Here is a 278,315-nt window from a genome sequence, read left to right on the forward strand (position 1 = left end):
CCTACTATATAAATCAAATGTTGTTATAATAATACTAAAAATTGAACCAATTAATGATAATACACGTACTACATAATAATAATAATGAAAAATGATAGTAATGTTGACTATAACAATAACAAAATTGATAACACAAAGATATAAAAAATATCGCGTATCACAGGTGATAACGCGTTACCGTGACCGTGTCGCCAACCGCACCATAGCCTCAAAATTGGATGGAATGTTGTTAACTGCCAGGACCCGCAAACCACGTGTGGAACGTCCAACACACTTCGCACCCGCGCGCGATTTATGATCACGAAGATGATATTAAAATTAAACAAAGTACCACTGACGATGGTGCCCGGTGCACCATAAAAAAGCACACTATAATATATTACTATCACCGCCCGCGCTGGTGTAGAATAAATATATATATATATATGTGTGCGTCCGTGTGCACAAAAAAATGGTCTCAATTCCGCTACGTCGGAATTAACCGAATACCGTTTCTACGGAATTGAGAACCAAATCGCCCGCGTCACAAAATACGCATCGCCTCGAGTGGCCGCGCACCAAAAAACACTATGCCACCGATGGCAAAAATATATATAACAAAGGCGACGACCGATGTCGGAATCGTAACGACACTTTTGACAGACTGGCCCAAGAGAGACGGCGCAACGGGGCACCGAGACAAACAGCGCAGGCGCACCAGCAACCGGATCAAATTTAATTAATTACCAATTAGCTGGCGCGCTCTGGCGATATCTAGTACGAACAACAAGCCACAAGGTAAACTTTAAATTAAATTGTAATTTCAACATCGACTTAAACTTCAAGTTCAACATAAATTTCAGTTTCAATTTCGAATTCAACTTGAAACTTCAACTTCAAAATCAATTTATCATGATAACTAACAATTATCAGATTATCTTAGTACGTAATAATTCAATAAAATTTAGTACTTACTACTTAATAAAATACGTATAAATTGTACAATTATGTGTATGTATGAGTTCTGTGATATTTCTCATGCATGAATAAATTTAACATTATACCAAGTTTTTCCCGATTTTTGTTTAATTTTCAATTTATTAATCAATCTCAATAAATAATCGAATATATTTCTGATTATTTTTGATTTTGTTCTCTTCGTAAACTGTTATATATAATCCAAAAAAATACGAAACTATAGCTTTGTTTTAATGTTTCTGAGGATGAAAAAAACATAAATTTGATGTATGAGGTTCAATATGGAAATTTTTTATGAAGTACAAAATATTAAATTTTTAAAAAAAATTAAAAATGTTCAACATAAATTTACAAGTAGTCTCCTAATTGTCACAAGTGAGCAGTCATTACTCAGCAGGGTACAATATAAAGCGCTGTTGAGCATTGTTTGCGACATTGAGAAAATTTTTTAACTGTTATAAATACATTTATATATTGTTAATAATGTTATAATGATATTACGGATGAGGAGATAGGTAAAATGGTTCGAAAATTATATTTTTCAAAAACCACCTATACCTTAATTGTGTGGGAGTTACGCGTATGTTAGTGGAGTGATTTTCAAATTTTAAATATTACATATTAATTTATTATTATACCAGTTATATGTATTATTTTGAAGATTATTTTTCAAGAGTAGATTACCCCTGCTTACATCGAACATAGACATAGTTCCCATATACCTGTGCGATTCAGTATTATGTGCAGCATAGTATAATACACTATTTATATTATGCATTATAACTTACTTATAAATATAATATTATAAGTACCTATTTTATTTTTGGTCAAAATATACTCATTTTTGCAACGTTTATTATTTATAATATTGTTATAGTAATATATTTTTATAAAGAATAATATTTTTACATTTAAAGTTGTTATAATTGTGAGTAATGTGACTTGTGATAGAGAGGTAGAGAGAATTGAATGCGTTGTTGACAAAAATCCTTAGAATAGACCCTGCTACTCAGTACTGTGTAATCGTGATGTTTAATTTTAAGAACAATGTGTTTTATCTTTTTTTTATTTACCTGAAAATCTTAGGGAGTGACGAAACAAAAAAAAATGTTATAATAGATAAAATTATGTAGTGTCCAGATACAAACACATCATAGGTTTTTATATCTGCATTTAATACGTTTTGTATGTATAACGTGTATAAGTACAATTAAAATGTTAAGTTTTTAGTTTTAAATTCTGATTGAAGCATTATACCTACACGTGTATTAGTTTTTTACAATATTTTTTTAAACATAAATTTATTTGTGTGTTAAATGACCAAAAGACCAAAAAGAACATTAAAAATATTTTTATCTTTAATTTAGAGGATGATAGTAGAAAATTAGATCGAGTAAAAGGTTTTAAAAGTAATTTCCTCGTACTTTTCTTGATAAACAAAAAAAATAAATGATGAAAAACAAGTTTAGTTTTGTTCTAGAGATTGGTGGAAGAACTCAAAAAATTGTATTTGACTAAAGCAGCAATTGACGAGAAGGTCGGTTTACCTGTTGATTGTTAGTTAGACTCTACATGTTGAGCATTTGGTTAAAACTTTTTTATACACGTCATAACCATGTGTGTATCTGATATGCTCTATATTAAACATGTTAATATTACTTCTTATTCTCTGTTCATTCATTTTCAACGTTCGGCTGTTCGCTTTATTTTTTTATTTCTGCCCCATTTTTTTTTTTAATTGTATAATTAATAACCCTTAAAAAATTTTCATAAATGCGGTGTTTTAGGGTGTTTCTATATTTATTCATTATTTTCTGTTTCTTTTACCAGTTTCTCGTTCTCTTAAATATCACTTTGCTCCCTGGTATCTAGACAATAGTGATATACTTTTCATAGTTATTGAATGCTGTTATTGTTTTTGATTTTAAACTGATTTTGTTTTCATGATTTATTTTAAATTTTTACGGAGCTTAAAGAGTGTATAAATGGCATACTTAATTATTTATATATCTATTATTGGTTATTACTGAATATATTGCTAAAATTTTTGACGGTGTAGAATACTGTAGATATATTGCTGCAGTTATCACTCACTGTTTGTGTTAATTGAAAATTAGGCATGATAATAGCAATTCCTTTTCTTTGTGTATACTATATATGATAATTATTAAGGAGTTCTTCGATTGTTTCATAAAATATCAGTTTACACGTTTTTGTATCGTTTTTGTTTAGCTGTATCTTTCTTGTTTTAAACAGCTAGGGATATTCTTTAAAATATTTTTCGATTTTTTTAGTGATAGGTTTGCTGCCATTTCACAAAATATTATAGTATGTTTAAAATTAATTCGCTATTTATTTGAGCTTATTAATTCTCCTGTGTGTTGGTTAGTAATTAATTGTTTTAAAACAAAATTTATAAATAGGTACATGTAAACTTTTTAATATATATAATATAAAGAGCTATTTGAATATTTTTGAATACATTGGTTCGTATTTATAATAGCTAATAGAGTGGCTGAATTTAATATAGATTTTTTTTATTAGCTTGGCAAATAATAATATGTACTTTTATTTTATTGTAATATAAAACCATTTTTTTTTTTTTGACAATATTATTACATTGTTTGATTTCATGAAAAAGCGTTAACGGCGTTAATTATTTATGATTGTGACTTGTATTACATAATTAAATTTAAATTTAAATATAATATGTCGAGTCATGTTATATACTTATATCAGTAAATAAACTAAGCTACTTCGTTTTATTTTATACTTACTTTATACTCGTACTTGAACTATTGATGATTATAAATATTGAGGGTTTGGGTAGTATAAAACCATTGATTGTTAAAAATATCTAGTACCTATTTAAATTATTATATTGAAAACTAATAATATTGTGAATGAAAATTTGCATAAAGGAATCAAAAGAACACTTGATTATGTATCAAAATATTTGCATAAAGTATTTGTGGAAGGGATTTTTAAATTTGTATTAAATTCAGTGTAGTAATTCATATTATTGTATACATTATGTTATTTTTTCAGTTCTACAGACTACAATAATAAAATAATAAGCCATACATTAATAACCTTATTCAAACGCCTTTACAGCTTACAACTGTCGGTATATATTTGTCATAGTTACAGATGTTTAACATGGTTACATGGACTTTGTCAATAGATACTTACATTGATAAAGGCTGGATTTACAGGTAAATATACCTACTGATACGTCTGACTACTTGTTGGTAAGGCTTATTACTTCAATACGTATCATGAGTTTCATATGACTAAATAAAATATTTGATCAATAATAAAGGTAAGCACTAAAAAATCCACGATTTAAATTATGCTCAACTTTAATTTTTATTTCCAATATTAAAATCCACAATTTTAATTTTTAATAACTACTCGTACTTTATTATTAGACAAAATCAAAATATCACAACCACAAAAAAATGTTCAAAATAACTAGTGATAAAGTCAATAATTAAGTATAATATGATATGGACTCATATAGTATTAATCTGGACCACGATTAAGGCAAATCGATCATTCACTAAAAAATAAATTTGAATATTTAAAATAAAAACACTGTCAGGATCAAATCTTTCATTGATAATTACAAGCTTAATAGGATATGCTACAAGCTCTAAACATTTAAACCTGTAGGGTTTGATTAAAGCTGTGCTACATTGAAGCAGATGGTGTTCGAAACATTTAGTATTGTACCAGTATTATGAGATTAAAGCAAACGTCAACGATTGTCATGTTCTAATATTTATGATTGGGTTTTAATCCAATTAACCAGTTTATGGTTGATGATGTTTTTAAATACACCACTATAACTAAATAACCTATAATACGTATTTATGTTTTAAATAATAATAATATAAGTTTAAATAATTCCAATAATAATTAAAGCTATTAAAATAAAACCAATAGTATAGTTTATTTATTCATTATATTATTTAAGAAGATATTTAGATATTAAATATTTCACTATTGAAATATAAGATATTAAATTTACTAAGCATTTAAAAAGACACGCATCTAAAGAAATTGTCTGTTACGTCTATAAAAAAGGCATTTAAAAATAAATATCAAGAAATTAAATGAGTCTTAAACGTTTTATAAGTTTGCATTTAATATAATTTTGAAATGTAAACCTCTTAGAATCTTGAATTTTAAATATTAATAAGAAACATGAAATCGATAACATACTACCTATTTTGAGTTAGAATATTTGAAAAAAAAATACTCGACAAATAGAGGTTTTTAAATATCTTTTAAACTTCATCAAAACTCTAAATTCATTGTGTCTATAAATTATAAATGGACGAAAGTTCATATCGCATATAATGGAGATTTTCACAAGTATAAAAAAATAAACACGTCGAATACAACAGTATTATAACGATATATGAAAAAGTTTGATCGAGTGTATGCTTATAAGCTGTCATATATTATGTTTAAGGTAAATAAATTATTTCTAAGTACCATATAGTAATTAATAAATATAAATTTCAATGAAGTTTTATTGAACGAATTTCAATCTCATAACTGTTTTTATATTTTCTTTTTAATATAATTTATTGTCTATAAAATTTTTCATTTTTTAATCTCTTTAAAACTATGTACCTACATAAAAATTATATTATTGTTAAGTTATTTATCAGGGTATCACTGAATGGGTTTGTTATTAATAAAAACATAATATAAATTGTATTCCAAATTTAAAAGTTCTAATTAAAGTACTTTTAATAAAAATAAATACGTAATCATAATAAAAAGGTTTTTTTTTGGACTAAAAGCTTAACATATTTATTTTAGATTATTATTATGCATACATTCAGTTTTACATAGATTAAAGCTGTATTGGTATTATAATATTATACCCCAAAATAAACTTTTTTTTTAATTTTGAGGTTTAACAACAATGGTTATAACTAATAAGACGTGATTTGTAAAAAAAAGTTAAAAAAAACTTCTCAATAATTGAAATTATTACATTAGAAATTTTTTGATATATCAAAATCAAAATCAATATTTGATCATTTGACGTAATTTATTAATAATAAAAATAACAATAATATAATACAATACAAAATATTTGATAATATAACATGTGCTATAATTATACTAAAAAGAAGAACTTATTCAATATTTTAAAACTTACTCTAATTTGAATTATTTTAAGTACTTAAATAATAATAATATTGTCACAAATGTTTATTGTTATTTTTTAATACCATAATGTATACCATGCTCTTATAGGAAATGTAATACAGTAATTTTATTTAAAACTTTTTAAGTTAATTTAATAAATTATTATATAATAATGTAATATTTATTATCTACCTATTCAATTTTAATACGTTAAAACATAATATGTAGTTTATTTTATATTATACAGGAATAATAATTGATAATATTTTTATATCAATGGTACCTATTAGAGACGTTATTTTAATTATTTTGATATGTTGATATGTTGTTACTTTTTATTATTTTATAAATAATTATATATCTATTGAGAATCTTGTAATACAAGTTTGAAAGTTTAATTCAAATGTATTAATTTTTGAAAAAACTTATTAGGTCATAATAATTACAATAAAACAAATTTTCCTAGCACAATACTTTCCCTTTTAGTTCGAAATTATTAATATAATATTATATTCCTATTATATCTTCAAAAGAAACCATTTACAATGTAAAAGCTTATTAAAAAAAAAATATTAGTCAATTAATTGGAAATAATATAAATATAATATGAATTACTTGAGGAAAAAAATATATTATGTACCTACCTATGTATTTTTTTAACAATTATTTTTTATTAAAAGAACAAAGACGAGGGTTTAAAATTGAAATGTGAAACTTAATATGAAAACCATGGTCAATAAAAATAAATACGCAATAGTAAGTACTTACTGCATAATTTAATAAAATATTTCATTTTGTTAACAATATATTTTTAAGAGGACGCCATAATATGTTGTCTTTGTTTTACTAACGTACATCATAACAAATTTGCGTTTAACAAAACACATTTTGTGATGTTAGCTTTAATATTAGTGTAAATTTACTTATTATCAAATTTGAAGGTAAGAATATTATTTAGACATAATAATATGCTTTTATTGATATTATCATTTTAAAGTGAGTTATAAAATTTTAAAGTTGTAATATTTTACATAGGCATGACTCACTTTAAAATAATGATAATATCAATAAAAGCATATGTCACTTTCTAGTTAATATTTTTACCTTTAAATTGGATAATAGGTAAATTTACTCTAATATTAAAGCTTACTTCCCAAAATGTGTTCTGCTAAACTAAAATTACAATACGTGTACGATAGTAAAACAGAGACAACACATACGGGTGTATGGCGTTCGCTTGAAATCTATGTTTTAACAAATAGAGAGAACTATTAGAAAAAAATGTATAAACTTGTTTTTAATTGTTCTCAAATAGCAATTACTACACTGTCTTATAGTTAGATTTTGGTTTATCGTTTCTGAAAGTCTACTACGATTTCTATTACGATTGAAATTTTTTCAAAACCAGACACTTGCATACACTATATTACAAGTACCTATATATTTATAGTGTACATTTTTTTCGATGGATTTCCGTCTATTTTTACCAAATGAGTTAAGCATTAAACGAACGATACTTAAACAGTATTGTTATATTGTTTAGATGTTATCTGCGTGTACATTTCTATTCGACAAAATGTTTAACTTATTTTGCTACTAAATTCAGTACACAACACAAGATTGAAGATCAAAGATTCTAAAATAAAATTTTTCTTACTAAATCGTGAATGTCACGCTCATCGTTTAAATATTTAATATATTAAAACAGTTAATAAATAAATAATAATAATAAAAAAAAATTCTACTTAAATGTATTTACATTGAAGAATTTCCATTAATCAACGAAACTATCACATTGCAGTAGTTACATTATTTATATTACAGCCAGATGAAGTTAAGTTGTTTAAAAAATGTAATTTTAAAAAGACAATTTGATCGAGGCTCAACGGTTTAAACTTTTGATTATTGCCAATTCGTGTTGAAAAATAAATATTGGTATGAAATGAATAGAATTTTAAACGAATTATTTCATTTTATTTTCATGTTAGCTTATAATGAAAAAAAATATACGGTGATCACGTGCAAGTTTTTTCAATGCCTTTCGCATAACTAAATATATTTATTTTATATAAACAAATGAACTGATGAAATATGCATGACACAATAAAAAGATTATGATATAATATTATATGTAAATATTTTGAACATTCTCAATCCAGAGTTAGATTTGCTGAGATTGTTTTATTTTGAATTATATTTTAACGACTCATACGGCATAGGTACACGGCAGAATATTCGAGGACATTATACAATATATATATATATATATATACGTATTTCATATATATATATACGTACGTTACCTGCGATGTATACGTGGCGCTCCGGCTTTTAATTGTAAATGGCAAAATTGCAAGAACATAATATATTATACATAGTTAAAGCGCCTCCGCTGTTTCGTTTTTTCACATCGTAACAAATGAATGACCAATAACATTATTACTCATCTGCCCGTATATAGCTTCTGATAATTAAAACCCAATACTACACCGCAATAATGGCCGTCGGTTTGTCTACCACTACCACCGTCAGTAGCTTTAGCTACGGTATGTCTTATTGTCATGTGATATGCATTTCCTGTCTTTGTGTCACTAAAATTATGTACTTTTAATCTTTAAATTTTAACATCGAAATTTTATTTCATTTTAATAATGACATAAATTTAAATTTTAATAATATAATCATAAACAATAGAAATACGATTATTATACTGACCCAGTATACATATATATGTAACTATTTAACTTTAGGTTATTACCTACGCACATTATGTATACATATCATCACACGAAATATACTATTGTTTAATATATGTATTGCGTGTGGTATAGGCACATAATTTTAGATTCTGAGCGGAACGAAGAATGTATTTTTAAATGATTTTTTTATAATGAATGTTGGGTGTTTATTTTAATGAGACAAATTATTCAGTAATAAATTATGAACCACTACAGTGTACCTATATTGGTTATAGGTACTTTAAAGTTCAAATAACGATCATTAAAATACTAATATTGAGTAATATATACTTATCCTTATTTCAAGCGTATAGTCATAAAAAAAAGCTAGGTAACCTATCCTAACGTCAATATAATTGATATATAATTTAAAATTAATCTGAAAGTATTATTTAGAGACCTGTTAAGTATTTTAACACAAAATTGAATTATATAACATAAATTCTTCTTGTTAAAATATCATGAAAAAGTAATATATAAATATGTACCTACACTATGTAGTAATAATAATAATTAATAAATAATAAATTATATTAATTATAATAAATTATATATGATAAATTATTATGGGTAATATAAATAACTATATATTATTATTATCAATAACGTTAAATACATGAATTAAATATATGTATTTTATTAGAATATATTTAAATATCATATTTATTTGCATAAATAAAGATTACACAAAAATGAATGATCAGTTAATAAATACAACAGAATAAAAATGGTTTAGAGAATGTTATACATTACATTTTGAAAATAATTATGCTCTTATGAATTATAAATTATAATTTTAAATAGATTGGCGTCAACGATGAATTTGATGGTGTCGGAGATAGAGACAGGGGTTCTATTTGAGCAATTCGGCCAGTGATCCCGGAAGTCTTTCTCTTTTCTATGTTGAATATTCTGCGTTGTGCAGAATTTTTCGAAAATAATACGTTTAATGTTGATATGAACCCCACACGAAGTATATTATATTGGGGCGTCATTGTATGCGATTTTACATAAACAATAGTTATGAAAACATTGTTATTATAAACGTATTGTTTGATGAAACTAGTGAGTAAAAAATGTAAAAAAAAAGTTCAAAAGTAACGAAATATAAAAAATACTGTTTTTATTATTATATACTTACAGTTTGTAGCCTACACGAACACACCATTTGTCATTGTATATACTATCTATACATCTATACCCAGTTGTAGCTTTGTTCCTGTTGTTCTTATTCTTCACCCTATATATTATTATAGCGCTGACCTAGGAAGTTATTAAAACGTCAAAGATGACTGAACTAACCACTTGCCTTTTCAAAAAAAAAAAATAAATAAACTACAAAATTCATTTTTGTTTGTATTTAATTTTTTTACGGAATAACATAATGATAAAAATAAAAAAGTGGTCAAGTAGGTAACCATTCTGTTATACAGTAGTGATTAGATAACGAGTGTACCTGAATAAATCACAGTCATGAATTTGTTAAATTAAATTTGAATTCAAAATAATTTATATTTTAGTCATAAGTCAACTTAAATTATTAAGTATGGTTTACTCTTACTGCGTATTTATATTGCAACTGTGGTAGTTTACTACTAGTGATACCGCGTAGGGTTGAAAACAACATGATGTTATATGATTACACTGACAGTTATTATATTATAATTTAGTATATTATTTATATCATGTATTATTGTTATTAATTTTAAGACAATAAATACTCGTTGTAGAATGATTTGAACAGGTTCGAGATGTAAATAGACAATACCTATCTTAAAATGAATCTGATAATAACTTAAAAATATCATTGTATATAATAAAATAAAACAATTTCAAGTACCCACAAATAATATCATTACATGTTGATTATCCTCAAAACAATAAAATATGCTGCTGAAGATTCACCTCCCTACAGAGGATGGCTATATTTAGTTGAAAATATAAAAAAAATCTGAATACAAATCATCGCCGTGTTATCCACAAGATACCTCGAAACACATCAATATATCACCAATATTCAAAAAAGGGTCATACATGTCACTTAAAATATTCTAATTTTTTTGTTAATTTTTGGGTGATGATAAATTACAATTTTCCTAATGATTGAAAAACATTTTTGAATAATATAGTAGAAAAATATTTCAATTTCTGTATCGCATTGGTTAAAGAAAATAAAATAGCTAGGTAATCGGATAAAATTTTAGATTTGTGTCTAAAATTTGGTCAAAAGCACTCAAATGTTAAAAATATGTGTAGTTTATATTTAATAGTTTAAATAAGGGGTAAATCCACGATAATTTATTTTGTCACAGACAACATCTATAGTTTATTATTAAATTACTCATTAGATATAGTCATAACTTTTTTTGTTAAATTATTTCACACTATAATATATCGTTGTATAATAAATAATTATTAATTCCTCAACATTCAATCATCCACATACTCACCAAATTGTACGTGTTGCTGAATCAATATATGAGCGATATATTCCTATATATAAGCATGGGTTGAACTATCTATAAAATGTATACATTTATTTTAATATGTATCTGCTTAAATATTTTAAAAGTTTCGTAATGGGATACAATTTATAAGCACGAATGATCAGTTCAACGTTACAGTTCAAAGGATTATGTAATATTCAAGTACTATTTTAATTATTTTTTTATATTTTGTTTACCCGAGCTATAATTGCGATAAAATCGAGGTAAAATATTGTTTTATAATTTATTTATAAATTTAATTATTATTATTTTTTAGCTATATTATTCTGTTATATTTTTGTTTATAAATATAAGAGCTCGATTTTTATTAAAATTGCTTTGAGTACTTAGCCATGGGCTATTTAAACATGAATTTTAGCATATTTATTGTTTACTTTTTTTTATTAGATATGAATTATTAATACTACCTGTTAAGTTAAAAATATGCATTTTTTTTAATACTTACTTTACGTTTACTTATGGAATAAAATTAGTGTGCATCCACTTAACTTAATACACATTATATCAACTTTATAATTTAAAAACAGGACCATAGGTTATGTAGATATATTAAAAATGTTTATTGTGCATGATATTTTTATATTACGTACGTAAATATACAGCATACGTATTACGTACTATAAAGATTAAGTACTTAAATTTATATACTTAGAAAAATCCGTAGTTATTATCGATTTACGTAGTGCCTATACCGTAGAACGATACATTTTGTCAATCTAGTTATGTTTCGTACTTTTTGTTTTGAATCCTGTTTTTATGTAATGCATTTACGCATCATGAAAACGCGTACCCCCCCAAAAAAACTCGATTAAGAAAGGTGTTTGTACTCTATATACGCATTGTCGTGTAGTTCTCAATATAGAAATCTAAACGTTTATGCTGACCAAGTATATTATGTAATATGTATATGAAGGTAATTTATATTACCTACTACTTACTACCTACTATTCTATAACAAAACACGACCTTTGAACTGAAAGCAAAAAAAAATATATATTTATATACATATCGCATGCGGACTTACTGACCTTAATTAATGATACAATTTTACAGTGTCATTCTATAGCTTATTGTTATCGACTAACTATGTATAACATTTGATTAAGAGCACGAGAAGAAGAACAATATTACCAGAGATTCAATAATTATTGTTCAATTATTGTTGTTCACGTTTTTGTTTATCAGTCGTTGTGTTCTGCTAGTGATTCAAAATATTATTTTTATAGAAATAAGTAAGTAACTAGAACAATTTAATATATTATACATAGTTTTTAAATTTAACGTAATAAATATGTATGTACTTCTTATCTTTACACCATTTATATGCGTTTTTTACTAATTTATAAAAAAAAGTAACAACATATTATTATTACAATTGGTGGTGAATTATGTTACAACGCCTTAATTTATTAATTTGAAAAATAATATTTTGTACTTTTAAAATATCATCTATTTGATAGTAAAGAGTCTAGAATAAAATTATTTCATTATTTTCAACTATTCATGAAAAATATTGTCGTAAACTATATTATAATATTATAATAACTATAAATTAATAACATATTAAATAATCAAAATAATTTGTAAAAGTAATATTATAATAGAGTAATAGACTAAAATAGACTAAATTTATAACTTGCCAAAATTAAAAAAATAATTATTCTAAACTTATAAAGACCATAAGTTGTCAATGAATCAGTCTTAACATAGTAATTTTTAGTTTAATTAATTAGTTTTGATAAACTTCACTCCATCATAAATTTCAAAAATTGTTATATTTAACATTTTATTTTCGATTACTTTTATTTCTAACAAGTATATTATAATAATATACTATTTCAAATTAATTTCATAATTAAGCGTGAACAATTTTCTGAATTAATACTATATTATTAATAAATTGATTAAACATCTGAATTATTGTTAAATGTATATTTTCCTAATCTATGTACTACATTTTTCTAAAATAATTTTAAAATATATTATTTTAGTTTATACTTAATTAATTTTTAAATTTAAATTAGTACGACAAATAGATAGATATTCTAAAAATAATCCTTAAAAACGTAATTGAGTTATCCTTGTTTTGTTATGATAGATATTCAATAGATATACTGTCTAATCAAATTTCCATTAAAAAATTATAATTAGTAGGTATTTTAAATTTTTATTACTACTTGGAAATTAAATTAACTAATGTAATATTTAAAATTTTATAAACTGAAATATAGGTGCTCAGGTCTAAGATAATAATATATTTAAGTATTTGTGTTTTATTATTTGGACATATTAAATTACTTTTTTTTTATACAGTTTATGACTTTGTTTCAGGAAAAGCCAGATTTTTTTATTCATATTTAAATTAAAAAATACATTTATTTTCACGTGAAAGTTAATTAATAATAATTAATACCATTACTATGGTCGTTTAGAGATAATTTTATGGCTATGTATAAAAAAAAAACTTATAAGTACAACGTAAATGTTATTACTCTATTAAAATCGACTTAACAATTCGATTAATTACGTAGATATATTTTTTTACATATATTTTTAAATTAAAAGTTTTTATAATTATTATCGTTAAACGTCAGACATTTTATCAATAGCACACACTATATAAATACACTATATTGTATAAATATATTGTAAGATTGAAGCGTGGTCAGTTATAAACAGATTATATTGATATTGAAAAAAAAAATGATCAGCAAATTGCAAAGCATTTATATACTTTATATTAATAATGACGTTTATTCAAGCAATGAATTGGTTAGTCTCGCTGACCATTGTCTGCTTGGCAGTGCAGTGCGGCACTGTTGTGCAGTATCCGGAAGATGTGTACAGCAGTTTGGCTTTCGTTTTCGACACGACGGGCTCCATGGAGAATGACTACTTACAGTTGAAATCACACGCGGAGAGCATTATGAATTACGTGCTGGCAAGGAATAACACTGAAATCAAGCATTTCGTTTTTGTACCATTTAACGACCCAGGTATAGTCGAATACGTACTGTATCATTATCTAAATGTAATGTACATTTAAAATGTCCCGACGTCCGTAATTATAGATGAAGGGATGTTTGCACATTAAAAAATTCCTATATATAACATTGTGTATATACTGGTATACGTATATATATATATATATTTATAGGTATTACACGATGATTGTTTTATCGTGAACCTCGGAATATCATAAAAAAAATACAATTTTTTTTTTTATTTTACAAACGAATACGGTATAAACATTTTTTTTTTTAAATACTGACTATTTCTCAGAATTGATATAACTCTACAATTTGTCATTTCAGTAATAATTTTTCGACAAGAAATGTAATTCACAAAATTATTTGTTGTTTACTAAATTAAAAATGTTATTACACCTCCGATGAATTTACACCACTAATATTGCTTCCGCGTGTAAAGTAAACATCATAAAGTTTCTTTTCTTTTATGCGCATTAAAAGTAATGATACCGGAATATAGTAGTATAATGGAATCCCAAATAAATATTTTTTTTCAGATGTTCTATATTACAGCTACATGAACATTATAATATATTTATATTTTCCGTAAAACTAAAATGTGATTTTTTTTTACTAATTCCCGAATAGTTTACAATAATTTTATGTCTTAGATGATATTGTTATGGTTTTGTTTGAACAGATGTGGGACCTGTGACTGAAACATTTGACCCAAAGGTAGTAATGTACAAACTTAATCAAGTACTGATAGGTGGAGGTAATGATTGTCCGGAAATGGGAATAACGGCAGTGATAGAAGCGTTAAAAGTTGTGAAGCCCAACTCGTATATATACGTGTTTACTGATGCACCGCCTAAAGATTCACATTTAGTTTATGACGCCCTCGAGTTAATCCAAAGAAAACAATCTCAAGTAATTAATTTAAAATTAATATTGTTAAAAATCTTCAGACTATGATGTTATAAAAGTAAAAATGATTTAATGTCTTACAACGGCACTGTTTTTTAAAAAAAAAAATATTTATTAGCCGTAAAATAATGTTTGGATATATTTAGCACGTGCTAGTTTTGTATTTTAATATTACAAGTATTTATTTATTTATGTATTTTATTCGAATAGCTTCTTTACATCATAATTCAAGAATAACTTACATTTCTCTACCGAGCTGTACCGTTTTAATCTTTTCAAAAGTTGGTTTATTGTATGTAATATTACTTATTGACTACATTCCAACAATATTTGCCAAATCATGATAAACAATAATACATTATCTTGATTATATCACGTAATCACTTATTCGTGTTTTTTACCATAACTTTATAAAACTACTTATAAAATTGTCATACTTTATTAGTAAGTACTTAATTTACTTTTAAACAGTAAAACGATTTATCTATAGTAGGTAGTGCAGTGAAAAAAATAACTATACACTTAAAATTGTTTATATATATATGCATACCTATATTTTTGGTGAACAATTTCTATTTTGACCTTTTCATTAATATCTGCATTTTTAGATTCCAAGTGGACCAATGAAATAAGGTATGACAATGATTATTGAATTATTTTTTTGTATCAGCAGATACTTTTTAAATCAGTAATATATTTCAATCTTCAGCATTAAGGATTATTTTGGTGCCAAATTAGCATTATAGTTTCTATTCTTGTTTGGTTAGTTAAAAAAGCGTAACGTTCAGATTTCAACTGATAATTTCTACGGTTGAAAATTATTATTTATCTTAACATTTTTTAAATATAGTGTTATTAAAAGCTATTATTTCATATTTTTCAATTTGATTAACATGCTTTATTCATTATTTATGTAATTATTCGTCTAATTAGTATGAAATTATGAAATCAATTAATTATTATGGTAAAACTATTCATTTATTATTATTTTTTGATATTACGTTTCTTTGTATAATAATGTAAGTACTTCAAATTTCAATTAATATCTGACTTAGACAATGACAATGGAGGTTAATTGTTTTGTCGTAACGTTGTGCATGTCAATATATATTAATATTGTGTATAGTTAATGTACCACTTGTTAATATGAGAACTTACATTCTAGCAGTGTTCGCACTTTACAAATGTTTATCTATAAATTATTTCTATATTGCAGTTATTCTTTATGTAATATTAAACCCTTTCGGATTTTATAAACGTGTACAATGTGTACATGTTTTAATTACTCTAGTTATTATATGAACTAAGTTAGAACTTTAATAATTATATATATATATATATATTAGGAAATATCATACAAAACTTAATATTTAAAAATAAATATATTCGTGATTTCTAAAATCGGTTTTTTTTATCTAGAAAATAAGATTTAGTTGGTAATAGAAAATTACCATACATTTATAAACAATCGGGAAAAATTAAAGAAAATTGGAGTATCTGGAAAACAATAGTTATCGAAAAAATCGATACCTAATATTTTCTTGTTGTAATTTTAAAACGAAACATTGATGAGACTGTACATAATTTAAATTTTCAAAAAAAAAAAAATTTAATATCATTATATTTAACAACTGACAAGATGCAATTTTTATAATATTTTTTTCTAGAAATTATATTCATAGATATTTGAAATACCTATTTAATTGTTTTCGTTTTATTTTAATAAAATTTAAAAAGCTTAATAATTTAACACGAAATTCGACTTAAAGTGACATTTTAACCGATAGAAAATATCAAAACTAAATTGTATTATGTGATGATGTGAATTATATTCACAATTATTTATATCATTTTTATTCGTGTTAAAATGCTGACGATATAGTTTAAAAGTATAAAGTTTGCTATTATTCCCTTTTTCTCAAAAGTACTACACATTTTAAACCTTATTTTTTTTTTTGCTTTTCAAAAAATGTATACAACAGTTTTTTATATATATATAAATGAGCTTTCCACGTACCACTAATAGAGAAATACTGACCTAGAAGAATTATTTAGAGGTATAATTTCGTGTTCATAAACATTTTCTCAATCCTATATCCTAACATTGTATCTATTAACGTAATCATTTAAGTGAAAATGGGATTTTTCTGGAAACTATAAATTTATGAAGATTTTAAAATTCCAAAATTCTTGAAAAAAATTCAATATATTCTCGTCCTAGTGGCATTATACTTATAGTTTATAATATTATATAAAGTTTTTTTTTCTGATGATTTTAATTGCACAAATTATAAAATATTAAAAATATATTTCAGGCCTATATTAAATCCAATATGCTAATAGTTTATGATATGCAACTTAAGAGATTTTTGAGATTTTTAATTAAATAATATTTGTATTTCTTATTTTAATATAAATCGAAATTGTTATTACAGATAATTAATTACATTTTATAGAGTTTTTTATTACAAAATAATGATATGTGTTTTTGTAAGTCTATGTTCTAATGAATGATTTAAAAAAAAAATTAAAGAAATTACAGTACACAAATTATTTTGAAGGTACCTATTGTAAAAAAATGTGCGCAGGTTGTTGTTTTAAGAACAGAACACGGATGCGTATCATCAGATACTAGCTACGAAAATATAGCATCATTGGGGTCAGGTAATGTATTCGACGTGAACAAGGGAGATATATCAAAAGTACTGGAGTTTGTCAAAACATCTATGGACACAAATAGAGTAAATTTGATGTCTGTAAATATTCCACAAAAACAATTGATACCGTTTCCGAAAAAGCTAAGTATTGACGAAAGTATAAGAAGTCTCCAGGTATCCGTCTCTGGACTGAATTCAAATATTGACGTGGTGAATCCCATAGGTAGAAAAATGGATGAATCAAATGGGTTGATTACTGATTTGAACTTGAAAAATGTTAAAATCATCAATATTCTGGTAATTTTTTCAAAGATAATTATTTTGTTAGACATATTTATTTATATTTTAATGAACATTATATATGAGGGATATATTATTCTATCATTTATGTTGATTTTATGATTTTTAAATAGTTTATGACTATCTTATGTAATATATAAATATTAGATATTAAGTAACAGTAATATGTATTTTGTATTTCTAAGGAACCCATGCCCGGTGAATGGACTTTGTATATAACTAGTGAATCTTCACATGAAATTCGTGCTTGCGGAATCAGCACAAAAAATTTTGACTTCGGATTTGCTATTGCAAAACCAAAAAATTTGTCGCAAACTAGCCACAGGCCACTTAAAGGTATTTTGTTTATTCAAACATACTGCATCATCAATTGAATGCAAATAATAGTTATGTCCAAAAAATACAGTTAAATTCATGTTAATTTCACTGTTCTTAAGTTATAACATATAATACGGAATTTATTCGTTTAAATATAATTGTTGTTGGTAAGTATTAATTTCAGTGCGATGTTTAGAAATGACGTACAAACTAACGAGTTTGTAGGTTCGTTTTTAAAATAATCGATAAACTTACTTGTACCTACCTGCAGACTGCAGTGTGGGTATATACACAAACTATTCAATGCAAATCCACCTTTTTATTTTACGCTATGTCCATTGCATCGTTTATTAGAAACATCTGTATTCAAACCATAATTGATGGATTTATTAGAAAATTATAAATTTTGAGTGCACATTTATTAAAAATAATCGTCGAATATATTGATCAATATTATATCATTATTCATTGCGTTCGATTATAACATTTTGAAATACACTATTACTTATCTATATATTTATACGTTTAATGTTATGTTAACATTAACAACAATACTTTTAATAATTCAGTTATTTTGCATTAAAAATAACAGTAAAATTAATGTTTTATAATAGGTGCTAAAAACTATATATTAGTAGATTGCCCAGATGTTAAGAAATTTGTATCTTGTAAGATTCAAGATTTAAGCAGTGATGGTAGAACAGAGGCTCTGCCAATATTAGTTTTTGGAAAAAATATGTTGTTATGTGGTCCATTCATACCCAATGATAATCCTTTTTATGTTCAGGTAAATATACATGTGTCATTACTATGTTAAATATTAGTAAGGTGATAAAATAATAATTAGAATTAGAATTCAAAATAAAATGTAGGTTTATTTCTAGGTAATATTGATTATAAGCGTACACGTACGACGCGACCTGTATAATATACAACGCTAAATAAAATTATATGTTTAATAGGTAAATTATGATATTATACAGTACAAATTTGTTAAAATAACTAGTAACAATTTATTTAACGTAATATAATTATTTGAACAGACGATTTCTATAGAATATACTTAATACGTGGAATTTTAAATAAACATTTTTGATTGTTATTAATATCTGTATTAAAATTTAAATAGATAGAATGGCATTTTACTAATGAATAAATATCAAATTTATTATAAATGTACAGGTTGTCTCTCTGTGTTTTTCATCAAAAATAATATTTTTTTTTTTTTTTTGATTCACATATTTAAAATCTATCGACTTCAAATTTAATAATTCTCCACATTGGATATTCAATAAAAATTAATTGTATTTGTATACCTACACTAAAAAATTGAATAATCGATTCAATTCATTGCATCATTTTTTTATAACAACATTAATACAAAGTATTGTTATTTATTATTAATAAATAAAAGCTTAGATTAACTGGAATATTGTTTTACTTAGTCAATATATATATATATTTAGAAACTTAAAATAATTTAAACACATCATTTTATGGTAATTACTAAAATAATTTTAATTTTTAAATTCAATATATTATATTATTTATTAACCTTTAATTATTATTATTATTATTATTATTAGTTGGTTTTATAAGTATGAATAATGATCTTATATATTATTTAAAATCACTAATTACTATATTTATTATTAAACCAAGCTCGTTTTGAGCGAGAAACATATAATTAAAAATATTTTAAACATAATAAATAAAATTATTCAGATTATTTTTAGAAACAAATTATCATAATAATATATGCAATATGAATATATGCATAAAAATTGAACTAGAAAATAATAATTATTTATCACATATTTTTTTTTGATAATTTTTATTGGTGATAAAAGACATTTAAAATATATGAACCCATATTAAGTTTAGTCATTATTACATTTTAACACACGCTTATTGTTTATAGCAATGCATGACTGAGTATAATATTGCAGGTAACATATATGTATGAGTCAAATTGTTGAATATATTTTTAACAACTTGAAAGATATTATTTTTAGATTCTGAGTGAAGCAATGAATGTATTGATTTTTAATGATATGTGTCTGTATGTGTATTGTGTGTGTGTGTGTGTGTCTTCACCATTTAGAACTGTAAAAATGCTTTGATTTTCAAGTTCAGAGGTGGTTTCTGATTACGATTTGAATGTAGTAGGTAGGTACTTTGGAGGGTTCAAAAACAAAATATTCTCAGTATTTTTTTAATAATCGAAAAAAATAAAAACGAAAAGAGAATTTTTACGCTAAACCAATTTTCGATAAAATTGAAATCTTTATTTTCTTATAATCTAAAAACAAATAACTCCAGAAACATGATATTTTCAGCAAGTACCTATCCACTTTATAATTTCCTATACCTAGTATAATTTCAAAAGGTTTTAGTTGTTTTATTTTAATATTCAATAAAAAATTATTCACTTGATCTAAAAATCTTGAAAATTTAATACAGGGTTCTTCATAAATTACGATTAATAGAAATTTTTAAAAAATTAGCGTTAATCCAAAAAGAAAATTTTACAATCTTTTGAAGTTCAAATTTTAACGGATTTTGTCAAAACCACGAAAATTAATAAATTATTTTGTAGTTGAAAATTATATTTATTAATATTTTTCTTATGTAATAGATATAAAGTTCTTTATACGCTTTGCAACCTTAAAAAAAAAATTGTATTTGTAAGAATAATTAATTTCATTTGAGCGTTTGAAGTTCAAATATTTATAACATCATCTTCACCAGTAAAATAAATATTTTTCTGAAACAATTTTTATTATTATGTTGTTATTCAAAAACGAATAACCATATAGATACTTGAAATTTTCAATAAATGTTTGTATTATCATTTTCAAGTTATTTATAGTCATGATAAATTGTTGATTTTTTTAGTTTCTTTTTTTAGCTGTTGATAACAATATTAATCACTGAGTTGAAATTTTCAAACATTTAATACAAGATCTGCCATATTATGTTTTTCTTATATTTATATAAAAATATTAAAAATATATAGTCATAATTTTTTATACATGCGTTAAAATTAAAATTGATGTCATTATTATAAAAATTCACAAGTTACAAATATTTTGTATTAAAAATTTTATAAATTTTTATGAGTAAGGTTTAAAAATTTAATTCAATACTTCTCATAAATAGTTCATACAGAAACTAAAAAAATCTAAAAACTCTATAAACATAATTATTTTTCTCAGATATTTAAAATATAAATTTGGACGAAATTATATATTTGAACAATAAATGACGATGTTCATTGTTTTATTATAATTTAGATATATTTGTGGGAACTTTTAATTGAGTATATTATTATACATTTTAGTATATGCTATGTAATTTTCAAAATATTAAATAGACTCACTTTAATATATTATGAACTTATTCACAATATTTTACGGTAAGGTTGTAGGTTGTTAATAGCTTATAACAATAATATAATAAATAAATAAATATATAAACATATGTAGGGTTTTTATCATTAAATCAACCTACTGTAATACTAATATATTATAATAAATTACCGTAATTGTAATAGCAATACAGATAAACATATTATCATAAAATATACTTACAGTGATGTAGGCTGACTATAACTGTCATAATCGTTTTTCGTATACAACTATCAATGATATATTATCGAATTCAAATTTCTTACATAAATTAAAGTGACCTCTACTGAACACCTAATCCATAGCATAGGGGTACTCATGTATCCATCTTTTTTTATAATATAACTTTAAAATATTCTATAATCTATAAAAACTTAATATGATTAAAATGTATATTGAATGTTTCAATTTGTTTTTATATATTCGAATATTAGAAATTGATTAAATATTTCATATTAAGTAAGAATATTTAACTTCTTTCTAGTGTACTACAATGACTCAGACAGTTTTATCAGAAAATATAGTATTTTAATATAGTTTAATTAAATTATGACCTAAATATATTTATTTTATTGTTTTAATTTATAAAAGTTGTATTCAAATAAATGGTTAGTACCTAACTAAAGTGATTTATATCTTAAAGAGATACTTAATTTATGTTTATTTATTTTTTTGAAAACATTTTATGACAGTCAAAAATCTTCAAAAGAATTAATAGGTACATAATTTATCCATAAATTAAAATTTTCAAATATATTACAAATTAATACACAGTTTTATAGTACATTTTATAGTGTTTTTTAATAATTAAAAACATATTGTGTACAAATTTAGACATATCAGTAAACACCAATTTTTGACTAATTTTCGTCATTTTTGAGTGAATTAATGCTTTGTTCAAAATCGGTTTTTTCCAATTAAATAAATTTATTTGTTTTCAAACTCCCCAGTAGCTTTGTTAACTATTTTATCCTTTTCAGTTTTAATTTACATACATCAAACACAATTATATCGTAAATTAAAAGCGTTAACTTTAAAATTTTTTAATATGCACTAAACTGACTAAACTATATTAATATAGTTTTAAAACGTTGTTTTTTCGAACTAAATATATTTTTTTTTATTCCGATATAATGATACGTTTCAACCATTTAGATTCAGTAATACAGATTAAGATTCTTATCACTTTATTTTGTTGAGAAACACAACTTTTATACAATTTAAAAATTTGGAGTTAATGACCTTAATGTTTGTCATGTATAGGTTGAAAAACTTGTATTAAATTTTCAAATCTTGTGTATAAAAAAAAATTGTCCATAAGTTTTTTACTACAAATAATAATTTGAGAATTATTGAGATTTTTACAAATTTTGTCGCAAATATAAATTTAAACTTTTATACAAAAATATATTTTCTATACATTTTTGATGTTTTTAATTTTTAAATGAAAAATCTTGTATTAAATTTTCAAGAATATATTTACTTAGTGAAGTAAGAAAACTAGAAATGAAAAATTTTAAATATAAAAGAAGTCAAAATCTTTTGAAAATAATATTATATTGTATAATGATCAATGATCATATGATAAAAATTTCAAGTAACAACGGTTATCCGTTTTCAAGTTACACCAAAAAAACATAATCGATTTGATCAAAAACTGGATTTGCGTAAAAGTTCCCATTTTTCCTAACTTTGTTTTTGTTTTGCTTGGTTATTTTGAAAAATACTCGCAATTTTGTATTTTAATTTCTTTAAAGTACAAACACTACAAACTAAATTCAATAGAAGTATTATTTCGACTCAATATTATGTATACACAGATACACACATAAAAAACCATATATCATTGTAAAATCAATAAATTTTTCATTCATTCACTTCGTTTAGAATCTAAAACAATAGTGAATATTATTTTTTAATTTACTAGAACAAAGAACATAATATTATTTTTTTTAATTTTTTTTATATTTAAAATACATAAATAATTTAATATCATTTAGTATTAAATTATTTTAATGATGTTGTGTATATGAAAATGCCTATTATAGTATCATGCCATTTACATAACGAAAATATTAAAAATACTTCTAATTAAAATGATTTGCTCGTTAGAGTACTAAATAATATAATCATTAATAAGACCTATTTAAATTAAATTTGATTTTACAAAAAAATATTATTTGTAGGTACTTAATATTTAATGTTTAAATACACTAAACTTATTGTTCTGTTGTTTAATTTAGGTAATTGGTATGAACAGTTTTAATAATTACTTCAAGCGCATTACTAAAACTAGCATTATTCCCAATGAACCTGGTAAATTATAGTTATATTATAAACATTATGCATTTATTATTTTAATATACTTACTATAAATTAAAACCGTACGTATAAAGCATATGCAATTTATATTTATATATATATATATATATACATATTATAAATAGATGTACCATACATAACTACCACAAAAAAGGCGATCGGAGTAGTTGGCGGTGAATTGCGTATCAATTGTCATGTCGAGTCATTAGTCCCAGTCACAGTTACCTGGGAGTCACTAAATTACCCTCGACAAGCTTGGAACTTTAGGTATTGGATATAACTAATGTAGTTTTGATGGTGTGAATCACTAAAAACTTTTATTTGTAAAAAAAAAAAAAATTATAAATTAATTTCAGCCAGAGTTCAGAAATTGAATTAGTCATACGCAACATAACATTCCAACATGGTGGCATTTTCACGTGTGGGGCACAAAATATTGCTGGCTATTCCAAATCAACAACTAACGTCACCATAATATGTAAAAAAAATCATAGTTATTAATCTATCTAGGTATAATATATGAAATTATATACATATGTGATACAATAATGCAAACACAATGTAGGTAATATATTATATTGAACTTATTATACTTAAAAAAAAATGATGATCGTTAAATTACGCTTTATGGATAGTAAAATAATGAGGGTGACTTTACATTAATATATTATGATAATAATAATAATTTAGGTAGCTAATCAAAGTATAGTTTGTAAACAATTAGTTTATAAACAATGATACATTTTTGTTTCGTAAAAAATAAGATGTTGTACTATAAAATTGAATATATAATTTAGTTTAGTTCAATTTTATAAAAGTCTAAAAATATTAGATATTTATTACTTGAATTATATTATATTATGTTATATCGTATATTAATTTTGTATATTACTTATTGTGATAATTTTTTTCTATAGTTTTTAAATTCAGTAATAATAATGATCTAATACAGTACTGAATTTAAACTAAAAAAGAAAAGAACCTGAAAATTATTATTATTATTATTTATGTAAAATATGATATAATAATACATTAGGCTTCATACTAATCATACTTCTTAGGCGTGTTTACAGTGCGGTCACTCTGGCAATGACCTTTGAATTCAAATTAAATCAAAACTAATTTTAGAATTGTTTTAGTTTTTTTTTACGTTGGGTGGACTGTACTTTGCCAAAAATTACTCTATGATCTGTACTACAATTTTGTGAAATTTTACTACACATGCCTCCTAATAGTTCTATATTATAGTTAACATTTATAAATATTTGTTTATTTTTTTTCAATACTTGGTAACAACGATTTTTACCATTTAAAATAACATCCTAATCTCAAATTATGTAGGTAGAAAGCATATTTTATACAACCAACGATAACTCTTCTCGGAACATTAATTGATACCTACCTAATCATAATTTAAAATTTACAACCTAAATATTGCCAAACTATTATCACACGATCGTCGCCTATTGATTTTATTATACAAATACAGTAGTACAGTCGTAATATAAAGTTACAATATGTATCAATTAGAAATGAATAAATAATTTAAAGTATCGACCGGCCATAACTTAAATGCATAATACATTTTTCATGATAAATTATCCATAAAGTGTATTGTTGTTTAGAGTACACATGATTTTTAAATTTCGTATCACGTATGTTTACTTATATATAACAATATAATTTAATAACCTAGTTCATATATTATTGTTATGTAAATGATGAATAATAATTATTCTTCGAATCTATAGGCTTATATTTTAATTAGGTACTAGGTTTTGACAAATAACAGTGGTGGAGTAATAATTTGAAATCAATCATGTAAACATTATGATAAAAATTGTTTGTGCTCCATTAGTTATTAAGTGAGTTTTTTAATAATAAACTAGTTTATAGAGTCCCTCGATATATTTATTATGATCAAATGTAAATGTTCTCATATAATTCTATAGATCGAACAACATTAATATCTAAAAGAGTGTTAACAATCTGAACACAATGACGAATATTACTGTAAAAATTTGAACACTATATTAAAATTATTTTAAACGTTGACGGTCAAATGTCTGGCATTTTAATAAAAATTACCATATAATCACTAATGAGATCACAAATATTTTAATAAATAATAACTATTTTTATTTTAAGTGTACAATCATAAAATATACATTTATACGTTCGTGTTATTTAAATATAACAATTTATCAATGATAACCAAAATCATATATTTTGTTTGAACAATTTTTATAATAAATTTTCCTAATTGTTAATTATTCTGCTTCACCTTTGTATTTTTAATTTTATAAAATTAACAGATTTATTTACTGTCGGTCATATAAAATGAACTTATAAATAAACCCACTTACTTGAATAAGCTATACTTTTTGATTAATTTAATTATTCTCTAATCATCATATCACGGCGGGTTCGCTTGGTTTTATTTAGGTAGCGTAAATACGCAAACAAATACGATTAATTTCGTATCGATTAGCACCTAATTAAATTACTTACCTATTAATCAAATATTTATGTATATAAACGTGTACCTTGTCAATATGTCTTATTTTTTCTTACTCTTAGCCAAGCCAACGATTGCCGAGGGAAACGATAATGTAACTGTGGTATTACCCGAAGGTGGAGATTATTCGATGACGTGCACAGGTCACGGAGTACCTGCCCCCAAAATGATCTGGTTCATGAATGGTTCTCCTATTTCTCATTACAACGGCAAGTACATAGTAGTACAATACCGTATAATAAAATTATTATATATTAATGTATTATGATGGAACTTTCTGAAATCAAACAAAAACTGTTTCTGATGACAAATTATCCTGTCTTAGACCACATTTTAGTCATAAACGACATCCTGAGGCTGATTATTTACGACGCTTCGTTAAGCGATTCAAACGTGTACACTTGTCGAGCTTCAAACGAAGCCGGGGCAATTGAGAAAAGTTATAATATTGTTGTTAAAGGTGATATTATTTTTACTAAGTTTTCATATAATATTTTGCTCGTGGAAAATTATACGTACTTACTGATATTTTATGTATTTGAATTTAATTGTAGTTGAAACGGGTATTTCGATAGCAAACGAATCATTGGTCATAGACGAACAAGATGACGTTCTTATGAATTGCCCATTAACAAACATGAACAATAAATGGTATAAGGTGAGATAGATTTATATAAGAAAAAATATAAAATTAGAGGAGATTATATTTTTTACTCATAGTAAAATGTATACATTATAAATAGGTATTGAATTCTATGTGTAACTATAAGATGATGCGTCTTACAAGTTACGATAAAACAATTTACTTAGTACTTAATTAAAAAAATCAAATAATAGTTTTAAAAAGCTATAGCTTAAAAATATAATCTGTTTAATATATACAAAATGTAGGCATTGTTAATCTCATCAAAATTCAGTAATAGGTAGGTACCTAATCTTACCTTTTATTGAATGGTTATAACTTTTCTAGAGGAAAACATAAATTTGAATACAAGAATTTGTATTGTTTCCAATTATTATAGGATAATATCTATGCCCTTATAGCTTATGTACCTATATAAAATACTCGATTACCTCTTTTAGAGGTATAATACTTCATAAATCATATTTACTTCTTAGTCTTTACAGTATTTACAGTCTATATAGGTATACATATTAAAAACTATAAGTACGTCATACGAAACTCGATTAAAAGGTAAATACATTATGAACATTTTAAGTCATTAAAGTGGAGAAAACCACATAATGACAATAAAACGTAAAATCATTGTATTAGTAATTACCATTTATATCACTAATTATCGCTTGACTATTAAAGTTTTATATAGGTATATATACATAAAAAAAAATAGGTCATATCGTCAGTTACTATTTGTTACTATCTGTATGATTGTGTGTATAATTGTAGGACGGTGTTAACATCAATGATTTAGTTTACAAAAGAGCAGATGAACAACATTTCAGACAAAAAAATCGTACATTAAAAATCTATGAACTGGACGAATTAGATGGTGGTGTATACACGTGTATGAGCTCCGATGCAACGTATTCATTTCACTTACAAGTTGCGTTCGCTCCTTATTTCATAAAATACCAGCCTGAGACAATGATGATCGGTAGAAACGAAACAGTTGTGTTTGACTGCAAGGCAAAAGGATTTCCAAAACCAAAAGTAAGCATCACTGTACTATGCGTACCATTATCAGAGATAAAAATAACTTACTATTAATACTAATTAGAGACATACTTTTGTATAGTAGTATAATATATTAATATTGAGTATAATGTAAACGTATAATTATAGGTATTAATATTATACTATTATACGGGTAATGCTATAAGTTATTATAGATTTTATTATTATTATAAATATTTACAATCAATACAAACAGTGTATATTAAATACGTTTTAGAATAAAAGAAAGAATATAAATGTATAATTATTTAAATATTGAACACTTAAGTGTGGAAACCGTTCACTAACATTAAGTTATTTAATTATAGTTAAGGTTATATAGTGTTTAAAAGGATAAGTAGTATTAAGTGTTGTTATTTAAAATACATTTTGTTTGTGTTTTCAGGTGTTATGGAGAAAACTTGAATCGTCATTGCCAATAACTCAGTGGACTTTAAAAGATACAGAGTACTTAGAAAATAAACAGATACTTAAAATTCATTCTGTCGACTGGATACATAATGGAACTTACACTTGCATTGTTAAAAATAAATTAGGGATCGAAAAACGTCGTTTTGAGTTATATGTATTCTAATACAATTTACTGTACTATAAACGTATTTTATTATATTGTCGTACTACATATATACTTAAGCACATTACATCTTTTTAATAAATCTTATTATATTCAATAGTGAACATTGGAAAATATTTGATAAGTGTTCATACCGAAGTGTTCTAACTTATAAATGTTTAAAACTAAACATGTCAAAATACTTTTATCTATATGACTATAAGCACCATACAATTTATATAGTATACCTACACATACAATTACGTTAAATTGGAAATGTTTTGTTGGGAAATAAATGATTTAACTTAACCTGTGTGACAATTTTATCAAGAAGTAATCTAATTTTACTTGTATACCTTTACAATTTTAAAGTTGGTTCTAAAATAAAATACAAGTTGTAATAGCTTTTAGATGATAATATGTCTCACATAGTCACATGTATACCTGTAGAATTTGAGCTTTAATCATATCAAGGATAATTGGTATTATTAGATATTTTTAAATAACTGTATAATTTCACTTCAATAAACACAGAGTTGTTATGATTGATGAAAAAAATATAATCATAGATACATCTCTTAAATTTAAATTTTAAATTTTAAAAATCTAATGCAATTTAACATTATAATTGTATAGTGTAATAAATAATAAATAAAAATAATATATTGTATATTATTTTAATTAAAATGTATAATTATTTTTATTCTATAATATAGGTATCATTTCGATTATTTATATTAAAATTGGGCGCATTCTAATTTTCTCTAAATGTAATAAGTATTATTAAAATTAAAAAAAAATCACGCTTAAAATAATATAATATATTATACGCATAGCTACCCAACGTGTAGAAAATTAATCAATGCATTTAAAAAGTTTGATCGCAAGTTAAGTGCCCCTACCTACTCTATACCTATTAGCCACATACTCATTGAATTACTTTTTTTTTTTATAATTATCGTATTTAACTAATCGATCCCCGTGAACTTCCGTTATTGTTTGTTTATCTGCAGGAAACTACTAATGGTAGCTATGTGTGATTTGACGGCCAAAACGTTTCGAAAAATCAACATACCCGGATCCGTTTTCATAGATTACAAAAGTTTCTATTTGAAATAGGTTGGGCGTAATGAATATGAATTTCATGTGTTTATTTTTCACCTAAAGTCGAGACGTATATAATACATTTTTCGTCCGGTGGCAGTTACCTATGAGAAAAAAAAACATAACGTAAAACTATACACACCTTTTACAAACATAGACGCGTATATTATATTATTTTTGTGTACCGTGTCAAGTATAGTGTATACCAATACGATAAAAGCTACCGTTCATGCGCAAAATAATAATGACAATAAAAAAACACCGCACGTACGACATCGCATTATATTTACCATATGCACCTACACCCCATTAGCACCACTTGACGGGGACTTTAGAGGGGTTGGCGCTGAATAAATGTTTTGAAAAAAAATATTTAATTTATAATAAGAAAAGTAAATTGATGAGTTAGTAAAAGTCACAAGTGGTTTAAAATTAATAGAAAATGAAAATATTTCTTATCTGGTAACAAGTCACAACAATATTATGAGTTACAGTTACGTATAATATACAGTAAATCCTCGCCAATCCGACAACCTCAGTAATCCGACACTTTCTTTGACCTTCTTATTTCTCATATAATATACGAACCATTTATGTATTTGATTAACAACATACTAGGTTTATGGTTTGAACACAAAAGTGACAGAAAAGTTACAAACTAAATAATCTGACAAACCCTGATTCTATATAAGTTTGACAAGCTAGGTCTTACTGTATTAAAATGTTTAACAATTGTTAATCGTACATTTAGTTTTATATTTAATAATAACTGACCACTAACTTTAAGACTACAGCCAATCTAATGTAACACCTAATTGGATGCACACCTAACCTAACCTACCGACAGGACGCCGTTATTATTCAAGGATTGAACGATTCATTAATGAAATCATCATTGAAGCGTGAATATGTTTAAAATTTGAATTTATATTTATTATTAGTTATCCAATATTGAAAATGTTTGATAATAAAATATTTAGTGTTGACATTTAACAAAATGATTAGGTATATCTGAAACCAGTGTAAGTAGCTTATTATTGAATATTAATATTAAAATATTCAAACTAAATCGAATTTCGTTCCAGAAATCGTTCCTTTCACAATTTAAGGTTGAAGCACTTTTACTGTTCCGAAAGGCGATGAAATGCATAAAAAAAAACCATTGTAAAACCAATACATTAAACGTTCCGTTCAGAAACTAAAATGTAATCAAAAAATCTAAAGAGATATGCTATTTTTAGATATTTTTTTAATAACATGTGAAAATTCCAAGAAACGATTCCGTCTCTTCCGAAAATAAATATCAAGATACGCAGTAGTCAATGAGTCGAGTAACAAACAACTGGCTATTTGATAAAGTCATGGTATATATGTAGGTATTAAACATTAAGCATTTAATGTGCGGTGAGTAACATCGAATCTATAGTGACATTTAGGACATTTGAAAATTAATTTAGAAGGATTTCCAAATGTACTTATTTGATAATGATATTGTCAATTATGTTCAATCAATATGACTTTATTGCTTTAACCGTCTACTGACTAGGTACATACCTACCGACAAGTTAATACCTATCCTATTTCAAATAAACGAATCAATTTAAATTTTAAACGGAGACGTTTAAAACAACCTATATCAACACATGACAATAAAACGATTGAAACGATTACATAAATGATGTAATAGCAATTATCATTGTTCATTACCTACTTTGAAATTCTTAGCCGCAATAATAATATGGTCTGTAATACTTAAAGCAGCTATAAATTATTGTTGTGACATCAAATTACCTATATAGTTTGTTTTATTATATTACATAATATCTTGATTAATTTTTATGAAAAAAAATATATAAAAATAATCAAGTATAAGTAAATAATATTATTAGATCGCATTTATGTATACACGAATGCTTTATTATTGTAGAAAATTACCTATTTTATTAGCATTATATAATATTGTACATTTTTACCTACAACCTGCACGTCTCAAATGAAATATATACATAATATTATATGAAATATTTTCCATTACAAAAATAGGAATTTTTTAATAATATTATAATTTAGATGTTTCCAAGTGGTTGTTATTTCATCATATATGCAAGCAAATTATTATAATTATAATCAGAATAATGTCAGCAGGCGAGTTATTGGTTATAAGTTATAATTTTGTAAGTAATACAAGTGTTTGTTTTTAGATAATAGGACCATCATAATACCAAATTAATTTATTTTTATTTGGACAGATCTATGATAAAAATTAATTTAAATAAAGAAAGAATTAAGTAGCTCCTCTGCGGTAGGTTGAATTAATTTTTGTTGAAAAAATTGTTATTGGAAATACCATATATATATAAATTTATAAAATACTATAATTTACGTTAAAAGTTTAAAGAACTTATGAATAATAATTTTAAATAGCAACAAAATAACTAATATGGTTATTCTTTGTGTAAAAATCTAATTTCGTCCAAATTTGATCTTAACATTTCTATAAAAAAAATAGTATTTATATAATATGTTTTAGATTTTTATTTTTAATATTAAATACTAATGAGTATTATTAGTAAGAACATTTTAATGTTTTTTCAACTATAAAAATTAAACATTTCATACATTTGAAATTAAAATGCAGTAATCGACGAAATTCCGCAGCTCAAAAGGCATATATATGCGTGTTCGTATGTTTCACGACAAACGCGTTGCATTTAGAGCTGGTGTGTGATTTAAGCACGGATGCATTTATCGCAGCTCTAAAAAGATTCATATCCCGCCGAGGTCTATGTAAAAATATATATTCGGATAACGCCACTTGTTTCGTAGGCGCGAACAACAAATTGAACGAATTAAAACAATTAATGTCGGTGGATGATCACAAAAATCGTATTAATCAATTTATGACCAGTAACGAAATGACATGGCACTTCATCCCTCCACGAGCACCACATTTCGGCGGACTGTGGGAGGCGGCGGTTCACAGCATTAAAAAACATTTAAATCGCAGAATAGGATCCGTAAAAATGACCTACGATGAGTTTTATACGCTATTAGTTCAAATTGAAGCATGTCTAAACTCACGACCACTTACCCCGCTATCTACTGATCCTTTCGATTTATCTGTCCTTACTCCTGGCCATTTTTTAATAGGAGACTCATTATCAGCGTTGCCGGAGCCAGAAATAAACAACTTAACCAACAATTTATTGTCACGGTGGCAAAAAGTACAACACATTACCCATCAAATTTGGAGACATTGGAGCACGGAGTATTTAAGTCAACTCCAGGAACGTTCCAAATGGAATAAGTCTGATAGTTCCGTTTTAAAAATTGGGTCCATGGTTTTAATAAAAGATCAAAATTTGCCTCCGTTACAATGGCACCTGGGCCGCGTGAGCGAAATATTTCCGGGTAATGACGGCGTGGTACGAGTCGCAACAGTCAATACACGGAGTGGACCGAGGAAGAGAGCGGTGAGGTTATTATGTCTATTACCAATACAAGATAATGATGAATCAAACCCCCCCCCCCAAAAAAAAAAAAATTGTATATTATTTTCAGTGTATTATTAAACCAATTATTGTAATTTTTGTATTTATGTTATGTTGAGTTAACGAAATTATTTATTATGTATTATTATTTATATTATTTCAATAACCCTTTTGATTGTGGGCTAAATTTACCATTTATTAATTTCATATGTTTTATTTAATTTATTTTGTTCTATTTGATGACTGTGACCTTAATTATTTTATTATATTATGTTTATTAAGACTATGCTTCAAGGTGGCCCCTATGTTCAATGTACAATAATATCTAATGTGCATCAATATTATCATTTATCTATATCGCCTTGGGTCGGGTATAAAGCAGGCACGGGTCGTCAGTACTTATCTAACGTTGCGTCGGTGACAATACCGTCAAATCGCGACAGTCACCTCATTAATGAAAAGTGCTCTTGTGTCAATTTATTATAATTATTCAATTATTATATGAAATTATTATTATCCAATATAACATTTTTATACAGTCCACTGGGTCTTTTTTTTTGTATTCAATTACATCCTAAGTCCAAACACCTATATTTGACATTTTTACTTAATCAAATTCCGTCCACAAACAATTGAGTATTTAAATTATTTTATTTTATAAATATTAAGTCTTAATATTGTACACACATTTACCGTTTACCGTAACTTATTTTTATCTTTTCAATCGACAATATTATTGCGCATTATTAATTTAATTGAAATTTTTAATTGTATTGTACATTATTAACATTATAAATCAATATGCCTAGTCAACAATTTAGATATTAGGTATCTACTTATTATAATTGTATGCTTATTGTCCATAAGTCACAATTATTTTAATATCGATGGACATCGCTGATGTGATTTTCCACAACCGCGCACATTGGTAAACAACTGCGTTTATGTAACCGATCCTACTCGTAATTGACTTTTTTGTTATTCATTGATAATAATATTATATATATTACGTTTTATCTTTTTGGGTCATTAACTCGTAACAGTTTATCATGTTTCTATGAAATGTTCCAATCGTTTACGTACCTAGTCACCTATATATTATATTAGGTACGTTCAAGCATCAAACACGCTAGCAGCAGACAGTGTATTTTGTTGTACTGTGAACCAGTATGTAAGTTCTTTAAATTATTTAACTCAACTATTTTATACGATTTAATGTTTATAACTTCCAATATTTATTTAGAATAAATAATATTATATATTTATTATTTATACATTATACCAAGAAACAAATGTAAATATAATATGGGTATTATTCGATATAATATTTCCAAGTATTACATGCATAAGAACTTGCCCTAAATATTTCTTAAAGTATTAAGGATTTTCGAAATTTTTGGTTATCTATATTATATTTTATAGAATATTATTTTGGTTTGTGAAAATATTACAAACATTTGGTTTTCAAATTATCACTCCAATTTGTATTTGATAATTGAAATCAAAGTCTACGTTTGAAATAATGACGATGTCGTATAATTTAATAAAAATTATTATTCGATAATATTATACAACAACATTTCTAGGAAAGTATTCTGTCGAAGATGACAAAAATAATAATTAGAATTTCATTTATAAAAATAATTAAATAATACAAGAGCTCTTCGATATTAAAAATAATAGTTCTGTAAATTTAAATAGAATTTATTGATTGATAAATGTTTTATTTTCTATTGTTTTATTACAAAAATTATTAGTATATAAATACAATTAATTAATTAATACAAATTAATACAATAATTAATTATAAGTTGATATTTGTTTAAAGGGTAATTTTATTTGCAAGAGCTAATGTTTTCCCAACCATTACTAATTGTTTATTAAAGAAAAAATTATCGACATCAGTTAACATGACCTCAAAAATAATTGACAAATTTAAGTTACCATCTCGCCATGAACCAGGTGTATACAATGTATGGTAAGTATTTGTTGCTAATTTACGATAAGAAGCATATTGAAGCCTATATCTGCTTTTTACTTATCCGATTTAAAAATTCTACAGCTATAGTCTACATTTATATACAATTAGAAATAATTAATAAATAATATATGAAATAAACAAAATGGGCATTAACCAGTTACAAAGTAAAAAATATATTAAATTATTTTCTAGTTTACCTACCAAATAAATTAACTAGATAAATAAAAAATCCATTTTCTCAGTTAATTTGAAAAATAATTAAAGTTAAAGTTAAAGTAATGTTTATACATATATGTGATTACAATAGCTAAAACTAATTATTTAGTTATCATTTTCTAACAATTCCAACGGCAAACGAAGTTGAATATCTTGGTCTAATTCTAGATAAACGCCTAACCTGGAGCCCACACATACAAATTAAACGTAAAACTGTTAGCTCTAGACTTCATATCCTTAGACTACTCTTAAAATCCAAGCTTTCCCTATCCAATAAACTTATCATATATAAGTCAATAATTCGACCAGTTTAGACATACGGTATTCTGGTATTCAATTATGGGGCACTGCAAAGCCATCCAATACCAAAACGTTTTATGCGTTTCAATCCATCTGCCTACGAGTAATAACATCCTCCCCTTGGTACTTCACAAACAATAATCTTCACAAAGACCTAAAAATTCCTACGCTCAATCAATTAGCAAAATTATATTACTTTAAATTTCACACCAACTTAAACTCTCACAGTAACCTATTAATAAAACAACTATCTTCCAACTCACTTTCTGGTAATGTACGTAGAAAACACAAAAGACAGTGGCCTAGAGACCTACTAAAGTAAAAATTATAATAATACTTAAAATGTACCCGGCCGAGTGGTACTGCTGAGTGCCTGCCCATAAATGTTAATTTCCTGTCACTAATCATTATTAGCTATCAAATCAAGTTATTATTTCGTTTAAATATTGTAAAATTAATGTAATTACAGATTTAGCCTAAACTAAACTTGGTTTAATTATTTAGTTATTACAAACGTATTATTTTCTAAACCACTATAAAGCTAATAAGCAATAACAATAAATGGCGTAGGATGCAATCTTAAAAGAAAATTTAGTTAAAAAAATGAAAGTTACACAGTCAAAAAAATGTATGACCTAAATGCTAATAAAAAAAATGTATTCATATCTTTTTAAATTAGTTTAGTTATTATTTTTCTTGGTAAGTATTACTTTACATTTTTCAGTTAAATATATTTTGCCTACCTTTAAGGAATTACACACACTTTTTAAATGTCAATAAGACTTCTAATGAATCTAAAAGACAAACAGTTAAACAGTTAATTTTTACAGGATTGAATTTAGTCAATTAGCTGTAACTACAAAATGTTTGAATTTGGGACAAGGATTTCCGGATTATGACCCACCATCAACTTTTTCAAATTTCTTATCTGAAGTAGCTACAGAAAAGAATTCATATTTCAATCAATACACACGTGGATTTGTAAATTATAATATTTAAAAATAAAATAACATAACATATGTATTATACATAAAAAATTCTTTTTTAAATTCCAGGGACATTTACGTTTAGTGAGAGCTTTATCTAACTTATATTCACAATTAATTAATCGAAAAATTGACCCCGTAAACGAAATATTGGTGACCGTTGGAGCGTATGAAGCGCTTTATTGTGCCATACAGAGTAATATAGAGGAAGGCGATGAAGCAATTATCATTGAACCATTTTATGACTGTTATGAACCCATAATACGTACTGCTGGAGGCACTCCTAGATTTATACCATTGAGAAACGTGAGTAAATTATAATAAACATAACAATATTGATAATAGATTATTCACAATAATTAATTTGTATATATTATGTTGTTTGTATAAAGACCAGGCCGAATGCATCATTGCCAAAAGCAAACGATTGGAAGCTTGACCCCAAAGAACTGGAATCATTATTCAACTCCAAAACCAAACTCATCATCATTAATACACCACATAATCCACTGGGAAAAGTATTTGATTATGATGAATTAACAATGATTGCAAATTTGGCCAAAAAACATAATGTACTAGTTATTTCTGACGAGGTATATGAGTGGTTGGTGTACGAACCAGCTAAGCACATAAGAATGGGTAATTTAATTTTGTATAGTGTTATTTTTTTATGGCTTTATGCAATTATAATATAAGTTATAAGTAATAACCAAAGCTACCACAAAGAAGAGGCGATTGGAACTGAAGTACATGGAGTTCATTGAAATTATAATTTTTAACTTTTGAAATTTTGATATACTAATTTTATACTAAATAAAATTGTATGATAGGTACATATTACATATTACATATATTCATATATTTTATATATATAAATATAAAACATTTTATTTCTGACGAGGTACCTACAGAGCCGTGCCGTGTGGGGGGCTAGGGGCATGCACCCTGGGCGTATAGTTTAAAGGGGCGTCAAAAAAATTGAAATGCATAATGATAAATAAAATAGGGGGCAAATTTTTTTAATATATTTAATATTTTAATTAGGTACCGTACATATATGGCTATAAGAGTAGTGGTTGGTGTACAAACCAAATAATCATGTAAGAACGAGTAATTGAAAGTATTATTCTTTATTAAATCATAAAAGTCTTAAAAAAAAATAGGATGGTTTTTGGTAGAATTTATTATTGGGGAGATATCTATTTGAGTGGAGTACAAGTATAAAATATCTAACACTCAATTAAATGAATATTATTTGATAATAGTACTTTAACTGAGTTTTTTATGATATATAACTATATTTATTTATTTAATTTAAAAAGCTCACAGAAACTTGAATATTCCACTAATAGGTCTTATATTACCATTTTCTGTAAACAAATATAATAGTGTACTAATTTTAAGATATTTGTAGACATTTTTTATTGTATTTAGTTTTATTTAGATAGGTACATATTATGTTGATAAAATTATTATTTATGTATTATTTCTCAGTCAAAAAGGTGTGAAATGGAATGCAAAATTCCTTGTAAGTTGTTATTATAACAATTAAAAAACGTTAAAACAGCATTTTTAGGTGAAAAAATACTTAGCTTACAAGTTAAGTTGTAACTCATAACGTTTAGATATTTTTCTTAGATATTAATTCTACTGTTTTAGATTTTTTTAAATAAATATTGAATATTTTTTCATGATTTAGGTACTAAAACTAAACAATAATGAAGTCTTGATGGGCATTTCAACAATTAGATCGTATAAATTTAAATCTTCCATTAAATTTGTACTTATTATATTAATATAGCGTAATTCTTGATTACAGCTTTGATCTATATTTTCTATTAATTTAACAAAATAAATAATTTATCATTGCCTTAAAATTACATATATTTTCTTTAAATTTAAAATCTATTGAAGTTTAACATAAACTGTATTTGCTAACATAATTTTTTTAGTGAGATCGAGAACAATGTAATTAATAATTACTAATTATAGGTATCTAAATATTAAAAATAGACTTTTAAAAAGTAAAAAATACAATAATCAAAGTAACCAACCTAGCTAAGTAAGAACCATTGCCATTTGTTATTTGTAGTGCATATAAGGCGAAGAACATGATGTAAAATATTTAATTTTTAAATTTTTTATATAATAATGTAAAATATGAATTTAAAAAGTTATAGCGGGCACTGTATAAAAATTATTAGTAGGTAAATTAATAGATAGTATTAAATAAGTTATTTTAAATCTTTAACTTAATCTTAAATAATTAAGTAGGTATTAACATTTCACATACATACTTATTATAAAATATAATATATATATTGATTTTAAAGTAAAAACAATGTAATTTTTAAACTAAAATGTTTACATTTTTAGTATAAATAATTCTTCGCGAAAATAATTTGGGTACAATTTTTAACATAAATTTAAATTCCAAAAATACATATTTGTATTATTACTAGTATAGCTACATAAAAATTAAAACTAACTGTAATAAATTCATTCTTATTGATTGGATTGTTATCATTTTTACATTTGAAAAAAATCTTTTTATAATATTTTGATAGAATGTCCGTTTAGTTGATTAATATATAATACGAGAAATTTGGTAAAATATCATTTTTAATTTAAAAAAAAACCAAATTTGTTTGTTTTTAGCCACACTCCCTGGCATGTGGGAAAGAACAATTACAATTGGATCTGCTGGCAAAACATTTAGTATGACTGGTTGGAAACTTGGATGGGCATATGGTCCGGCTAATTTTATAAAAAATATGTGTGTTGTTCACCAGACTGCAATTTATACATGTGCAACAACAGTCCAGGAAGCTACTGCAAGAGGATTTGAATACGAGATCAATGCCCTTAATACGCCACAGAGTTATTTTCAAAACTTGTCAAAAGAGTTGAAACCAAAAATGGAATATCTATTTAAAATATTACAAGACAATGGCCTAAAACCAATTATGCCTGATGGAGGGTATTTTATGATTTCAAACTGGACGAACTTTGGTTGGTATATGAATAATCATAGTGTTGACCATTGTATTTAAGATATTAATTGTTGTAATTATTTTTTTTCTAATTTGCTGTGTTTTTGTTTTTTTTTTTTTATATTTTATTATTTAGAAAACAAATTAGATTTAACTTCAGAAACTGATAAATACAAGGACTTCAGGTTTGTAAAGTGGCTATCTAAAAATGTTAAACTTCAAGGAATACCGTTCTCAGCATTTTACTCGGAACCACACAAAAATATGGCTGAAGATTATTTGCGATTTTGTTTTTTTAAGGTAATTTTTAATTGGGTTTTATTCTTTTTTATTTGGAAATTTTAAATAAAAATCTATTTTATTTAACAGAAAGATGAAACTTTGAAGAAAGCAGAAGAGATTTTAACAACATGGACGCACAATTTATCAAAACAAAAATCTAAACTTTAAAATACTTTGTAAAAATTATAATAAAAAAAAGATTAATCATAAATATTATTCATGAGAAAAATTCCTAATATCTTACGATGGTAAATTTATCCAATTCCATTTATATCACTTATAACGTTGACTATTTATAGAGCTCATCTTTTAAGTTTTAACTGAAGAATACAATTAATAAATATGTAGGTATTTATTTTTATTAGTTTGATGCAAGGGTACCTATCATTTCAGTTTTTTTATTATTGGTGCTTACATTTTTGTAGGCCATTTACAACCATTACCAGGCTATAATCATGGTCACTTTTTCTTTGTGTGTGTGTGTGTGTGTGTGTGTGTGTGTGTGTAAGGGGTTTCAAAAGGTATATTTCTTTATTTTTCCACCTGTTATCTTAATTTAACAACTTAAATTTAATTTAATAATAACCCATTGAGTTTATAAAAATAAAAACATTTATTACCATAAAACAATATTTTTGGTGGGTTAATGAAGGTAGTTTAAAAAAAGTTGTTGATGTAAATTCACATCTCACACTCCCCCTTCAGTTTAAATGACGCCCTTAGTTTGATACCATCGACATATTTATCACTTAAAATTTTGCTTAGTAAAAAATGCTTATTAGTTTTAATGCGGTTTATACTAAATGTAATACATATAAATTTATATAAAATATATAAATTCTAATATGAATAGTAATAATACTTATCTAAACATCAATATATAATATAATATATGAACCAGATATTTACAAATTTGTGGAATTCCCCCCCCCCTCCGGGACGAATTTATATAAAAGTTACGCTGTGCTTAAGGCTTAAGTAATAAGTAATAACTTATTACGATATAATATACTATAGTTATTATGATAACTTATTAAAAAAAGTTCTACTGATGAGAATAAACTCCAACAAAATTGGTGAGTGTTCCAATAATATTCATGAAAACAAAACCAAAATTTGTATACGAGAAAAAATTCACAACTAAAAAGTTACGATATTGGGGACTGTAGTATAGTTAACAGTACGCATTAAATTAAAAGTGCAAAATGCTAAAAGACAAACAGTATCTAATTATTATCAACATTTCCTATTTTATACAGTTATTATTTTGTAATTCACTAAAACATTATGATTAATTTCAAAAATTCAATACCGCAAATTATGTTGTAGCCAAAAATCCAAAATAAAATTTACTTAGAGACTTAACATTTTTACTAAGTATTCATGTAAGTATTTACTTAAAATTATATAGGTATTTTTCAATATATTTTGGGTTTTTTCTGTTTTAAACGTTTACAATTTTTTTTCGATTGATGTAAGATTAAATTATTTTTAGTGAGTAATAATCTTTGGAATTTTTTATTTATTGTTACTAGTATTTTTTTTCAAAAATTAACAGTTATTGTAATTGTTATCTTTGATTTAAGCATTTAATGTTAAAATTTTAACAAAAATGTACAAAATCGATTTGTAATTTATTTATTTTAAATTCTTATATTAATTGCTAAGCCTTGAATATTTAATGTAGGGTTTTCACAATATTTCTTACAAAAATTGAAAAATTAAGTTAAATGCAACTTTTTATGAGCATTTGAAGTTGGTTAATATTTTTATGACCTACACATGGAAAAAATAAATAACCATTAAACGATTTTAGTTTTTTGTTGTACTTATCTTCGAAAGTATTAACCTTAAAAACTTGATATATTCTACTTTTTTCTATTTGGCAGTTAAAATATGAAATATAATTTTCTATACTTGATGACATTTTGTAAATATTTAGACTAAATTAATGTAATTTATATAAGAAATTTTAAGTTTTGAATATTGAAAAAAAAATTATGCTTGACCAGTTGGCCAAAATGCTTAAAAAATTAATACAAAATAATTGATAATTTGTCCTAATAAAATATTAAAAATACGAAGGAGCAATTTTAAATATTTAAAGTTTTAACGTCGAATAAACTTGTTATAATTACCAACATTTTATTATTGATTTTTATTTTAGTTGAAAATGTATCAAATGTTTATATTAATAGCTAATAGTCTTGAAAAGGTTCACATAATGTTTATTTTTTGGTAGAAAACTATAAGTCTAAGAAATACAAATGCACAATATTTTTATAGACACTTGAAGTTTAACTTCAACAAAATTGGATATTTAAATAAAACATTTTAATTTAGTTAAGTTATAAAAAAAATATTAGGAATAAGGATTTGATTTGAAACAGTTGAAAATTTTCATTTATTTCTATATTAATACAATTACATTTTCCAAAATATTTAAATTCTCTAATTATTGCCTTTTTATACTAAGAATAAATTCACATAATTCAACCTTAAGTCGGTACTACTCTCAAAAACGTCCTATTAACCATGATTGTTTAGGTATATTAGATATTAGGTTTATAGGTATCGTATATTATAATTTTTAAAAATAAATTTTTTTATAGTGATAAATAGTTATATTATAATTATTTTATACCTATATATAAATTATATAATGATAAATTAAAGTTTAAAAATATTATATTTCTTACGATATCAATATTCCAATATTCAAAACTATTATATTAATTTCAGCATCAATCTGACTATCAATATGAATCGGTTTAGAACTAAATTTATTTTCTATTATTTCAATTCGAAACTTTAAATCATCAATTTATTCTAAGCTACAATACAATATTTTTTAATTTAAACATTTACCTCAATATTTTATTTTATTTTTTTTAATTAATAAAAAATTCCTATTTATAAACAATAATAATATATTGCTAATTCATGTTCGTGTTTGTAGTATTTTTTTAAATTAATATGAAATATATTTTTTTTATAACACTTTTTTTTAATTTGGTTTATTTTACTTTAATGGTTTTTTAAATTTAGAATTGAATAGTTTTATTATAAATTTACTTTTTTTAATATGTATAAGAGCTGAGAGCAACCAATTAAAAGCAATTTTTAATATTATATTCTATCATTTTGATTGCATATTTATCCAAGTTTATAAATAAATACCTACTTTAAAAGCTCTAGCTCATTTCTGTTTATGACTAATGACTAATGTCTAATGTCTATATTCATTTAGAGTACCTGCTGTCAATATTATTTATATAATAATAGATGTACATAAAATATAAATATTTTTAATTAATTTCTATTCAGACTAAACAACAAAATAGTGGTATTTAAAGTTATATTTATCTATAGTACCTACTTCAATATCTTTGCTACTGGCATGTAGTATTTAGTTAAATAATTATCATAAAGTTATTTACATCATACACTTATTCACATAGATATCATTTTACTATTATTAATTAGCTGTGATGTCGCCCAACCCACCATAATTGAAATATATTCCAATCCTATGTTTGCACACTAATTGTTGTATTCAATTAAATAATTAATTAAACTTATGTAAAACTCACGCGTGTGGCTCGTGACATTATTATTGTAATATTTTATTGACACTCCGCATTGCCACTAACAGTATAAAACTAACATTAAAATAAAAAAAAACACTCGGTTGATGATGGATTTATATTAAAGTAGTGTAGGTATTTAGGTACACTATACAAATATTTGAGAGTTCTGAAAATAAACTCTTTGTTCGTTGCTGTAAACCATGTTTAATAATTACACTAATTGCAGTGTTAGATGTCACGACGACTATAACAACTATAAATTTAACCAAAAGCCCTTTTTATACCACTCTGACGCCTCAAGCTTACAGAAGAAAACAGTCAGCTGACTGCTCTTAACTTGATAGGATTATGTGCAACAGCGCAACACATTTTAAGGAAAAAATAAAGACAGAAAAGACGAGGAAACAGCGTTAAAAATGTATTGCATTATAAATAATTATTTTTAATTATTTAATATTCGTATTTCGTATATATTGGTTAAATAAATTAAATCTATGCTTTAATAAATATGTTTTAATTGAAATTTTGTTTTTAAACTAAAATCTATGTAATGTGTGATTTTAATTTTATGAAGTAAATATATTTATATTACAAATATATCTATTAAAATAAAAGTACTTAAAAAAAGATAACTTAAATTTCGGGAAAGAACAAATAATTGCATAAGATATCATTATAATATAAGATAGGTATAAGATATAGGTACTATAACTATTATAATAATTTTTAAAGTTTTAAGACAATACCTACTAGATGTATCAATAATAAGGGTGCGAATAGCTTTAAGTCAATTTTAATATATATTTTAATAACTAAAATCGTTATTTTTCATTTAAATATTCAATTTTGTAAACATATACCTACTTATACAAATGTACATAAGTTATTTATACAATTTAACACGAATAATTACCATTATTCTATTGACAGATGATTGACCGAAAACTTGTAGGTAGGTATATGGGCATATGGCAAAGGTGGCCAACCAGTCGATCGCGAGATGAATTTGAGTCGATCGCAACACCCTTTCGCATTTTCTTGTATTTTTGTATTCCACGAATATAAAAATTATATTTAGAAAAAAGCAATAAATAACTATGAAAAACGAGATTATACACAGATATCGAATAAAAGAAGTGTAACATGCATGTACATATATAATATTGTATATCTAATAAGTATCAAGTACCTACCCTAGGTAGGTAAAACTGAGTTGATATTTGATATTAAAATTATTTTTATTATTTTTTCACTATACTTTTATACCTATGTATATTGTATAAATATATTATTAAATATATATATATATATATACCTACTATATTAAAAACAAACTTTACCGTATACGAGCCTAATGATGAACTAAAATTGCAAGCTGCTTGGAATAAAGTAATAATATATACTTATAGTAGCTACTATAGCTATAGTGTTGCATTGTACCTAATATATAATATTATACATCCACGTCAATTTTTGTTAAATATATTCCCTTTACGACAAAAGCATACGAATATAATATGATTATTTTTTACTTGGTCACGAAAATAACAAGACATCAACCCAGTGGCGCAACTTAATAATAATAATAAGGGACTCATGTGAACATTTTCGGACCGCGGCCCTTACCTAATAATAAAAATTAAAAACAGTTACCTATACCTTATTATAACTTTAAAAAATATTGTTTTTCCACATGTCATAATTAATATAATTATTAGTTAAATTTATTTTTTTCATAAAATTTAACTCTTTTTGTTTTTACGGCAGCAAAGTCATTAATGATTTTGTTTGTATCCAATTCATAAAGTTATCAGATAGTAATACAAAAATTCTATAGATAGATAGTTTTTTATGTCTTTTTATCGTCAGACGCATAATATTGTTACGAGTCAATATAGTCATGACTTACACACTACACAGTACACATACCAACATAATTATACATAAATATTAAATACATAATAATAAAAAAAGTTTCAAATTTTCAATTATAGTCTACTCTATACTCGCATTCCGGTACCTCAGGTACCTGTACTACTGTATTAGTGTACCTATAGTCTGTACCTATTACGATACACTTAACTGATTTCTCACATGGGTACTCGTAATTTGAATTATTCTCTAAAAGAGTAAAGACATAATTATTTATTATATTAAAACAAATAATATAATATATGTATATTATAGATTATAGTAGGAATATCGTACATGCAATTTATAATCTAGGGGCACCTCAAAACCGGGGGCCCCTGTTAATTGCACACCCTGCAACACTGCTGATAATTGCGACACTGCGATCAACCGACTCATCAAATTCCTACCTATATCCGTGTACATTGTAATTTGTAGCTGTACTTTTAAAAATATCCAAATATTTTTGTTCCTCGGAAATATATTTATGTAATAAAATGGTATAGTCAACGCTATCTACAAATCTATCACGGCAAAAATCTCAAATAATAAATAAGTAAAATAACGTGACAAATTCGTGCGTATGGCCGCAAATAATGTATATTTTACTCACTGGAAGACGAAAAAAGTATGTATTGAGTACTGAAAAGTTCCATTATTTGGTAAAGGGTTAAGATTTAGGACTGTTAAGAGGATTTCAGCGTAAATGTTTGTTTTTTTTACTCTGACCTACTCGCAATATAGCGAAATTGTGTTCAGCAAAACTAGACCGTAATTATCTATTGCGTGTCGCTGTTAGCTTTGGTAAGTATAAAATAATATTATAAAAGTGAATTGACCTATTATTTGTTAAGTCAAGAAGTTCAGAATATTATCCGTGTTCATACGTTTGGTTTTTTACGATACTTCAATTTTTACGCGATTATGTAAATTATGTCACAATTTAAAAGTTATCATAACGCGACGATTGAAATAGATATTGTAAAAAATCAAACGTTTGAACACAAATAAAATTCTTGACTTTGAGTTCGATAATAGATCAATTCACTTTAGGTACCTATGGCAGTAGCTGTATTCTTCGCTCAATACTAAAGCCATAACGCAACACAAAGTTGGTTCTGCTTAACGTGACTTTACCATGTCGCGCGTTGGTCAGAGACAAAACGAACGGTGTGCTGACGCCCAACATCATCTAAAAGTAATTTTATTTATTAGTGACAATTACAAAGAATAAAGTGCTAGGTAATTAAATAGGTAATATTTATGTCTAAAGATTTAATAACGTCTTTCATAATAGTTAGGTATGTATACGAAAAATAAAACGCTACGTCACAGATAAAATTTCCTTTTATAATTCAATATTTCTTAAACGTTTTGAAAACTAAACTGATCTAAACTGATTATGTATAATTTTATGGATGTTAAAACGTGTTTGGGCGAATCTCGTTTTTGGTTTCAATATTTGCGTGTGCCCTGTAAAGCGTTCGCTGGCAAGTTTTTTCCTTAAAATGCTCATTTCTGCTGAATTAACTTCAATGAATATTCCTAAACAATAAATTCAATTGCATTGGACCATAATATTATGTGGAAGTAAAAAAATAATAAATAAATAATATTCCTTTACTTAAATTTTAAGTTATACAATTTTACGAATCTTACGATTTCTCCGATTACTGATTATAGGTACCAATTTCTACGCGTAAAGGGTAACCATCAAAACACAACGATCAGTTACAGCATCGCGTACGCGAACTATAGTGTATACGTCATGTATTATGTATAATTATAATATGTTAGAAGTAGCTTTGGTAGGTACCTACTTTGGTTAGTCATCATTAGAAATAATAATAATTTTAAATGTTTATCATTCCGCATTCGTACACCTACCTATAAACATAGCAACTTTTTTTTTTTTTACAATTAAATTTCTTACTGAATTTTTTTCAGTGCGATCATCAAGCTGTTGATAACCCACAGGTTACGACCCACATAATTTTTTTTTATGGTCAACGAAACGGAATAGTATACGTCCGTATAGCTGCGATTGAAAGGATTAACAACAGTCAACGATATCACAGAGTTTTTATATCGTGATAAATAATTGATAACTCACTGATAACCCAAAGTAGGTAAACTGTTATCTGACAAATACTGTTTTATTATTATTTTTTATAATATCCAATAGGTATGTATTCGTTTTCATTTTAAATTCGTAATATTAACCGAACAGTGAGTGGTTATAGAGTTGTTAATCATGATCTAAGCTACCAACGGACCCGTTACGAGCTTAGTCCGTGACCCTCAGGCGTCATATGATAATTATTATAAAATGTAAGTCTGTGGTGTAAACTAGTTAAACAATTCTTTTGAACGATATTCGAACGTAATAGTGTTCGATTTAATTGTACGCCGTACGAAATTTATAATGACCAGTAGATAATAATGTGTTCGTTGGAATCATCAGATCGCATTTGTTGCATCAACTATGAACTAACACTGCTAATAAATTACAACAAGGAACAAATGAAGTGTCAACAAACCGTCGAGTGTCAACATACAGTGTTGCGAGTGCGATATCGCCACTAAATGATAACGTTATTGTTATAACTTATAAGCTAAAATTGCCGGTAATAAATAATAATTATTCTTGATTATCGCGCCGTCGCCCTTTTAATAAATCGTAATTTATTTTATCTGAAACAAAACATTTGTCGTTATAATATATTTTTCCTCGTGAAATTATAGCGTTTGGATAATGATCCACAGTTAAGTTCGCGGTACTTCGGCGCATTATCGTTTTGTGACATTTAAAACTATAATTATTATTAAATTAATTTGTACATTATCTATTCCAACAATAATTCCAATAATTACAAGCCACTCGAGTTAAAAGAAAAAAAAAAAAAAATAATAATAATAATATTTCAGTATCTAGTGTTAATATGTAAGTTTAAATAGTTGTCTTAATAAATTGGTATTTGAATCACATTAGAAAGAAAAATAGGTCGCGTATATTAAATTTGACATTTATGGCCATTTTTATATTATCAGTTACAATTACTGTTGTGAATTTAATTCACTACAGACAATTTCAGTCTTATGCACGGATAACGGTCGATCAGTCACACTTAACAGTCACATTTAACTAGTGGTTAATACTATGCATCACTAATTTATTAAAGTTGCATAGTTCTTAGCTGTTGCTTTGAGTAGGTAACACTTATCTACTGTATATAGTTAAAATAATAAAAATACTCATTTTTTGTTGTTAACATAAAGTACTGCCAAAAATATTTTTATTCCTATAACTATTTACATTAAATATTATATACTTTAATATTTAGTTTTAGTTTGTAATGTTTATTGTTGATTTTTGTTTAGGGTAATATTGTGCAATAGTATTAGAAGAGTTCAGTCTGTGCGAATAAATTCAAATTTTTTCCTAAAACGAAATTTATACCAATCAATTTATAATAATCAAAAGAAAATGGAAAAGTTTAAGTTAGCATCAAGATACGAATCTGGCAAATTCAACGTTTGGTAAGTATTTTATTATATTATCCATTAGATATTAAAATATTATGAGTTGAAATAGTATTACATTTTTTAAATTTATTTTCAATGATTCCAATAATTATATCACAATATAATTATTTACTACCCGATTCCCAAGTATTTTCCCAAAACACAAAATTATATCAAATTGGTTGTGTCGATGGTATTGTACTTCATAGAATTAGATAAAAATGTGATATATATTATATTAATTACTTAAGAATCTATGTTGAAGTGAATACAATTTAGATTTTCATAATTTTGTTTATTTAATGTCATTGAATTTTTATTTCTTAAACATTTAAATATTTAAAATAAATTTCATTGTTCCACTTTAAGTGATTATTTATTTAGTTATAATTTAGGAAGTTTATCAATTAAAAGAGATTTTTTTTATAAAATTTTTCTAAATAATAATATTTTAATTATTTTTTTTTATTGTTATTATTTTTTTAAAACTTATTACTTTTATTATTAATAACATGAATTTTTAGTTTCTTATTCCAAAGCCGAATAGTTTTTGGGAGTACTTCGATGTATAAAAATTGAAATTTTAGTACACAGGGGTATCTCCTAATATAAATAGTAATGTTACATTATATTGATTATTAAATATAAGTTAAATTTAATCTATTTTTGTTATATAGGATTGAATATAACAATTTGGCTATGATTACTAAGCCTTTGAATTTAGGCCAAGGATTTCCAGATTATGAACCGCCATCACGTTTTTCTAATTTCTTAGCTGAAGTGGCCTTGGAAAAGAATGTATCTTTTCATCAATATACACGTGGATTGGTAATACTAAAATTAAAAAATATATGTTTACTTTTAAAAATATTAATATATATACATTTTTTTAATTAATAGGGTCATGTACGCTTGGTGAATGCATTGTCCAAACTATATTCAAACTTAATTAACCGAGAAATTGATCCACTGAATGAAATATTGATTACAGTTGGAGCATATGAAGCACTTTTTTGTACTATACAGAGTAATATAGAGGATGGAGATGAAGCAATTATTATTGAACCATTTTTTGATTGCTATGAACCATTAATACGCATAGCTGGAGGAACTCCCAGATTCATTGCTTTAAAGAATGTAAAAATATTTTAAAAATAATTTGATATCACAAAAAGTTACAAAATTGATAATAATACTTTGTTATTTTTGAAGACCAAGCCTAACAGTTCAGTATCACGTTCGAGCGATTGGAAACTCGACCCTGAAGAACTAGCATCATTATTCAATTCTAAAACTAAGCTTATCATTGTTAACACACCACATAATCCATTGGGAAAAGTATTTGATTATGATGAGTTAACAATGATTGCAGATTTGGCCAAAAAACATAATGTACTAGTTATTTCTGACGAGGTATATGAGTGGTTGGTGTACGAACCAGCTAAGCACATAAGAATGGGTAATTTAATTTTGTATAGTATTATTATTTATGTAATTATAATATAAGTAATTACCAGGGCTTCCACAAAGGAGTGGCAGTTGAAACTAAAGTACAGGGGCCCATTGAAATTAATTTGTAATTTTTGAAATTTTGGTATACTAATTTTATATTTAGATTAGAGTGATAAGGTTTATATAATATCTAACCTCTAAGCTATATTTGTTCAATATTGTGCTATATAAATATACATTGTTAGAATCATTTAAATAATAATATTGTCACAAAAATAACATTATTATTCTTATCTTCTAATAATTTATGAAAATTATTTTAGATAGGTCCTGCAAAAATGTTTAATACTAGAGCCCATAATTTGTTGTTGTGTGTGTGTGTTTGTGGGGGGGGGGGGGGCTAGTAATAAGTTATTATTAATAACATATAATAACACTTAAGTATTATTAAAAAAAAAATTTGTCATCAGCTTCACTTCCTGATATGTGGGAAAGAACAATTACAATTGGATCTGCTGGAAAAACATTTAGTATGACTGGTTGGAAACTTGGATGGGCATATGGTCCGGCTAACCTTATAAAGAATCTAGTTGTTGTTCATCAGACTGCAATTTATACGTGTGCAACACCAGTTCAGGAAGCTATTGCAAGAGGATTTGAACATGAAATCAGTGTCCTTGATACACCAGAAAGTTATTTTCAAAATTTATGCAAAGAGTTAAAACCAAAAATGAATTTTCTCTCTAATGTGTTAAAAGAAACTGGATTCAAACCTATTATACCCGATGGTGGATACTTTTTAATTTCCAATTGGACATCACTTGGTTTGTTAATACACGTTTTTAATAATAATATCTTAAAATAAATTATGGTTATTATTTGTTTATTTAGAAAATAAAATAGATTTAAGCCAGGAAATGGATAAGTACAAGGACTTGCAGTTTACAAAATGGCTTTCCAAAAATGTCAAACTTCAAAGTATACCATTTTCAATCTTTTATTCCGAAAAAAGTAAACCATTGGCTGTAGATTATATGCGTCTTTGTTTTTTTAAAGTAATATTTTTAATTAGTTCTATCATTTAATGATAACATTAAACTAAAATTTTTTTTTTTTGTTTATAGAAAGATGAAACTTTAAAGGAAGCTGAAAAAATTTTAACTGCATGGACAAGCAAATTATCCTAAAACCCTGATAGCTTACTAAGCTTTAAAATTATTTGTGGCAATGATTAATCATTTTTTATACAATGATTATTCTCGCATAAATAATATTTTATACGTTAACGTTTTATAAAATGAATTATACCTTATAAATGAAAATGTATTATTATAAATTAATTGAAATTATTCTATACATATATTTTAAAGTTTGTATTAAAAAATAGAAGTAATTAAACTTAATGTTTACGTCTCTGATATTCAAAAACTCTTGTCAAATACAAATGTATTTTGACATTTTAAATAAAAATTTTGTTAATCTTATATAATTATTTAATAAGTTATTTGAATGTTAAACTTCACTGTATCTAAAATTAACATTATCATTTTAATTTATATAAAATAAAATTCCAATGAAGTATAAATTTTGAATTATCCATTTAATCAATAAAATCAACTAAAAAAAAGGACTCTTCATCAAATGATTCACCATATAGTTTTTTCTATTTATGTTTTAAGTTTCATAAATAATGGCATGAGCTATTTTTTTTTTAATCCTGAGCAAAGCGATACATATGATGTTGATTTAATAATAGTATGTTGTATTTATGTGTGTGGGCAATGACGGCTATCCTATAGTAGAGGTGTAGCGCTGCTAAACCTTTAATTAGAGGTGGATGGGGTGGGTTGTCAATGTAATTTTTTGTAAGCGAATAATACAATAATACTTTGGGATATTTTAATAGTATAATAGTAAATATTTTTTTTTCAACATGTTGAATAAACTATTCAGTAAATGGGATGTTAAATGGATGAATATTATTGAGGGTGGGTGGTTACTTCTTATGTTTCGCTACATCTATATTTTTAAGGATAGCCACCACCATGTGTGGGTTTGTATACTGTATACATGATATTAATATAGTTGAACAATTTTTCAATCTTCAGCTTTGAAGATGGATTTTGATAGCAATTTAGGTATTATTGAAAGGTCAATTACTCAAAGCTAAAAATGTCCAGTAATTTTCAAAATAATTGGATAAATAAATAAAATATTAATGGAAAATAGGAATTTTTATACAAAACCGTTTTTTTCTTTTGTTGTAATTCAAAAATGAATATCTGTAAATACTTGACAGTTGACATTTTCATCATATAATTATATTGGCATTTTAAGTAACATTTTTAAAATATTTTCCATTCATAAATTCTGGACATGTTTGTAAAAAAATAAAAATTATTTGTATAGTATTATTATTATTATATTATTATTATATTTATATATTATATTATTTCCATATATGTGTTGTATTATATGTATTATACTAGTATAATACTTGTATTATCGTATTGGTACTATAATATTTAGAAGTTTAACCTAATATACCTATTATTTTTGAAATATTTTTTTCAATGATAGTAGTGCACACTGCACAGGTGTATAATAAAAGTATATATTTGTATTTTAATTTAAAATTGTAGACACCTATAATGCACTTTTTTTCGCAATTTTTTTACCTAAATATCTCAAAAAGTAATTTTCCAAAACAATAGTTTCTAAACTGTTATGAGTTTATAACGGTATAACTTATAATCAGTAAGATTAATTATTATTATAGGTAGATAGTTTCCTATATTAAAATAATAAAGTTTATAAGACTAAACTAGGTATGTACATACGAGTACATCTAATATTTATTTATTAAAATTCCTAATTTCAACTATATTACAGGACTACTCAATGGGTTTGTGGGGATGTTTTAAATCTGTGGTATAAAAATTATGCTAGTGATTCACATGATTAATTTATATATCCTAGTAACATTCGATACCAACCGTTTTTAAGGGGTACAATATAGGCAATTTTCTAAGTGGTTGCGTGCGGGTCGTATAAATGCGTGCGTAGTAAGTGAGTATTTCTGTGAGTGTAACTATGTCTAGATATGACAGGTAGGTATATATCATATACTATGTGAAAATATATAATTGCATTCTACGGACGTGCACGCTCGTATGTCATTAACAAGCTACACGAATATTAATTATTTTTTTTTGTTTTTGTAAAACTTATCATTCTATTGCCAATTGTTGTAATTGTATTGTTAGTTATCCGAAAACATTTTGAATTTGTCATGAATTTTTAGTATTAAAAATTTTAAAAATGTGATTTTGAAGTGTGTAAGAGTTCAATTTCAAAAAAGTGCTGAAAATAAATTAGGTACTTTAATAGCAATATCAAAAACCATATCAAGACATGTACATAATATAGTGATGATATAGGCTGATAGACTGTCTTACTCTTTCCTCATATTCATTTTTCGTATTCAATGATATATCATTGAATCAAAATTTAACCCATCACAACGACCCAATTGACACTTATAACTACTGTACTTACAGCAAGTCGGTACCCACTTGCCCATTACCTTATTTTTTATTATTAAAAAAAATATATAAGGTATCTATTACTCACTAGTTTTGGCCATTTAAAATATTTATACAACGATTAATTTAGTTATAGATATTATAGACAGTTAATAGACTTGCAGTTCATATTTGCTCAATTCAAATGTTAGTGTGGGTTTAAAAGAAAAATTAGTTTATTATTTTTCAAATTAAAAGTGCTTTAATATAAGTAGCTAATAAGCAAACAACAAATAGAATCCGTACAATATGATAAACGGAAATTACCTACTTTCAAAAATAGCACTCAACATACAAGAGTTATTGATAATATACAAATAATAATTTTAATAGGCATTAATGTTAACTCTTAATAAAACATTTTTGTTTTATTTCTTATACATATATGAATGGACCCAGGAGGACCCTATGAAAAGACTCGTGTATAGCCGTATCTCGCGTTGTTTTATGTAGGATTATCAATAAGCCTTGTACAATATAAACTTATTAATGTAAATCATAATTCATAAGTAGGATTGTAGGAAAGACAAGTAAACATCATTATTCGTTCTCAGCAATAAGTTAAATCAGTTATTTCTCGTATATTGGATATTTCAAAAATATTGGATACTTACCTACACATTTTTCATACTATAAACCACAAATAAAATGTATTAAACCTGAAATTTAACCTTTGGCTATGGCCAATAATCAAGACGGAACTCTAATAAACGCTATTGAATGTACCTATGATTTTGATGGCAAAACATATTTCTGAAGTTAAGTGTTAAAACTTAAAATCAAACTATTATTTGTAATTTATTTATTTTATGTTGAATAATCATTTAGTTTTTAAAATTGCTTTTTGATTCTGCTTACATGACTTATCATGATACAGCACACAGACAATCAAATTAAAATCTGTTGTATTTTGTATTTTCGTGTCCTGTATATTATTATATCGAAAAACTGTGCAGTCAATAATGGTTGTAGGGGGTAAAGCCTCAAGCTATTAATGAAATTATTTATATAAATACAAATTTTGGTTGGGGTGGTATAGACTGCCCCGAATTAAGATCCCCGTTTCGTCTATGCACAAAGACGGCAAGACTTATATAGACTATAGTTTATGTTTTGGGAATTGGGACAAAGATAAGTGACGAAATAAAGTCGAATACACATTCATCAAACTATCAATATTTATTTTATTGAGATAAAAAAAAGTAAGTGTACAATGTACATATTGTACATATTATATAGAACCTATATAGATTTTGTACACCGAGAATCTCAATCATTGTCTAAAATGCATTATCTTATCATAAATAAGGATACACTAATAAGTAATAATAATAATAATAATAATAATAATAATAATAATAATAATATTTATAAGGTAACGTTAAAACCATCTTAATAACCATATAAAATTTGATTTGGTTTTCTTATAAATTATGTTTAGGTATTATATTATAGCTATAATGATGTATTATACACGACTATTAAAAACAAAAAAACAAAAAAACAAAAACAAAATATGTATTAAAAATTAATATAATAATATATGCTTCTTAAGAATCATTAAAATTTTAAAAGCAACATTCTTACGATTAATAAATTGTCTAAACATTCAATTAAAATTACATTATACCGATAATAGGTAATTTGTGAACAAATGCAACTATTAAACACGATTACAAAAAAAAAAAAAACCATGAAAGTTTTAAATGAGTGCAACAGTAATTTTATTTTAATTATTTATTATTGTATAGACTTTAGTAGTTCTGTAGTTTTAATCGTTGATTGAAAAGTAAAATTTAAAATAAAATATTAACCTCATCTATATTGGTTTCAGAAAATTCAAAAACCAACGGTAGATAGTTTGGTTTATTCAGTATAATTGGCCATATTAACCATTAAGCAGAGTTGTACACTATTAAGTGTTCAAAAAGTTGAATAGAATAATTTTAAATGAAGTCGTCTATTGTATTTAAATGTTAATAACACGAATGCATAAAAAACTATTCATAAAAAGTACCTATTTATGAATGATAGATCATTCAGGTCAGATGTAGATAGGTACTAATTAGGTAGGTACCAACTATTGTGCCTATACACTAGTGAACATTATACAAAACATAAACAAAATGAATTACTAAAATATAATAACGATATTATGATGAACGATCATTCTTACGGCGCAAAAATGCATAATATTATGTAGGTACTCAATAACTATAGATTTGTGTATTTATTACTTATTACTTTATTAGGTATTGGACTATTTTGGGATAAAACGAAATTGTTTAACTTCATTGTTTAACGTGTTATTTAGTTGAACTGACAACAAATTACAAAATTTAAGAGTGGTTTTTACTTTTTTTTACGATAAGCAGTTCAATTCTCATTGTCTGTTATAAAATAATAGTAAACACATCTACCGGCAAAAAAAATGTATAACAACTCTATATTATTATGATCATAAATTAGCAATAATTTTATACTAATCTATATATTATGTCTAGTGTAAATTATGCATGTGAATCGCACTCATTCTATTAGTTGCGGTAACAATAACTTCAATATATTGGTAGTAAATACAGTAGATAATAATAATAATTATTATTAAATAAAAAAAATTCAACTCAAAATAATTCTAAATACAATGATGGTGATAATGACGAATGACGATGATAATAATAGAAATTAAAATAATAAAATTATAATAATAGTAATAGTAATAATACACGCATTACTTATATATTAATAAACAAAAACAAAAAAAAACAAAGTTTGAACAAAATCACAACATTACTGTTGTGTTTATAATATATTAATCATTTGTTTTCGTGTTCAATATGAACAAATAAAATCAAGTCAGAGGGTTTTATTAAACGACCGCCTTGGTGTGATTAACATTAACGGTGGTATTATCGATACAAAAGAACAAAAAAATAGAAAGAAAACGTAAGTAAACAGAAACAGAATATCTAAGAAATAATAAAAATTATAAAAAAAAAGCTTGTTTAGCGAATAGATCAGTATTATAAGTGCACGACCGTAAGCGGCGTAAACACATATATGACAAACATAACAATAAATTACACTTATATCGTAGTTATAGGTTATCGCAGGTAATAATAATATGACTTAATATTGTACAGGTATTTTATTGTAGTAAGTTATTGTTTTTCGGCACATGGCGTGTAGATGAAATGGCCGGCGTTGTCACGTGACGTCTCCTCGTATGGCCTTTGCGACGGAAATGGGTAATTTAAATAATAATATTATTTATAATAATATATGTATTGTTGTACATTGATCGATGTCATGTTGACCTCGTCATCGTTATAATATAATAATAAATATAAAATAATAATTAAACTCGTTGTCGTTATTCATCAACCGGAAGCGGTTGCCGATCCGTTGTGATCGGTCCGGGGCAACAGCGCCTGCCGGACCACCATGCACTCGTCGGTGTCTTCTTCCTCCATTTCCGGCAGCGTCTCCATGATCGGCGGCGGTGCCTGGCTGGGTTGGAGCCCTTTGCCCACCAAATAATAGGTCATCAGCTGCCCCTTTCCCTTGACGGCCACTAGACCACGCTGTTCGAACTTGAACCCGAAATGTTGCAGGATATTACACGTTTCTTCCGTTACCTATTACAATAACGTTTAGTATACAATTATTATTATTATTATTATTATTATTATTGTTAGTGTTGTGCTATAACATAATATATAGCAGTGGTTTTCAACCTTTTTGGACTCGCGACCCACGTAAGCTTTGTAAAAAAGCTAAAATTGCTTAAAATGCTTTGCAGTAGTACCGTTAAAACATTTAAAACTGAATAAATAAAAATTACATTTTAGTAGGTATTTTCATTTATTAATTTTCTAAGTTTAATAATTAAAAAATTATTTTTTTACCTTATATAATTTTATTAATTTTATTTTTATTTTAAAAAGAAGACTTATCGCGACCCAATTTTAAAGCTTACGCGACCCGAAAATGGATCGCGACCTACCGGTTGAAGACCACTGATATATAGTATAATAAAATGAAAATCGACAACATCTTTCGACTAAAGTAATAGCGTTACGTTTTGTTTTTTAATTGATATAATATACGTACACGTAGGGGCAGAATATACGCATTATTATAATAATGAACTTAAATAGGAAAACACGGGAAAAGTGAGTAACCGTATGTCTGCAGTATAGTATAGAAACCGACGAGTATATAGTACGTCATTGAGATGTAATGGATGTATTAAATTTGAATTCAATGGTAAATCATTGCATAGGAAAAATGATTCTGAGCTGAAATTTTCTGTAGGTAAGTCTATTTTATCATATAAATATAAAACTATTTAATATTATTACAGTGTAACTTATTCCATTGTTTATAGTATAAAAGTATATAAACTATGAACAGGCAATAGCAATATAGCATAATATCAATATAAATGTTTTAAAAATGTCATTGTGTACCTAAACAATAAAGTACCTATACGTAAGAATTTTTAAATTCCCACGAACAATGGTTTTGAAATACAACAAAATAACAAAATAACTATAAGATCGTTATTTATTGTTTAAATATAGAATTTCGTCTAAATTTGAATTAAAAATGTCCATTAAAAAAATACATTTAATACATTTTTTAGATTTTTATGGATCCAGTATAAGCTTATCACGAGGAACCTTCAATAAATTGTTAACTACGAAATAATTTGTAAATGTTTGTGATTTTGAATTTTTCAATATTAGAACTTCAAAAACGTATAAAAAAGTAGTATCTATCTTTAATATTTTTAAATTTCTGAACTAAAAGCTCATAAGGAATTAATATTTAATTTTGAATTGTTTTGAGTGAGCAAAATATTGTTTTCGAAAATTTCTCATGTCTATAGAAGTATAGATGCTCAGAATCTAAATAAAAACACATTATACCAACTTAGAAACATAAACCACATAAACTTGTAGAATATGCAATTTGATATCATATTATATCGTTATTATTGTAAAAGATTAAAAATTTTAATTAAAAATTAATTTTGAAAAAAATTGGCCATACTTGTATACACCCAGCCTTTCCAGTACTCTCCATCCTCGACGCCACGTTCACAGAATTTCCCCAAATATCGTAATGAGGTTTTCTCGCTCCAATAACACCTGCGGTTATTGGACCATGATTGATTCCTAAAAAAATACAAATTTTTATTTTCGTTTTCGCATACACAAAAAATAAAAATTTATTTTTGATAAAGGATACAAATTGTTAAATTAGGTTTAACTATAATTTCGTGTTAAGTTGGTATCACTATTAAAGTACTAACATAGTAATATACAGTAAAAATTTAGATTAAACATATTATTACATAGATTGAAGTTAATTAGAGTAGGTATCTACTTATTTGTTAGTTAACACTTAACAGTAACAGGTAATATAGTTATACTTTAAAATAGAAAAATATTGATCCCTATTAAAATATTTAAAGAAATTTAGCATAGGTATTCAGATAGTCTATTTTGATAAATAGCCAAGAAGAATGAAAATTTAAATACAGTATTGTGTGCCTAGGTGTTTAATTCAAAATATATTTTTTAAGTAAAATATATGATTAGCAAGTATTAATTTTGTGTATATATAAGACGTTTTTTTCTCCAAAACATTTTTTTTTTGCATTTTATTAGTACAGATGATATTTTATGATTGATCTAACATTTTACATTCTTATTATTGTTGTTAAATAAAATCATTTTTTTTTCTAATAACATACAAATAAAATAAAACTGTTAACGAATACAAATAGTTCTTTAATCGCTTTACGAGTCTACAATAAAATATATAATACATATTTTAATAACTTAATTCAAATACTATTGTGATTTAACAGAGGCCTTTAAAACGATATGACAATTGGTATAAGTTTTTAGTTACAAAACTGTTTGCCAATTTATACCAAGGCTTAACTTATTTTAAGTTTTAACATCATGTTGTTTTTAACCATCAAAGTGTCCACGAATAAAAATAATACCCATTTATGCGCGTATATGTAAAATATAGGTCGGTAAGACTGGAAACATTTTCTCTAATCTGACATAATATAATACATTTAAGACTACTCTTGTTCTATCACACGGTGCTGTAGAGTTCCTATTACCTGTAAGCTGTAAGTTGAATTTGTTTTATTTTATTTTTTTTTTGTTATTAACAAACATGTTTGGTTACATTGGCCATTGGAGTAATATTATTCAACAAATTATAAGCTTAAATTAAATATGTACGATAGATAAACAGTACAGACAATAGTTGTTAAATTGTACGTCTTGTATTTAAAGGTACCTATTTTAAAAACACGATTGTAGAAATGGGTTTGGAATAATGTATAATATATTTTTTATTTGTATTGTTGTTAAAAAATATATTTGGATTTCATAAGATGAGTTATGAAAAGGACCAAATCATATTCAAAATATGTGCCAAATAAAATAATCTTTACATACCCATTTTCAACACAAAGTGGTTAAAGCTTTGTTCATTTATTCCCTGGAGTGCTTTTTTGAGATCAAAAGCAAAGTCCACCAGCAACGCGAGGTGTGCCCATCTAACTTCAATGGGATCTTCGGGCTAAAATATCAGATTTATAAACCGACAAAATATTAAATAAAACGAGTCGAATAAAATATTATACGAATAATATTTTCAAATATAAATCGATATTACCTTTACGACACGCGAAGGGTTTAGTCCACTAGCAGCCATATAAGTTGAACCGATTGTTTTAATCTTAATAATATCCTGGTAGCGCGGTTGTTCCAGAAGCTGTAAATAAAATATATTATGCAATTTACGAAATTAGTTTATATTGTTTAATATTTGTGTGTATGGTTATAACAGTAATATTATGTAATTATGATATGTTTGGCGTTTATATACCGCATCAAAATCAGATATAACTTCGTTGAGAAATCTTAAGCACTCCAGGCCTTGGTTGTTAACCGTCTCCTCCGAATAGAAATCTAAAACAATTAATTTTGTTTACGAACACATGATCATAATATAGTTGTTTAATAGTTAATATATGTTAATTATAATACATAGCAAACATTTAACTAACCTGAAAAGTTTGGCATTGATGCAAACAAAACTCCAACTTCGGCATAACTCTGACTGTATAGTTCTTCGTGCTGACGTTTATAACTTCCTAAGAAATGTTTGGCTACGTGCGGAGGTAAAATATTGTATACTAATGCTTCATTTCTTCTCCGTATGTCTGAAGCCCTTTCCCTCTGTTCTTCGACTTCCGTCCGCCATAGATAAAGAACTCTTGATGATTTGTCCATCTGAATAAACCGCAAATATTTCGTACAGTAAACAGGTATTGTGCTATTTTTATTTTTAAAAAGTAAAAGCTTACATTTCTAGCCAAAAACACCAGTGCCATTGTAACGGCTATGAGTAGAAACGACAATGCGTACTTCGATGGCAAAACTCTGAAACGATTATAATTTCTCATGTTTATAATTTATATCTATATTTTAATTGTATATGCGTTTTATATGGCGTCCTGAGGTTAGGTTAGGTCTGAGCCAGAAATTTGACTTTTTATGGTGAATAATAATAAATTAAGCAGTAAACAGTTTTTATTAGAAAAATAATAGGTGAACACCAACAGAAAAATTTATTTTTATTATTGAATCGGAATATAAAGTCCAATTTTATTTATTCTATAAATTTCATGGAAAAATACTTTAAAAAGTTTTAAGTTTCCCGTTTTTTATTTGCAATTTTTAAAATTAATTTTTTTATTGTTCACTTTTATTGTATGCAAATCTTCTAAGTATCTGTATAATGTATACTATCTTTTGTATTTTATATTCAGAGCGGAGCGATGAATATATTGATTTTACAATGCTGTGTGTGTTTTTTCTGTTTGTCATTACTTTTGATACGAAAAATATCCATTATCATTTGTTTGTATCATATTAACTTATTAGAATACTAATATTACTATGTTCAATAATAATGATCAATTTTTTTAGTTTTAGACCAAAACATTGGATGTTTAATGAAAAACTATAAAAATAGTGATTCTGAATAGACAGAACACGCTGTAATAACAATGATTATAATTTATTTTCAGTTAAGATTACAGATGTGTTGTTTGTTTATCAATTAAGGACAAATGCTTCAAAATGCGATTTTTCCGATCAAAATTTCGAAAAATGCAATCGGATCATGCCCATGGGATAGTGTTGATTATTGGACTCAAGAAAACGATTATTTAAAATAAGTAAGTTGAATTTAACTAATATTTGTGAAATCGGTAACTGTAGCTGTTACGTTATAGGTAATCAAATTAATTTTCATAAAATACTTATCAAAAAGAAAAATCAGAAGATAACGTTTACAAGGTAATAAGTGTAAATAAAGAAAAGGTTAAAAATAAATTTATTTAGAACAGGTAATACAAATATAAAAATGCTTGTTTTCGATTTAGAACGTGAAAGGTTATAACCTTCGTGTAAGACGAAGTGAGTCAGACGAATTTTATTTCATGTATCAAATAGAAAAGAAGAAACAGCCAGTTTTCTAAGCTTACTGACATATGTGATTAGGTTTATTTTTTATTTAACAAACGAAGTAAAGGCTTTACGGAAATCAACTTGAAAGTTTAAAAAGTTTACCTAGGAAATGAGCATTTAAGCAAGTAATGCGTTCAAAGTTATAAATATTATGTATGTAAATAATATGTATATTATATTATAAATTATAATATATATTATTTTTATTAAGTATGTATCTTTATGGCCCCAAGTAATTAATGTTAAAAATTTTAAATAGAATGCTAAGTATAATATGACCACATTGAATGTCAAAAACCTTTAGAAAAACGGACTAATAAATGGCATGCACAGAGATTATTATTAAAACTATTTTAGTATATTAAAAAACGTTATTATATATTATTAATATATATATACTTGAACGGTTTGTAAATTATTGCATCTTCGCAGTCAATAGCTGAGCCCACTGTAACTATATTGACAACGCAATGCATCAGAGTAATGACGAACAGTATAGTTGCTTTGGTGAAATGAGATAATTGAGTCAGCATGGACGTAGCTATCAACGCTAACACCATGAAGTAAGTGAAATATGATGGATACATACAGTAAGTCGATGGATCGCTCTGGCCATGCGTGCAGTTGGTTAGTATTTGTTTGTCAGACCAACACGATACCTTTAAAAAGAATTAAAAAAATCATAACATTCGATCAAACTAGTACGATCGTTTAACTTACTAGTCCCACAAGATTGGTAGATGCTAGCAATGACGCGGCAGTGATTCCAAGTATACGTCGAATCCATAAAGAGTCATTTATGGTCTCACTGAACCATACAATTTTTGATGGCAGAATCTAATAATAATAACATTTTAAGTGTGAAATTTGATTTTAATGATTTTTGAAATTGTTCAATGCACTACGCAGATCTTTCAAAATATGAAAAGTTTATTCATTTAGTTTGGACATTGAAATACTTTTGGATAAATTTATTTTTAATTACAAATATAACTATATTTAAATGTTATTATACGTGGTGATTGGCCAGACATGGTTATATCCATTATAATTTTAATAATGAATATAATCAAATTTTGTTTTTTAAATGTACGAAGTATACTTAGAGAACCATATTTATAATATGTAAGTTTGTAGTGTTTGTACACTATTTAAGAAGTGTTCATTATTATATTAGCGACACAAATATATTTTTTATTTTTTTTTTATGTAAGACTCAACTTTTTTATTGTAAAATATAAATTATTTAGCAGTGAATGTTTTTAAAACGTTTAAAAATTAATGCAGCAGTAGGTGAGTTATAAGAATTCTGGGATATGTAAAAGACAGACATTGGTAGGATTTGAAAAAGTTTAACGTGATTTTTAAAAGTAGTTCACTGCTCGAGAAATGTACTTATCTCTAATTATATTCTACAAGCAGATATTACTGAATTGAAAAAAAATTCTTTATCAGTAATTTAAAGACATCAAAATGATTGGTTTGATTGGTTCAATATTGTCTACAAACAAATCAATTTAATGTATTTTCATTATAGCATTTTTTTATTAACAATTAATAAGGGAAAAGGTGATCCTTGGTAATCTTACAGGAAAACCTAATTATCACTATTTTAATGATGCAAAAACATTTGAGCATTTTAAAATATGATTTTTAAGTTTAGTTAAAAATTCCAAGATCTAACTATAGGAATGAGTATGTTTGTTGAATCACACATAAGTGATATATATGTCAAATACAAATAATTATTACTTCATCGCATTAGATAGATTTTAATATTTAATTATATGGATAATTTAAAACTCTATTTCAAGTAATTAATATTAATGACTGTACTGGCTATATTACGATTGGATATATATTTTTATTATATAATTATCGATTATTTGAAATTATAATGTTTAAAAATTACAATGTTTAGTTTACTTACTCTTGGAAAAATGTCAGCGACTGATACTACTACAATAATCAATAGTAATACTAATGCAAGACAACTGGACATGTAGCTTAAAATATCTCTACAAAATATAATATAAAGTCGTATTAGATTTTTATAATTTTAACATATTGATTTTGTTAATTACAAACCTGGGTAACATAATAATTTGTGCGGAAGACGTCAAGAAGAGTACTAACGGACAACCTATAAGAGACACACCAGATGCAGCTTCTTTGTGGTATTTGTATTCACGTTCTTTTGCTTCGTCGTTAAATGCCAAGGTGAAAAATTTTGTGTGTTTGTTTAAATCCCTTCAAACACATCATACAAATTATTATTAGTATTGAATATTGATTATATTTTCATATTTAAGTTTTTAAGCTTTAATTAATATTTATTAACTTTAGTATAAACATAATATGTAATTGATTAAACATATACATGAAAATACAAGATCGTTTATTTGAAAAGGATGCTTCCAATACGGCTGTTACATTAACGAAAGTAATGGAACTTTCATTATAGAAGTAAGGATTAACAAAAAATCGACGATGAAAGGCAGTAAGCAATAATTAAAGAACTTTTAGAAATATTCTATGCTGCATAACCGCATAATAGGAATTGAAAATGTATGTTATTATTAAAAAAGTAAAATAATTTAATAAAATGTTATTAATTATGATTTAAAATTACGTAATAAAAAAAAAATATATAAAAACATTAGTAGCATTTGAAATAATGAATATTCATTATTTTTTAATACAATAATCATCAAGTTAGAAGTGATGATAGCAGTGGCGGCGCTAGGCGTGGGCGGTGTGGGCCATTGCCCACGGCCTCGCACCTCAAAAGGCCTCGTGTTCTAAAGGGCTTTATAATTAACCATAGAGAAATATGGGAGAAGTACCTATTAAGATATTATCACCTATTATCTATACAAAAATTATTGTATCTATGAAATTATTTTATTGTAAAAAAAAAAATCATAAGCATATATTAATACGAGGTACTCGTCAATAATTCATCATATTAGAATACATTTTTGTACCAATGTAGTTCTTTTTTGTTACTATTGTGTATTGAAAATACACTATATATGAGTGTCAGTTAAAATTGGAAACATGATTTATTATTTCTAAAAATAATAAGACAATTTGACAGAAACAGTAATGTCAGTATTAATTATTAATGTCCAATAATGGTCGTTTCTTGGAATTCCTCTATATATAGTCAACACGTGTATTGTGTATACTTTTGTTGCCGAATGTTATCTAAGCATTAAAAGTTTTGTCCATTGAAACGAAAATTGCGAATAATTTAAATTACGAAGATATACTTAAAACATTTAGTGAAGCAAAAAGCCGAAAAGTCCATTTCTTGTATATAAAAAAAAAATTGAAACTTCTTATAGTATTATTAATTTAAAAAAATATGTATTTAATTTTATAATTATGTGTAAATAAAATTATATTAAAACTATATTTGCAAATAAAAGGTTAATAATTAGAGTTTATTGTTTAAAAAAATTCTAAATCTTAATATTTATTAAATAACTATTGTTACTTAAATAATGTTTAGTAAAAAAATTGAAAAAAGGGCCTTTCTAAGTCTATTTTGCCCACATATAAATTTTACCTCGCCCTGCCACTGAGTGATAGTCATATAAATTATACTTCAAATATCACTATATAACAACCACAACACCGCCGCAATTATTGAATTGAACTACGTTTAAATCTTTTAGATATTCAACATTGAAGAGTATTTTCGCAGTAAATTAATTATAGTAGGTATCTCCAAAATACATTTTAATTTATCTATATTTATTTTCAATAATTTATTGTAATACTTTGTTCATGGAAATAATATATTAACATACAGATATAAATAGAAAACATATTATACCTATATACCTTAACGAAAATGAAATCAATTATGGTATTTGCGGAATCTTCAACACGAAAACATCGTGGCTCGTCAATTTAGGACGATATTGAAATAACGAACGGAATTTAATTAGTCGATAAATTTGAATATTCGAAGACAGGGCTCATATTGTTTTGATTATATGAGACATCAACTGTACAATCAATTTGCGCCGGTATCTATTATATTACAATCATATGATTTAACGGAAGAATGGCTTCATGTGCCTGACATTAAGGTAAGACGTGTTTGCGAAAACACTAAAAAAAAACTATTCGTGTGAATAATGATATTTATATTATATCGAGTAAAATTTATAATAACTGAACTGTATATCGCACGACGTGGTTTTGTATGTAAGGGAGAGGGGCAAAACGAAAATGTTAATGTATCTAAGTCAGTGTTTCCTAAACTGTGGTCAGCGGACCCCTAGGGGTCCGCACGTATATCAGAGGGGCTACGCGAACGTAAATTAAGTTTAGTTCAGAAAATAAAGCAATCAATTTAGTATTATTATTTATTATTGTTTTTAATTTTTATTTTTATTACGGGATCCGCCATCATTTGTATTATCTCTTAAGGCAGAAAAAAAGTTGGGGAAACGCTGATTTAAGTAATTGGGTAAAATCATAACTATATTTATTGAATTTCAAATTGTATTTTGTGTATAGCTAATAAAATATTATTATTTCCAAGGTGGGGGTGGGGAAATTCGTTGTTTTGCCCACTCACTCCTCAATGGATTGATGCCCATGCCCGGGCCACACTGCAATTTCAATATTAAAAATGTTCAACATGTCATAGTTGTAGTCTCTAGCCCCTCGAAAAATGTAATTGGACAAAGTAAAAATAAATCTTACACACGTGATTGGAGTACTACAGTGCACTTATATAGTCAATTACCTGTGACCATCTCTGTTCATCAAGTCCTTTCTCAATCGCTTCTTAAAGTTATCGGAGTCTTCTTTGGCCTGAGCTATTAAATCGGCGTCATCAATCGGTGTCGCACACTGTGTACACACACACACATACACACACATATATATATTCACGGTAAATATAACATATCAATTAAGTAAGCGTGAAAACATTCCACAAAAATAACATATAGATACTAACCACAGATTCTTTACTAGCACTGTTCTGATCAGTCAGTGATCCGTTTTGCACATCCATTTTGAACTGTCACGAGAAAAGCAAAAAGTAATTAAAAAAAAAAATCATTTGCAACGTGAAAAATTCGTGTAAACGACAATTATTACCGGTTTGATCGTTTTTATAATGAAGAAAGTTTTTATGCTGGCCATCTTAAGCGCTTCTTCGCGGCGTTCGCCGTAACCGGGCTCGACTTCGAACTCTCCATTTAAGAAACTCAGAGTTTTCTCGGATATATGCACTCGTCTGAATACGCAACAATTAATTAGGTTTTGCCAAAAAAAAAAAAATAAATAAAAATGACTATTATATATTTTTCTTCTTTCCCGCGGGGATACGTACCCAGGCATTCCACTGCTTTCCATTTTGTTCGCCAATTCAACATCCTTGGAGTAAACGTCAAACTGCCACTGCCTCTGGCCCAGAACACCGGCCAAAACGGCTCCCGTGTGTATGCCCACTCGCATGTCTACCGGAGAATTTGTCGTCTGTTGTACGTATCTAATATGGCGAAGAAATTAAAAAATTTAAAAACATATCAATGTGGGCATACTGACTACGCCGTCGGAATTCATGCTGAAATCGTAGTACTTACTTGATAGCTTTGACCATGGAGAGTCCCATGTGCACGCTGAGCACGGCGTGATCGGGTCGTTCCTTGGGAGCGCCGCTAATACAATAGTAACAATCGCCCAAAATCTTGATCCTGAGTTGTTGGTATTTCTGAAAATGGTAAAAAGATCGTAAAATAATATATTATAGGTAACATTATGTATTCACAGGTACAGAATATTATCGCAACTATCGCGGAATAAAAATAATTCACCTCGGACAGTCGATCGAATCTGGCGAACAGCTCGTTGAGAATTTTTACCAGGTCCGAAGCCGAGTATGTAGACGATATTGCCGTGAATCCAACGATGTCAGCATACAATATACTATAATAAATATAAACGATGACGTATAAATCAGAGTTATTAAAGAAAAAAAAAATGGCATCAAAATTGACGAAATTGATAGGTACGAAAAAAAAAAATTTAAATACTTTTTACAACAAAGGAAAAACAACTAAAACACAATGTAACGAAAGAAAACTCAATATGAACGTTTGTTCACGAATATGAGTTTTTTTTTACTTTGCGAAAGAATATGAAAAATGAATATATTAAAACTATATATTTATTATATTATGTTGTATCGTGCGCGCATGTGGATAATTTAGGACAAGATACAATAATACCTATACACGAATAGCTACATATTTCCAAGTTATTATTTATTTGAAATGGATACTTAGTTTTTTGAATAACTTTAGACGAAGGTTATACTAATATACTATATTGAGTTTCTATAAAAAACAAAAAAAACAAAAGCAAAGGTGAAAACAGAAACAATTCCCTCTGCCTTGCTCTCTTTAAAAGTTGGGTTTACGTATTATAACACTCAACAGAACACAAAAAGTAACAAAGAAATTAACCAGCGTACCGTTTAATTAATTTGTTTGTTATATTTTTTGTTGTATTATTAAAATACAAAGTAATACTTAAATTAAAAATCCATTGTTTTCATTTGATTAGCACTATAACCTGAGGTAAGAAAATATTTGCAGTGCTAATTAATAAAATCACTTCATTAATAACGATCACGGGGAACGGCAAACATAGTGCTTAAATCGAAACATTAATGTTGTATAGGATCAAACAATATGCCTATTACAAATTTACAAAATACATATACATGTGCCACGTATCATATTATATAAGTAATATTCGTGTATTTTAATTAATTTAATCATCGTTACTGCAGTGAAAGTTTAATGTTTTAGTGTTTAAGTTAAATTTTATCAAAATCAAAATCCAATACAATAGAAGATAATGCCATAAGTCATATCATAAGTACGATTTGGGATTTTGAGAGACTGTGGATAGAGAGAGCTTAGTCCTCTCAACTACGGTACGATAATCGTGACAAATAAAATCATTTTTTATTGCCTAATGATCATTAACTATTTAAAATATAATGTATGCAATTATTTAAAATAGATAAGCATTTTTTTTCTTATTTATAATTAAAACCTAATAGTTGCTTCTGAAAGTTTATACTATCATCCAATACTTATAAGCTGCTAACGATTTATATTGATTGTGATATGGCTTAAAATATTGCAACGCATAAAAACATATTTTAAATATTTCTCTAAATATATAGATAATAAAAGGGGATATTTCCAATAATATTTTTTCAGATGTATTTTAAACGAATTTTTAAAAAAATATTGTAGGTTCTTTTTTATAAATAAAAAAATAAATATTAATTTTGTTATTTTAATTGTTTAAACAGATTAATAATGTATTTTTTTTATTGTGGATGTGTGTGTAGAGTAACAACCCTTATATTTTTTATTTGGAAAAGCTAAAGGATTGTATAATAGTCATAATGGTTTAATAAAATATCTATATGATACAAAATTTAGCTAGATTTCAAAAGGTATATGCAGGAGGAAAGGGGTTTGAGACAAATATCGCCGCTAGTTTCTCTGACATATACATTTGTCCAGCTTCTTCGAGTTAAGGGTTGAAATTGTGTCAATCCCACTTCAATAGTTTAAATTATCCCCAGAATCCATATCAGATTAACTACAATATTATAATATTGCAATTGGTACTTAGATACAGAACTTTATTTTCTAATAAAATAAAGACATGTAGCAATTCAATTGATTTTCGAAATAAGTAATAATATAATATTATAATAAGTAGTTAGTTATAATAGTATTGAATTGTGTAGCGTTTTCTCATTCCGGTATTCTAAATCGCAAATATTAATGGATAATATTGCTATCGTATGTATGTCGGAATATATTGAACAAAATGTTACGTCCGAATATAACAAAACGTGAAAAATATCAAAGAAAATATATTGCCTTCGTATGGAGAACATTGCAAATATGAAATTCCATTTGAATGAAACTCATTTAGTATAAAACGTTTGTGTGTTTGATATATGTATGATTGAGTTGGGCTCAAATTGTAATTTGTAAGCCTCGTATATTGTTTTCCTAATTCCGGAACTGGCGGGATATGTTATTTTTATTTCGTCGATGATAAACAATAAATGTTATTGATGGTATGCAATCTGTGTACATATTTCACTGTTATAAATATACAAAATTATAAATGTTCGCGCCACAACGGCGTGTAAATGTGTTGATATAAAACTATACCTATAACATTTATTAAATTATGTTTTGTAAACCGATCGAATTAAAAATATATTATCAATTTATCATCGCTCATTACACCTAGTGCGATGTATTATAAAAAATGCTCTAGCAGAGCTATACCGTTGATAAACGTAAATAATTGTGTAATATTAAAAATAATAATAATCCAACAATCTACGCGTAGGTTAGGACTTTGGGCCGATCCGAGAGTGGTTCAGCAATACGCACGCGTATTCGTATTCAATTTGCCGCGCCGTATCGTATATATATATTACAATATTTTATCATCCAATTAAAATACAACCACGACAATTAAAAGTATTATTACGAATACAAGGCGCGCGTTTGTGTTTTCGTCATTTTAATTTTTCGTATATTAAATATATACGATATATATATATAGGAGACGGTGGCGTACATTTTAGTAATTGAACTTTCCGACAAAAGTCATAAGGTCATCAGTTCTCTTGATAGTGATTTTCTTTTAACGAAATTCGACTTTCGTTAGGTATTTCATTATTAATATAACCAATAAACAAATATTATACGTATATATAATGTATATACGCGTATAAAAACGTAGGCAAGACGGTATATAGTCGCCGCAGCGGTGCACTGTACATAGATATATATATATAAATAAAACATGTATAGGTATACGCACCTAACGTTTTCGTGCCTGCTCATGTATATCTTTTTGAATTGACTGTCCAACGCCTCACCCAAATCCTGGCGCATTTTGACGGCTACGTGTTCCGGTAACACGGACAACAACAGCCGTTCCTGATAAAAAATAAATAAAAATAAAACATCAATTATTAAACACATTATTATTATACCTATTATTATGAGCGAACCCACGCACGCGCATGAGACGGCAATTAATAGTGTTTTGTTGTTGTTGTATAATATCTTATGTGTGCCTACTCAGTGCGCGTGCCTGCTATTAATTTTGCGCGCCGCCAGGTCAAACAATGCGGCCCGCGATGACCGTCTCTATTCAATTTATTCACTTTGTGTATAACATCGTCGTCGTCTCGTCATTATGCCGATCATCGAAACACGAATAGTCACGAGTAAGTCGTAATGAAAACCGTCTGCGGAGGAATTGGAATACAAAGGCCAAAGGGTGCGAGGTGCTATTATATTATGACAAAGTATCGTATTGTTTTCTCCATATTTTTTTGGCATTGCAACGACTTCCCGAGAAATTCCCGTGATTGATTATCATTGAATCAGACGTGCGGAATACTGCTATACCGAGCGGAAAAGCTGGACAACTTAACGATTTCCTTTAACTCGGTTAAATTAAAAAGGGAAAATTTTAAGTTAAAGTTGATTTAATTTTTTTAACTTTTCATTACGTCGAAAAGAGTTTTATTTTTTGTTTTTAACACTAGACCACTTTATTTTTACTAACTCAAAACTGTGTGTGATTAATTGAAGTAGTTTTTCGTCATTAAACCAATTCACACCAATCAAAATCCATTTATTTTTAACATGGAAACCAAATCAATTGAAATTTAATAAAATAAAATTGAAAAAAAAAAGTCAAAAGAAAATTACTTTATTTCGTGTTATTTCAAAAAATAATTAAGTCAAGTTAGTAATTAAGTTATCAGAAACCTAAAAGTAACTATAGTTAAAATAAAATCATTTTTTTAACATAGTCTTAACACTCTTAAAATTTCAATTCATTAATTCTCAGCTTTGCCATGTATGGTACATTACCATAAACTAAATTTAAATTTTATTGGTAAGCATGGTTTTTCAATGAAATTCTAAACTAGAAAAATTGTAATTGACTCGGTGCTCAGCGAATTCACAATTTTGCTGCGTTATAAACGAATGTTTTACTGGTGGATTTGAGGGGGGGTGACGTGGTGATTACCCCCCCCCTCCCCCTTAGGCTTTTTTTTACTTGAATTATATATTATATTGATTATTCATAGAATATGTAATTCATAAGTCATAAACTCATAACTATAACTTCAAGCTTAATAAATGATATTTAATATCTTATCAATTATTATTATTTGATTATCAATACAAGGGTCGTGGCGTGCTCCCTCGCTGAACAGAGTGTAGTATCTATCAATCTATGATAAAAATTCGCCCCCTCCTTAAATGAGCTTCAGATCCACTACTGGAGTCTTAAGTTCCTATACCTAATATAAATATCTAATTAAATTGTATTATAGAATCATAGGAATATAGGATGTATATCATTCTAAGACTTTAATATAGAATTTTTAGATTTTTAAGTAATTTACATCTTTTCTAAAGTACTTCTATATTTTTTTTTAAGAAAAATTGTTAATTTTTAAAGTTTTAAAATACTGTGTCCACTGTTCATACTGTATTAATGTATGTATTATACTGAACTAACTTGTATTAACTTTAATATTAAAATTTATTTGAATATTTTGTGTGCATATTATAGTAGTGTACAATTATAATTTGTATATTAATTCACTGTAAAATATGTATAATAAATACATTTATTGATATTTAATAATGTTTAACCTGTTTTTAATTTATTTTCGATATATTTTATGCGAAACAGTTGTATAAAAGTGAAATATTAAATTCATTAGATAGTAATTTATTTTATTCGCAACTCAAAGTAAATTGTGTATGAAAATTAATTATCTTTACATGGCTATATATCATATAGAATTTAATAAAATTGAATATTAGCCCACGGATATGACGTAATGGGCGCAGTATAGGTATAAGTTAATAATAATTTATTATAATAATTAATAGTTAAATTTCGAAAGTCAAACTGACAACATTTTTCTAGTACCGTCTATCACACAGGTGCGTGTCTAATATTGTCTTAATGTTTTTATTTACACAACTCAAAAGAAAAATGTAACCAGGTATAACAACTAAAATGTTTTTATGTCTCTTTGAGTGTGATAATAAAAAATAATAACTTATGTTATAGTTCACGGTTAACCAACAGTTATGATTTTAGAGAACACAATAGGTATAGGTATTTTTTTTTTTTATGCTTTAGTACTTTACGCGCGTTTTATAGTAATAAAAAATCTCTAAAACCAAAACGGACGACTTTACGACGATGGGATATTATATATATTGTGCTGCATCGTCGTCTTTGACAAACATTCGCGTCAGGAATTAAACAGGCGAGTTTTGTATTTGGAACACGAGTTTTCGAGATTTTTTCGACGATGTTGTATAAATATAAATATTCGGTCGGCCGAGACGTAAATCCAAAAATTGTGCGGATTACGCGTTACGTATATAACTATATACATTAAACTAGATTACAGGGTTTGGCGGTCGGTGATTCTCCGCTACCTCAATCCGCGGTATCCGTTTGAGCTTTCGGTTTACGAGCTCGGCTCTGCGACCATCCTCGCGAAACACACGCACACACGTATATATTAAACTATGTGGCGGAGGAATTCGAAGCGCAATTATTTAGCATTACGCCCGAGCCCGGCACGACAAGTATTATTATTACTACGTGATCGAATGGGCCGCAGACGCCGTCGATTTGATATCACACGCGGTCGGGGTCGTCCGGGAAGGGTCTCGTCGGGGCGGCCGACAGTAAAAAGTCGATGATTCCACTCGCAATGACCCGTCGTAATGGCGACGCGACAAATGACCGACGTTTAAATCCCAACGCAACTTTATGCTTGACAAGTGTGTAAGGCGCGCTTGATGTGCTATTTTATACACCGTACAGCGCAGTGTAATATGTTATTGTACTCGACTGTTCGCGAAACAATAAAATAGGACGACCGACGGATCGAGAGGAACAATATGTATATAATGTTATTGTGAGCTGATATATTTGCACCCGAAAACGACTAAAAACATAAGCGGCAGCGGCGCGTGGCGTATAGTTTGCATCAAAATATTTAAAATACGTCCGAAATTCGCGCACGAATAAAGAGATATAGGTATGCAATTTGCACCGTCTCAGGTAGGAATAAAATATGAATTGCAGTTTGAAATTCGCACCAAAATTCGAATCGATTATTTTTGTTCTATAGTACGCACATATTTCGATACAGTAGAGCAAAATAGAAGCTAATAACACAGAATTTTCCATTTTAGATTTCGTGTGGTTATTTCACTACAACCTATTCACACGCCGTTCTTTACAATACGTTAGTATTGACTATATTGACTTTAAAGTTACCTGATAAAAATAATATAATATGAAAAACGTGTATGACATTATAAATGCATTACTATATTGCCAAAAGTGTATTATTAATAATAATAGAACGCTGTGTAATAACGCGTTTAAGACCGATTTTGATGCCGAACTTTGTAACGGTTGTCAAATAAAGTGGCGATGAATATAGTAAGAAATTCCGTAAAATGAATATTATTGTCGTTCGAATTCATCACGTATTGACGTCGACGAGGGTAACGACGAAATAATTCAGTACATAGATATTCGTTTTTGTGCTGCAAATCATATTTCTTTATTTTGGTGAAAATTACAAAGTCCCTTATTATTATGTATAAAATAAATAAATAAATAAATAGACAATTATCGAAACAAAATAATTTATTGTAATTAATCCTCTGACGTCTCTCCATCCCCAATAGCTTAAACGAGCACTAAAAATACCGACTGTCAATATAAAATTTATAAATATTATCGCTATAGATTCTTAGCGGGCGCTTATAGGTTTTTGTGTGGCTTTTTATTTGTCGAGTAACACGCCTTTCTATTATATATATAAATATAGTTTATATATATATATATATATTGTTAATTGAACGTGGACGTAGTTTTTAGAGGTCAATTATCGAATTTTTCTGAAATAAATAATAAACTAGTAGGTATTGCTCCATTATAAGGTCGGTTCAAAAAAATAAAAAAAATAAAGTAATCACAAAAGTGTTCAACCTATAATACGCGTGGTTGAAATATAATGTGAATCGGATGACAACCTTTGTGAATTTGATACCATTTTATATAGTATAAAAACGACCATAATAAAGTCCATGTATATATGTTACGTATTCGACTACTTCATTATTGACTAAACGAGCGTGGTTTTGGAAAAAAATACATTATATATACTACTCAAGAAAACTTTAATTTGTTTTGGGAGGTTTTTAATCTTTTTATAAGGATATAAACTATTTATGTTTGGTTTTTGGTTTCTATATGATGTTATTCAAATAACGAAATTAATGAGTTTTGAATAAATAAAGTTTTGGCCAGAGACGTGGTGGAGCTTTGTCCGAATACTTAATGCTACTCAAGAAAACCTTAATTAGTTTTTGGAGGCTTATAATCTTTATAAAAGGATATAAACTATTAAAATTTGGTCTTTGATTTCTACATTACGTTATTATTACGAAATGGAAAGGTTTCGAATAAATAATAGGTCTTAGAAAGAGACGATATAAACTATTTATGTATGGTTTTTGGTTTCTATATGATGTTATTCAAATAATGAAATTAATGAGTTTTGAATAAATAAAGTTTAGGCCAGAGACGTGATGGAGCTTTGTCCAAATACTTCTCTTATTATTAATTCCATTTCACGATAATTAGAAAAAATTACCTAATATTTTTAATGAATTATAAATTATTTTCAGTGTTGTACGGTGGTCATTTTATTTTTATTTTAAAAGCTTGGAAAATGTACTTATGTGCTAGAAATACAAAACACTAACAGTTCAGTCATCGTAGGAAATATGATTTAAAAACTAATTTACCAAAGACTTTATTTCTTATTATTCTACTTTCTCTGACTTGTTTTCAGAAAAGCAACTTCATATCATTATAGTAATCAGATGAGTTATATTATAACTAATTTTCTAGTACATACTTTTCAAATTAGTACTCACTAAAATTTCATATTAAATTATGTTGTCAGAGACTCGAGGTTCAATAACAAATAGGTCATTTGCTCGTATGAGCTATTTGTTATTTTATTAAAAGTTTTTTTTTGAAACAATTTTGACTTTGACCTTGAAAATTGTACAAAACTCACTATACTTCCTTATATAAATTGGAAATTTATTTCTAACTGTCATAATATTAAAGGTTTGTATTTTAGTACTTGACTTAAGTTCTTCTAATGAAAAATATAAATTACTGACTATCATATATATTTATATTTATAGGTACCTACCTTTTATTAAAATAAATAAATAAATAATAATCCAACTAAAGTTCATGAATTCTTTTCATAATTAGTTATTTATTTTATAATAACTATCTAATATATTATTTATATTTCATATTAATTGGGTAATGTCAATAAATTCATTTCGAACTAAATACAGGTATCAATTTTATTGTTTTAAGAATTTATTATTTTCTATTAAATCTATAATGTGTTGCACGTGTTTGTTAGTTACTCGTTTATATCTATACCTATTCAACAAAATATAATTAAAATTAATTAAAATGTTTTTTATTATTAGTAGTATTCTTATTAGATTTTCTATTTAAAGTTTAATCTATATTGTAAAATAGTATCATCCTTTAAATCATTTAATTACACTGAAACAATTATTAATAACATAGACTTAGCTAAGATTTGCATTAAAAAATAATTGCCCAACACACAGTCACTGCGTAGTGATAATCCATTTTTTTGCGCTTAAGAACTTGTAGATTTTTTCGAATTTTTCATTAACACTTCGAAACTTGAATAATATTAACTTTGTTAATAAAGAAACGCAAGTTAATAGAAATTGTTGTTAAAACTCTTGTTTTAAACACACTACTAATTTTAATAAGTTATTAGGTTTACATTTATAAGTACATAAAACACAAACTTTTTTTTTAGTTATTGTTTCAAATATTGTTAATCAGGATATTTTTATTGCATTTTAATTTTGTAAGAATACGTAAAATTAAAAATTTACTAAAAAAACTTTTTCTTACCTCTAGGTTATTGTCGTATTAATTTTTGATCAATTCGCGTTAATTCATATTAAAAAGTTAAGTCATAATTTAATCTGTAAACATTTGAGAAAAATATTTGTGTTCCATAGAAAAATAATTTTTTTTTTAATGTATGAAAACCCACTACGGTTAAAATTAAGTTTATATTCACAGTTTATCTTTTAAGTCGATACATTTTATAACTCATAAACCGTAATATATAGTTTTTATTTTGCATTTTTTGGTATTCTTATACCTTCGAATTCATATTTTTTGCGTGAGCCATATTTTAATATTTAAAAAAAACTGTTTTTTAATGTTTATAAAACATTTTTGTATTATCATAGGTACTTGGTTTGTTTGGGTATTATTGTTTATACATAATGAATATTCGTTTTATGGTCATAATATACACGCATGACGTATCTAATACGCATCAAATACTCTATTACTATTTTTAATACTGTCTACACCGCGTATTTATACTCAATAGTATAATATATTGTATAAATCTATTATAATAAAACGATCAAATCGACGAATTTGTTGATAATAAAACTATTATTATATTATATTGATTAATAAATATTATGACATTCCTAGTGAACGTGTAGGGTAATATAAAAATGTTTTTAAATTAAATTTCTTTTTTTTATTTAAACAATATTTAATTTTATCTTATATTAAAAACGTATCCATATAATTATATTGTCATTCACTTTCAATTACATTATGAATGTTCTAATTGCAAAATCAGTAAAGAAAAAAAAATGTTTCATTATGAAAAAAAAAATATTTTATTATATTATTTTATTTATTTTTCAAACGAGGTAGGTACCTAATCATGCAAAAAAGAGATTTATTCTGCAGACTATCGATTATCATTTTATTTAATTCAATTTTATTTGTGTTAAATTATTATTTATTTATTATATTGAACATTAATATTTTTATATCTAATATATTCAAAATCCCTTTAAAAGTATAAATAATACATTTTTATTTATTGAAAATAATGTAAACATTTAATTTAATGTTTTAGTAGTTTTTTGCAGGTCTCTAATAAAGTGATAAAATGTGTAAAATAAATATATACTTAAAAAAAAAAAAACAGAAACTATTCTAATAATATCAATGAATTTAAAAAATAAAAATGAAAAGTAAACCCCTAAAATATTATAGAACATGTACCTATTATCATTGTTACTTATTAGTTATTACTGATCATTTATTATTGAATATTATTTAAAGGTATATGCAATAATACTACAATAGCTTTTCTGACTGAAGTACTTGCCTATACTTTCATAAATATATAAACTTGTATTGTTGCTCGCAAAAATGTGTCTATTTTAATTTTTTTTCTTTTATCTTGATGTTGGATTATTAGAATAAACAAAAACATATTAACAAGTTTCGAAATGCTTTTTGAATTTAAGAGCTTTTCCATTTATTTTATATGTATAGAACTTTAATGAATTCATAATAATGTATAAGAAATATTATTTTAACATAACATGATATGCAAATAAGAAATTTATTATACGAAATTTAAAATGCTGTAAGGAAATATATGTTAATATATTTTGTTCCACATTACGAGCACATATTTACCTACTATTATTTGCGTGAAAAAAAAGACGACCTTTAAAAACCATATTATTAATTACAAATATGTTAAAAAAAAAAAATTGAATTAAGACTTATTGTTTTTAATTTAAAACCATCTCATATTATATTTAATAGATATAAGTTGTGTACAATTAAAATTTACTCCATATGAATCATGAGTTATTGGAAATTCTATAAACTGCTTATGAGAATTAATTATTATATTATTAAAAGGGCGAAAATATAATTTTAATTTTTATGTTCAATGATTTCACTTATAGATTAATCATTAAAATGTAATAAGTGGTATTGATTTTTCAATTTAAAAACTTAATTCTTAACAAAAACGATTTAACTTCATAAAATGTATAATGTATTGTATTTAATATAATGTAAATCCCTATATCATATTTATGTAAATTAATACAGCAATAAATTAGTGTTTTTTTTTTTTTTTAATGAGGTATAGTGATATCAATAAAATGCTAAATTATATTTAATAAATAATAAAGTCCACCACTGAGTTACCGAACTCATTTTATTTATTGTTGTATACGTATAATTAAACTAACAGCCGAGCACGTCGTTAAATTTTTTCAGGAATAATTTCTACATTATGTCTGTTAAAAATTAAAATTATCTATAGCTGTGTAATTTATAAAATCTAATGAATTTATTTTTCAGTAGAATAATATGTACATCAGCATCCTTCTACATTGATTTTCACTTTACGTTTACTACGGTTACTCTTATTGCTTCATTTTACCTTTTTATTATTACTAAAATAAAATTGTAGAGTGGCTGCTGCAGAGTGAAAAATAAAAACCTATTCCTTAATATACTTTAAGAAATAAATTATTATTACTTATGGAAATTTGATTATATTAGTTTTATAAAAAGACTACACAGAACCGATGTATATTTTGATATAAATTGTACTTATTTTATTATATTAGTTTAATGTATCAATCATAATAATCAATTTTAAATATTTAAACTTTTTTTATATAACATATTTTTTTTATGTATCATCCTATTCTAAATTATCTTTTTCATAAACTATGGTGCCTGAGAATAATGGATGTTTAATTATAATTATTCTCAAAAAATGCAATGATATAATTATATTAAAATATTTACACTTTTGGATTGGTATATTGTTAAGAATAATTAAGAACGATAAAACCATAGACTAACGTTAACACTTTATAAGCCATAGCAAAAAAAATTATCAACATATCAAAACACTAAAATTAAAGTTGTGTAAGATAAAATATAGAGTAACAAAATTAATCACAATTATCTTAACAGTTAACATTATTTTTAGTTAATTGTTTGAACAAGAAATTATTAGTTAACTGTATAGTCATTAAAAATAATTAGGTATTAAATTAGACGTGACGATGTATCATCATTATTATAAAACTTAAAAAAAACCACTTTTCGTCTACTTTTAGTTGGTGAAATACATTTTAACGATGCGATTTTGTAGAATTAAAAATATCTATTTCTTAGAATGGGACTAAATATGGGAAAAACAAAATAAAAAAAAGAACAATAGACAAGTGGCTCCAAATAACAAAAATAGAAAAGTCGAGACAGTTTTAAATAGATTAAGAATTGTCCAAGTAACGTTAACTCACGGTTTCTTATTGGCTTTAAAGAAGATCCTCCAAAATGCATCACCTGCAGAACTAATCTCACTACATAAACATATTTTAACAAAATGTCGCTCACACAACAGCGAAAGGGAAGACAACAATTTACCTTTACCAGACTATGTTTACGGAATTTTTGAACTTCAAACTGTAGCAACAAACAACATTTTTAATTTTTAAAATGAGTAGATTTATACAAACGTACATAGTAATTTATTATAAAATTACTGATTGAAAATAACACAAATTAATAAAAAGAAAAGAAGAAAAATGTAAACTTGACAAATTATAATGCAACGCTAATAATCTTTAATGTTGAAGCGAAATAATCAATAAGAGAAAGAAAAAGAAAAAGAAAACACTTTATAGGTGCGATTTTCATATTTTAGTAACAACAATAAATTTAAATTTTATTTGCGTAAAATCAATTAGCATTCTACATGCACAAAATTGAAAAAACGAAAGTCGTCTGCAGTAATATTATGCCTGTAACAAACGGATGAGAATATTTTTTTTCTTTAAACTAAATAATATTCTTCTAATCCTTGTAAATTAAAAATGTATTTTCAACGTAGTCTACTTAATACCCATTTTGCCATCCATTAATCCGAGATTTGTGCTACAGCAGTAAGATGTCATTTAGAGAAAGCTATAAGGAAATAATGTTAATACAATTATGTTCTACGCAATCGGTATGAAAATAGCTGCGATGTGAACTTTAGTGTAAAGATGAAACTTTCGGCTGAATGTTACTATGCAGCTAAATCGAGCACATTAAATATTAATAGTATGAATAAATCTCCGTTTCATGTCTACTCATTAATTTTAAATTTTTCAAATTTCAATAAAAAATCATCTGCAAAATGCTGTGACGATATTATCTTTAAAATGTCACCGTGACGAAAACAAACTAAAATGCGAAATAAAACAGCGTCTTTTTTTACGGGCTGACGCGAAAACATAATGGCCAGAGGAGGGATCGGCCATCAAACTATACTCAGACAATATTATTTTTTTTCTTGTATGCACAAACGTAACGAACGCGCATTTTTTTTTGTCCTGATCTTCTCAATTTCAATTGTTGTACAATATTTGTTGTATGCCATTATTGTATACACAATTGTGTAGGTACGCACAAGTCGGGTGGATCATCTCGGCAGATTGCCTCTTCCCGTGCTTCTTCAACGCGCTACACGAATAACGGAAAATCCAATGGAAATTGATTTATAGTCTCGTATAAGCTTACCTTAAATTAAATTTATTTTTCGTATAGGTACAACGCAAATAATAAGATCAGAAACTTAGCTCCAAACCAGGTATCTTGAACAGCCGAAAGAAAATATAAACACGTGAAATACATTTGAAAATCGTTGTCAATGTATAAACTAGTTAAGAAATTAAAATATGTATAAATATTTATATTATTTAGATACTCCTGCGTCCTGCCGTATTATATAATAATTATTACACTAAAATAAATTGTGAATTTATATTGATAATTTTTTCTATATTTTATATTATTTACATGTAAAAAACACCGAACAGGGTATTTATTGTCATTAAACCAATAGTTTAATTTTGCTTATCCTGTAGAGAATGACGCGTAAATTCAATGTACATAGAATACTCCTATTAATTTTATATAGTAACTATAAAATATTCAATGTCAATGATAAACCATCGTATTGGAAGAACGTTTCTAAGCGCAACTCGGTTTTTACTTTATTATAGTGTTTATGTGGTTTTTCAAATATTTTTAAGTACTCATAAAAATAAGTTACTGCGGTGAATAACAAATTCAGATATCTATAGAGTGTACACAAATACAATATAATATAGTAACATTTATATGGTTTGAGTTACGTTTGTATTAAAATGTTATGATTCACTAAAATTATGAATAACTACGTTTTTAAAATAAATATTTGTATTTAAATTTAAATTTAATAAAACTAAGTTATTAGGTACATATCCCAATAATTTAAATTCAAATTAAAATAAAAAATAAAGTATTCGACCGCAGGTATACTGTATAGTTACATTGATCAGTAATAATAATGTGTTGAAGATTTCCTTCTTAAGTAAATTGTGAAATTCAATTCGACATCCCTATATTTTAATCAATTTATTTATTGTTAAATTAATTACTGATAGTATATTTTCAAATAAACTTATATTCAAATTAAAAAAAAAAAATCCTACTTATGGAATTATAAATAAATAAATGTTAATGTAACATTTTATGAAGCACTTGGAAATCCCTTTATAAGATATTTTAATTTAAACAATAAATTCTAGTCCAATAACTTTTCGAAAATATTAAATTATTGTTCCTATGAGATTCCGAACTACGATTAAATATTTTCTTGAATTAATTTTATCATTACTGCAGACAACTTATTAAAGTTTTAACATTTAACTACAAACTTTGAACTTGCCTTATATTTTTCTCTGTAAAATGAAATATTTTTATAATAATTTCAAACATTCAATATTAAAAAAAAAATTAAATCTTTAGTTTTATTTTTATAAATTAGATTATTTTATTTTTGTTTTATAAATAATTATACAAAATGTATCAGTACATATCCCAATATACTATTATTATATTTTATTTTATTTTTATAAATTTAATATTATAACCATGTATTTTGAAAGTTAAAGGATTTATATATATATATATATATATATATATTTAATAGCATTATTTATATATTATCAGAATAATTTCTTTTGAAGAATATTTGTCTTTAAATTAGATACTTAATCTTTTAAAATTAACATTAAAATATGTACTATAGCAAAAGTTGTGTCCAGTTTAATAGTGACCTATTTTATAATCGAGGTGAATTCGGGGTTTTAAAAATTAAATTTAGAGACATTCTAAATAATCTAAATATAAACCAGAGCTAGACAGATGATTTTCTTGGAGTATATTCCCAGAAAAAAATATGTTATGTTTTCTTGTATTCTAGAGTCCAAGCAAAGCGAGTGATTTATAATTTTTTTTTTTTTTTAATTATGCTCAGAAATATGTATCATTTATTAATGTCTATGAATTTGATATTGTACTTATGACAGTATTTATATATAAAAATATTAGTTATTTTTTTGATAACATAATATTTATATAATATGTAGTAGGTAAACTGAATTTTACTTGAATTTCACGGATTGTTTGTAAAATATAAAATTGTATTGTCCTACCTATTGATTTTAACCATAGAAAAATAATATATTTCATCGATGGGAAAAGTATGAATAAAGCTCAATACTCAATCATAGAATCTGGAACATTTAATTTCGGACTATGTCAAATTAGTATACTCTTTTAACTTTTTATAAAATTTAAACATGTCTATTTGATTTTATAACAATTTAATAATTATGACGAAAGCCATATTATTCATCCAAACATTTCTTAATTTTTTGAGATAATCTAAGATCGTTTACTAAAGTAAAAATAAAAAGTCTTTATATTTTTATATCAATCAAATAGTGTATATTCGTACACATACATAAAAAAGTGACGATCCAATTTAATATTTGATTGAACACCATAAAAATAAATAATTATGGACGACGAGAAAGAAAAATAATAAATCACTTTTTAAAACGACCTTCGTGTAATCGTGTGTAATATTTTCCGCGTCATATTCGACTAATAAGTGTCATAAAGTGAATCGAGATCGTAGATTTAAGTGTATATAATTGCATCGACCGAATTATTGATAGTTATATGTAATTACTTTCCAGTAATAATAATTAGATCAAACATAAACTGTATGTGGTATAGATAGAAATAATAATTGATATACATCATAATATATAGGTTATTTTTATAACTATTTAATCGAACAAATAATATTTTACAAACAATAATTATTATGTCTGAAAAATCATGAACTATAAAGTCATTCGTTATAGTGTGTCATCAAAATGTTTTTATCTCGCGTATTATTCAATATTATTATATTATAATATACCTAAAAAGATTTATAATATATAATTACGTGTGCATAATAATAATAATAATATAATATTTTCTACCAGTAACAATTTAATTGAGACGATATTATATCGTGTGTAGTATGCAGAGTTTATGACGTTTGCGTTGTAAAAAATATGTAATAGGTACCGTTCAATTATTAATATTATATTATTATATTATATTACTATATCGTTTCGCCGAGAATAACATAATAATTACTTCTATAGGTTGGTACTTATATATAATATACATATATATATATATAAATATTAAATGTAATATTTAACCTAACCTTATACCAACGTTATAGGTCGTTCCGTCATGAAAATGTCTCGTCGGCCTTTATATTATGTAACGCATTTATGATTATTATTATTATTATTTACCTGCTCGGTCGATTGTTCTTCTATGACCATTTTCATCTCGAGGCATTGCCGGGTTTCCAGAAAGGCGGTCCGCTGCTGCTTGTCGGCCAGGAAATAGGACAAAAGTCCCAAACAATTGGACGCCAAGAGGAGAACGCTGTTCGTGGCCAACTGTAAAATATAAATAAAAAAACCATTCACATGTAATACGTACACAAACGCACAATAATATGACAAAAATCGTGAAAAATAAAAAAATGATATTATATATTTTATATACGAAATGAAATCATTGTTATTATCACTAGTTTATATTGCATTGTATCGTATTATGTTTGTGTGTGTGCTTAATACCCGCACACGGTTTATTGGTCTATTGTGATATGTATAGACGTATAATACGAGACCGTATATGTATTTATACACGTAGTACGACACCACCCTAGCCGCGCGCATAATATCATAACGCCGTGCAGGCCCCGCAGCTTCCACCGGTTACCGCGGTTACCGGGGGTCGGTCGGTCGGTCGTCAAAATATAATAATAATAATACTACTGTCTACTAATAATGATGACCCGCTAATATATAATAACGGATTACGTTAGATGGGTACCTATAATAATACCTATAAAACACGCGACGTATCGCATAAACAAACGGATATAGGTATATTCTCTGTACACGCGAGAAGGTACGTGTGCGCGCGGATGTGCGTATTAGGTCGACGACAATCGTCATTTCACGGCAGATTATTAAACCAACGACGACGACGACGACGACGACGACGAAATCGACGACAACGACGACGACTACAAAACAAAACGCGTATCTGTTATACACATTACACACACACACACACACACACACGCCACGACGAGACAATGGGATGTATTGAATTACTTATATACACACACACACACACACACCACTCTGATGGGGATTTATGACCGTGTCAAGAGCGCTTTCATTTTATTCCGCAAAAGCCATAAAAACCGTAAATCGATCAATGTCAATCGGCGGAACGACGTCGTCGTGTATATACGAAACAATAATATAATATAGTGTATTGTCGCGAAAACGGTCTACATAAATATATTTCACAGATGGTTATTACCGCCTGTACACACATACATAACATGTATATATATATAGGTAGGTGGGTACATTCGGTTATTAGATTAATATTTTATTGCCCGCCGAGCCGAGCGCCGACGCCGCTGTGGGCCTTTTATTTTGTTATCAACCTCTCTCTCTCTTCCGATATACGCTTTCGATACAGAGACTTGCGCCCGACTGGCTGTGTACGCAAGCTCGACTGAGCTGCATATTATTATTATTATTATTATATGTTGGCGTTCTGTGTTTCGTGTCATGTATATATCTATATATACGTACACTGTAGCTATATACTTACGTGTACATATCATAATAACGTCGCCGCATAACAACATCCGATCCGATTTTTGTGAAACGCGAACAAATCGCACCAATTCTTCCGGCTCTCGAGTATTATATGTTGAATTAATCATGTTCGAACGTGTAGTATGGCGGGCGCCCATACATAATATATAATAGGCTGCGAATCGTGAAATGCATTTTCTGATCTGTGCACCTGCGCAGGTAACGTACGAGCATTGTTTTAACCATATATAATGCGTAGGTTGTGTATGATGTATATGTATTATATACATGTATATAGGCAGGGTAAATGATACCATTAAGGCATTAAACCGCACGGGTGAATATAAAGTTTTGAATTATCCAAAAATCGGTTTGAATAATTTAACGTGGGTATTGTATACGTGTATACTACAGCTTACTTACGATTTACGAGCATTATTTATGGACAAGGGACGTGGTAATAGCTGCAAGAAAGATAAAAAGAACCGAGTGCGTCGTGTACAACTAATTATAAATCATAATTGTGATATATGTCTGTTTAAGACGTATTACGCGTATTTCGCTTTTAAAAAACACGAAAATAAATTATTCACATTTTAAATTTTGAAAGAAAAACACTGGCGGTGAGAGGGAGTGGGAGAATAAATGTTTTTATGTTTTTTGTACACACGATATAGAAAGTACCCGATTATAATTATTATGGTTACACGTTAGATTTGTTTTGATAATGTCTACAAATTATTTTTAAACTTACCTCGTTGTAAAATTTAAATATATAATGACCAAAAGTCAATCTGAATAGAGGATAATATGAATAAATATAACTTGGTATTTAAACACGACCAAACGAATATTTCGAAAATAAATGGTTATTGTGGTCCCGAAACGACGGCGACAAAGTATAACAATAAGCACATAATCACTGAGCGTTGGTATTCGACAATATTACTCGCAAGGAATGAACTAGACGATAATAAACCAAGCGAATTCGTGAAATCTCTTAAAGACCCTACGTAATATAAATTTTCGAAATCCACTGATTGTATCATACAAAATAAATATGGCCGCTCCCGCCACTATATAGTGAGACGAAAATTTGCAATTTACTTTATGACACGATATCTGAACATAAAATTATAGATAATTTATAATAAGTGTTAAAATAAAAGATCATATAGAAGGTACTATTTAGTTTAAAACGATATAAATAACTACCGTTCTGGATTCATTTATATATTTTTTCATATATAATTAAAATAATAACATGTTCTGTCAAACTGGGATGGATAAAAATTGTACTAAAAGATTAACGCATTACGCTTTTCTAACTAAACACTAATGATGTGTGCGGAAGAAATATATAATTTTCTTGAAGGGCGAAAGAGCAAACTAATGGATTCCGTTTTGTAAATGTAACACAAAGATAAAAAGAAAATACTTGTTACTCATCGCTTTTCAGTGAAAACAATTACGGGATGTCTTCGTGATAGACTGCGATGTACAAGAGTATAGGTACATCGCACATTTTCCTTCTTTAAATAACATTATTTCTTTATTCATCAATTCACGGCGTTTAAAAACCGTTGATTGGCTTCCGTGTTTAAAGTAAATTGCATATTATAAAATTATAAACGTGATTACCTATTGCGACTGTACACGAACATTTGCATGTTATTTACATAACAAATTTATTTGAAAAACCGAGGATTTGAATATGATTATTTTTTTCCAAAAACGTATGTCACATTAAATAGTATGTGACTCGTTGCAGTTAACAATCTTTATCAGTGAGTTACACATATTTAGTTATGGTTTAAGTATCTATATTAAACGAGCTTGACGTGTTCGTGTTATATTACGCTTTTTATTTCAAGCTTTTTTTTTATATACTTACTGTTTTACTCTTACGCATTTGTTACATAAATTAGTTACGCTTTTATAAAAGTATTTCTTTTTTATAATGACAGTTTTTGTAAGTGCACAAGGTGGATAGCACAACGCGTAATTTCGTGACAGATTGCAAAAAATAGACACATAAACTGAATGATGGTATTATAACAAGTCTAGAAAACCAAAGCCATTCGCCCGATCGTCCATTCGGGTTACAAAGTATTTAAATAAAGAATAAATATCAATGAATACGTACTATTTTTAATTCTACGGCTAAAATAATACGTCAATAATATTGACAATATTATTATAAATATTTTGATTTTTCCTAAATATTAATTATTATTTGTTATGTTGTTCTGTACAACATTGGCTGGAATCAGTTAATACAAATATTAGGTTAAGGACGTATTAGGTATACTTGAAACCGAAAGATATTATTATTATATATAATTTAGTTATAATTGTAAAATGCCATTATATTTCCACGTCGATCGACGGACAGACACAGATTATTAGATGTCTATATATTGTATACAATGCGTGCGGGTGTTTATAGATAATAATAATGATGCATTTATTTATTTATCAAGAAACTTGGTAATAATAATTATAAAATAGAATTAAAACGTTATATTATACGTATTGTAATGTTGACTTTAATTTCAAAATACATTTTATAGTATATACCATCACACCTTTGATTTTCAGACAATATTGTACCACTTCGTGCCTGCTTAATTTTACTAATATAAAGTTACTAATGTGCATTCGATATATTTTATAAATCAATAACCGATTTTAGATTTTTGTCGAATTCTCAAAAATTATTATTAATAATAATAATAATAATAAAAACCCTTCGTAATAAATACAAAATAATACAATACGAGACGATTGCTAATTCCTATACCGTCGAGTCCCAGACGGGGTTTGGGTGGATTAAATACCAATGACGTATATTAGCGACCGTTTCAAATTGCTGAATATTGTCAGTTTATTGTCTAATAAAATATAAAAGACGGAGCTTTGAAAAGAACAAGCCGACACGAGATGTATATTCTACGGCAGCTTAATCTTAGACAATAAATCAAAAAGTGTCGTGAAACTGTACGTCTATACGAGATACTGCAGCGTGTATATATTGTATATAGATTATAGGAGAACGAATTTACAAGATTGTCTCTGAACATAATGAATTTCCAATTAGAAATAATTATATGAATCAAATAATATGTTACGGTCGTTGATCATAAACGGGTTCGGAGCTTTATACGCTAAAAAAATAATGAAATACGTACGTATCTATACGCCATATGCACTTAACAATTTTTAAGTATGCGATATACAATGTCATTTTTTCTTTTATAAAATATTAATTTATTTGGTAATTAACAGCAAAAATGCATAGTAGTTATTCATACATTTTAATAATAATAACTTTGGTTTAAACAAAAATTACATTTTTTAATTAAACTTTAAGTATAACTATAAAATATACAAGTTAATATACATTTTATACATAAAAATTATACAGAAAATAAAACTAAATATTGAATTTATACTATGTTTTAAAATACAGATGACCAGGGGGACACAAGAGGAGTCTTTATTTTTTGATACATTTTTTTTTTTAAAATGATACGTTTTAATATATTATATGATGTAAAAATGTTTAAACCGATTAAATGTAAACTATAATTAATTACTATGATACACAATTAGTATTAACTAAATTTAAATGAACATCATACTGCATTGAGCATAATACTTATGATTGGTAGTATTCAACTTTATTTTAAGTTAATAAAATTGTTGTTTTATTAAAAATAGGTAGTTTTAAAAAACAATAGGTAATAATAACGCATAAAAAAATAAAGCACATGTTTTAATAAAAACTCGAGAAGTCGAGACTATAATTTTGAATAAAAAAAACCTCATTAAGTCTAAATAATATTTTATTTAGCACCCTTATTATGTTATTTATTTTATGGTATTATTAAAATTGTCTTCCTATCCAATCTCGACCTTCATTATTAACTTTAATACTACTGGTTTCTAGTTTCATGAAATAATAACTAGATAATATTTAATTGGTAACTAAAAAACTGTTTAAAGTTAAAAAAAAATAATAATTTACGTATAATTATAACCAAAATAATTTGCACTATTGCATGAAATGTAAATAAATTATATATCATTGAATTTAAATTTAACACATCCATTATAGTGACCCACTAGAAATATAATGTACACGAGAGCATGCCACTTACCTACTTTTTTTGTTATTACAGTAAAACTTCCATACAACAAACTTCTATTTAACAAAATTTGCTGTTTAATGAATTATTTTTGAGAACCACGACCTTCATTGATAACTATGCGTAAATGTATCTCTGAATAAAAAATCTGATGTTTCTATATAACCAATAAACTATTTGATAACAAACCCGTTTTTGTAAACAAAATCAAAGAATTTTACAAACATAGTACAATTTATAAAAATAATAAACAAACGAAACTCATTAATTATTTCTCAATAATAAATTAAATAAATAAATATATAATAAGATAATAAGATTTATAACATGATATATACCTATTTATTTTGATGTTTATTTTTTAATAGTTTTTAATTTATTTTTTTTTACTAAAATACAGAATATAAAATACCTATGCAATTCTATTTAAAGAATCCCTCTATATTACGAATTATTTTTGTTCCCCGCCCGATTTCGTTGTATAGAAGTTTCACTGTATTATTTGTAAATATTTTATGTTTTGCACTTATTACATTTTCGGTTTTCCTATGCTGTTTAAAAATCTACCGTAATATTTTAAATCTAAGTGAAATTACTAAATAAGAACGATAAAAATTATAATATCTAAATTAATATAATGAGAAACTGTTATATATATATATATATATATATATATTATAATTAAAATCATAAAAGATTATGTTCTGTTTTTTTTCCTTTTTTTTATCCTTTTTTTTTCATTAATTATTTGTAATTTTATTGTTGTATATATTATAAATAATTTTTGAATGCACATAACAATATAATTAATATGTAAAATACCTATCTACAAATTTGATTTACTTTGTTTGTTTTTAAATATTTACATCAAGTAATTCGGCTTGAAAACTGTCCATTTACATATTAATACATTAAAATGGTGTTTATTCAGCTATTATTATAATTTAATATTGTAGATAACCGTGAAGTGAATACAAATTATTTTATTTAACTTTTGCTTGCTGAATTATGTAATATTTTTTTTTTTTAACTGAGTGGAATAAAATAAAACAACTAAGTACCTACTAATTAGTCCATTTCAAAAGTAAAATTTGGATTTTTCAACATAATATTAAAATTTTAGAAAATTTAAAGTTGTATTTTATTTCTTATTAGTTATTACCTATCTTTTCAGATCTTATTATTTTTTTAGATAATGTTATACATTATTTTTCATTTATTACAGAATTTATATTTCCCACAGAAATATGACATTTTTGTTCGAAGCTTCGAACTAGTAGTCAGATAGCATAATTTAAGCATATATACCTAACAGTAATTGATCAAGAAATTGGGAGTCAGTAAAAATTTGACCGACCATTTAAGAATTTTAGATGATAACAAATAAAAATTTAAAAAAATTATTTATTACAAAAACAAAAGTTTAATTCATTTCCATCTTTTTTGACAATATGTTATATTTTACATTTCCGTTTATTATAATATAGTATTTAGTTATTTGATTTTAATTAAAACATTCGACTATAATGTATTATTTTAGATATAGTTTTTATAAATAAATATAAAATATCAAGTTCCAACTCCCAAAAGTAATTTATCATTTAAACCCTCCTATAAAATATGTCACTACTACTAAAAAATGTAAAGGATTTTTATTATTAATTATTATTCCGTCATTTATACTATTCTCCAATTATTGCGAATAAACCAGCAATATGATATCTCTTATTTTCATGTAGGTATTAATTAATTAATTAATATACTACAATTATTTGCTTACTAAACCGATAATATCATGTTCTATTTATCATATATATACACACACATTTCCTGTGGTACTTATTATGACTTAGATGAGAACCACGATAGTATTATTTTCTTCCTCAGTTGTATTGTTTATTGTCAAATATCAACAATAACAACAACAGAAAAACTATACAAAATCATCTTCATAACAATACATGGTAAGTCTCTTGGAAAACATAAGGAAAAATGGATCTGCTGTGATCTTTATCCACCCGGTGGTGTCATGGGATGAATAGGAGGAGGAAAGATACTTGGTATTGATGCTACCACTACAAAAGCATCATGATAATGGTAGTGCCCAGCTTCATCTAAGGCCTAAGCCATCTTTCCATCACGTTTTATCAAATACGCTCTTTATCCTCCTTCACGGATAAAATGTCCTCTACCAACTTATAGAATACTCTGTAGATTCTTCAACCTCATTCTAAGTTGTAGCCCTCTCTGTTATGTAGCTGTGAATGTTTAAAAACGAGTCCACATAGCAAATCTTACATATCTACCACGGTCAGAGTGCACTCAAAACGATTGTGTAGCTATTATTGTGTCCCATCTTTTGCCAAAAAGATCCAGTTCTCGAGATGAGAATAAATGTCGATGATTTATTTAACTGATAATGTTGTATAAGAAAAAGTTGTATAATGTATATTATAAAAATGCACATATTTTAGAGATAACGACATCATATTTGAAGAGTTTTACATATTTAAGTAAATCTTATAGAAAAGTAAGTTTTTGTTCTACAACTATTTTTTTTTTTGTTAATGTAATAAAAATAAAACATTATTTAAAACAAACAATAACAACTATTTGTATACAAATTTATATTGTAGGAGATTTTTTTAGTAAGATGTTTATTTGAAACACAAAAGCAGCTTATTTAAACAATAATAAATGTATTATTAATACATTTAACATTAATGTACAATATGTACATTAATGCAAATTGTTTTTTAATGTCATATTGAAATTTCAGACATCATATCAATAAACAAAAATTTAATTTATCTCATCAGAAACTAACATTCAGTTTTTAATATTTATCAAAAAAACAGTATACAATATTTTGGATATGAGCAAATTTTTTTTAAACAGCATATTTTTATTATTTTTCTAAAAAAATAACACATAATTAGACGAATATTTCTAAGATTTTTTATGCGTATTATTTTAAGCTTTTTAACATTCAAACATTTAAAATATATTATAACATAATAAATCTAGTAATATTCAGGTTATTCTAACGTGTTTAAGTAAAAAAAAAAAACAACAAACCAAATAATTTATTTATTTATTAGTTAAGTATTATTAATCATGTATTACATTTTAGATTTATATTGTCAAAAAAAAATCTTGTATTGAATTAATTTTCAAATGTTCAAAGTAATAATGTTTAAAGCTATTAGAACAAAAAATACAGGTAAATTTATAATAAGTTCTCCATTTCCGTAACTTATTTTATTAAACTATAATATTATCGTCTATCAATTTATGAGGAAAATAAAACAAATTTGATTTTAAGCCAAATTAAAAAAAAATTAAAAATTCTTAAATCTCAAACGATTAAAATATGAAAAGGAACATTTTGTATATTTAAAATCTTTGTTGGATAAAAAATAAAAAGCTTGATATTAATTTTACCTATTTATATTTGTATTGTGCAATAATTAACAAATAATATATAATTTAAGTTCTACGATTAAGATATGAGATTAATTTAGGAATTGTTAATTTTTAATTATATAAATAAATCAAAGTTTTTATTTACTATTTTTTTTTTTAGATTGTATAAAATTATACGTTCAAGCGGGTAATAAATTGTGTTTAGGGTTTGGGGTTTGCGTAAATTGGTTTTTTATAAGTAATTGCCTAGATATGAAATATATATTTGAGTATATTTATTTATTAAATAGAAAATTATAGTTGTATTATATTTTTTATCATCGAAATTCCATTTTAATTAACATATTATTCTATGATTTAAGTCGGAAAAGCTACAGATATAGGTATTTACTAGGATTGAATTGGAGGAAATTTTACCTTTATGGCTATTGGCTATATCATTATTATGTGTGTTTTAATAAATTTCAATAACCCAAAACAAGGGAAAAATAATAATTAATCTGTACATTATCGATTTATAAAAATAATGTTTTGTTTATATAGTTACATTTAATGGAAAATGTATTATAATATTCATATTGTAGATTATAAAATATAAATGTATATAATTATGTGTATTGTGTATATTATGTTATATATTTATATTTATTCTATAGATTGACAATAATATAATATTAAATCAAAATAAATAAGAGGAGAGTAATATTGAGTTATGTACCTACTTATATAATATATGTAATAATTAATTACAGACCCAAAGTCTATACCCTATATCTAGTAAATATTTTATTGACTTATTGTGTTTATTTGATTTTGAGAGGATAGTAAATATTTAAGTTTTTGAAGTTGAATAACTTAAATATTACTAATTTCAGGCAAGTACCTATTACAAGATGTACCTAATGAACCACATAGGTCATATATTAGTAATGGAATCAAGACTTAAAATATTAAAAAGCGTAAATATTTTTTTTTACAAATTTTTATGACAAAATTCAGAAATATAAAATAAATGTAGATCTTTTACAATAAATTATAATTATTACCCTATTACACACTGATTAATAGTAAAAAAATTAGCATTTAAATTTATTCAATAATAAATAAGTTTGATATTTTTGGAAAACCTCATCATACGGCTGGTTGGGGCCAGTTCTTTAATTGTAGGAGTGGGATGCGCATGTCTCTCACCCGAGTGATCATTACACTTCTTATCTTCTTAAATATAAATAACATTGCATTTTTTAAGATTACGTCATGGAAACAGCAAAGTTAGAGTATTTATACTAAAATTAATTATATGCAAATTAATTTACTCATTTTTAATGCGATTAAACAGTTTAGATTTTTCGTGAACAACTTTAACGATTATGGTAAATGGACTGTTGACGTCATACTTATTTTTAAATACATAACAGTTAAAAACACTTTTAATCAATTAATTGTATATTGCGTTCAATACACCTACACGAACATACTGTTAGTCAACGAAATATTATTATTTAAGTTGAAGAACTTAATCGGATAATCTACTCCATAATTTACAAAATTTAGTTGATGCGCAAGAGACAATAAATACAAATATTTATTGTTAGGCGATAAAGTTAAAAATTTTAATGACATTTATAATTAATATTCTTAATAATATATATATGTATATTTCATTAAAAAATATGAAAAAAATAAGCTTTAACTTTTAAATATTAAACGTGTGTGGTTTTAATAACTTTCAGATGAGAAACAAAATAACATAATCAATTGCATTCGATGGTTTCGTTAATTTCATATTTTTATATTGGTATTATCCATTTTTCCCATTTAGTTTAAATCCTAAACGTTGAGTTACAAATTAAACGTAGTTACATACTTAATAAAACCATTATTAAATCAAAAAACTTTTTTAAACATATTAAATTACTCTTGATAGTTTTGATATTATAAAATAGTTTTTTTTTTTTTTTAATTTATTCTATAACATTATGATTTATACAATATACACACAAGATGGACAACAAATACTAAAATATTTATCTAGTGGTTTATTTTATAATCGTGTATTATAATATATCAAAGAAAACACTGTTAAAAATGCAATTATTGTAAAACGTATTGTTTATATATTTAATACACGGTATGATAATCAAAAGATTTAACTGTAAAAAAATGTATTTAAATTCATCCTGTTTACTGTTTTTGTAATGGAAGAGAGAAATCGGTCTTGACACGAATACTAAATGTTTGTTGATTGTTTATTTTGATTTTCTTTTAATTCAAATAAACGCAAGTAGTATTTAAAATCTCTCGGTTATTTTTATTCATTGAACTTATATAGCTGTCAATACTGAAAAGTGTTTACCGCTTGAAGCAATTTTAGAACATTGTTTGCAAACGATGACGCCAACTGTAGAGGGCATTCGTTTACATTTGAAAGGGTTTTTGATTCGAAAAATAATGGGTGTATCGGTTGAGAATACGAGCTCGACGGGTCAATATTTGTAATAAATAATGATTTCATTTTTATTGCTTCACTAGTTCAGTGTCCTGCAGTGGGTAGTTTAATATAATGAACTTTCAGCAAGTCACAGTAAGTTCCAAATTACACTACAAAGTAGTTTGTCAACTTAAATTACTATATTGATGCATTTCTATAGTGTTCCGCATTGGTTTTCATTGTACACAATGCAATATCATTTACTCCGAGACTGGTTATTTGTTTAGTAATTAAGTCGAGAACAAACAAATTTACACAACACATTTTTTTCTCCCGTTATAATAATGAAATATATTCATTCCAATCAGACGCATTATTATATAGAGTTAAGTTTTGTCAAACGAAATGCTTTATTTTTGTCACGGGAATATAAGAAGACAAAATATATTATTTACATATTATGTTTTCCTCCATTATTTTCAATTTAGTATCTTCAGTGAATTTAGAAACACATTATTGTGAGTTATTGAATACATTTGACGAACTGCGTCAAAGAATATCAGTGGCTTCTATTTTTGTCGTTCTACTTTTGTTTAGTTAATTAACTAGAAAATTCGTACGAAGTGACATTATGTCAATATTAATAGTTACGACAATATTAAGATTCGTCACTCACTCTGTTTTATCTAATTGTACCATTCATAACGTTATAAAGACTATCCAAGATAGGGTCGGTTCAATTAAATTTCTTGACAATCGGAAGGGTAAAATCGGTGGTGGATTTAAGGGAGTGGAAGTGAGAAAGACGGATGTCAAGAAAACTTAGCTGAAACATTTTATAATTACAAACAAATGTCATCAGGAATTCCCTCAGAGGACGTCTGGTGTCAAAGCTTTTGTGATAAATGTGATAATCTCCCCGTGTGTCCTGGTCGTTTAAGCATTTGATTCGTCATAGAATTCGGACCCTTCTAAACGATAGTTTATACTATAGTCAACTGATAAAGTGACATTTTGCCACATTATGTATGTTTGGTATATGTTTTTTTCACACAAATTTCAAGTTAACACAATTAGCACTAAACTCGCATTTTCCTCACGATTTTTCTTAGAAATAATTAATGACCTCTTTTTTTTGCGAATCGAAAAATAAGGAATAGCTTAACACCTCCTTCTTAACAGAGACTCATCGAATACTGACTGTTGATATATTGACAAATTATTTAAACAATATTATACAACTTATGATTATGATATTAATAATATTATTAATGAAGATTCGGATGGATAATGAAGATATTTAAATCATTTTATACTCTGATAGGTGACATATGCTTAGATTCATAATACATTTTCACTCGCATCGGTGATGAGCTATAATACTAAATAAAATCCTATAATTTTTATATATACATTATACTTGTATTGATTACAATTATAAAAATTAAAATAAATAAATAGGCCAATTTTAAAAATATTTTAATATTAAAAATGTAAATAAATATATTATATATATATATATATATATATATATAAATCGCACACAGATAAAATTATTGGTTTTATATACAGATGTTTTATCTACGGTAAATCAATTTTAAAAATATAAGCGCGCCGCTCCAAAAGTTTAATTTAGTAAAGTTTATATGCAAGTAACATACCGCATTAGATCAAGAGGTTTGTTTATAGGTTTTAGGTACTTTTGAGAGGTTAAAATAGCAAAAAATGAATAAGATTCACAACTTATTTAACCTCATACTTAAATGTTTATCTAATACAATTATTATTTTATGATAGTTTCACTTCTAACAAACACAAACGATCTTGTAACATTCCCTAGCTAATGCCTTTATATTATATGATGTAATTAAAATTAAATTGTCAAAACACTAGGTCTTTGGAAGCGATAAAGTTGAATATATATTACCGTGAAGTTAAAAATTGGAAATATGTATTTCATTATTTGATATTAACCTTACTATAAAAAGTTTCAAAACGTCAATATTACAATCTTTCTTTTTAAAATGTAACTTTACCTTTTTATGCTAATATATCATTATTCAAACACGGAGTAGGTAAATTATGTATTTTAAAAGTTAAATTTTTTTTTATCCTTTTTGAGACTCTGTGATGCAATTAGTCTCGACACTTAGTAGATAGAAATGAATATTTTAAAAGTTAAAATACTAAAAAGTCCAATGTTCAAATAAGTACCTATCATAATAAAAACCTTTTTCGGCTATTCTAAAATAAATTAGTGGGTGCATTTGAAGATTTACTAATACATTATAATGTTAAAATGAAATAGATTTGATTCCCTCACTATTTTAAATGAGTAAATCTTTATAGTATACTCTGAATTTAAATCTAAGTCCTTTTGTACTTGAATTTTAAATGACGATCATACATGTACCAACCTAATACTTATATTGAGTCAGCTTCCAATTATATCCGTACGTGCATGTACAAAATCCTATACAAACTATCCTAAAGGCCAAAATGTTTTTTTTTTTAGTTAAGGATGAAAAAAATACACGTCCTTGTTAAATCAATAGTTTCTGTTGGCAGAAATTTAAATATATATACTTTAGTCGATTGTATATATTTGTGAATATTATATTAACGCATTTTTTATACCTACCCGAATGTTTATCATTATTATTAGTGAATAATGAAAGTATAGTATTATTAAAAACAATAGTAGAAGTTTATGAATTATGATTGATTCAAAACCAATTTCAAAGATAGTAACAAAGCATTCATATTTAAATTATTTTCTGGTCATAGATATTATAAAATAATATTATGTACAATAACATTAACTTAATAATATATAAGTCATTTTTCTTGAAAATTGGTAAAATGACAAGACGTATAATGGTTAAATAATGCCAGTTATTTCTTGACGTTATTATACAATAAAGAAATAAATTGTCGACTGTCAATAGTTAGTGATTTTTTAGTGTGAGCACGTTAAGCTATGAAAAGGTCACTGAAGAATACGTAATATGTTTCTGTAAATATGTTATATACACCTTAAAAAGTTAGATAAGCTAGGATGACAAAACCTACAATATATAACTATATTTGCAACAATAAAGGTCATAGTAATGCATTCAACTGAGGTGCTGCGTACAAAATGATAAAACGGTAAAAATGTAATGTAAAATGAATAAAATATGACAAAATTGATAAAGATTCCAAAAGGAATTTATGGTGGAAATATGAGTAAAAAGTAAATTGATTCCAGGCGTTAACCTTTAAAAAAAATACGTTTTTAGATTATCCAGGTTCATATTATTATTTAGGTATTATCAGATCCAATTTGATTAATCTGAATAAATATAAGATAAAAGTAATATGACATTATATTTCTTTAACACGAATGTTGAAAAAAAAATGCAAAGATGAAAAAGTTAATAAAATTACATATTAATCGGGTTTAAAAAATAAATTCAAATTGTCTTAAATAATCATTAATTTTTCTACTTTTTGTTTTTTATCTTACAATGAGAAAAATAAAAATTAAAAAAACTAGTAAAAATAAAATATTATAGCCAACATAAATGTATACTTAACCGAATTTATTTCAGACTTTTATTACAGGTTAAGTAAAATCGATATAAACAAAGAATAAAAACCGATTTCACATCAATAATAATATTGGCAACTAATTATTAATTGTCTTATCTTATAAATTATTGCAGTATAGTAATAACATTTAATGTCTAAACATATGTTGAAATAATCAAAGACACATAGTTTTTCTAATTTGTTTTAGTTTTGGATTAAATATTTAAATACATTATTATTGTTGTTGGTATAAAATTAATTAGCTTATGCAAAAACTGGTCGCTACAAGTAATTTTATTAAATTACAATAATTGTAATTAATTGTATTTTCTAGATAGAGTACTAATGCATATAATTAAAATATTTTATAATGAGTGAACATCAATCCATTAAAACTTATAATAAAATAGATAATCGAGAAAAAATTTGTTTGTAAAAAAACATAAGATATTATTCGTATGCTGAATTAGTTTCATTGGTGTAGGTACACAAACACATTTACGAATTTATTATGATGGTGACATAAATTAAATTATTTGCATATTGTAAGTATCTATTCTTAAGAAATTAAATATGTTATCATGTATGCGTTGTTAATTTGTGTATAGTGAAGTATAATTTTAATATAATATAATACAAAACAGATTTTTGTTTTCACAGATACTGAACACATAATATTATATATTATACATATAAAGGTACGTATTTCAGATACTTTACTTCTTAGATTAAAATTTATTCTAAAAGTTTTGGTTTAATTTCCTTTTTGTTTGAAACTAAAAATGATGTGTTAATATTTACAGAAATTTTATATTGAAAACCTAGTAATAAACTTATAAACCACGTTTTAATTATAATATTTATCTAATGATATGCACAGAAATACAGAATATTGTTTTTATTCAGCGACAAATAGATACCTTTCATGGCACAAAACGTAATTAAAATCGACGTGACTCATAAACATTAAATAGAGAATAACTTGCTTACAATCTTTAGTATTTACATATTCAATTTTAAATAAATGAGCTTATATGAGATGAATAAATTGATGTGGTGGTAGGCTAATATGATTTATGATAGGCATTATTATTGTGAAGTTTAATTTCATTTTAAACCAAAAGATTTTAGGAATTTACTGGAATGTTCTTATATTGACTACATTACCTATCATTTATCATGATACCATTATTGACATTATTGAATTTTGTTATTAAAGTACAATTTATCAGAAATCAAGTATTACATTAGTATTAAAATATTACGTTAGTATGTCTATACAATTTTTATAATATTTTGTCATCTCAATCAATAAAATATTTTAATTCCAATTTATTTTTGGAAGTACGCGTTATACATTTTAATTCTCAAAATTGTAATTCCCAATTTATTTCTAACAATGATATTATGATACTTTCGCTAAAATTCTATTCAATTTAGGTTGTAATGACTAATCATATAGTAATTACTATAATACTTCTGATAATAAATATGCCATAATTTTTAGATTCCACTGTTGATCCTGCATTGAAATAACTTTGTTAATTAAATAATTAGGTAAATAATTATATTAAATTTGATGAATTAACCAAAAACATGTTTATTTTTTTTAAGTTCTAAACATAGTGTGTCAGTTTAAAAATATATAACTTATTGTTTAACCTAATAAATATCTAATTTTCGATTTTAAAATTTAAAAACAAAAAATATGATAACATTTATTCAGAACATTTTTAGATTCTGAGCGGTGCAATTATGAATGTATAGGTATTAGGTAGCGAGATCAATAAGATTGAACTGGTTGAGAAGTATGGTAATTTTTTCCGTAAGGCTTAGAGTATTATGTAATTAAAGTATTGTTTAATACGTAATCTTTGTAAATCCGTTTTTTTTATTCTGTAACAATATATCCTAATTGTCATTCAAACTACTATAAAGACTATTATTATAATAACATAGAAGATCTTTCTAATAGAGATGGATCAAAGACCAATTATTAGCAATCAATCTTTTGTAAATAAATAATAATTGTATAATATATATTTTTTAAATATTCAATTTTTTTATGCTGTAATACAATACTCAATTTAATGAGGTTAGTTTTTCAAATAATATAGCATTTAATTTATCAATATTAATTATATAAGTCTTAATTTTGTATTTGTGATATCAAACGATTCAAGTTAGACGTGCGTTGCTAATTATAGTGGTTAGATGTAATTAAACTCTACAATTCATCACTTATACAACGCTTTCTGTTTCAAACTCTCAAGATGTTGTTTATCGAATTGTCAATCGTTCTGAAATTGTCACCGTCTCCGAAAATCCAATCGAATTGGTTTCAGAGCTTCAGGCATATTCTGTTACTCGTAATCCTATTCCTCAAAGAATATCGTTAGTTGCCACCTATCATTCATCGCCTCATCGGTTACTTAAATAATTTATGCATCTACTTTGCGTATTACCATTGTTCAAATATCTTTTTTTCAATAAATTAAATATGATGGGTACATAAAATAATTAATTGTTATGAAATATAAATATCTACATACATGATAAATATTATACTAAATTATTGTTGACAGTTCTCGAAAATATTTTTATATTATCATTAAATTTAAAAGTTAGGAAATAATAAAAAATAATGCTTTATAGAAATACAAATTTTAGATAAGTTAAAAAATGTATAGCAAAATACTCCTATATATTTTTATCTGGGTTATTTTTTTTTTGCTACTTTTTTTACCAAGTTTGAATTATTAAAAAAAAAATGTCGACGTTTTTATGAAATTTAATGTATAGGTTATTATATGTATATTATTTATAAATATAAATTAAATGAGCATTAAGTATTTTCCTAAGAACTTTATGAGCTTAGTATAACAGTTAAGGTAAATAAATACATATTGAATTTGAAAGTTAATATTTTATATACATTATATTTTCTTTGTGAAAGATAATATTGCTCTTTATTTTGGATCTTTTAAAAAATATACATATTATTCAGTAATAACTGTTCTGTTTAACAAACAAAACTCTCACCTGGCTCCGTGATATAAACTATAAAGAATAAACCCATAATAAAGGAAGCCATTACAATAAGCAAACCATGTTTTATCTTATTATTTTTATTTTATGAATATTTTTAAGCTTTTCTTCTATATAAATAATTGCGTGGCTATAAATTGGACGGAATACTCATATTGTAAATAATATAATTACCGAATGATAAAAAAAGGTTTAATAGTGTTTATACAATATGTAAAAAATAAATGTTATATAGGTACCTATGTAATATTATATAGTTTACTTCTGGTTCAAAACTAGGCTGCAGTTTGCTTTATTATAAGTATACAGATATAATATTTTTTCATAACTTACTACTTATATAATATAATGAACTCATTATTTTAAGTGTACATAGAACACAGTTAAATGCACTAATTATATAATATATTTATTACACAATTATATTTACGTATTGATATTATCTATTAATTAATAATTGTGTAGTTACAATATTTTTGTTATCACACACAAACTATATTTCATGTTTTTAATTATCTGATTAATGCCAATAAACTATAGAACTCTTTAGTACATGGGATAATTGAAAATTCGAGTTCATTTTTTAATATTAGGTAGGTATCATAATATCATATAATACTATAATACTATGAATAAATGTATCCTATTACGAAAGTAAATATAAATGATAACTATTGACTCAGTTTTATTTATTCTTAGAACGCCGAGTTATGGCAGTTTAATCATCATCCAAAACTGTAATTAAAAAATGAGTTGCTCAACATCATTGCAGGTATTAAGTATTAAATCATTTTTTTTTCTAAAGAATTATCACATTATAATAGAAAGGTAAATATGAAAAAATATGATTTATACAATTTTAATTTTAATATATTATGTAGGTACAATATGAATAAAAAGATATATATTATGTAATTTAAAATTTGCATTATCTGTATATATTTCATAAAAAAAACTCATTCTACTGTGTAGAATTACCTGTGTAAGGTACTAAAGTGTCGAAGTGTACATTGTATACATCATTATTGAGTAGGTAACTGTAGTATAAAATAATAATAGAAAATATAGCTTAAAACTTATTTAAATATTTTAAATAAAATATAATAATACACATGTAAGTTTTAAATAAATATAAATATAATATTATTATTCTTATTATTATTATTATTATTATATAAATATTTAATTATCAAATTACGTCGAAATATAAATTTTTATTGTTAATATAAATTGTATAATACAAGAATTATTGTGTAATATGTATTTTCTATATTTCAGGTGTCTATAAGAGTTACTTATGAGGAATCTTGTATTAAATTTTCGAACTTTGACTTTTGAAATTGAAAATTTTATACATTTTTTTCGAAAGACATTTTGAAAATGATTAAAATATAAATGTGAATATTTGATTAACATTTCACATACCTAAAATTATCAATTTTTTGTTAAAAAAAAAAAAACTAAATAGATTTTGTTCGAACTGGTTTTGCTTAAAAATAATCATTTTTTCGTGATTTTTGTTTTTTCCCGATGTTGTTTTAAAAAGTATTGCGATTTTTACTTAAAACTTACCCTTCACTACCAAATTGTCAACTAAATTCGACTCTATACCAAAAACCACTCTAAAAGTTTAAAATCGAAGGGTTTTTATTACTTTTAAAGATGAAGTTTGATACAAAAAAAAACTAGCATTATAAAACCAATACATACAAGTATTGCGATGTCTACGCTTAGAATCTAAAAGTTACAATTTTTCTTCACTTAAATCAAATTATCAAAGTCAACATTTCGATTGAAAATAAATAAAATTATTTAATAAAAACTGTACTAAAAATAATATGTAATACAGTTTTTGGTCAATTTGGTATTCAGAATAAAGTGTCAGTACGTTTATTAATCAATAGTAAAAAACCAAATGTACTAGTTATGCGTTATTCTGAAATAGTTGTGATAATTATAATTTATAACTACGTATATTTCAGAGAATTAGTTGGTAACATACAATTCAAATACAGTTTTGATATCAATATTTGCTCTAAAAAAATACGATGGCATTTGACATTTATTAAAATATATTGACGTTTTTGGTCTTAATACCTATTGGTTATTGATAAAAGAATATAAAATAACAAGAGTTCATATTATAACAATATGACGTATATTCCCCTTAATTGCTCAAAGTTTACATTTAGTGTTTGTATGCAACTCGATCCATAAATAAATATATTTTCAATACTCAAAGCATGTGTGAAGTAAATAAACAAAATACGAAGGGAAATGGCTGTGACAGAGAATAAAATCCTGTCAACAATACCACGGGGTTGTTTGAAAAGAGGGATCGTATTTTATAAAGATAGAAAATTCATTTTTCTGCTTGAAAGATTTGTCTGTGTATATCAATCAATCGTTTTGTAATATTTTTTTTCATGTGATTTTTCGTTTCTCATGTAAATTGTTCAAATAACTCCATGCACGTGCATTGTAAATATTATATATATAGATAAATTTTTTGTCACATTCATTTTCGTTTTAGATTTGAATATTATAATATTATTTGATATTTACTCTACAGAATGTCAAAAACTACAATACGATTGGTTTAGAAAATGTAAATTTGAAACACTATCAAGTTACAAAATATTATATTTTTGAAAATATACTGTAGTGAAAATAATTAATTTGTTTTATTATCACACAATCCAAAATATTTTACATATTTCAAAACTTTCATTTCGAATTAATTTACATTATTAATATGTGGTAAATAGAAGTAATAATGCAAACAATAATTCAAGTAAGAAATTGCGATATCAATTTAAATAACTTATTAAACAATTTACATAATACTTATTTTCAATGATAACTTTTATTTGGTAAATTAAAAAAATAACTAAAATAAAAATTAATAAACATTTCTTGTATTTTTTAAATATAGAATTTGTATTATTACATTACTGCATAAAAGGTTTTGAAAAATAAATGAAAATTCTTTACAAGTCAGTTTATACACAATTTATTCATTAAAAGCGAAAAAACTGAATAAGTACCTATATACCATTAATAATTTATCAATACAACGAATTATTACAGAATATTTTTGAATTTGTAGCAATTGGATTTTATATAAGAACTTACTACAAAATTTCAAAAAGCTTAAAAATAGTTATTTTCACTAGAGTATCGCGTAAGTTCCAGGCCACTGTTATCAAAAAAAAAAAAAAAATGTTGATGAGTAAAATAATAAGTAAAGTTATCAAAATAAAGTTATTAAAGTATGGCTATAGCGTAGAGAAAAAAATGTTCAATAATACTATGATATTACAAAAGTTAACAAAGCATTTTAAATTTAAATTATAAATATAAAATTTAAATTATAATATTACGTGTAGAATTATTATGTTATTAATCGGTAATCCGTAGTAGTAAAAAATTTTCTCAGCAGTGACAAGAAATTAAATTGTTTAAGGTCTATCGTTTTTATAATTTTTTTAGTTCTTAAAAAATAAGGCTTCATATCTAACTTGAGAAAAATTATTTAAATTACTAATAAGCAACACCATCAAATTAAACTCTTCCTAATATATAATATTAAATTTTAATGTCAATAAAAAATACATCTATAAGCATTCTCATCAAACTCTAATATATAGTTAATTACTGGGTTTTTCTACATAATTAACTTATGAAAACAAAAATATAATATTTCAGTTATTAGTTATCGGAACATAATATATGTATTATTTTAGTTTTCCCGATGTTTCCTTTCGTTTTAAGCCAATCAAAATAACATTAATAATTAATTTTCTTGTATATATTTAGTATGCTCACTGTTGATGCATGCCTCAGGAATTTTAAGTGAACAAAAATCTGAACAATTTACGAGGCACGGTAATAGTGCTTCGGTACTTAAACGTGAATAATTACGAACACGGTTCCATAGAAACCTCACGTTTTTAAATATCAATGCAACCTGCAGCAAGAATATTAACATTATTCCTGGGTATTATTGTCCCATTTCAAACACTAATAACAACCAATATTAACACGACACAAAGATAAATAATAGACGAGGTCTACGCGGTGGAATACATAATAATCTGCGTTATAATATATATATAGGCATATTATATATACCTACCGTTTGTTTGAATACACCTCTCTACGTCTTATGGTTTAATTAAATTTGCCCTAAACGTGGTATGGTTTTTAGCATATCCCCCGGTTATAATTTCAATAATCAAGTTAAAAACTTTGGCTTGTATGCAAGGGACATTTCGATTTGATAAAGGGAAAAGTTACTTTTTATGTTGAAATTAGTTTATGGTACACTGAATACCCAAATTAAAATAAAAAAACATCATGTACTCGTATTATTATTTTTTTATTAATAAAAAAAAAATGTACATTAATATACAATATATTATTTTTACGGTAGGTATAGGCACAGCTATGTACACAAGTACAGTTCAGAAATACATTTGTGAATAATTGAAGTGGATGGTATTTAGAAACTATACGAGTTTGATTTAATTTTATTTCACGAGTATATATCGTATTATAACGTTTAAGTCTGGACTGGCTATAAATTATACTGCGAACTCGAGATAAAAGAAAAAATAAATTATTAAAGAATTCACTGAGCAAAAATATAATATATACACAAGCGCATTTTATAATAGCATTTAATTTCAGGAAAAAATAACTTTGTTTTTGTTTAAACATCTAAACATACGTTTTGTGAAAAGCGTAACATTTTTTTTTTCATTTTCAAGTGAGTAAAATTGTGTGCACAGTATGAACAAATAAATTATGTTATAGCGATACCTACGTATAGGTATATATATATGATTTATTATATTCATCCGGTTGAATTGTTTTTAAGTAATCGGGAATTGCCGTTTTTTTTTATACATATATATTATATAATATACCTAAATATAAATCGTTCAAAGAAACCATTAAAAATCTTATTATCCCATATATTATAATCAATGCGTTTTATCGCACGCTGAATCCTTAAAAGTTTTTTTCCCCGATAAAAAGGCATGTCTCCTGTAATTCCGAAAAGCAGATTTATCGTTGTGTTCCGCTGCGTCGTTATATTGCGTGTACACTGTACATGTATACCTAGGTAGGTCCCCGTCTTTCGGATAGTAAAATACTGCTGAGCGTATTTTTTGTCACGAAATAAAATATGTCTCACGCGTGCGCATTGATCCGTGTTCGAAACTTGCGGTCGTTTTAGCCATCACAGCAGCACAACGATGATTGCCCCAAAAACGTGTAGATTATAATAATGTAGACAATACAGTTTTTGCATTTTTTGCATTTTTTAGAATACTGAAATATAACTGAAGTTAAGCAGAGTCAAGAGAAGTAAATATAATGTCGAATACAGAGTAATGGTGGTGGGGGGAAGGGAGGTGTCAGATTCTCTGACCGTCTTTTTTAAGTGTATAATATTTAACGAGAAATGTTGTACCTACTATCTGTATAGTATACATAAATTAATAAAACGATATTGTAAAAAATACAGAATTTAACAAAGTTTAATTATGGCCTCACTGTAATTTTAACTCATTTAAAATTAAAACTATAATAAACATCAAAGGAGTATTAAATTACGTACGTATTAATAATTTATTCTACGCTAATGTTTTGCTTATACCAGTTAAACCAACTCAACAGCAGTCATATTTTATTATTTTAAATAGGCCGTGTTCTATTAACATTTTGAATTTCATAGATGTAATAATATTGTTGGGCATTTTTAATAAGCTATACTCGTATAATATATGGGTTTATCTATTTTGATAACAGCCTTGTAAGTTATTATTATTGAATATTAAATCTACCTATACGGCTATATCGATATTATTATTATTTTTGTTATACCTATGATTATTCCTCAATCAATAACCTTAAGTATACCATTTGGGTTTAATATTTTTTTTTATTAGAAAGTATTTTGGTATTTTAAAGTTGGAAGTTATTTAAATTTGAATTTTAAAATGTGTATTTTCTAGTCTATAAAATAACTAATAAACATACGTAAACTGCATCCAAAACGACATACAATATATTATTAATAATCATAGTATGCTACAGTATACTTTATTTTATTAATTTTTATTATTTTCATATAACAAATGTATATTATTATTTATTTGTACAAGTTATTCATATCGTTTATTTATTTATTTTTAAGAAATATCTATAAAAAAAAACGGTCAGACAGTATGAGTAAGTTTATACAATATTTTATTATACTAGCAGGGAGCTATCGAATATACTAGAAAAATATATTAATATAAAACAAAGTGAGAGTTGAATGAGTTTGGACAGACAATTTAACAAACGGGGCGTAGTTCGCTTTATACATTTTTAACAGAGATAAAAATTTGGGCACAAAATACAATATATACCTTATTACCCAAATCAAACAAAAATGTTCAATTACTTGGCATGTTCAGAAATCAAAGACCCCTCCGGTCGTTAAATTTGTGTTATTTTTTTTTTTTTTAAGTGACATATGTAGTTGCCAGAAACTTTTATTGAAACCAATATAGTATGTATGGCTTTAAAAATACGAACTTTAGAAGTATACATATGTTTATACCTACTGTACCCATACATTTTGAATAATATGGTATTTTTTGAAATCGTCTATAATCGATTTTATATTTAAATCATCACATATCAGATTTTTAAAACTGTCAAATGCCGAGGAAAAATCATATTTCGGAACTCGACATTTTTATTACATATTTTATAGTTACGTACGCGGTACGCGCATGTATCATTATTACGGCACACGTTTTTTTATAACTTTCGTTATATTTATTGTCAATATTATGATAATGATATCATACGAAAATCGGTAATTTTTTATTATTATTCAACGTACACGCAGTATTACAATATAATAATATTGTTTATTTGGTTTTTTTTTTTCATCAATGCTGCTCACCCCTGCCGGCCCCGTCCACCCACCGCAAGACGATTAAAAATAATGTCTACGCCACCGACACTCACACGACGCGCACATGTCGTCCGTGTGTACACATTACAATAATATTATAATTTACACACATTCGCGCGTTATGGCGATGACGATGATAATAAGTAGTAATAATATACATAATAATAATAATAATAATACATATTTTATAGAGCCAACAGCAGCAGCAGCGGCGGCGGCGGCGTATATTATAATATATTATTATATTCTCTACGGCGCAGACGTTAATTTGTCCGGTAATCGTTCGTGTGTTTCGTACGCGCCGTTTCTATTTTCGCCCGAGTCGACGGGCTGGCTGAACGCGCGCGCGCGCTCGCGCGAACACACAAACAAATTAAATTCGTACGATACAAATAATAATATTACACATTTGTTGTACTACGCTATTATGTGCGCCATATTATATTATTAATTATGTTATTATACACGCCGTATATACATGTATATAATATTATGTACGTATTATATTATTTTATACACACTTACTATACATATACGCGACACGATATAATGTAACGCATTGTAAACTGTACATCATAATATTATACACGACAATAATAATACAACAGTGCGAGTATATTATCATCATATTATTATATTATAATATTGTATAATATTAAATCGTTATGATATTATAATATACTGAGGCGTACAGCATATACACCGTGTGCACTGCGATGCAGCTCCTCCGCGTGTCGCGTGTCCAAATATTATGTGCATTGCAAACGAATTCGGAATTATACGCGTACGAATACGTATTATTATGTATATATGCGCATAATAATATTATATATACACGTCCGTCGGAATTCCACGAGAGATTCGCTCGGCACTTTATTGCGAAACGACGATCGTTATTATATTATTGGTATTAGGTACGTTTTTTATTTATTTATTTATTTTTTTTAGTTTTTTTACGTACATTTTTGTTTTTGGAATTTCGACTCCGAGTATCCGATTTTCCTGGACAGTCGTCAGGTATTTTATGAGCCGAAACGCCGAATAATTATCACGAATCCCGGCACTCTGGCACTCTGCTCGTATAATATTATTGTTGTTATTATTATTATTATTATTGTAATTATAATCTATACCGGACTCAATGTCATCGCCGTTATTATATTATTATTATTATAAAATAATATATGTAGACGGGCGATGGATCGTCCCAAAGCCGCACGCGACTGCGGATAAAGCCAGTGGCGTTTTTAAAGCGTAGTGATGTACTGATGACGGGGCGGGGGGGGGTGAGGATTGTCGTCCTCGTATCCACGCTGGGAATTAAGCCTTGATTTTTCCATATAGATTTATAATTAAAATTGTCATTTTTGTTTATAAATTAAATAAAAATGAATACTATTTCGAATAAAAAAAATATCATAAAATGTATTAATGTGGCAAGTGAATGGGATTTCTGTGATGACAATTTTATTCACGTCCCCACCACCGCTCACCCCAATGGTTGAGCTTCGGATACGCCACTGACAAAACCCAATGAAAAATCACGTAGTCCGACATGGGTTAAGTATGATTTGGACTTGTGGTATTCTGGTATATTCCTGCAGGCGTATACAATTATGTGGCACTGCAGCAGACTTAATGAGTTTATGACGGTAAGTCCGACGTGGAAGAGATACAACGATGGCCGGCACGTCGCCTTTAGGTTCGTCGCCGTTGCATTTCGGTTTGAAGAGAACGACAATATACCTATATACCTATAGCTAGTATTATTATTTACATCACGATATGCTGCTGACTGAGTTTATCCGTAAATACGAGATAATAATACTGCGACGACATATCAATTCAGCAGCCATTCAGTACGACTTGCAGTATCAGATTAAGGATGAGTTATTTCAATGCAAATATGACTTCACACATGTATGAATGCGTGCACTTGTAGACGGTTTGATATGAATTTATACTACAACTGTGAATATAGTTTTGTTGTTGGTAGTTCCAATGTAAATATTATATAGTCATAAAAATTGTTTTTTTTCAGCGAAGGGAGAGATTCGCACGCTTTTATTTTACCCGGAAAAGGCGATAGGAAAAAATCCACGCATAAAACTCATACATATTTTGTAAAGTTTATAATTGCTTAAACTTATAATTGAATAATATATCGTTGCGATATCATCGTGTATAATATATCGGCCTACGGATCGCGGTTATTTATTTATTTCATTTCCCACGCCGGAACACGGTTTTTTTGGCGATCTCATCCGCTGGTGTCCGATCATATTATTACCGTAATCCAAACGGTTTATTTTTAATTTCACGACACGCATTAACTGCTGCACAGGCGGTGACCATCGCAAACGATAGATCTTACGTGCAGATGCGTGCGGTAATAGTTATTGCGGAGTATAGCCCACGGGTGACGCGCGTACCTATATTTATATAAATATATGTATTATGCATTTCGCGAATAGTATTATGAGGTTAGGCGCACACTCAAAAATGCACTTCGTTCCGTTTCGGGCGGTCGAGATACTACGGACATACGCATAAATATTTATATTTTAAATATACATTTTCATCATACGCGAAGTGCCGCGTGTGTATATTTAACTGTTTTATTCTTTTTATTTTTTTCTAAATGCATTGAAAACCTTGTATACCTGCCTGGGTTAGAGCTAATATTATATTCCATATGATTTTAGTTATTTTTTCATAGACTAGGCGCTACATAAATAACTGTGTTTGTTTACAAGTAAAAATTTTTAATAAGACCTTTTTAAATCTAATTTTATTTTGTATGTTATGCGGGTTATTATCGTGTTAATATTTAATACCTATGATATTGTTCTGTTTTTTATGTAAAAAGATTGCAATATTTATATCGGAGCGAAAATATGATCGTTTTCTCTTTCGATGACCAAAGTTTAAGTTACCCGCCTGTATTGAATTCTGAAATGGTAATACCTATACATCAATATGACGGGTAAATTGTCCGAATGTCACAAACTATACGTTGCTTAGAATGCTCAGATAATAAAATATGGTGTAAAATCGTTACGGCATTCATACGAGTAGATAATATATACGTATTATACCTACATTTCACAGATACGGTTAGGTGTACATGTACTATGTAATACGTTCATCGGATGAGCGAAATTAATCGTTGGCAATGCAAAACCGATGCATAATGTTTGTATCTGACGACGACGTACATCAATACAGTGAAAATTCCCCTTACGGACACCTCTAAATATATTGGATATCGAATACCGGAAAAAATTTCATCAACCGTGAGTGTGCAGTATATTTTTTTTAGAGTTTTCACTTTATCGTGATATATTATAGTATAGGCCCTTACAAACATCAAAGTTGACACGTACACGGCAAACAACGAGATTATTAGTCCGTCGCCCGGCTATTGGACGATTTTTAATATAGGTAATATGTAATAACTTTATGAGATAATCGCTATTGCAATCAAACGAACCGTCAAAAACGCCAATTATAAAACAATATATCAATATCGAGTGACTAATCATTAATATTCGGAAGACGCTCGGACGTGGATGCCACGACACGGTAGAACAACAAAATAATATATAGTAATACCTAAAATGTATGGTGTAATCGATAACGTCAACACACTACATTGTATAGAAATATAGAATATTATGTTGATTTAATTGTTTCCGAAACTATTGCATTTATTATATTATTAGTATTTAATTATAATAATAATATGTATTTACACCATAATATTATATATTATTGTTATTAACTTTTGAATAAATAGCACCTTTACCGTAAAACAGTATATACTGGTACAAAAAACGAAAAATGAAAAATGTATTATGTAAATTTGTAAGTCACCGCGAATATTGTTTTTTATTTATAGAAGAATAATTAACATCGTTATTCAGCATTAAATACTATTTTATTATATCTAATTTCGTATAAATTTTAACTAAAAATAACTATATAAAAATTGTGTTTCTATATATTTTAATTCCAATGTGAAATATTTATGAGGAACATTGTGTTCAATTGTCAAACTTATAAGTTATACAAATTGAAGATTTTATAACTTTTTTATTACAAAACATTTGTAGTTTGTACATTTTTGTGATTTTAAAGAATTTTGTAAACAATATATTTTAATTTATTCAGTTATTCTAACAGCACCATTTTTTATTTTGACACACTTTCCCCCCGAATATACCAACTAGATCCCATTTTTTTTTATTTAAAACTACCCAAAAGTTGAAAAAGCATTTAATTGTCCTGTACAAGGTGATGAAAAAAAACATCATATGGAATCGATCATTCATCGCTTCTTTCAGATTCTAAGAAAAAAAAATTAATTTGCAATATTATAAAAGTATAATATAGTTATACAGATTATATAATAAAGTAAAAAATTTTATACATCTACTTTTATACATTTTTGAAAACAAATAACAGTTTACGACGACTGAAAGTTGTTTTATAGTGATCAATTTTCTAAGATTTTTATTTTTATTATTTTTAATTATCACGATGTTGTTTATCACCCTCATTAATACGTGGTTTAATCGATTACGCTAAAATATTATTGCAACGTATTTATATATAATATTGTCACTGTCGAAATTCTGAAAAATGTGAAAAACGTTGTATCAAAAGTATTTTAGTCTCATAAAACAGAACTTATTACATCAATTTGTTTGCTTAATACTGAGTTGATAATACTTCAAAGTTACAGATCAAAGTATAGTGATTCATATGAAACAGCAATAGAAATCATAAAAAACAAGGCGGTGAACAATTCTGAGAAAAGGAATTCAAAAATTAAAACGGTTTTTTGACAAAATTCTCAAAGACTTTTGGTTTATTTGACTGGAAAGAAATTTTAAAATCAGTGTATTTTATCTAACTGAGAATGCAAGAATTTTACAAGAAATGCCATGTTTAAAACATTTTCAGTTATTCAACCGTACCTACTCATTGATGCATTTGATTGAAAAATAAATTTATGACTCCGCCAATAAATTATTAGAATATTATGATCCTAATGTATCTATTGCTTTCGCTGGTTAACTTTTAGAATTGAGGTATTGCTTTAATGAAAAAAATACAAAACGAACCTCGGTAAAAGTAATTACTAAATTACTGGTTATAGAAAACGCTATAGGTACATTAACAATTACGTTTCCTGAAATATGTATGCGTGTGTGCTATTTTTGACATTCATAAATGTAAATTTTGTAAAACAATAGAACTTTATTTTCGAAATTGAAGTTGATTAAAAATGTAATAATTGTTTACGAATTACAATGTGTGAAAATAGATGAAGCAGATTTGGAATTTTATCATTATCGGTAAAATTTATTGAGAAAGTCAATTGAATTCATTAAAACTAATAATTTTTTATAAAAGGGTACGCGAACTAAATTTTAATTAAATGGTATATTATTTATAATTTGTATTTAATTCAATTTTATTTTGAACGTTTTTCGTTTTTATTTTATGAGTAATTAAATTATTTGAAAAAAATGAATGACTGATTTTTATAAAATTCAATTATTTTGATTTTCAGAATTCGTACCTACTTATTTAGTAGCGTTGAATATAAATAATAAGTATTTATTACTTAAAATTAAAACGTAATAAAGGGGCAATTTGTTTGGTGCACACATGCTCATGTATGTATGAAATAAACCACTAGTTTGTGTAGTGCACTGGACATGCCCCCGCATGTATTAAGGCTATTATACTATAATATATTATCGTGTTGTGAATGCATTAGTTCGGACATTAAACATTTTGTATATAACATGTAATATCTAATAATATATTAATATGTAATAGAATATAGAAACAAATCAAATTAATTACCCGTTGTTTTTTATTTTATCAAGTAAAAAATAATAAAACACTTGTATTTCAAAATTACTATCGCGCGTCTCATATCAGTGATATGTATACATAAATGGGATTATTTTTTTCAACCACACAAATCTTAACACCGAGATATTTTCTTACATAATATAATACGTATAGAGGCACTTGTCTGCCGAGCTTGCATCGTGTCTATACGTATTTACAATATTTTATATACATGACGATGAACTCTTTCAATACAATCGGTTTTACTTAATAAATTATATTAGTCATTTTAAATCTACCATAGTCCATAACATAATACGTCTGTATGTTTTAATCCTGTGATACTATACATATCTAAATATATAATAAAACTATATATTGTTATATAACGTGCTCGTGCAAATCACACTTTTCAATATATTTTCGTGATAATATTTTAAAGTAGGTAATCTATATTCGTGACAGGTGTCACACGACGGTCCAGACCTATAACATGGAAATATTTATAACTGGATGAGTATATAAATATAAAAAAATTATATAAATATATAAATCACTCATTGGCAATCGTCGGTACTCGGTATTCAAAAATATAAAATATAAATAGATATAGGTACTTGGTTTTGAACACTTTATTATAATAGTTTGTTATATACGTGCCTAACAGAAATATTTTCTTAATTCTTATACAATCAATAATTATTGAATCGAAACCAATAATTGGCATCATTGTTGCAGACGTATATTATATGTATCATGTACAAAATGCATAGGTAGTGTAGTATTCTTGTTTATATACGTCATGGAACAGTCGTTTTTAGCCTGGTAAAGGGGTTTTTCTCCAAGTACGAATTTAAGTATTGTAAATATATAATGATAAAGAATTTATTTCACGCGTAGGCCTATCTATCAAATAGGTTGAATCTAAATTCTTTGCACTATATAAACACTGCGGTATCATTATTCGATTATCATCGTTTATTATAGCGACGGTCGTTAAACCGTAGTAGCATATAATCGCGGACCTGACCTGTAGTAACATAATGTAAAAAGTAATATATGTATTATGTATATATATATATTGTTTTAACAGTTAATAAATAAACAACGTTGGACTACATAGACGTTCAAATCAATACCAAAATATAAAAAAAAAAATCGTATTTTTTCCGGATGGAAGGGGCAGCACCGGTATGATTTCAGTGCTATTTCCGGCCAAAGAAAATGTAAGCAAGCCTTCGCTATATATACATATATATTATGATATAATATCATATCCATGCTATTATAATAGGAACAATGAGGTGTCACGTCACCCTGCGGAAATGCAACGTTTGCACAACGTGTTCGAGGACGCGATCATATCGGCGGGGAGGTTGACGAATAAATGATGTCCATCGCGAGCACTCTCGCCTGCAGACCGAGATCGATACTATAATAATAACATACCTATAGCTGTACACAAAATGTATAATATAAATTGAATTTAGATGGGGTACGGCCACTCATCGGATTATCGTATTCTGACTTTAGAAGTTTGGGACCATTGTAATTAAAACCGAATAATAATTGCTCGATAGACCCGGGCCGAGAACTGCGAACATTTGAATATACGCAAGAAAAAAAATCAATAATTGACACGCAACGGTGTTTCCTTTGAAATATAGACGGTTTGGTGTATTTAATATACCTACGTATGCGAGTTTTCAGTGGTGGTAAATACAATCGATTAGGAGGTATACAAACATAATATTTTATATAATTTGTTTTGTTTTTTTTGTAGACCAAAATAAAAATATACACTTAACCGATATAGTATTACGTGCGTGTGTATGTGTAATATGTATTAAAAAAACCTCTAAAGGTTAGGTATTGTATGGGTAAAAGCACTTAGATGGGATTTAAAACAAAAGAAAAACAAACTAAAAGTATACCTATCATGAAATTAAAAATGTTTATCGCCAACAGCCGAGTTTTTTACCCCAAACTTATTGACGCTTCAATACAACACAAATGGAATATGTTTATTATTTGGTTGATATTAAAAATGAATAATATAACAATTCTTATTGTATATTTATGCAGTGCATAAATAATAAATACTATGCGTTTTACACGACGTCACACCTGAATTGTTTATTACATATTGTATATATATATGTATATATTATATTGAAGTGATTTAGTAATGTAAATAATATTTAATATATTTTTTGTAGGTAATGACAAATAATCATAAAAAAAAGTAAACCAAAAAAATGTAAATACAAAATCTTTTAAATTATTTTAAATCGTAGGTATCAAATAAACGGGTGAATTGCCCAATAATGTCAAAGTATTAAAAATATAAAATTAAACAAGCGGAATCAAGCGTGGACAATTTATTCCAATTTGTAATATAAATCATGTATTCATGTATACTCCAATTTTAAAGCTGTTCTATATCATGATTTATTTATACACCCAGACTGATATTTATTTTTATGTTATACGTCACGATGTCTTTGAACATCTTTTTTAATATTCAATACATATTCTATGTGATTTATTATCATCTATAAACATTGGTTATTAAAAATTCCTATAAGAATTTTATCAAATGTACACATAATATCGATGTATGTTGTATATATCACCTAACCTACATCACACATAAATACATTCACACTCATACATACGAGTATTCAATAATAATATAAAATTTATAAATTCTTTGATCTCCAGTTGCTTATTGATCACGTCTTAGGTTAGACCAAATACATAGTTAAAACCTCTGTCAAATACATATTTTTTTTTTTTATAGATAAGACGTAATCCTAAGCTTCAGTACTAACAAATAAAAAAAAAGCACATTCTACCTTCCGTATTATATTATATTATTCTTTTTTTTTTTTACTATGGCAAAGTTTCAAAGGTTAAAGGGTTTTTTAAAGATAAAAAATGTATAGACAATAAAAATACAGTTAATAAAAACCAAAATTTTATTTCGAATCATTTTTTTTTTTTTTTTATGTAAGAGTTATATTATAGTTATGATAAATATTTTGAACTATTATAGACGTATTTGGTCGATACTACGTGGATGATATATTAATTGTACTCATTTAAAATGCATGGCAATAATTATTATTTATAAACGATTTAACGTATGTCCACTAACCAAATACCATTTTAATTAGTTTCTGTGACATTCTAATAGGTAGTTAAATGTAAATTTCATGCCCCATCTGTTAATGCTAATTAATGTTTTATTATTAAGTTTAAAATATTTCCGACTTAAAACGTCGTTTTATACATCTTTTAAAAAGACACGCGTATTATTGAACGTGTTTAAATCTTTCATGTTTGTAATTGATTATTGTTTTAATAACAACTATTCAAAAATTATTTATATAGTATAATACCGCTTTCGGTGTTTTATAAGACTATTATTAAATCATTAGACATCCAATATTTTATAAGATTATTAGTCTTTAACCTATTTAGTATTTTACAAATAGGAATTCAGTGAACAATTCTATTACTAATTAGAAACTATAATATGTCGTCCAAATACTCAAAATACATAGTATAATATAACGATAATTAATAAAATGTATTCATTGTGTTACTAATTATTCATTGTTTGAATAAAATAATGAATTATAGAATTTATATTATGAAATTATTCTTATTAACTATAATAATTTAAATATGTTAATCTAAAGTATACGAAATAATCTGCATTTGATATACTATACGATATTTATGTAAAAGCTTTTAGTATAGGAGCTTTTAAACTTAATTTAAATTCAATTTAGCTTTTAGTTAGGTAGGTATAAGTACTTATACCATTGTAACTACATGAATACGAGCATTTACAAACTATAAAATATAATATGTATGAACACGTAAATAATGATAATGTATAGATTGAAAAAATAAAAAAATAAAACAAGAAAAGATTTCAAAAATAAAAATAATATTTCCAGGGGTATGACATAAAGGTCATCATGGGGGATAGGTGAATAATGTATTGAACCATATCAAATGGCTCGGATAAATAGAGTTGGTACTCAATAGGTTCGTTAATAAATATCTCATATACGAAATGGATTCACAAAATAAGTGTAATTCTAAAAAATGTATTATTTTTTTTTGCACATTTCCACTTATCTTATTTATACATGAGAAACATTTTTAATATTTATCATATTAATATCTATATCGCATCGTGGTATAATATAATAGCTCATACTATATAGGTCATAGGCGTGTATACAGAGATGTGCTAAGGATTATGATGCCTCGTAGAACAAAAGCCATCTAACGTTTTCATCGCGATCGTTACGTAGTTCTGTTTAATATTTAATATTCATTATTTCAATAAAAATAGTTATTCTGATTTAATTATTAAAATATACATATTTTGTTATGAGTTATTACTTTTTATTTTTTTTTTTTTTACCGTGGAGTGGTTTTAAGTCAATAAATAAATACAACCGTAAGAATTTACATCGGGCCAATAATATACATTCAATATAACCTGACTTAATTTATGAGTATTAAATTAGCTTAGGAACTTGGAAAAAAGTATAAAAACAACAATATTTTAATAGCCATTAAAACAACAAAAAAAAAAATTAAAATATTTGTTATTATCAACCTGCTGCATCTCATGCCAGCTCTTTATATTTTGCTGTAACAGTTGTTTAACAAAAAAATTTACGTTTGTTAATGAAATAAAACAATTTTAAAAACACACGTTTGTAAGAAAATCTTATGATTCAACATTAATAACGCGACAATGGCAATGGTGAACATTTTTTAATTTTGCACACCAACGTATACTTTTATATACTGCATAATACACCTAAATTAACGATAACGTTATTGCTATATAATTTTATAAAAATTTGAATTCAGATGAAGTTAAAGCTGAAGATAGGAAAATATTAAGTGCAGTTGTTATAAACGTGTGTGATTTAACTTTTTTATCGACACTGAAATGTTTTTGTATCAACGATTTCGGTACATTTTCAAGTGATAGCTATACGACGTGCAAGCCGATGATTATCGATAATGCCTTTAAGGCCAAGGGCTTAAGCTCCAATTACTTCGGATTCAATCGACGAGACGCAAGAGAATAAGAATATTAGTAACCCAGGTGTTCCTATCTATGTCTATATTTATTGTAAGAACAAAATTCGAATGGAAATTATTAATGAGGAAATTATTAAACCTTGTAACGAGGCAATATACAAACCAACTATATCTCTGGCCGTCTGTTAATTTGAAACTACCCCTCCATTAATCCCTAATCCATACCCTATCTCCGACTACTACTCGTATGAAAAATACTCCGCTGAACCACGTGTATAATAAATAAACGAGAGATGTTAAATATGCTGAATATAATATTTGAATCCTATATAATCTATGCGATGCGTTTATTATCCGAAAATATTATTGAATCGTTTAACCTAATTTTACTCGTTGTTATTCCAATTCTGAATATTTTATGTGTTCCTTAGTTTATGGAATTGAAAAAGAATTTCAACGTTAATGTCTTATTAACAGCAATAATATTATCGATTTGCAAACATTTAAATGTTATCACGAATTATTAGTGTTTAATTAATTTATACAAATAATATATCTGTTATGTGGAATTTGAATTACATTGGACCTAGTTCTATAGTTGATGAATATGAACTATGTAGCCTGCAGTGTTCTTTAATACATTGTGCCAATTCAAAGCCTAATAGAAGTATAGTTTAAAGTGGAATTAAAAAAATACATAAGCGTAGGTAATTTTATCTTAGTGAATTGTAATTAAACACGATGAATAATTGTGTTTTAGTTATGTTAGTTTTGTACAAAATTTGTTTAATTTTAGGCACTGTTCCAATTTTAAATTAAACACACAATACTGGTCTATTAAATTAGATTATTCATTTTGAATTATGGCCTGTTAATAATTTTACCCATTTTGATGAATCGATATAATTAATAATTTAGGTATTAGACTTAGAGGAAGTTAAATGGCATACAGCCAGCTATTTGGCATATTAAAATTAATAGAAAAAAGTAGTTGCCTATTAAGTGAAGTTAATACACAGAGCAGATCTGCCGATAAATTAGATATTCAGACATTTCATTATAACTTTTAGTAACTTTTGCAAATAATTATATTATTACTATAGGTATAGCATTATTAAGGTTTGACAGACTACAAAGGCATTTTTAAAAGTATTTTCAGCGTTATTACATCAATTTATAAATACTATCAGACAGTTATTTATGTATTAATGAAAATAGTTTTAAACAAAAACCAATTAGTATTTTACATGTCAAAGTGTCAAATCATTAATTAAATCCCCGTAGCATTATATTATATAGAATAAAAATAAGACTATAAAGTTTAAATCGCCGTGTTTACGTTAAACAAATTTATAATTTTTTAATTTATAAATTATAATTATGATGGGGTTTTATTTTGTTTGATATACTAAAAAATATTTTGATTATGCATAATTACTATGTTTAACATAAAAATAATAATGTTTATTTTTATAGTATATTATGAAACTAATGGATTTTTTTTTTGCAAAGTATTTCAAATTTTAATCAATATACATAATTGTTATTGTATAAAAATAAATAATTTTATGCAAATATCAGAGTATCCCTTATAAATTAGTGAGTAACTAATAGACAAATCTAATTTACGCTAATTACCACTATGATTTGATATTTATTATTAATTATTCGTCAAATTCGTGTTCTCTAATATTGTACATATATACCTAATGATATGTATAATAATGTAAACATTTCCTTTTTGTGAATTCACAAGAAAGTGAAAATATTTTCTTTAATTTAAAAAAAGAAAATGTTGATTTCAGAAGATAAAAGGATCATTAATTTGTATTAAAGATGAAAGTAAAATAAAATAAGCGAATTAATTAACACGGAATAAATTAGGTGATCACAATTAAATTGTTTTTTTTTTTTGTAATTAATCATTTGTTTAAATAATTATAAAACGAACAAAATGTTTAAAACTATTCTAGTTGTTGATCAATTATGTGATATCAAAAAAAAATTAAGCTTGCTGTATTTATAGATTTAAATAAAGATTTAATACATTTAAGATAAAATAAAGTCACTTTTATATGCATTATAATTAGAGTTTGAGCATAAAAAATAATGATATTTTTCATGACAAACCTTGCAGAATGTGTATTATCCAATTTCCTACGTATTTAAATAATCGTTGAAGCCAATAATTTGTATTCTGGAATTGATGAGTTGATTCTGTGGCAATAGCGTAACTAAAATTATACTTATAATAATAATAATTAAAAAAAAACTAATAATAGGTAAATTTATCGTTGTGTATATACAAATACACCTAAATATAGCAAATGCATCTGTATAGGTAGTCATTTGTTACACGATGAGCACACATAGCTAGTCATGTACGAAAATTACGCTCAGTGGCGCACATTATAGTACCAACATACCGTAGGTATATATAATAGTAAATTCGCGTATTTTACGAAATGTACATTTGCTTGCTATTATTTATTATATAATTATAATATTGAGCTTTTATAGTATCGACAAATTATAGAAATCCGTACTCATCACGAGCTACCGTCTCGCAGGTCAATAACGATTGACGAACGACATAATACAATAATAATATGAACACGACCGCGATCAGATTAGCTATTATATAGTATCTGTGTTGAAGAGAAAATCTGGGAAACTGTTTTTGAAGCATTTTTTTTTTATTATTATTGGTGTTATTTTTTATTTCATTCGCTTCGCTTTAATAACGCGCGATCCACACTCGTGTTGTGCAAATGACGTGTAATGACGACGTTTGGGAAAGCGATGGCCAATTATCAATGAAGTGGTTCGTTAACGTCCATAGCCATAATACGCCTCGCGTATTCCCCGCACTTTTCAGCCGTAGGTCTCACTACCGGCATAATGTTATTCAAAACCGACGAAATTTACACCATTTTTATTATGTTATATTATTATTATACGTATACTCGTATAATGGGTAGCGGGTACCTCCTATAGGTAATACTTATAATATATTGAATATAAAACGTGTTTTTTTTTTCTATACATTTTTTCGTCAGAACATGAAACATGACCTATTGATTTCCGCTCCGTAAAAGAATATTATAGAATAGTGGAGATTCTGCTGTTGATGGTGAGTGGATGAAAGAAGAAGTGCAAGTATAACTTTCGTGTTCACGAGGGAAAGTAATTAGGGCCGAATAATGATGAAAAGAAAATAATAACGTTTTCGATTAATCAAATTTGCAAAATTAGTAAGAAGAAAATACAAATGCACGGAAGTTCGCATTGCATTCAGAGTAACTTAATAAACGATCGAATATTATTTTTCTGTCATTCTTATAGTATTATATACTATAATTTCTATAGTCATGCTATACCGACTTATGCCTCCCGAGATAACGAAATATTAATTATTTATAATTATAATTAGTCATAGTTATAGCTAATAGTATATATATAAAACGATACAACTTTTACGAGTATGTATTTCTATAATATCGCGCGTTCAATGTTGTTTATGAAAACACTTTAATGTTTTTTTATACATAATGCATATATATACTAATTGGTTTCAATGTTTTTGATCAAGAATCACTTTTAGGCACTTAAAGATAAATACAATGAAATCCGGTTAAAATGTATGTACAATACAATATACTATTATAAATATACACTTCTTTAAAGCTAAACAAATAGATTACACTTCTTGTTTTATTATAATATTATTTTGGTATGATTTTATTTTGGCTTTGAAAGTATTGATTACAAAAATATATAAAAGACATCACTGAAATTCATATTTATTTTTATATTTATAAAGCCATTAAATTATCAAAATAAATACTGAATTATTTGAAAATTATCTTGACATATTTGAGGTTTATATTTTATTGTTATTTATTGGTGAATGGTAAACAGGATACTTCCAATTTATAAATCATTAAGTTATAAGAAAAGTTTTTTCATCACAATTTATTTTCATTTAATTTAATTATTATTTAGTTAAATGCTAATAGTACTAGGTACCACTACCTAATTATCGTTTTTTATTTTAAATATTTAATATTTATTAAAATGTGTTAGTTTATACATAATATAGCTCTGTCATTAAAGCGACTATTGTTGTTGTTTTTTTGTTTTCCAATAATTTCTAATTTATCGACCATCTCTTTGAAATTTTACTAAATATTTGTATTTCAACCATGAATTATTCACTATCTACTTATTATTATAATAAACCTGCTTATAATTTTCAATTTTTTTTTTAATATTAGGTATATTAATACCACTACGGTTATGCTAATACGTTTTTATATTTTATTTTTTATAGTCTTCTCGTAAATGATTAAATGTTAATATTAAGAGAGTATATATTTGTTTTTATTCAGAATACTTTTTTTTAAATCCATTATAAGTAAACGTAAGGATTAAATAAACTTAAATAGGTTAGGTTAGGTTAAACTATATCATATTATAATATAATATTGATTTTTAGATAAGAGTTTTTAATGTTATGAAATTTAATTCATAATAATATAGCCAATATAGGGCACTGCAATATTATATATAAACAATATACCGACTACCGAGTACCGGCTATATTTATATATAATAATATAATATGTGCACTAGGTAAACTTAATAATCATAAATTAAGCTGTTGGCATTATTATCTTGTCAATTCAATTGATCTAAAAAGAAACTTCCAACCAATTTCAATGATAAAAATAATACGCATATAACTTGAATAATATGCGACCACACTTAAGTTACATAACCATGGGTTAAATTGCATAATGAAAGCTCGTTGATGTTTCGCGTTTAAATAATGGCACTATACAAAAGGGTCAGTAGCAATGTACGGTTTAATGACAAAAAAAAAATCTACCCTTATTAGTAATGATATCCCAAGGGGATAAGCAAAAACAACATAATCGCTAAGAAAAGTGACCTCTCGTTTATAAAACCCATGTTTGTTTAAATCGAATATTAATTGAACAAAACAAACATGACGTATAATAATTAACGCTAGGCCAATCACTATTTTATTTAGTTTTTCAATGGAGTTCATACATTATTTATAATGATATGTATGTATATCCTTAAAATTTGTATTTTTCAAGTTTTATTTGTCACTATAATAAGTGTGATGCGAAAAGAAAAACATAAAAACACAAAGTAAGATATTCGGGTTTTATATTACTGTTGGTATTCAAATGGTTAAAGTTTAAATTAAAAGTACATAACAAATAATTTTAATGAATTTTATAAGTGTATTTTTATTAGTAACGTTACCTATGTCATCCTATACCGAAATATATACTTGATCCTCATTCTTCAAAAACTACGTTTACAAGAATTTTCACCATTTTCGACATAATAGTGTCATAGACTCGCAGTGCTAATATATCGATTCTTTAATACTTTGATTTTCAACCAGCTCGTTTTTGAAACTTTAATAAGGTAACAAAACAATTGGATAAGTTGAAATTCCCTATTAACAAGACAAACTTGAATTTTTTTTTAGTCCGCGTTTCACAAATACTATTAAGATTAAATGATAAGCTCTTTTATACATTTTTAATTAAACTTTGACCGTTTTTTTACCGTTTTACTACATAAATATTCATAGAATACCCATAATTGTATAGTTAATAAGCATATTATACATGTGTTAATAAACGTGTGAATTAAAACGTGAAGCTGACAGCTTATTCAGCATACCACCATGTATGAGTAGTTTAAAGTAAAATTAAGCTTATTTCGCAGACTTTGAAAATATTACAGAACAGTTGCCATGTTATATGTATTAGGGTATATTTCATTATATATTTAATTTAAGTTTATAGGTTTATGATATGAAATTCTAACGAAAAGTTATTGTTTAATGTATTATAATCCCTTATAATTTCAGTTTAACTACCAAAATATTGAACTGGTATTTTAAACATATGACATATTATTACATTACCAACAAGAATATGCTCATGATATATACTATAGTTTATATTTAATAAATTGTGTAAAACGATTACCTATCAGTATAGTTCATAATTAAAAATAAAATATTATATCAAACAACACCGTTAAAGATATAATTTTTACTAGAGAATACCTATAATATATTATTATAATATGCATATTATGGGATTAATATTTAACTACATATTTCAGATAATATGTGAAGTCACACAGATTTTACTACACGTCATGTCATGTTTATCTACAGTATACCAAACGAAATTCTATAAATACGGTTCAGAAATTGCATGGATTAGATTGTCTGTAATAAACGTCCACTATAGCTGAATTCGTGTTATTTTTCATCAGGTGGTTAGTGTTTACCTAAATAAAATAAACGGATATAAAACTGTTTATGTCTACAATAGGGATACCCTTTGACAATAATGGTATTGATCATTCATAAATAATATTTTATAGCAGGTATTTTTATTCACAATGAATTAGTATTTTTAAATATTTTAAACGTTTATACAGCATAAATAATAAAACGGTGAATATTTTATAAATTGTTTATTTATATGTATATTTTACATTCTGAGCGAAGAGATGGACATATTGATTTTACAATGATGTGTTATTTTATTAAATTTAAAGGATTTAATTTTTGCATTTGCATTAATTTTTATGGTAATAAAAATGCTTCAATTTCCACATCGAAAGTAGGTTCTTATTGCAAATATGATCTAGTTGATACTTTTTTCGAGGGGGAAAAATCAAAAGTAAAAATATTCAGGAAAAATCCTGACTATAGGTTTTATATAAGAATACGTATAGGTTTTCTTAAAACCAAAATTCAATAAAATCGATTTTGTTTTTTTTCTAGTTACGTACTCAAAACCGAGTATGTAGAATTTACTTGTAAAATAAAATAAATTCATTATCTAATTTAATTAAAAGTAACTTTTAAAGTCCGCAATAGCTATGTAAAATATTACAACTTTAAAATGTCCATAACTCACTTTGAAATGATGATATAAAATAACTAAAACCAGATGATATTTTTTAGATAATATTCTTAGCTTTAAATTTGATATTAGATAAATTTACTGTAATATTAAAGCTAACATTATACGAAATGTAGTATTCTGCTGAACGTAAATTTGCTATGATGTGCGTTAGTAAGACAGAAACAAAACATGTGGGTATAACGTCCTCTTAATGAACAGTTTTAATAAAATTATTATAATAAATTGTATTTTTTCAAAAATCCGTTGTTGTAGTTGAAGTTTATTTATCATAAATTTTCAAAGCAAATTACAGTGAAATCTCCATTAATGGATACATTCTAATAGCAATCCCTTTATTACTGGATTAGTTTTAATTCCTCGGCAAAAATATACGTAATGTAGTTAATACACGCATAGGGTAGCTAACCTATATAGAACGTTCCCACTTTCGACAACAGACTATATACCATTAGTTGCGAACACGATTAGTAGTTTTTAACCTTGCCACTGCAGTTTGCATTAATGTTTGCCTCAACAATATGGGATAATATTTAAAAACAAATCATTTTTTTTTCATGTGTATAAATCATATTTTTTTAGTTCGTGGTTTTATTAGCTTAAATATTAATACAAATAAATAAAGTAAATACATCAAATATGCATTTGATTAAATGTAAAATAAATAGTGTAGGTTTACTGTGGCCAATAGTAGACTAGCACTACACGTGGCATCTATCTCGGTATTTATATTGTATAAATAATTTAAACTTAGTCTGAATAATATATCACTATCAAAATAGTGTTGAGGGGTTTGACATTCGTGAGTTTAATATTCCCATTCAACTCAATTTACTTATTTTATTTCCGTTATATATATACTTACATAATATTACATTATGATTTATGTGGATCGGTAAGTATAATATGTTACTATGTTAGTGATTCAAAATCTATGACGGCCGTTAGCGGCGTTAGGTAATAAATAAAAAAATATCTATCTCCGGCACGAAAATTCTATTGCATAATTTATGTATATAATCAAACATAATGAATAACGGATGACAACAATCGATTGAATGTGACAAATTAATAATGATTTGAACATGACCACTGAACGACTCATTGCGTATAATATGAAAAGAGACCAACCACGTCTGATTATCGATTAGGCACAAGCACAATATAATGTATTGTAAGGGTACACGTAGAATTTAAATGACAGTGTACTGTACATAACATATTATATATATATATATATATGCGATAGTATAATATAATCTAAATAACGAACAGAAAAGAGGTGTGTTGAAAACTAAATACTGTTTGATCGGTAACGATGAATAATGTAAACCATTAAAGGTAATTTGAATAAGAACAAAAAAAAAAACAAAAAACGAAACGAAAGAGAATATGGTTTGCCGCATTAATTGTAATCTGCGAGACGCATTCTGTAGAAGATGAAAACGAACAAAATAAATAGAGGCATTGAACCGAATGGTTAAACTCTCTATAACTCACTGTATTAAATATATACACAGTAGGTCATTATCAGGGCAGCAAGATCGTATTAAAATACTATAAATAACGAAAATATAAATTATTTACTACACTGTACATAAATATTTTTGTTTACATTCTGTTCATTAACAGGAAACAAAATTCACAATTTAAAACTATCCGAATTTCACGGTTATCATATTCAGTTATTGTTGATCGTTACCGTCGGCATGTTAAGAAAGGTCGATAGCCTGTGAGTCTGTGACTAGCAGTCACAGCAGATTTATTATTACCATACACCTCATAGGTACCTATAGTAAATGGTTATATTGATTGATTTAAGGTAATCCTTCTTTACCTATAAATTTTTTTTTACGCGTTATCGCCAAGAGCCGTAAATACCTGTAAGGTAATTCACCGGCTTCTCAGCGTTGTTTATTTTGTTAAAATCAAAAGTACACAACAATGCTTATAATGCTAACCACTTGTGTGGTTTACAGATGAACAGATAGCCTTACGCCATCTAAAATTGGCGTTTGGCCCGTATTTTACGATAACTTAACTGACAGTTTTTATTCTGCTGCACGTCCACCTCGTATAATCCGCTCTATCTGTGCTTTGGCTTTCATTACGACGTAGTTAAAGCTTTCCAGTACTGAGTAGCTGGCACGGTCTTGAGTTGTACTTTTAGAGTCCGAATGCAGACCGGTTTTTGACACATTGCGCCAATTTTTTTATTATTTAAAATTTCACCTACTTGTATAATACATAGCACAAAAATATATTCAACTAAAATTGGATCGTAAGGACATGCCGAGATAAAAGATAACATATAAAAATAATATACAGGTTTATATATGTATATAGTATATATAGTATATACTTATTCAAAATATACTATTATTTATCATGTTGTATATAATAATACTGGTTAATGGTTATTATGAAATTAAAATCGAACTTATAGGACGTTATATCAAAATTATCTTATGGTTTATTAAATAAAAATAATAATATTATAAGAATTCCATATTTCCATCGCATATTGTACGAGTATGTGTGAAAAATATACAATGCTCCTCGTACTCAGTGCACAATATCTGTTAGTGTAATAATATTTATTGACGCGAGTCTCGAAAATTTAATATCTATTAATACAAGTAAAGTGTTTTTATATTTTTGTAATACTATAGAGTATAGAATATTGAGAGGAACTAAAAGCTTCAGGTTGATTACTTTCATTAAAACAGAAATATCATTAAATGTATCAGGTATATTTCTGTTCGTCATCTTTTGATATCTTTTTAATCATCAGAAAATTCATTTTTCGATCTTCATTTTTTTTATTTGTCTCTTTAGTAGCATTATTTAGTAGTATTCTTGACCCCCGCAAATCCGGCGAATCCGGGTACCACCATAGTCGGCAGTGAAGAAGGGGGGCGCTCACTCACCTCAGTGATAGGACTGGCGGGGTACCCGGATTCGCCGGATTGGCGGGGGTTGAGAATACTACTAAATAATACTATACTCTCGTTTATTGGTCTAAAAATACACACTAACTATAAAATATATGCAGATCATCATTCATTTAAGTATAGGTGTTTGGAATTGGTGGTCTTGGCTTTTCCACTGACATATTGATATAATGCGCTATTTACAATTGTGACGATCACACTTGTTATACTTTCCGTCGGTTACTCACATGTCGTTCCGATGGCACATCGATACTATGTTTCCTTCGGTCTATTTTATTTATTTTCGAATGTTTAGTCTGTAGGGATGCGTGTGTAGTTATATCATTTGCATAACTTGAAAGTTTGTAATTGTATATACATCACGTAAAAATTACCTGTTGTGCGTAAACTACAAAGATAAATAAATCAATATAATTATATGTCTTAGATCAGTGGTTCTTAACCTTTTTTTGTTTAGCGCCCCTTTATCGTAATATCTAACTGCTAACGCCCCCCTCGTGCAAAATCAAATTCTCTTCCTATAAATATATACATATATTTATTTATTTATTCATCAGTATACTAAATTAAAGTAAAACTCTTATTTTAAGAAGATAGTAATGGTTATATTTTACTCCGCTAAACAAAACAATTTTACTTTACTATGTACAAAAATAGTATTGTTAAGTATTATTTTTAATCTTCGACTTTGAAAAAGCTCACAGCACCCTCAACGCCCGCTTCAAAATTATCGCTCACAGGAGAGAACGAAATGCCCACAAGGGGCGATACCACCCCCATTAAGTACCACTGTCTTAGATCATCAGTTGATTTTTTTTCCTGTCTTTTAGTTCAACTTAATTTTTATATTTTCACTTTCCGAAAACGAACTCCTTCCAAAACATCACTTTTTAGTTGTCATATTTGTCGAGATTGATTAATAGCGACCATACAATTTATTAGATATTACATATCTATTGTGGACAGTATTATCATATCAATCGTTTGACGGATAATAATTACTCTACTGTTATTACTTTTAAGAAGTTTCTCGTTTACCTTTGATCGTTTTAAAAAATGTGCTGGTTAACATATACATTGCGGATACAACGCGATTTGTTATAGTTTTGTATCACAATATTATATTTTATTGATATGCACGTACAATATTAAATAATAATAGACAATAGTACCTATATAATATTATATACACGCATCGATGGCAGTGCGCATATTCTATTGTCATCGTGATTAATAACCCCAAATCATCACATCAACTATATCGGAACAACTATACGTAGTTCAACTACGCGCGCGTACTGTCATTATTCATTACCCACATTATAGTCGTTGGAACCGACGTTTTTGCGATTTTTCACCGCGGTCCATATGACAAGCTACAAAGATTTACGGCAAAACTGCAAAATCTGCATATTATTTTTACATATTATATTATATTATAATAAAATGTGATGTATACAGTTGGCAACGGCACGCGAGGCCACCACGACTTTGACACGTTTTAATTGGCCGTCTTGAAAAACAAATGCATGCGGCAGTATATATTATATTGTATGTCGCTGTTATTACCATGTTTTATATGACATTATGTTGCCAGTGATCGCACGAGTAATTACGGACGACAACGGAAAACATAAAAAATAAATAAAGACTAAGCTTCGGGTGAATAATAATTGTAGTCGAAATGATTTGTAAACACCGACCGAGTACTTCGAATACGCGTATAAGCCGAACAGCGAATACACGAGCTCAAGTTTCCTCTTGATTTAGTGTCACTGTGTGTTTACAACAAACTCAAAACCGTTTAGCGCACACATTTGCACATTCTATATCTACATAGCTCATACACTGTTACCAATTTTTATCACCCTTCACGTTGTCCATTACATAATAGTATTGCTCTCTTTACGGGAATCTTAATTATTAGCCTTTTTTTTTTTTTTTACCTGACGCCTTACTGTAATTTATTGCGTAATTAGATACCTTTGTATAATTCGCCGTCTGCACACTGGCCTTGCCACGCCATGCTAATATATTATTATAATACGTACAAAATAACTAAAAATAAACGCCATTTGTTATATTATTTTAACGTATATATATCATATTTATATAGTTAGCGGTGCAACCAGGGTTCCTCGGCTCCAACACACCTCCACCAACTACCCATTAACCATGTTACAAAATTATTCATTTAATCTAGAAAAAAATCATAACGTGGATATACCCACATTATCATTCATCAACTAATTACAGTTGTATGGCAGTTTTACATTAGGATAACAAAAATTATTACACAACCACGAAGAACGTTCTGAATGTTTCTTGTTAAACCGGAAAAATTCTGGTTACGACACTGCCTGTGGTTGATTTCAATTTATCTATGATATATATTTTCGTCCTTTCAAAGTTATTTCTAACGAAAAGTGACGTTTTATATATTATATATGGTCTAAAAAAAAAAAGGTAATCATGTAGTGAAAAAAAAAACGTATCCGACAAACTTACAGGCAGCGCAAAAAGAGTCAACGAAAAAAAAAATCACTTTATAGACGAAAATTTCACTTAGTCCCTTCTTGTCGCCATCACACCGCCGCCGTAGTTACAATAATATATGTAAGGTAGAAAATATATATAGTATATTATATATATATAACACATCTCGATAGACGCGTGATGTTATACCGCAAAAGTAACCCCAACACGCATCGTAACAATACGATTTATTATATATATATAAACTTATACATGTAATGTGTACATGTGTGTGTGCGTGTGTGTATTTCGAGAACGTAAAAACGTTAACGCGTGAAGCCTCGTCGACACTACATACACTTTACCGCCACTCTGCAGTATACATATAGGTACCTATATACCACAACCAGCTATAATACATATATAATATTATATTGTATACGCGCAGCTGTGCCGGTCGCATTAGAATAGTTGCTCTCGGGAGATGACCGTAAAGTGCATATAATATGAGCGCAGTACCTCTGTATACACGCGCATATACACCATATCCTATACATGTATAAATATTCGAAATGTCTTAACACTCGCCGAATACGTTGTTATACCGACTCGTGATTGTTGTTTTTGTTAAATTCATAATATTATCGTGTACTATACCTTCAGTCGTCGTGTCTCTAGAAGATAATAATACAAATATATGTATTATGCGCGGGATCGAGTGTGTGTGTGTGCTTTGCTCACAGTCGAATGTGTCGCGTGAATAATCGTACGCGCCGCGTGAACGTACATACAATACGTGATGATAATATACATGCAAGGAAATGGCTAAATAAGGAGCAACGAGATCATTGAGAGGAAGAAATACAAAAATAACGAGTGGGATGAACGTGCCGCGTGTGGTCGGACATCGTTATGGCTCTGATTGGACGAAAATCTCGAGAGACGTTGTGATAATAATTGTATACGATTAAAAACGGTAAAAATGGTTATTGAATCCTGTAAACGTATTAAAAATGAATATAGCACGATATATAATAATATGTAGTAAATCGTGGTCGATTCACACGTAATATTAATAACTGAAATAGGTATGTAGGTAATTCATTATTATTATATAAGTTATAAACTTATAAGCATAACATATACCTACTTACTACTATATAAGTAATATGTAATAAATTATTGGTCAACCAACTCGACGTTGTTATAGATATATATATTAGCGTGTATTACTATCCCGATATTATGTAAGACATGAGCAACCATTATTTTAGAAGGAAAAATTTAATTTAATTATCTAGGTAATATGAATACGATTTGGCGTGATAAAGACGTGTACCTAAATATTCATATATACGTATTATATATGTATATATATTATGTATTCATATAATAAGGATTTTATGAACTATACTCAAGTACTTTACAATATTTCAAAATGAACATGCTATTTTGTATTATAACGTGTATATATAATATATTGAGTTATAACGTGATAAATCATAAATGTGCAATCTGGCGCTTAACTAACTCCTTCCTCAAAGTTATCCATCGATTCGCGTCTGCGAATATTTTCCACTGGTATTATAAGAACTTAATATCTAATTTAAAATAATAATATATATATATATATATACGTTTTAAAAATATATAATGCATTATAATTTGTTATTATTATATACTGACTTGTTGCTTTTAAATGATTGACATCACAAAATAAAAAGTTTAAGTTCACGTAACATGTGTTTTTTCAATATTTTTAATGCGTGAATTATTATTATTATTATTATTTTTATAATTTTTTTTTGTTTTTCAATATAGTGGTCGGAAAAATAAACAAAATTGAAAACAACATTAAACTAACGGGTAGCAAAAAATTACACGTCATATTGTTGTGCACCGTCTATCGCTGTCTACGTATAAAATATACGCGTGTTACGTGTATAATACTACGCTTGCCGATTAAATGTATTAAAGGGTTGTATTATAATAATATGTACGCTGTACATAGTGATGTAATACATTTGAATCGCAACTGCCTACTATACCTACGATAAAGGTACGTGTGCGTTACTTGATACACAATTTTCTTTTCTGATTTAAGAAGAAAAAAAGAACTTACGGTATTTGACGAAATAAATGATGGATAGTGTTTACTAACACAATAACTTTTCTAACGATAGGTACGCGATAAAACCATACAAAAATAAGATAACGTTGAATGATCTTTTACGCACACCGCAAGCTTTTATATTATACAAAGATCAACTTAAAATAGGTTTAATAAGACTTTATAAATGTATTATGATAAGTTGTATAGTCGTTTGGAACAGGTAAATCAAAATTTAATATTCATAATACTAATGGTTTTTTAATGTGAAAAATATATAATTTGATTTATAGGTGAGCATATTATGATAATATCTTATATTATTATTAAACGGAGTAACTGAAATGAACAGCTACCTAAAATCAACGGTTTTTTTTCTATTTATTTTGTTTCACAGCCATACTAGTTCATATTTATAATTATTAAAACAATATTCGCGGTTGAGGAGATGGGAATACAATAGAACTTCCTTGAATTGTTTTTATTGTCCTTTGATATAATATTTATTTGAGCTCACCAGGGTAAACATTTATACTGCCTGCATCACGTATAATTAATATACGACAGTTAAAATAATAGCAGCATGACCGCAACACGCAGATCAACGAATATTATTATACAATTCGAGCAAATAATAAAACGAATAAAATCGACAAAAAATGCTAAAAATAATACGAATTTCCAAATGTTCAAGGAAAACAAAACGCAGATGTGGTGACATAAGACAAGTGGAAAATAATTTTTAATTTTAAACAATTATTAATTAAATAAATAAAAAAACAAAACTACAAACATATTGCATGCGTCATATTTTAAAAATAATTTATACTATCCGTGCGAAAATCATAATACGGATTATAATAATTTTCAATAAACTCAATTAACGGACCAAATGTTCGGTCATAATATAGAAAGCGTCAATAATAATGGTTAGAATATATATTATTTTTCGAAACAAATGACTGAGAAATAAAACACTTATGTGATTATTAATTATATAATCAGTGTTGAAAATGGAGGATGCTAAACCAACAATAAGCCACTTATTCCTCTACGGCCTATCTATAGCTTACCTATCCTTCTGTTTCCGATAGAACTTTTAACTACTTCTCTAGACTCGCTTTTCAGAAGTTTTTTATAAACCCAAGATATTTTAAGTGATATTAGCTCTTAGACCAACACAACAGTCGGCAATTGGATATATGTATTAGATTCTGTACAAAATAAATTAAATTTTTTTAATATATATTAACAGAAAAAAAGCCAAATCTCCTGTTAACTAATAATTTTTGAAGAGCGAAACAACAACATTATCAAACAAAAAGATTAATTATAACAGAGAAAGAAAGTCAACTGAGGGTCTAAGGTGTAATGTCATTACAATCTGCGCTGCTCGGTGCTCACAATGTGTAGTAACAAATCGTATTTTTTGTGTAGTTTTATTTTTATTTTTTGAACTCAATCGAGTCAGATAAATTGGACGATCACAGACAATTTTGTCTTAGCGGGATGTCCATTCCACGTGTAACATCTTACACACATTCTGAAATCTGAATTATTTCCTATACCTTATAAAGTATAGGAATATAACTTTAATAACTATCGACTTACTACACATTATTATATTTCGTACGTGTGCTGAACTATATTTTGTCTAGTCTTGTTTTATCGCGCACTCTGTGTATTAATATCATTTTACCAATCGTCATCGGTAAAGTAAAATATATATTCATTTTATTTCAATATGACGTATACAATTAATACATTTTTGTTTATTATTTGTACGAATAAAAATGTTTTGTACAATTTTGAAACAAAATAAAGGTTAACAAATTCAGAGCTACACCGAGTTTTGAATTCATTACTACACATAAATAGCATTATAATTATTATAAATTATTGACGTTATGTATGTATGTATGTATGAGCGTATATAGTTTATTGTTATAAGTTATAACTTACAGCGATTGAATTGCCAGTACATACATTTTCACTTTATCCTTGATGTGTTTGATTTCAATAAAGATAAATGTGAGTATTCAAGTATTGATCCACATGTCAATAGAAACAACATGATTACATAGAATATAATAGATGGTAATGTTTTAAAATTACGTCAATACCGTTGTAGAACCAAACAACTTGGGTACATTATTCGCAAAACAACGGAAATATTTTGTACTATTTTACGGACAATTACAATAAATCCATTGAACCATAAAATTAAGTACAATGTTCCATTGTGCGTATAACATGAAAAAATAAAGATACATATTTTTCACCTAGCTATGCACGATAATTAACATACAATATTAACAAAAAATACAACAATTTAAATAGAATAAAATAAGTATTATATTATATTAATACTATAGCTATAGTATAGATATATTATGCAAAGCGATGTACATTATAATTACTCCTTCTTCGGTTAGGTTATGTATAATTTATAGTATAATATATTTATAATAAACCAAATATTAAAAAAAAAAATTAATTCAAAGATTTCATGATTCAATTTAAGAACTTTTAATATAGATAAAGAGGTTTATTAAGTCAGGATTATTTATTTAAGGGTATTAATTAATAATCGAATTAAATAATCAAAACAAATTCAAGAATTTTAATATAAAAATAATAATAAATAGTTAAAATAGAAAACTAGGTTTGTATGAAGATATTAGATGAATAACTCAAATGTGAAAATGGTCATATTAAAAGTATGTAATTTTGACTCATATAGTTATAACTGTATACAAAGAATTTGAAATTCAGTTTCACCATAAAACTTAATAATTATTAATATTATCCCATACAAAAATTTCTTCTCGCGGTTTTTCATCTCCTTAACACCTATTAAGAATTTACATAAAGCTTCCCTGTTAAGAACCATCTGTGAGGAATTTTAAATCAATACCAAGGATAGAGTTTTTGCATCCCATAGTGCTATTTTCTGCAAAAATAACACTTTTATTAAACATTTAAGAGTAGCCGATTTTTGAATAATTTACTTTAAAATACAATTCTTTGTATATTAATGATTCCGGATTCGTTAATATTTGATTCGAAATTGATTTTAATTTGTTGATTTGTGATTTTAATAATATTTAATATAATATTTGAGATTGTATACTGAGTGAATCTATTTTTCACATATTTTCTTCTGAAAATACTGCATTATAAATATTTTCAAATAAAATATGAATTATTTATCACATCTAAATGATATCACTTGTTTTCATCATCATAAATATTAAACCATTTCGCATGCTGCAATATATAGTCATCTATAACCGGCAACTTATGCGGAGACACAAACGGTCGTCGTATATAGGTACATCATAAAATGTTACGGCGATGGTGTAAAATCATGCGCTTTGGTCCGTAAATCAAAATTATATAAATCGAATTAAATCGTTAAATCGATAAGCTGATGAAAGTTGTACAGAGTTACAGCTAAATGTTATCGTGCGGTTTTAACGTCAAGTGTTTTTTCGGTTTCGGCAGATATTTCAACGGGTTTTCGTGAAACGATATACCTCTATGAACGCGTTTAACGTCGCGTACAGTACATAGATATAATAGTAACAGATCACTATCCGACAACTAACACTCGTCGACGACAATACGCCGTTATCTCATTCGGTTTGCAGCATCGGTCTTGCAATTACAGACACGAGATTTTCGGTAGGCACCAAATATAATACTGTGCGCGCGGGGCCTCTGCCGTGTACACGAAAAAGCGGTGCGCGCACAGCTCGGAAGATGTAATCGCGTCCGAAAAAAAAAACCGTACGCCGCAGACGGTGTCACTTAATCTTATCCTTAAATCGAACTGTCGGGTATAGCGAAGGGGAAAAAAAAGTCCGTGTCTTTGGACGCGGTGCGTAAGGTTAACTCTGTGTAGGGTTAGTTTTTCAGAATGACCCCGAGATAAGTATATATAAGGAACGTCTTATGATGTGTATATATAGGGTCTTTATGTGACTCTCATCGTCGTCATATATATATATATATATTGTTCAGCTGAATGAATGGCGGAAACATAATTTAAATTTTTTCCATCCCATTGAAACGCGATGACCCGTGACCTAGAAAACAGAATAAAATTCGGTTTGCGTAGCTCGCCTGCAGTAAATTACCTGGTACACTACATCATATCATTATTATTATTATTATTATTATTATACAGTACAGTTTTGTGTAATACAGTTGGTCGGTATAATACGCGAGCAGCGTTTACCTAATAATATGTCACATTGAGCGCCTTATTTAATTAGGCGGGTGATGCTTATATTATCTCTCGCCGTTTCGGGATCGCGAATACGCGCGTCACGCAGTGGAAGTCTCAGAATTTCGTGACTTTCGCCGTTTTCGAAAAGAAAAAAATACGACAGATGGTTTTCATTTAATGACGTTAAATGTAGGTGGGTATCGGTATGTGTATATGTATTATGTATGTATTATATACCGTATACGCAATCTACGCAGTGACGTTATTATTTTTCCACCCGTATCCGAAGCTTTGTGGATTTACTGTAGGTATACAAAAACGTTTGTTTATTTAAACGAAATAGCTGCGCACCTTAATTATTATAGTATCCGTTTTACTCGCGCGTATAAAATAGTTTTTTTTTTTTTGTTTCTCGTTTTTGTTGCTGAAGCAGGTATACACATAAAGTGTTTGACACGAAGAGATTTACGAGATATGCGCCAAAGCGCTTTGGCGATTTTCAATTATATAGAGAGCGCATTTCGTGCAAAGGATCCCTTTTGCTTTCAAACGAAAAATACGAGTGTTTATAGGTTAACGAAATCAAACATAATTACACTGATCGTATTAAACTTTCATTTACTCACTACGTATATGTAAACGTTGATATTTTCCATTGCTTTAATGTGACGACTGCCCTAAAATGTCATAAATGTTGATTGAGCTGACCATCATTTTACTTTGTACATATTGTAATCGTTCAATAAAATAATAATATAATATTATGTTCTATCCGGACGATGTAATTATTATGCGACTCGTGAGAATAAACCCGTATTTGTTGAACCACCAATCATATAAAATTCTACTTTCAGAGAAAATTTAATAATTCTAAATATGATTGATGTTGTAAATAAACCATCTATCAACATTAATCTGGCACTACTGCAAAGTACTACTAAATGTAATAATTTTAGTACTCTACTCATCGGTGTTATAGTGTGTTACCATGTCAGATGGCTGTCTAAATTTCAGTTTTACTATCTTTTAAATTCCAAATAATTGATGTATCCCCATACTTAACTATATTAAGTGCTTATTATACGATTATTTCATGAAGTTTTTAATATTATTTAATTATAGACTAATATAACGTTTATTGTTTTTCATCTAGTCAAATTATAATTAAGAAGAAACTGTTTGTAGTGGTTTAGTTAGAGTTACTCATAAGCCAAAAATCATATAAATCCCGTTCGAAATTAAACTTTTAGCTGTATACTTGTAATATCTACTTTACCAGGAATACTCTGACGGAAGTAAATTCCATGAAAGTATTTCCTGGCGTAAAAGGAAATAGTTAATTACTGGATAGAATTACTATATCGTCTTAATAATAAACTAATTTTAATGTTTTCTATATTTTAAGATTATATGAATAATATTTACTTTTAGATTTTGAGCAGAATAATGAACATGTTGGTTTTATAATGATGTGTTTTTATGTTGTGTTACTGCAGATACTTTTTATAGTAAAAAAAAAATACTCAGATCTTCAATTTCGAGGGTAGTTTCTTGTGACAAATTGGATCTAGTTGGTACTTTAGTAGGTCAAAACTCAAAAGTAAAAAATTCCCTGTACATTTTTTAACCGCAAGCAAAACGAAAATATTTATTTAACACCTATTTTTGACGAAATCGATTTTATTATTTTAACGTAATTAAAAGAAAAAACATTTTTGAACTGGGAAAGAAAAAAATTACAAATTATTTTTAGTTTATATTTAATCATCAGGTACTGTCATGGTTATTTTATATTTTATTTGCAAGATATTAGTGTTATTTCTTTAAAAATAATTATTAATTTGATTCAAATTAACAAGAGAAATACAAATATTGGTCTCTTAAGTGAATCAATTTATTTATAATATATTATTCAGTTAAGTATTATGCGTAAAATTGGTTTTTCAACTAAAACAAAAATAACATTAGATATTGACTTAAATAAAAATTGATAATAGTATAAACGATTTTTTTATAGTGACCGGAAAATTAGTGTCTTGGAGAGAGAAATAATTGGCCAAGAACCATAAAAAAAAATGTCAGCAGGCATCACAACCTGTTAGTAACTAATCATTAGTTCATTACATATTGAATCCCAATTCACCAAAAAATATACAGGTTTCAATAGATTTTAAAAACGTTTCTATAGTTTATAGATATCTTATTTAGCAGAAAAAAGTATCAACAATAATTAATATAAACTTTTTCAAAATTGTATTTGTGACAGTAAGTAATAATTAATATTTTGTACACTAGAAAAAGTTAAATTTCATTTTTCTTCAGGATTCAATTTTTTTATAAGCAATTTCATTTAATTCTGTGTACAGTATATTAGGAGGTACCTATCTAATTGAAATTTGTATAGGTAATAGATTTCTCTAGTAGTCTAGTCTTTAAAGTAACCTGATAGGATGCTCTGTTCAAAGGTAATTCAGAGGAAGAAGGAGAGACGAGCTTAGGTCATACAAAATAATACTAATGTATAGTCGTATAGAGTATTGCAAAGAGCTATTTTAAAAAATAACTCAGATGTAGGATAATTCATAATTCTGAGCACATCAAGCAGAACTTAATAGCCGTGGCTTTTGAAATAAAATCTATCATTTTTCAGTATCATATCAATTTGATTTTTAATTACAGCTAATTAGTTTAATTTTCGTTAGATAAAATTTGTCATTATGTTTTTATAGATCAATAGTCAGTGTTAAAATAAGTAATAACATAATATAATACTGCTGTGTATAGTTAACTACGATGACGTAAATAATTATTAAAAATTAAACTAAACAATTAAGTTATTGCATTATTATTTATTGTAGACTATCGGAATATTATAGGAGTTTGCATTGTGATCACGAGCCCACGAATACATTTGCAAGTAGACTCACTTTGATAATTGTCATAGGTTATAAAAATTTATGTTTCAGTTATTTATGTAAAGTTAGTATAAATTATACACATATAACGATTATAATTAATAAATATATTTAGTAAAAATGTAAAAACCTGTAGATTTGTTTGTTTCCAATATGTGTTACAGTCATAGAGATCAAATACGATGTAATGTATAAATTATTATATTTTATACGTATTAGTTATATTTTTGGGCTTGTAAATAAATATTAAATTATCTCTTGAAACAATAAATTTACTGTGACGAATAATAAGTCATGGCGTTACCACTGTGAACAATTTATTGTACATAATATAAATGGCACACACCAGGGGTGTCGACTGATACCCCTCATAAAATTGATGGGTGGGTGAGTGCCCGGGTGGCCTTGGATGCTATATATATGTTTAGTTTTAATTAAATATGGGTTGGATAATTTAATGATATTGTCTTGTAAAACTGACATTCCCATTGACAAAAATAATGTCATCGATCAATTTGCCAAGTAAAGTAGACATTATATAGTTAAGAAACCATTGCTCTACTAAATAAAAAATATATTACGCTGCGTGATGCATTTATTAATTATTCAAGTGTATAATAATATCTTTTTCAACTTTCATTTTGTTCAAAATAGAAATATCCTGAAAATTGAAAAACATTTATTATCTAAAACGACATTTTTAGTATAGTTATTTGTATGTAAAAAAAAAAAAAAAAATACAACAAAAACACCTAAAGCAAAGAGTTTTTCTATGCCTATAGAGATTAATATTTTTGACACCCTTGTGAAAATGTACCGTGTGCCGCTGCATAATATCCTGATCCGGAATACGTTCAATCAAACTGTCTTTTCTAACCGATATAAACTACTGGTGTATATTTTACTATAAGCAGGTAACATATACACTGTAATAAATACATAATGTAATATTGTGTACGCGAAAAATAATAATGTTTAAGAAGAAAATTCACCCTCGAGGCTTATTGAAATCGAGTGTATATTTAAACGAAAATACAGTCTTTGAAGTAAGAAAAACTATAGTATCTACAGGTATACACACACACACACACATGAGAAAACTTGTGCCTTTCAACACATCTACGAAACACTTATTAAATATTTTCAAATAGAGTAGTTAGTAAGTATATTATATATAAATATATATATGTCACTGAGTACCTACAATACGTTTTTGTTAAACTTGATTATTTTAATAAAGAAAAAGTAAAAGTCATCGTTTTTTTTTCTATGTTGAGATCAAAAATTGAAAAGTCCATTGAACATGAATAACATATTCAACTACGAAAAACAAACCAGCATAAATACAATTATCACGAGTTTATAGACAACAACAATGTCTTCAATTTTATTGCTTGTGGGCATACAAAAGTTAGTTTTTTGTTTTTCATTTCTATGCTTTAAATAAGTGTAAAATAAAATATTTTATAAATGATAAACGTTAGTAAAATTATGATATTATTATCTATTTTATTATTCAGTGCTATAATATAGGTATCGTAACTGTGAATTATGCATAAATTGCACAAACGCAGGTATAAATGATTTAAAATTGTATATAGTTAAAAAGAATAATGTTCTATTTAAAAATATTGTTTATTATTATTACTGAATAAAATATATTGGTTCGGTGGTAAAAAATATACTAGTTGTTTATAATTGCCACTTTTACTATCGTATATCCCTTAAAGTTCAAATATTTTTACAGTTAAGCATATATCAATAACTGTGTAGTGTGTAGAATGTAAATATATCCCAAACCGAGGTGAGTGACAAAAAAAAAATAATAATAATAATAATAATTTCGGTCCCAATTTAACTCATTTATATAATTTTTTTGTAATTTATAGACACCGCTACAGTAGCCCACACAATTTTTGAATTTCATAGAATCATTTGACTGTTTTTTTTTTTTTTATATTTGAACTTCTTTTAACCGATAAAAATAATTATTACCCATCTCATCAAACACACCAAGAAACACTCAAATAATTAAATATATAAGATTTTTTTATTCTTTAGTATTATACATGTAATAAAAATATAGAACCAATAATTAACTATTATAGTGTGTAAGTACGGAATATTATTAACACATTTATTTTACTTCAGTGATTTAATTTGATGTAAGTGTTCTATTAAAAAGACTTATTATATCCTGTTAAAATATGTAAGTACCTACCTACGTTGAATTTTCCCTGAAAGTATATGAAATATTGCAGTTAACATTTGTATATTAAATGAATATCACACCATAAATATATGGGATCAACACTTACAGCTTAAACTTTTACACATTTGGTATTTAACTATTTTAACGTTATATAAATTACATTTAATTACCACTTTTGTATGTACATCTATCAGCCAGCTGCTAAAAACGGTGCAATTATGCAATAACTATAACGCAAGAACTTTAGATCATTACCTACCAACATTATAAATTTAATTTGGCTTGAAATCCTTTAATACTATTTAACATAAATTGTTGACCTCATAATTTAAAGTCTTTTATTAGACAAAGTTTTATAATGTATATATTGTTGTATAGAAATAATTATTCAGGTGAAAAATGTCAAACTCGATTATTATGCATGAAATTGTAATATGATTGAGAGCAATTTTGAATAATGGGCCGCCCTATACAAAGGTACCTATATATCTATATATACCATTTTTATTATGAAAATTGTAATTATAAATAATCAAAAGTGATTTTAGTACAATATTTTAATATTCAACGAATCCAATATAATTAAGTATTTATGATTTCAGTCATAATTTTAAAACGTTATGTTAATTTAACTAATTTATATGTATATATCTACCTACCCCCATTAGGCCATTAATAATAATAATAATAATATTGTATATATTAAAAATTATTTTTAAAACTTAGAAATTTTAAAAATACCACTTGGAAATCAATGAATAATTTAATAAGATGTGTAAATGTCTGTCTCTAACTTTTAAACTTGAAACTAAATGTATATTTAATAATAGTATTAAAAATAAATCAAACTTGAATACATAATTGTTTATTATACTATATTATATAATAATAATATTATTATTATAATATAGCTGTTATTACACTCGTCGGTTTTACAATCAAACACTAAACACATAAAATATTGTTTGATATTTTATTATTAATAATTTTATTTGAATTTATTTTCAATGGATTTAACAAAACAAGTATTTTAATATAATTAATTATGAATAGGTAACAATCAATATTTATTGATTTTAAATCGCTAAAAAAATACATCTTGTATCTTCAAGTTATAACCTATATTTATTATAATGGTTATTTAAGGTTATTTAAATAAATAAATTAAATGAACGCGTAAAATATATTTTGTAGATGGAATTTTTAATATAAAATCATCTATTATTATATAGAAACTTTTAGTAAAATTACATTTTAGCTACCTAGTTATTCAATTATGCCCCTGCTGAATTCTATAATAGTCTGTTAATGAATCGACCATGGAATTCAATGCCACACGAATGTTACTGGGAAAAGTTTTGCGTCTATCAGGACAAAATAAATTATTTGACTTTTGCCAAAATACGAAACGATTTATAAACTTATAAATTAAGTTGGGGTTTTTTTAACTTTAATTATGTATGTCGCGTATTAAATAATACCAGAATGATAGTTTTTATTAGAACCAAATGACATTACAAAATAAAAAAATAGTAAAAAGTCGGTTAAGTCCTTCTGTTTTATCTACACTATAGTTGTTGAGCTTACTTCATGATATTGAGGTCATTGCAATAGACATTATAAATTTTAATTCAATTATATGTTAACACATTACATACGGAAAACGATTCTGAGCAGATACAGATCGAAAATGTTAATTATCATAATATTATTTCATATAATATTACTAGGTGTTAGAAGTGTAAGTCAACAGCAATAACGTAGTAGTGTTAAATGATTGATTCGTAAATTATAAATAGATTATAAAATTAATCTAAATATTTTGAAAATAATTGAAAACTACAATATTTACAGTAAATAGTAATTTGTGTGGTGGTAAAAAGTTTCAAATGTCACAAATAATATTTTTTGAATCACAACAAAATAACTAAACTAGTTATTTTTCGTTTAAAAATCCAATTTAGTCGGATTTTTAACTTCATATTTTAAAATTTTGAATTATTATTTTAATGTTTATTTACATGTTATAATGTCATAGTATATGAAATATCATCTATTTTGTAATGTACCTACCTATTTACATTTTGAACACAAAATATAACATTATTGTTACACAAATAACTATATTACCCAGAATATTACCTTTATAGTGCATATATATTATTTTTTGGTATATTTATTTGAATTCATTATTGTTGTGTGCATTTTTTTTTTTTTATAAACGAATTATGCCCTTTATCTAACAGTGTTAGCTTTAACAAAAAAAAATGTTATTTTTTTATATACACATCGAATGATCAAATATTATATAGCCTAACATGATTATTATCGTTTTGTTGAAGAATTTTTTTTGAATTCGATAAAATAACATTTATTGAAGCACTGTTATTAATATTTTAACACCTGGGATGACTATAAAATGTACGTGACGATACGATTCGGCGATAGAAAACATTTATTTTAACCTGAAAAATAATGGAAAGCGATAATAAAGTTTTGTTTTTTTTACACAGACATTTTTTTTTAAAAACTTTTTAATACCATATGCCTAGGAATTCTTTCGCCATACGCGAAGGTACAGTAAATATAGTAATGACATTGGAACTGTTCATTAGAAGTATTTAATAATAGCGTATTGTTTGCCTTCTACAGAGGACATAACGTGTGAAAACTTTGTCAATTCGAAAATTGTTTTATTTGGCTTTAAAACTATTTGCACATTTTTAGTTTAGTCTATAGGAATCTATACTTTTGAAGTAATTCCTAGTCGACGTCTAAGAAAAAGTGTTAAAGTATTTTCACACTCAGTAATGCCGTTCACGTATAGTATACGAGTCACGAGATTAACAATTAATGTTAATAGAAACATTTATATTCATATTGTTTTAATTTTAATAACGTGCAGGTTTCCAATATTGTTCACTAAAACTTTTCGACTATTCTTAGTACGAAGCATTAAATATAATGTATGCATGTAGCTCGTGAAGGTAAGTTTTAGGATGTTTTTCAATTTTTCTGTAAATATAATTATACCTACGTCTTTTGAAATAATAACATTCTAATACATTTTTAATATAATACCTTAGAAAAAGAGTTATTTGTTCAATCAAAAAAAAAAAGAATTACCTACTCAAAAAACAGACCTAAGTTATGAAGAACATTCTGACAGAACCAGTCAACTACTTTTAATCATAAATGTATTCCAAGTATTCTCAAAGCTCTAGTCAGTCGTAAAAAGGTAAAGCATCTCAACAAATCAAGAAAATAATATTTCCAAAGGTGATTTTTTAGTTGCTGATTTTGTTGTAAAATATATTATATATGAATACTTCAAAGGACATGAAGACATTTAATGTTCAGGTTTTGGATAAACATGAATTTTCCGATTTTATTAAGTTAAAACTAAAATATATCTAACGATAGGTTAGATTGAAAGATGTTTAGGTGAATTACTTTTTACTAAATTACATAAAGGATTGCTTTTATTTAAATAAAGAACAATTTCTACCATAACGAATTAATTTTTTTTTTATAATGTTTTCCACTACTAATCAGTAAGGAAAATAATTATATAAAGTCATAATAATTTATTATTATAAATCTCATTGATTTAAATATAATGTGTTTTATACAATTTATAGTTTTATAGAAAAAATAAATAAATGAAAAAATGCATTATTTATTATGTTTTAAACTAAATATTAAATATTGTAGGCTGTCAAAGTAACATATGTAAATACATAATAAATACAACTATCTACTATTTATATAAATATTAATCTACAAATAAGTTAACTTGTCCAGTCTTTCCTCTTATAGTAATTATGTAAAAATAAAGATGGTTATAATTATTCATTGTAATCGAAAAGATGTAATTTTTTTGTTTTGCTACATAAGTAAAATATTATTATGTTCACTGAAACAATATAACAAATTTGTTGATGTCCAAGTTGATGCATATAAACAACAATATTGATTATCTCAATGTTTAAGATGATTGACAGTTTATACATTTCTACGAATAATTTCAACATAAACTATTTGGTAGATATTATTAGTTTAACTGAGTCAACTAAAGTGTAATCATCAAAATGATCAAAACATAATCAAAACTCACTGGCATTCGCGAGCTTTACATTTCTCAAATATTCTTTGTGCGAAGTTTAACAATTAAATTTTGGTACTTATAGTGCGTAAAGGAAGGTTTAGAATACTTTTCATTTTTCCTATAATTATCGTAATAAACCTACGTATATTACGATAATAACATCCTTAGATCTTTTTCACATAATTTAATTCAATTAAAATGGTATATTTTTTACATTAAACTAGTAAATCTGTCATTGTTATATTTTTTATCGGTTACATAGTATCATTATACTTTGATTCCCATATTAAAATAGTTGACTCGCAAACTTTTTAGTAATCAGTATACACCAGCATGTTTTAGCAAAATTTAAAAACTATTAAAAAGCTACACACAAAGGTCTGATTTCCAAAAAAAAAACTTGCAAATCTCTATGAACAAAGATTAATTGAATAGGGTTAAAATCCATATAAAAAAAACTTCAACTTTTGACCACATTCAAAAGGGTAGGTACCTATATAATATTTAATTCTGTAATATTATACGCTGATATTGCAAGAAATTTGGTTTGAACAGGTATCTGGTATGTATATATATATTATATTACTATAAATAATATATTACAGAAAAGATATAAATATATAATAACTTGAAACGGGAAACTTTATGTGTGCAATTTAATGTACATACAATACTTGCACGTTAATAATTAAAGATATACTTGAACTTGATGTATAGCTATAAAAGTTCTTAATTATATGCATGTCATGCATGTCATGCACAATTTTGGAGTATAATATGAGCACGCGCGCACTTACATGTGTGCGATGCTGCGGTGTTACTGACTAGCGATGAGACGGGCTTCAATGGGTTTTAAAGTTAAAGTTAAGTTGAATAACTGCCAACTAATGGCACGTAGTCGAAGACGTGTATTCGAAAGCGGAAACAGAAAGCTAGAACAAAAGAAGAAACTTCTAATGATGGTTCAGTTCCATCACCAGAATCTTTCTTTTGGAACAACGCACGTTGAATATTGCGTTAATGAATACAATGTTTAGACGGAAACCTTTTGGATAGTTTTCACAAATTATAATCGTGTCCATGACATTTTTTGACGTTTGGTAAATATTCATGAGCAGTGGCGAAGCATCGTAGGAGACAAAGAGACAGCGTCTACTCACTTAGAACCGGGACAAATAATGTATTCTATTTAGATAAAATATTTTTTTAGAAATTTCTATGTAATTAGGGGTACTTATTAATTGTTATTATTTGAACTTTGAATTATTTGATATTATAAGTTTAACTATCTATGTATATAGTCAAGTGCAATTATCTACAAAATTATGAAAAAAAATTATTAATAAAGTGTACCGACATTCGCAAGGTTCACACACACTTGAAATATACAGTATTTTTATTTATTTATTTTTTTTTTTTTTGGCATGGTTGTGTAAAAATGCATATAGATGTTAATTTTTTTTGACACCGTTCAAACATTTCAATATATATGTATATTATTCAACTATATCGGTGAATAATAGAAAAAAATGATATTTTATGTTTTTTACTTGTTATTATTTTTAGACAGAACTACGTCTTTAATATAAAATTGTATATCAATAAAATGCAATAATATAAAACACCATACAACTATTATAATGCTTCGATACTACGCTCTATACGTATAGGTATATATTGTATCACGTCGAAAATATATATTAATAATAGTTATACAATTTGGGGCAATTTACTTTCATTCAAACACAAAATCGCTCGTGTATAGTCGTATACGCGCATACACATTATATACATATATATATGTATATATTATGCTCAAATTATGGAATTCAATTTTCGTGGTTCCTTTGAGCTCGGGCTGTACTGCAGTATTTTGGTGTCTATACAGGTAATACACGTATATTATTATTATTATTGTCATTTTTTTTTTCGTGCACATGTATAAACAAGTAGGTAGCAAATAGATTCCAATTCATTACCATCTATTGTTTGAATTTTGTAAAATATATAGTGAACCGAAACTCAATAAAAAAAAAAAACTACTCGTCGTTTTCATTTCGTCGGAATAATAATATAATAATATCCACGTTCGTCCGGAAATCGTTAGATGTATAGGTTTACGATATCATATTGTATTCTACTTTATGTGTACGATATATAATATATTAATATAATATAATAATTTCCGTTAAGGATTCGAATTCGAACGCGTAAAGCCGTTCGTAATACGCGGTCGTCAGATCTCGTCTCAGAAGTTCTTTCGCGCGCGTTCTTTACGATAATAACAATTATTATTATTATTATTATAATATGTCTTGACAATGTAAAATTATATATATGTATATATGTACTAGTATTATATATAAAGTGAATATTATATACGTGAGTGAGTTTACGCGACGTGATATACGCTATATTTCCGTGGAATTTCATCAGGCACATGCACAAATCCAAAAATATAGATACGTGCTCGAGAAATTCTGAGACTGGTCCGATGTAGGAATCATCGCGGCGGACGCCTGATAATGACGTATAGGTGTATACGCGATGTTTCGTCGAATATCGCGAACGCGTTTCCGCGGTGCGCGACGCTCCGTTGCGCGTAACGTCCGTCGAATTTTCATTAAAATTATACTAGAAAATATTAATCTATACATCGTTAGCCGTACACGACCATAATATTATGATATACGAGTAACGCACCCGATACGATTCAACCGTATACTATAAATATATGACATTATTATTGTACTTCTTGTGCGGGCGCACTTGCGATTTTTTTTTTTCGCCAGAAAATAAATCGTTCGAATATTGGTCGTTTGACCGCCGCCGTCAACCGTTTACGTTAATATATAATCGCGCGCGATTAATGACATAGTAATAATATTATTATTTACCTGTCGGGCGAGGTACGCGTGTTGACGGCCCAGCACGGCCATGGTGAGCACGTAGGTGACGCACGTGGTGGCGCTGAGGGCTATGCACAGGGCCAGCGTGAGCGGCAGTGACACGTAGGCCAGGTAATCGTAGAGCAGGATCCATCCGAGCAGGTCGGCGCCCTCGGCCGCGTTTGCCACCATGTGGAACACCACTTGGACGTCGGCTGTGAGCCAGGCCAGGTGGGCCACGGCCGTCCAGTACTGGCGCCGGCCGCCGGCCAGCCGGCACCACAGCAGCGTGACCACGTTGGTGGCCAGCAGGCACCACGTCCACGGCGACCGGGCGTCGTACACGGACAGGCAGTACACGTCGAACAGCACGGACGCGGACACGTAGCACGCGAAAGCCGCGCGCTTCTGCTTCGCGTTGTAGCTCTGGTAAAGGCTCTCGGTGGCCTTGTCGGCGAACCGTCCGGCGTTCGGCGACGAGGACGAGCCGCCGGCTGATGCCGAAGTCGGCTTCGGCGTGGATTCCATCGGTCCTCCGTCCGTTTGGTCTTCCGCGTTCAGCGTCGACGTCTTCGCGGTTCTTGTCCGTGCGTCTTGCGCCGGCGATAGTGTTATATTATACAATATATTATTTATTGTTTTATACTACAATAACGATATAATATTATGGCAATCGAAACGACTCGTACCGTATAGACGTGTGCGACGGATTGGTTGACGTCGCGCCGGCTCTTGGTCGACAGGCGATGTAGTACGACAACAGTTGTAGTAGTTGTAATATTATGATATTGTATCGTGATAAGCGGTCCGCCGACACGTCGTCGTGTGTATACGACTACGACGATAATAATAATAATAACATACAGATTGTCACCACAATAATAACGATATGATCATTATTGTCATTATCGCCTGGCTGATTTAATATTAATTACAACAAATAATTATTATAAACATGTTATTTTCATTGCGATAAAAAACGTATGAGAGATGTAATACGACAAATAGCATTCATTGTACCTTACAGCATATAACACGGACGCGGTACCGGCGCGTGTTGGGCCCCTTCCCCCCGGACGGTGCGCGAACGCGTGCGTTGGACCTGTGCTTGGGACCCGACCGATACACGACCGACACACTCGTCGCGCCCGGTGCCACTGACGCTACCGTCGCGATCGCCGTCGTGTGCTCGCCGCCGCCGCCGCTACCGCCGTCGTCGTCGTCGTCGTCGTCGTCGTCGTTGCCGTCGCCGTCGGCCGCGGTGATCGTCGTGGTCGCGGTCGCCGCCGTCGACGTCGTCCGCGTAGAATCGCGCGGCGGTAGTCACGGTCCGAGTCCGCGCGCTGGTGCCGGCCGCCGCCGCCGTGAGCGTTGGCCGTCGTCGCGGTGGTGCGAGCGGTGTGGGCACCGGCCGGCAGTGGCGGTGGTGCTGCCGCTCGCTGCTCCCGCGCCGCCTGCCACCGCCGCCGCCGCCGGCTGCTGCTATTAACGAGCGTACCCCGCCCCACCCCGTCGCCGCGACAGCCGTAGACCACAATCGATATCAAGCGTGCGCGCCAAATAACGTACGCCGCTCACACACACACACACACGAGCGCGCGCGCGCGGTGCCCACTTATACCGTGGTATAATAGGTGTGCGAACGGCGGCGGCGGCGGTATAGTAATACGCGCGCGAAATTCCCTCGCACCCCCTCTCGCCTATACGCGGGGCCGCACTCATCCGGTCGGCAGTGCGTGCGATTCGTTTTTTTTTTTTTGTTGTCATTATTGTTATTTGTTTTTCTTTTCCGGTTGCTCGAGCGGCGTACCGCAACGTATAGGTGCACGCGCGGTCCTCGACGACGCACTCGTCCTCTCGCGCGGCTCATCGCATCTCCCCGACCTCGCGCGAACACGATTATTGTCATTCTTGTCATTTTAGAGGATAAACTTGGCGTTGGGTGTACGGTTTTTTCCGTCTATGTCCGCAAAATTATTAAAATCAAACTCTGTTCTCCACGTCCCGGGTGGGTGATTGCTGGTCCGGCGTACACGATCGGACGCTGGGACACTGTGTTTGTGTCTTAGCCACCGATAATCTACACGTTGTTATGAATATGTTCAGACGAGACACGCGAGTCCGTCAATTCATACCGATTTAAAAAAAATAATTTATTAAGGCAGTAATTATTTTATTATATATTTTGAAATTGATCAATAATATTATGATACTTGATACGGACAAATTCATAATTGAGATTGAAAAACGGAAAGAGTTGTGGGATATTTCGAGCACTAATTATTATGCTAACAAGATCATAAAACAAAACTCATGGATAGACGAGTGCCGAATATTTTGCGAAAAATATGATGAAATGCGAACGGTACAACTATATGGTCTATATAATATAACAAGCTCTTGCAATGCAGAAACGCTGCAGTGGCCCGATATAGCCATACTACGGGGGTACTAGTCGTTAGGAAGCTTTTTGCTTTCTTCGTCCGATGAGCGCAAATCGTATAACACTATCAATAACACGGTCCGGCAACTATACCGACTATTTAATATAATATTATATAGATATAGGTAACCCTATCAAAAATACGCGAATGGGCGATAAAAGTTCAACAGTTATCCGGTATATAAACAATAAAATATCCTTTTGTTGTATACACATGTAATAACGTAAAAACAGAAATAAAAGAAATATAAAATTAATAAAATGACTAATAGTAAAGTTGTAAAAGTCACTAGCCTTTGATAATAGAGAATAACCAGATATAATGAAAGATTTATATTGCGCGACAACTCGACGATTATATGTAGGTATTTATTATATTTTAACTGCTATACAATTATAATATGTCAGCATATCATTACATCCACTCAACGCGAATCGTATTGCGACCTCATAACATCACTCACAGGTCCATAGGTGAGTGTGAGTGATACATATATATTTAAATTGATAAGAAAAAGTTCATAGGTAGTTGAAAGTTGTAAGTTTGATTATCATTTTATTGGGTCATATTTTTATTATACAATATCATTAAGAGTTGATGATAATATTGTGATTGAAGTTTACATATTGTATAGGAATAATTTATTGAAGTGTAGAGCTGAAGTTGAAAGTCTCTTCAACTCCCATTCCATTGATGCATTATTTCATATTACTATTAATATCTTTGTATTAATATATTTTCTAACCGGTGGATTGTGATGGTCGGTCTACAATTTAATAGTGATTTTTTAATTTAGCTTAGTTTCTAGTTTTATATATACTATTGATTTATTCACTAAATCTTCTTATACTTAGCTAGGGTAAAAATGTTTTTATATATACCATGCAGTGTTCCCGGTAAGGCGGTCACAGGATAAATTTTATCTCTCATTACCCTGTAAATATTTTACAGTTCTGTTTACGGTACGTTAAATTAGACTAATGGAACATAAATTCCTATGACTTACTATATGTAAGTACATTTTAACTCATGTAATTTGTTCATGCACAACAATCTTTATTTTTATTTTTCAATTACAACCCCTATTTTGAATACCATTTTTAAATTCATCAATTTTGATTTATCAACATGTATTCTAAACCCAAAATTAACAAAATAAGAGCAGGTATAACATTAAAAAACATGTATTAAATTAAACTTTTTTTTAGTTAACCTACTTTTTTGTTCTAAACATCATAATAATATGATATAAACATTATGAAATTACTGAAATTAGATAATTAATTTTAAAAAACATGTATTTTCAGAAAATGCAATTCTAAATGTCTGTTTATTTTTATCAATATCATATTATTAACCAGGGCTTGTATTTTGTAAACGTTATATTTGACAAAAAACGATTACAATTTTTAAACGTAATTATAACGGAAAAAGATAAACATAAATAATTTAAATACACAAAACATAACAACTAACAAAATATATGATATATATATTATTAAACAAAACATAACGCAAAACGTTATATAATAATATAGTATATCATTAAACAAAATAAATTCTAATTATTAAATAGTTTAAAATAAAAATACTGGTTTCATGGAAATATTTATTCTACTCGATATATTTTTACTCAATCAAAGAATTAATTTTATTCCGTATCCGCGCGCGGGCCATCCCAACATCATTAGATATTATTTAAAATTTAATAGATAGGTACAGTAGCGTAGCTAGGATTTCTAAAAGGGGGGCCACAAAAAAGTATTATATAAAATTCACTGCTGATTGCCTAGACAAAACAACTGGTAACGTTTGTAATCGAACTAGGTACCACAGGTCCACAGCTATAGATAATAAATAACATTTTTACTTTTTTTATACTCTGTGGACGTACTGATAAAAAAAAAACAATAATAAAAACACGGCTGATGGGGGAGGGGCCATGGCCCTTCGACACTGGATAGGTATTAATAGGATAATTTTATTACCAATAGATAATAGTAAGAATTCAATTGTTATGTTAAGTTTGCTCAGAATATTGTTCAGATGTACCCTACATTTTATTGTTTGTCAAATTGCTTTCTGTGTAGGTAATTTTGAAACAGGTACCTACATAAAAGCGTTTTAAATTTTAATTCTAAATGAAGATAAACGAAAAAGTAAAATAACGTTTAAATTCTGAATAACTATAAACTAAAAATTTGTATAACGTTTTAATGTCAACATATAACAAAATATTTATTCCAAATGCAAGCCTGCTATTAACAATAATAATGATCAACAAACGCCAAACTACTAAGATCGCAATGACACATGTCTTTGATAGTGAGGCTCAATAAGTCATAATATATTAATATTATATAAAAAAAAAGGTAATCACATTTTAACACATTTTTTTTTGTAGAAATAAAAAAAGCCCATATTTATTTTGTTTGAATTACAAAGGGTTCGTAAAAAAGTATAACAACCGACGCTGGGTGGTGCGATCACTGCCAACTAGCTAAACTTAAATTCTGAAACGTTTCCATATCAAGACTTTCAAGCCAATTTTAGAAATAATACCACCAGTTTGATAATACTGAAATAACATCTATTTCCACTAGTGATCTATTCGTTTATTTCTATATGCATATCATTTTTGTTGTTGATGTTCACGCCCAAGTACTTAAAATGATTAACTTTTTCAAATTTATAATTATTAACTTCTATGGAATCTAAAATTTGGCGGTTTTCTCAATACGACCATATACTTAGTTTTCCCTTCGTTTATATGTGATCCCATTCCTATACTTGCATTTATCAGCTTAGATGTTATGTTGATGACTCCCTCTTTGGTTTTGCCCATTACCACAATGTCATCTGCATAAGCTAACATAGCTTGTTCATTGCTTATTTTCATTCTTCTGTCGTCGCTTGTGTCTCATATTTTTTCAAGGGCTAAGTTGAATAATGCAAGCGACAGCGCGTCTCCTTGTTTTAGACCCAATTTAATTTCAAAAGGATCTGAGAAGCCTTGCAAATAACGTACTCTGCATATAGTTTTCGTAGCATGCTTTTATTAGGTTCACATACTTTTTGGGTATTCCTAGGAATACCAGTGCTTTCCAAAGCTCTTCTCTGTCTACACTATCATACGCCTACTTCTAATCCACAAAGACTAGACGCAAGTCCTTTCCAAATTCGAAGTATTTTGACATTATCTGTCAGCTGTCTTAGTGCGAAGATATGGTCTGTTGTGGATTTTCCTCTCCTAAATCCGCGTTGGCAATTCCCAACTATTTTTTCGAAATGCGGGTTTATTCTTTCTAATAATATCAGTGTCAGAATTTTATAACATGTGACCAGTAATGAGATTTCTCTATAGTTCTCAGTCTTAGTGGGATTTTCCTTTTTAAGTATCGGGCATACAATTGCGGTTTTCCATTCTTCTGGGATAGTCTCTGTTTTCCATATTGTCTTAATAACTTCTGTAATCTTTCTTACCAATATTATACCACCATTTTAAGTAATTCCGCTACTATGCTGTTCTCTCCTGGGGCTTTGTTGTCTTTAAGCCTATTAATTATAATCTTGATTTCTTCATATTTGGGTGTGTCTATATCTATTTCTGCTGTTTGATAGTCATCCTTTGGATTTAAAACATGTCCTATTGTGAGTCGATGTAGAAGGTCTTCGAAATGCTCCTTGAAATAGTTTATGACTTGTTTTTCAACTGTTATCGTAGTTCCCGTATCTTCCACTAAGATCCTTATTTGTGGCTTAAAACAAACTTTAACTTCCCCGGTCATTTTGAAAAACTTTTTTGCGTTGTATCTATTAGTTACTATCTCTTCTATTTTCTTCTTTTCGTGTAGACGGTTTTCTCTCCTTAATAATTTATTTGTCAATTTTCTTTGTTCTTCATATTTTCTTATGCATTCGTCTAATTTATTTTGTAGTGCTTTTTTTCTCAATTCGTTTCTTCTGATTATTGCATTCTCACATATATCGCTAAACAAGACTTTATTACTCTCTTTGGGTTTCATCCCCAAAATTTCTGTTGCACTATTAACTACTGCTTCCTTTGTTCTGTTGACCTACGAATAGAATTTTTAACGGATACAGTTACCCTGGTAAGACTGCAAATTATTGTTTAATTCTACGAGATCAAAATATAACTTTATACCTTGTTTAGAGGAGATGTTAGAACATTAAATAATATTTTTTACGTTGTAAATATTTATTGTAAACATTAATATTAAAAAGGATAAAACTGTATTGAGTCGAATGGAACGCATTATGCTATATAGTACCTCTACTCCACACATCCAACTGAGTTTTGAAACATACTCGGAGCTAGTGAAAGGAAAAACTATAGTCAACAATAAGGTAATAGAAGAATCGGCAGATCTATTTGAAGCACCGTCGGACCACAGTTTAGCACATTGTATATCACAGGACCTAAAATGAATCAGGGAACAGCGCTCCTGTTTTTCGGCAACATAACTATGCTGATCCACGAATCCACGGTTATATATATTCTCCAAGAGCAATGGTACATCATGTACACGATCACAAGAACTAAATATTGTCAAAAATCATCATTGGAGGACATCTTCCTGATAATACATAACCTGAGAGCCATCTGCATCGAACTCAATATTAAGAAGCTATCGATTTCCCAGATCGGTAGTGAAAGTGACCAACTGGACTGGTCTACGGTTAGAACCATGTTCCGGTTTGTGTTCAAAGAAACGATCATAGAAATTCATGTATATCTACAAACGGAGTTAAAGGATTCAGCAAAGCAGCAAGTCCTGGCAGAGTATCATTCCAGCCCACTAGGAGGTCATCGCGAAGTCAACCAAACTCTGAAGCGTATCCAAACGCAGTTCAATTTGGGAAGGATTAGCGGATGACGTGAAAAATTACGTTTCTTAATGTCCGTCATGCCAAATACACCAAACAGGCAACAGTAATGTTAAGCAGTCCATGATTATAAGTACCACAGAAATGAAACCTTTTGAAATAGTTTTTATCAAACATAATATACATCCTGACGATGCAGGATAACCTAACGAAATTTTTAATGGTGGTTCCTATGGTCAACCATGAGGCAAATGCGGTGCTTATCACTTCGTAACTTCGTGTGTGTGTCTCTATGAGATCCCGAGCGTGTTAGTCAGTAATCAGGGAACAGAGTTCTTAAGCCAAGTATTAACTGAAGTATGCAAGTTTGTGAAAATAAAAAAATGTAACACCTCGTCCAACATCCCCAATATAATGGAGCCTTGGAAAGGAGCCATCGGATGCTAGAGAAATACTTACGGCATTTCGTAGACAAGGATCAGATGAACTATACATTCATACCATATGCTATGTTCGTTTTTAACTCATCAGAACATCGTTCTACAGGGATGCAACCGTACGATCTAATGTATAGGCGCATAATAAATATGCCAAATTCTATAACAAAATCTCCAGAGTCTCATTACAATTATGAGGACTACCACGTAGAACTAAATTTCACAAATTATTAATTTTAACTAAGATTTATTATGGCCAAAATGAGTACTAAAAAACTCTACACAAACAGTTTCGTCTTCTGTTACTACTATCTGAGTATTAAAACAGAATATTAAGTAAAAAAGAACGAAACGTCAAGATTAAGAAATTTTAAATTCATACCATTGACGATGGACATGTAGATCCAATTTTGTTTGTGCCCTGACCTTTAATTTTACGGACACCTGTAGATCTACTATGGAAATTAGCGGTTCGATGACAATCCAGGTACGTTATGGTTTTATTCTGTCCTACAATCTGCACGCTATTAATATTTTTAGACTCTTCCATGTTACTGGTTGCAATTCCGAACTCTTCCATATTATTATGTATAAATATTATAATTTATAATTAAAATAATAATATATTAAATTATTAAGTATAATACCTGTAATCTATATGATTGAAGAGTATATCACAGAATAAAATAATATCACCACAGCATATAACAATATCACGTTATAATTTCAAATTTGTATAAATGATGATAAGAAATGAGATTTTTACAAATATTGATAAGAAATGTGAACGCTTCTGATTGGTTGCGTAATTTTGCTCCCGAGACGCTCGTCATAGCCCTAATTCCTCCTGATGTCGACTACTTTAGCTCCAAGTAACGATAACGAAAATTTTATCTCATTAAGGGTGAGCCAATGGGAATCATGTACCAAGTTAGGTTCTTATACTCTCTGTAAGGGTGATCAATTGATCCATTACCAAGCAGGCTCCAACTTTTGTGAATTGATGCATTTAACTAACTTTCAGAGCCCTTTGAAAGACTGTGGAATCAAACTCGTGACATTGGATACACCTGTTTCGGCTATCAAAAGCTAACTTCTGGTTGTACTACGCTAAATCAGATTTATGTACGATTACGTGGACAGATCCTCCGCAAACCTCTAGAGTTCTAGAGTTGAGATTCCGGATGTGGGTAGGTGGACCACCTTGCCATCTTGCGAAATTCATACGAAAATCTCTATTCTTGTTCCATCCATTAAAACCAATAGGGATATAAAACTAAATGTCATACCAGAAAATCGAAAATTTTATATAAAACCAATGATAGCGGAAACTCTTTGCTCAGTATTACCACAGAACCCAGAATGTAAAATGATTAAAAGATTTAAATTCTTTAGCCCATAGAGCAATCGAGTCAAGTTAACTTGAGCCTAAAACCTCCCATTATTTATATTTAAAGTAGAATTCCACATTACCATTCTTTACCTAACGTTAACCGTTTCTATTTTTTTGATAAGCGCAATAGCTATAAGATTTTGGAGTAAAGTTGTAAAATTGTGGTTCGGAAAAAACGGACAATCTTTCAAATAATGATTAAAATAAGTAATAACCCTTAAGCTCATATATAAAAAAATATATTGTATCGCATTTAAGTTAAAAGTAGAAATTAAGTTAGTTTAAACTTTGCAGTCACCATGTGACGGTATTGTAACTATGTTTCCCCGTAGTTTAAGGAACTTGTAACTTAGGTCACAGGGACTGCTCCCGTTTAACGCCGGGGATATGTAGTTGTATAGGCATACGTTATATATATATGTATGTATGTATGTATGCGTGTGTTTGTTTGTGTATATAAGTAAGTATGAAAGGCTTGCGTATATTATAAGTTATAATTTATAACGCTGGAATGTGTTGATTTAGGGAAAATGAGTGTGTGAACGTTTACGAGTAGAATTTGAAACAGATACAGTTATCCTAGCAAGACTGCAGCGTATTGTTTAAAACTACAAGTTCAGAATATAACTTATAACCCATTTAGAAGACGTAAGAGATGTTAGAAAATTGTTAACTATTTTAAACATTGTAAATATTTATTGTAAATAAATTACCTATACGTAAAGTAGACGGTACTTAGGCACGCAGTTTTTTATTTTACTTGTACTAACTTAGCTTTATATATTTTATAGTTTTATTATTATATTGTTCTGATTATTAGTAAATTTATGTATTATTATTAAACATTGATTTTTGACTTGTTTTAGGTAACTTATTTTTTTTTTTTTTAATGCAACACTGCATAAACAATATTATGATTTAACTTAATACTAATTTTAAAATAGATTATTTTATTTTATTTATTGGATAAACATTTAGTACTTAACTTATGAGTATATTAACTTAAATCAGGTTATTTTTTTAAAATATATTTCTTACATCGTATGTATGTGTTATGTGCTGAAACGATTTATCTGATTACTTTAACATGAGTCTTAAATTGTGATAGATATTTTTTTATAAAATTCCTTCATAGTTTTGTATTAAGACTATTTTTATTTATGCTTTAGTAACACAAAATGCGATTCATTAATTGCATTAATAAAAAATGCACAAAGAAGCATTTCCTTTACCTTATTAGTATACATATTATGCGTTGGATGTCTGTTATCAATATATTTTTTTATTTGTTGTACATAAATTGGCAAAATCAATTATCTATCAATTTATCGATTGCAAAATTTTCGAAGACTGAACAGTAGAGTCTAATTAATTAATTAATTTAAAACAATATTTAATTAATATCCGTTTTTATATATACCTATTATTAATATGCTTGCTGAATTGACCGCACTATTTTACAAAAATGTATATGAATTGACCTGTCTTATGTATTTTGTCTAAAATTTTTATATATAATATGTGTATACTTGATAAATTTTTTTTTTAAATTTGAGTTTCAATAATTATAATTTGGATTATTTATATTTTACCTTATTTCTTTTTGGTTGATTTCGGATTTCGGATTTTTGTCTTTTATTTATATATATTTTTGTGTTTTTGTTATCAATTTGTTTCTTTAAGTTTTATATTGTGTGTCGATAAAGTAAGTATCAGCACTTTTTTATTTTAACTGTAGTTTTGGGAATCGTATGAAATGTATTAGTTGTTTAAGTACTTGGAAACTAGTGAGTATTTTTGTTAACGTTATATAGTATTATATAGGCGATCTATTGCCGTTCCCATGTGTTATACCAGTATTATTGTTTTCATATATATATAAATGTATAAATAATAAATGTTATGGTTGTAATAATGTAATAATGTGTGATTGTGGCCAATTTTTCATCAGACCACCAATAATTTGGTAATTTTTTAATCCTAATAATTCTAAAATTGAAGTTACTTTTTCTTTTATGGTCGTTGAGACTGATTAGACTGTTTAGAGCATTAAAAACGGCATGTAATCCACTATTTCTATCACTGTATATGTTTTCTTCTACTTTATACTTAGAAAATATACCATTAACTTTTTGTTTTTATACTGTGCATCGTTTATTTTTATTTCATTTTTATTATTACAAATACTATTTTCAAAAAATTGTATAAATGTTATTAATTATTTCAATGCGTTCTTTTGATTCCCAATTTTGTGTTGTTTTCTTCATCTTTATGGTATATTATATGTATTTTAATATTAATATTTTTTAAATTCCTTGTATAATAATTGTTTTATTATAGAGCAATTAAATTTGTGTGGCCCTAGAGCAAGAGAGGACATTGCAATTTTTAATATGTTTAGTTTTATAGCTTCAAGCTTTAGGTTATAAATTGAAGCTTTTAGATCCTCATATTTTAGTTTATGGTAGTGTAATTCTTTTTTTATTAAGTGAAATCTAGATTTATAATTATTGTTTATGGTAGTGCCGTATCCAGGGGGGAGGGCTTTTGGGCTTAACTCCACCCCAAAATCATTTATTTTAAATAGTATGTTTATATATATGTTTTTAAATTATTTCCTATTTTCCTATAGAGTTAAGTATGAACGTTTAAGCCCCCCCCCCACCCCGAAAACAAATTCTGGGTACGGCACTGGTTTATGGATATAGTGTCTCTCACATTTATTTCTTCTAATGCAATTTTTAGTCTAGTGTCACTGTATACTTTGCATATTATACGAGTATAATTTGTGATCCGCTTATTCATTTTGAGATCGGCAGATATACATATTATATAGATCTGCAAGCTATGGCAGTTATCTGGACAATTGAATATGCTACCTTTTAATTGCATAATACTATTAGTATTATTTTTACAATTCAATGCATTTGTGTTATTAATTTTAATTTGAATATTTATATTATTATTATTATTATTATTATATTATAATTATGCTATTTAAAATAATGTTCTTGTTTTTAAAATCAATAAATTATTATTCATTTCCAAGTATAATTAGGTATTACGTTGGATATTTTTTTTACTATGTGGATGTCTATATTGAAGTTCGATATTCAGAATTTTTATTCTAGTTAAATCTATAGGGCATATCAGTTTATTATCAGGTCCTATAGTTTTATTGTACTTGGCATTATTGAATATTCGTTGGGTAGTAGATCTTGTCTAATACAGCATATTATGTTTGTTTCTGTGTCAATAGTTATTGTTGTTTTTTATTATTAAACATGGCATTTATATGCAATGCTTTTGATGTGCATATGTGTTTGATTTGGTTTTTTTTAATTGAGTCTGCTGTAGTAAATGTTGGAATATTAACTGAATGTAATGTATTTTTTACTTATTTTATTTCATTTTTTTAAAATAAAAATTACAATTTATTAACCGAATGTCCAGATTTGTTACAAATTTGACATACCAAGCATGGATTATCTTTGAAAAAACATTTATAATTAATTTGCTTTCTTCGGGTTATAGAGTAACTGCAGTTAGCTATAAGGTTGATAATCGAATTGGGTTTTAATGTTAAAAGCATCGGGTGTACAATTTATTTTATTTATTATTTGGAGACGCTGTAAATAAAGGTGAATATACCTAATCATCATTTTACATTTAGTTTTTTTAAACTTATTATTAGTTGGACGACAATTTATCGTGGAATGACCAAATGTATTATATAAATGATATATTATGTAAGGTTTGTTTTAAAAGTAATATGAATGTACATCATATGGTTATTCTTTGAGTATATTGATCTTTGTATTATGTGAGATAGATTATAATCTTTATTGTTAATATTATAATTATTGTTATTTGTTAGTATTATCATTATTATATCTAACTTATAAATTATAACGTGCTTGATTGTATGGACATAGGTTATAGTTCCAAATAAAGGTAAAGTAAAGATAATTTCTTGTGAATTCATGTATATTATTAAACATTTTTTTAATGTTGGTTGTCATTGTTTCTCTGATATATATCTATTATAATAAATTGTAGACATTTAATTATATGGACAGAGAACTGAACGTAAATTGAGTAATTTGGGGACAATACTGTTAGAAAAAGGTAACAATAAACATGATACACTATTCGCTATGCCTTATATCTTTCTTACAATGTCACCATTGTTACCATTATGCAACTCTTTGCAGTGATATTAGCCGGCGGCCTGTGGCAGTCCATGTATTAGTAGGTTTAAGACAGTAGTAGGTTTTTGATCTCTAATAACTTAAATATTTATACGCGTTGGTATTACTAATTTATTTGTACACTGCACAATATATACAATAGTCTTCAAATAGTTATTACTCAATTTTTAGTCTTTTTATGTATTCTATTTTAATTGTTGTTGTTCTTATTATTCGTGTTTATATTTTTCTATTCACATAAAAAAAAAAACAAAGACATTAAAGTTTAACTAAAACAATATACTTGTAATTAGTACCTGTACAAAATATGATTAAACTAGCTTGTTTAATTTTGTGAAATTTAGTAAAAAGAAAAACTTCAACAAAACCATTTTCCAAAGTAGGTACTTATTACGTATATGATCGCCAATGATCACTGTAAATTATTGTACCAATTTCAACTTTATACTAATATTAATATATCATTTCAAACATTTTTAAAGTTGTTCACTTTATAATTTATTTATTTTTTTGTTAATCGTTTAAAATATTACCTCATTAATACGAGTTCACTATAAATAATATGGTACACAATGTATACAATATGTATTGATTGAACAACATTAGTAAATTAGTTTAATTAGTTTTAAAATGTTTCGAATTTTACATAATAAATGGTTTAAAAGTATAATAAAATAGATTATAATTCAAATAATCTAAAAATCACCGAGTACGTTATCTTATACTTTCACAGGTATTATTATTATTATTAGTGCTATACAAAACTTTTTTTAAGCTTATTTCACTCAACAAAACATTTATTGAAAATATAAAAATCTATATTGTTCTTCTATATACTTCTGTATATAAAATAGTTAATAAAAATGAAATTAAAACAATCTGAAAAATGGATTTTTTTTTTTAAAACATTATATTTTAATACGTCATATTGTATTCGTTTTGAAATATAATACACATTAAATTATTAGAACATTCATTTATTTAGTTTATGACAATTTATTCAATTTATTTGACGTTAATATTTGTTTTTTATTAATTTTTATTTCATCAATTTGTTTTGTTAGGTATATATATTTAGTAAAATTAAATTGATGCATAATATTTTTCAAAAAAACAATGTTTAAAAGAATTTAAATGTATATTAATTTTTCATAATTATTTTTTTTTAATTCTTACCAGAAAATAATATAAACTTCAAAATTGAACTTCGAAACAAAATCAAACGAATTTATTAAATTATCACCATGATAAAATATAGTTGAAAAATGTTTGCCCCCAACATAATTTATTAAAATGGGTATAATAAAATAGTATAATAATAATAATAATGAATAATGAACCCTTTTTACTAACACACGATGTTTTCAACCCCTATTGAATGCAATAATATGGTCTGTTATTTTACATATTTTATGAACAACTTTTGCATTTTGTAACAAATAAGTCATGAAAATGTAGTCAATGTTTTTGTACACACAGTATAATAATTACTATAAATTATATATTAAATGTTTATACTTAATGAATATTGATATACTTCCCGCACCAATTGCATTTATTTTTTTTAACACTTATCAAAAATACTCATATTTTATACCCTGATGCAATGTCCAATAAACACGTCATGTTAAATAATTGAAAATGGTTTTACATTTTTATCTTACAAAAAATATCTCACACTCATGTGGGTATTATGACAATCTACACAATACGAAAATTAAGTTATGCATATGTAAATAAATTATAGAATAATTTATGCAGAGTTTAAGAACAAAACAGCATAATATTATTCTTTAAATATTACACTTGACGTTTTTATTTTTTTATAACTTTTGAAAAAGAAATTAAGTTTTAGAAGTTAATCATACAAGATCCAGGACTACATATTACCTACTTTAATATTATTATAAATTTCATTAAGTCCAATGTTACAATATATTATGTTGACATATTTGTGTATTTTATAATATTTTATAGGTAAAAACTAAATTATACTGTATATGTCTTATAACATTTGACATAATATCGCAGTTATGTAAGCACTGTACGAAGTGAGTTATCTTGCAGGTAGTTTATTATATGGAATTTTCTGCATTCTATGGTTAAATTACATATTTTATCAATAGTATCAAAAGGTCTTGTGCAGTGTATAGTTTATATTGAGGTGGGAAATGTCTTTTGTAAGGTCTCCGAGGTTTTTGATTGAATTATTTGTACTCAGTCTATTTTTGTTTTATATGAAGTTTTATATAATAACATTAGTATCATATAATCGATTATATGTATAGGTATTATATTAGTATTGATAGTTTTATTAATAAGGTATACTTAGTTAATATCCTAAAATTTAAGTAATAACTAGTAAATTCTTAATTATTTTATTATTAGTAGTGTAATGATATATACAATATATGTTAAAAGTAATATAGGAAATTGTAGTATTCAGAATAAACATAAATACAAATATTTTAATACAATTATAGTTTATTTTATTCATCATTTTATTTTATTATAAGTATTGATTTTACTGAAAATTAACTTTAACAAATAACATAGGTAGCTCAGAACTTAAAATTCTTAGTATAACATGTTTCTTATTTTACTCGTGTGTTACGATTAGGTAATTTAAATTTAATGTATCATATATTATTGATTAACAAATTCTACAAAGTATACTTTTACAAAGGTAACATGAGACTCGCATTACTTATAATAATTATGGATGAGAAGTTTTAGAAATTCCATATATTTTCCGAGTCTTCAATTTAGCTAGGTCACCTAAAACTGTGTTCTATCTTCTATAACCTATGAGTATTGAGTTCATATTTATAGTTTTTTTTTTTTGTTTTGCTTATTTTGGTATTTTTCTTCAAAAATATCATTTTTGGTAATGATTTTTCGTACATATATATTCATTTTTAGTAAGTAGTATTAAATAGCCGATTCAGAAACCGCAACCCGCCGCAACCGCAACCCGCCGCCGACGCCCGATCGCGTACGTGTGCGACTTGTATTATTGTTATCATATACGTATGCATACAACCAGTTATCATTTGTTATCAGTTATCACATGTTATCAGTTATAATTTGTTATCACATGGTATAATATACGTGCATGATATTTTGTTTAATTACTTACAAGTATCTCTTCTTTTATTCTATTATTTTCTTTAATCTTCCTGCTATAAAAATAAAAATGTATTAGTATATTTATAAATAAATAGAAAGAAACTTTTAATAGTTTCTATAATTTTATACTTACTGTTGATACGCATTGTATCTCTGGGCATATATTTTGTTTGCTTTCGATTCAAATCTTATCAGAGTATTTTTATTCATCGGCATGTCCCATCTAAAACATATTGATCAATAAAGTATTGATAAATTTAATTTATTTTAAATTTAAAAATATAGATAGACTAACGATTTGGCAAACTTCCAGAAATGAACTGAAAGGTATTCAGATTCTGGAATTATTTTCTGTATTTCTGCACGATAATATGTATTCTTCCAATTACAAAAGACTAATTCGCCTAGAAAACAGATAAAAAATAATATTTAACAGTTTATTAATGTATTTGCTAACCATTATACAAAACAATTCAACATAAAATTAGCAAGTATAAATTTTGATCTTATCTATCAAAAAAATATTTTTTTGAACTATAGATAATAAATGTTTAACTGTAAATACTTAGTATTTATATTAGTAATCAGTACCTACGTATTATAATATTATTATGTAGTAGCTTGTTACCTACAAATAAAAATTGTAGTTGAAAAACTATTTCTACTTCCATGGCATAGTAAAAAATGTACAGTATTAAAACTAAAAACAGATTCAAATATGATTTAAACCTAATTAATTGTAAAATTGTATGTAATAAACTATACACGATTTTGTGATTAATGATTAGGGATAAATATACCTAAAAGTCAATTATATTACATGTTAGTATGATTACATAAATAATGATATAATAAAATAATATAATAATATTAATCAATTGAAATTGTATTTACTCCAGAATCATTTCATAGTTTGAGCAGTAGAAACATTTCTGTTAATCATCTCCAAGATAGTACACCAATAAAATAATTTTAATATATTATTTTACATTTTCAACAGTCATAATGCTCACCATTACTATTACCCAACATCATTATTGATAATCATATTATTCATATATATAAATAAAGGTAAGTACAACAAAGATTTTTGATTTTTTTTCACTTATTTTAAATACCAAATAGTTGAAATTTTTTTCAGTAACAAAAAAAAAATATTCTATTATCGTAGAAATATGCTAAAAAGTAAATACCAACAAATTTAATTTTAAAACAAAAGTATACTAAACATATATAATATTATAAATATTATTATAAATGTATTTAGGAAAACAACTTAACTTAAAAGTATTGCAGACAGATAAGAAGCATAGGCAGTACACATTCAGTACCGAAACAATAATTGTTTGAATATACAACTTAAATATTAATTACTAAAAATGTTAACTCTCAAATAACCTATTGCAAATTTTTTATAGCAAATAATGATACCAAATTTAAAAACATATATAATAAAATAGGTAACAACAGAAATAAGCATTTTTTTTTCTTTTCGACAAGTGAATAATACTGTAATCTTTAAGTTTTTAAAAAATCACAATCAATGCAAAAGTTATCCAACCAATTCAATCCTAGCATACTTTCACGTGCAACTTTTGACATTTTTAATAGAATAGAAACAGTATACATCTGTCAATGTATCACAATTAGTTGAATAACTATGCAATGCAATTATTAAATTAAAACAAAAAAAATCAACAGTTAACTTTTGTAAGAAAAAAAAACCAAAACAAAAAACATTTCCTACTGACATACCTAGTCATAAAATAAACATAAGTACTTCCTAAGGTTTCATCGATTGCTACAACCGAAGGCATCGAACCGCTGCGCCTGAACTGCGTCTTAATATACGAAAGGAGTCAGTCGGCACATGACGCCGAACATAGACGATAATGTCACGGAGTGCGTGTGCATAAAGTACGCTCGACTGAAAGAACCTTTGAAGAAGTATTGAACAAACGCTTCGGGCGAACGTTCGACTCGTCCGTGTACACTACCCGCCGGTCGTCAACGCATAACTGAAAATCGCGCCAATGGTGTTGCGCGCGTTTGTATTTCTAGCAGTTAGTTACCTTTTCGAAGTGGAGTCGTATTTTGAGGCGGCGTTTTAGGGAGCTCCATAGGCTTTGGGGTCGTCTTGGTGGTCTGAGCCGTCTTGGCTGTCCGGCCCGTTTTAGTCGTCTCGGCCGTCTTGGTCGGCTTGGCCGTCTAGGTCGTCTTGGCCGTCTTGGCTGTACGAGCTGTCTTGACTGTCCGAGTCGTCTTGGCTGTCCGAGCCGTCTTGGCTGTTCGGCCCGTCTTGGTCGTCTTGGCCGTCTTGGTCGTCTTGGCCGTCATGGCTGTCCGAGCCGTCTTGGCTGTCCGAGCCGTCTTGGCTGTCCGGCCCGTTTTGGTCGTCTTGGCTGTCTTGGCTGTCGGAGCCGTCTTGGCCGTCCAGGCCCGAACGTTCGACTCGTCCGAGTACACTACCCGCCGGTCGTCAACGCATAACTGAGAATCGCACGAACGTTCCGGACCGGACGGCCAAGACGGCCTAGACGACCAAGACGGCCAAGACGACCAAGACGGCCAAGACAACCAAGACGGCCAAGACGACTAAGACGGGCCGGACAGCCAAGACGGCTCAGACCGCCAAGACAGCTCGGACCGCTAAGACTGCTCGGACCACCAAGACGACCCCAAAGCCTCTGGAGCTCCCTAAAATGCCACCTCAAAATCCAACTCCACTTCGAAAAGGTAAGCAACTGCTAGAAATACAAACGCGCGCAACAGAAATTGGCACGATTTTCAGTTATGCGTTGACGACCAGCAGGTAGTGTACTCGGACGAGTCGAACGTTCCGACCCGGATGACCAAGACGGCCAAGACGACCATGACGGCCAAGACGACCAAGACGGCCAAGACGGCCAAGACGACTAAGACGGGCCGGACAGCCAAGACGGCTCAGACCGCCAAGACAGCTCGGACCGCCAAGACTGCTCGGACCACCAAGACGACCCCAAAGCCTCTGGAGCTCCCTAAAATGCCACCTAAAAATCCAACTCCACTTCGAAAAGGTAAGCAACTGCTAGAAATACAAACGCGCGCAACAGAAATTGGCGCGATTTTCAGTTATGCGTTGACGACCGGCGGGTAGTGTACTCGGACGAGTCGAACGTTCCGGCCCGGATGGCCAAGACGGCCAAGACGACCATGACGGACCGGAAAGCCAAGACGTCTCGGACAGCCAAGACGGCCAAGACGACCAAGACGGCCAAGACAACTAAGACGGGCCGGACAGCCAAGACGGCTCAGACCGCCAAGACAGCTCGGACCGCCAAGACTGCTCGGACCACCAAGACGACCCCAAAGCCTCTGGAGCTCCCTAAAATGCCACCTCAAAATCCAACTCCACTTCGAAAAGGTAAGCAACTGCTAGAAATACAAACGCGCGCAACAGAAATTGGCGCGATTTTCAGTTATGCGTTGACGACCAGCGGGTAGTGTACTCGGACGAGTCGAACGTTCCGGCCCGGATGGCCAAGACGGCCAAGACGACCAAGACAGGCCGAACAGCCAAGTCGGCTCGGACAGCCAAGACGGCTCGAACAGCCAAGACGTCCAAGACGACCAAGACGGCCAAGACGACTAAGACGGGCCGGACAGCCAAGACGGCTCAGACCGCCAAGACAGCTCGGACCGCCAAGACTGCTCGGACCACCAAGACGACCCCAAAGCCTCTGGAGCTCCCTAAAATGCCACCTCAAAATCCAACTCCACTTCCAAAAGGTATGCAACTGCTAGAAATACAAACGCGTGCAACAGAAATTGGCGCGATTTTCAGTTATGCGTTGACGACCGGCGGGTAGTGTACTCGGATGAGTCGAACGTTCCGGCCCGGACGGCCAAGACAGCCAAGACGACCAAGACAGCCATGACGACCAAGACGACCAAGACGACCAAGACAGCCAAGACGACTAAGATGGGCCGGACAGCCAAGACGGCTCCGACCGCCAAGACGGCTCAGACCGCCAAGACAGCTCGGACCGCCAAGACTGCTCGGACCACCAAGACGACCCCAAAGCCTCTGGAGCTCCCTAAAATGCCACCTCAAAATCCAACTTCACTTCGAAAAGATAACCAACTGCTGGAAACACAAACGCGCGCAACAGCATTGGCGCGATTTTCAGTTATGCGTTAATGACCGGCGGGTAGTGTACTCGGACGAGTCGAACGTTCCGGCCCGGATGGCCAAGACGGCCAAGACGACCATGACGGACCGGAAAGCCAAGACGTCTCGGACAGCCAAGACGGCCAAGACGACCAAGACGGCCAAGACAACTAAGACGGGCCGGACAGCCAAGACGGCTCAGACCGCAAAGACAGCTCGGACCGCCAAGACTATTTCTAGTATTTCTAGTAGTTGATTACCTTTTCGAAGTGGAGTCGGATTTTGAGGCGGCGTTTTAGGGAGCTCCATAGGATTTGGGGTCGTCTTGGTGGCACGAGCAGTCTTGGCGGTCCGCGCTGTCTTGGCGGTCTGAGCCGTCTTGGCTGTCCGGCCCGTCTTAGTCGTCTTGGCCGTCTTGATCGGCTTGGCCGTCTAGGTCGTTTTGGCCGTCTTGGCTGTTCGGCCCGTCTTGGTCGTCTTGGCTGTCTTGGCCGTCCGTGCCGGAACGTTCGACTCATCCGAGTACACTACCGCCGGTCGTCAACGCATAACTGAAAATCGCGCCAATGCTGTAGCGCGAGTTTGTATTTCTAGCAGTTGATTACCTTTGCGAAGCGGAGTCGGATTTTGAGGTGGCATTTTAGGGAGCTCCAGAACCTTTGGGGTCGTCTTGATGGTCCGAGCAGTCTTGGCGGTCCGAGCTGTCTTGGCGGTCTGAGCCGTCTTGACTGTCCGGACCGTCTTAGTCGTCTTGGCCGTCTTGGTCGTCTTGGCCGTCTTGGCTGTCCGAGCCGTCTTGGCTGTCCGGCCCGTTTTGGTCGTCTTGGCTGTCTTGGCTGTCGGAGCCGTCTTGGTCGTCCAGGCCCGAACGTTCGACTCGTCCGAGTACACTACCCGCCGGGCGTCGACGCATAACTGAGAATCGCACGAACGTTCCGGACCGGACGGCCAAGATGGCCTAGACGACCAAGACGGCCAAGACGACCAAGACGGCCAAGACGACTAAGACGGGCCGGACAGCCAAGACGGCTCAGACCGCCAAGACAGCTCGGACCGCCAAGACTGCTCGGACCACCAAGACGACCCCAAAGCCTCTGGAGCTCCCTAAAATGCCACCTCAAAATCCAACTCCACTTCGAAAAGGTAACCAACTGCTGGAAACACAAACGCGCGCAACAGCATTGGCGCGATTTTCAGTTATGCGTTAATGACCGGCGGGTAGTGTACTCGGACGAGTCGAACGTTCCGGCCCGGATGGCCAAGACGGCCAAGACGACCATGACGGACGGGAAAGCCAAGACGACCAAGACGGCCAAGACAACTAAGACGGGCCGGACAGCCAAGACGGCTCAGACCGCAAAGACAGCTCGGACCGCCAAGACTATTTCTAGTATTTCTAGTAGTTGATTACCTTTTCGAAGTGGAGTCGGATTTTGAGGCGGCGTTTTAGGGAGCTCCATAGGATTTGGGGTCGTCTTGGTGTCACGAGCAGTCTTGGCGGTCCACGCTGTCTTGGCGGTCTGAGCCGTCTTGGCTGTCCGGCCCGTGTTAGTCGTCTTGGCCGTCTTGATCGGCTTGGCCGTCTAGGTCGTTTTGGCCGTCTGGGCTGTTCGGCCCGTCTTGGTCGTCTTGGCTGTCTTGGCCGTCCGGGCCGGAACGTTCGACTCAACCGAGTACACTACCGCCGGTCGTCAACGCATAACTGAAAATCGCGCCAATGCTGTAGCGCGAGTTTGTATTTCTAGCAGTTGGTTACCTTTGCGAAGCGGAGTCAGATTTTGAGGTGGCATTTTAGGGAGCTCCAGAACCTTTGGGGTCGTCTTGATGGTCCGAGCAGTCTTGGCGGTCCGAGCTGTCTTGGCGGTCTGAGCCGTCTTGACTGTCCGGCCCGTCTTAGTCGTCTTGGCCGTCTTGGTCGTCTTGGCCGTCTTGGCTGTCCGAGCCGTCTTGGCTGTCCGAGCCGTCTTGGCTGTCCGGCCCGTTTTGGTCGTCTTGGCTGTCTTGGCTGTCGGAGCCGTCTTGGTCGTCCAGGCCCGAACGTTCGACTCGTCCGAGTACACTACCCGCCGGTCGTCGACGCATAACTGAGAATCGCACGAACGTTCCGGACCGGACGGCCAAGATGGCCTAGATGACCAAGACGGCCAAGACGACCAAGACGGCCAAGACGACCAAGACGGCCAAGACGACTAAGACGGGCCGGACAGCCAAGACGGCTCAGACCGCCAAGACAGCTCGGACCGCCAAGACTGCTCGGACCACCAAGACGACCCCAAAGCCTCTGGAGCTCCCTAAAATGCCACCTCAAAATCCAACTCCACTTCGAAAAGGTAACCAACTGCTGGAAACACAAACGCGCGCAACAGCATTGGCGCGATTTTCAGTTATGCGTTAATGACCGGCGGGTAGTGTATTCGGACGAGTCGAACGTTCCGGCCCGGATGGCCAAGACGGCCAAGACGACCATGACGGACCGGAAAGCCAAGACGTCTCGGACAGCCAAGACGGCCAAGACGACCAAGACGGCCAAGACAACTAAGACGGGCCGGACAGCCAAGACGGCTCAGACCGCAAAGACAGCTCGGACCGCCAAGACTATTTCTAGTATTTCTAGTAGTTGATTACCTTTTCGAAGTGGAGTCGGATTTTGAGGCGGCGTTTTAGGGAGCTCCATAGGATTTGGGGTCGTCTTGGTGGCACAAGCAGTCTTTGCGGTCCACGCTGTCTTGGCGGTCTGAGCCGTCTTGGCTGTCCGGCCCGTCTTAGTCGTCTTGGCCGTCTTGATCGGCTTGGCCGTCTAGGTCGTTTTGGCCGTCTTGGCTGTTCGGCCCGTCTTGGTCGTCTTGGCTGTCTTGGCCGTCCGGGCCGGAACGTTCGACTCATCCGAGTACACTACCGCCGGTCGTCAACGAATAACTGAAAATCGCGCCAATGCTGTAGCACGAGTTTGTATTTCTAGCAGTTGGTTACCTTTGCGAAGCGGAGTCGGATTTTGAGGTGGCATTTTAGGGAGCTCCAGAACCTTTGGGGTCGTCTTGATGGTCCGAGCAGTCTTGGCGGTCCGAGCTGTCTTGGCGGTCTGAGCCGTCTTGACTGTCCGGCCCGTCTTAGTCGTCTTGGCCGTCTTGGTCGTCTTGGCCGTCTTGGCTGTCCGAGCCGTCTTGGCTGTCCGAGCCGTCTTAGCTGTCCGGCCCGTTTTGGTCGTCTTGGCTGTCTTGGCCGTCGGAGCCGTCTTGGTCGTCCAGGTCCGAACGTTCGACTCGTCCGAGTACACTACCCGCCGGTCGTCGACGCATAACTGAGAATCGCACGAACGTTCCGGACCGGACGGCCAAGATGGCCTAGACGACCAAGACAGCCAAGACGACCAAGACGGCCAAGACGACCAAGACGGCCAAGACGACTAAGACGGGCCGGACAGCCAAGACGGCTCAGACCGCCAAGACAGCTCGGACCGCCAAGACTGCTCGGACCACCAAGACGACCCCAAAGCCTCTGGAGCTCCCTAAAATGCCACCTCAAAATCCAACTCCACTTCGAAAAGGTAAGCAACTGCTAGAAATACAAACGCGCGCAACAGAAATTGGCGCGATTTTCAGTTATGCGTTGACGACCAGCGGGTAGTGTACTCGGACGAGTCGAACGTTCCGGCCCGGATGGCCAAGACGGCCAAGACGACCAAGACAGGCTGGACAGCCAAGTCGGCTCGGACAGCCAAGTCGGCTCGAACAGCCAAGACGTCCAAGACGACCAAGACGGCCAAGACGACTAAGACGGGCCGGACAGCCAAGACGGCTCAGACCGCCAAGACAGCTCGGACCGCCAAGACTGCTCGGACCACCAAGACGACCCCAAAGCCTCTGGAGCTCCCTAAAATGCCACCTCAAAATCCAACTCCACTTCGAAAAGGTAACCAACTGCTGGAAACACAAACGCGCGCAACAGCATTGGCGCGATTTTCAGTTATGCGTTAATGACCGGCGGGTAGTGTACTCGGACGAGTCGAACGTTCCGGCCCGGATGGCCAAGACGGCCAAGACGACCATGACGGACCGGAATGCCAAGACGTCTCGGACAGCCAAGACGGCCAAGACGACCAAGACGGCCAAGACAACTAAGACGGGCCGGACAGCCAAGACGGCTCAGACCGCAAAGACAGCTCGGACCGCCAAGACTATTTCTAGTATTTCTAGTAGTTGATTACCTTTTCGAAGTGGAGTCGGATTTTGAGGCGGCGTTTTAGGGAGCTCCATAGGATTTGGGGTCGTCTTGGTGGCACAAGCAGTCTTGGCGGTCCACGCTGTCTTGGCGGTCTGAGCCGTCTTGGCTGTCCGGCCCGTCTTAGTCGTCTTGGCCGTCTTGATCGGCTTGGCCGTCTAGGTCGTTTTGGCCGTCTTGGCTGTTCGGCCCGTCTTGGTCGTCTTGGCTGTCTTGGCCGTCTGGGCCGGAACGTTCGACTCATCCGAGTACACTACCGCCGGTCGTCAACGCATAACTGAAAATCGCGCCAATGCTGTAGCGCGAGTTTGTATTTCTAGCAGTTGGTTACCTTTGCGAAGCGGAGTCGGATTTTGAGGTGGCATTTTAGGGAGCTCCAGAACCTTTGGGGTCGTCTTGATGGTCCGAGCAGTGTTGGCGGTCTGAGCCGTCTTGACTGTCCGGCCCGTCTTAGTCGTCTTGGCCGTCTTGGTCGTCTTGGCCGTCTTGGTCGTCTTGGCCGTCTTGGCTGTCCGAGCCGTCTTGGCTGTCCGAGCCGTCTTGGCTGTCCGGCCCGTTTTGGTCGACTTATCTGTCTTGGCTGTCGGAGCCGTCTTGGTCGTCCAGGCCCGAACGTTCGACTCGTCCGAGTACACTACCCGCCGGTCGTCGACGCATAACTGAGAATCGCACGAACTTTCCGGACCGGACGGCCAAGACGGCCAAGACGACTAAGACGGGCCGGACAGCCAAGACGGCTCAGACCGCCAAGACAGCTCGGACCGCCAAGACTGCTCGGACCACCAAGACGACCCCAAAGCCTCTGGAGCTCCCTAAAATGCCACCTCAAAATCCAACTCCACTTCGAAAAGGTAAGCAACTGCTAGAAATACAAACGCGCGCAACAGAAATTGGCGCGATTTTCAGTTATACGTTGACGACCAGCGGGTAGTGTACTCGGACGAGTCGAACGTTCCGGCCCGGATGGCCAAGACGGCCAAGACGACCAATACAGGCTGGACAGCCAAGTCGGCTCGGACAGCCAAGTCGGCTCGAACAGCCAAGACGTCCAAGACGACCAAGACGGCCAAGACGACTAAGACGGGCCGGACAGCCAAGACGGCTCAGACCGCCAAGACAGCTCGGACCGCCAAGACTGCTCGGACTACCAAGACGACCCCAAAGCCTCTGGAGCTCCCTAAAATGCCACCTCAAAATCCAACTCCACTTCCAAAAGGAAAGCAACTGCTAGAAATACAAACGCGCGCAACAGAAATTGGCGCGATTATCAGTTATGCGTTGACGACCGGCGGGTAGTGTACTCGGATGAGTCGAACGTTCCGGCCCGGACGGCCAAGACAGCCAAGACGACCAAGACAGCCATGACGACCAAGACGGCCAAGACGACCAAGACGGCCAAGACGACCAAGACGGCCAAGACGACTAAGATGGGCCGGACAGCCAAGACGGCTCCGACCGCCAAGACGGGCCGGACAGCCAAGACAGCTCGGACCGCCAAGACTGCTCGGACCACCAAGACTATTTCTAGTATTTCTAGTAGTTGATTACCTTTTCGAAGTTGAGTCGGATTTTGAGGCGGCGTTTTAGGGAGCTCCATAGGATTTGGGGTCGTCTTGGTGGCACGAGCAGTCTTGGCGGTCCGCGCTGTCTTGGCGGTCTGAGCCGTCTTGGCTGTCCGGCCCGTCTTAGTCGTCTTGGCCGTCTTGATCGGCTTGGCCGTCTAGGTCGTTTTGGCCGTCTTGGCTGTTCGGCCCGTCTTGGTCGTCTTGGCCGTCTTAGCTGTCCGGGCCGGAACGTTCGACTCGTCCGAGTACACTAACCGCCGGTCGTCAACGCATTACTGAAAATCGCGCCAAAGCTGTTGCGCGAGTTTGTATTTCTAGCAGTTGGTTACCTTTGCGAAGCGGAGTCGGATTTTGAGGTGGCATTTTAGGTAGCTCCAGAACCTTTGGGGTCGTCTTGATGGTCCGAGCAGTCTTGGCGGTCCGAGCTGTCTTGGCGGTCTGAGCCGTCTTGGCTGTCCGGCCCGTCTTAGTCGTCTTGGCCGTCTTGGTCGTCTTGGCCGTCTTGGCTGTCCGAGCCGTCTTGGCTGTCCGAGCCGTCTTGGCTGTCCGGCCCGTCTTGGTCGTCTTGGCTGAAAAGGCTGTCCAGGCCCGAACGTTCGACTCGTCCGAGTACACTACCCGCCGGTCGTCGACGCATAACTGAAAATCGCGCCAATGCTGTAGCGCGAGTTTGTATTTCTAGCAGTTGGTTACCTTTGCGAAGCGGAGTCGGATTTTGAGGTGGCATTTTAGGGAGCTCCAGAACCTTTGGGGTCGTCTTGATGGTCCGAGCAGTCTTGGCGGTCCGAGCTGTCTTGGCGGTCTGAGCCGTCTTGACTGTCCGGCCCGTCTTAGTCGTCTTGGCCGTCTTGGTCGTCTTGGCCGTCTTGGTCGTCCAGGCCCGAACGTTCGACTCGTCCGAGTACACTACCCGCCGGTCGTCGACGCATAACTGAGAATCGCACGAACGTTCCGGACCGGACGGCCAAGATGGCCTAGACGACCAAGACGGCCAAGACGACCAAGACGGCCAAGACGACCAAGACGGCCAAGACGACTAAGATGGGCCGGACAGCCAAGACGGCTCCGACCGCCAAGACGGGCCGGACAGCCAAGACAGCTCGGACCGCCAAGGCTGCTCGGACCACCAAGACTATTTCTAGTATTTCTAGTAGTTGATTACCTTTTCGAAGTTGAGTCGGATTTTGAGGCGGCGTTTTAGGGAGCTCCATAGGATTTGGGGTCGTCTTGGTGGCACGAGCAGTCTTGGCTGTCCGCGCTGTCTTGGCGGTCTGAGCCGTCTTGGCTGTCCGGCCCGTCTTAGTCGTCTTGGCCTTCTTGATCGGCTTGGCCGTCTAGGTCGTTTTGGCCGTCTTGGCTGTTCGGCCCGTCTTGGTCGTCTTCGCCGTCTTAGCTGTCCGGGTTGGAACGTTCGACTCGTCCGAGTACACTAACCGCCGGTCGTCAACGCATTACTGAAAATCGCGCCAATGCTGTTGCGCGAGTTTGTATTTCTAGCAGTTGGTTACCTTTGCGAAGCGGAGTCGGATTTTGAGGTGGCATTTTAGGTAGCTCCAGAACCTTTGGGGTCGTCTTGATGGTCCGAGCAGTCATGGCGGTCCGAGCTGTCTTGGCGGTCTGAGCCGTCTTGGCTGTCCGGCCCGTCTTAGTCGTCTTGGCCGTCTTGGTCGTCTTGGCTGTCTTGGCTGTCCGAGCCGTCTTGGCTGTCCGAGCCGTCTTGGCTGTCCGGCCCGTCTTGGTCGTCTTGGCTGAAAAGGCTGTCCAGGCCCGAACGTTCGACTCGTCCGAGTACACTACCCGCCGGTCGTCGACGCATAACTGAAAATCGCGCCAATGCTGTAGCGCGAGTTTGTATTTTTAGCAGTTGGTTACCTTTGCGAAGCGGAGTCGGATTTTGAGGTGGCATTTTAGGGAGCTCCAGAACCTTTGGGGTCGTCTTGATGGTCCGAGCAGTCTTGGCGGTCCGAGCTGTCTTGGCGGTCTGAGCCGTCTTGACTGTCCGGCCCGTCTTAGTCGTCTTGGCCGTCTTGGTCGTCTTGGCCGTCTTAGCTGTCCGAGCCGTCTTGGCTGTCCGAGCCGTCTTGGCTGTCCGGCCCATTTTGGTCGACTTGGCTGTCTTGGCTGTCGGAGCCGTCTTGGTCGTCCAGGCCCGAACGTTCGACTCGTCCGAGTACACTACCCGCCGGTCGTCGACGCATAACTGAGAATCGCACGAACGTTCCGGACCGGACGGCCAAGATGGCCTAGACGACCAAGACGGCCAAGACGACCAAGACGGCCAAGACGACCAAGACGGCCAAGACGACTAAGATGGGCCGGACAGCCAAGACGGCTCCGACCGCCAAGACGGGCCGGACAGCCAAGACAGCTCGGACCGCCAAGACTGCTCGGACCACCAAGACTATTTCTAGTATTTCTAGTAGTTGATTACCTTTTCGAAGTTGAGTCGGATTTTGAGGCGGCGTTTTAGGGAGCTCCATAGGATTTGGGGTCGTCTTGGTGGCACGAGCAGTCTTGGCGGTCCGCGCTGTCTTGGCGGTCTGAGCCGTCTTGGCTGTCCGGCCCGTCTTAGTCGTCTTGGCCTTTTTGATCGGCTTGGCCGTCTAGGTCGTTTTGGCCGTCTTGGCTGTTCGGCCCGTCTTGGTCGTCTTCGCCGTCTTAGCTGTCCGGGCCGGAACGTTCGACTCGTCCGAGTACACTAACCGCCGGTCGTCAACGCATTACTGAAAATCGCGCCAATGCTGTTGCGCGAGTTTGTATTTCTAGCAGTTGGTTACCTTTGCGAAGCAGAGTCGGATTTTGAGGTGGCATTTTAGGTAGCTCCAGAACCTTTGGGGTCGTCTTGATGGTCCGAGCAGTCTTGGCGGTCCGAGCTGTCTTGGCGGTCTGAGCCGTCTTGGCTGTCCGGCCCGTCTTAGTCGTCTTGGCCGTCTTGGTCGTCTTGGCCGTCTTGGCTGTCCGAGCCGTCTTGGCTGTCCGAGCCGTCTTGGCTGTCCGGCCCGTCTTGGTCGTCTTGGCTGAAAAGGCTGTCCAGGCCCCAACGTTCGACTCGTCCGAGTACACTACCCGCCGGTCGTCGACGCATAACTGAATATCGCGCCAATGCTGTAGCGCGAGTTTTTATTTCTAGCAGTTGGTTACCTTTGCGAAGCGGAGTCGGATTTTGAGGTGGCATTTTAGGGAGCTCCAGAACCTTTGGGGTCGTCTTGATGGTCCGAGCAGTCTTGGCGGTCCGAGCTGTCTTGGCGGTCTGAGCCGTCTTGACTGTCCGGCCCGTCTTAGTCGTCTTGGCCGTCTTGGTCGTCTTGGCCGTCTTGGTCGTCTTGGCCGTCTTAGCTGTCCGAGCCGTCTTGGCTGTCCGAGCCGTCTTGGCTGTCCGGCCCGTTTTGGTCGACTTGGCTGTCTTGGCTGTCGGAGCCGTCTTGGTCGTCCAGGCCCGAACGTTCGACTCGTCCGAGTACACTACCCGCCGGTCGTCGACGCATAACTGAGAATCGCACGAACGTTCCGGCCTGGACGGCCAAGACAGCCAAGACGACCAAGACAGCCATGACGACCAAGACGGCCAAGACGACCAAGACGGCCAAGACGACTAAGATGGGCCGGACAGCCAAGACGGCTCCGACCGCCAAGACGGGCCGGACAGCCAAGACAGCTCGGACCGCCAAGACTGCTCGGACCACCAAGACTATTTCTAGTATTTCTAGTAGTTGATTACCTTTTCGAAGTTGAGTCGGATTTTGAGGCGGCGTTTTAGGGAGCTCCATAGGATTTGGGGTCGTCTTGGTGGCACGAGCAGTCTTGGCGGTCCGCGCTGTCTTGGCGGTCTGAGCCGTCTTGGCTGTCCGGCCCGTCTTAGTCGTCTTGGCCTTCTTGATCGGCTTGGCCGTCTAGGTCGTTTTGGCCGTCTTGGCTGTTCGGCCCGTCTTGGTCGTCTTCGCCGTCTTAGCTGTCCGGGCCGGAACGTTCGACTCGTCCGAGTACACTAACCGCCGGTCGTCAACGCATTACTGAAAATCGCGCCAATGCTGTTGCGCGAGTTTGTATTTCTAGCAGTTGGTTACCTTTGCGAAGCGGAGTCGGATTTTGAGGTGGCATTTTAGGTAGCTCCAGAACCTTTGGGGTCGTCTTGATGGTCCGAGCAGTCTTGGCGGTCCGAGCTGTCTTGGCGGTCTGAGCCGTCTTGGCTGTCCGGCCCGTCTTAGTCGTCTTGGCCGTCTTGGTCGTCTTGGCCGTCTTGGCTGTCCGAGCCGTCTTGGCTGTCCGAGCCGTCTTGGCTGTCCGGCCCGTCTTGGTCGTCTTGGCTGAAAAGGCTGTCCAGGCCCGAACGTTCGACTCGTCCGAGTACACTACCCGCCGGTCGTCGACGCATAACTGAAAATCGCGCCATTGCTGTAGCGCGAGTTTGTATTTCTAGCAGTTGGTTACCTTTGCGAAGCGGAGTCGGATTTTGAGGTGGCATTTTAGGGAGCTCCAGAACCTTTGGGGTCGTCTTGATGGTCCGAGCAGTCTTGGCGGTCCGAGCTGTCTTGGCGGTCTGAGCCGTCTTGACTGTCCGGCCCGTCTTAGTCGTCTTGGCCGTCTTGGTCGTCTTGGCCGTCTTAGCTGTCCGAGCCGTCTTGGCTGTCCGAGCCGTCTTGGCTGTCCGGCCCATTTTGGTCGACTTGGCTGTCTTGGCTGTCGGAGCCGTCTTGGTCGTCCAGGCCCGAACGTTCGACTCGTCCGAGTACACTACCCGCCGGTCGTCGACGCATAACTGAGAATCGCACGAACGTTCCGCACCGGACGGCCAAGATGGCCTAGACGACCAAGACGGCCAAGACGACCAAGACGGCCAAGACGACCAAGACGGCCAAGACGACTAAGATGGGCCGGACAGCCAAGACGGCTCCGACCGCCAAGACGGGCCGGACAGCCAAGACAGCTCGGACCGCCAAGACTGCTCGGACCACCAAGACTATTTCTAGTATTTCTAGTAGTTGATTACCTTTTCGAAGTTGAGTCGGATTTTGAGGCGGCGTTTTAGGGAGCTCCATAGGATTTGGGGTCGTCTTGGTGGCACGAGCAGTCTTGGCGGTCCGCGCTGTCTTGGCGGTCTGAGCCGTCTTGGCTGTCCGGCCCGTCTTAGTCGTCTTGGCCTTCTTGATCGGCTTGGCCGTCTAGGTCGTTTTGGCCGTCTTGGCTGTTCGGCCCGTCTTGGTCGTCTTCGCCGTCTTAGCTGTCCGGGTTGGAACGTTCGACTCGTCCGAGTACACTAACCGCCGGTCGTCAACGCATTACTGAAAATCGCGCCAATGCTGTTGCGCGAGTTTGTATTTCTAGCAGTTGGTTACCTTTGCGAAGCGGAGTCGGATTTTGAGGTGGCATTTTAGGTAGCTCCAGAACCTTTGGGGTCGTCTTGATGGTCCGAGCAGTCTTGGCGGTCCGAGCTGTCTTGGCGGTCTGAGCCGTCTTGGCTGTCCGGCCCGTCTTAGTCGTCTTGGCCGTCTTGGTCGTCTTGGCCGTCTTGGCTGTCCGAGCCGTCTTGGCTGTCCGAGCCGTCTTGGCTGTCCGGCCTGTCTTGGTCGTCTTGGCTGAAAAGGCTGTCCAGGCCCGAACGTTCGACTCGTCCGAGTACACTACCCGCCGGTCGTCGACGCATAACTGAAAATCGCGCCAATGCTGTAGCGCGAGTTTGTATTTCTAGCAGTTGGTTACCTTTGCGAAGCGGAGTCGGATTTTGAGGTGGCATTTTAGGGAGCTCCAGAACCTTTGGGGTCGTCTTGATGGTCCGAGCAGTCTTGGCGGTCCGAGCTGTCTTGGCGGTCTGAGCCGTCTTGACTGTCCGGCCCGTCTTAGTCGTCTTGGCCGTCTTGGTCGTCTTGGCCGTCTTAGCTGTCCGAGCCGTCTTGGCTGTCCGAGCCGTCTTGGCTGTCCGGCCCATTTTGGTCGACTTGGCTGTCTTGGCTGTCGGAGCCGTCTTGGTCGTCCAGGCCCGAACGTTCGACTCGTCCGAGTACACTACCCGCCGGTCGTCGACGCATAACTGAGAATCGCACGAACGTTCCGGCCCGGATGGCCAAGACGGCCAAGACGACCATGACGGCCAAGACGACCAAGACGGCCAAGACGACCAAGACGGCCAAGACGACTAAGACGGGCCGGACAGCCAAGACGGCTCAGACCACCAAGACAGCTCGGACCGCCAAGACTGCTCGGACCACCAAGACGACCCCAAAGCCTCTGGAGCTCCCTAAAATGCCACCTCAAAATCCAACTCCACTTCCAAAAGGAAAGCAACTGCTAGAAATACAAACGCGCGCAACAGAAATTGGCGCGATTTTCAGTTATGCGTTGACGACCGGCGGGTAGTGTACTCGGATGAGTCGAACGTTCCGGCCCGGACGGCCAAGACAGCCAAGACGACCAAGACAGCCATGACGACCAAGACGGCCAAGACGACCAAGACGGCCAAGACGACTAAGATGGGCCGGACAGCCAAGACGGCTCCGACCGCCAAGACGGGCCGGACAGCCAAGACAGCTCGGACCGCCAAGACTGCTCGGACCACCAAGACTATTTCTAGTATTTCTAGTAGTTGATTACCTTTTCGAAGTTGAGTCGGATTTTGAGGCGGCGTTTTAGGGAGCTCCATAGGATTTGGGGTCGTCTTGGTGGCACGAGCAGTCTTGGCGGTCCGCGCTGTCTTGGCGGTCTGAGCCGTCTTGGCTGTCCGGCCCGTCTTAGTCGTCTTGGCCGTCTTGGTCGTCTTGGCCGTCTTGGCTGTCCGAGCCGTCTTGGCTGTCCGGCCCGTCTTGGTCGTCTTGGCTGAAAAGGCCGTCCAGGCCCGAACGTTCGACTCGTCCGAGTACACTACCCGCCGGTCGTCGACGCATAACTGAAAATCGCGCCAATGCTGTAGCGCGAGTTTGTATTTCTAGCAGTTGGTTACCTTTGCGAAGCGGAGTCGGATTTTGAGGTGGCATTTTAGGGAGCTCCAGAACCTTTGGGGTCGTCTTGATGGTCCGAGCAGTCTTGGCGGTCCGAGCTGTCTTGGCGGTCTGAGCCGTCTTGACTGTCCGGCCCGTCTTAGTCGTCTTGGCCGTCTTGGTCGTCTTGGCCGTCTTGGTCGTCTTGGCCGTCTTGGCTGTTCGGCCTGTCTTGGTCGTCTTGGCTGTCTTGGCCGTCCGGGCCGGAACGTTCGACTCATCCGAGTACACTACCGCCGGTCGTCAACGCATAACTGAAAATCGCGCCAATGCTGTAGCGCGAGTTTGTATTTCTAGCAGTTGGTTACCTTTGCGAAGCGGAGTCGGATTTTGAGGTGGCATTTTAGGGAGCTCCAGAACCTTTGGGGTCGTCTTGATGGTCCGAGCAGTCTTGGCGGTCCGAGCTGTCTTGGCGGTCTGAGCCGTCTTGACTGTCCGGCCCGTCTTAGTCGTCTTGGCCGTCTTGGTCGTCTTGGCCGTCTTGGTCGTCTTGGCCGTCTTGGCTGTCCGAGCCGTCTTGGCTGTCCGAGCCGTCTTGGCTGTCCGGCCCGTTTTGGTCGACTTGGCTGTCTTGGCTGTCGGAGCCGTCTTGGTCGTCCAGGCCCGAACGTTCGACTCGTCCGAGTACACTACCCGCCGGTCGTCGACGCATAACTGAGAATCGCACGAACGTTCCGGACCGGACGGCCAAGACGGCCAAGACGACTAAGACCGCCAAGACAGCTCGGACCGCCAAGACTGCTCGGACCACCAAGACGACCCGAAAGCCTCTGGAGCTCCCTAAAATGCCACCTCAAAATCCCACTCCACTTCGAAAAGGTAACCAACTGCTGGAAACACAAACGCGCGCAACAGCATTGGCGCGATTTTCAGTTATGCGTTAACGACCGGCGGGTAGTGTAATCGGACGAGTCGAACGTTCCGGCCCGGATGGCCAAGACGGCCAAGACGACCAAGACAGGCTGGACAGCCAAGTCGGCTCGGACAGCCAAGTCGGCTCGAACAGCCAAGACGTCCAAGACGACCAAGACGGCCAAGACGACTAAGACGGGCCGGACAGCCAAGACGGCTCAGACCGCCAAGACAGCTCGGACCGCCAAGACTGCTCGGACCACCAAGACGACGGTCAAAGCCTCTGGAGCTCCCTAAAATGCCACCTCAAAATCCAACTCCACTTCGAAAAGGTAACCAACTGCTGGAAACACAAACGCGCGCAACAGCATTGGCGCGATTTTCAGTTATGCGTTAATGACCGGCGGGTTGTGTACTCGGACGAGTCGAACATTCCGGCCCGGATGGCCAAGACGGCCAAGACGACCATGACGGACCGGAAAGCCAAGACGTCTTGGACAGCCAAGACGGCCAAGACGACCAAGACGGCCAAGACAACTAAGACGGGCCGGACAGCCAAGACGGCTCAGACCGCCAAGACAGCTCAGACCGCCAAGACTGCTCGGACCACCAAGACGACCCCAAAGCCTCTGGAGCTCCCTAAAATGCCACCTCAAAATCCAACTCCACTTCGAAAAGGTAAGCAACTGCTAGAAATACAAACGCGCGCAACAGAAATTGGCGCGATTTTCAGTTATGCGTTAACGACCAGCGGGTAGTGTACTCGGACGAGTCGAACGTTCCGGCCCGGATGGCCAAGACGGCCAAGACGACCAATACAGGCTGGACAGCCAAGTCGGCTCGGACAGCCAAGTCGGCTCGAACAGCCAAGACGTCCAAGACGACCAAGACGGCCAAGACGACTAAGACGGGCCGGACAGCCAAGACGGCTCAGACCGCCAAGACAGCTCGGACCGCCAAGACTGCTCGGACCACCAAGACGACCCCAAAGCCTCTGGAGCTCTCTAAAATGCCACCTCAAAATCCAACTCCACTTCCAAAAGGAAAGCAACTGCTAGAAATACAAACGCGCGCAACAGAAATTGGCGCGATTTTCAGTTATGCGTTGACGACCGGCGGGTAGTGTACTCGGATGAGTCGAACGTTCCGGCCCGGACGGCCAAGACAGCCAAGACGACCAAGACAGCCATGACGACCAAGACGGCCAAGACGACCATGACGGCCAAGACGACCAAGACGGCCAAGACGACCAAGACGGCCAAGACGACTAAGACGACCAAGACAACTAAGACGGGCCGGACAGCCAAGACGGCTCAGACCGCAAAGACAGCTCGGACCGCCAAGACTATTTCTAGTATTTCTAGTAGTTGATTACCTTTTCAAAGTGGAGTCGGATTTTGAGGCGGCGTTTTAGGGAGCTCCATAGGATTTGGGGTCGTCTTGGTGGCACGAGCAGTCTTGGCGGTCCGCGCTGTCTTGGCGGTCTGAGCCGTCTTGGCTGTCCGGCCCGTCTTAGTCGTCTTGGCCGTCTTGATCGGCTTGGCCGTCTAGGTCGTTTTGGCCGTCTTGGCTGTTCGGCCCGACTTGGTCGTCTTGGCTGTCTTGGCCGTCCGGGCCGGAACGTTCGACTCATCCGAGTACACTACCCGCCGGTCATCAACGCATAACTGAAAATCGCGCGAATGCTGTAGCGCGAGTTTGTATTTCTAGCAGTTGGTTACCTTTGCGAAGCGGAATCGGATTTTGAGGTGGCATTTTAGGGAGCTCCAGAACCTTTGGGGTCGTCTTGATGGTCCGAGCAGTCTTGGCGGTCCGAGCTGTCTTGGCGGTCTGAGCCGTCTTGGCTGTCCGGCCCGTCTTAGTCGTCTTGGCCGTCTTGGTCGTCTTGGCCGTCTTGGCTGTCCGAGCCGTCTTGGCTGTCCGAGCCGTCTTGGCTGTCCGGCCCGTCTTGGTCGTCTTGGCTGAAAAGGCTGTCCAGGCCCGAACGTTCGACTCGTCCGAGTACACTACCCGCCGGTCGTCGACGCATAACTGAAAATCGCGCCATTGCTGTAGCGCGAGTTTGTATTTCTAGCAGTTGGTTACCTTTGCGAAGCGGAGTCGGATTTTGAGGTGGCATTTTAGGGAGCTCCAGAACCTTTGGGGTCGTCTTGATGGTCCGAGCAGTCTTGGCGGTCCGAGCTGTCTTGGCGGTCTGAGCCGTCTTGACTGTCCGGCCCGTCTTAGTCGTCTTGGCCGTCTTGGTCGTCTTGGCCGTCTTGGTCGTCTTGGCCGTCTTGGCTGTCCGAGCCGTCTTGGCTGTCCGAGCCGTCTTGGCTGTCCGGCCCGTTTTGGTCGACTTGGCTGTCTTGGCTGTCGGAGCCGTCTTGGTCGTCCAGGCCCGAACGTTCGACTCGTCCGAGTACACTACCCGCCGGTCGTCGACGCATAACTGAGAATCGCACGAACGTTCCGGACCGGACGGCCAAGACGGCCAAGACGACTAAGACCGCCAAGACAGCTCGGACCGCCAAGACTGCTCGGACCACCAAGACGACCCGAAAGCCTCTGGAGCTCCCTAAAATGCCACCTCAAAATCCCACTCCACTTCGAAAAGGTAACCAACTGCTGGAAACACAAACGCGCGCAACAGCATTGGCGCGATTTTCAGTTATGCGTTAACGACCGGCGGGTAGTGTAATCGGACGAGTCGAACGTTCCGGCCCGGATGGCCAAGACGGCCAAGACGACCAAGACAGGCTGGACAGCCAAGTCGGCTCGGACAGCCAAGTCGGCTCGAACAGCCAAGACGTCCAAGACGACCAAGACGGCCAAGACGACTAAGACGGGCCGGACAGCCAAGACGGCTCAGACCGCCAAGACAGCTCGGACCGCCAAGACTGCTCGGACCACCAAGACGACGGTCAAAGCCTCTGGAGCTCCCTAAAATGCCACCTCAAAATCCAACTCCACTTCGAAAAGGTAACCAACTGCTGGAAACACAAACGCGCGCAACAGCATTGGCGCGATTTTCAGTTATGCGTTAATGACCGGCGGGTTGTGTACTCGGACGAGTCGAACATTCCGGCCCGGATGGCCAAGACGGCCAAGACGACCATGACGGACCGGAAAGCCAAGACGTCTTGGACAGCCAAGACGGCCAAGACGACCAAGACGGCCAAGACAACTAAGACGGGCCGGACAGCCAAGACGGCTCAGACCGCCAAGACAGCTCAGACCGCCAAGACTGCTCGGACCACCAAGACGACCCCAAAGCCTCTGGAGCTCCCTAAAATGCCACCTCAAAATCCAACTCCACTTCGAAAAGGTAAGCAACTGCTAGAAATACAAACGCGCGCAACAGAAATTGGCGCGATTTTCAGTTATGCGTTAACGACCAGCGGGTAGTGTACTCGGACGAGTCGAACGTTCCGGCCGGGATGGCCAAGACGGCCAAGACGACCAATACAGGCTGGACAGCCAAGTCGGCTCGGACAGCCAAGTCGGCTCGAACAGCCAAGACGTCCAAGACGACCAAGACGGCCAAGACGACTAAGACGGGCCGGACAGCCAAGACGGCTCAGACCGCCAAGACAGCTCGGACCGCCAAGACTGCTCGGACCACCAAGACGACCCCAAAGCCTCTGGAGCTCTCTAAAATGCCACCTCAAAATCCAACTCCACTTCCAAAAGGAAAGCAACTGCTAGAAATACAAACGCGCGCAACAGAAATTGGCGCGATTTTCAGTTATGCGTTGACGACCGGCGGGTAGTGTACTCGGATGAGTCGAACGTTCCGGCCCGGACGGCCAAGACAGCCAAGACGACCAAGACAGCCATGACGACCAAGACGGCCAAGACGACCATGACGGCCAAGACGACCAAGACGGCCAAGACGACCAAGACGGCCAAGACGACTAAGACGACCAAGACAACTAAGACGGGCCGGACAGCCAAGACGGCTCAGACCGCAAAGACAGCTCGGACCGCCAAGACTATTTCTAGTATTTCTAGTAGTTGATTACCTTTTCAAAGTGGAGTCGGATTTTGAGGCGGCGTTTTAGGGAGCTCCATAGGATTTGGGGTCGTCTTGGTGGCACGAGCAGTCTTGGCGGTCCGCGCTGTCTTGGCGGTCTGAGCCGTCTTGGCTGTCCGGCCCGTCTTAGTCGTCTTGGCCGTCTTGATCGGCTTGGCCGTCTAGGTCGTTTTGGCCGTCTTGGCTGTTCGGCCCGACTTGGTCGTCTTGGCTGTCTTGGCCGTCCGGGCCGGAACGTTCGACTCATCCGAGTACACTACCCGCCGGTCATCAACGCATAACTGAAAATCGCGCGAATGCTGTAGCGCGAGTTTGTATTTCTAGCAGTTGGTTACCTTTGCGAAGCGGAATCGGATTTTGAGGTGGCATTTTAGGGAGCTCCAGAACCTTTGGGGTCGTCTTGATGGTCCGAGCAGTCTTGGCGGTCCGAGCTGTCTTGGCGGTCTGAGCCGTCTTGGCTGTCCGGCCCGTCTTAGTCGTCTTGGCCGTCTTGGTCGTCTTGGCCGTCTTGGCTGTCCGAGCCGTCTTGGCTGTCCGAGCCGTCTTGGCTGTCCGAGCCGTCTTGGCTGTCCGGCCCGTTTTGGTCGTTTTGGCTGTCTTGGCTGTCGGAGCCGTCTTGGCCGACCAGGCCCGAACGTTCGACTCGTCCGAGTACACTACCCGCCGGTCGTCAACGCATAACTGAGAATCGCACGAACGTTCCGGACCGGACGGCCAAGACGGCCAAGACGGCCAAGACGACCAAGACGGCCAAGACGACCAAGACGGCCAAGACGACTAAGACGGGCCGGACAGCCAAGACGGCTCAGACCGCCAAGACAGCTCGGACCGCCAAGACTGCTCGGACCACCAAGACGACCCCAAAGCCTCTGGAGCTCCCTAAAATGCCACCTCAAAATCCAACTCCACTTCGAAAAGGTAACCAACTGCTGGAAACACAAACGCGCGCAACAGCATTGGCGCGATTTTCAGTTATGCGTTAATGACCGGCGGGTTGTGTACTCGGACGAGTCGAACATTCCGGCCCGGATGGCCAAGACGGCCAAGACGACCATGACGGACCGGAAAGCCAAGACGGCCAAGACGACCAAGACGGCCAAGACAACTAAGACGGGCCGGACAGCCAAGACGGCTCAGACCGCCAAGACAGCTCGGACCGCCAAGACTGCTCGGACCACCAAGACGACCCCAAAGCCTCTGGAGCTTCCTAAAATGCCACCTCAAAATCCAACTCCACTTCGAAAAGGTAAGCAACTGCTAGAAATACAAACGCGCGCAACAGAAATTGGCGCGATTTTCAGTTATGCGTTGACGACCAGCGGGTAGTGTACTCGGACGAGTCGAACGTTCCGGCCCGGATGGCCAAGACGGCCAAGACGACCAATACAGGCTGGACAGCCAAGTCGGCTCGGACAGCCAAGTCGGCTCGAACAGCCAAGACGTCCAAGACGACCAAGACGGCCAAGACGACTAAGACGGGCCGGACAGCCAAGACGGCTCAGACCGCCAAGACAGCTCGGACCGCCAAGACTGCTCGGACCACCAAGACGACCCCAAAGCCTCTGGAGCTCCCTAAAATGCCACCTCAAAATCCAACTCCACTTCGAAAAGGTAACCAACTGCTGGAAACACAAACGCGCGCAACAGCATTGGCGCGATTTTCAGTTATGCGTTAATGACCGGCGGGTTGTGTACTCGGACGAGTCGAACATTCCGGCCCGGATGGCCAAGACGGCCAAGACGACCATGACGGACCGGAAAGCCAAGACGTCTTGGACAGCCAAGACGGCCAAGACGACCAAGACGGCCAAGACAACTAAGACGGGCCGGACAGCCAAGACGGCTCAGACCGCCAAGACAGCTCAGACCGCCAAGACTGCTCGGACCACCAAGACGACCCCAAAGCCTCTGGAGCTCCCTAAAATGCCACCTCAAAATCCAACTCCACTTCGAAAAGGTAAGCAACTGCTAGAAATACAAACGCGCGCAACAGAAATTGGCGCGATTTTCAGTTATGCGTTAACGACCAGCGGGTAGTGTACTCGGACGAGTCGAACGTTCCGGCCCGGATGGCCAAGACGGCCAAGACGACCAATACAGGCTGGACAGCCAAGTCGGCTCGGACAGCCAAGTCGGCTCGAACAGCCAAGACGTCCAAGACGACCAAGACGGCCAAGACGACTAAGACGGGCCGGACAGCCAAGACGGCTCAGACCGCCAAGACAGCTCGGACCGCCAAGACTGCTCGGACCACCAAGACGACCCCAAAGCCTCTGGAGCTCCCTAAAATGCCACCTCAAAATCCAACTCCACTTCGAAAAGGTAACCAACTGCTGGAAACACAAACGCGCGCAACAGCATTGGCGCGATTTTCAGTTATGCGTTAATGACCGGCGGGTTGTGTACTCGGACGAGTCGAACATTCCGGCCCGGATGGCCAAGACGGCCAAGACGACCATGACGGACCGGAAAGCCAAGACGTCTTGGACAGCCAAGACGGCCAAGACGACCAAGACGGCCAAGACAACTAAGACGGGCCGGACAGCCAAGACGGCTCAGACCGCCAAGACAGCTCAGACCGCCAAGACTGCTCGGACCACCAAGACGACCCCAAAGCCTCTGGAGCTCCCTAAAATGCCACCTCAAAATCCAACTCCACTTCGAAAAGGTAAGCAACTGCTAGAAATACAAACGCGCGCAACAGAAATTGGCGCGATTTTCAGTTATGCGTTAACGACCAGCGGGTAGTGTACTCGGACGAGTCGAACGTTCCGGCCCGGATGGCCAAGACGGCCAAGACGACCAATACAGGCTGGACAGCCAAGTCGGCTCGGACAGCCAAGTCGGCTCGAACAGCCAAGACGTCCAAGACGACCAAGACGGCCAAGACGACTAAGACGGGCCGGACAGCCAAGACGGCTCAGACCGCCAAGACAGCTCGGACCGCCAAGACTGCTCGGACCACCAAGACGACCCCAAAGCCTCTGGAGCTCTCTAAAATGCCACCTCAAAATCCAACTCCACTTCCAAAAGGAAAGCAACTGCTAGAAATACAAACGCGCGCAACAGAAATTGGCGCGATTTTCAGTTATGCGTTGACGACCGGCGGGTAGTGTACTCGGATGAGTCGAACGTTCCGGCCCGGACGGCCAAGACAGCCAAGACGACCAAGACAGCCATGACGACCAAGACGGCCAAGACGACCATGACGGCCAAGACGACCAAGACGGCCAAGACGACCAAGACGGCCAAGACGACTAAGACGACCAAGACAACTAAGACGGGCCGGACAGCCAAGACGGCTCAAACCGCAAAGACAGCTCGGACCGCCAAGACTATTTCTAGTATTTCTAGTAGTTGATTACCTTTTCAAAGTGGAGTCGGATTTTGAGGCGGCGTTTTAGGGAGCTCCATAGGATTTGGGGTCGTCTTGGTGGCACGAGCAGTCTTGGCGGTCCGCGCTGTCTTGGCGGTCTGAGCCGTCTTGGCTGTCCGGCCCGTCTTAGTCGTCTTGGCCGTCTTGATCGGCTTGGCCGTCTAGGTCGTTTTGGCCGTCTTGGCTGTTCGGCCCGACTTGGTCGTCTTGGCTGTCTTGGCCGTCCGGGCCGGAACGTTCGACTCATCCGAGTACACTACCCGCCGGTCGTCAACGCATAACTGAAAATCGCGCGAATGCTGTAGCGCGAGTTTGTATTTCTAGCAGTTGGTTACCTTTGCGAAGCGGAATCGGATTTTGAGGTGGCATTTTAGGGAGCTCCAGAACCTTTGGGGTCGTCTTGATGGTCCGAGCAGTCTTTGCGGTCCGAGCTGTCTTGGCGGTCTGAGCCGTCTTGGCTGTCCGGCCCGTCTTAGTCGTCTTGGCCGTCTTGGTCGTCTTGGCCGTCTTGGCTGTCCGAGCCGTCTTGGCTGTCCGAGCCGTCTTGGCTGTCCGAGCCGTCTTGGCTGTCCGGCCCGTTTTGGTCGTTTTGGCTGTCTTGGCTGTCGGAGCCGTCTTGGCCGACCAGGCCCGAACGTTCGACTCGTCCGAGTACACTACCCGCCGGTCGTCAACGCATAACTGAGAATCGCACGAACGTTCCGGACCGGACGGCCAAGACGGCCAAGACGGCCAAGACGACCAAGACGGCCAAGACGACCAAGACGGCCAAGACGACTAAGACGGGCCGGACAGCCAAGACGGCTCAGACCGCCAAGACAGCTCGGACCGCCAAGACTGCTCGGACCACCAAGACGACCCCAAAGCCTCTGGAGCTCCCTAAAATGCCACCTCAAAATCCAACTCCACTTCGAAAAGGTAACCAACTGCTGGAAACACAAACGCGCGCAACAGCATTGGCGCGATTTTCAGTTATGCGTTAATGACCGGCGGGTTGTGTACTCGGACGAGTCGAACATTCCGGCCCGGATGGCCAAGACGGCCAAGACGACCATGACGGACCGGAAAGCCAAGACGTCTTGGACAGCCAAGACGGCCAAGACGACCAAGACGGCCAAGACAACTAAGACGGGCCGGACAGCCAAGACGGCTCAGACCGCCAAGACAGCTCGGACCGCCAAGACTGCTCGGACCACCAAGACGACCCCAAAGCCTCTGGAGCTTCCTAAAATGCCACCTCAAAATCCAACTCCACTTCGAAAAGGTAAGCAACTGCTAGAAATACAAACGCGCGCAACAGAAATTGGCGCGATTTTCAGTTATGCGTTGACGACCAGCGGGTAGTGTACTCGGACGAGTCGAACGTTCCGGCCCGGATGGCCAAGACGGCCAAGACGACCAATACAGGCTGGACAGCCAAGTCGGCTCGGACAGCCAAGTCGGCTCGAACAGCCAAGACGTCCAAGACGACCAAGACGGCCAAGACGACTAAGACGGGCCGGACAGCCAAGACGGCTCAGACCGCCAAGACAGCTCGGACCGCCAAGACTGCTCGGACCACCAAGACGACCCCAAAGCCTCTGGAGCTCCCTAAAATGCCACCTCAAAATCCAACTCCACTTCGAAAAGGTAACCAACTGCTGGAAACACAAACGCGCGCAACAGCATTGGCGCGATTTTCAGTTATGCGTTAATGACCGGCGGGTTGTGTACTCGGACGAGTCGAACATTCCGGCCCGGATGGCCAAGACGGCCAAGACGACCATGACGGCCAAGACGACCAAGACGGCCAAGACGACCAAGACGGCCAAGACGACTAAGACGACCAAGACAACTAAGACGGGCCGGACAGCCAAGACGGCTCAGACCGCAAAGACAGCTCGGACCGCCAAGACTATTTCTAGTATTTCTAGTAGTTGATTACCTTTTCAAAGTGGAGTCGGATTTTGAGGCGGCGTTTTAGGGAGCTCCATAGGATTTGGGGTCGTCTTGGTGGCACGAGCAGTCTTGGCGGTCCGCGCTGTCTTGGCGGTCTGAGCCGTCTTGGCTGTCCGGCCCGTCTTAGTCGTCTTGGCCGTCTTGATCGGCTTGGCCGTCTAGGTCGTTTTGGCCGTCTTGGCTGTTCGGCCCGTCTTGGTCGTCTTGGCCGTCTTAGCTGTCCGGGCCGGAACGTTCGACTCGTCCGAGTACACTAACCGCCGGTCGTCAACGCATTACTGAAAATCGCGCCAATGCTGTTGCGCGAGTTTGTATTTCTAGCAGTTGGTTACCTTTGCGAAGCGGAGTCGGATTTTGAGGTGGCATTTTAGGGAGCTCCAGAACCTTTGGGGTCGTCTTGATGGTCCGAGCAGTCTTGGCGGTCCGAGCTGTCTTGGCGGTCTGAGCCGTCTTGGCTGTCCGGCCCGTCTTAGTTGTCTTGGCCGTCTTGGTCGTCTTGGCCGTCTTGGCTGTCCGAGCCGTCTTGGCTGTCCGAGCCGTCTTGGCTGTCCGGCCCGTTTTGGTCGTCTTGGCTGTCTTGGCTGTCGGAGCCGTCTTGGCCGTCTAGGCCCGAACGTTCGACTCGTCCGAGGACACTACCCGCCGATCGTCAACGCTATAAGCTATAATATATATAGACACAATATAATAATTACTATAAATTATATATTAAATGTTTATACTTAATGAATATTGATATACTTCCCGCACCAATTGCATTTATTAATTTTTTTTTAACACTTATCAAAAATACTCATATTTTATACCCTGATGCAATGTCCAATAAACACGTCATGTTAAATAATTGAAAATGGTTTTACAGTTTTATCTTACAAAAAATATCTCACACTCATGTGGGTATTATGACAATCTACACAATACGAAAATTATGTTATGGATATGTAAATAAATTATAGAATAATTTATTCAGAGTTTAAGAACAAAACAGCATAATATTATTCTTTAAATATTACACTTGACGTTTTTATTTTTTTTTAACTTTTGAAAAAGAAATTAAGTTTTAGAAGTTAATCATACAAGATATTTATATGTATTCAATTAAAGAAAATACCCTACCATTAGGATTATTCGATATACTAATAGCTTCCATCTTAATCAATGAACTAAATAACACTATCGTTACCTTTATATTTTTCGCTGATAGATCATTTAAACATTAAGAGACAATGATATGTATTCAATTAAATATTCACACACCACCTGGACATTAGTTATTCGCTATAATAATCTATTACTTAATTATATTTTAATATACACTAATAATACAAGTATCTACCACAAGAAGCATTAGTTCTTCATAGCGTATATTTACATTAGTATCCCTGATTCAAACACAATAGCGTTTTGTCCAATATCGATATGCCCAAACACAACCAGTTAGGTTAATGTGTTGAAATTTAAAGAATGTATTGATACTTAAAAGCATAGACACATATCATGTCATTAGCAAACGACACACATCCGCCAACACGGCCGGGCGTATAAATGTATTCATACTTCTTAATTTGTTTGTAATATCCCGGATGGTTATTGAGATATACATTATGGAATGTACACATTAATGCTAAAGTCTAGCATTTATACCACCGAAAATGTAAAGAATGTATTATATTTAATGTATTGATACTTAATAGCATGAATATTATATATAATGCACCAATTTAAGAGTCTGACCGAAAGAGCCGACAGCTCTTCAGTGTTTCTCCAGCCTTATAGCTCTTCGAACCACAACCGTTCTTGCGCTCCGTGTTTAAAACGTTTTTATTCAGTGTTCTTCATTTCTCGTATACTTTTAATCATGGCCGGTTCAATCGCTAACATGAAAAAACACTACAATCAGAAAAGTTTTACATATGTTCCACCAACACCGCCTGCAGAGCTCATCGACTGTAGCAATTTCATTCTCAACTTCACCGAGCGTAAATTTTTGAATGTAGGACTTGATCCTGCAGATAAATTTAACACCATAGTACAAGTCATCACTCCTTCGAGATATGTAAATATATCATCTGATTTTCTAAGACGTATATACTCACTTATGGGGAACATTCTATCTTTTATACTCGACCTACCTCAAAAATACAAGCGACATTTATTTCTGGAAACAGAAATTATTTCACTATCTAGTATGGTGTATAAAGGGGAAAATATGCTTGTCATCGAATCAAAAACACAAGCTGGATGTCGAGTATTGCTAAATCGTGCTGATTTAATGAAATAACAATATATGGAGGAGAGTATTTTCGAAACGTTCGCACGAAAGTCAGCCATCATACGTCCAGTTGTATTAAGGCAATTTGAAATTATTGCTCATACCAAATGCATGCACTTATACCAGGGTTTGACATGTGGGCGATTCAGACTGATTCCATCAAAATTTAATTTTGCATATAATGGCATATTTGGATGGTTAGAGAATATTTTTTCATAAGTGCATATAATGTATATATTTTTCTTAGCAATGGCACTTACCGTACCGCGTAAATCTTTCAACTTAAAACAAAAGGTGAACATTATTCATTGTAAAGAGTCTAACGATTTGTCTATTCGTAAACATGTTAATAAATATTAAAATTAAAGTTATAATTTAAAGTATACGTAAAATATACGTAATAAATTTTCATTTTCCCTTTAACAGATATGTTACTAATTTTAGTTATAAAACACTGAAACCTATAACGGACACCATTTATAAGGAACATTTATTTTGGTCCAGTGACTGTCCGTTATATACAGATTTCACTATATTACATTAATAAAGAAATATAAATTTTAATGAGAAAAAAATTAAATAACCATACACTTCACATTGAATTTAAACTAAAAATTAATTTGTTTACTAAAATAATCTTATTTCACATTTGATTTTCTACTATTTCTACCAATTCTATTTTGTTTAATTACTTACAAGTATCTCTTCTTTTATTCTATTATTTTCTTTAATCTTCCTGCTATAAAAATAAAAATGTATTAGTATATTTATAAATAAATAGAAAGAAACTTTTAATAGTTTCTATAATTTTATACTTACTGTTGATACGCATTGTATCTCTGGGCATATATTTTGTTTGCTTTCGATTCAAATCTTATCAGAGTATTTTTATTCATCGGCATGTCCCATCTAAAACATATTGATAAATTTAATTTATTTTAAATTTAAAAATATAGATGGACTAACGATTTGGCAAACTTCCAGAAATGAACTGAAAGGTATTCAGATTCTGGAATTATTTTCTGTATTTCTGCACGATAATATGTATTCTTCCAATTACAAAAGACTAATTCGCCTAGAAAACAGATAAAAATAATATTTAACAGTTTATTAATGTATTTGCTAACCATTATTTGTAATGTAATTCCATTGTATTGGAAGAATACATATTATCGTGCAGAAATACAGAAAATAATTCCAGAATCTGAATACCTTTCAGTTCATTTCTGGAAGTTTGCCAAATCGTTAGTCCATCTATATTTTTAAATTTAAAATAAATTAAATTTATCAATATGTTTTAGATGGGACATGCCGATGAATAAAAATACTCTGATAAGATTTGAATCGAAAGCAAACAAAATATATGCCCAGAGATACAATGCGTATCAACAGTAAGTATAAAATTATAGAAACTATTAAAAGTTTCTTTCTATTTATTTATAAATATACTAATACATTTTTATTTTTATAGCAGGAAGATTAAAGAAAATAATAGAATAAAAGAAGAGATACTTGTAAGTAATTAAACAAAATAGAATTGGTAGAAATAGTAGAAAATCAAATGTGAAATAAGATTATTTTAGTAAACAAATTAATTTTTAGTTTAAATTCAATGTGAAGTGTATGGTTATTTAATTTTTTTCTCATTAAAATTTATATTTCTTTATTAATGTAATATAGTGAAATCTGTATATAACGGACAGTCACTGGACCAAAATAAATGTTCCTTATAAATGGTGTCCGTTATAGGTTTCAGTGTTTTATAACTAAAATTAGTAACATATCTGTTAAAGGGAAAATGAAAATTTATTACGTATATTTTACGTATACTTTAAATTATAACTTTAATTTTAATATTTATTAACATGTTTACGAATAGACAAATCGTTAGACTCTTTACAATGAATAATGTTCACCTTTTGTTTTAAGTTGAAAGATTTACGCGGTACGGTAAGTGCCATTGCTAAGAAAAATATATACATTATATGCACTTATGAAAAAATATTCTCTAACCATCCAAATATGCCATTATATGCAAAATTAAATTTTGATGGAATCAGTCTGAATCGCCCACATGTCAAACCCTGGTATAAGTGCATGCATTTGGTATGAGCAATAATTTCAAATTGCCTTAATACAACTGGACGTATGATGGCTGACTTTCGTGCGAACGTTTCGAAAATACTCTCCTCCATATATTGTTATTTCATTAAATCAGCACGATTTAGCAATACTCGACATCCAGCTTGTGTTTTTGATTCGATGACAAGCATATTTTCCCCTTTATACACCATACTAGATAGTGAAATAATTTCTGTTTCCAGAAATAAATGTCGCTTGTATTTTTGAGGTAGGTCGAGTATAAAAGATAGAATGTTCCCCATAAGTGAGTATATACGTCTTAGAAAATCAGATGATATATTTACATATCTCGAAGGAGTGATGACTTGTACTATGGTGTTAAATTTATCTGCAGGATCAAGTCCTACATTCAAAAATTTACGCTCGGTGAAGTTGAGAATGAAATTGCTACAGTCGATGAGCTCTGCAGGCGGTGTTGGTGGAACATATGTAAAACTTTTCTGATTGTAGTGTTTTTTCATGTTAGCGATTGAACCGGCCATGATTAAAAGTATACGAGAAATGAAGAACACTGAATAAAAACGTTTTAAACACGGAGCGCAAGAACGGTTGTGGTTCGAAGAGCTATAAGGCTGGAGAAACACTGAAGAGCTGTCGGCTCTTTCGGTCAGACTCTTAAATTGGTGCATTATATATAATATTCATGCTATTAAGTATCAATACATTAAATATAATACATTCTTTACATTTTCGGTGGTATAAATGCTAGACTTTAGCATTAATGTGTACATTCCATAATGTATATCTCAATAACCATCCGGGATATTACAAACAAATTAAGAAGTATGAATACATTTATACGCCCGGCCGTGTTGGCGGATGTGTGTCGTTTGCTAATGACATGATATGTGTCTATGCTTTTAAGTATCAATACATTCTTTAAATTTCAACACATTAACCTAACTGGTTGTGTTTGGGCATATCGATATTGGACAAAACGCTATTGTGTTTGAATCAGGGATACTAATGTAAATATACGCTATGAAGAACTAATGCTTCTTGTGGTAGATACTTGTATTATTAGTGTATATTAAAATATAATTAAGTAATAGATTATTATAGCGAATAACTAATGTCCAGGTGGTGTGTGAATATTTAATTGAATACATATCATTGTCTCTTAATGTTTAAATGATCTATCAGCGAAAAATATAAAGGTAACGATAGTGTTATTTAGTTCATTGATTAAGATGGAAGCTATTAGTATATCGAATAATCCTAATGGTAGGGTATTTTCTTTAATTGAATACATATAAATATCTTGTATGATTAACTTCTAAAACTTAATTTCTTTTTCAAAAGTTAAAAAAAAATAAAAACGTCAAGTGTAATATTTAAAGAATAATATTATGCTGTTTTGTTCTTAAACTCTGAATAAATTATTCTATAATTTATTTACATATCCATAACATAATTTTCGTATTGTGTAGATTGTCATAATACCCACATGAGTGTGAGATATTTTTTGTAAGATAAAACTGTAAAACCATTTTCAATTATTTAACATGACGTGTTTATTGGACATTGCATCAGGGTATAAAATATGAGTATTTTTGATAAGTGTTAAAAAAAAAATAATAAATGCAATTGGTGCGGGAAGTATATCAATATTCATTAAGTATAAACATTTAATATATAATTTATAGTAATTATTATATTGTGTGTGTACAAAAACATTGACTACATTTTCATGACTTATTTGTTGCGGTTGCGTTTGCGGTGGCGGCGGGTTGCGGTTTCTGAATCGGCTATTTAATACTACTTTAGTAAATTTGTGTTTATTTTTAATTTATCTCATAAAACAATAATTGAATACAAAAACTTGTAGGTTTATGTGTGGTCAATTGTTACAATGAAACAAAAAGCTGCGTGTAATTTGGAGTTATGAAAAAAAATAATAATTAAATGTGAGTATCACGATATTTGCAAAAATAAATATATTTTTTAGATTTATACAAGTTTTCAACGTTGTAAAAATATTTATTCGGACAATCGTCGTAATTTAGGCAATTAAAATGTTCAAATGTTCAATGCAACAAATTTAATTTATTTAACTACATATATGTATTTATTTTTTTGGTTGTAAGATAATTTAATAAATTATAATCATTGTAATTAAATAAAAATAATAAATATTTTATATTATAATAATATAAAACAAATTTTCACCTATGCATATTTTTGTTTTTTTTTTTTGTGAATATTTTGCCAATTTTATCTCCTATAACTTCTCATCCATAATAATAATATTTAAATATAATAATAGTAGGTAGGCTACTACAATATAATTTTTGAGCATAATTGCATTGATCATCTGTTGTATCCATATTGCGCTAGATCTAAAATAAAAATAAAATGTTCCATTATTGTTATATAATTCTAATTACAATAGTTTATTATAAATTTATAAATAAAAAAAATAAAATTACAAATAAATATAAATATTATTACTTTTATACTAAATTAAAAGCCATTCTCTTTTTATAACTTATATAAAACTTTAGAACAAACAACAATGTATGGTATTTTTTAACAATTTTGATGTTCTATAAATTATATTATATATTAGCTATATTTTACCTTTAAGATACTGTTCTTTCCTCAAGAGTTGTTGTACCCAAGTTATCGGATCAAATTCTAAATTGCCACCATAATATGTTGGCAAAATATTTGGTGCTATATATTTATGTAAGGAATTGAAATTATTTCCGTGAAAATGAACCTTTAAAAAAACTTTCAATATTATAAAGAATAAAAATACGAGGGAAAAAAACTAACCCGACAGCGTAATTTTTCTTTCAAAAATGGTTTAATGATTGAATATACAGTGTATAAGTATAATGGTTCATTGATAAAATGAAATCCTTGAAACCTTAATGGGAAGCTATCCTTAAAAAATGAATCAATCTTAATATTAATAAATATTATATGACAGACAAAAAAATGTTTTTGAGGTGACTTGCAACAACTTAGTAAATAGGACATTGGTAGGAAAAATTAGGGCTATAATAGCTTTATTATTTTGAGTGAATTACACAGTGTCTTTATAATATTAAGAGAGTAGTTATTAAATACTTAATAATTGCTTTATTTCTAAGTATTCATTTTCGATATTCATCCACCAACCAAAAATATATTAAAAATATTTAATAAATTGTATTTTCCAAATAAAACTAATTGTATATGGGATTTTAGAGCGCTCTACCGTTCCAATTAGTTGTCTCTTAAGACAAGTTTAGAGTATTCCAAGTCTATAATTATTCCATTACCGTATCAAGAAAAGGATTCTACATTGTTAACAGCAAAATCTGGTTTTAAGCTACCATCACCGTCAAAAATAATTAATTAGACATATTTTTCTCCTATAGATTATTATACTTACTTCATCATGACTATATATAAATAAATAATTCAAAATAGATTTCAAAATTTAATAAAGTACAAGTTAGTCGGTGGTTTGGACTAAATACTCTAAAAGCTAAAGTACAATATCACTAAAGAAAGTAATATAAAAAATAATAATAGTAATATAATATGAACTGTTTCTTACTTGCACAACTTCAGCAGACTTTTTAGCATAATAAGGTGATAAATATTGATAATGTTTCAGCCACTTAAATCCTGTAAAATCAGCAATTGCAACCATACCAGCAAGTTGAGTTTTTGGATGTTCAGATATGACTTCCAAAATCATCAAGTTTATCTTAAAAACATCTTCTATGCTCATTCCAGACAAAACCTTTTCTAAATAATAATACTATGATATTATAATCATTGTACTATATTATTATATTTATAATATGCGTTACATATACGTTACATATGCACATTAGTATACAATTATTAATTGGTTCCAGAATTATATACATTAAATATGTAATAAATATGCATACATTATGCACTTATTATTATTAAAATTTACAAAATATGCAAAAAAAAGTGTTAATGTTTATTAAATAAAAACAATAAATTCTAAAAATATATCAAACAAATGAACTGTACATTAAACTTGTATAACCAACCCATTGGTTCATTATAATTTATAATATTTCAAGTATTCATCGTTATCAAAAACACATTTTTAAATAATAAGTACATTTTTATAGTATTTGTTATGTATCACATAAAAAGTTACAGTTAACTACTAAAGATATTATGTATATACAGATTCGAATAAAAACTCATGCCGGTTTTCGGAAAATATGTTCTTGAATCAAGAAAAACTTATAATTCTAGATTATCCATCGAAAAGTTGAAGCTATCAAATCAGACTTAAAGTATACTAAGCCACTACATAGATTTCTAGGTAGTTTTTCGTTATTGAAATTACATTCAACGTAATAATTGTGTTATCTAGAGCTAAATATATTTTGGTTAAGCTAGGTCTATCAATAAGAAAGTATTGATCGACTATTAAATAGATATCGAACTATTGACAATAATAAGCCAAAAGGTAAACGAGTCGATATACGAGAATAAATAAATTTAAAAATATTTTAAATGTGTAAATAATATTATGCCAAGTTAGTTAAAAGACAATATTATAAGACTTTATTTTTAAACTAATATGGCTAATATAATGTCTTACTTAAAATACATTAACATTTAACAATATATATAAATATTTAATTTACTATAATAATGCAGTTTATTTTAAAAATTAACTTCACTAATATTATAAATATAACCTACCCATTCTAAAAACATATATTTCTCGTCCGTGCTGATCCCTGTGAGGTAACATAAAAACTGTCCCGCTTTCCAAAAAAAGAATATAATTGGATGGAACAGTTAAATTGAATAATTTCGGATTCTTTTCTTTTGCTTCAAAATAATTTTGAACCTATTGTTTTTCATAAAAAATATAGCAATTTATTTACATTTTAATATTTCCGCAAACAAAACATTTAAAATATTTTCATTTTATAATTGATAATTTAGTTAAAAATCAGAATTGTTGTCATACGATAACTATTAATAAAGAAATATTAGAAAGTATCTTAAATAAAATTTCATAAAATCTCATATTATATAGACATACAGTCAATATGTACAATGTACATATATTTAAATGATAAGTAAATATTATAGAACCAATATCATGTACTGGTATGTCACTAAAATACAACTTTAATATTATAAATAAGATAAAATATAAATATTTTCATCAAAGATCAAAGAATCATGTTTAACTGTAAATAATCGTGTTTTTCGCATGGATACCTAGGTATATAACCAATGAATTTTAATAAAATGTATTTAAAAAAATATGTATTATATTATATGTACTATAATTTTTAGAATATTATGAATCATAATATAATTTATGATTAATATAATAACTTACCAATTTAAATGCTTTGTTTACTTGAAATTTTCTAGCTCTTAAAAATTTAAGCATAAATGCATCATCCATTCTTGATTTCAATAAAATATCACCTTTCAAAATTAAACAGGCTATATTAACAATCATATAATAATGCTATGTAATGTATACCTACATGTACTTATATTGCATACATTCAACTATTTGTATAAGTAATAAATACTATCTAATACTTAAATTTCAATAAAGTATAATATCTATTATTATATTTTATTGAAAGCAATGTAAACATTGTGGTACATATTATATTGTGTTTCATACCAAACAATACATAAACATAAATACCGAAGTAGGTACTTTAACTATATAAGTTAGTATCTGCGACTAATTTCGGTTTCATGTTTAAATTTCATATGTACCGTTTATATTTTCTATTAAAAGACTAATATTTTAACTTTAACACAACCTCAGTATAGATATCAATCTGTCAATCATAATAGCATTTGAGCACTATGGAAAATCAAGCCAATAAAATAATGATTGCAGTAAAGTAGATTTAATACTTAATACCTTATTTGACATTATAAAATGTTTTTAATTATTAAAAGTTACCTTGTTTTGACTGACTAAATCATTTCAATCAAGTAAGTTATAAATTTATTTTCAAAAAACTGCCTATTTAAAATCGCAATAATAAGACCATGTCACATTTGATTATTCAATATTAAAATAAACTCTTGACGACTCTGTTACTTTTAGAATACTCAAAAATATCAAATTATTAGTATTAAAATATGATTAATATTTAATAATTACTTTTTGTTTTTATTTTATACCTATAACAACAGGATATTTATGATATAGATGTTATTAATATCATTTTTCCTTATATTCAACTTATTGTTATAAATAAACAATTTTGCAAAACACCTTATTACATACCTATCTACTTATATAATAAATATCTAATTTATTTATTTTTAAATTTATTTTATATAAAAGGCGAAATAACAAAATTATTATTGTTATTTCAATAACCACAATAAAATTATAATTTACCACTTTTTTGAATTATTAGGTAATGCAACCAATAAAAATGTAATATATATTTATTAACATCTTTAATTATTATATAGGTTTTGCATACCTTTAATTAATGTACGTAATTCATCAATGGCTAAATTTGGATCTGACGGCTCATTAAGTTCTTTTAGTAATTTAAATTTAATTTCGGATGAATTAATTTGGTTTTCTGACATTTTGTAGGTATTTAATAAAAGTAAATAAGTTTCACAATTGTATGAATTTTCAAAAACTCACTAAATACAGCGCAAAATGAATGAAAAAATATGTAAAAGAAAATATATTCAATAATATTATAAACTGATCTTCAATCAAACATTTTTGCAAAAATATAACACCGGAAATTGATATGTATCTGTACGTCCCGTAGGTACCAATTAAAATAAATACACGAGTATTATGTTTTTTTTTCTAAAGCTATTTTTTGATGCATGAAGATTAAAAAATAGTCCATAATTAGTCCATAACAATTATTATTGTAAATTTATTGAAACACACTACAATGCAATGTATATTATTATAAATGCACATTGAAAATATTAATATAACAGTAATAATAAGCAATAAAATATTTTATAGAATTTTCGTATTTTTTGTAATTATTCTTTTTATTAAAAATAAATAGAAATAATTTTCGTATTTGTGACCCATGTTATTGTATTATACTATTATACAACATATTTTTTGATGAAATTATTATTAAAATAAAGAATAAAACATTATAAATATCATGATTGGTGTATTTAGGATTGAACAGTTAGGGCCCCCTCTTAAAAATAAAACATACTCTAAAAAAAACGTGTTAATAAATATTTGTAACGATTAAAAACATAAATTCTAAAATGTTATGTTGGTGGGTTACGTGAAAAATGGTCCTGTATCGAACGGATACACTGTAATATAATAAAATAATATAACGTTGTATCACGCATAACCCTCATCCTTAATTTGTATGTGTAGCGCTCTATTTTCACCACAGCTGGTATAGAGTCTGAAACATAATTGATTATAAATACAGGAGAGTTAACATTGTGTCGAATAAATATATTCTTGATTTTTTTTTCGGAAAAAAAACGAAAAGAGTAAAAAAAAAGTTTTTAAATTAGGTACAATGATTTATTATTTCTTTTAAATTTAAAAACAGCCTTCTTTGCGACCCATCTGTCTACCAAAGTATCCGCAATGTTAGATTTTATAGAATATTTTATTGGTTTATTTTTTATATTCAACTAATGTCCATGCATGATATAAAATACATAAACAGTTTCTTGTTCAGTAAATTGACTATTGATGAAATACAAAAACATCTTTGACAATTTTTAAATAAAAACTGGTCAAAAGAGGAAGATGTAGGGATTGATTTGAATAGTACTGAAAAAATCGAATGGCTTCATAATTTTATTAATAATATTTTATTACTCTTAAAATTATTTTCAAATAGTTATTCATTAGTGGTAAGTACATAGATACGTATTACTTGAACGCAATACATGTGACATACGTGTATTATAATTAACCAAGTTGATGTCTATAGGCTGTTACAATCACGAAGTTAAATTTTGTAATATTGTTTTTTCCTCGAAAATACATAGAAAATATAATTGGATTTTTTAAAATCTTTACAAATATTTTGAATTATTTTGTATGTACTCATAAATAATCTTGTATTCTTGTCTTTATGCTGGGATTGGACTAGCTGTATAAAACACCATTGAAAATATTTATTTTAGCAACCTAAATGAATATATTATAAGCTAAATTATATTTTACCAAACATTTGTTTTCATCCGTACCTACTTCCAAAAAGTGATAAAAGGTATATTTGAATAGATTCTTTAAGTAATTTATAGCTATACCTTATAACAATATGTAAATATTTGTCCAAGTCCTATATACGTAAATATAACTATTAAAATCTAGATTTAATATAAGTATTAGGTATATAAGTACTAGGTACACTATACTATTATATTCATTCGTACTGCAGTGAATACAATTTGTTGTGTAAAAGACGATTTCAATTTAGGAGTTCACTTGTGTCATATGACGTTCTAACTCGTATAGATTAAATACACCGTTTAACGCCCTCCCTCCTCCTTATTTGGACGAGACCACTTAATTGACCCTTTCAGAGCAAACCGATTCCGCTCTACTACCAACAACCATCGTGTACATCGTTAGTCGTCGTCGTGCTCGTTCTATTAATGTAATATTAGCGACTACCGGTAGGTAGGTATATTCTCCCGGCGCTCGATCGATTTATACAAACGTGTACGTAATTCTATAATATACATGGCCCTTATTTTTGTCGTCTAATCGTCTATTCACGTCTGGACACCGTGCGAACGCTGACCGCGGTCTTTTGCGAGGATATATTTATACATATTTAATATATATATATGACACGCTTGAGTTTAAGTATATCAGATACCCGGTGGCCGGTGGAGTGTTGTATCTAGACATTTATTGTAATAATGTGCCAAACGACGTCGTGTTTGAACGCCGCTGTTCTGCTTGCGTTCCTGTGGGTAACGATCCCGTCGAAACCGTGTCTATGCTACAACACTGATTGCGATTTTACCGAGAGGTAGGTACATTTTTAAAAAACGGTGGCGCATTTTAAGCGTTACAAGGGTGTCAGCTATAAAAGGAGCTTTGTTTTATGGCGAAATATGCCTTATTTTATTCGTTATAGTAAAGTGAGGACATATTTTGGGCATATCGAAAGAATAAGCACTGGGTGGTGGGTATGATGTGCTTCCAACAAATGGGCTTTACACTCCCGAAGCCTAGAAAAAAACAAAGTTGCGCTACTCCACATAAATAATATACGATATTAACGAAGCAAAATCCAGTTATGACAGTTATGTATATTATGTGTTTAAAGTTACGATGAGGTCATCACAGTCAGCATCAATGAACCTGTGCAAGTTACTAAGTATAAATGGTGCTTGGACATACCACCCAGATGTCCAGACAATAAGCGAGAGTTTAGGACCGTACTCAGAAATATTGTTAGTAACCGGTAAACGGCGTTTTTGCATTTTAATTCCGTATTAAATTTCGTATTTATTTTTTTAGACAGTGCCTAAAATGCGTAAAGTGAAGAGATGTTGCAAGGATCAAATTCAGTTATACGACAGTTGTGTTTCGAAATGTGCTGAATACCAGTGTCCGAATATTCAATGTACACCAGGCACTGACAGATGTAAATGCAAATCAGGATACACGGGTCATTTATGCAAACAAAGTTAGTATATTTAATATTAGTAACAATTTCCAGTGGTCTTAATTTACTGTTACGAGTCCATGGCTATGCAGTATAGAAACTCTTATGTAAATATTATATTATTTGGAGACACATATTCCGTTTTATAAAATTAATAACACAAGCGTGTGAAGATCAGGACGAATAGAAAACGGTATATACCTACTGTTTAATTCGAACATTTGGAGATGTTCACACGTCGCTCATTTCTTAGAAAAGTCGAAACTCGTGAAGACAAATATCGATACGAACGACGAGGAAGTTAATACTGATACGATAGGCACCTTGTGTCAACGGAGTCACCATCACCATAACCATCACTATATTGCAAGTCGACTGTATATAAGGGTGATCAGCGCTCTCCAACACCTTATTTTTACATATATTTGTATTTTTGTATCAAGTTAAACGTATTATAAAGATTTTACTAACACTTATACATCAAGTTTTCATTCCTACGTTGATGTGTGAATTGACCTAAGTCGGGAAGTAACAATACTAAAAAAACAATAATGCATGCCGGTATTTTTTGAAATGTAAGAATGTACTTGATTATTTTGTAAGAACATTTCTAAAAATTTCCACACACAAATAATAATTTAAAATATTCATCATAACAATATAAAATACCTTTATATAATTATTTTTTTGTTTAGTTATAAACTATAATTTTAATTTATACTATTCAAATATTTTTTTTAATATAGGTAGGTATAATTAATATTGCATAAGGATATGATATATAGGTAGCACTATTAATATAATACTGCTATAATTAATATTATATTTGTTATTATTTTTTAACTTACTGTGCAACGTACTTTGCACTTTGTACAATTTAATTAGAATTTGGAACAATAATTTATTACAGCCTGTGGTTAGGCATTAATTACACTCTTAAAATCAATATATTAATCAAGACATTTATGAACAAAGTACATATTATGTATATTATTTAAGTATAAAAACAAAATAATTTTAATTAATATAATGTCTTATTAACATGCCTATTACAGCTCAGAAACGCTCAGCTTTATTTAAACAATATTAAAATGATTGTCTTAACATGTTAAAGTACAATTTAAAGTGATCCTTTAGATTTAGACATTATCTCATATCTGTGTTATAACATTAATTTTTAAAACATATTATGTATAATGTATATACATATATTATAATAGTATTCTTTTATGATATTTTGATTCAATCTCACACAAAATATACAATAAATATTTGACTAAAAAAAATATATTTATACAATAGTCATAAGACTAAAATGTATTATTAACAATTCTGGTGTTTTTTTAAAATTTAAAAACATAAAATAAATAAAAACAATTGTATTTTATACAAAAATTATCAAGATAGGTGAAAAAAAAACAACTTTCAATCTTTAAGTTCAAATATTAATAAAATATTATATATTAGAGATATCATAAAGTACACTGTTATAATATATGTTTAATAAAAAACTTCTTTTTTGGGAAATGTGTGCATTTTAATGCCTAAGTTATAGCTAAGTCTACTAAACGCCGTATTTATTGGCTTTAAAACTTTTGGTACTATTGTCTATCGTAATTTAATATAGTACATTCATATTTATATGAATATTTGTATGGTACTGCTTAAAAATAAATCGAAAGATAAAATATAATAGATATGGAAAAACTAAATATCAGCAATGAAATAATAATATGTTATCACAGAGCAAAACCGTCGAAACCGTTTGGTCAAAATTGAACCATATTTTTAACGAACTCGGTGAAATTGTCTAGGGATGCAGTTAAAAATATTATTTTAAAAATGAATATCAACATAAATATATTATACATTTATAAAAATGTTCACAGTTACTTTATATATAGTAAGCTGCAATTTTATAGTTGTAAGTATAATAAAATTATAAAATTAATAAAATTTATTTTTAGGATTTTAATTTTTCTAGCTAAGTGCCGCAGTTAACTTAAAAAAAAAATTGATGAACATCTAATATGCATTATATATAAATAATTATCATAAATCATTTAAATTGTAATCAACTGTACGTGTACACTTTAAAATACATGAAATGATTAAAACCCACGGAATCTGCCAATTCGCGTGTTTCAGTGTGCGACGTCGGACGCTGGGGCCTGGGCTGTGCGAACTATTGTGACAAGACCTGTCCGGATTGCGACCACCGCACCGGATGCTGCAAGACTGCCGCCACTGGGTCAATTTTCTGCGGCGGCGGCAGTGGCACCGGTCGGTTGCCCGTCCGGCAAACGGCTGCTGTCGGCGGCCGCAACGGAACCGTACGCAAAACCGACGAGCCGACGCCGGCGGTGGACCGTTCCGCGCGATTCCGGATGCTGAGCACTACCATACGACTCCAGACGGCCACGTGGGAACCCGCGGCCGTGGACGAGGCCAACGGGACGATGATCGAAAGCGGCACCGTGGACGCGGGGACGCGGAAACCGGCGGCGGTGACGTCGGCGGCCCAAAACCGATCGGCGGCGGCGGCGGCTGAGACGGCGTGGACCCCTCTGGAGGCGACGGCGCTCAAGTACGACGAGCTGGTGACGAGGCTCATATGGATATTCGCCATGACGTTGGTGGCCATCGCCATGGTGTTCGTCATCATGTTCGTCGTGTTCTTCAACTGCTACGGGACGACGTCCAAACCGCGAGACGCTGACTCCGGGGCCGCCCGAAACCCGTGGCCGCAGCAGAGCACCGGCAAAGTTCACGGTATGCGCAATAGCCACACAGCCACAGCAGTGATAAGCGCGGCGGCAAAGATAATATTGTGTGCATAGAGGCGTTGATGATTTTTTTTTTCATATATTGTTTTTAGCGTGCGGATTGGTCAAAGCTTTAACAGTCTGCATTGTTTGCAATACCGTTTATTATATTATATATGATATTTTACACGGTGTTACCATTTACCACATAACACGAATGAAAATCCTATTCAATATTATATATTATAGTGATGAGCAACGGCAAATTATAAATTTATAAAAAAAACACCACGATACGTGTAGCCTCTACTATAGGTACCCATCTCCTTATTTACCAATTCATAGGTCAAGTAAAATTTACATTTTTGAGCCCCAAATTATCCATTTCTATTTTCTTCAATACCAAAATAAAATTTAAGCATAATATATTATTTTTAGATTAATTTTAAATGTTATTAGTTACTTATAAATGTATTAATATAAAATATTTGTAATAAATAAATATTACTAACATAATAAATACAATGTTTTCCACTAAAATTAAAATCAATCTACTGTAATACCTACTAATAATACAATTAATTACTTTAATAACAATATCAAAAAACATAATTTCGTGAAATATATTTATAATTAAATAAGCTACCTCTTACTTACCTTTTTTTTAACTTGCTTATCTATGTACGAGTAGAGTGACTGTATAAACGGCAACACCATCAATGGCGTTTCGCTCTCACTTACAATAGGTACTATCAGTCATATATTTTTTGTCTTTAAATAGAATGCTATTCAAATATCAATGAAACATTCTCGAGTATAAATGCAAAAATATCTGAAAACATTTTACTCATTGAAAACATGCTGCAGCCCTCCCTCTATGACTGCTGTAAGTTTTTCGTTTTACATTCTAAGTCAAGTTTTAAATTATTATTCGTTTTCATTAATCATTCCTGTTTAAATAGCGCTCGCTGTTACAGCATCGTTTTGCGTTTTCTCGGGATTCTTTTTCTGTTATCTCTGTTGTGCACCACCGTGTACATTATTACTTAATATTATTTAATTAATTTATTATTACCCTGTCTGGTTTTTCTTTTAAGCGTGTCAACTTTAGTCTTCTGCTCCAATATCGTTGATTATACTTTAAAAGTTGAAACACATTAATTTTCTTCTATACTATCTTTCTCCTTTATCGTTACCTCATTAAACAATCTCTATGTCTTCGATAACTATACCTATATACGCCCTTTGTTCGATTTTCCTCTTCGCTGCACAACGTTCGTAAAATATTATTATGTTCATTATTTTGTATTATCCTTAAAGATACCGGTTATCATAACATTTTAATTTATATATTTTACAGAGACATGTATCACAACACAAAACCTATGTCATGTGCCACCAGTTAGATATACAAAAACTCCTACACTATATACATGTAAGTAATAATTATTTAATATAATAAATATATCTTAAACCTAATACATGCAAGGGCGGAGTGACCCATCTGGAAATCTGGAATTTTCCAGATGGGCCGGTACTGACGAATATTATATGGGCCGGGCCCACGACATTAAAAAAAATCTATTTATATCATTAAATAGGTAACAAAATTAGTATATATTTTAATGAGCTTTATTACAAATAAATATTAGTCTTAAAATGAAGTGTACGTGATATTATCGTATCAATTTAAAATTATGAATTATGATTTATGAAATATCGAATGTCGATAATTATTGTCATCTATATGGTACCTATTTCCACTTCTTCATAAATACGATTATAGAATTATTATTATTATTTTATTTATTTACTAAATATTATTTTTTGATTCATTTTAGCTACCAATGTTGATTTACCAACTCATCCAGAAATATTTTGTCCAGTTTTTTCAGCTCCTCATTACACAGGTAATAATATTTAACTTTTAATTTAATAAATGGTACCGACCCACCATATTTGATGTTATAAGTGGTATTATACAAAAATGTCCGAGGAAAAAATGTCCGAAACCAATAATGTCCTTGGTAAAAATGTCCGAAACCAAGAATGTCCATGGTAAAATTTAGTTAAAATTGGGCAAAGAGATATAGGACAACCTCCGGCAAAAAAAATGTATATTAATATGCAAGAAAAATTTAAAAAAAATTGCGAAGAGTATAATAATAAAGAAAGAAGTATAGAAAACTTTTTAAAATGTATATCGTTGACATTAATAAATTTTAATTAGGCAATAATTATCTGGGTTTTTTTTTTGGACATTTTTATAATCAATTTTTTTATTTATTTTTATATTCAATAACGAAAGAATTATTAATTATTTTTTTAAATATTATAATCAATGTTGTATAAATACACTTTTCATATCTGACTACCGCAATAATGAAATAATCGTTTATTTTTTTTTTTTTAATATTATTATAATTAATGTTGTAAATATTTTTAACGAGGTCTTTTACTTAGTTTATTTTGGACAATTTTACCGTGGAAATTTTTTCTTCGGATATTTTTACCTAGATTCGTTATAAGTATAAAAAAAATAATGTTTTAAAGAATCGAAACGGAACTAACTTTTTTTCAAGAATTTGTCTTTAAGTCCTAAACATTTTTAAAATAAGATATAAGTTAGACAATTTAAACAAAATACGTATCTGTAACCGTTGATAGTTTATAATTCATAACAAAAAATTATATAGGTTTATTTTAATAAAAAAATATTTATTTTAAATAATTTTAATCTCGGACTTTTTTTTACCGTTTACCATAATCTATTGGTACTTAAAATTCATAATAATTTAATTAAATCTTTGTTTAATGTTTTTAGGTGGATCGTCACTATATGATTCTCCACAACCATTGTACGAAATTTTATACTGATCAATAACTAAAAAAATAGATACCTATGATTTATAATTAATTTCTAAGAATTATGTATAAGTAAGTAAGTAGTTTTCTATAATAGTGCAATAAAAAATCAAAATATTACATTAAAGATTTGTTGATATATATAAATTCAAATTTTAAAATTATTACCTTCCTAAATACCTAATACAATAGGAAAAATGTAATACTGTTTAAAAAAAAGTATGCTGCAACTTATAATGTATTGTTACTATATGACATACATATGACCTAATTATTTTTTTTAAAACATTATAATATAATGGTAAAAATGTGTTTAATATATATTAAATGGAAAGAATTGAAATTATTTTCATTTTCAAACCTACACTATAGGGTACCTATTTACAAGATTAAAGTTATCAATATAATATAATGTATAAGTATGAGTATAAAACTAACAGTTTTGTTCAAAAAATTATTACTTTTTAAATGTATGATGTAATATAAAGTTAATCAATATAACTTTTTATATAAATGTCCTAATGTATAATATTATGAACCATTAATTCATGATACATGTACAATATACATTTTATATATTTATAATAAAATATCTATGTTCTATATATTATATTATATAAATGTGAAAATGGAAATCTTTTTAAGGCATGTTCTCTGAAACATTCATTCAAATATCTTGATTTTTTTTTATAAAAAAGTGCATCGCGGAGCAGGTTTAACCCTATTTGTGATTCTATAAAATAATGAAAAATCGAGTTATTAATTTTTTAAATAATCGGAAAATACGGACATAAAGATTTTTTTCTTTCGTGTTACCAATTATTAGTTATTATTATAAAAAAATTAACATTTTAGTAAATAGTTTATGTAGTATAATAATACAAAAGTTTTTCGTTGTTTTTAGTTCAAATTATTGAAATTTCATAAGTTGTTGGTTTTAGTCCAAAATAAAAAGGAAATCAAATTTGAGTTATTCGAAAAAAAAAATAATTTAAAAAAATGCTGTTGGTAAATGGTAAAAAAGCAAACGTTGTACGGTATAAATAAACCGGGAAATATATTTTACAATATAAGATTTAATTTAATAACTCAACATTTTAGATCATGAATCGTGATTGCAGTATGAGACAAGAGTTAAGTGACACAGACACAGTAAAGCATAACCTATACACTCTGAAATACACTATGAATCAAAACTAAACTAAACTGTTTTAGACGTTCATTATAATCATTTAGAATTAGCAAAAACTTTTAAATTTTTAAATAACCTTTAACTTTTCAAAATTTTAATTTTTTAAAAAACCTCAGCGTCTTGCCCCCCCCCCCTCTCCCGAAATATTGTCATCTTTTAATTTTATAATAGGTACTCTAGAACCAAAATTGAGTGAGTTCTACTCGGGTATGGACCAATTGCGTCTAACACAAAATGTACTAAAGCAGCTCTGTTGACTGTTAGTAACAACACCACATTTTTAAGATGATAAGACAGGCCAACATTTTGGACAATCCATGGACCATAGGGCACAAAAAACTATAATATTTTAGAAGATTGTGTGAATAGACCTTGAAGCGTGATTTGGCATGTATTCGTTGTCAACCTAGAAAAATGTTTAATATGTCACCGGACGTTAATTTATGTCGGTCAATCCAATTTATCTTGACGATGGACGGATCCTTTAAGTCTTATAGTTGACAGTTAAACATATGTGTACAGACCGCACAGTGTGTTCAAGTGTGCCCTTAGTCTATTATTATTACACGTTAAAAAAAAATAAAAAAATATATATTTAATAAATATAAATTGTAATACTATACGTCTATACAGCAGTCAGTCGTACAGATTTAGACAGGTACACAATTCGATAAATTTAGTTCTAAATTCGAAATAAGTGAAAAAATAGGCGTTTTTATTAAATATAATTATTAATATAATTACATTATACTTTTTATTTAAAGTAATTGCATATTATGTCGTTACTTTTTTTATACATCATACATGCAAAAACACTCGTACCTTAGTATACTATATAGGTGGTATTCACTATCACTAAAATATTTAATGAATAAAATATAACGAGCTTAATATAATGGTTCTTAAAACATGATTTAGCCGCTTATGTTGGGCACTTTCTGTGCGCAGTAATATTTTTATCAATCTGATATTAAAGTTTTAAAAAATACAACAGATGGATGTTTTTTTAATAAAAAAAAGGACAAGTAGGTAATCTTAACATCTTAACATCATTCAGACATTGTCGAGTCCTACCTACCCCGATTATTGTCATTTAGATGCCTATGTGCCCGCGACCCATACGAGTCATCAAATAACGTTAAACGTAACGCTCTTAGAATGATTATACATTTTAAAAGTATGATACCATTGGAATCGCGTCGATCGAAATAAAATTTACGTAAACGTAATGAAATCAATAGGTGCCTGCAATTATCACCTTTTAAAATGTATAATTGTGTTCAATAGGTACGTGTATTTTAATTAATAACTGGCGACGCGGGTTACTACGCTCTATTGGGGCAGTGCTCTCTATGACTCGTGATCCGTACCAGCCGTACGATAGGCGCCCGCACTATATATTGTCGAGAGCCGCGGTCATGTCGTCGCGGAAATCGATCGGAACGGCGGCCAGGCGGTCATCATAGCCGCCGCCGTTGGAACACCGTCTCGTAGTCGGCAGTATTATAGTTACCTACCTCTACCTCAACCGACTATCCCGTTTGATATTATATATTTTTATATTTTAATACGTTCGTCAGTTGTACTACTCAGTAATAATCGAAAACCGAAGTCGTACGACAGTGACAACAATAATAATAAATAATACATATATCGTAGGTATAGGTACCCGTTTATACTTATATATATGAACCGCCGCACCGACTCGCCGACCGACAGACAAGCGTCGCGCTTCATTTACTAAGTAAATTATAATATTACATCGGTATTTCAGTAGTAATCCTAACGGAGCGTATACATATTTCATAAAATCGTATAGTTCTGCGGTACTTACGACGTGGTAACAATAAGCATTTTACGTAGGCATATAAGACGTTAATATATTGTTATTCACCGCGAGTACTTGTGTACATAATATAGCTAAGGTGGTGATCGAGGGCATACACCTATAATATCTACCGCATAAAACATCATATCCGCCTATTTAAAGCAATAAAATAATTTAACCGCAAATAATAGGTGTACATACATATATTTCGTATTCGGGTGACCTAGCTCGGGGCAGGATAATTTAATATAAATAATATAGTCACGTGCGGCTTTCGTCTTAATATAATATTTATACGTCATTATTATACCTACTACACGACATTATTATTATTATTATTGTTACTGCCGTCGATTTAATGTAATATATTACCGACGGTCTACAGTGTCTATACACGCATGCGAATAATACTGTGGACCGACGAAACGAAATCGTAGAAAACTGTACGTTGAAATAATATATTATTTTAAGGTACCTATAATATTTACTACACTCTGCGACAGTATAGGTACACCTACTATATCTATCCATCTACAGCGCAGCAGTCATGTGGCGGTAAGTAAAATATTTATAAACATTTTTTTGTCCCTCTCCCTGCTATATAGTTAAATAGGACACACGGGTATTAACTATATACGTTCGTATAATATATTAAACGATATATTATAACTCTGTCTGTGCCGTTCGTCACCAACACAGATTTCTATACCATATAATAACGTGACGTACTTGGCGTACAAGTGAACAGTGTATGTTATTCGGTATAGTGTGAGAAGAAATTCTGTGGTCGGAAGCAGGCGTCATCAACTACTGTCCGATTATTAATATTATAATAATAATAATAATTATTATATATTATTCGTCGTTCACGAGGTCGCGTCTCGGCCATTACCTATCGTACACATATTAATATATTATAATGATATTATAATTATTTATTAAAATTCGACCACGAACTACGGCATACTCTAAGCACACCTATAATATTATAATATATTATACATTTTATTTTATTATATACCTAACAACACAATATTATAATATTATACATATTTTGTACCATATTACCTACATATATTGCTTTGATGATAATAATAATAATATTATATACCTAAACGCTAACTAAATAATACTATACTCGGCTAGGAATGACTTATTGACGTCGTATACTACACCGAAGCAGCTTGCATGATAATACATTATTATATGTATATATATATATTTATGCATTATGACAATAATAAATTATTATCCGTGTCCATCCCACTCCCGCGTGTGCGGTGTGCGCGTGCGTGCGTGCTGCGTTCGCGTGTAATTGATAGTGTGCAGTACGTTTGTTTGAAAATCATTATCACCGAGTCGATCCGTGATACCAGTCGAGCCGTATTTTTATTTTTTAACAATGTTATTATTATTTACCGTTTTACTGTTTTCCGCTGTCGTTCGTGCCTGAAGATTCGTCGTCATCATCGCCGTCGTAGTAGTATTATCGCAACGTCGACGATTGGAACACACGTCTCCTTTGTCATTGCTAACCCGCCGCACTTTTGTGCGGACATTGGTGTACCGTCCCAAGACCTCCACTGTCGTTTTCCAACACTTCGCCATGTATTGTCTCTAGACTTCTAGTCACTACGATATAATCATAATATAAGGTGTATATATAAATATATATATATATATTGTTGCCCAGTCGCCGCTATACCACATCGTCCTTACACACCTTACAAGTGAGTACAATGAACGATACACATTATTTGGTACCTCTTGTATTATACACTTTTCCTCTCGTAACCATAAACTTCATACACACGCCATGCTATTCCTGTTTTTACTCGGTACGCTGTTTCATTTCAGTTGTTGTCGATTTATTGTTCCACTGACATCAGTGTATTCATCTCGCTTATTTCATCCCAATTTTGCCAATGACTTGTCATCGTTCGTGTTTATACATTTTCCATTTGATAATTATTTTACTGGCGAGAGAGTATTATATTTTAGTATCTTATTCATTTTTCAATAATAAGAAAAATGTCACCAAGCATTATAGATATGTTGTTGTCACTATGATATTCATGTTTCATATACTTAGTAAATTATGTTAAACCAACTATTTATTACAACCAAACTTATCCAATGGTTTATTATGTAGGTAAATCCAACCATGCCCATGCATTGGAATACTCATTCATAGAAATATTGATACCCATGTTAGATATTGTAGTTTATATTTAATTTTATAATTAAACCTATTTGTCAATAATGTTAAATTTTAATATTAATATCATATTATTCATGATAATCCAAAACATTAAAAATGAAAGTTTCATACTTAAATTCTGTACCTAGTATATGAATAAAATGTTTTAATTGGAAAGTATTATCACTCTAAAAAAAATATTTCTTGCATCAAAGTCCATGCTTTAATAATTATCATAGGTACTGTTATTTTTAAAACATCAAATTATGCAGGTACCACACAATAAATAATGATTTTAACTATTTTTTAAATTTACCTAAAAAATTGTATTGTTTTGTAATTACTAAATATTTATCAGTTTAGTGTCTTTGTACTTTGAAAAGTGTTTACCTATTTTTTCTTTAAAAATTAATAAAATAACACTAAATATTAAACAAAGTCAAACATTGATTTATAATTATAGTATTTCTACTTCTAAATAAATATAATTAGGTAGGTTACCGAATCATTTTTATGATTGGTCTTTCATAATGATATGAAGGTTAAAGTGAATAATAGTAGCCGATACATCATTAAAATAATAATAATAATAATTAATTGTTTGGTAGTTACCTAATTAATAAACATTTTTTTTTTGTAAAGTTGTTAATCATTTAATATATTATTTATAAAAATATATAAATAAAATCAACAAGTAATTATAATTAATAATACCAAGTAGCTTATACTTATACATAAAAATAAAAATGATCATTAATTTTTTTATTTAAAGTGCCTAAAATATTAAATTATTTGTTCTAAGCCTATATTAAATTGGCAAATAATTTGTTGGTATAGCTAATAAATAAATATATTATAGTTATGTACTAGATAAAGATAAATAAATAAATCTATTACCATCATATAAATTAATTTGTTAAGTTTTATTTTTTGTGTTTTATCAAAATACGCCTCCAAAGGTTCATAGTCTAATTATTGTGTTACTGATTTTTAGTATTATGATAATAACATTAAATGATATATAATATATTAATTTTTATGTTAGCTTTTTTCTACGCATTTAGTACATAGTGTACATTCTGCACATATATAAATTTAGTTAAATATAATTAAATTATATTATATGTATATTATATAAAAGCAGGTAAAGCTACTTATATATAGGTTTTATAAAACATTTATAATGCATTATTGTATTATATAAGTTTAAATTGTCAGTACCTAATATAAAATTAATTATTTATTTTGCATTATATTTTTAGTTATTTTAAATTACTATTACTAAAAACTGCATCATAACAGTTTTTTTTTTAGAATTTTTGGTATTAATAAACCTAATCATTAAAATGACTTATTCATACGATAAAATAATTTTTTACTTAATTACCTATCATTTTTTTTAGTACCTAACTTAATTTTTAAAAAGATTTAATTTAGATTTAAATAACACCTAAAAAAAAAAGAAAAAAAGTATATTAGGTATATCAAATGTTTTTTTTAATAATTGAATAAATATCTTGGAATGAAGCGTATTTTTGTGTTTTAAGTTCTTTAATATAATATATTGAATTAATATTTTTTTCAGTATGGAAAATGCTTATTTATTGTCTGCTTTCAAGACAATATCCTTTATATATGATGTCATAACATATCCTGTATATTTAATATTACAACATCCATGGAATAAGAAGCATAAGTCCAAGCAAATGAAAGTATGTTTATCTTTTAAAATATATTAATATTAATATTTGTAATTTATTTTAATTATTGTAATATTAAGTGTATTTATTTACTAATATTTAATCATATTTGTAAGTATACACGGTTTACTACTCACGACCCTTCAAATTTAATATTATAATATCACTTATAATTATTTAACCTCCCTTAGTTACGGCCTTGCCTACTGAACACTGATGAATAAAATTGTAATAGTCAAATCAATTCAGTAATTATATTTTAACATTTATAAATCAATGACAATTTTAACTGTAGCCATCCAAATATTTTTATATTTATAGATACATTAAAGAATATTCAAACAGAAGTTAACATAAAATTACTATGTATACATAAATCAAATAGTTGCTTAGTAAAAAATTTAAAAAACGACAATAATTATTAAATTAGCTAATACAAAATTATAAAGAACAAAAATAACTATATTTCATTCATTTTTTCATAAATTACTACATTTCATAATTATCACGTTATTACTCAATAAAAAAATGATCATCATGATGTAACCAATAATAATAATTTTAATAAAACTAGCATGACAAAATATTTTTTATACATATATATTATTTATTATCAATTAAAAATACAGATATTTTCGAAGAGCCTTTACATGGTTGTCCTCTAGGTTAAGCAAAACGGTACTAATTTTTTTTATAAAATGTTTTTTGGGGAATTAACATGAATGTAATATGGAAGCAAAATTATTTTAGGTAAAATTACTATATCATTTTTTAGAGGTTTACATTTGCCCTTCATACTATCATAAATATATAAACATATTAAATATGATTATTAGTTTAGTTTTTACATTAAGTAAATTTAATAGAATTTTAAAGTAATATTCATTTTTAATATAAAATTATTTTCATTTTTTTCAGTCTGATATTACCAAATTTGATGATCACACAATAATCATTAAAACCTTAAGTAAACCTACATCCAATCATCTTACTCTAGTTAAAGATAAGATAGATACATTACAAAAAGTATTTCAGTATGCTGTACATAAATATAGTGATTCATATTGCCTTGGAACTAGAGATGTACTTGCTGAAGAAGATGAAGTGCAAAGAAATGGAAGAATTTTCAAAAAAGTTAGAATTTACTTATATTATGATTATGATTATGTAATTTTTAATTTCGTAAAAAATAAATTTAATTAAAATAAAATGGTTCTATTACCGTATTAAGTATACCTAATACGATTAGTTCATAAAAAATCTAATTGATAATTGTCTTCACAAATTTCTCAAAGGGAATAAATAATAAAATGATAAATAAATTTTAAATTTTTAAGTACAAATATTCAATTTTTTTGATAGAATATGTTAATAACCTATTTGTTTTTTATTACTTATTTAAAATTGTATACTTAATTTTATTTTTCTTAGAAACTCATTTTGTATAAAATATATTCTTTAGTCCATACCTATGTTATATATCAAACTAGCTTTAATCATGCTATTGCTCAATCAATATTTTTTCAATTTAAAATCATACTTGATGTTTCTTATATTATATTATAGACTCGAAAGCTTAGCTTATTTTAAACATTTTGGTTTTGCAAAATGTTGTTTTCTTTTATAATTATTAATTATCATATCAGCGTTGTAGAATCAAATTATCAAATAGAATTTTTTTTTTATTATTATTATTTTTGTAATTATAATAATAATAAAAAAATTTTTTTTAAATATTTAATTATGATAATATATGGTTACTTTGTATATAATATGCAAAACTAAAATTTTTATTATAGTTTATTTTTTTAATATAATCGAAATTTAAGATTTAACTTAAAAAGTACCTTTAATTTTTTTTTTTTAGTATGTCATGGGAGATTATAGATGGATGACATTTACAGAAGTAGATGAAGCATCTGATAATTTTGGAAATGCTTTAATTTCCTTAGGTCAAAAACCTAAAGAAAACATAGCAATATTCGCTGAAACAAGAGCAGAATGGATGATATCTGTCCAAGGTTGTTTCAAACAAAACATACCTGGTAAGTTATATATTTTAGCTAACAAAATTCTCGTTAATAATAATTTTAAGATATGTGAATATAAATAGGTTAGATTATATTATAAGACTATTTATTTTCTATTATTTTAAATATAGTAAATAATATCAGTTATCACCATACTTATAACACAAATCATTTTTACATTATTATTCTCAGTGTAATGGTTTTTGTAAAATCTGTACAGCCAAAATAGCAAATAATTTTTGTAGTAACTTTATATTTTATTTAAGTCTTAGATTCCATCTATATAACATGTGTTGTAAAAATGTAGTATCTAATATATAATTAATATAATAATATATATTTTATAATTATTATAGTTGTAACATTATATGCCACCCTCGGAGAAGAAGCAATAGCACATGGTTTAAACGAAACTGAAGTAACTATTGTTATTACGTCACATGATCTGTTACCAAAATTTAAAAAAATTTTACAACTTACTCCTCGAATTAAAACTTTAATCTACATGGAAGATCAATTAGCTATGACAAATACCAGTGGCTACAAAGAAGGAGTTGAAATATTATCATTTAAATCTATTTTGAAAAAGGGGTCAGAGTATACTGTTACAGGTAAATATTTTAATATATTTTTAATTTAAATAGGTATTGACTTTTTAATTTTTATTATAGAAAACCATTTACCAATAAAAAGTGATATTGCAATTGTTATGTATACTAGTGGATCAACTGGCGCTCCTAAAGGTGTTAATTTATCACATACAAATCTTATATCAACGCTCAAAGCTTTTACTGATGCTATTGTAATTGATTATAAAAAAGATGTATTCATGGGATATTTACCATTGGCACATGTTTTTGAATTACTTGGAGGTAATAAAAACTAAACAATTAATTAGTGTTTTTTTATGTATATTCTTAATACTTATGTGTACTCTGGTGCCAGGTTACATGATCAATCACTTAATATCACTTAATATATTTTAATAAATCAATAGTATGCTAATACTTTATCCCTTAAACATGATTTAGTGACCCATAATTGGTCCGTTAAATTTTATTAAATCATTAAATGCATTAATTTGTCATGCAGTTTGGTATAAAAATTGCATGTAAAAGAAAATTAATATTTTCAACATATCAAAAATACCAAATAATTCACTTTTTGTCGATTGTATATTAATACTATGTATTTTCATTTACATAACTATGTATTATTTTAATTGTTTTATAGAACTTGCTTGTTTATTATGTGGAATTAGAATTGGATACTCTACACCGTTAACCATGATTGATACGTCTAGTAAAATCAAACGTGGTACAAAAGGTGATGCAGCTGTATTACGACCAACCGTCATGACTGCAGTGCCCGTATGTATTTTATTTTTCAAAAAAAGGTTTGTAATTTTAAAACTGTTATTTTTGTGTTAATTTGTTTGTATAGCTTATATTAGATCGTATCTACAAAGGCATTAATGAAAAAGTTTCCAGTGGAACGACATTACAAAAGACATTATTCAAATTCGCATTTGATTACAAAAGAAAATGGATGGAATGTGGATTTCAAACTCCACTTTTAAACATGTATAAAATACTGTTACTAACATAACATTTTCATTTATTATCATTTATCGTGTATTATTTTAATTTATCGTTGTTATTGAAGGTTTGTATTTAAAAAAACAAGTGCATTGTTGGGAGGTCGTATACGTTTCATTCTATGTGGAGGAGCTCCTCTGTCACCAGAAACTCATACTCTTATCAAAATTTGTCTATGTGAAGTTGTTCAACAAGGTTATGGATTAACTGAAACAAGTTCATGTGGATCTGCAATGAGCCGTTAGTACAATAATTAATGTTGTAAAATGAAACACTTTTAAGATATTCAAATTCATAAATAATTATAATAGGAGATGATATGACAACGGGTCGTGTAGGAGCTCCACTAACAGTTAATGATTTCATGTTAGTTAGTTGGGAAGAAGGTAGCTATAGGATAACAGATAAACCATATCCAAGAGGCGAACTTATCATTGGTCAGCTAATAAATTCATAGTACTAATTATAATTGAAAATATTTAATAACTTAGATTTTTCTTAGGCGGAGACAACATATCACCTGGATATTATAAAAATCCTGAAAAAACAAAAGAAGAATTTTTTGAAAAAGATGGCAAGTGGTGGTTTAAAACAGGTGACATTGGTCAGCTGGAAGCAGACGGTGCTATTAAAATAATTGGCAAGTATTATTGTTGAACTGTTACTCTAAGTCATTGTTACTCAACCAGTGTGTCACGAAGTATATTAAATGACACAAAATATACTAACATTTTTGTTACGATTTACAAAAATTAATAGTCATTTTATATAATTTCTATGATTAAAAATAAGTTATCTATTATCGACAAATTTTATTTTACCAATTCAAATTAAATATTACCCATTATTCTTATTTTTTTTTTTATTATGTGTCACAAAGTATGAAATATTTTAATGGTTTTTCACCTTGATACAAAGGTTGAAAAACACTGCTCTAAAATCTAAGTAAATATAAATAATTTTTATATCATGTTTGTATGTTACAGATCGTAAAAAAGATTTAGTAAAATTGCAAGGTGGCGAGTATGTGTCTCTTGGTAAGGTTGAATCACAACTTAAAACCTGTCCAGTTGTTGATAATATATGTGTTTATGGAAATCCATTTCATATGTATACGATTGCGTTAGTTGTTCCCAACAGACATCACTTGAAAGATATGGCTAAAAAATTGAATATTGAAAATGTAAATGAAATTAGTATTGAAGAGTTGTTTGTGAATAAGATATTGAAGAAAGCAGTTGTCGATGAGTTAGCTGCCCATGGTAGAAAAAGTATGTAATCGTTGATTTTATCAGTTTTAAATACTTGTGATTTTATTATATGAATTTAATCTATTTCAGATAAACTTGAAAGGTTTGAAATACCTACAGAAATTATAATATGTGATGATGTATGGACACCGGACAATAATCTAGTGACAGCTGCGTTCAAAATCAAAAGAAGAGAAATATATGATAAATATAAAACCCAAATTGATAATTTGTATCAATATTGATAACATTTATTCAAAAAAAAAAAGGAAGACCAAAACTACTAAATTTTATATTACTTTTAGAGTATATTTATTTTACCAAAAGCAATTAACTAATTTTATATTAATAGTATTTTAGGTGTATACATTAATAAATATATTGTTATTAATTCTTGCAAATTTAACTTTAGTTTGATATTTCATCCCTGTACAATGTTGACATAACTTTTTGTGTAATGTTGTCATTCACAACTTAATTGTTGTCATTTATGGCTACTGATTTGTTTGTGTTGATAATGCCATTGCATTGTTGTTTTGTTTGCTCTATTTGTTCAAATTGTTTGTGGTTACGTAAAATACAATTTTTTCTACGTTCTAAAAAACAATGATTGATTATAATTTTGTTTTTAAATATTTTACATAATATGTATTTGAAATTAGTTACTAATAATTTATTACTATAATATTGTTAAGTGATAAAGAACAAATTTGTACATTAAGTATTAAAATGTATTTGTATTTTTAATTACTGAATTTTATTAGTAAAAAAATAAGTATTAATTATACCCAATGACAGGTAAGAACATGCTATTTTAAACTCAATATATAAGTTATAATTTTTAACTTATAAGTAATATTTTATGTTACATAAAATTATGTCTTACACATTTATGTAAATGTGTATATTTTAATGAAAAATGATTGACTAAGTTAAATTACTAAGACGACCAGAGCCAACAGGCAGTGCCGTAGCCAGGGGAGGCTTCCGGGCTCAAGCCCCACTCCCAAAAATGTTATACGTGACAATTGTTTTATTAATTTTATTATCCTTTGTGGTGATAAAGCAACGCCGCTCTTATCACACTTACTTGATCTGAATTTGATAATATGTATAATTATATGAACTATATTGTTAAAAATACAGTGCAAACTTAATTTAATGTCATAAATGGCCATCAAAAGTTAAGCCTCACCCCTCAAAAAAAAAAATCCTGGCTACGGCATTGCCAACAGTAGCCTCGCTATAGCATATATTTAAGGATCAACATTTAGGTAATTTCTAATCTTTTCGTCACAGTCCGGGATTTATATGTTGATCGTTAGTCGTAAACGAATATTAGTATGCGTGGGGTTCATGCGGGTACCGCTCAAGGTTTATTTTAGATAATACAGGTTGCCTCTTAGTCGTGTAAATAAATCGATCACCCCACACCATTCCTAATGGCATCACCCAAGTACAAAATTTACGGCGGCGCATTGAGAAATGCTGTCAATTGTTCATGTGAAAAGCACTGTACGAAGATCTACGCCAACGTACTTGAATGTTTGGCTATATATTTGTATAGATTAATACGAATATTGGGTATACATGTTGTCGGTGTACGTGCGATAAACTCGGAACAATATTATTCATATCAAACATAATACAATTTGACGAACAAAAAGGTCAGGTTGCAGATAGCTGTAAACCCGCGGGCCGCCGTGTCGCACAATATATGTATATAATATAGGTAAAATTGTTAGTGTATCGTAGTGGATCGGGCGGCGGAGGCGGGGTTGTGACGTACGTGATGGTCAGGGTCAGGGTCAGGTGTCTGAATCCCCCTTTTCATACTACTTTGGGTGTAATATGAAAAAGATAAATCATAAATCTTAGCTAGGTATAAGCGGAGGAAAGTGTTGCCTCCGTCGATTCTTACTGATGTTGTTTATAGGCGCGCAGTACCGTTCCACAAGGCTCAGTGGACCATCTGGCACGAGTTCACAAATGTAGGGAAACTTCTTCGAACAGTCTTCTGTTTCCCAATACCTGTTGCCCGTGAGAACCACGCACTCTTTCTTCGGTCTACCAGATTTTGGATGACCTGGCGCCCATGCCCTAAACGGCAAACAACTCAACGGTTCCCCTTGACCACCGCGTGAAATTTGAATACGTTATTAATATTAATATTATTATTAGTATAAATATGGTTTTTTTAATAACAAAACTATAAACATATTTATGAAAGTGGTGCGTGATCTTATTTTTTTTTTTTAAACTAAAGAAATTAAAATATTAATGATCAACATTTATCAATTTTGAAATTATTAAACGATACTGATACTCTTGTAGTGTGCCAATCAGCATTTAATGTGCAGTGGTGGTGAAGCTATGGTTAAATAAATAGAATGGTGCAAATATTTTCAAAGTTTTAAATTTATTGATACATTTTTAAAGTGTGATTAACAGTAAATTATTCTGAGTGTAATTTAATTAGAAAAATAGACTAAGTCACAGGGATTGATATCTGTGCTGTCAACTGACGTGAAAGTGCTCGTGCTGGCTCTGGTGGATCACGTCTGTCGGAGTTATCTCCAGGGCCCCCTTCCTACTCCTCTTCGATTCATTCTGGTCAACGGCTGTGAGTCATTTGTTATATAACAGGTTGTTTACAAGGTTTAGGATTCACGCGAACGTGCGATGACCTAATTAGATTGTGGCAGAATGTAGCCCTTTCCCTGCATGTCCAATGTCCATATATGGTATTCTCTGTTATATTACTACTGCGAAGATCTAATATGAATTAAGCGTATTCGTTGTTGCCACTTTGCCAGTGCATGTGCGTTTCCAGTCCGTTTCCGTCGTGCGAAACTAAACCGTTCTTATTATACCTATATATTAATAAGTCAGTCTTGTTTTTTATTTGAGTATACACGTCCAGTAATCTTATTTTACCTATATCATCTCATTACATCATCGAAGTGCATACATATATACGTATATTCCAGTGAACCAGGTAAGGTGCATGTTGATATATCGTATTATAGTAATATTATAAATTAGACATATAGGTTGTATACAGTGTACAATAACTAAAATCCTCCGACAATCAGGAGGAAGGTAATAACGTAAAAAATTCATATCAATAAATGGTTAAACCACATATAATATATAACATATTATGTTTAAAGTAAGAATAAATATCATATCTTTATTATACATCGATTTTTTACGTTATTTACAGTACCTATACCAGCTAGGTTTCTAAAGTTGAATAAATGTGTAGTATTTTCACAAATTATGTTTATAGTAAATGCATTACTTTTTTCGGGTTGATTTTTTAAGTGCTAAGACGGATCTATAATATTAAGTTACGTTTTGTATGTTTAACTAGCCAGTCATAAAACAGTGACGTGGATACTAAAAAAGCAATAGAGGGAGGCAGTTTTCTTGGAGGTTAACATTCTTTTGAAACTTTTAGCATTGTTATAGGAACAAAATGTATTATTTAAATATAATTTTAGAGGTAAAATAAATATTCTGCATCTAGGTGCTTTTTAGTAGCTATGCCACTGTCATAAAATTGTGTTACACCTTACACGTTGAGTATATTAAACTCTACACAGCACGGTATATAATGAAAACCATAAACATTATAATATTAACTATAGTAACCTAGGTACCTGTGATGGTGACAAAGTCGTTTTCAAAAAATAATCCAATAAACGCTTTGCGGTTGTTAATAGTTTTGTTCTTCAAATCTGACGATACCAACGCGGACAAAAATGAAGTTCGAGAATCGGATACGACGTTTGCAAGATGGCCGCCGACGTCCTCACACGCAACCATTGCGTTAGAAAAGTTCAAATGATTCGTCACCAATTCGAATACACCAAGGCCAGGTGCACAAGTATAGTTTTCACTAGCTGTATTTTAAATTATAATTTAATAAGCATAAAACTGTTTAAAACTAAATATTAGAGGCTAACACAGTATTGCTTATGCAATAATCAGCAACCATTCAAAATAAAAATTTAGATTACCAGCTCTAAACATTATTTTTACTGCATAAGCCTTTAGGTATATTTCTGTATTATACTTTAATTTTGAAATAAAAACACAATCAATTATGCATGAAAAAATAAAGTGCACCATCCGATGCATTCAGGGCTGGTCCAATGCATTAGCAAAATAGACAGCCACTTAGGGTGGCACTAGTTAAGGGGCGGCAAACTTTGAATAAACTGAATGAATTTAATTATTACATCAAAACCGCATTTAGCGAACACATATAAATAGCAGACATTTTGTTAAAAGCCTAATTATAACATATCACAGTCGTCAGAAAAATCCGACGTTCCAAGTGCAAGATCCAAGTAGATAATGAACACTTGTATAACTGGTGTAGTGAGTAAGATAATACATAAACATGGAGTTTAACACACCCAATAATGGTAATAATATGGTAATAAAGTTGTCAGACATTTTTAATATTTATCTTTAATGATAGAGATATTTAATTCACTAAGTGAGACCCTTTTAGTTTAGCAGTCATGAACTATGAAAATATAATTTTTATCACATTTATATTTCAATTTTAATAATTTGAAAATATGCTTTTTGAATATAATCGTACTTATATGTAAAAAATGAATAGTGAAAACAATTTTAAAAATAATGGATTTTTGTTTTAATTAATAATAATAAAAATATACACATAAACAATATGGGCGTAAAAACATCTATATTTAATACCTAATATTATTAATAATGTTCATTACAGTTATAGGTACTCACGCAAGGGTTTTGAGTACATGCTATAATAGTCGTACACCGATGCATTAGCAGTGAGTAGAAACGGGTGGAACTCTGGGCAATCAAAAACATTGCAAGTGGAACTCAATATGGATACTGTACCTATATATTAATAAATAAAAACAAAACAATTGTGCATCATATTACTATACAACAGTTATGAAATCAAATAGGTTTTAAACGCGTGTGTGGTTTTAATGAAATGGTTATGGAATACAATGGTTATGCAGATCCTACTTGAACAGTTGGCAATAAATAATAATCACAAATAAAGAAAAGTTGATTTATTTAAAACTTGGAAAAAATCACAATTTAGTGAAAAAAGTTTGCTTTTACAAGTGAGAAAATTCTCCACTCATTCAGCAGCGCTGTTTATTATTGATTTATATTTATTGCATTATTTGTGAATAATTAACAAATAATTCTAGTTATATAAAAACAACAATGAAAACTAATGAAAAAAAGACGAATCTCATATCAAGAATATTAATGAAGAATAAATATAAAATCCGGTCAACATCAAAGATGGCTAAGAAGGGGGTTAATGTGCCCCGGCACCAGACCCTGCCTTTTCAAAAGCCCCGCGTTTTTACCCAACTAAAATTACACAAAAAACGCCATAGTATGATATGATCATAATAGAAGCGATGTACTTTCATTTACATACTGTGATATAACTTATACACAAATTATTAAATTCATAAACGAATAAGCAATAGGGATAAGGCTACTTATATGTTATGACCGATAAAAAATAAATATTATTTCTTTCTCATTTGATAAAAAACTATCAATTTTTGATTTCTTATGAAAATAAAATTTCTAATTGTAATTGTGAAAATATACAAATAATTGTAAAATGTATCAAAAATATTGTAATCAAGTTTAATATCTTGTATTATACTTTATTGTAATTCAACTACTTTGAAATAGAATTTGAAAGATTTCTATAAAAATAAGTTTATAGGTTAAAAAAAATATTAGTCAAACTTCCCGGGTGATAAGTGATAGTTTTTATTATAAACCAATCAGTATAATTAGGAATTTTAAAATATTTTATTTTTTTACTTTCTAGGTTTTGTTATTTTACAGTGTGTTATAGTTTTAATAAATTTAACTAAAGAGAATTGACGTAAATTTTTCAATACTATATAATATTTTCGTTTAGTAAATTTATTACGAACTCAATAATATTGTCATAAGTTATAACTAAACTAGCAAACTATTACTATCCCTTACCACAAGTATTACGTGTATAGAAACATGTTGTATAAATTATGAGCACTTGAAATTGTTTATACTATATTATACTAAGAAACATAATAGACACAAAATAGATGATGCGACATAAATCAATAAAATAACACCGATGGCCCCTACACGTGATTACCATTGTCACCAAACGAGTCCAAATATACCATTGTACAATTATAGTTGCCTCCGAACCTTCGGTGAAGTTAGCGTACGTGAATGCGAAAGCGTTTTTCGTCGCAGCCAATCGAGCGCAAGACTCCAATTCCGTCGCATTCGACGATGCAACCGTCCGCATATTGGAAGTGGTGCATTCCTTTGTCAGGTGGTATTCGTGTCGCGGCCGATGCAAATGCCGCGAGCAGAACGACGACCGGTCGGTGCCGGTCTGTTGAACACAAGCGACAGTGATCAAGACGGACAATAACGTCTCGTTATTCATTTCGCAGTTTGGAAACACAACGTATACCGCCCACCCGCCGAAAATATAAATTATTGTAGCTAACGAACAGCCCAGATTATTATTATGTAAAAACCATTTAAATTGTAAGCATCGCCGTAGAGTACACTGGTTATGGGTATACTGCGGGAGCTTGTATGCATCAGTACGATCTCATACTACTAGATAGACATCACTGCGATAAAACAATAACACACGCGAAATCCTACGTTGGGTCGAATGCACGGACCGTCGACTCTGTCTATACGGCACTGTGCAGTCCCGCCCGAGTGCGCCCGATAATGCACGCTATTCAATTTTTCAATAACACAATGAAAGTTATTGCTGTGCACGCGCCATTACAATATGGTAATATAATCGTTAAAGGAAACAACGTTAATTAGGTATAGTACCAATATGTGGACAATTAGGTGTATGCGAACCTATTGTGTATAAAAGATTTGTAAAATAAAATTATGATTTCGTGTAGGTACAGTAGAAACTTGTATACCCAGCAATCATCGAAACATATATGACTATATGAGACATATATTATATTTCATCGTAATATGTTGTTGATATCTATTTGATGTCTAAATGTATTTAACAGAGATGTCTTGAATAGGTCAATGTACAACGCTTTTTTGGGTCTACAAATAATTGATATTGAACGTCAAAGAGTTGACAACTACTAACACCATATATTACTAAAAAGACAAAGAAGAGATATATGTTATAACAATATAATAAAATTCTAATAAATTGCATCGCAATATTATGTTTTTAATTTCTATTTGATGTCTAAATGTTTATTTTAGATTCTGAGCGGTGTGATGAATGTATTGATTTTAAAATGATGTGTTTTTTTTTCTTAATTTTTTTTTTTTGTCAGTAATCACTTTTTGGAGCAGTAATAATGCTTCGATTTTTAACTTCAGCCCCTCTTTGAAAAAGAAAATTCATCTAGTTGGTACTTCGGGGGGGGGGGGGTCAAAAGTAAAAAATTTCCAAAAGTTTTCAAAAGGGTCGGGAAAACCCAGAAAAAATTACAAGAGATAAGACATCCTTGATAAATTCACAAATTGGTGTAATACACGTTTAATTTATCTCAGACTATGTAGCATATAAACGATGATTTGCATGACGATGACACTGATGAGAAACGTTAGTGATTTTCTAACGGCAACAAGAAATATGTGCTACGTGATAGATACGAGAAGCCAAATAAATACTGTCTGAATAAAGATATTACAAAAATAAATCAAATGTTTTAATACTTAAACCGAGTAAACACGTAGAAATTATAAACATTACAATATGGTAAAAACCAAAAATAAACATAAAAATAATGAAAAACCTCGGCAAAGGCTGTGAGTGTTATATAATATGGTGTTGGTGGTGACGGCTGACCGTTCGAGGTCATCTATCACTTGTGCCGACTGTAGTGGTGTGGTGGTGTGGTCGAGACACATTAAGATTCCAATTGGAATCGAGCGGTATGGGTGACGCGGCGATAGCCTTTTCCACGGACTTTTCGTCTTTGAAAAATAAAAACGCGTAGTTGTGCAACATTTTGGCGCCGGTCTGCTTGTTGTAGCCTTCGTATACTTTCACGTATGTGACTTCACCAAACTGCTCAAACAACAACTTGAGCTGCCCGTACTTGACGTGTAACGGCACGCATCCGATGAACAACTGACGGGGATTGACCTTGCTAGAAGTGACGTTTTGCTGCGGTTGGCTGCCGCTACCAACGCCGGCCCCGGCACCACTAGCACAAGGAGAACAAATCGCGGCAAACCGGATGCCAAGTGTGTTGGTCGTAAAACGTGACCGGAGAGCGGTCAATTCGCTCTGGCCAGCTCTGCTATCAGCGCCGTTTTCATCCGAAACGCCGGCGAACATGTTCGGCAAGCGGCCATCGATTTTATTCGACAGCGGTGAATCCGAACACAGAGATGTAGACGGATAAAAAAACGAAAACAGTGGATTTGATGACGTGAAAGTGGTGTACGAAAACGGGAGTGGCGGCTGCTGTGACGGTGACTTAGACAACGAAGATGTCGACGACGGCGGTGGCGGCAAGGATGTCGACGACGTAGCATACGACGATGAAGTCGCATACGATGACGACGACAATGACGATGACGATGACGTTGAAGAAGTCGTCGGCGTATGCCGGCGTGGTTCAAAGCATAGCACGTCGTTTAGGATCTTATGCGTGCGCGCGTCAATGACGAACAGTTGAACAAACTCGCGGTACGCGGACGCGTGCCCCGCCTTCGGCACGACGCCCACGGTCAGAGTCACCGTCGTGCCGGAAATGCTGCCGCTGTACCCGGACCAACAAGTCTCCACGGCCCGCAGCCTCACGTAACGGTTGTCCATGGCCAGCCGGCCGTACTGCTTGCTGATGGCCTGGGGACCGGTGTACACGCGTCCACCGCCGCTTCCATCCGGTCTGGTGTACGAAAATCGTGCGGCGCGGTCGTACAACCGGCGGTCGGCCGGATATCCTGGCGGCGCCGTGTAGTGGTCGCGGACCACAGTCAGACCGGTGCACAACGCTGTCTGGAAACGAACCAAAGAACTGCGGTTCTGCCGCCCCGCCCAGCCTTCGAAACGGCTGTGGAACGACGACTCGACATGGAGCTCGCCGTCCTCGTGCTCGCCGTCAAACGCGGTGTTCAGGTAAAAGTGGTTGGACACGACAGCCCGGCGGCCGGCCACCAGCCAGTGAACGATCAGTATCTGTCGCTGGTGTCCGTCCTCGGCGGCCAGCACGACGATCAACCCGTCGGAGCGTGTAAGCTGACAGGTCACAACCGGCCACCCGCAGCCGCTCGACGCGTTCAGCAAGGCCAACCGGTCGGCGATTTTTTGTGCGCCAATCACAGGCTCCGTCCACCGGCCGTCGCCGGTCGTCTCGACCAACACCGACAGCCGGTCGTAGTACTTGGCCATGTGGTCGACTGGCGCGCTACGGTACGCCGACAGAAAGTCTTCACACCACATCCTCTGCGCTGCAAGTTTCGTTTAAGAATATTTTCGTTGACTGCAAATCCTTTGGTTCGTGACGGATAAGAATTGGTGTACATAGAACGCGGTTATAATCACGTAACGATAAAATGAATAATTGTAATCGCCGGCACTGTACTTCGATGTTTTTTATTTCGGTTGTTACGTGATTCAGCGAACCACGGTAACGAGAGCAGCACTAGAAAATATTGGCTAGTATAGGTTTAAAAGAAAAATAAATTCCATATGATGATGTAGGTACCTAGTTCACATCGGAAATTAATATGCACGCAAAGGTAGACTTGATAGTCAAAACCTTTTGTCTTAGTAATTTAATAAACTCGTAGAGTGAAATAACACGAACAATTAAATCAAAACCTATTTTAGTACAACTGGGCATTAACATATTATGATATGATGATATTATTGATCAATTCCCGGTATTAATAAAGTAAAAAGTTTATTTTTAATACAGTTTTATATTGTACCTATTACTATACTTTATAATTATTGTCTTATTTTGTTAATATAATTATTTATTAAATTAAGTTAGATGATTACATGAGATGTTGAGTTATTAATTTATTTACTTATTCATTTTGTTGTAAGTGCAAGATACTGTATTTTTTAAGACTATTTGTGCACATTTGATTTTCAAAGTGAGTTATAGGGTAATTAACTGTTATAATAATAGTGTACTCAATATAATATCTCTAACCCAAGATTTATGCACACTGAGCACGGGCGACCGTATACCCACCCAAGAACCGTTGGATAAATCACGCAACACACACACACTACCCCTTTATACCACACAAAATGCCACGGGCCTCATACAGGCAGCCCAAGGTATAATACAAGAGGTGCGGCAGTCGGCGGAAAAAAAGAACAAATATGTTTTTACCGACGGCCTCCTGCGAATAAATTTGCGCAATAACACACCCGTCATTATACCACGACAAAAAATGCAGAACGTGATTTGGACATACCACGATCACGTCCTAGCAAACCACCCGGGCTGTAAAGAAACTTACAGTGCGATAAAACAACGCTTTTACTAGAAAGGTCAAAAGAACGACATCCGACTGTACGTCAAGTCATGTCACATATGCGCGTGCACCGAACCACTAAATGCGCGCGCCGATGACCCAATGACCGCCAGAACACCCCGCCACCCCTGGGAGGTAATCAGCATAGACCTCATGGGCCCCTACCCGCGCACGAGTAGGGGAAAACAATATTTACTGGCCGCAGAACTGCTGGAACGCACCCAGCAGTTACTGCAGGTAGCTAACGCGGAGGCAGCCGCCCACGCGACTACGGCAGCACGGGTGCGCCGGATGTCCACGGCAGAGCTACGCCGGAACCCGGTACTGTGGGCAGCCTACACCCACGGGTGGACGACCGCACGTCGGTCTTCTGCAAGGCGACCAACGTGGGTCCGACACCCGCGGCGACCGACAGGTCCCGGAGCCCAAGACGGCACGTACAGCCGGCTGGCACACCGCGACCGCCCCCCGATGCCGCAGTCCGCACGGCTGAGCAGCCAGCCATCGACTCCCCAAAACCGGTCAATATGGAAATATCACCGGATGAGGAAGCGGAGCTGCTGTGCGACATGGATGTCGGTCCACCAGACGACGTGGACATGGAAACCGTGTTTCAAAACATAAACCCCGCCCCCACGACACCACCACAACATGGCTAGACAGGCCGGAGTGAGACCGCTGCACCCACCCGGAATACCCCTCCTCCGGAATCTATCTACGCCAGCCACCCAACTACCCACACAGCCACCGGAAGCGGCCGGACAACCGCCGTCACTGGTGGTTTGGGGGAGGAGTATGACGCGGCCCCGCGCAAAGACCGTTTGAATTCAAACCAAAATAGTCGACAGGAATACGCACACACGCGCCGTGGACCGTGGACCATACTGAACGTTGCTGGTTTCCATTTTCAAAAAGTGAAGCAGCCAAGACATCTGTCAGTTTTAGTAGTCAACAGATTTACAAAATGATTCTGAAACGTTCTTTACCTAATAATATTGATGGTTGTTGGTATACCGTAAGCCGGGGTAACTTTAACCTGGGTGGTAACTTTGGCCCACCGTTGGAATTTCACATACTTTTGTATGCTGTGATACAACGTGTGACTATTATCAATATATTGTGATGGTTTCCAATAGTCGACAACACTGGTAACCCATATATATGATATTTCCATATTGACCGGTTTTGGGGAGTCGATGGCTGGCTGCTCAGCCGTGCGGACTGCGGCATCGGGGGGCGGTCGCGGTGTGCCAGCCGGCTGTACGTGCCGTCTTGGGCTCCGGGACCTGTCGGTCGCCGCGGGTGTCGGACCCACGTTGGTCGCCTTGCAGAAGACCGACGTGCGGTCGTCCACCCGTGGGTGTAGGCTGCCCACAGTACCGGGTTCCGGCGTAGCTCTGCCGTGGACATCCGGCGCACCCGTGCTGCCGTAGTCGCGTGGGCGGCTGCCTCCGCGTTAGCTACCTGCAGTAACTGCTGGGTGCGTTCCAGAAGTTCTGCGGCCAGTATCACTTGACTTATTATCAAAAAAAATGTCGTTGGTCGTAACGTTTTGTCGACGCCAAAAAACACGTGTTATAACTTTGATCTAGTGCTGTACGAAAAAATTGTCGCTGAACTCTGTAAGTCTGATACGTTTTCACAAATAAAGTACTTATAAAATATTTATTATCCAATTGAAAAAAAACATAAATGTGTTGTTGTTAATTTACATTTTTGAGTTCGGGGTAACTTTGTCCCACTATTATTTGATAGTGATAACTAAAATCTGAGTATAAAAATTTTTTTTTTTATATATTTTGACTTTATTTTGTTATATTATTGTTTCAAATGGTCTTTTGAGGTATTTAAGGAATTATCCTATCTACTTTTTTTACGGTCCTTCATTTTTCTTGTCCTTTTTGTTTAGCAATCAACAATGCCGCGTAAAACAACTCGACAACCGTGTACGAGGCGGTACGTAAATTACAAGCCGGAGGTATTAGAGGCATGTTTGAGAGCCATTAAAACTAAATCAATGACCCAACGCGCAGCCTCAGCATACTATAAAAAACCTAGAGCGACTATAAAAAATAAATTGAAAAAAGTACACGGTAAGAATATTGGACGTCCGACAACTTTTAGTGCGGCCGAGGAAATTAGCTTTGCACAGCATTGTACCAAACTTGCAGATTTCGGGTTCACTTTAATCCCCGCAGACTTGAAGTTGTCCATAAAATCTTATCTAGACAGCAAAGGAGTTCGTGTATCATGGTTTAAAAATAATTCACCGGGTGATGATTGGGTGTATGGGTTTTAAAACGACACCCAGATCTATCAGTAAAAGTAAGTGCAAATATAAAAAAAAGTCGCGCAAAAATCACAGCTGACGATATAAATGGGAACATGGACCGTCTCAAAAAAAGTTTAGCTGGTATTCCACACTCTCGTATTTACAATTACGATGAAACCAATCTTACGGACGATCCCGAAACCAAAAAAGTTTTATGTAAAAGAGGGTCAAAATACGTAGAGCAAATTTGTAACACCACCAAGAGCGCTATTTCCTTAATGTTTTGTGTAAATGCGGAGGGGCATTAAATCCCTATTTACGTTGTGAATAAGTCAGAATCATTGCGGACCACATGGAAAGAAGGGGGTTCATCCAATACGAGGTACAACCGTAGCAAAAAAAAATATTTTTCAAAACCAGTTTGAGACAACTTTTCTTTAAAAAGTCAACGGAGTTGGACCTTGTGCATTAATAGGCGACAACTTGGAGTCGCATATAAATGGAAGTGTGCTAGAATTATGTGAAGCTCACGACATCAAGTTCATTTGTTACAACTTGTACATGTCTCACAACCTCTCGAGGGCTGACGTCGCTGAAGTGAGCAGAATGAATCTGCTACGTGGTGCAAACCGGCTTCTCGGCGCGCGACCGCATCGCTGTCATATCCCCCGCACAACAGCCGCCGTGAGTTGCCCAACCACCAAAAAATCGGTCAAATTCGACGACACTACCGCCATCGTACGATGGCTATGTAAAATATGACAACTTTAAAATATTCATAACTCACTTTAAAATGATAAAATCAATAAAAGCATATGACATTGTCTAGATAATATTCTTGCTTTTAAATTCAATAATAGGTCAATTTACTCTAATATTTAAGCCAAGATTTATGCACACTATTTTAAAAGATGAGTTGTGGAAAGGACTAAAAACAAGGAAAACTAATATATTTTCAAAACATAAACCAGCTTGGCGGGCCGGATACGACTAGTGGGCATGACGATGACACTTTTGAAAAACGTTTGTGATTTTCTAACGGCAACAAGAAATATGTGCTACATGATAGGTACGAGTAGTCGAAACCTTTTGTTACAGTGATAAAATAAATTTATGGAGTGAAATAATATGAAAAATTAAATATAAACCTATTTTAGTACAACTGGGCATTAACATATTAGGGCAATATATAACTATACAAGATAATAACATACAGCATTGCATCAATAAATATCGCCGATTACAATTTCAATAAATATTTAGTATATCCTCAACATTAAATTATAGGGCTAAAGCATATTTAAAGTATTGCAATAATGTATTGTATACAGGACTCGTAATACTGTATATGGGCAAAAAAATGAAAAAAAAACTGTGCAAGTAACAAACACGCGTGGATAAAGTGAAACTTCTTTCAGTCAATAATATAATAGATTATCGGTGTAAATATATTACTATTACATAAACAAGCAGTTGCATTTTAATAGCACATTAATCCGATTTGGTTGACAAGGTAACAAGTCTATCAACCAAACCTAAAGTTAATAATAATAATAATCAATATTTTTAATAATATAATACATTTTCCGGTATCATAGTCGTTCGCGGTCCGTTACACGGCGGCCCATGACGGCCGACCGCACCCGACCACCGGTTTTTTTTTTTGTACCCTTTGTAAAGAAGTTTCACTTCAATTATGAATATCATTACTATGTCATAAAGAAAAAATATTGAGACCTATGGGCATATTATATAATAGACGAAAAAAATGTGTCTAATATCATATTCAACATTAAATGTAATTATATTTATGTTAAAACAGTTTTTAATTAATTTAAAATACGTATTGTTTATTCTATATAATTTTGAACTGATTAATGATATTGATAATATACTATGATTTTTAAATTCAATCATTGTGTTTTCACCGAAGATTTTATTTTTTTATTCTTTATTATATATGCGTGTAGTCTTACGGTTTTTTAATCATAACTCAATACCCGGTAAATGTTAACTACACGTTCAGGAGTGGTTAGACGTGCCTATTATGTTTGCCGTTTTATGTTTTATTAAAAAAACCTTTTGAAATGCCTTCTTCAAATTTTAACAATGTCACCAGTCAAATCCCATCTTGAAGGGTAAAATGACTAGATACACTTAATAGTGATCCACTACAGCAGAGGCTGTGCATGCTGTAAATAAATACGACATCGTTGCTACTAAAATATAATTTGCTTACGAGTTTTACACTGCGCCAGGGGCAAATTGATATTATTTTAGTACACGTCAGGCGTACAACCACAAATTATTATAATATGCAGACGCAACAGTCCTGGTCACTTGGAAATGAAGCCAATCGAGCTTGATAACACGAATAGTACACCCCTGGATCCAAGAACAGCGCGAAAGCAAGTGGTTGGTCTCTAAATTATATTTAGAAGGCAACATACACGATGAATGGTAACAAGGCAAAATATCATATAATAGCTACACTGTCTAAAAAAAAATCTGGGTGTATGTAACTTGTATTTACCAAATATAATAATAATCAACTAGAAACTATTTTTTACACAACATTATACATTTTACGCATTGAATTTAAAAACCATTATCAGTCACAAAATTAGATATATTATTATTTAATTGTGAAATCATCTTACATAATTTTTAAATAAATTATTGGATTAATATTAGAAATTTAAATATAAAAATGGATCATTAAAACCTTGAAATTCAAACCGCATTAATTTGATTAAATTAATTTCAAGTTCTATTTTATTTTTTTTATTTTTTTTTATTTTTTTTGAGCACTGGACATCACTAAGAAAAATTTATGTGGAAATCTATACAAGTTTCTAATAATGAGGGCAAGACAAGAATATCGCTGTATAATTTATGTTGAGGAAATAATAAACACGAAGCAACAATTATTTTATAATTAGGATATACTAAATTTGAATATAATTTTATATTTTAATTTTAATATTAAAACAAAAATAATTATAACGGCAATGAAGTATACATATTATTCAAATATAGTTAAAAATAATACCATCGAGATTAAATAAATATAGAAAAGAAATGCCAGGTATACCTTTACCTCCAGAACTTATCATTACAAGGTCGGAAACATTGTTTAAAGCTGCAATTTTTTATATAAATAATTTTGAAATTGTTTAAATTGTGATTAAAAGTTTAAAAGCTAGTGTGGAAAAGCTGAAACAACTTGTGCAATATAATTCAGTCAAATGTGGTTCATTAGCATTCATACAATTACACTTATCTGAATTATCAATTACAAACTTAGAAGAATCGAATAGTGAACTACTTAAATTATGAATAGGTTTAGAAAAAGTGAAGATATTTTAACAAATATTCCTGATTCAAATGGAAAAAAACTAAAGATAAATGTATGTCTATGTAATTGAAAAAATATAATAAAGGATATAAAACTATTAAATCTTACTATGAAGTCACGTCAGGTAAAGCAGATGTTTATTTTCATATAACGCCTAAATTATTGAGTTTTTTTAATAGGTATGCATTAATAACTAGTGTAGTAGAATTAGAATATATTTTTTCTTTGAACATATTTTAAGTAATAATAGATTTTGTATAATTTGTAAATATATTTATTATTAATTTTAATTCAAAAAAGTAATACATTCATTAATTATTTTTTTTAATTAATTTAATTATAATTAAGAATTTAAAGTTTTTTTATATAACTTGTATTTGTGTAGGATCATACTAAACGAATAACCAATACGATAAATAATATTACATAAGTATTATATGATTTATAAAGTGAATGATTAAAATATCGTTGGGACGTGCTGTTTCGTCAATGTTATCTGCCTGGGTCTATTTTTTTTTTTTTTTTTACTTTCTTAAATTCAAAATATTCACTGCTCCGTATTTTTGTTTCACCTGCCATCCTGTAGAGAGTATATATTTTTCAACTATAAAGAAGCACCTTCCACCTCAAAAAAAAAATTAAAGTTAAATTTAACTTTAATACATTTGCAGTGTACCAATACGCAAACGATGTACAGTGGTGGTGTAGACGTGGTTAATAAATAAGAAGAGTGTAATTATTTTAAATTTTAGATTTATAGTCGACACCGTCGACTCTACCCCTATGCACAGAGTGGGACGGAAAGACAAGTAGGACCGAACGTGTACCATCCCACTGACGTCCTCACTCTCTTAAGTGAACCGTCTTATCAACAACGATGACGACGTCTCCGAGTCGTCAGACCTGTGGTGATGTTATAAATATGAATAACTGATGTTAATAAAATAGGGAACGCAGAACAGGACTTTAGGTTAAACAGGCCCAGAAAAATGGACAAAGAATCATAGATAAAAAAAATAAAGATAAAGTTTTTGAAAGATATACATGCCGTTTAATTCCGGACATATAATGCCACGTAAAACCCTTAGTACACCATAGTGACGGTTCGTTATAATAAAAACTAGCTGTCCCCCCCCCCCCTTAGCAAATAGAGGATATTAATATATGGTTGATATCTGGACTAAGTAGATGTTTAGTTATTTAATTAATATATCCTACGTGGATATTAATGCTACGTGGTGCAAACCGGCTTCTCGGCACGCGGCCGCATCGCTGTCATATCCCCCGCACAACAGCCGCCGCGAGTTGCCCAACCACCAAAAAATCGGTCAAATTCGACGACACTACCGCCATCGTACGATGGCTATGTAAAATATAACTACTTTAAAATATTCATAACTCACTTCAAAATGACAATTTCAATAAAAGCATATGACATTGTCTAGATAATATTCTTGCTTTTAAATTCAATAATTGGTCAATTTACTCTAATATTTAAGCTAACATCGCAAAATGTGTTTTGATAAATGAAAATTTGTTATGATCTACATTAGTAAGACAGACACAACGCAAGAAACCCTGCAATAGATACATGTCCTTTTATGACTCCACAAAGGGAAAACACATTTTCATTTCTCAGTATAACTTTATCAAAAAGTTTGGCCATCCCTGGACTCTAAATTAGTAACTAGTAAGACATATTTTTAATATCCTAGAAACCGCTTGGACGAAATAACAATCAAGTATTAAACAATTAAAAAAGACAAATATCTATAGATATATAAAAAACAGATGGCGAACAGAAAACGAGACGCGAACGGGGCTGACGACGCTGACGTGAGCAGAATGAATCTGCTACGTGGTGCAAACCGGCTTCTCGGCGCGCGGCCGCATCGCTGTCATATCCCCCGCACAACAGCCGCCGCGAGTTGCCCAACCGCCAAAACATCAAATTCGACGACACTACGTTGACACTTACTATTATGTAAAATATAACTACTTTAAAATATTCATAACTCACTTTAAAATGATAAAATCAATAAAAGCATATGACATTGTCTAGATAATATTCTTGCTTTTAAATTCAATAATAGGTCAATTTACTCTAATATTTAAGCTAACATCGCAAAATGTGTTTTGATAAATGAAAATTTGTTATGATCTACATTAGTAAGACAGACACAACGCACGAGGGTATAATATCCTCTTAAAATTAATTTTATAATGTGTAAAGCTCATGTCGATCAAACGGTTTTCAAAGCGTATTCGAATAAATACTCGTTTAACAATATAGCAAGATGCAATGGAAAGAAATACATATAAATTTTAGAGGCCTTATTACTTAGAATATGCTATTATATATTTATTAGTTAAATAAAAAATTCCATTCGACCTATCCAATAGATCAGTGTTTCCCAACTGGTGTTCCGCGGAACCTGCATCGCTGTCATATCCCCCGCACAACAGCCGCCGCGAGTTGCCCAACCACCAAAAAATCGGTCAAATTCGACGACACTACCGCCATCGTACGATCGCTATGTAAAATATAACTACTTTAAAATATTCATAACTCACTTCAAAATGACAATTTCAATAAAAGCATATGACATTGTCTAGATAATATTCTTGCTTTTAAATTCAATAATAGGTCAATTTACTCTAATATTTAAGCTAACATCGCAAAATGTGTTTTGATAAATGAAAATTTGTTATGATCTACATTAGTAAGACAGACACAACGCACGAGGGTATAATATCCTCTTAAAATTAATTTTATAATGTGTAAAGCTCATGTCGATCAAACGGTTTTCAAAGCGTATTCGAATAAATACTCGTTTAACAATATAGCAAGATGCAATGGAAAGAAATACATATAAATTTTAGAGGCCTTATTACTTAGAATATGCTATTATATATTTATTAGTTAAATAAAAAATTCCATTCGACCTATCCAATAGATCAGTGTTTCCCAACTGGTGTTCCGCGGAACCTGCATCGCTGTCATATCCCCCGCACAACAGCCGCCGCGAGTTGCCCAACCACCAAAAAATCGGTCAAATTCGACGACACTACCGCCATCGTACGATCGCTATGTAAAATATAACTACTTTAAAATATTCATAACTCACTTCAAAATGACAATTTCAATAAAAGCATATGACATTGTCTAGATAATATTCTTGCTTTTAAATTCAATAATAGGTCAATTTACTCTAATATTTAAGCTAACATCGCAAAATGTGTTTTGATAAATGAAAATTTGTTATGATCTACATTAGTAAGACAGACACAACGCACGAGGGTATAATGACCTTTTAAATGTAATTTTGTCCATTAAGAGATGTGTCGTTAGTCAGGTTTTAATGTATAGTCAATTTCGTAAAATTAATTTCTCAATTTTATTATATTAGGAGAATCAACCAATCACTGATGTATTTTATTAAATAATTTTTGTAACTGTATTTTTGTGTTTCTTCCGGAAACATGAAATTTCCAACAGAAAACATTTGTTAATATTGAAAAAATATACTTCATTTTAATAAAACGATGATAAAATAATATTAATATTTTATATAGTTATTATTTTTAGATATTGTTAATGATATTGTAATATAAATTTATAATGACTAGAAAAATTGACTGTTTTAAAATAATACTTAGACTGACATCACGTGAATATGCATGTTAGGTAGGTAGGTACTTATAATATATAAATATATAATTTTTAATATAGAGTTATTTTTCATAGGGTTATTTATTAGAGAATCACCCTGAATCAGTGTACCAAGTTGTACAAATAATATACGGTGGTCGGTCCCTAAATATTAGCATTAATAAATAATAACATTAACAGTGAAGATATTACCGACAATAAGACGATGAAATAAATGAAACCTGTTCGAGCATATCGGGTTCGCCGAATGAACGGGAAGCGACCGGTAACCTCAGCGCCCATACAATTCCACTGATCCCACTGGCACGGTGGTTGAATGACACATCTAGGCTGACCATAACGACGGGGACAAGTAGAAGAACGTCGATTGAATCAATGATGAAAAATCGAATAACAAACTATTGCGGACGATACGGTAGAAATCAGTTAATCGCGTTACGAAGTCGACCGCGGGTGAAAAATGACGACGTACGACGTGTGCGGCGAAGGATCGTTTCGACAAGAGGTGTTACGGACGGCGAACAGAAAACGAGACGCGAACAGGGCTGACGTGAGCAGAATGAATCTGCTACGTGGTGCAAACCGGCTTCTTGGTGCGCGACCGGAGCGCTGTCATATCCCCCGCACAACAGCCGCCGCCAGTTGTCCCACCACCAAAAAATCTGTCGATTTCGACGACACTACCGCCATCGTACGATGGCTATGTAAAATATAACTACTTTAAAATATTCATAACTCACTTCAAAATGACAATTTCAATAAAAGCATATGACATTGTCTAGATAATATTCTTGCTTTTAAATTCAATAATAGGTCAATTTACTCTAATATTTAAGCTAACATCGCAAAATGTGTTTTGATAAATGAAAATTTGTTATGATCTACATTAGTAAGACAGACACAACGCACGAGGGTATAATGTCCTTTTAAATGTAATTTTGTCCATTAAGAGATGTGTCGTTAGTCAGGTTTTAATGTATAGTCAATTTCGTAAAATTAATTTCTCAATTTTATTATATTTGGAGAATCAACCAATCACTGATGTATTTCATTAAATTATTTTTGTAACTGTATTTTTGTGTTTCTTCCGGAAACATGAAATTTCCAACAGAAAACATTTTTTAATATTGAAAAAATATACTTCATTTTAATAAAACGATGATAAAATAATATTAATATTTTATATAGTTATTATTTTTAGATATTGTTAATGATATTGTAATATAAATTTATAATGACTAGAAAAATTGACTGTTTTAAAATAATACTTAGACTGACATCACGTGAATATGCATGTTAGGTAGGTAGGTACTTATAATATATAAATATATAATTTTTAATATAGAGTTATTTTTCATAGGGTTATTTATTAGAGAATCACCCTGAATCAGTGTACCAAGTTGTACAAATAATATACGGTGGTCGGTCCCTAAATATTAGCATTAATAAATAATAACATTAACAGTGAAGATATTACCGACAATAAGACGATGAAATAAATGAAACCTGTTCGAGCATATCGGGTTCGCCGAATGAACGGGAAGCGACCGGTAACCTCAGCGCCCATACAATTCCACTGATCCCACTGGCACGGCGGTTGAATGACACATCTAGGCTGACCATAACGACGGGGACAAGTAGAAGAACGTCGATTGAATCAATGATGAAAAATCGAATAACAAACTATTGCGGACGATACGGTAGAAATCAGTTGATCGCGTGACGAAGTAGACCGCGGGTGAAAAATGACGACGTACGACGTGTGCGGCGAAGGATCGTTTCGACAAGAGGTGTTACGGACGGCGAACAGAAAACGAGACGCGAACAGGGCTGACGTGAGCAGAATGAATCTGCTACGTGGGGCAAACCGGCTTCTCGGTGCGCGACCGGAGCGCTGTCATATCCCCCGCACAACAGCCGCCGCCAGTTGTCCCACCACCAAAAAATCTGTCGATTTCGACGACACTACCGCCATCGTACGATGGCTATGTAAAATATAACTACTTTAAAATATTCATAACTCACTTTAAAATGATAAAATCAATAAAAGCATATGACATTGTCTAGATAATATTCTTGCTTTTAAATTCAATAATAGGTCAATTTACTCTAATATTTAAGCTAACATCGCAAAATGTGTTTTGATAAATGAAAATTTGTTATGATCTACATTAGTAAGACAGACACAACGCACGAGGGTATAATGTCCTTTTAAATGTAATTTTGTCCATTAAGAGATGTGTCGTTAGTCAGGTTTTAATGTATAGTCAATTTCGTAAAATTAATTTCTCAATTTTATTATATTTGGAGAATCAACCAATCACTGATGTATTTCATTAAATTATTTTTGTAACTGTATTTTTGTGTTTCTTCCGGAAACATGAAATTTCCAACAGAAAACATTTTTTAATATTGAAAAAATATACTTCATTTTAATAAAACGATGATAAAATAATATTAATATTTTATATAGTTATTATTTTTAGATATTGTTAATGATATTGTAATATAAATTTATAATGACTAGAAAAATTGACTGTTTTAAAATAATACTTAGACTGACATCACGTGAATATGCATGTTAGGTAGGTAGGTACTTATAATATATAAATATATAATTTTTAATATAGAGTTATTTTTCATAGGGTTATTTATTAGAGAATCACCCTGAATCAGTGTACCAAGTTGTACAAATAATATACGGTGGTCGGTCCCTAAATATTAGCATTAATAAATAATAACATTAACAGTGAAGATATTACCGACAATAAGACGATGAAATAAATGAAACCTGTTCGAGCATATCGGGTTCGCCGAATGAACGGGAAGCGACCGGTAACCTCAGCGCCCATACAATTCCACTGATCCCACTGGCACGGCGGTTGAATGACACATCTAGGCTGACCATAACGACGGGGACAAGTAGAAGAACGTCGATTGAATCAATGATGAAAAATCGAATAACAAACTATTGCGGACGATACGGTAGAAATCAGTTGATCGCGTGACGAAGTAGACCGCGGGTGAAAAATGACGACGTACGACGTGTGCGGCGAAGGATCGTTTCGACAAGAGGTGTTACGGACGGCGAACAGAAAACGAGACGCGAACAGGGCTGACGTGAGCAGAATGAATCTGCTACGTGGGGCAAACCGGCTTCTCGGTGCGCGACCGGAGCGCTGTCATATCCCCCGCACAACAGCCGCCGCCAGTTGTCCCACCACCAAAAAATCTGTCGATTTCGACGACACTACCGCCATCGTACGATGGCGGGTGTATCGATGACCGTGAACATTGCTTGAAATCTTTGTGAAAATAATACGGATGTCTTATTTTATATACGTTAAATTTTTCTTATACGACTGTGTGTGATTTTCTGTCAATTTAGATATATTATCATGGAAAGTATAAAATTAGTTCATGAAAAATATCATAAAATCAATAATTTAAACAATAATTATAATCAGTAGCGGCTCATGGCGTAGACGACTACTAAAATAAATTAAAACAAGAAAATGTATTTATATTCTTAATTCTATAATTAAAAAAAAATTATTTTGATTAAAACCACAATTTTTAAATATTTGTCGTATGCGAACGTTCAATTTGCTTCGCTCAGGTACCAGGAATGGGTACGCGCACAAACGCGCTTCAGTGTCTGGACGATCGGCAGCGTCGTCCATATAGTAAAATATTAGTGTATCATTATAATTGGTAATATATTTTTAAAATTAACTGCGTACACTCGTCGTTGTCGGTTGCTAATCGCTTTTGTTATTGATTATTATTTTTAAACGTTTTTATTATTTTTAAAAATATGAATATAATATACAAATATAATTATATATTATTATCTATATCATAATAAACAATAAACGAAGATTTATGAATGATAATCGTGTCATTGCGCATGCGTGTACATTTCAACTGCGGTCTTATAAACGCGGTTTTGACCGCTGGTAACGTCGTCCATGACATAATTTATATTATTTCATTTTATTGTTTTCATTATAGGTAATTAATTTGTCAACTTGTTATATCTATGACTAGGAGTATTATATCTAAAGTCGCAACTCCACCACCAGCACCCACGAGCCACCACTGATTATAATACATCAATATGGCTTTTAAAATGTGTATTCTATTACATTAAATATTATTTAATTTTAATTGTATTACACGACGAAGAAAATGCAATAACATAAAATATTTTTAAAATATATTTTTCCTCTACAGTATTTAACAGAAAATAACGTTCATACCATTACCTATCATTTATTCCGTACCCAACCACACCTACGTTGTCGGTCTACCTACCCGGCCACAAAGGAAAATAATTTTAATGCCAGGCGACTTGGCGGCGCCGATTCTGTACATTGATCATTTGCTCGATAATAGCCGTTTTTATTTAAGCCTATACACAATATAGCCATAAGAGACTATATTGTTATTTTCGTTCTATAGACGTTCATATAATGTATTGTCGTTCTCCGACTGAAGAGACATTCCTTAACACGGTCCCGACTTACTGCCGCCTACACCCGTAGCGACGCAGACCCTCATCATCAAGATTAAAAGTGACGGTCGAAAATATATTTACCGGTGTCTGACCTAAAACCATAATACATTTATAAGGGTGTATAATAACACCGACCCGATAATGCAGACAATAAACAACATTTATATTAATAAAGAAAAAGAGAAACCTGAAAACATCTGCCAGTAAACCCGCACATACAGCGTCGGCCATTTGCACGATGACAGGCAAGGATGCGTGAAATATCATTGTGTTGAACGATTTCACTTCGGGTCTTCTACAGAACAATATCACAGCAGTGTCCACAAGTGCGTTTCGGCGTTTTTTTTCCGATTTTTGTGCTCACAATAATATCGTGTACCCACCTTGAAATGTCGTTTGACGGTTTTAAATGCGGCACTGCGATCGTGCCTTTCAATTCAGTTCCAATAGTATTATACGGAACCTTCTCACACAATGTGTATTATGTACATTATATGCTAGCAGATCTCCCAAAAAGCATTACACACGATTTATAATTTTCAAGGAAATTTACACGCCATATGGCTAACCGTGATCACATGACATACCCAGCTTGTGTATTATTATTTGGCTGTATACGAATTGTCTTCCCGATACGAATACGAGTGGCGTCCCGATTATCTAATATAGGTTTATATGATTATCTGAATCAATAACCGATATGAGTATTATGACTATTATCTTTCAAATAATACACTAACTTATAAAATTAAATTAATTTTTACCAAAAATTATATTCACTGGTTTCAAAAAAGCGATTCACTTGGCAATATTATTTGTTTGACCAACCATCCAGTTAAAAAGATTTCGATTAATTTCGACCAGAGTTAACGAAGAAAAATACAAGCTCTATGTTCGAGTAATAAGTACAAGCTAAATTCAAAAATAAATAATTACTTAAAAATATTATTTAGTCTCCTCGTTTAGAATGCTGAAGATTATATTATAATATAGTATATACATTATAGCTCAAAAAAAAAAAGTACAAACATTTATTAATTATATTTTAAATATATATAATATAGCCCCTGATTGCGTTTTTCCTCCTTTATAAATGCATTTGGATTTAATTACACACGGACAACAAATAGTTGTTAAAGGACATTACAACACTAAATTTTTAATTTTAAGTTTATTGATATATTATTGAAGTCAACACAATTAAAAACGTTTTGGTAAAAATCCGAAGTTAAAAAAATGATTATTCAATGGGATAATGAGAGTTGATGTTATAGCCGCGTGACGTCATAGAGCCGACGACCAAGCAGTCGCCTGCAATGTTTTACGTGTAAAAGTAGTTTGATTTACACAATGATTTTAATAACTTAAAATAGTATTTCAGAATTTTTTTTTTCATAATCCTGAGTATATTTATGTGCTTAAGACGATGGTGTGATTTAAAACTGAATATATCTTGTTGTTGCATATACATTACAAATTATAATTTAGTAAAATTATTGAGTTTGCGACTCGCGTTGTATTGCCACGCAAACCAAATTTTACGAAATTGACTATAATAGTTTTATCTACTATAAAAAAAAACTATAAAGTATAAAAAATTATTTTCCCACTAGTGTCATAAACACAACAAAACACTTAAGGTAACAAAAAAAACAATTTTTAAATATTATATTTAACGATTGAAATCGTTGTTAATCTAGACACTTTTACACGTAAAACATACACCGCTGTTCCGACTTCGGCTCTATATGACGTCACACGCATATTTTCAAACGCCTGTATCTCATTGAATAATTAGTGTTTAAGTGTGAGACCCACACCATATTTCTTAGATTATGACATACTTTAAATCTAAGCAAACTTGTTATTAGTCTTGTGATGTTCTATGCCTGTTGTGCTATCCATTCAAAACCTAATTATATATTTTATTTTGCACATCCAAATATTCTAAAAAAATTATTAGTGTACTAAAAACATACAAAAAGATATTTGCATAAAAATTCGTTGCGGTATTATACAACTACATAAAGAAAGTAGAAGTGAAATATACTAAAACAAGAATTTTTTAGAAGACAAATTATTAAATACAAAAACCAAATAACACGTTTTGACAATATTAAAACTGTACCATCAACATTTTTACCTATTTATAAATAATAGTATAATAGGTTTTCCCAAAACATAACCTTAGATTAATAATCGGGGAAATAAAATACGTATTGTGTATACCAAGATAATGAAAGTGACGAAAAAATGAAGAAAAGTAAATGAGTATCTTTATACTCTATAGTAAGGTTCCTTAATTTTTTAAAAGATATTTTACTAATTAAATGTTCAAAACATTTTACTGATTTTTTACGTATATTTTTATTTTTCAAGCATATTTTAAAATTTAATGCATATAAATCCGCGCTTTACTGATTAGGTTATTATATATTTAATATTTTATACTATATATTATGTAGCTTATCCTTGCCAACAATGTATTTTTCATATAACAAAATATTTTTAGTAAAAGAAATAGTTTTTATTTCGCTATATGTATTATTTTGCAATAAAATAAACTTAATTCTCGTTTCACATGGTCGCGTATCATACGCGCACGTTTTTAGTTTACATTGATTGAGTTCATACGCGCCATACCGGCGAGGGAAATACGGCATCGTCGGAGTGGCGCGCATAATGTAACCGAAAACGCGCGCGTACTATACGTCGCGTATGATACGCGCCCATATGAAATTTATTTTGAGCGAAGCGGAGGATATTGATTTTACCACGTTGTGTATTTTATTTAGCTCAGTAAAAATGTTTTGTTTTTAAACTTCAATGTATTTTCTGGTAAGAAAGTGAATCAAGTTAGTACTTTAAAGATTCAATGGTAAAATGTAATCATTACTTTTCACAATTGGGAAATACAAAAAAAAAAAAAATAAGGAAAACGTGAAATTTTTAATGAAAAATTTAATTTCCTTTTTTCGTCATAATTTAAAAACGAATATTCAACTAATATAGCTAGTAGTTTTCTAATTTTTTTTTTATCTATAAATATGGATAAAAATGTTCGCTCGGTTTAAAACTTGAAAAATAAATAAAATGTATCGTGTCTCACTGTCTCATATTTTACATTTTCATCATAAAATTTTAAAAATAAATATTATTTTGTTATCATTTTAAGTTCAAATTGTGTTATAAAAACAAAATATTTTAAAATTTATTTTCAGTTAAAATTTAATACAAGTTTCCTCATAACTCATAAGTCATAAGTATAAAAATTGAACAATTTTAACTAAAAATAAATGTTGGTGTTTGTTTTTATAACACAATTTGAACTTAAAATAATAAAACGATAACAAAAAGTAATTGTCTTTATTATTGGAACTAAAAATAATGAAAAACTATACAAACACAATTTTTTTTTACAGGTACTCTAAATTCAAATGTGAAGGAAATTTGATAAACATACAAACAAAGAATAAAGATTTTAATTGTTTTGTTATATAATTTAAAAACATTGACGTAAGTATCATATGTACAATATCACAATATCAAAATATTTTAATTAATTCTTTGCTATTATCTACTTATTCCACAAACCTATTCATAGTTTCATACAGTTCCATAGTAATTTGATATTGACTCAAAAGTGAATAGCAATAATATATACCTAATATGATATACCAGTGTCGGTCAAATGATTTTGTCATGGGGGGGGAGATGTGGCTGATTTTTCAATATGCACTACAATCATTAAAATATAATTTATGGTTATGCACTTAGCACTTAGTCTAATATTAACTTTTTAATTAAGGTAAATTAGTACTTTATTTATAACAAGAGGCCCGTTTGACCGCTACTGATATATACTATTATAATTTAATAAATAAATAATAATAAAATTAATAATCTAATAAATATGTTCTGAAAATTAATAATTCAACTTGTCGTACCTATTACTAATAGTATAAAATAAATAACTAGGTATAATAGCAACATTTATATGATATAATTAAAATAATAAAGGCTGATAACCGCTCAGAAACGTTTTTGTTTTGCGTATAAGTATATAATGCTTAACTGTTGACAGTGACTTATTCAATGACAAACTACGCTCGATTTCTACTGTGCGCAGCAAAATGGTTAACTTATTTACTTTTCATTTTTTTTACTAGTACAAATACAGGTGTTTAAATATTGTGTACGGCATTAATTTTTTTTGATAAAAATATCACGTCTAATGTCCATGTACAATAATTATGGCACTGTTAGTTTCAGTAAATACTTGATACTGTACTGTGTGGAATACGTTGGCAAGTTATTTTAAAAGTTTAAGTTTAACACCGCCAGTCGTCTAGTGTCTAGAACTGTAGACAATCATAATGTTACAAAAATCCTAAATAATATGCTCTACTATAGTATTGTCTGTTGGTGTGTCGGTGTGTGTATGTGTCTACGGCTATTATTTTATTTTGAAAACCTGTTTTTAACTTATTTTACTACGCTAATCACCGCGCAAATACGTTCAACCGCGGTATCGCGGTGATTATACTATATAGGTGGTTTCGTCACGATATTACTTTTTGGTAGTATAAAATATTAATATTTAAAATTTCAAAGAAAGACGAAAACTTTTTTTAACTAGTTAACTAATATTTATAATATTTTATATTTTACTCTGTAGTAGATATAATTTTATATTCTAATATTTTAATCGTTAAGACATCATAAAAGTTGATTTATATAGTTCAGTTTTTACGTATAAATGCGTTCGTTTTTATGTGCATAATAAAAATAAGTAAAACTTAATAATAATAGGATGTCCAAATTCCATTCTAAAAATGTTTTCAATAACAATTAACCTTTAGCATTGATAATTATACTAATCACTAACCAAATAATGATTGTAATATTTAATTGAATTTAGTATAGATATATTGTATTTATATCAAAATGTTCGAAAAATATTTGTAATTTACTCGAATAATATATATAGCTAAGTGATTAAAATTAATGACAAATATTATAACAAAAATGAGTTTATACATGAGTATTGAGCATATACATGTATATTAATATGTATTGTGTTTTTTTGAACTATCAAACTAATTAAATAGTTTTTTCAATATTCCACATTTCTATGTAGCGTCGTAAACGCGCATCATAGCATATAAAAATAAAATAAAATATAATATATTGCAGGATTGGATATAATAATTATTATCGGAGTCCAATAAAACGTTTTTTTTACATGGGCACATGGCGCGTGTCTCGTGCATCGCATAAGATGTGGAAAATATTATAATCTACGCGTTTAAATCACATACACCGATGACATAGATTATATTAGACTATAGTTATTTAAAATACGGACGGATGAGAATAGTTTTGCTTTGAATTTTAAAATGTATGTTATAAATTTATAATTATAAATATGTATAATATTAATTTTGAGAATATTAAAATAAGTTACAACTATCATTTATCAGTATTCAGTTTATTAGTCAGTTTATATAGGTAATTATATATGTTAAACAGTTGTATGCCTAAAAATATTAAAGAAAACGGTAATACTTACGTATATACTAATTAAAATATTATATATTTATAAGTCGTAATAGATGGCATGGCTCTATTATGCTCTATCACGTGTCACCGTGATAATTTATATATATGAGTAAGATTATAAATTTATAACTATTTTATATAATTGTATCACCGTTCTTTCTCTGAAGAATTCTATGGGGCAAATGCCGACCAGGTACACCCACGTCGAGCCACACACACACACACACACACACATACACACACATGTATGTATATCAATATCATATATAAGTGGCTAAATATATAAATGCATGTATATAGGTGCATATTACAAACATATATGCATCGGCATCAATCATTTAGTTTTGTAAATGAATATAATTTTATTATATATTAAAATAATCACTTGAAATTGTTCGTTTAGACCTTTAAATACACTTACTGTTTCAAGAACAATATGTTTATGAGTCCAAAGAATCATTTATTTAATTTAATATTTTAATATTAGTAGTTAATAAAGAATTTAATTTTTTTTTTTTTTTTAATAATTGTTTATAGTTATTATATTATTTATATAGTATTATGACCGTACAATAAATATTCTAATTTTTTTATAGCTATAACGTAAGTATAAATATGCCTTATATGTGGCCACCTAAATAACATGAATATAAAAATACTATATAGTAACACCGCACGGTCTGTATGAGTATGTCTGAGTATGCCTGTATATAATAGGTATACGTTTTATAGTTTAAATTTTAACTATATAATGCTAGGCACTTTTAAATACTGTAATCAGTAAATACTTAATAGGTACAATTTTTAATACAAGTTTTTAAGTTTTATAAAGCAGTAACTTTTTAATTTGTAATATTATTTCTTAAATGCTGTACTAAAAAAATAAAATATAAAAGTACTTAATTACCTTATTAATCTCATTTGTCTAAGAACTAAAATATAATAATTTTAATAAAATATGATATCCAAAATAATGATCCAAATTTATGTGGAAAATATTAGGTAAATACCTACGTATGAAATAAAATAACTTAAATTATTTAAAGTACAATATACTTGATACTGAACATTCTATTATAACATTACACTTTTACCTACATGAAATATTTTTTATTATACAAAAACTATTTATAAGGTATGAAAGTTTTTTTTTTGCTTTTAGACGGAACACGGAAGTAAAAAACAGGTTTTTAAATCAATAACTGCAATTAGGTATGATAATTGTATTTACTTTAGTCTTTAATATGACTTAAATAAAATTTCTCTAATTTTATTTTTTAATTTTTCATAAGTTCCAACTGAAAAACATTTACAGCTATTAGGTTCAGAAAGTACCGTTTTGGATATTTGATGTTTCTTTGGCACATTTGAATTATTCGGCGACTTGGAAACCAATAAGTGTTATTCATCATGAATCATGATCAACCAATTTTTTCGAATCACTGAATATTTATTTTCATTTTCAAATACTATCCAATAATCTGAATAATCCACTAATAAATAATAATTAATGATAATATTTATTTATTAGGAAATATTAATGCTGAAATATTAAAATTATTAAAACAGTACTAATATAATTTTTATCTAATACCTATTTAAATAACATAAAAATAGTATTTATAGTAGTATAACGTTAGTTTAGACATATTCATATTTCATATACCTACTAAACCTAATTCAATATAAATATAAAATCGATATTAAATACCAAGTATTAAATATTTATTGGATTGTCATTTGTTATTGTTAATATATTTTATTCAAACTTGAAGAAACAAAACATATTATTTAAATCAGCGTGTTTTCCGGCCTATATAGGTCGGGACCTATAAATTGGGTCACAAAATATTTTTTGATTGGTCATTGTTTGCTTGTTATAAACTAATAACCTGATAAACAAAAAATTAATTTAAATTAAAATATAATCTTGATATTTAACATAATTAAGTATTCATTATTCAGTTGAAATTGCATTATATTAAAATTAAATGATAAAATTGATTATTGCTTGTAATAAAAATGTAAATTAATATTACCGGTATTAATTATAGCATACTTAATTTTTTTTTTATGTATATTTTTGTGTCACCTTCTTAACAAAGAGTACATTTTTAGGCCACCGATTGCAGATAAACTCTATGTCTAATTATGTGTAATACATAGGTATGCTTAAGGGGATTGGAAGCGGAAATTTTTTGTTTTTGTCTAACAAACGCGCAACATAAAATTATAAACGTATTTTATTTTCAACGTACCAATTGATATAATGTAGCAATAAGAATCGTGAAAACAGATTTGAATTTTTCCTCGAGTCTACTGCTTGAGATCGATTTCCACCCATTTTTGATATTATGCCCCAAAATTCTAAAAACGGTATTTTGAAAAAGTATAATTAAAAAATTGTCATATTTCAATTTTCGGAGAAGTTAAATAAAAAAATCAAGAAAAACTTGGTATCTGAATGATAATTTTTAAAACTTTTATTAGAGTTTGGAATGATTAGATAATGAATTGTGTATCACGTATTCACGTCATATAATGATGCGGCTTAGCACAGGGTCTAGCCCGGGCAGTGACTATTTAATACTTAAAGTTTTTGCTTATTACCCGTGAGCCAATTGAATATTCAATATTTTCATTAATACATAGTCATTATTTTGAATCGTACACCACTAAAATAATTGTCATTTTTATTTTTAGAATATTAAAGAGTAAAGACTAAAAGTTATATTACACCTATACTACGAATTTGAATGACCTTGATCGGATCGCATTTATTAAAATTTTGTAAAAATCAGTGACAATTTTTTTTATGATATCGTATGATAATAATTGATGGGTCGCACGCGATAAATATAAATTACGGCTAAAAAACTTTAGAACGGCTCTGTAGGACACACATTTTAAATCAAAATCTAGCTATTTAATTTATTTGAATTGTTTTAAGTATATAGATAAATGACCGAATGTTGAGAATCAAATGCATATTATTGAATATAAGAATTTGAAGACATTATATTAGATATTTCGATTTATAAATCTGTGGGTGAAGGTAATAATTATATAGGTACCAAACAAAAAATATACTGAAAGTTTAGAAATGCAATCATTAAATTAATCAATTATCATTATTACATTATATATAATTATTGCATCTTCTATCGATTATACAAAAATAAAAATTTGTAAGTATATACCTTTAATAATGTATTAGATGAAAAATAATTTAATTTCTGTAATCGAGTGTGTTATTAATAGGTATAATAAACTTTTGCAGCGTTTCAAAGTCTCGCACACATTACGTCTGCGCCGTCTGCGGTGTGGCTAAAGCGGTATCGATACCACCGACTCGTTGACATTGTAGAGATAGCGGAAATGAACTTTTAAATAGTTTATTATATAAAAAAAAGGTTACATGTATTATAATAATAATAATAATTATTATTATTATAAGAAAGAGATTGTGATCATTACACACAACATTTTTATGCGATGATTCAAGAAAGACTTCGCCTTGGAAACTCAATTCAACATAAAAAGTTGACCTAACCTTATAATTAAATAAGAAAATCATTAAATATTAAAATTATACATAAATAAGATAATTAGTTATTTTAATAGCTAACGATAATTACCAAATCTGGGATACAGCATGGAACGAACACGAAATACACGAGTATAGATACGCGATAAACGGAAAATGCATTACTGACAGTCGTACAAGTACAATGTACAACAACAGTGATATATGGTCTATTAAAACAACATGTTGTGGGCCTGATCGCCCTGATCTGGGTGATCTGAGGTTTCTTCGATTTGAAAATAGTGTCTGTAGGCCTATAAGGGTCACTCCAGTGTATAGTGTAAATGTCGTAGTATATACATTGGACGGTATAAATATATGTTCGTATTCTTATACATAGTCGTATTATTGTGTCGTGTACGCGTATGCCACAATAAAATATCTGCAATTTGAAAGAGTCCATAACTTTAAATACGTCTTGTGACTAGACCTAAACTCACGAGAAGGCAGTCCCGAACTACGAAGAAATACGAAGGAGAATCACAGCGGAAAACAAGTGTTAGACAGGTTGTCCGGTTGTACTTCATGCCCGAGGACCGCGGTCGTCTACCAAATTGAATGAAAATAAATTAATGATTTTCGAAAAAAACAATTGTGGTAAGAATATTATACTATTTTAGCCAACGAGAAATGAGGAAGGCGGTTACGAAATACGGTCGAACAAAAAAACTTATTTTATTTTTATATTCAACGATTCCATTATATTATAATGGTAACACTCGAGATTTAAAGATTCAAGTGAGCTGGACATGTTTGGAGAACAGAAAATCAACTCATAGGGACTGTCACGAAATCGAAACGGCAATAGGCATAGATAGCTTAGAATAAACTAAAAATAAACGCGTTTATCGCATGTACATTTATATTTATTATTTACGTGATTTTATACGAATAAGTACTTACGTTGGTGTTATGTATAAATATTATAACATCCAATACATCGAAATATCCAATGTACACTGCACACAGTGCGCACCGTGTATTTATAAAATAAAAAAATATAATTTTTAGTATACCGTAGGGCAGCGGTTCCCAATTAGTGTGAAGCCACGGACCCATAGCTATAACTTAAATTGATCCGCGGATCCCTTTTTTGTAAATACTTACTTTTCAATTTTATTTTATTATGAAAATGAGAAATAAATTTATACGATTTATTTTCAATATGATTTAATTTTTAATTTTATAAACATTTTATAAAAATAAAAAAAATAAATTTTGAAATATATTTTATTGGTTAATGGAAAGAAAATAATCAGTATGGTTTCACGTTCTGAATTATAGTAATAATAGTGTAATAGTGAAGATAATAATGATATTTATTTCTATGAAATTGCTTATCTATTTTTTTTCGCGATAATCGAGTTTCAATAGTCCATAAATACTCGGAATTTCATATTACTACAAAGTTAATAATTTCACTAAAATAAAATAAAAATATTACTACAAAACAACATAACCGCGGACCCCCTAAAACCAACACGCGGACCCCTGGGGGTCCGCGGACCACCAATTGGGAACCGCTGCCGTAGGGCGTAGAGCAGTGGTCTTAACCTTTTAGGACTCGCGACCCACTTTTTTAGGCCTACATTTTTCGCGATCAACGTAAGCTTTGTAAAAAAGCTAAAATTGCTTAATGCTTTGCAGTAGTACTATTAAAACTGAATACAATACAAAATATTTTAAATTTTATTATTATTATTAATTTTCTAAGTTTAATAATTTAAAAAATATTTTTTTACCTTATATAATTTTTATTTAAAAAAAAAAAACTTATTGTGACCCAATTTTAAAGCTTACGTGACCTAAAAATGGGTCGTGACCCACCGGTTGAAGACCACTGCCGTAGAGTAAACGTATGAAACATAATCGATTACACAACATACAAACGAAATTAATGATTACGTATAGAATTATATCATATAATAGAATATCTGAGTATGTTCAGATTTTATTACACACACACACACACACACAAACACACACATATATTATAATACAGTGAGTTCCGCTTAATGACGTGATCACTGGCTTATAGAATCAAATTGTTTATTGGAATCAAAATTGAAAATCCCAAACCAGTTCTTATGTTACTAATGAACCTTTTATTAGAATCATCAAGTACCGGATAATTGAATAATTTTTAAGAACATTCTTATCGTTTTAATGGTATTTAAAAACCTTCACTAAAAAGAAACAAGAATTGTTTTGAAAAATTATAAGGAGCTATTCAAAAATATGTCGAAAACGATACTTTTCAATTGTTCCAAAAGTTATAGGTACAATATACAAATAATTAAAAATCATGTATATATTATATTAATTGAATATGGATTTTAATTTCAGGCTAATATGAAAATTAAATTAGTAGATTCACAAATTCAATCTAAAAATAGATAGTTTCTTTACTTTATTGGCGGAAAACGCGGTGTGTATAGCTCCGGCCTAAAAATGCTTAATGTTACTGTATACTTATTATAATACCTACATAGAGCAATAACATAATACAACACTGTGGTACATTTAGATACAATGCAAATATTTAATAACATCATTAATTATTATAATATTATCATATCATCGTTTATTGGTACCAATATTATTAGTCAAATAAATAATAATCGTTTCCAAATTTATCGAACACCCTGTATAATTCATGACGACCACTTCAACATTATTATAGGTACCTACGCGTGGACGTTGTACACTAGTATAGTGGTATCTACCTATAATTGTGAACGACAGTAAATTTTATTTTAATTTAAACGAACAAATCTGCGTAAACCTTAAATTGTTTAGGTACTTATTGCAAAACCATATTTTAATATTTATTGAATTTGGAACATCGTGTATAACCAACTTAAATTTACTTTACAACACAATTCATGGGTAGTGTATTTTATTTTATATTCCAAGTGACTAAGTGAGTCAACAAGTAGTAGTTAACCCTATACGGTTATACGTTTTCGACGACGTTGTATAGAAATTAATGGAATAATGAATTCATATCCAAGACATTTTCGAAATAAAACCCATATATTCAAACTCCACAAAAAAACCTTACTTATATATATTTCATTGATTCGAATATTCCTGGAACGTTTTTACTTTTACCAAGTGTTCTTTTTTTCTTGGAAACATTCTTCTCATATATCAACAGACAACAATATAACGACTTGGTGATTCGATTTGATGGTACTTATTTCACATTTATAATAATATAAAAGTATGCTAAAAGTATTCAATAATTAAATGCTTAAATTCCAGTCATAATGTCTAATTGAAAATTAAGTATACCTACGTAGTTAATGTGATTGCATTCCTGTTTATAAGTTATACGTTAAATATTAAACGAATAATAATGATCAATGATTAATGATTTCAGTTGAGATATTTAACTAATATCCCGTTTAATGCCATCGTGAGAAAAAATAAATTCCACAAAAAATAATTTCTAGACGTACCGTATTTTACAAAATTGAGTTTGCACACGAGCACGAGCATGAGTGTGCACTGGGCGGCTCGCGTGTGTAAACGGTGAGCTGAATGACTCGTTTTGAATTTTTTCGCTCCACGATATAACCGCGTGCCAACGATTGTTGGTCTCGTGATTATGCTCAAACCACAAATTATTCGCTAAATTTAGTCCACAATGTTTATCACTGTTTTTAATCAACTGAGTAATCCACCAACGTCTTTTTCGGTTGTTTTTTTTTTTTTTTTTATATATATATAATTAAATTCAAAATTATTAATGTTACACTAACGATTATTGTACGCCTTTTTACTAACTGGTTATTGGACATTTTAAAGAAAAACTGATTTTAAATACGTAACCTGGATGTGACGTTAAGTCGTTGAACATCCGTCAACTGAATATAAATAATAATTTCTGTGAACAAATTTGAGTCAATTATTAGGGCGAGCCGCCTATAGCGCGCTGTGTTCATCGTGTTATGCCCGCGCCCGCTTCGGCTCGTCCGCATTCGTGCTCAAATGTAAACACACCTTTACAATTCAAATTTTGAAATTTCTATCAATTTCAACACTGCACCTTCCGCGGGCTATGAATTATAATTTAAAAGTAATTACTCCGAACATATACATGGAATAATTGTTTCTTAATTCTTATGTCGTATTTAGATGTTTCTATGTATTTAAAGGTACATAATATTAATTACGAGAAAAAAAATATATTTTAAAATATTAATTATTTGGTACCTATTTGGAAAGGATTAAAATAATTAATAAGATTAAGTTAGTACAATAGCCAGTAGAAATTATAATTATTTTTCCAAGATTTTTATGAAACTTTACTGAGCAATTTTCTTAGAAAATTGAAAGTCTTTTTTTCCAAAGGGAAAGTATAAATATTGTCGTGTTTTACTTAATTTTTTTATTTATTACTTATATGCGCCTTTTTAAATTGTTAATTTCTCAATTAAGAACCATCGAAAATCTATTGTCACAATATATTTTATTTTTTATAACCGCTATAAGTTAGAATGTTGAAAAATTCATAAAAATCGCAAATATTAGTAAATTATTTTTTAGTTAGAAATTCATAATAATATTTGTTTTTATGCCTAAGATTTAAAAATTAAACACAAGATTCTTTATTACCTAGTCGTTCAATCTATATTTGAAAAAAAACGATTATCTGCACTGCATAATACATATAAATCAGAAATATTTATGTCTTATTGCTAGTTATTATTAATTTACATGAACCGACCTACTGCAGGTGGTGAAAATATTAAAAATATATAGACTCAATTTTTTTTATATGCATTTAAATTACAAATTTTGAAAAAAATTCTTATTATTGCAAAACCATGATAATTTAATATATTTTATTGAATTTGGAACATCGTGTGTAACCAACCTACATTTACTTTACAACATAATTCATGGGTAGTGCATTTTATTTTACACTCCGCGTCAGTCAACAAGTTTTATACGTTTTCATCGACGTTTTATGAAATTAATGGAATAATGAATACATCCAAGACATTTTCGAAATAAAACCCATATATTCAAAGTCCACGAAAAAACAATACATAATAAATATTTCATTGATTCGAATACTCCTGGAACATTTTTACTTTTACCAAGTGTTCTTTTTTTCTTTAAAACATTCTTCTCATATATCGACAATATAATGACTTGGTGATTCGATTTGATGATGCTTATTTCACATTTATAATATAATAGTGTGTTAAAAGTATTTAATAATATAAATGCTTAAATTCCAGTCTTAATGTCTAATTGAAAATTAAGTATACCTACGTAGTTAATGTGATTGAATTCCTTTTTATAAGTTATACATTAAACATTAAACAAATAATGATGAATCATTATTAATGATCAATGATTAATGATTTTAGTTGAGATATTTAACTAATATCCCGTTTAATGCCATTATGAGAAAAAAAAATACCACAAAAAATAATTTCTAGACGTATCGTATTTTAAAAAGTTGAGACAAAATTTAGTCCACCGTGTTTATTCCTGTTTTTAAACAACTGAGTAATGCATTTGACGAAATTCGTTAAAATCGCAATGTATTACCAACTGTTATGTAGTTAAAAATTCGTAAAAATTTTTCATTTTATATGTATGTTTTGAAAATGTAGTAGAAGATTCCTCTGATAATGGAATCATACATTTGAAAATATTTCAAACAATTCTTTGTATAGATATTTAAAGTTCTAATTTGGACATAAGTACTTATTGAAACGATAAATAACGATTTTAATTATTTTATTATTACTTAAAAAAGTTATTCTAGGGAACTTAAACCTTTATGTATTTTATATTAGGTATTATGAATTTTACTATAAGCAATAATATTTTTGATTAATATTAAAATATATCTATTTTTATTGTTTTGTGATGGTATTTACAGAAAGGTGTTATATTTTGACTATTTTGAGGTATATTGGTTGATATCCTATGGAATAAATATATATTATTTTAATAATTGAATACATACTAATAATATGATAAATGCAATAGTTTTGAAAAAAATAATATCAACCTTAATAGATACTAAAAGTAAAATAAATGACTAATAATTATATCAGAAAAACGTATCACTTTGTGATATTATAGGCTGATAGATCGTTTTCTTTTGGAGTTGTACAATTGTATTTACCTATTCAAATTTAACACGCCTATATAGTTATGACTCATTCGACATCTTATGTACAATGTACAGCAGAGCGGTACCCACTTATACCTACCTTTTTTTATTTTTTTTATCTCCTAAATTTCGTGGTCTTGATTATATAAAACAATAGATCAGTATTTTTGCTTTCTGTTATGTTATTGTATTATCTATATGAAATCGAAATGATGAGTAATGGATTCAGAATTCGTATACTAAGTCTTCGATACTTATTGAGCGAAGTGATGATTATATTAATTTTACAATGAATCATATTATTTTAAAATCATTTACTATCAAATAATACTACTTAGAAATTCAAAAAACTTATAGCGAAAAGTGCTTCAATATATCATACCTAACACTTCTAACTACTAAAGTAGACAACAAAATATGCCTTGTACATAATAATATTATATAATATTAATAAATAATAAATGATATTGTATAATAAATTTAATACTATTTTATTATTTAATATTATATTATATTATATAATGTTAAAAAATATAACGAATGGTATTTTTTAATATTATGTATTACATATTATATAATGTTAAAAATACAACGAATACAATGAAGAGACATTAAATTCAATCGCATAGACACAATCCTCGGTAGTATAGTGGTAAGTATCCCCGCCTGTCACGCGGGAGACCGGGGTTCGATTCCCCGCCGGGGAGGAAAATTTTTTTACATGTTTAAAACATATTCTGTGAATCTTGTTAATACTAATTGGACTCTGTTAACAGAACGCCAGCGTAGTATTTGTTATCTCTCTCTAACCCATGTGTAACATGACAAATTTTACGTTCACAAAAATGACTATAACCATATTTATTTCTCAAATTAGAGTAAAATAACTTATTATAAAATTTAAAGTTAAGAAAATTATCTGGTGCATCTCATAAGCGTTTTATTTTATTTTTATTTTAAAGCGAGTTATGAGTATTTTAAAATTGTAAATTGTTTATACATCTTAAAAAACTCATAACTCGCTTTAAAATAAAAATATAATAAAACGCTTATGAGATGCCCTAGATCAGGGGTGGTCAACTTTAATAGACTTGCGATCGACCTCCAAGATTTTCTAGGTCAGTGGTCTTTAACCTTTTAGGACTCGCGACCCACTTTTTTAGGCCTACATTTTTCGCGATCCACGTAAGCTTTGTAAAAAAGCTAAAATTGCTTAATGCTTTGCACTTTGCAGTAGTACTATTAAAACTGAATACAATACAACATTTTTTAAATTTTATTTTCATTATTAATTTTCTAAGTTTAATAATTTAAAAAATATTTTTTTTCCTTATATAATTTTATAAATTTAATTTTTATTTAAAAAAAAAAACTTATTGTGACCCAATTTTAAAGCTTACGTGACCTAAAAATGGGTCGTGACCCACCGGTTGAAGACCACTGCTCTAGGTTGTCGCAATCGACCAAAAAAAAAAAAATGTTTTCAATGTGTGTTACAGTTCTTTTATTCGATATCTGTGTATAATCTCGTTTTTCATAGTTATTTATTGCTTTTTTCTAAATATAATTTTTATATTCCTGGGATATACAAAAATATACAAACTAACAAAAAAAAAAAAAATATTTTAATTGTTTTCTGTAAAAAATTCAAAATTTTATGAAAATGGGAAAAGGTGTCGCGATCGACTGGTTGGCCACCCCTGCCCTAGATAATGTTCTTAACTTTAAATTCTATAATATGTCATTTCACTCTAATTTGAAAAATTAATATGATTATAGTCATTTTTGTGAACGTAAAATTTGCTATGTTTCGCGTGGGTTAGAGAGAGATAACAAATACTATATACGCTGGCATCTTCTTACAATAAAAATAGTTTTAAAAAATAGAATTATTGAAACAAAAAAAAAATCATACCATGTTAAATTTATTTTAGGTTATTTAATCTGAGGAAGAAAGGTGGAGGGGTTAAACCCTAGGCAGTAAGCACCTAATAAGACCTTTAGCATTGTATTATTATATTATTATAATGTTTGAAAGGACTGTGGTAAACTCTCCCGATTTTATGTTAAACTCTTCCGATTTTTAAAAATAGTACTCTCCCGGTGGTAAGCTCTCCCGGGGGGTCAACATTATGTTTACCTGAAGTAAATGTGTAAACTCTCTCAGTCTCTCGGATCAACATTATGGTTACCTGTATAAAATATGTAAGGTCTTTCGGGTCAACATTTTCAAACTGAAATATATATTAAAATTCAAAGTTGCAATAAATTAAACAAAACAAGTAAAACTGTAATACAAAAAATAATGAAAAAACTATATCTCAAAAAATATTAGATTAGGATTTAGGAATAGATACTATAAGTTTTTTAATTTTAATTTTTTATTGTATTTTGACTATAATATTATAGCTCATAGCAGCTAAAGGCATTAATTTATATTATTATTATTATTATATGGATTATTATATGATTGACTATTTTTAAATGAAACATTAATTTATATTGGATTTATTTTATGATTTTTATTAAATTAAATAAGTAGTATTGAAGAAACGGGAGAGTTTACATGTTTCCGTCAGGTAGTACTGGAGTAGACCCGGGAGAGTTTACCATCGGGATAGTTTACAATCGCCCGTATGAAACATAGTAAACAAAGGGTAAAATTACTAAAATTACATACGTTAAGTCTTACATATGTGATGTATAAGTTCTTACACGGAAGAAAAAGGCGTATGTCATTTGCACTAAATCTAAAAATGAATTTTGGTAATTTGCGCCACTTTTTAAGATTGTATGGTTTGCGCTTTTGTACCTTGGTAGTGGGATAAAAGCGTAAAAATAAATTGTATTACCTTATACAATATTTTACTGACCTAACGCGCGACGCTCGACGATCCAATGTACGCGTGGCCTTACCCGTTCCACGACATATTGCAGCAACGTGTCGCGACGGTTATTGCATTTGTCTGTGCATTAAAGATAACTATATTTCAAATTTAATTTTAAGGTGCCTACTCATTATATTATCCATGCTCAAATATTATATTACTTAATATATTTATTTATTTATTCATGATGATACTTGTTTAACTAATTTATTTAAAATAATACTCAAAATTATATTTTTTATTTTTTCTGATTTTTTGAACTAATTTCAATATCACTAATTTTAATATCATTGTAAATGTTTAATTTAATATTAATATAATAACTACAATTTTCATTAAATACACTTTTTTATAAAATCGATTTGCGCTTATGGGTCATTTATTTTTGCGCTTATGAGCTACAGCCTTGGTGCAACTAGATATAATTTTTAAAACCTTAAATTTTAATATTTTATATTTATACAACAGTTTAAACATAGAAAAAACAACTTTTTTAAATATTTTTTTTTTTGGTTTGCCATTTCTAGCACAGTAGCACCTGAAGAAGTTGGTGAATGACGATGACGATTGTCTTGTAGAAGATATAATAGCGTACAACAAAATGACGAGCAATACAGATATTTTGCGAATATATAATAGACACTTATACTTACTCTGATGCTACATTTCCTGCAAATATTTGGTCTGAATTGCTATCGTCGTCGGTTCGCAGCTCGTATATCTGATCGGCCAAAGACCGACCTTACACAAACGTCTTAGTAGATACACATTTTATTATATATAAAATATTATAGTTATCGACTTATCGTCTATCAACTTATTAATACAAAAAACTTGGTATTCCAATCAATGATTTATTAATGATTTATCATTATTTTTACTAACACCACGATTAGCACAATGATCACTATTTTTTTATAATCTGCACATTTTCAGTTATTTGAGTTCAAATATCAATGGATTTTTTTTAATCAATTTTATTTTACATTTTACGAATCTGTTGATAGTATAATAATAATTTTTACGTTTTAGAAATATAAATGAACATTGAATAGTTGAAAATTTAAGTTTCCGGCTTAAACCATTTTCGAATAATAAAACTTGTAAATTAATAAAAAAAAAAAAAACTCGTGTGTGTGTTACCAGTACGCGCGCGGGAAGTTAAACTTCTTTTGAACGGTACTCACTGAGTGAGTGAAAAAGAAAGTAAGGCATGGATAGAATGGGGTAATGAGGATAATAAAGAAAGAAAAGAAACAATGTAAATTATATTTTGAAGTTGCTGCTCTTTTTTTTTAGCACGATAATTTCGTAAACGTTCAGCCTCCGTTACACGTGCATGTGTTACCGATACTCTATCATCTTGACTCGTTGATGGTGCGAGAGAACACGGCTGATAAACTTCAGCTTGAACCACGATTAGTTTGCGTTGATTTTCAGCTACTACATGTTCAGTTAATTTTCTTTTTTTTTTATTTTCATCTGAAGAATTTGGTTCGCCTGAATCCTCAATATTCCCAATGTTTGGAATTCGTTCTGCCATTTCTGTTTTTCATCCGATTATGTGCTATTTATAATAATAATAAAATAATGATAGTAATAATGATAAAAATAATGAATGTTCATTAAAACACAAACACGGCGGCCGGCGGGTAAAAGGCACTGACGTCGTCGACCCGCGGACGTGTGTGCATGTGTGTGTGTGCTACGATATGACGTAACCGAACGACCGTCGACCGAACGGATTGGCGAACAACGACGACGGCGAATTGGCACACCTAGTTCGAACTCGAGATTATTATTTCGGTAATATTAATTATATTGTAAATTATAATCATTAGGTAAAATAAAAATACCTACTATTTTTACTAAATCCAGTCGTACGTAGTACGTACAAAAATCGAAGTAACCATTAAAATTTAAAATAGGAACTACTTATTACTTATTATAACAATATTATTATATTAATAACAATGGCTAAAAGCACACTGGACACGTGAACAACTTAGCCACCACGGGAACGCGGGCCGCCGCCGCCACCGCCACTTCAACCCACCCGCCAATCGAAAAACCGGCTCGCCGCACGACCTGGACCTTTAATCGCAAGTCGCAACTGCGCGTGTATGGTATTATTATTATCATCGTCGTCGTCGAAACCGCATCAGCTGTCACCGTCCAACATTATAATTTATAATACGTAATATTATTATTATTATGTGATATTATGTATATGACGTACTGATACGCTTTGCACTGCCGCCCCGACGACCGTATGAAATCATCTCGGACGATCATTCCGTTTTTATCTAAATATTTATCTCATTAATATTATTGTTGAGTATTCTTTGTTTAATAACCCAACCAAAAATACTGTCGCTTAATGACACAACCCATGTTTACAAAATACAGCTACGACAATCCGCGGCTGCGCACAACGACATGTCCGTGTTTGCGTTCGTACGGCCGCCCGTTCGCTTTTTTTTCCTCACTACCCTGCGTAAAGAGGTTTAACTTCAAAAACCTCTATTATTTTCATTGGATATCCGGGACGAATTAACTTTTACTTAGATTTCTATTTTTTTTCTTTGAAACATGCATTAACAATTTTACAACTATTACTCACATTTGTATGCATTAGATGTAGGTAGTTCGAATGTTTTCCATAGGTACACGAATTGTCATATATATACTTATAATATATACACTCGCTAAATAACCCGGCTTCGCTCGTGTGTTAAATAATCGATTCGTATTGGTTTTTATTATAATTCAATTATTTAAAGCTTAACCATATAATACATAATAATTATTGTAATTTTACTTAATTTATGATATTTATAAGTTTATAACTGAAATGACATATAAAATGAAATTGAGAATAATAAGAGTGATTTTCTCATAAGAGTACTTGGAACAACTTTGTAAAAATTAATCGTTTAATTAATTAAATAACACGCTAAAAACCCGTTATCTTTAAATACAACCACCCCCCTTCACCAGATAAATAAAGTTGATAAATTGGACAACGTGGTGACACTCAAGAGAGTATTTGGAACAACTCACTATTATACAGTCTTTATCTTTAAATGTTATAGTATCTCTGTATATAAGTATTAATTAAATTTAATAATTGATTATTTCTTGTCTTGACACTAAATCACAAATCACAATTTTTATTGTTACAATGATTTGACTGGGTATTCGGGTCTCAAGTCACCTATATATATATAATATATTATGGAACTACAATCTGTGCTCAGCCTATATCATCTATCCTGTATTAATATATACAGGATACATAAACATATTACTTTTTACTCGTGAAAAGAGAGACATAATATTATTTTAAATTACTCTATATTATTACTTATACATAAAAATAATAATATGATTAAAACGTATAGCTGAATCTCCGTGTGTATATCTATATAATCGCATTTTAATAGAACACTTATTGTGCTATCTAAGAAAAAATAAAATAAAACTAAATAATATTGTACAGTCAATTACTCATATTATGGATAACAATATCCCATGTCGGAAATTATTTAGATAATAAATAATTATTGATACTTGGCAATAATTATTATGTTGAATATTATTATCACTAACTAATTAATAACTGTAAAATTTAATGTAATCCGTTCGAATAAATTATACAGTTTAAAATGTAATTATTTTAATTATATTTGTTACAATATATTATAACAAATACTATGGAGTTTATCCCATATTTGACATTTCCAAACGTATTTTCAACAGATATCGTGTTATAATTGTGTTTAATCATTATCTGACGCTTTTGTAAATATATATTATCAACTATTAAACTATGTACATATAATATTACGAATAACTGTATATATTATATTATAATACTATACTAAGAATTATTTGTCTAACTTGACATTTTAAATGTTTATAGATGTACATACAAATATAATGTGTATACTATGTATATATTTTTTTAAGTATGATATATACCTTTTATTGGAGTCAAAATTAAAATCATCTATTCGTGTTATACTGTGCGGTGTATAGTATATAGTGTATACCTTATACAACGATAATAACGATGGTTTCGACATAAATTAATATTTAAAATAACCTAATCTACGATAAGTACGATATTATAATATTCATATAGGCTATTAGTTATAGTTATAAGAATACAAAACAAGCCAATTCTTAAGAGCGTATTTAACGCATACCATTTTTAAAATGTAATCTAACTTTAAAAAAGCATATAATAATATATTTTGATGTCATTAAGTAGTTAAAATTACCTGTCCATAACCGGCTGTAATACGTTTGGGTACTGTGGACCCTAAATGCAACACGTTTGGGTACATTGTGCACATAACAATATTATGGTAGTATGGTACACTATTTTCTGAATCCATGAAACAAAAACTTATTTGTTTTGAAAAATCATAGCTTTTGCTTTGAATACAGATTTTGGTACTATAGGAAATTTTTTTCGTCTAGTTTCATATATACTTTTTATCACTGTAGTTTAGTATTCACGTCCATAAGATTACAATGATAAAAAAAATATTATAAAGATATTGCCGATTAGAAATCCAAATCGAAACTAAACGTTTAAATATGAAACACTTAGTTATTTTCACAAACCATATCTTATAAATACAGATAATCATTATTAATTTTTTTTTTTCATTGCGATTGGTAATTTGCGCATGTACTCAAACGTGTTATACATTTATGGCTTTATGTACCCAAATGTGTTCTACATTTACAGGTAAAAATTATATTATGTACCCAAACGTGCTGGCGTGCTGCGCCCCGCATTACCTCACAAGAGGACATCGTCGTTGTTCTATAGTTGTTCACTTTGTAGAGTTGAACATTATTTTATACGATTTCAATTAAATTGGGACTAAAACTCATAAAAGATGATTTTTAATACATAATAATATATATTGACGGTTGATCATACTATATTATTTGTCATGACTTATTTATATAATAAACATTTTTATTTGAACATTGTTGTACATTATAATATTTTAAAATACTTACTATAAATATTAGTTATGTTGTAATATTGTTTGTTGTGACTTTTTGTCTTTATAAATATATTATGATGTTTATTATGTATATATAAGTGTATTAGATAGCAAATAATGTTTAAATCTCATCGAACTTTATAACGTATTCAATATAATTTGTTTATATCATATTATATAAATATAATATAAAACCTATATACTCTATATAAATGTACTACTTAGGTGTGTTTATATATGTATATAGCTTAGTGTCCGCGTTCTGCAATTGTTTAAAAAATGGATTGTTTATCCATCGACAATGTCTCCATCTAAATAATGCATAGCACAGCAAGTATTACTATAGAATAATCGATTTTACTCTGTTTTTTTTAATATTAGAGTAATTATTTGACCTGTTATAAAAATTTTAATGTAAAAATATTATTTTATTTATTAGAGAGCAAGAAGGATTTGTTTTTTAAATTAAAATTTTAAAACAATTTATGAGCAATCACAAATCGTAATTTTTAAAATGTAAAATTTTAACCGTTTAGTCGATTTACACGGAATTAGATGACGAAGTCAATAGTCATAGTTCTTTATAAAGTAAACGGTAACACGGTGCCGTCGGGCGCATATCAATTCCGCCGATTTTATATCGATTCCGCCGGCTACCGTTTATAATATCTACATATTGATTCCGCCAGCTACTGTTTATCCCCACCCCTTGTAATTTATAAATGTATTTAAAAAAATACAGTCCTACATAATATACTATATAATATATATTATATATTAATAAATAATAATAATAATAATACTAACTAAAATGTATAATCTAATTAATACGTGTATGTGAATATTTTCTAAAATGTATAGTTACTAATCAGTATCGATCTAGTTGACGAAATTGCTCCATCACATGCATAGTGTCGCACACTCGTATTATTATATTTATTTATTACGCGTGATCGACGCGTTATCGATTTACGTAGCCGTCGTCAGTCGCTTGAACAACACGGAAAGCACACTACGAAGTGCGCAACGCGTCCTCCGTGCCGTTTATAAAAATTATTCTTTATTCTCAAAATCTCAATTATTATTCAAAATAGTTAATCTTGGAATACAGTCCACATATATACGAATAATTACGTTTTTCTTATTTATTTATTATCCTTGCTTACCACGTCCCAACAATTCTTATTATATACTATATAGTAGGTATATATTTTAATATAAATATACAAGGGGGGGGGATAAACAGCAGCCGGCGGAATCAATATATGTAGATATTATAAACGGTAGCCGGCGGAATTAATAGTCGGCGGAATCGATACAAACCTTTTTCCTAAACAGGTAGTTTCGGCGGAATCGATAATTCCCCGTGCCCACAACACCGGGTTGGCGAGTAGGGCAATAAGTGCCACAGGTCACCAACAATTCGGAATGAAACACGAAAAATGTTTTCCTTATAACACTGATACATGCATTTATTTTATATAGACATATCGACTCAAATATATTTATCATTTAACATGGTAAAATGTTAATATATCCACCAAGGTGTTTTATACTAATGATTGAAATTTTTTATAATTAGCCATTTTCTTGGTGACTAGTAGGTATATGGAATATTCTTTATCTGCTTTTATACATTTTACTTTTTTACTTTTCAAACATTTAAATTCCGTAATATAAAATTAATATTATATTTTAATATTTTATTTTTTTGAATATTATTGTTAATTATTCGATTGCGGCTACTGTGGGCATCGCTGATAATTGACTTACAATAAACCTAAGCAGCATGTTTAGACCATAATTAATAATTATTATTCACTAATAAGTTATAATATTGAAAATACAACTTTTATTTTAACGTGTAGGGTATACTTGTATATATTATGATACAATTTCAGTTTTGCGCTTAAGCGTAAGGACGGTCGTAACAATATGAAGTTACATAAGTGGCCAATATATTCATTCGTTTTAGGTTCAGAGTATTAACAACCACCAATAAACAAATGCAAAAATCTCGTGATTAATTATTTTAAATAAACGTCATTGCTCATCATAGCCCTTAATAAAATATATTATTTCGTATTTTAAAATATACTTATTTGGTTATTCATTGTGCCGTACATCTCCCGACCATTTAGAGCCTACTGTGTCGCGCGTAATACATTTGCGACGTAAAGGCAGATGAATGTATAATATGGTTTTAACTAACACGTTACACAAATACTCAATGCATGATCTCGTATAATTTACTTATAGTGTCATAATATTATCTGTATATCATTGGAAATAAGTAGATTTAAATAAAATCACTCGATCGATATAACAATTGTGTGCACATATAATTCGATTAATTGTACATTATTCCAGCGCGGAATTAAATAGAAAAATATTATAACGTTTACCGAATGCATAATTCGATATTTTATAATGCCATATTGAGATTATTGTTCCAATCATTTAATTTGCTGTAATAACCTTACCTTTTCGTTAAAATAGATTTGTATTTTTCAATAAAACTTAAATTCATAGCTCTATTTGTATTTGTTCTATATCTTAACAATATAAAATGAGCGTATCTGTATAATATTGAATTATAATTTAAATGAATATAAACGAAAAAGTCTTTACACTTTTTGGGTTTATACTGCAAAACCATAATATTTTAATGTTAGCGTGAATTTAGAATATCACAAATGTTCAAAACGGATTTATTTAACAGTGAGTTTCTTTTTTTTTCCTGGAAACCTTCGACTCAACATTTCATAATGTAATAACGTTTTATTTTATATTCTTTGTAATCCAGCAGTTGCTGTATTAAAATCACGTATTTAATATTAACAAAAAAAGCCGACTATTGAATGTACATTTGGTCCTAAACCCTTTTCAAAATACGACATATCATAAATTTAAACCCCATGTCATGTCTTAACAAAAAAAAATAAAAATCCCTATTATTTTCATTGAATCGAGTACGTCTAGAACGATTTCTCTTTTACTCGGCGTTCTTGGTTCTTTTTTCTTGTAAAACATATTGTAATCGT

General features: G+C 30.6%; 8 protein-coding genes, 1 long non-coding RNA gene, 1 other non-coding gene and 2 pseudogenes across 18 annotated transcripts; 7 read left to right on the forward strand and 5 right to left on the reverse strand.

Annotated features, from left to right (window-relative positions):
* The first annotated feature begins 12,445 nt into the window (after positions 1–12,445).
* LOC132926920 (hemicentin-1-like) lies at positions 12,446–29,353 on the forward strand. The gene is made up of 14 exons (XM_060991346.1): positions 12,446–12,606; positions 14,137–14,370; positions 15,044–15,273; positions 17,859–18,224; positions 18,413–18,563; positions 19,160–19,332; positions 24,199–24,271; positions 24,403–24,544; positions 24,634–24,755; positions 26,858–27,004; positions 27,121–27,255; positions 27,350–27,453; positions 28,204–28,467; positions 28,877–29,353. Exons 2-14 carry the CDS (start codon positions 14,139–14,141, stop codon positions 29,063–29,065), a joined length of 2,328 nt encoding a protein of 775 aa, XP_060847329.1. The 5' UTR covers positions 12,446–12,606; positions 14,137–14,138; the 3' UTR covers positions 29,066–29,353.
* Positions 29,354–34,578: 5,225 nt separating this feature from the next.
* On the forward strand, positions 34,579–40,608 carry LOC132926936 (kynurenine aminotransferase-like). 2 transcript variants are annotated; one of them, XM_060991361.1, is made up of 8 exons: positions 34,579–34,810; positions 35,468–35,617; positions 36,967–37,117; positions 37,192–37,428; positions 37,515–37,761; positions 39,781–40,134; positions 40,252–40,415; positions 40,485–40,608. In XM_060991361.1, coding segments are annotated over exons 1-8 (1,386 nt in total). In that variant the 5' UTR covers positions 34,579–34,808; the 3' UTR covers positions 40,566–40,608. The 2 variants fall into 2 exon arrangements, with proteins under 2 accessions (XP_060847344.1, XP_060847345.1); XM_060991362.1 differs by having other exon boundaries at positions 34,579–34,806.
* A 7,460-nt stretch (positions 40,609–48,068) lies between these two features.
* On the forward strand, positions 48,069–52,460 carry LOC132926411 (kynurenine aminotransferase-like). 6 transcript variants are annotated; one of them, XM_060990764.1, is made up of 9 exons: positions 48,070–48,229; positions 48,363–48,525; positions 49,280–49,438; positions 50,101–50,251; positions 50,324–50,560; positions 50,636–50,882; positions 51,346–51,699; positions 51,767–51,930; positions 52,000–52,460. In XM_060990764.1, the coding sequence occupies exons 3-9, from the start codon at positions 49,386–49,388 to the stop codon at positions 52,060–52,062; spliced, it is 1,269 nt and encodes a 422-aa protein (XP_060846747.1). In that variant the 5' UTR covers positions 48,070–48,229; positions 48,363–48,525; positions 49,280–49,385; the 3' UTR covers positions 52,063–52,460. The 6 variants fall into 6 exon arrangements, with proteins under 6 accessions (XP_060846744.1, XP_060846747.1, XP_060846742.1 ...); XM_060990763.1 differs by lacking the exons at positions 48,070–48,229; positions 48,363–48,525 and adding exons at positions 48,551–48,842; positions 48,950–49,107; XM_060990761.1 differs by having other exon boundaries at positions 48,069–48,525.
* Positions 52,461–55,623: 3,163 nt separating this feature from the next.
* Positions 55,624–153,919, reverse strand: LOC132924322 (adenylate cyclase type 3). Its single transcript, XM_060988550.1, has 20 exons — positions 152,670–153,919; positions 85,829–85,978; positions 71,940–72,058; positions 68,879–68,990; positions 68,648–68,775; positions 68,395–68,553; positions 68,160–68,298; positions 68,017–68,079; positions 67,801–67,907; positions 65,121–65,282; positions 64,963–65,050; positions 63,753–63,869; positions 63,432–63,691; positions 61,865–61,940; positions 61,565–61,790; positions 61,384–61,466; positions 61,171–61,269; positions 60,951–61,074; positions 59,518–59,642; positions 55,624–58,097 (listed from the first exon to the last, which is right to left on the reverse strand). The coding sequence occupies exons 1-20, from the start codon at positions 153,186–153,188 to the stop codon at positions 57,840–57,842; spliced, it is 3,114 nt and encodes a 1,037-aa protein (XP_060844533.1). The 5' UTR covers positions 153,189–153,919; the 3' UTR covers positions 55,624–57,839.
* A 15,213-nt stretch (positions 153,920–169,132) lies between these two features.
* On the reverse strand, positions 169,133–169,528 carry LOC132928063 (uncharacterized). Its single transcript, XR_009661958.1, has 3 exons — positions 169,418–169,528; positions 169,256–169,345; positions 169,133–169,175 (listed from the first exon to the last, which is right to left on the reverse strand). It is a non-coding gene; the product is annotated as an uncharacterized LOC132928063 (long non-coding RNA).
* A 28,534-nt stretch (positions 169,529–198,062) lies between these two features.
* Positions 198,063–198,695, forward strand: LOC132925177 (uncharacterized; annotated as a pseudogene).
* Positions 198,696–200,467: 1,772 nt separating this feature from the next.
* Positions 200,468–201,100, reverse strand: LOC132925178 (uncharacterized; annotated as a pseudogene).
* A 1,606-nt stretch (positions 201,101–202,706) lies between these two features.
* LOC132926655 (clavesin-2-like) lies at positions 202,707–207,256 on the reverse strand. The gene is made up of 7 exons (XM_060991028.1): positions 207,092–207,256; positions 205,966–206,057; positions 205,311–205,461; positions 204,169–204,362; positions 203,397–203,507; positions 203,199–203,340; positions 202,707–202,957 (listed from the first exon to the last, which is right to left on the reverse strand). Exons 1-7 carry the CDS (start codon positions 207,201–207,203, stop codon positions 202,929–202,931), a joined length of 831 nt encoding a protein of 276 aa, XP_060847011.1. The 5' UTR covers positions 207,204–207,256; the 3' UTR covers positions 202,707–202,928.
* A 1,916-nt stretch (positions 207,257–209,172) lies between these two features.
* Positions 209,173–216,013, forward strand: LOC132927259 (uncharacterized). The gene is made up of 7 exons (XM_060991760.1): positions 209,173–209,614; positions 209,915–210,041; positions 210,109–210,277; positions 212,405–213,028; positions 214,382–214,456; positions 214,863–214,931; positions 215,846–216,013. Exons 1-7 carry the CDS (start codon positions 209,502–209,504, stop codon positions 215,896–215,898), a joined length of 1,230 nt encoding a protein of 409 aa, XP_060847743.1. The 5' UTR covers positions 209,173–209,501; the 3' UTR covers positions 215,899–216,013.
* Positions 216,014–218,547: 2,534 nt separating this feature from the next.
* On the forward strand, positions 218,548–228,431 carry LOC132924485 (long-chain-fatty-acid--CoA ligase 4). Of its 3 annotated transcripts, XM_060988835.1 has the most exons (14): positions 218,548–218,822; positions 219,378–219,461; positions 222,692–222,818; positions 223,725–223,940; positions 224,674–224,851; positions 225,193–225,447; positions 225,508–225,708; positions 226,070–226,206; positions 226,280–226,419; positions 226,502–226,674; positions 226,746–226,871; positions 226,937–227,074; positions 227,421–227,705; positions 227,775–228,431. In XM_060988835.1, exons 2-14 carry the CDS (start codon positions 219,454–219,456, stop codon positions 227,927–227,929), a joined length of 2,139 nt encoding a protein of 712 aa, XP_060844818.1. In that variant the 5' UTR covers positions 218,548–218,822; positions 219,378–219,453; the 3' UTR covers positions 227,930–228,431. The 3 variants fall into 3 exon arrangements, with proteins under 3 accessions (XP_060844818.1, XP_060844819.1, XP_060844820.1); XM_060988836.1 differs by lacking the exons at positions 218,548–218,822; positions 219,378–219,461 and adding an exon at positions 220,245–220,636; XM_060988837.1 differs by lacking the exons at positions 218,548–218,822; positions 219,378–219,461 and adding an exon at positions 222,143–222,250.
* LOC132924486 (uncharacterized) lies at positions 227,867–234,389 on the reverse strand. Its single transcript, XM_060988838.1, has 5 exons — positions 233,928–234,389; positions 232,464–232,583; positions 231,350–231,592; positions 229,606–229,812; positions 227,867–228,280 (listed from the first exon to the last, which is right to left on the reverse strand). Exons 1-5 carry the CDS (start codon positions 234,172–234,174, stop codon positions 228,159–228,161), a joined length of 939 nt encoding a protein of 312 aa, XP_060844821.1. The 5' UTR covers positions 234,175–234,389; the 3' UTR covers positions 227,867–228,158.
* A 33,599-nt stretch (positions 234,390–267,988) lies between these two features.
* On the forward strand, positions 267,989–268,060 carry Trnad-guc (transfer RNA aspartic acid (anticodon GUC)). The gene has a single exon. It is a non-coding gene; the product is annotated as a tRNA-Asp (tRNA).
* Positions 268,061–278,315: the final 10,255 nt, after the last annotated feature.

This window comes from Rhopalosiphum padi, chromosome 3, assembly GCF_020882245.1.
Source record: "Rhopalosiphum padi isolate XX-2018 chromosome 3, ASM2088224v1, whole genome shotgun sequence".
In the NCBI taxonomy this organism is placed as follows: Eukaryota; Metazoa; Arthropoda; class Insecta; order Hemiptera; family Aphididae; genus Rhopalosiphum; species Rhopalosiphum padi.

Excerpts from the sequence above, each read along its gene's own strand:
- LOC132927259 (XM_060991760.1), top strand. The coding sequence starts at position 209,502 with ATGTGCCAAACGACGTCGTGTTTGAACGCCGCTGTTCTGCTTGCGTTC. Across the intron at positions 209,615-209,914 it reads GATTGCGATTTTACCGAGAG|TTACGATGAGGTCATCACAG; the intron begins GTAGGTACATTT and ends ATGTGTTTAAAG. Across the intron at positions 214,932-215,845 it reads TTCAGCTCCTCATTACACAG|GTGGATCGTCACTATATGAT; the intron begins GTAATAATATTT and ends TAATGTTTTTAG.
- LOC132926936 (XM_060991361.1), top strand. Across the intron at positions 37,429-37,514 it reads GATTTATACCATTGAGAAAC|ACCAGGCCGAATGCATCATT; the intron begins GTGAGTAAATTA and ends GTTTGTATAAAG. Across the intron at positions 40,416-40,484 it reads TGCGATTTTGTTTTTTTAAG|AAAGATGAAACTTTGAAGAA; the intron begins GTAATTTTTAAT and ends TTTATTTAACAG.
- LOC132926655 (XM_060991028.1), bottom strand. The coding sequence starts at position 207,203 with ATGTCAGAAAACCAAATTAATTCATCCGAAATTAAATTTAAATTACTA. Across the intron at positions 206,058-207,091 it reads ATTACGTACATTAATTAAAG|GTGATATTTTATTGAAATCA; the intron begins GTATGCAAAACC and ends TAATTTTGAAAG. Across the intron at positions 204,363-205,310 it reads AATATATGTTTTTAGAATGG|AAAAGGTTTTGTCTGGAATG; the intron begins GTAGGTTATATT and ends ATTATTATTTAG.
- LOC132924486 (XM_060988838.1), bottom strand. The coding sequence starts at position 234,174 with ATGAATAACGAGACGTTATTGTCCGTCTTGATCACTGTCGCTTGTGTT. Across the intron at positions 232,584-233,927 it reads GTACGCTAACTTCACCGAAG|GTACAGTATCCATATTGAGT; the intron begins GTTCGGAGGCAA and ends ATTAATATATAG. Across the intron at positions 228,281-229,605 it reads CGCGCCTATAAACAACATCA|AACGTAGAAAAAATTGTATT; the intron begins GTAAGAATCGAC and ends ATTGTTTTTTAG.
- LOC132926920 (XM_060991346.1), top strand. The coding sequence starts at position 14,139 with ATGAATTGGTTAGTCTCGCTGACCATTGTCTGCTTGGCAGTGCAGTGC. Across the intron at positions 14,371-15,043 it reads TGTACCATTTAACGACCCAG|ATGTGGGACCTGTGACTGAA; the intron begins GTATAGTCGAAT and ends TTGTTTGAACAG. Across the intron at positions 28,468-28,876 it reads AAGGATTTCCAAAACCAAAA|GTGTTATGGAGAAAACTTGA; the intron begins GTAAGCATCACT and ends TTGTGTTTTCAG.
- LOC132924322 (XM_060988550.1), bottom strand. The coding sequence starts at position 153,188 with ATGGAATCCACGCCGAAGCCGACTTCGGCATCAGCCGGCGGCTCGTCC. Across the intron at positions 68,991-71,939 it reads AGCAGGCACGAAAACGTTAG|TATATTGTATGCTGACATCG; the intron begins GTGCGTATACCT and ends TATTTATTATAG. Across the intron at positions 61,270-61,383 it reads TTATATCTGATTTTGATGCG|CTTCTGGAACAACCGCGCTA; the intron begins GTATATAAACGC and ends TTTTATTTACAG.
- LOC132926411 (XM_060990759.1), top strand. Across the intron at positions 49,439-50,100 it reads TCTGGCAAATTCAACGTTTG|GATTGAATATAACAATTTGG; the intron begins GTAAGTATTTTA and ends TTTGTTATATAG. Across the intron at positions 50,883-51,345 it reads AGCTAAGCACATAAGAATGG|CTTCACTTCCTGATATGTGG; the intron begins GTAATTTAATTT and ends ATTTGTCATCAG.
- LOC132924485 (XM_060988835.1), top strand. Across the intron at positions 226,420-226,501 it reads CAAACTCCACTTTTAAACAT|GTTTGTATTTAAAAAAACAA; the intron begins GTATAAAATACT and ends TTGTTATTGAAG. Across the intron at positions 226,872-226,936 it reads AAGAGGCGAACTTATCATTG|GCGGAGACAACATATCACCT; the intron begins GTCAGCTAATAA and ends GATTTTTCTTAG.